We start from the raw sequence: 288,358 nt of genomic DNA on the forward strand, positions 1-288,358 counted from the left end.
GCTAACTGAGCCTTCCAAGGGAAAAGTATGGTGAATCCTTTTTAGATACACTACTCCTTTTATAAAAATCTTTCTCAGTTATTCCCTATTTTATAGGTGGGAAAACTGAGAGTTTGAGGTCATGTCTTTCTCCTGAGGGGCAAGGGCGAGAATTTGATCCTAGGTCTTAAGACCTGAAATAGTACTTTCCCCATCAAAGGTGAAGATACACAAAGGGGCAAATTTTGCCTTAGTATCAGGATGAGTTTTTGAAAACTGTAAGAATTGAATGGGTTGTCTTAGAAGATCAGGAATTTCCCATGCTGAATGTGTTCAATCTGAGGTTGAACAAGCTCCTGACAAGTGTGTTCTAAAGGAATTCAAGTTACCATATGAGGGGTTGAGCGCAGCCTTTTAAATTCTTCTTTCTCCGAATTCTCTGTGAATTGTGAGAATCTTGATTTTTCTGACAAGACCTGGAAAGGGGCATAAAGATGGCTCTAGTGTGGCACCCTCATTTATAAGTGACCGTGCAGCCAGAGAGACTGAGTCAGTAGAAGCAAGTCTGGAAATCAGGCCTCTACAGGAGTCTCTTCTGCATTTTCAGTGACCAACCACGTACCTGGTCAAAGCTGGAAACTTTCACACTGGACGCTATCCTTACACTTCATATAAAACTAGCCATTGAGTGCGTTAGATTCTGCTGCTTTAAATGTTTCAGTCCTCTGTACTCAATGTGTCTGTCTTGATGCAGTCTACATCATCACTCTAGAAGTGTGAGATTAGTTTCCTAATGAACTGCTTGTCTCAAATATTTTCCCCTTCAGCCCATTCTTCACACAGGTGCCAGAGTAATCTTTCCAAAACCCAGATCTGATCACATTCATTCCCCTGCTTAAACCTCCTTAAGTGGGTCACTTCTTGGCTTCAGGATAAAGTCTAAACTGTCCTTGAAGACTCTTCATCCCCTGCTATCCTCTCTAGCCTCATACTCCGTGCCCTCAACATTCTCTGTACTTCTCCCGCTGCAGAGGATTATCTGTAGTTGTTCCTAATTCTCGCCATTATGTCTCTTGCCTCACACCTGAACCTTGGAATGTGCTCTTCAGATTGTCTCCTGTGGTCCCGTTCTTTTCATTCTTCAGGAGTGCGCCTCATTCTGGAACCTGTCTGTGTCTCCTGTGGGCTTGATGCATTGCCTTTATGTTTCCACAGCCTTCTATACATTCTTCAACCATCTTATTTATTGCAGGTTCACAAATGCCAACCCCTGAAGCAGGTAGGCAGGGGGAAAAAAAAGTAAGTGGCTTTGTAAAGCTAATAAATGCATCCTCTTTTTCAAAGTTATGAAAAAGAATAATCCTCATACAATTTTAAAAAAGGAGTGGTTCAGTGGCTGTAGGAAAGAGACTGAAGAATCAGCAGATTCTCTGTCTGAAGAAGCCTGTGCAGCTCCACTCAGCGCTTCAGCTGTTCATAGGTATGGGCCTGATCAGATTTTCTAATTGTTCCAGAAAAGCCAGTAACTTGCATTTTCATGTTAAAAATATATATCCATGTTAAAAATTTTGGTAAGTCAAGTAAATGTGCAGATTACTCTGAGACCAACAAAACCCGTCTCCAGGTAGATTTGTGACAGTTTGCAACTTCTGCATCATCACCCTGTTATATGTCTGTTTCTCCCAACCAGTCTGTGAATAGCTGGGCAGTAGGACTGTCTGTGTTGTATCCCCAGCGTAGCGCCTGGCACATACCAAGCAAGGAAAGAATGAATGAGTCCATGAGTCCAGAGCAAGGTTGACAGTACCACGACATGCCTGCAAAAGCCAGCTGAGAGTCAGACTTCTGAAAGGACTGTATATTTATCTTTGACATAATTGACCTCAGCAAACAGAATTGAGGAGAAGATACACACCTAGCACTTGACAAGACTTCTTGTCTTAGGAACCACTCAAGCTAGAAGGAATTAAGTGTGGGCAGTGAGGGCTGTGCATGCAACTTACAAATTGAACCAAAGTGTGTGTGACTAAGATAGGGGACTAAGTATAGTGTCATGGAAAAAGAGCTTCTCAGTTCTTCGAATTTCCAGCATTGGATTGACCATGCCGAAGAGATTCAGAAGTAGGGGCCATTACAGGTTTGATACAAAGTTTAATAACTTTACTGCCAGGTACTTCTGTCTCTTAAGAAGTTTGTACTAAGTTATGTTTAATGTAGAGACAACTCACTTAGGAACACCTAATTACACCCACACCTAATTCAACACCCACTGGAGCTGTCTTATCTTACATTTGACAAAAAATTTCTTTTATCACATCACCGAGAAAAATAGTCTGAATTTTTATCAGACATCCCTGCTTGTTATATGAATCTAGCTTTCTGAGCTGAGGGAACTGAGGTCTAGAAAGACCCCGTCATCTGACAAACGGTCGGTTGTGGAAAGGGCACTGAGCTTGACCTTCTCAGGCCTCTCAGCTGGGTGTTAGGTCTGTGACAGTCCATCTCCTACGGTCTCCTAAGGTGGTAGAGGTCATGACACAGCGTTGGGTTCTAATCCTGCCTTTGCCACTCTCTTGCTGGGTAAACTTGGAAAGATCACTTTCCATGGCAATCATCTCAGCTTATGTTTTTTTGCCAAGCCACGTCTTAAGTTGATTGGCTGTCGCTTAGGTCGGATGCCCAATGTGGCCAGTCAGGTGACAGGATCATGTCGAGCAAAAATCCACTTTCCGGCCATAGCTTTAACAAGGGTGGGGGTAGAGCAATTTTATTCAGTTATGACCATGATTGATAGCATACCTAGTTAATGTCTGTTGAAAAGTTCCCAGATATTTGGTGAGTAAATGAACCACTTGTTTGTTAAGACCTGTGTTACATCCTTAGTGATGTCTCTCCTAATCTTCCTCCTATTCTGGCAGGATAAGTTAGTCCCCCTTTGTGCTACCATTGGATGTTATAAAACTACTATAATGTTAACAGACTGTATCATTATTGTCTTGTTTATTTCTCTCAGGTAACTCCTGAGGGCAAGAACTATAACTTACTCATTCCTATACCCCTAGGATCCAGCAATAATTGGTCATAAGAATATTAGTTAAAGACTTTCAGTAAATGAGTATGAAAGAGAATTACTGAATAAATGAGTGAGCAAAAAAGAGTAGATAATTCCTTCGGGCACCAACATCCTATGAATCTATGAAGTAATAAGCCGCTATATTAAGAACCATAAGATGAAACCAGATAGCTATACACAGCAGCCCCCTTAGGAGAAAGATAACGACAATGGTTTCAATTTATTGAGTCCTTAGTACATGCCAGGCAGAGTGCTAAGACTTTATGTGAATTATCCCACTTAACACCTATGATGACTTCAGGTACTAATATTATCCCTATCTGACATGAGAACAGTGAAACTGAGAGATTAAATAAATGCCCAACCAGTGAATGGCATTGGAAGCCACAGGTCAAAGTCAAGGCTATTGGAAGTCAAAGTCAAGGCTATTGGGCACCAAAGCCAATACTCGTAACTTTTATTAACAGGAGGAAAAATGAAAAATAAGGCAATGCTGATAATTGTTAATAATTCTATTAGTCTGTCTTAAGGTTTCAAAAAGGTCACTTGGTATTTAATAGAACCAAGGCTATCCATGCCAGTTGGGGTCATTAGAAGGCATGTAGTCCAGCTCCATCATTTTATAGTGAGGGAATCTGAGGCCGAGAGAACTGACAAGACTCAGGTTTAGTTAGAGGAACAGCCTGTCTAGAACCAGAGTATCAAGGCATAGCTCCTTTTACTGTTACTGGTGTTGCTTCAGGGCTCTGCTCATGTTATTGCACAATGAAATTTTCCCTTTCCACATATCTGAAGTAGCCCCTATCACTCTTTTTCTTATCTTGCTTTATTTTTCTTAAACCAGATTCTATTTACAATATGTATTTGCTCACTTATTTATTTGGCACACTAGAAACTTGATGAGCACAAGACTTATTGCTGTTTTTTTGGAACCTGTAGCATTGTCTGGTATACAAAGTACTTAATAAATTGGTTGATGACTAAACATTCCAAAGTGTCAATTACAATATGATTTTAATGTACTGAAACTTTGGCTTTCAAACTTCAAATCAGAAGGCTTTCTTCACTTTTGGCTTTATTTTCATTTACTTTTGGCCTAACGTTTACCACAGTATTAAACCGCCTCCCCACCCCCTAGGACAGGGGCCTTGCCTGAGTCATCTGCGCATCGCAGAGCCTAGCCCAGGACCTGGTGCAGGCAGCTGTTCGAAAGTGCTGGGGAGGCTGGTGTGGAGAGTGGTAAAAGTGACAGTCACAGGCATCATTGTTCAGTGATTTATTCTCTTAAGCCTCCATCAGCAGGTGGAATGGAAGACCCCTCCCACCCTGATGCCTTGGGTAGCCAAGGCATTATATTCTTTCACTGCCTTCTCTGTCTGGAGGACCCGCACATCAATGCCTTTTTTCTTGAGGTACTCTACCGTTGATGGGGGTACCTGGAAAGAAGGAAAAAGGTGAGTAAATCAGGGTGGAAGGCCCCCAGGGTTTCCTTTCCTGTTATGAGGCAAATATATTCTACAGAAATGGACACTGACAACTGTCACTCCCCAATCACCCAGCATGTCACCAGTCCAAAATTTGGCAGTGAGCCCCAAGGAGTCAAAGAGTCTTCTAAGAGGTTGACAGAAGTATCATGAATTATGTGCACACAGCTCAGGTGAAATGGAAGCTGGAAAGAGCATGGATTCTGGAGCCAGACAGTCTTGAATTTAAGTCCTTACTAGCAGTATGACTTTGGGTAAGTGAATTAAATACTCTGAACCTTTTTTTCCATGTGTGTAAATAGAGGTAATACCACCTAACTCACAGGGTTGGTATGAGAACAAACTCAGCTAAAGTATGTAAAATGTCTAGCATGTAAATGTTAAATGTTTGAGTCAATCCAACCTGAGTCTCAATTCTAACTTTGCCATGCAATAACCAAGAGACCTTTTGAAAGCCTGTCAATTGCAATTTCCTCCCCCATAAAATGGGGATAATAATACTTAAAACCACAAGGTTGGCGTGAGGATGAAGTTTATGAATGTACATATACTACAGCTGAAATGTGTTCTCAGGCCTTTCTTGATCACCTCATTTAGAACAGCCCTCAGAAGTCACCATTTTCTTCACAGCATTTATTATGATCTGAAATTGTCTATTTATTATTCACAAGGGCCATGAACCTTTTTTACCTTCTTGTCCCCAGTACCTTGAACAGTGTCTGACCCATAGAAGGTGCTGAATAAATATTTGTAAATGAATTTATATAAAATATTCTCAATAGTGGCAAAGATTATTGGATATTTTCTCAACTCTGACTTGTCCTAAATATTATTTTTAAGTAAATTTTAATTCAACTCTGTTGGAACTCTCAGCACAATGTTTTTAAATGTCCTATATTACTTTTTCATATATTTGAACAGTTTTATATTAACAGTAGCCTTATGGATAGGAGTCATTTTAATGGAGGGGGAAAAAAACTAGATTAAACTAAAAAATATAAAGGCACCTTCATCAGTAAGGAACTGGATTTTAGGACATGTCTATAAGGGACAGAATGAAGTAGATCTCTCTAAACTTATGTGAAAGGCTGTCCATAATGCAATAACAAATGAATAAAAAGTTGCAGGACAATATGTATAGTATGATCCTGTTTATGTAAAGCATGGATGTCAGTATATATTAGTAGATGTGTAGAGAGAGAATTGAAGCAGTTACATATACATCACATGACTGGGAAGGGAGAGTCTTTCACCTTTTTAATATTACATTTCTGTGTTGACTTTTTTTCCACAATAAGCATGTATTATTTCTATAAGTACAATAAAACAAACATTTTTTCTGAAAAGGGAAAAAAAAACTTAACTTGAATGTGACCAGAAAAGAAAAATTTAAAGTACTGTAAAAATGGAAGATACCATAAAACTCTGAAGAGCCAAATATTGATAGCTATAGAGCTTAAGAAATTTCCAAGATTGAAGAATTTCTGGAAAACGGTTGAAACAACACCAGCTGTTGGTTAAGTAGAGACTGGAGAGACCAACCCTGATGAGGAAGAGTAGGCTCAGCCACTACTTCATCCTGGGCCATCCAGTGGCTCAGCAAAAGGGGGGTGCGTGATACATGGACGTATCTCTATGGTAAAGATCTGAGAGACTACAGGAAGTCCTGAGGAATGCTGTGCTCACCAGTACCAACCTTTAAGGCCTCACTCATCCCCCGGCCAATCACAAGGATCTGCACACCCTTCTCCACAACTTCTTCCACATCTGCAGGCTGCACACCAGGAGAATGCTGGACGTGGAAAGAGAATGTTCATCAGCTGCCAGCTTTTCCAGTCTTTCTTTGCAGTCAGCATTCTTGTGAAATTCATTCATTCACTTAAGAAATGTTTACTGAGGTTTACTCTATGCACAGTGTCACTTGGGCCCTGGGAATAACAGAAGCTGCCCTTCTGGAGCTCTAAGTCTAGTGAAAAAATATGGAAAACTACAAAGACATTTCAGTAGTTTCACAAGTGCTACAAAGAAGTAAGTTCAGGGTACTATGAGAACATAAAGGGCACCTAATTCAGACTTGGAGAGTCAGGCCAGGGGGTCAGGGGAGACACCCCAGAGGAGGTGACATTTAAGTCGAGATGGGCTTTCCTGATAGCTCAGTTGGTAAAAAATCCACCTGCAATGCAGGAGACCCTGGTTCTATTCCTGGCTTGGGAAGATCTGCTGGGGAAGGGTTAGGCTACCCACTCCAATATTCTTGGGCTTCTCTTGGGACTCAGCTGGTAAAGAATCCACCTGCAATGCAGGAGACCTGGGTTTGATCCCTGGGTTGGGACAATCCCCTGGAGAAGAGAAAGGCTACCCACTCCAGTATTCTGGCTGGGAAAACTCCATGGACTGTATACTCCATGGTGTGGCAAAGAGTCAGATATGACTGAGCAACTTTCACTTAAAGGATAAACAGGAATTAGCCAGGTTAAAGGAAATCAGGGGAACAAGGCATACCAAACACAGGGAACAGCATGAACTAAAAGGCTCAGGGGAAAGAGCAACCTAGTGAACTACAACTAGTTCCTTATGACTGGAGTGTGAGTGATAGGTGAGTGGAAAGAGAGGAAGTGGGAGAAGAAAGCATGTGCACACACCATGCCAAAAGTCGGAAAGCTCCATTCTGTTTCCTTGTGCTGAGCTTCTTTCCTACTTAACTGCAGGAAAACTTTGATGCTTTAAAACCTACCCTACCCGTCGCTCTGTAAAGTCTTCCCAGATTCTCCCAGGGGTATTTAAGGTAAGGTTTTTAATGAACATTAACATCAGAGGATGGTGGCTTCTGAACTGCTTCCACATCAGCCAGTGGGGATACAGGAGTTAAGAGTTTGGTAAATACCAGCCCACTACTGGGGAGTGAATAAATATGAGTGGAAAACTGTCATGGAAGACTTGCTGTTCTAACTGCATCTTATGAGTTGGAATATGCCTTGATGCAGTGGCTGTGGAACAGATACATTCTAATCATAAGTTAGAGGTGGTTTAGAAAAGAGCTGCCAAAACACCAAGAGGACAACAAATTTGCCAAAGAAGAGTTTTTCATTCTAGAAAGCTTTAGAGGTGATAGGATTGAAATTTATAAAGGTATAAGAAGAACAAATAAGTATTTTTAAATTAAATCTTGAAATAATATCTTACATGTTTATAGTTGCAGTTTTCATAAAACACCTATAGAAATTCTACGTGCTCTGCATAATAGCACAAAAGCATCTATTCTTGTTTTATAGATAAACTTAAAGATCACAAAATATATACAAGATGATGCAAATCACTAAGTACTAGAGCTGGGACTTGAAACAAGTTAACCTTCTAGTTTAAGGCACTTTATTAGAATACTATAAGGAGCAACTCTGTTGAAACTTGAAAGAACTAATCTTTTTTTTTTTTTTTTAGTTTTTTTTCTTTTGAAAGAACTAATCTTAATGACCACATGTTGTGGGGGAAGGATCAGTAGGATGACATGGGAGATTGGGACTGACATATATACACTGCTGCTGCTGCTGCTGCTAAGTCGCTTCAGTCGTGTCCGACTCTGTGCGACCCCATAGATGGCAGCCCACCAAGCTCCCCCGTCCCTGGGATTCTCCAGGCAAGAACACTGGAGTGGGTTGCCATTGCCTTTTCCAATGCATGAAAGTGCAAAGTGAAAGTCAAGTCGCTCAGTCGTGTCCAAGTCTTCGTGACCCCATGGACTGCAGCCTACCAGACTCCTCCGCCCATGGGATTTTCCAGGCAACAGTACTGGAGTGGGGTGCCATTGCTTTCTCCGCATATATACACTACTATGTATAAATCAGATAACTAATGAGAACCTACTGTGTAGCACAAGGAACTCTACTCAGCACTCTGTGGTGACCTAATGGGGAAGGAAATCTAAAAAGAGTGGATTTGTATTTATGTATGACTGATTCACTTTGCTGTACAGTAAGAAATTAACATTGTAAAGCAGCTATGTTTTTGTTGTTTAGTCACCAAGTTGTGTCTGACTGTTTTGCGACCCCATGGACTGTAGCCTACCAGACTCCTCTATCTATGGAATTTCCCAGGCAAGATACTGGAGTGGGTTACCATTTCCTTCTCCAGGGGATCTTCCCAACCCAGGGACTGAACCCATGTCTCTTGGATTGGCAGGTAGATTCTTTACCACTGAGCCACCAGGGAAGCCCAGAGCAACTATACTCCCATAAAAATTAATTTAAAAAGGAAGATGTGATACATATATACAATGGAATATTAGCCATAAAAGAATGAAATAATGTCATGTATGACAATATGGATGGATCTAGATGGTATCCTAAGTGAAATAAGTCAGAGACCAGTACTATATTATTTTACTTATATGTGTAATCTAAAAACATGAACAAACAAAACAGAAATAGACTCTGAGGATAGACACAGAGTTGCCAGAGGGGAGGTGGTCAGGGAGATGAGTGAAATAGGTGAGGGGGTTATGAGGTACAAACTTACAGGGACTACTTCATGGTCCAGTGGCTAAGACTCTGCACTCCCAACACGGGGCATGGGTTCCATCTGTGGTCAGGGAACTAGATCCCATGTGCCACAACTAATACCTGGCAGTCAAATGAATAAAATAGTTTTTTAAAAATAACTAGAAGGGAACTGGCCTTTGGTAAAGGACGTTTAAGAAAAATCTACAGCTAAAAACATTAAGTATGGACTTCCCTGGTGGCTCAGACGGTAAAGCGTTTGTCTATAATGCGGGAGACCTGGGTTCGATCCCTGGGTTGGGAAGATCCCCTGGAGAAGGAAATGGCAATCCATTCCAAGACTATTGCCTGGAAAATCCTATGGACAGAGAAGCCTGGTAGGCTACAGCCCATGGGGTCGCAAAGAGTCGGACACGACTGAGCAACTTCACTTCACAAACATTAAGTATAATGTTGAAATATTAAACATTTTCCCTAAAAGAGTGGACAGAAGAATTTACTTCCTTATTATCTCATTCTTTTAGTTTTCTTTTTGGCAATACTGCACAGCCTGTAAGATCTTAATTCCCTGATCAGGGACTGAACCCGTGCCCTCTGCAATTGGAAGGTGGATTCTTAGCCAGTGGACCAGGAAGTCCCCTTAATATCTCTTGGACCTGTCCATTACTCCATCTCTACTGCCACTACCCTGGTGTAAGCTGCCATTACTTCTTATTTAGCCTATTGCAGTAACTTTCTAACTGGTGTCCATAAAACCACTTTGGCCCTTTCCAATGATCCATTCTTCAAATTGCCCTTAGAGGAATTGTAGGGCAAACTGTAGCTAGAGGAATTTTTGCAAAACAAAACCATTCAAATGTCTCCTTTGCTCAATAGCATTCAGTGGCTTCTCCTTGCTCTTAGAATTGGCAAACTCCTTAACATGGTCCATCTGTAAGTTCTCAGCTGTCTCACCAGTCTGACTGCATCTGACTTTCTTCATGTTCTAGCAGGAAAACAGTCTGGCATCTTCTTAAATATGTGCTTACATGATTCAGCAATCATATACCTGGGTATTTATCCTAGAGAAATGAAAACTAACACTTACACAAAAACTTGTACATGAACTTTCACAGCAGCTTTTTATGGGTGGGGGCATTGTTAACTCTTACTTCCTAATTAGAAGCAAGATATCCTACTCTAGATATTTTCTAGGTTTATTGAGCTATAGCTGATAAATAGTACTGTATAAGTCAAGGTGTACAGCATATGATTTGACTTATATAACATGACATGATTACCATAATAAGTTTAGTTAACATCCATCATCTCAGAGACAAAAAAAGAAAAAATAATTTTTTCTTTTGTGATGAGAACTCTTAGAATTTAGTCTTAACTTTCACATATATAGTACTGTTAACTACAGTCATCTATAGAAGCTTTATTTGTAGTAGTCCCAAACTGGAAACAACCCAAATGTTCATGAACAGATTGTGTTATAATCCAAGAATGGAATACTACTGAACAATAGAAAAGAAACAAAGGATCAATACCTATAGGTGTCCCTGGTGGCTCAGATGGTAAAGAATACACCTTCAATGCAGGAGACCTGGGTTCAATCCCTGGGTTGGGAAATCCCTCGGAGGGCATGGCAACCCACTCCAGTATTCTTGTCTGGAGAATCCCCATAGACAGAGGAGCCTGTTGGGCTGTAGTCCATGGAGCTGCAGAGTCAGACATGACTGAGCAACATAGCACACAAAATGAGCTATGCTGAGTGAAAAATGCAAGTCCCGAAAGACTATATACTGTATGATTCTATTAGTATGACAAATGTAACACGTGTATTAGGTAAACTGGCAAAATATTAATAAGGCCTGTATATTTGACAATAGTACTGTATCAGTTAATTTCCTGATTTTTATCACTGTGTTGTGAGAAAGTCCTTGTTTTTCTTAGATGTCCTTTACCTAAGGACAGTTCCCTTCTAATTTAGTTAAATACCTGTGTGTATTTACTCCTAAATAGAATATCTACAACAGTTCAGAAAAAAAGTGTCTATTGGAGAAAAGGATGATAAAATATGATAAACTCTTGGAGAAGGAATGGCAACCCACTCCAGTATTCTTGCCTGACAAATCCTATGGACAGAGGAGCCTGGCTGGCTACAGTCCATGGGGTTGTAAGAACTGGACACACTTAGCAACTCAACCACCACCATCCATCTGATTCCATAACTGGATATCAGATTAAAAATAAAGGTTTATATTTATAAAAAATATGATAAACTGTTAACATTTGGATCTGGGTAAAATGAGAATTTTTTTTTTTCTGCCCGTACCACACGGCATGTGGAACTTCTCTGACTGGGGGACCTGGGATTGAACTTGTTCCCCCTGGAGTGGAAGCATGGAATCTTAACCATTGGACCACTGGAAGAGTCCAAGAATTCTTTCTAGTATTCCTGTAGCTTTCTGTAAGTCAGAAGTTATTTCCAAATAAACAGGTTTGGTTTTTTTTAATATAGGTAGGTTATAGATGAGCAGGAAAAGGACATCTATAGGCACACAGACGCTCTCACTGCTTCCTGATTTATTTAGCCAAGGAAGCAACGTTTAGCAGAAGCCAGGCAGCTACACAAAGCAGGAGCAGATGCAGCGCATCTTTGCTGGCGCTCTCTGTGTCTCTTGAGACCCTGCGGGGTGAGCAGCTACTGCTGACATGCTTCACTCAGCCAGTGAGTGTTCCAGAGCAGAGAACATAGCCAGGCTCTTGCACTAATACCTTTTTATATTTTGACTGACTTCATCAACATCTTCCTAAGGAATTAACACTAAGACTTAAGGGAGTATCAGTGTTGTAAATTAGAACAGCTGCATGTCAAAGAGTGATCCAAACTGGAGCAGCAAGGCTACTTCCTCACAGTGGGCTAAGATGCAGAGCTAGTGCCCAGGGGGCTCTGAGCAGTGTCTCTGCCTCCAGCTTTCCCTGTTTTCCACAAAGATCAGAATAGACCAGGGATTAGACTCTTTATTAATTTAGGTTTATACATTTTTAGAAGGCAAAACAAAAATGGGAATTTTTTTTTCACTTGATTACAATAAAAGTGAAAGTTAGTCGCACAGTAGTGTCCGACTCTGCGATCCCATGGACTGTGTAGCCAGCCAGGCTTCCCTGTCCATGGAATTTCCCAGGCAAGAGTACTGGAGCAGGTTGCCATTTCCTTCAGGGGATCTTCCCGACCCAGGGATTGAACCTGGTCTCTTGCATTGCAGGCAGATTCTTTACCAACTGAGCTACTGGGGAAGCCCCTGATACTTGTAAAATAATTGTAAAACAATTGGATTAGGTGCTCTTTCTAGTTCCACAGCTCTGTGATCAATCCTAGAACCACCCCAAGCTGAACAGTTACAATACAAAGAACTTAAAATGTTTGTTCTGGGACAATGACCAAGGTAAAAACAATTGTAATTCAGAGTTGGAGAGCTTCACTTGCCTTAAGTAGATGCATTTATCTGAAATACTGAATGACTCCTTCATTTAACAAAGAATAGTGATTCCTAGGCTGATTCCTAGGCTGTCAGAGCTGACTGTGCTAGTATAATGAAACAAGCCCACTGCTCAGTGAAGTGAAAGGTCATAAAAGAGTGCAAAACCGAGTCTGAATCATCCTCTGGAGATTCAGAGACTAGGGACAGCAGGAGCCCATCAGAGTTGCAGGATCAGTGGAACCCAGTTTGGCTGCTGCATGCTTTACTGCAGGCTCAGGGTGAAACGTACAGGGTGACATGAAAGATAACTGCAGCAGCCTGTGGCTCCAGGCCTTGGCGTGTGATTACTCACAGCCTTGTGCAGAGGCCTGTGAGTGCAGTGTCAGCCTGTCACTGAGCCATCCTCTCTCTGCCACCAGCTACCCCTCTGCTTCTTCCAGTCTCCTTGGGCAAACCACTAAGGCTCTCCTCCTTCAGAGAGTGTTTGACTTTGTTCCTCTTCTTTAGGAGGCTTTCCATAACATGATGTTATGGAAATTTTAATTGTTTTCTCTTGGAGGAAAGCTATTAGTATCTTTTCATGTGTCTGTTGGGCTCTCTTTGTGGGTCAGCTGGTAAAGCATCCACCTGCAATGCGGGAGACCTGGATTCGATGCCCCCCCCGCCCCCCACCACCCCGGTTTTATTCCGGGTGGGAAGATCTGCTGGAGAAGGGGTAGGCTACCCACTCAGGTATTCTTGGGCTTTCCTTGTGGCTCAGCTGGTAAAGAATCCACTTGCAATGTGGGAGACCTAGGTTCAATCCCTGGGTTGAGGAGATCCCTGGAGAAGGGAAAGGCTACCCACTCCAGTATTCTGGCCTGGAGAATTCCACAATGCAATATCATTTCAGATCTGTCAGAATGGCTCTTATCAAAAAGACAACAAATAACAAGTGTTGGCAAGGATGTGGAGAAAAGAGAACCCTGCACACTGCTGGGAATGTAAATTGGTACAGTCACTATGGAAAACAATATGGAGGTTCCTCAGAATATTAAAAACAGATCCAGCAGTTCCACTTCTGTGTATTTTTGCAAAGAAAATGAAAACACTAGAAGAATGAAATCTTAACCATTTGTGACAACATGGATGTACCTAGAGGGTATTAAGCTAAGTGACATAAGTCAGAGAAAAAGACTAAATGATTTCATTTATATGTGGAATCTAAAAAAACAAATGAGCAAGCAAAAAAACAAAACAGAAATTAGACACAGAAAACAAACATGTAGTTGCCAGAGGGGAGGTGGTAGGGGAGATGAGTGAAACAGGTGAGTTACAAAATAAATGAATCATGGGGATAAAATGTGCAGCATGGGGAATATAATCGATAATATAAAAACTTTGTAAGGTGACAGTAGCCAGACTTATTGTGGTGATCATTTTTTAATGTATAGAAATATGAAATCATTATGTTGGGTACTTGGAACTTGCATAGTATTACAGGTCAATTACTTCAATCAATAAATCTGTGTACTGATAGACTAAAGAAGAAGTGAAGTCGCTCAGTCGTGTCTGACTCTTTGCGACCCCATGGACTGTAGCCTACCATGTCCTCCGTCCATGGGATTTTCCAGGCAAGAGTACTGGAGTGGGGTGCCATTTCCTTCTCCAGAGGATCTTCCCAACCCAGGGATCAAACCTGGGTCTCCTGCATTATAGGCAGATGCTTTACCATCTGAGCCACCAGGGAAGACAGGGAAGACTAGAGAAAGATGACAACAAAATGCAGTACATGAGCCCTCACTGGATCTTGGGTTTGAAACGAAAGCCAGCTAAAAAAGATATTTTATTGGAACAGTTGTTATAGCTTGATTATAGAGTTGATATTCTTTTATATTCTATAAATGTTGAGTTTCTTGAGTGTAACATTATGTGAGGCAGAATGCCTTTGTTTTATTAGATATAAGCTGAAGCATTCAGAGTTATGTAGCATGATGTCAGTACTTAGTTCCAAATGAATTAGCAAATATAGTTATTCAGAAAGAGAGAAAGATCCTGAGAGACAAAAAAAAACAAAAACAAAAACAAAAAAACAAATGTGCCAGAATATTAAAAACTGGTAAACCTAGGATGATGGTATACAAGTGTTTTGGTTTTTTTTTTTGAATTTGTTATATAGGTTCAAAATATTTCAAAATAGAAAAAGGGGAAGGAGAGATTCAACATAGACTTTCCATGTCACCCAGGTTTAGAAGGCGAATGGGAAAACACAAGCAAAACAGACACAGAAGCAGAAAGGGTTAGGGACAGCTCAGCTCAACTATATTTCCTTAGGTAGCCATGTCCTGAGCACAAGAACCTTTAGTCTGGTCAAATGGACAAGACTTTGAGAATTATGTTACACTTTATACCTATTGCCTATATTATATATTAAAACCACAAAATCAGCAGTAGTTATAACTATTAAGGACATTTTGGGGGAAATGAAAATAGACTGTATTACTAGTATATCAAGGATAATATCCTTAGTTGTAAGAATGATATTGTGGCTATGCAGGAGAAAGTTTATGTTTTTAGGAAAGAAATCCTAAAATATCTGTCATATACACTCAAATAATTGGGGGGAAATGTATGTGTTTGTGTATCTGATGAGAGAGAAAAAACAAATATGGCAAAGTATTAACAACTTGAGGATTTTGAGAAAGGGTGTCTAGGTATTTTCGTAAGTCATACAACTGTTCTGTAGGTTTCATATTATTTAAAATTGAAAGGTGCAGTAAAATCAACTATATTTCAATTTTAAAAAATCGGAAAAAAAGCTTAAAGTTTTCGCATTTCTTTTGGCTCTCTTCGGGTGCCTGCTAACTGGGCTTGGCTTTCTCTATTTACTTTGGCTGTGCTGGGTCTCTATTGTTGTACTCGCGGCTTTCTTGAGGTGATGAGAGCGGGGGCTACTCTCTAGCTGCTGCAGCGCTCGGGCTTCTTGACTGTGGAGGCTCCTCTTGTTGTGGAGCATGGGCTCTCGGGTGTGCTGGCTCAGGAGGAGTGGCAAGGGGCTTAGTCACCCCGAGGCATGTGGGATCTTACCAGGCCAGGGATCAAATCCGTGTTCCCTGTATCGGCAGGCAGATTCTTAACCATTAGACCACCAGGGAAGTCCTGGTTTTTTTTTAAATTTACATTTTTGTCATATCTTCCTCCTTGCCCCTTTTCAGCCTAACATAAATGAAAGACATATGTATGTTTCCACATAGAAAACTATTCTCCAATAAGACAGTTATTGCTTTAGGATAGAAATGAGTGACGACAGTATGTAATAGGAGAAAAGTATAGGCTTTATAGTAAGACTCAGGGTTCAAATCTTGGTTCCAAAAATTACTAGTGGTGTGACCCTAGAAGAGCTATATTTGACCAGGCACTGCATTAAATAACAGTAGTTATTTAATGATTGGTAGAGATTTGGGAGTAGGTAGTAGTAACTATTTCAAGGACACTGGTTGAAGACAATAATTTTTTTTATATTTCCATTCTGTAATTACTATATAATCTGCTCCTACCCTCTTCAAACTGATCAAAAAAAGGAATCACAACATTAACCTACCTCAGAGAGAATGTCACAAAGTGTAAAAAGATTTTTAACAACATTTATTATGAAAAATTCAATGCAGCCAGTGTTTACTGAGCCCCTCCTTTGCAGGCACTGTGCTAAGTGCATAGCTCGTGCCCTTAGGGAGTTCACCACTTAATGAGGGAGACAGATAAATGCCCACTCAGTACCATACAGCTGAACTGCACTAAGTGCTAAAATAGAGGCACAAAATACCACCGAAATACTGAGAATGGGGTAAGCAGCTCATTTTTACAAGGATTATCAGGAAGTGCTTCAGAGAGGAGATAAAACAAAAGCTAGGAATTGAAGGATGTATAAGATTTCAACAGGTACAGAGGGGAGTAGTTAATTTCAAGTAAAGGAAATCGTTTCAGCAAAAGTACAGAAAATGAAAGATCATGGTGGGTTTGTGAGGGAATAGGTATTAAGTATGGAATAGGTAGGCCTTCACATGTGTTTTATGAAATATAGGGGATGAAATTGAAAAAAAAATTGGAACTGTATTATTATTTTTTTTAATGGCCCTAAACCACATCCTGAGGAGTTTTTGCTTAGTTTTGAGGTTTAGGGAAAGCCTTGGAAGTTTTCTAAGCAGAGCAGTGACATGACTAGTTCATGTTTTAGAAATTATAATAGAAGACAGACCTCAAAAACATGGAATAAAAGGCAGGAGAACCAGGTAGGAGACTGATTCCACAGCCCAGGTGAGAGCACTGGGCACTAGGAGGGAACAGATTTGGAAGACTTTGCCAAGGCCGAATCAACAAATGGACTCTGTTGGATGTGGTGGAAGAGAAAGTTGGAGAAATAAAAATTGTATCTGATATTTCTCTTCTAGGTGACTGTGTAGACAGTAATTCCATTAATGGAATTATGGAAAAACACACAAGAAAGTTCCTAGATATTTTCGGGGTGGGGGGGGGCAGTGCAGTAGGGAAAAGGAAATGAAATCAGCTTTGGATATGTTTGGCTTAGGTTGCCCAAGGAGCAACTCATACGCAGATGTATAACATGTGACTAAACATTCTGATAGTTTGGATGACTGTTCAGCAAATATTCATTCCTCTTGCCTTCTTACTGTAGGTAGAATATACTTCTATGCTCTACTGACATGGAAGTTTATATTGGTGAACCTGAGGCAAGCAAAATCTTAAAAAATACTTGCTCAGTGGCAATTATGTTTGTGAGCTTCAGATAGCCCCATGAAGAAAGATCAGGTCCTGGCTAGCTCCCTGGTCCAAGGTAGATGGAGCACTCAGCCAACGTGCCAACTGTAGCTTGGGGTAGAGCTGCTCCAACTTGGTCTATAGGCATGATAATAAATACTTACTATTGTTCACTACTAAGTTCATTAAAAAGAACAGCTGAACAAAGGAATTCCCTGGTGGTCCAAAGGTTAGGATTCTGTGCTTTTGGTCTGTGGGCTCAGGTTCAATCCTGGTTGGGGACCTAAAATCCTATAAACCGTGTGGTGCAGCCAAAAACAAAAAAAAGAATAGCTCAGCACTACTACCATATATTTAGAGTATAAAAAATAACTAGAGATAATACTTCCATCAGTTCATGGTATAAACAACTGAAGTAGTCCAAAGTAATAAGAAATCCTCTAAATACCCTCAGGCTCTTAATCCCCTCAAGGATTCCTTATTAAGCAGCATCTGATGTACAAATCAGAGTGTTTCTAAGACTTTTAGAAGTAATTTGATCATTTCTGTAGTTATATTGGGAGAAATTAATAGTGTAGAGCACTGTTATGTGCTAAGCACATAATTTTCTGGTAACTAAGGAAGAAAAGAAAATTTTTTAAATTATAAAAAATCAAGTATCTCCTATGTGACAGGTACTGTGGCAGATGCTTTACAAAGATGAACATATTTAGTATTCAAAGCAACCAAGTGAAATATATTATTTTCCAGGTCCCATCCTCAAGACATTCTGATTTAGTAGTTGGGAGGAGTGAGGGAGATCAGAACATGCCTTTTAAACAAACCTCTAGATGATTCTGATGTAAGAGATCCATGAATTACACTGAGAAATACTGAGTGGGAGAAAGAATGAATTTGCATGATGGCAACTGGCATGCGGTTTTAAAATTTATTCTTCCCAACCCATGTATTACTCTTTCATAAACCCATAACAAACAGACATTATTATTCTCCATTTTGAAATGGTTAAACTGAGACACAGTCAGGCTATGTAACTTGGTTAAGATGTCTAGCTAAAATGTGACAGTGCCTGGACCTATGAATCTAAATATTGGCTAGAAATCTCTATCTAGAGCCCTAATGTAAGTTCAAACTCAACATATTCCAAAAGAATTACTCATTTTATCCACCCAGCCTCTGTCTCAAACACAAACATACCTGTTCCTCCTCTTCATATACCCAATCTCAATAAATGGCACAACCATGTACCCATTTATCCATGCCAGACTTCTCCTCTGCCTGCTAAATCTAATAAACTGCCTTATCCTGCAAATCTCACCTTTTAACATTTTTATTGAAGTATAGTTGAATTACAGTGTTGTTTTAATTACTGCTGTACAGCAATGTGATTCGGTTATACATATGTATATGCATACTTTTTCACATTCTTTTCCATTATGTGTTATCACGGAATACTGAACATAGTTCCCTGTTCTATACAGTAGGACCTTGTTATTTATCCATTCTATATATATCAATTTGCACCTGCTAATTCCAAACTCCCAATCTGACTCTCTCACCTTAATAGTTTTCAAATTTGCTGTTTCATATCTACCCACACTACTACTAACTTAACAATAACAGCTTCATTTATTGAATGCCTGTACCGTATCTAGCACAGTACACTAATTCTTAGATCAGCTCTATGAGGTAGGTAATATTACTATCTCCATTTTATAGATGAGAACTCTGAGGTGTAACAGCTTTGATTAGATGTCCTTTTGCTCCTATGCAGATGAGTTCTAGTCAACACCTCAGCTTTTCCTCTCATCTTTCCTAGTTCTTCTCTCTTTAACTAGTTCTAGAACACCTCCTCTTATGTATTCAGCTGACAGGTGAAACTTAACAAGATGAAAACTAAGAGCAAACTTTTCCCATTTTCCTATTATCAACAATGGTACCGTTACAGTTTTATAGTCTTTAACGTTAAAGTTATGATATAAGAATCATGATGGAGTAAAAGAAAGTTAGAATCCGACCTGAATTTACCATTTGATTTCACATTTTTCTAGCTGTGTACCTCTGCAAGTATATAACCTCTGTGCATACTAAGCTTCCTTAAATGCACAATGAGGTTAAAAGTAATATTAACTCATGTAGTCTTGTATGGGAAAAATATAGCATATGGTGTTAAATCTATTTTTGAAGAAAAAAAATCTCTCCAATGTGGCACACTTATAAATTGGTACTCCAATATATCTTAAATGCATAGTCTGGAAAATCATTGTCAGTCACATCAATTTCCTGCTTCAGTATCTGAAGTGGCTATTCCTTGTCCACTAAATAAATGTAAACTGAGGTCTGCGACATCGTCAACCATACCACCGTCTACTCTTACACCTCCCTAGCTTTACTCTATGAAACAATTCAGTGGAGTCATTTGGTTCACAAGCATTATAGCTTCTTATTTCTCAGCCTTCTCTTATTCTGTTCCTTCTATATCTCAAAACCCTCCCATTCCTTTTACCAGTCCAGGTATATTCCTAAGATCCAGGTAGGTAATAGACAACTAGGTGTCTGGATCAAAACAATGAGTGTATGCAGTTCAAAAGGAAGGCACCATAATGAGACCACTAGGAGGGGTGGACTCACAGTATAATTGAATTCCATACCTCCCCAGGTACACAACCCACAAAATGGAGAATAAATATGTTACACATCTTTATATACAAAAGTGAGAGTTCTGAGTCCCATGTAAGGCCTTCCAGCCCAGGGTTCCAGCACCATGAAGAGGACTTGGTTTTGAAGGCCAACAGGACTTGAACACAAAAGTGCGTCAAGATTGAGAGAAATAGAGACTTCACCCTTAAAGGGTGTACAAAAAATTTCACACATACCGGGACCAAGGGCAAAAGCAGTAATTTGATAGAAGACTGGCCCAGACCTACCTGCTGGTTTTGGAGGGTTTCTTGGGGAGTGGGGGAAGGGAGGCCCTGGGTACAAAGACCCTGGTGGCAGAAACATCAGGGCACATTCATTTGCATGAGCTCTCCTGGAGGTTGATACCTTCACACATCAAAACCTGGTCCCACAGAACAGCCTGTAGGCTTCAGTGCTAGGATGTCTGAGGTCAAGCAACATTGGCTGGGCACATGGCCCCACCTATCAGCAGACAGGTGCTGCCTGTAGACTTCCTGACCCCACAGGACATGCTTCTAGACAAAGCCCTGAACACCAGAGGGTCAAGACCCAGCTCAACTCTCTAGAGGGCAGACATCAGAACTAAGAAAAACTACAGTCAGTCCTGCAGCCTGCAAACTGATCTTTAAATGCAGCCCAGACACTACTTTGGGACCAGCTGGCCCCTGGCCCTTGAGAGTGGAGTATACTTCTGGGATACACAGGATTTATCCTATAGAGGGCCACTTTTTTTTTCCAAGGTGGAGAAACATAACTAACCTACCACATACTTAAAAATACAAATAGCAATGTAGAAAAAATGAAGAGACAGAGGAATATGTTTTGGATGAAGGAATAAGATAAAACCCCAGAGGAAGAATTGAGATAAGCAATCTACCTTAGAAAGATTTCAGAGTAATGATCTTAAAGATGATCAAAGAACTTGGGAAAAGAATGGATGCACAGAGAGAGAAATTAGAAGTTTTTAACAAAGAATTTAAAAATGAAAAACCAAACAATTAAAAATAACTAAAATGAAAAACACACTAGAAGGAATCAATAATAGACTAAATGAAGCAGATAAATGGATCAGTGAGCTGGAATGCAGAGTAGTGGAAATCACCACTGCCAAACAGAAAATAGAAAATGAAAAGAAATTAGGACTGTTTAAAAGACCTCTGAGACTACATCATACCCACTGATATTGGCATTATAAGGGTCCCAGAAAGAGAAGAGAGAAAGAGCCTGAAAAAAATATATGAAGAGATAATAGCTGAAACCTTTCCTAACCTGTGAAAAGGAAAGTCACCCAAGTCTAGGAAGCAGAGTCCCATACAGGATTAACCCATAGAGGAACACACTAAGACACAGTGTAATCAAACTGACAAAAATTAAAGAGAGAATATTAAAAACAAGGGAAAAGCAACAAATAACATACAAGGGGACTCCTGTAAGGTTATCAGATTATTTTTCAGCAGAAACTCCGTAGGCCAGAAAGGAGTAGCATGATACACTTAAAGTGAAGAAAGAGGAAAAACGTACAACCAAATAATACCAACAAAGCTCCTGTTCATATTCAATGTAGAAATAAAAAACTTTACAGATAAGCAAAAGCTAGAAGAATTCAGCACCAACAAACCAGCTCTACAACAAATGCTAAAGGATCTACTCTAGGCAGAAAGAAAAGGCCACAACTAATAACAAGAAAATTAGGAAATGGAAAACCTCATTGGTAAAGGCAAGCATACAAAAAGGTAGGAACTCATCCACACACAAAGCTACTAGGGAAGTTAAATGGAAAAAAATAGTAAAATATTTGTATCCACAATAAGTGGCTAACAGACACACAAAACAATGAGATGTAAAATATATAATATCAAAAAAGTAACTGTGGGACCTCCTTGGCAGTCCAGTGGTTAAGACTGCACTTCCACTGCTGGCAGCATGAGTTTGATCCTTGGTTGGGGAACTAAGATCCTGCATGTGGTGTGACATGGCCAAAAAAAGAAAAAACCAAAAAGCAATTGTGAGGGGAAGAGAGTACAAATGCAGGTTATCTAAAATGCATTTGAAATTAAGAGGTCAGCAATTTAAAACAAGCATAGATAAATAGATAGATAGATAGATATGGGCTTCCCAGGAGGCGCTAGTGGTAAAGAACCCGCCTGCCAGTGCAGGAGACATAAGAGATATGGGTTCGATGCCTGCATTGGGAAGATCCCCTGGAGAAGGGCATGGCAACCTACTCCAGTATTCTTGCCTGGAGAATCCCATGGACAGAGGAACCTGGTGGGCTACAGTCCATAGGGTCGCTAACAGTCAGACATGACTGAAGTGACTTAGCAGTACACACACACACACACACACACACACACACACACACATATAAGCCTCAAAGTAAACAAAAATCTCTGATATACACACAAAAAAGAAAGAGGAATCCAAACATAACACTAAAGACAGTCATCAAATCACAAACTACTGCTGCTAAGTCACTTCAGTCGTGTCTGACTCTGTGTGACCCCATAGACGGCAGCCCACCAGGCTCCCCCGTCCCTGGGATTCTCCAGGTAAGAACACTGGAGTGGGCTGCCATTTCCTTCTTCAATGTGTGAAAGTGAAGTCGCTCAGTTGTATCCGACTCTTAGCGACCCCATGGACTGCAGCCTACCAGGCTCCTCTGTCCATAGGATTTTCCAGGCAAGAGTACTGGAGTGGGGTGCCATTGCCTTCTTTGCAAATCACAAGAGAAAAGAGCAAAAGAAGAAAGGGGAAAAAAGACCTCACAAACAAATCCAAAACAATTAACAAAATGGTATTAGGAACATACATCAATAGTGACCTTAAATGTAAATGAACTACATGCTCCAATCAAAAGACATAGACTGGCTGAATAGATACAAAACAGGACCCATATATATGCTGCCTACAAGAGACTCACTTCAGATCTAGAGACACATAGAGATTGAAAATGAGGCAATGATAAAAGGTATTCCATGCAAATGGAAATCAAAAGAAAGCCAGAGAAGCAATACGTATATCAGAGAAAGTAGACTTTAAAGCCTGCTGGGATTTCCCTGGTGCTCCAGTGGTTAAGACTCTGAGTTTCCACTAAGGGGGCAAAGATTTGATCTCTGGTTGGGGAACACAAATCCTACATGACACGTGGTGCAGCCAAAAAATAATAAAAATTATAAAAGTAAATCAATACTATTAGAAGGACATAAAGGATCAATTCAAGAAAAAGAAACAACAAATTTAAAAACATAGGTGTTACTCAAAATAGGAACACCTCAATATATAAGGCAAATGTTAATAGACATAAAAGGAGAAACTAACAATAACAGGATAATGCGGTCTTTAACATATCCCACTATCCCATTCTCACTTCTGTGGTCGCCTTGAAAACCAACAACCTGGAATCACAGTGAAAACCACCAGCTTTGCAATCACCCAAGACAGAATAATGGATTAAAACTCCTTCAAATGCCCATCCCCAGAGAACTGTCATTATTTAACCTGTCTGGTGGTTCCGTGGAAGACCTCACTCATAGACTTTATTTGATCTAAGTTGGAGCTCACCAGTGCAAACCATCTTTTCTCCTGGAGAAGGTTGTCAAAAACAGAGACAATTGTTTAAAGAGTACAAATTCACTTTCACTTCTCACTTTCATGCATTGGAGAAGGAAATGGCAACCCACCCCAGTGTTCTTGCCTGTAGAATCCCAGGGATGGGGGAGCCTGGTGGGCTGCCATCTATGGGGTCACACAGATTCGGACACGACTGAAGCGATTTAGCAGCAGCAGCAGCAGCAGTAGCAGCTGCCTGAGGTAGTAGACAACAGGGCAAGTGAGAGGTTCTAAAAAACTAACATGAAAAGAATAAAAAATGAGATGTTTATAAGAGGCTTTGAACAGCTCAGATATGAACCTTGGTATTGAAAAGGCCATACACGTGTCCGGGGTTGTGCATATGCCCAGAAATGACCTGAGAAGGCCCTAAGGTCATAACTCTGAGAGTCTTCATAAGCAAGGATCAAACAGAGTTTTAAAGTGTCTTGGCTGAATGTTGACTGCATATCCCAAATTGCATACAGAGCCCCTTAACCCAAAGTAAAACACTTATTGGTTTCAAGCATATAAGGAAACTTCTGTCATTGTTTCAGGAAACCATATCTAGAGCATTAAAGGATAGTGTAAGAATGTATCTAACTGGAGAATAACAATAAAGAGATAGAAATTATTTTTAAAGGAAATTCTGGAGCTGAAAGTACAATATTGAAATGAAAATTACACTAAAGGGGCATAACTGTTGGCAAAAATCAGCAAAACTGAAAGATACGTAAATTGAGATGATTCAATCTGCAAAAAGGGACAGAAAAATGAATGAAAACAATGAACAGAGCCTCAGAGACCTGTAGGACACCAAAAACCTCTACCAAAAACACACAAAAAGCCCCCACAACATACCCCTAACAGTTTTCACAGAGGATGAGAGATAGAAGGAATATTTTTGAAGAAGTAACTGGTGAAAATTTCCCAAATGTATAACAATCTACACATTTAAGAAGTTCCATACATTCCAAGCAGAATAAACTCAAAAGAGATCCACATGTATTGATAGATGTATCATAGTCAAGCTGTCAACAGCTAAAGAGAATTTTGAAAGCAGCAAGAGAGAAGTGACTTGTTGAGTCCAAGGAAACATTAATAAGAATAAACTTTGATTTCTCATTAGTAACCAGTAACATCAAAAAAAGTAGAATGATGTTTTCAAAGTGTTGTAAGAAAAACACTGTCAACCACAAACTGTATATCCAGCAAAACCATCCTTCAAAATGGAAGGATCAACTTCCATCATTAGAGCACGAGGAGCTCCACTGCTGCTGCTAAGTCACTTCAGTCATGTCCGACTCTGTGCGACCCCATAGATGGCAGCCCACCAGGCTCCTGTCCACTACCCGCACTTAAAATGATTAAAACAAACAAACCAAAAAACATAACCTAAAAAGAATTTGTTTTAACCCCAATCATTCAAATACTATGGAAAGGGGCTTCCCTGGTGGTCTGGTGGCTAAGACTCTGCCCCAATGCAGGAAGCCCTGGGTTCAATACCTGGTCAGGGAACTAGATCCCACATGCTACAACTAAGAGTTCCTACAACCAAGATCCTGCACAGCCAAATAAATATATAAATATTTTTTTAAAAAAGACTTTGGGAAGGCCCAAAGAAGAAAGAACAAATTAAGAAATAAGTATTTAAGAAAAAAATAGAAATATTTAGTAGGAAAGGTGAGAATCTGATACTTTAAGAAAGACTGCTACCTGCCTCCCTCCTCCTAGTCCATTGAGGTGGAAACTCACTTCAGTCTGCTGCAGCCAAGGGCTATTCCTTGTCTCTGCTACCAGCTATAAGACCTTCTTCCTGGAAGAATCAGGATATCAGTGCTTCTGATACTGCCTGCAACTATCTATTGCTGAAGCCAAGTCCCATGTGAGTGTGGAGGGTGAGTTGAGGGTTCCCTTCATTTAACCAACCTCCACTCACAGGATGGAGACTATTTTGATCATGGTACACTGAGAATACTGGAGGAAGTATACTGTAAATGCAACTTCAAATCACAATGAGATAACATTTCACATTAACTAGGATGGTATAAAAAAACAAAGCCAAGCAAATAAGAGTAAATGTTGGTGAGGAGGGACTTAGAAAAATTGAAACCATCATACATTCCTAACATCTATAGTGTAAAATGGTACAGTTAATTTGGGAAGCAGTTCCTCAAAAGGTGAATCAGAGTTACCATATGACCTAGAATTTCCAGTCCTAGGTTGTACTTAAGAGAACTGAATGAATTTGTTTATTTGAAATGTCTAGGATAGGCACATCTATAGAAACAGAAAGTAGTAGTTGTCAGGAGCTGGAGAGAGGGAAGAAAGGGGAATGACTGCTAATGGTTATGAGCTTTCCTTTGGGATGATAGATATGTCCTAGAGTTAGTAATGGTAGTTACGGTGCAAAGTTATGGAAAAAAGTCAATTGTATTCCATATTTTAAAAGTTTAATGGTGAGTTTAATGGTATGTGTATTGTATCGAGAGAGAAAGAAAGAGGGAGAGAATGAAAGAAATAGTTACTTTTCACTTGGAACTTGGTCATTAAGGCTTAGGAGTTTGGAAATTACTTGGCCAGACTTACAGTTTCAACCAGACACTAATAGCTTACCTCAGTTCCTGTTTCTCTCCAATCCCAATCCCGACTTCCCCCTGGCCACACTTTGCAGTCCTTATAGATTTTTGTAGAGCCTTGTACTTTCATTTGCCCCCATGAGAGCGAAGCAATTTCAGGGGATGACATAAGGAACTTAACTGAACTCTGAAATTAAAGGAAAAATATAATTAATCAGTTTTAAAGTAAGTTTGAAACAGCTCCAAAATACTGGAGCTATACTATAAATACAATATATTTTAAAATATAATGCTATATATAAAATATAGTAAGCCCTGGTCCTCCATGAGTTAAGAAGGATCTCTCTCATTTATGTAGTTGTCACTTCTTCTGTAAAGGCCTAAAAAGTGAAATGTTATTCTTGGGATCCTGACTCATCCAACCATGGAAACTAGATACTACAATTACTTCTCAGACTCTGGAGGGAATTCTCAGGATATTTCTTGAAAGATAAAATTAAAGGTGAATGGACTTCCTTGGTGGTCCTGTGGTTAAGACTCCACACTCCCAATTCATGGGGCATGGGTTTGATCCTTGGTCAGGGAACTAAAATCCCACATACCATACTGTGCAGCCAAAAAATTAAAAAGTAATTAAATAAAATTAAAGGTGCAGATTTACTTCAGCATGATGTAATGAGGAGGTTGACAAGTCCTTTCCCCCAAAGCAAGTATAGAGCTGGACAAAACTGTCAAAATAATGATTTGGCACTCCAGAAATATACTTCAAACTGAAGAAATGCGTATTCGTGAAAACTAGTGAATTTCAGATAAGAACAGTGAGATATTTTGTTGTTCTTGCCTGGGATTACACTCATACCCCTACATCAGTTCTGTTGGCACAGAGGTTCAACTTGACTGGGACAAGGCATGAAAACCAAGTCTTGCTGCTAAGGCAGAGGAGGCTTACTTGATTATCTGTTAACCTGGTGATCTCAATGGCAAATAAACATGGATGGCAGGTGGCTCTGCTTCTTCATTATTGTGAGCCTATTTAGAGCAAACAACTGGATTGTCAGAGTAGGCCAGGATTGAAAAGGAATTCCCAGATATGATACAGCCAAGGGTGCTGGATAAGCTTTCTAGTATCCAGAGTGGAACAAAGGCTGTGAGCATATGCATCAAAGACACGAATAGGCCTAAATCATGGAAATGTCTGGGCTAATGGAGCCTACAGAACATACAAAGTGAAGAGGTAATGGGGCTCTGGAGGACTCAGAAGAATATGAGAACCAGGAAGGAAATGAAAACGGCCTGAACACTGAATGTACTCCCCAGCACATACCGATCGGATCAGTAGAGAGGGTAACTCTTATTGGCTTGAGATGTTTGAACACAATCTTTGATTAATCTTTGGCTGGACACTATGTTATACAGGCAGAGGAGACCCCTAGGAAGCCAAGCTTAAAAATGAAAACAAGGGGAATTCCCTGGTGGTCCAGTAGTTAGGGCTTGGCACTTTCACTGTTGGGGCCCAAGGTTCAGTCCCTAGTCATGGAGTTCCCACAAGCCGCATGGCATGACCAAAAGAAAAAAAAAGAAAAAGGAAAAAAAAGAAGAAAGAAAAGAAGAAAAAAAAGAAAACAAGAAAAACAGAAAGAAAATCCCTTAATATAGATTTCAGTGGCTACACATTCCATTGGAGACAGAATTCCAGATTTAGTTTAGGCTAGTGACTACACAGAAACAAATAAACTAAGAACAACAGTGTAGGGGAAGAATCCAAATTCAGACTTTCCATAGCACAGGGAATTATAGCCATTGTCTTATAGTAACTGTTAGTGGAGTATAATTTGTGAAAACACTGGATCACTATACTTAAAAACTAATATAATGTTTTAAAAATTATGATGACAATGACTCAATGAATATAGAATTTCTCAATAAAGAGACATTTCAAAAAAGAATCATTTAGCATTGATAAGTACAGTAACTAAAAGGGGCTTGTATCACTCAGGGTTCTCCAGAGAAACAGAACCAGTAGACCATATATATTAACACATTTATTTCACAGAAGTGGCTTATGCAGTTGTGGGGGCAGGTTGGCAGGTTGCTGACTCTTAGGCAGAAATTGTCACTGCAGTATTGATGTGTTACTTCTTCCTCAAGGAAACCTCACTTTTCCTTTTAAGGTCTTTCAACTAATTGAATGAGGGCTTCCAAAAGTACTGAGGATCATCTCCTTTATTTAAAAGTCAATTAACTGTGAATGTTGACTAGATCACAAAAACACCTTCATCAGTTCATTTCAGTCACTCAGTCATGTCCGACTCTTTGTGACCCCATGAATTGCAGCACACCAGGCCTCCCTGTCCATCACCAACTCCTGGAGTTCACCCAAACTCTTGTCCATCGAGTCGGTGATGCCATCCAGCCATCTCATCCTCTGTTGTCCCCTTCTCCTCCTACCCCCAATCCCTCCCAGCATCAGAGTCTTTTCCAATGAGTCAACTCTTCGCATGAGGTGGCCAAAGTACTGGAGTTTCAGCTTTAGCATCATTCCTTCCAAAGAAATCCCAGGGCTGATCTTCTCTTTCAGTAGCTCAACTGGAATTCCATCACCTCCACTAGCTTTGTTCGTAGTGATGCTTTCTAAGGCCCACTTGACTTCACATTCCAGGATGTCTGGCTCTAGGTGAGTGATTACACCATTGTGATTATCTGGATCGTGAAGATCTTTTTTGTACAGTTCTTTTGTGTATTGTCACTTCTTAATATCTTCTGCTTCTGTTAGGTCCATACCATTTCTGTCCTTTATCGAGCCCATTTTTGCATGAAATGTTCCCTTGGTATCTCTAATTTTCTTGAAGAGAGCTCTAGTCTTTCCCATTTTGTTGTTTTTCTCTATTTCTTTGCATTGATTGCTAAGGAAGGCTTTCTTATCTCTCCTTGCTATTCTTTGGAACTCTGCATTCAGGTGCTTATATCTTTCCTTTTCTCCTTTGCTTTTTGCTCATAGCAGCACCTAGATTAGTGTTTGATCGGATTAACTGAGTACTATAGCCTAGCCAGACTGACACAAAAAATTAACCACATCTGAGTGTGAGTGTGAAGTCGCTGTCGTATCTGACTCTTTGCAACCGTATGGACTGTAGCCTACCAGGCTCCTCTATCCATGGGATTTTCCAGGCAAGAATACTGGAGTGGGTTGCCATTTTCTTCTCCAAGAGATCTTCCCGACCCAGGGATTGAACCCAGGTCTCCCAGATTGTGGGCAGATGCTTTTCTGTCTGAGCCACTAGGGAAGTGCTAACCATGTCTACCCCTTGTTAATTTGGTACCTATATACCTGTCCTTAAACTGTATTTAATCTCCAAATAAAGATAATAACAAGTGACATTTCTACCTAATATTAATAACTACGAATCCATTTTTAATGTATTACATAACAAAGGACATAAACACACTGTTTTTGGTTTTATGGGAGGAAGACATAAGTTTATAAACAATTTATGAACAATTAATATTACACTAAAGAGAGAAGATGTACAATTAACTATAAAATTTTCTCTTTTTCTTTGAAACCAGGAAGGGTGAAACTTTCAACTCTGTTGATCATTTAAAAAACTGTTTAGGATGTTCTGGGTTCCTTGTACTTCCATATTAACATTAGGACCAACTTACACATTTCTACAAAAAAGCCAAAATAATTTCTCTTTCAGTAAAAATAATTATTTTATCTGAGAAATAATTTATCAATATCAGCCATGCTTTTAAGAAATAAGAATAGATGCTAACTGTTAAGAAAAAAGATGGTAAGACACTTCCAAAAGTGATTCTTCAATGAATAGAATTCTATGCAACAGAGAAGTCAGTTATCATTAAGAGAAAGAACCAGAAAATGGCTGGATTAAAACTTGTTTATATTACTTATTTTCATATAACTTCCTAAGAAACTATTTTGAAGAACATAAGATTCTTATGTCTGTTAACACTGGCTTTTTCATTACATATAACACATACTTCTAAAAGTATTGTTTTAAAAGTGAGTTTTAAACCTAAGATCCCCTGGAGAAGGGAAAGGCTACCCATTCCAGTATTTTAGCCTGGAGAATTCCATGGACTGTAAAGTCCATGAGGTTGCAAAGAGTCGGACATGACTAAGTGACTTTCACTAAGTAAATTTGTTCATCACTAACTAGGAATTCCCAAACTGGCTGCATGATCGAATCCAATTCACCTCAATATACATTTGCCAGGCTTATAATATCTGTTAAAACAAAATGTGCAACAAATGCAAAGATAGTATGTTGAGGAGACAGAAATATGTGTAAATTATTCTGTTACAAGGCAGATTCATATCAATGCAATTTGAGAAAATTGAAGGCTAAGTCATTAAATTTAAAAATTAAAGCATATTCAGTTAAGTGCAGATATTATTGAGTTCAAAGATTCTCACAAATGTATAAACTTGCCAAACATGATACCAAATGTACCTCGAAATTTCCCTTCTGCACCCTTCTAATCAATTCCCTTCTAAGATCAAAAGTAGCTTTTAATTGCTATTCTCACATATTAGTTAGACCTTCATGTTGATGAAATTGTAAGTACCTACTCTTGCGTCTTTCTTCTTTCATTCAAAATGCTTCTGGGATTCATGAATGTTGTAATAGGTATCAGTGTGTATCAGTCTGAGCAGTAGTCTTTTCAAAGACTATATCACAATTTACTTACCCATTCTTCTAATGAGCATTTGTTGTTTCTTTCTGGTATTTTTGAATAAACTAGTCATTAATTCTGAATGAAAAACTAAGGTTTGTTTTTTCTTTTCCCCGTAACCCACAAATTCTTTTGGCCCAAGAAAAGAAGCGATGTGTCATTATGGGTGCTTATTTATTTTTTTTCTAAGAATAGACAGTGAACATCTGACCTAAACCTTGCTTTGTAATAAAACATCTCTTATCTTTTGGGTGGACATAAATTTTGATGCCCAAGGACTTTGTTCTAATGCCAATCTTGATTAGAAAAGGCAGAAACCCTAACCTTATTTATCAGCTGCCCCTCACTTGAGTAACAGTATCAGCACTGAGAAAAGAAAAAATTAGATAAAGCTGTGTTTTTTTCTGAGTTATTTTTTACAATCCCTAGAGAGAGCAGGTGAGGTGTTGGAAAAGCTGAAAGTGAAGAAATAGAAAGAGGCAGGAGTAGTATTATTAAATGATATAACTAAGTGTTTCTTTTGGTTTGAAGGTTTTTACCCCATCAAAATTCATTCATAAAGATACAGTTTTATTTAATATTGTATACCTGCCTTTCATTTAAAGTCAATTAAGTTATGATCTTATGAAGATTTTTGTATCTTTGCAAAACTGATGAGTTCAGGAGCCCAGGTCTACAGTATCTCTTGGGAGTTTGAGAGTTCTACCAATATATTTTAGTTTAGTTTTTTTTTTTTTAATTGAGGTATAGTTGATATAGAGTTTTATATGTTTTGGGTGCACAACACAGTGATTCACAGTTTTTAACAGTTATACTACATTTAAATTCACTATAAAATACTGGCTGTATTCCCTGTGTTGTACAATATATGTTTTAGTTTAGTTGTTTCATTTTGGTGTTATTTATAACATTTTACCACACATTAAATTAAAACTTCTTTTTTGCTAGTATAATTCATCATCATAGAAATATTCTTTAAGTGAGACTTCAAAAAAAAACTTTTTTATTGTGGCAAAATATATATAACATAAAACTTACCATTTTAGCCATTTTTAAGCACATAGTTCAATGGCATGAAGTACAATCACATTGTTGTGTAGACTTTATTTAATCAGTACTTCTTAAACTGGAATTCTCAAGAGTATTTAAATTTTAAAAGAACATTTTTTTCTTTTAAAAAGGGTTTATATATTATTCAGGATTAAGAATCAGTATTCTAGTTAATAAATCCCTCTTATAATATAGAATTTTTTTCTCTTGATAAATGAGAATTCTTTCCTTAGTTAATAGTCTGACATAGAACATTATGGTTTTTCCCTTTTTTACCTGGAAATGCGGAACAAAATTTAATTTTTAATGTAGTAATCATTTTCTCTGTTCCCAATATAATTATTTGCCTATATATTTTTGTTGTTGTTCAGTTGCTCAATCATGTCTGACTGTTTGTGACCCCATGGACTACAGCAGGCCAGGCTTCCCTGTCCTTCACTATCTCCTGGAATGTGGCTCAAACTCATGTCCATTGAGTTATGCCATATATTTCTTTATTTGCTTTTAATTATAAATTGTCTTGTGATTTATATTTTGAAATTATTTTATTAAGTAGATACTATATAAATTTTAAATGCACACTGAAATTTTTTGCTCAAAGTAGTAAACTATCAATTACAAACAATTGAATTCAACCTAAATTTTAGGGATTTTCTTCAATAGTAGCAACTAATATTTTTTAAGTATTTACAATGTGCCAGGGGCTTCCCTGGTAGCTCAGTTGGTAAAGAACCTGTTTGCAATGCAGGAGACCCCGGTTGGATCCCTGGATTGGAAGATCCCCTGGAGAAGGACATGGCTACCCACTCCAATATTCTGGCCTTGAGAATTCCCTGGACTGTATAGTCCATGGGGTCGCAAAGAGTCGGACACGACTGAGCGACTTCTACTCACAATGTGCCAGGGCATTGTGCTAATCAATTTATTGTGAATTATATAGTAAAATCTTATGATGTAGGTACTATCATCACCGGCCCCCCCCATGTCAGATTTTCAAAGAAATGAAAAAATCTTCCCCAATGTCGTGAAGCGGTTCTGTTAGGACTCAAGTCTTCCTGAACTCCAAGTCCAGACTCTTAAACATAATGCACATTATAGCCCAAGCTGCACATTCTGGTTTGCATTACTGATGGATTTTCTGAGATTCTTTGTGGGAGAGTGCTCACTACTTCTCCCAACGAAGCAGAACTCTGTCTTCTAACAAACATTTTGCCCTTGCTACAAATTTCCTACCAGGTGTGCACTCAGGGCAGTCCTAGTCCACCCTCGATCTTGGTTCCGCTACAGAGATTGGTCCCTAAGATCTCAGTCCTTAACAGGGCCCCTCGCCCTCCCACCCTGGCAAACTCAGGAGGGCCCAATCCTCTCAAACTTTGCTCCCTGAGAAGAGCCTGGTCCCTTCAAACCCCGGATTTCCTAACACGGCCCCAACTCCTCAGACTGGAGATCCCGGCAGATTCTCGTTCCGTCAGGCCCTCGTCCCCCAGTTCTCCGACAATGCTTTCAAGCAGGTGCAGTACTTGTACCTCAGCAAACTTCACAGAGACCCCTTCATTACAAAGGTTCCATCCCAATCCCCAACTCAGGACACCTCTCTACTTCTCCCCTCTCCAATTTTTCCTCAGAATCGCTTTTATTTTTTTCTATTCTGCTCTTTTTCTCCTTCTTATTCACTCTCCTCAACTTCCCCGACCATCTGGTGGCCAGTTTCAGTTCCAGGAGTGGCCCCCCGAAACTTACCCGACACCCTCCGAGGAGCGGCGATCTCAAACCGCTCCGTGCTTTACCTCTCACCTTTGCTCAGGCGGTCTCCGCTAGACGCTCTCCCCACCCCGACTCGCCCCGCCCGGAAAAGAATGTTTCGGCCAGGCAGCAAGCGAAGCCCCGCCCCTTCATGTCTGTTGGTCATTGCCCGCAAAGTCCCGCCTCCCGAGCTTCCAGCCCCGCCTCCCTGCCCCGCAGCCCTTGTTTTCATTCCCCCTGTCACACGAGGCAGTGGCAAGCCCGAAGTGGGAGGAGCGGGAAGAGGGCGGAAAGTGAAAGCCACGGAGCGCCTCTCTTTCCTCTGTCTGACTGGGTTCTCGACTGCTCTGAGCCGCCGTTGTATTGTGGGATCTCGGCGCCGTGCCTGAGACGCCCGGATCCGCAGGGGCGCCCACTTGCTAGCGCCTCCTGTCGTCTGAAAGGTTGCCCTGCTGTTCCTCGGCACCCCAACTCCCCTTACCCCCCCATCGCCTCCTCCTCCTCCATCCTCCAGTTCAAAATGGCGGCGGCGGCGGCAGCGGCGGCGGCGATGGCTCCTCCGGGCTGCCCGGGTTCGTGTCCCAACTTCGCCGTAGTCTGCTCTTTCTTGGAGCGCTACGGGCCGCTGCTCGACCTGCCTGAGTTGCCGTTCCCGGAGCTCGAGCGGGTGCTGCAAGCTCCGCCGCCGGACGTCGGCAACGGAGAAGGTAAGCGAGGGGGCCCGAACGCCCGGCGGGAAGCGGCCCTGGTTTGCTCCTTCTCTCTGCTCCCCACAGACACCCCGGGCCTCCGCGGCTCTGTCCTCCCGCTGAGGCGCAGTTCCGCGCGGCCGGTCTCCTCCGCCCAGCCCCCGGGGGTCTCGGGCAGTGGGGAGGCGGGGCGGAGGCCCCGTAGGGCCAACTCCGGCCGGCGCCCAGCAGAGGTGGGGGCGTCGTCGTCTAGGTCTGGGCGCGGGGGATGAGGGGGGTCATTGTGCTGATCGGCCGCACCGGGGGCTGCTACCCCGCGGTGGGGGCCGGGTCCCTCTCCCCTTCTCCCTCTCGGTGGCGGAGGAAGGGGAGCGCAGGTTCCGGCCAGCTTTGCGCTTTTCTCTACCCCTCCCTCGCTCCCTCCCCTCCTCCCACCATCCTCCCTACTATCTCGGGGGAGGCTGGGCTCGTCTTCTCCGGGCTCCCCTTTCTCTCCCTCCACCTGGGTGGGCGGGGGCCAGAGGACACTTCATCTCTCCCTCCCTCTAGTGGGAACTCCCCCGAGAGAGAGTCGGCTCCGGTCTCCTTTCCCTTCCCCTCCAGGGTCAGTTTAACCCCCAAAACTCCTTCTTCGGGAGTCTGGAGGTTTGCTGCTCCTTCATAGGAAGGGGTCCTCTTCCATTCTCACTTTGAGGGGTGGTGGTGGTGAAGTCAGTTTTGCTTCCCCGCTTTGGTGGGCAGAGGGTTAATTTCTCCTCCCCCATAGTTTTTCTCCTCCTCCCTGCCTCCCCCCGCAAATAATAGAAAAGCATCTCTCCACTTTTCCAGTCCCTTCCCCCTTCATCCTGGCAGTAAGGCTTAGGGGAAGAAGAAGTCGCCCTCCCATTTGAAGGGTAGGGTGGGGTGTTTAGTATGTAGGATGGAGGAGGGGCTCAGACGGAGGGGGAAACAGTTGAAGAAGGTGCTTGTTGCTCATGTTTCTCTCTCTGGTGCCGCCGGTCTATTATTGGTGTTCGCAAGTGGTGCTCCTTCCACATAAGGCCACCGCGCGGGTGCAGGGCGCATGCTCTGCCCGGCCCCATTGAAACTTCCTGCTGCTGCTTGCTGCTGGTGGTTCTTTTCGCTGGAGCATCTCCGCGCCTCGCCTGCTGCCTCCAGCCCTCACTGAGCGCTTACACTCACTCCCTGTTTATTCCCGATCTGTCCTCTCTTTTTCAGGGAAAGGTTTTTTGTTGTTGTTGTACTCTGAGCATTGTCTTTATCTGGGAACAGCCCTTGGCTGAAGAAGAAACGTTGTCCAAATAGGTCCTTTTCCCCCTTTTTGTCCGTATTAGGTGGCCACAGTGTGGACTGGGTATTGTGCGAAACAGCTATTTCCTTTTCAGTAAATCAGGGTGTTTTCAATTCTCCATGGGAATGAAGTTTCTGTTAATAGAATATATTTACATTGCTAGGAAGAGCCCAAATGTGAAGTTGTCCAAAATATTACCTAGAGAGTAAATTATGTTATGGCTACCAAAGACTCACATGAATACAGCAATTATGGTACAGGCATATATCTCTCCTTACCTGCCCAAATCTCCTCTACCATTAAAAAGCTCTGGCAAATAAAAGGTTACATTATATAAAGCTTCCTGCAGAATTTCTTGAAAAGTTAAACTCCCCAATATAGTAGTTACAATTTGATGGTATTTATATTTTTTATGGAAATAGTCATTTTGAAGGACATATGCCTTGTAAGTTACTTTTAGGATATCTTGGGAAATGATGGTAATGTATCTATAAGAAAAATGTGGGAATTTGAGGAAAGGGATTGCTGGTAACTTGTTTTTGGAATATATGATATTTCAACCAAGTTGAAATGCAGGCATAAACTTTATGTCATGACACTCTGTTTTGGGTGGTATATAAGATTGCTTGACTCTCCATTCCTTATAAGTGTTTTGGCCTCTGCATTTGGCTATTGTTAGAAACAAGAAAAAAAATATCAGGGTCAGTCTAATACTTCATGTTACTTTCTAGCTAGTATTGAACAGTGGGTGACTAGCTAAGTAAAAAATGAGAAATAATGCGTGCCAGAAGAATATACCAGTGGGTTCAGCCATGCATTATTGTTGGTAGTTTCAACTATGATAATAGATTTTGTCATCAGTTGATCTAAGAATAATAATCAGTTCAAGATACTTGGCAAATGAAGTCTGCAGGTGAAATGCTGTGCAGGGAGGAGACTTTCAGGTCTTTGGTGATAGTTAACCTACTTGTAATAATTGATAATACTGTTCCAACTAAGAATGTTTGGACTGAGTCTTGGAGTTGTGGTGTACTAGAAAGAGTTAAAAGACATTGGATATAGTTGAACTAAATGTTTTGCTGATTATCTCAGGACAGCTGAATCAGCCTCTTGAATAGTGTAATATTAATATGTAGTTTGTGGGACAAATTACTTAATTTCTGTGGACCTGGTTTCTTGAGGAAATAGAGGTAATATCTGAGGATCAAATGAAATGTTTCAAAAGTCCTAACATAAACCAAGTACTTATATATATATGTGTATATATTATTATTTTATTTTTTTTTTTTTTTGCCCTACTACACTCTGTATGTATTCTCTTTCCCCTACCAGGGATTGAACCTGGGCACTGTAGTCAAAGTGCCAAGTTCTAACCACTTGAACCCCAGGGAATCCCCAAAATACTGTTGTGTTAACAAATTTTATTAAAGGTATTTATGAGGTAACATACAAAAGTGCATTTGGACTGAAAATATTAATTTTTAGCATGTCGTGAGAAAGGACTTTAAGCACAGTGTAATGTTGAGCTTTTGTGCTCTTGGGGGATAGTCTTTGTTATTAACAAAGGAGTTTTGCTCTGTATACATTTTACTATTCTTAAAAGGCAGGTCTTAGTGCGGTTGAAAGAATCCTATTGTAGAAAACTTGGTTTTTCCTGGTGTGATTATACCTTAAAAAGTTTGTAAAGTGTACTCTTCTGAGTTGCCCGTTAAATACTTTTCGCCTAGTCATTTATTGTGGTAGGTATGTTGACACCACATCATCTTTGGAGAAGACCATTTCTCTATATTGTCCTTGTTTAGGCACTTTATGATCTTTCCCTGAAGTTTTTAAGTCTTATTTTGACATTATGGCTTCAGCTTAGAATGCTTCCTTTGTCCCCTACAGTGTCAATTATTACTTTTTATTTTATTTAAAAAAATATTTATTTATTTGGCACACTGGGTCTTAGTTGTGGCATGCAGAATCTTCACTCTTCATTGTGGCATGAGGGATTTTTAGTGGCATTTGGGATCTAATTCCCTGACCAGGGATCGAACCCAGGCCCCTTACATTGGGGGTGCAGAGTTTCAGCCACTAGACTACCAGGGAAGTCCCAAATTTGGTTTTATAAACTACTTTTTTAGTCTTAAGGATATAATAATAGCTACCACTTACCGAGCAGTAACTGTGTACAAACATCTCCTTATTCCTTACAGCTACACTCTGAGGTTGGTACTGTTATTCCCATTTGGCAAGTATAGAAACTAAGGTTCAAGAGCTTGATTCAGCTGTTCAGTGCCCAAGCTTATATAGTTTTTGCTAGAATCTTATTTAGATCTCATAGTGATATTAATTAGAATAGGAAAAGGGTGTGCCAGCTGACACTGTAGCCCTCCCAGTTCTCCGTCTAATGTAGCCCTCCCAGTTCTGTGCTCTGTATGGACTTCACCAGCATCCTCTTGATGAGTGGTGGTTGATCAGGACGTATGAATATAAATAAAAGTTGACATTGACTTTGTGGATACCAACGTCCAAAGCTCCCCAGTATATTCCCTCTTCTCCAGAGGACTTTCTTCAAGAGGAAAATACACTTTTCCATCTTTTAAAGGTAGTCTTAGTATGGGTACTGATTGAGAAGTTATATTTATCTAATAACAGTCCCCTAATCTGTGTATGGATATGGTTGACTGAGTTATTGTATAGTACTAAATAAGTTGAATCATTAGGTTTTTGGCTTGTTGGAGTTTTTAAATTTTAATTTTTAGAGCAATTTTAGGTTTGATTTGTATTTTGAGTTTTTTAATGATTTGAACTTTGAACTCTTGTGTTCAAAATGTCAAGTATTTATAAAAGGATATACTTTTTTGTTTTAACTAGCGTTGTGACTGTAACTTAATATGTTCTCCTCTGTTAGTGATAACTGAATTGTGTGACAGTAGTTTTTAGGTTCACTCATAAATTAGAAAGATGACTTTACTGTAATTGGAGTTACCAGTTGTTACTTTGAGCAAAAGATCTTACCAGGTGCATGTGCCAGAAGTTGCATGGATCCACAGTGGTAGATTGTTGGTGGTAGCATTGCTGGAACCAGAGCCTTATCTGGTTGAAATGTCCAGTTTCAGCTCTTCTGCCTTTGAAAGAAGAGATGTTCTTTACACATTTATTAGAAGGAAAGAGAGAAAAGTATTTCTTCTTCATCATTTTTGTTATATCATAGAGTTGTGGTTGTCAAAAGTTACAAAGGATTGGAGGGAGGTTGTTGGCCTTGTCCCACAACTGGAGGTACTAGGGACAGAAGGAATTTTCTGGCTAAGTTGGGCCTGTTAATGAAAACTGACTTTCTTGTTGTTTTAATTACTAAGAAGTTTGCCTTGAAATTTATCTGTGTTGTTAAATTCTCAGTAAGGAAGACAAGCATTTATTAGCTACTTCTTTTCCTTATATGTATAGTGAATATTTGCTATATTTTAATTACAGTAATCATTATGGTGATTATTTATTTTTAAAAATACCCTCTTTTTTTTTTGGCCACTCAGCTTGTGGGATTTTAGTTTTCAGACCAGGGTTTGAACCCAAGTACTTGCCGATGAGAGCAGAGTCCTAACCATTGGACTAGGGAATTCCCTATGGTGATTTAAAGAAAAAAATTAAACCTTTCCTTTTTATTTTATTTATTTTTAATTATTTTTTTTTCCCCTGGGATACTGGAGTGGGTTGCCATTTCCTTCTCCAGTGCATGAAAGTGAAAAGTAAAAGTAAAGTTGCTCAGTCGTGTCCGACCTGTGTACTATCCTCCCTTAAATTCAACTCACCTCCATGCTATCTTTTTTTTTTTAATTTTTATTTTTACTTTATTTTACTTTACAATACTGTATTGATTTTGCCATACATTGACATGAATCCACCACGGGTATACATGCGTTCCCAAACATGAACCCCCCTCCCACTTCCCTCCCCATAACATCCCTCTGGGTCATCCCCGTGCACCAGCCCCAAGCATGCTGTATCCTTCATCGGACATAGACTGGCGATTCGATTCTTACATGATAGTATACATGTTTCAATGCCATTCTCCCAAATCATCCCACCCTCTCCCTCTCCCTCTGAGTCCAAAAGTCCGCTATACACATCTTTGTCTTTTTTGCTATCAGCATACAGGGTCATCATTGCCCTCTTTCTAAATTCCATATATGGAAACAACCTAGATGTCCATCAGCAGATGAATGGGTAAGAAAGCTGTGGTACATATACACATGGAGTATTACTCAGCCATTAAAAAGAATACATTTGAATCAGTTCTGATGAGATGGATGAAACTGGAGCCGATTATACAGAGTGAAGTAAGCCAGAGAGAAAAACAATACAGTAAACCTTTCCTTTTTAAAACATTTATTTATTTTATTTTTGGCTGACTGTTTTTGTTGCTGTGTGCGGGCTTTCTCTGGTTTTAGTGTGCAGGGTCTGCTGGTGTGCGGGCTTCCCATTGTGGTGGCTTCTCTTCTTGTGGAGCACAGGCTCTGGGCGTATCAGGCTTCAGTCATCCGGAGTGTGGGCTCAACTGTTGTAGCTCATGGGCTCTAGAGTTCCAGCTCAGCAGTTAGGGTGCACGAGCCCAGCTGCTCCACAGCATAAGTCCTCCTGGACCAGGGATTGAACCCATGTCCTCTGTGTTGGCGGATGGACTCCCAACCACTGGACCATCAGGGAAGTCCTGTACCCTTCTTTTAAGGATTTTCTAATCTAGTAAGAAGTAAGTAGCAAAACTGAGATTGAGTTACTCTCACCATTCAAATACTTACTTTTTTTCTGTGGGATTTTATCAACTGAAGTTAGTAGTCTATGAATTCTAGTCTATAAGTTAATAGACTGAAATTATCTCTGATAACTTTATGGTGAGAGGTACAGCCTCATACGGTAACTTTATGGTGAGAGGTACAGCCTCATAAGGTGTGGAAAAGTTGGAACAATTCAGACCCAAAGTACATGTTAACATGAATCATGTATTCAAGAAAGGTATTTATGTGTGTTCCTGGATTTAAAATTTCTTTGGCTCTATCCTTGGTGGTTACAGTCATAATTTTTTTTAATAGTCTTAACGTGCTGTGTCTGAGTATTTTTCATTTTATTTTGTTTTCTGTTTTTACTTTTGTGGCAGATCCTGTTACAAAGGGTATCAATGTGTTTTCTACTTTTAATTTTAGAATTTTTGAAATATCTATTGCTTGAGAGAATAATCTGGAGCCTCATTAAAAAAAAGGATTATAGATTCTTTCAACAGTTGTCAATTGATTATGTACTGTGTGCCAGATGTACTGCATACACGTGATACATTAAGGAGCAAAATAGATAAGATCCTTGTTCTTATGGAGCTCACAGTTTAGCACCAAAGATAGACAATGAAGCAGTGATTTTTTTTTTTAAGTTATTATATAGGCAAGTATACTGTATATGCTGAAATAATTCATATTTTTAGTGAAGTTTGTTAAGCTTGCTTAATTTGCTTAGTTTTGTATTTATCCTATCTCTATGCTTTTTTTTTTCTTCTATATGTACGATTTTATCTTAATAATTTTCTGGATGGTGTGATTAATAGGTTTTTATTTTTCTTTGTGTCTTACATTTTTCCAGATTTCATTTTCAATACTAATTATGTATGTCTTCAGTAATCACAAAAAATTATTTAAAAATAGTCTTATGCCAGAAGTGAAATGGATGAAAGTAGTCAAAAGGTATAAAATTCCAGTTATAAAATAAATTATGGAGATATAATGTATAGGATGGTAACTATAGTTAATAATACTGTTTTATATGTTTGCAACTTGCTAAGAGAGTACATCTCAAAAGTTCTCACTGCAGGAAAAAAATAAATTATAACAATGTAGTGATATATGTCGGAGAAGGCAATGGCACCCCACTCCAGTACTCTTGCCTGGAAAATCCCATGGGTGGAGGAGCCTGGTGGGCTGCAGTCTGTGGGGTGGCTAAGAGTCGGACACGACTGAGCGACTTCACTTTCACTTTTCACTTTCATGCATTGGAGAAGGAAATGGCAACCCATTCCAGTGTTCTTGCCTGGAGAATCCCAGGGACGGCGGAGCCTGGTGAGGTTGGGAGTGGGTCCTGGTCAGGAAACTAGATTTCCACAGGTCACAACTAAGAGTTTGCATGCTGCAACTAAAAATCCTGTGTGCTGAACTAAGACCGGGCGCAGCCAAATAAATATTAAAAGCTTTTCAGTTAACAGGTTGATGAAGACATTACATTGAATTAAATTCTTTAACTCAAGGATAGCCATGGCTTCCTTGGTCTAATTATCCTCAGGCAAGGCTGGGACAGAGGCCTAGTGACATACTGATTGGCAGTAGGGCTTTGAATTGTTACAATATTGCTGTTAACACTGACTTCAAAGTTCAAATGTACTGATTTAAGATCTGATTTGGAGGTAGAGTCCCAGATCTTGGTGAGGATAAACTTGGGTGAACAATGATGCCATGTTCTTAGATGGGAAAGTATGTATTGACTGAAGGTAGAGCTTAAAAGATTTACTTAGGTTACTTAGAGCACAGAGGGTTGGGGAGAACATACTGGAAAATAGCCTACTTACTAGTGGGTGATTTTATGTGTCTTGAGAATCAGTATTTTACAGGGAAATTAACAGAGTATCGGTTGTAAAACTTTGGCATTTGAAATTCTGGATATATCAGGAAATTTACTTTAATATTTTTCCTGATCCTTTTGTCCCAAGCATCCTCACAGTTGGTTCTGCAAATAAATATGTACCATTTCCTCACTGTTTAAATGTTAGAAGTCTTTTAGGGAAAAAAATTAGAATGAATTATTCCAAATTGTAACCTGCTTTTTTTTGTTTGGAGTTTGGGGATATAGCAAGATTGTAACACATTGAAGAACTTTGTCTAATCAGAAATATAATGGAGCTTAATTTATACTCCCATGGAAGTCTTATCAAGCTTTACTTTATTAGAATCATAAAGGAACCATCTCCAGTAGTACTATCTTGGGCTGGCATGTGAATCCAGACATTCTATAATATTCCTCATTTTAGAGAATTTTTGTTCTATAAATTTTGACTGTGATCAACTGGTTTGTCCTTGTCTTGCTTTCTGCCTTGATGGCCTTTTCATTTTGTGGCTTATCTTCTTTTCTTACATTTATCTGATTTGATTCACCATGATATCTATGTGTCATCCTTTTTCTTGCCTATTTTCCCATATTTTGGACCTCCCTTTCAACCTTAATTATATTCTTCATTCGTGTCTTTTATAGAAACAAAGTTAAATTATAAAAAAAAACAAACAAAAGGGGCTTTGGAGTATGCATCTTTACCATAATTTTATACGTAAAATGTCTTTAGTAATAATGTTATAGTTATTCAAACTTATTGTTGAATCAGGCTTTCTGCCAAGAGTGTTTAATCCTTATAACAACTGTATATTGCTGTTATATTGCTACTTTTGCATTATAGATAAAGCAACTGAGTCTTAAGAGCAATTACTGTAACACTTGCCTGAAGCGGTAACGTGTCTGAAGTCACACAGCATTAGGAGTTGGAGAAAAATTTGGTACAAAGATAGTTTATGGTGCCGTGGGAATTTAAAAATGGGTAAATCCGGCTTCAAAGCTCTAGTTATTGAATACTGTACTGTCCACTCAGGTAGAATCTTAGGATTATAATGTCATCTTTAGTATCATGGTTGTGGTCTGAGTGTTCACACTTAGGCTTCTGAGTCAGATTATATCAATGGTTTTCTACTCATTTATACTTTTTTATTTTGGAAAGTTCCAATTTATTAGTGTGAACATTATTATAAAAGTTGTATTTTAATGGGTTACTGAAATAAATTAAAAGTAAAGAAATACAAATTTATAAATGACAGTTGATTGCCCTGAACATGAATTTATGTCTTGAACATCTATTAATCATTGCTTAAGACAATGATAAATAAGACAATTGCTTAATAGCTTTAGAGATACATCTGACCTTTGAGCAACATGAGCTTGAATTGTGTGGGTCCACTTACATGGGGATTTTTTTCAGTAGTAAATACTACCATACTGCGTGATACAGGACTGGTTGAATCTGTGGATGTAGAACTGCAGATATGGAGGCATCGTGGATGTGGAGCATGCATGTACGTTCGCAGTTGTGTCTGACTCTGTGTGACCCTGTGGACCATAGCCCGCAGGCTCCTCAGTCCATGAGGTTCTCCAGGCAAGAACACTGGAGTGGATTGCCATTTGCTTCTCCCAGGGGTCTTCCTGACCCAGGGCTCGAACCTGCATCTCTTGTGTCTCTTGCACTGGCAGGTGGATTGTATACCACTGTGCCACCTGGGAAACTCTGTGGATATGGAGGGATCATTATAATTTACACTCAGGTTTTTAACTGTGTGGAAGGTCAGTGTCCCTAAACCCCGTATTGTTCAGGGGTCAACTCTACTTCTCTTCTTGAATCTTTTAAAATTAAGATTCCATCTCCTGTAGCTGTAAGCAAATCATCAAAAGCCTTCAGGGTGGATTCCCCTACTGCTACAACTTCCGTTTACCCTAAATAAAGAAGGGATCTTATTTTTTTCCTTCTAGCTCAGTGGTATATTATAATTAGGCGAGTTAATTAACCATTTCTGGCTGCCTATTAGAATCATCTGGGGAATTTTGGGGGGGGGGATTATTTTGAAAAATACCGATGCCTGGACATTACCGCATGCCAGTAAAATTAGTCTCTGAGGACTGGGGTTCTAGCATCAATGATTCTTTTTTCTTTTCTTTCTTGTATTGGTGGTACATGTATCTCAGTTCCCCAACTAGGGATTGAATCAGTCCGTTGGCAGTGAACTCCCGGAGTCTTAACCACTGAACTGCCAGGGAAATCCCATAGCCTCAATGATACTAATGTGTAATAAAGGAATGTCTGTCCTCACCTATTTGTCCTGGTACTTTGCTTCAAATTTTGTCGTAAAGTCTATTTTGTCTGGTATTAATATTGCCTCTCTCGCTGTCTTTTGTTACTGCTTCTCAGAGAATACATACTTGTTCATTTTTTTTAACCTCCTTGTGTCTTTGACTCTACAGATTGTCTCTTGTAGATAGCGTGTATTTGTTTTCATAGTCATGTTTTCGTGAATCTAGAAATGCAAACAGTTACATACATAGCTGCCATAAGGGAGGAGGTACTTTGATAATATAAAAGTGCAAATACCCTACTTTGCCGGAAATATCATAGCATCACCATAGTTATGAAAATTTGGATGATTGAATAGGAGATGGAAAAGCATTCCAGATAGTAAACAGCATGGGAAGAGGCTTGAAAGTGTGAAGTAATATGGTGTATCTAAGAAACTTTAGTCATTAGCTTTCCAAAAGATTTGTGGTTGAGGAACTTCCAACATGTGAGAAAATCACAATGGGACTTGAGTTATAAGTTCCTTACAAGTATTTTTTTTTTTAAGTGAAAAAAGTGCATGAAATAAAGGCAAGATGTCAGTGACTTAGTATCCATAAAGAATTAATTTTGCTCTATTCACTTTGTTCTCACATTATTCACTTGTTTGTAACATAACACTTAGCATATAGTAGGTGCTCAAATGTTGGTTGAATGAGTAAATGTCATGTATGTCAAGTAAGTAATGATGACTCTTTTGATGTACTTTTAGTTTTTCTTTTTCTTTGCTTGCTAGAGATTTGTCATAGTGTAACTCTCCTTTTCATTTTGGGTATTGCTTATATGCTGCTGCTGCTGCTAAGTCGCTTCAGTCATGTCTGACTCTGTGCGTCCCCATAGACGGCAGCCCACCAGGCTCCCCCATTCCTGGGCTTCTCAAGGCAAGAACACTGGAGTGGGTTGCCATTTCCTTCTCCAATGCATGAAAGTGAAAATTGAAAGTGAAGTCGCTCAATCGTGTCCAACTCTGCGATCACATGGACTGCAGCCTACCAGGCTCCTCCGTCCATGGGATTCTCCAGGCAAGAGTACTGGAATGGGGTGCCATTGCCTTCTCCGATTGCTTATGTGGATAGGTATAATTGACTCTTGAATGACATACAAGGGATTTAGGGAAGCCCACAAGGGGACAACAGAGGATGAGACGGCTGGATGGCATCACCGACTCAATGGACGTGAGTTTGAGTGAACTCCAGGAGTTGGTGATGGACAGGGAGGCCTGGCATGCTGTGATTCATGGGGTCACAAAGAATTGGACACGACTGAGCGACTGAACTGAACTGAACCCTCAATGTGGTGGAAAGTCCGCATGTAACTTCACGGCTGACCAGCCGTCTCTGTGTGGAATTCCATGTTGGCGAATTCAACCGATCACATATCGTTAAAACCATCTGTAGATGGTATAGTAATGTGGTGAAAAAAATATATTGTGTAAGTGGACTCATGCAGTTCAAACCCCTGTTGTTCCAGGGTCCACTGTACTGCTGAATGCCCCTCTATCCACTTGTTTCCATTCTTCCTTTTTTTACCTTTTTCTTTCTTCCTCTCTTCCTCCATTCCTTCCTCCCTCCCTGCTTCCTTCTTTCCAGGTTTCCTGCCAGGTTCTCTCCATCTTGAGTTTTATTATTATTTGTTTTTCATCTTTTGCTTGTAGGGGTTTAGTTTTCCAACCAAGGATTGAGCCTGGGCCCCTGGCAGTGAGAGCACAGAGTCCCTGGACCTCCAGGAAAGTCCCTGTCTTGGGTTTTATAATAGTACTTTAGAAGCCTGAGATGGAAAATCTTTGTGTAATCTCTCAGTTCTTTTCTTAGGATATATGATTGTACAAGGTTGTAAGTGCATGGTGAAGCTTGTATTAACCTCTGTCTTCTAAGCTTATTAATGTTTATAGAAATCTTCAGAGTATAGTTCAAAAATCCACTTTTTCTTCTTTTCTGAAGACATCCCAGGGAAAAGTCATCTCTCTTTTGCTATTTACTTAAAAAAATTTTTAGTCTTTTTTCTCAGAATCATTTTATATCATCTTCACCAGGGGTAACTCGAAATTCTTACTTGTAAAACTAAAATTTGTTAAGTTGTTGAAAGGCAGTGTGGAGGCTTGAGAGTAGGAAAATCAGCTAGAGAATATTATTGATACTGGTTGGGGCAGTGGCTGTGGGGAGTGAGAAGAAAGGCCAGATAGGAGTAAGATTTTGCACATAGAATTGATAAGAATTTAATCAGATTATTGTAAAAGATCTTCAACTAAAAAGAGATCCTTGAGATCTCCTTGAGATCCTACAGCCTGTAGCCTACTAGGCTCTTCTGTCCATGTAATTGTCCAGGCAAGAGTATTGGAATGGTTGCCATTTCCTTCTCCAGGGGCTCTTCCTGACCTGGGGATTGAACCCAGGTCTCCATGGCAAGCAGACACTTTACCCTCTGAGCCACCAAAAGAAAGGGAAACTCAAAAAGATCTTTCGTATGACTAAAAAGTGTTTAGTATGATTCCTAGGTTTCTGAGTGGGTAATTGATAGTTTCATTATTGAGGAAAGAAATGGCGAAAAAAGCCAACAGCATATGTGGGGATGGTGTGATTCCCTATTTTAAAAAATTCAGACTTTGTATGTGAGCACTATTTGAAGAACTAGCCATGTTAATTTTATAGCTACTAAAAGCTTGTTCTGGAATAAACAGATTATGGCAGTATAACTTACTTTATAGCTCTTTTTTGTGATATATTGAAGTTGCTGTATATATGTTAAATATATATTTAACATTTTGTTAAGGACATTTTATAGAATGCCTTATTTACGTACTTAAAATAATTAAAATTAGCTTTATTAAACTGTCTTGGCATTGCTGCCCAGTTGTATTCTCTTGTAAGTAAAGCTTTCTCTAACCGAGTCTGTCATTTTCATTTGCAGAAACGTTTTGCTGTAATATTAGTGATTACTGGGTTCTGCTGAGTAAAGATCTGTTAGTTGTTAGACATTTTGTTCCCCCCTCCCCACAAATAAGCAGCTGGAACTTCAAATAAATTGAAATGCTGTTCTAAATAAATAGATATATTAAATATGTAGTGTGTGTTGAGTCCATTATATAGATGAGAAGTACTTAAGTAAATGTATCTTTTGTGTTTATAGTTGATGAGTAATTCTTGATTAATCTTGAAAGATTCTTTTACAGAAATTTTAAGTTGCATTCCATTTTAGGAGTGATCTTTCTTCAACTTTTACACATACTGTTAGACACCATGTGGTAATTCAAACCTGTATTATTACTTGAGTCTGGTCTCACACCATTTAGTTAGTGAAGGATGGCGCTATCATCTTGAAAGACAAAATGTTACCTCTTGAAGACATTATAAATACTTCTTAAGCTAGAATTATCAATAATGTAAATTATTGTATCTAAAGGAAATTAATGTTGGGAGTTTTTTTCCATTCTCTCTATGGTTGATACTTGAACACTGTAACTTGCTTTAATAACTCGAGCAATGTAAAAAGCTTAACAGGCTTCCTCCCTGACCATGCCTTTCAGTCCCACAACCAAGCTGCCGTGTTTTAATTACCTGGGATTTTAGTTCCATATTGTCATTCATTCATTTATGTTTCTCAACAATTATTTAAATTAGACTGTATGTTTTAGTAGTTTGTTTACTCACCACTGGTTTTGATTCCCACATTTTCCCTCTTACATTCATTCTTTTGTTGTTGCTTGCTAAGTTGCTTCAGTGGTGTCCGACTCCCTGCGACCCCATAGATGGCAGCCCACCAGGCTCCCCCATCCCTGGGATTCTCCAGGCAAGAACACTGGAGTGGGTTGCCATTTCCTTCTCCAACGCATGAAAGTGAGAAGTGAAAGTGAAATCGCTCAGTTGTGTCTGACTCTTAGCGACCCCAAGGACTATAGCCCACCAGGCTCCTCGTCCATGGGACCTTCCAGGCAAGAGTACTGGAGTGGGGTGCCATTGTAGTACGTTCTTTTTCAAACAGGATTTCTAAGAGCTGAACTTGCGTTCTTGAATGTCTGAAAATATTTTTATTTTGTCCTCTGTTCTTAAACTGGCCATTTGAATTGAATACAGTATTCAAATAATTTCCTCCCAGAACTTTTTTATCTTTTGTTACTGATGAGACATCTGCCAGTTTGATTCTTGTTCCTTTGTGAGTTTCTTTTTCTTCCTGAAAGATTTTTATGATTTTTTTTTCTTAATCCTCAGAGCTCTAAAATTTTTTAGGATGTGCTTTTTTCTTTGTTTCCTTGCTTTTTTTAAAAAAAATTATTTAGGTTGGTGTAAAACATTACAGTTTTGCACCATTAATTTTAAATCATTAAAACTAGGCTCAAACACATTTTTATTAATCAGAATAGGAGCCATTACAGTCAACACATTTTTGCCGATGAGAAATGTTTGTTTATTCCTGTAGTGTAAAAATCCGCGTTTTGGGATTTGATGAACTCTTGGATAGAATTTTCTGCCTCCTCCTGGGTGTAGAAACGTATTTCCTGCAAAAAGTTGTTAAGATGCTTGAAGAAGTGGTAGTCAGTTGACGAGAGGTCAGGTGAATATGGCAGATAAGGCGAAACTTCATAGCCCAATCTGTTCAACTTTTGAAGGGTTGGGTTGTGCCATGTGCAGTTGGACACTGTCATGGAAAAGAATTGGGCCCATACTGCTGACCAGTGCCGGCTGCAGACAGTACAGTTTTTGGTGCATCTCATTGATTTGCTGAGCATGTTTCTCAGGTTTAATGGTTTCTTTGGGATTCAGAAAGCTGTAGTGGATCAGACTGGCAGTAGACCACCAGACAGTGATCGTGACCCTTTTTTGGTGCAAGTTTGGCTTTGGGAAGTGCTTTGGAGCTTCTTGATCCAGCCACTGAGTTGGTCGTCACCTGTTGTCATATACAATCCACTTTTTATCACATGCCACAGTCTGATCGAGACATGGTTCATCATTGTTGCATAGAAGAAGAGAAGATGACACCTCACAACGACAATATTTTTGATTTGTGGTCAACTCACGAGGCACCCCCTTATCGAGCTTTTTCACCTTTCCAATTTGCTTCAAATGCCAAATGATCATAATAGTCGACATTGAGTTCTGTGGCAACTTCTCACGTAGCTGCAAGAGGATCAGCTTCAATGATTACTCTCAGTTGGTCGCTGTCAACTTCCAGTGGCTGGCCACTGCGCTCCTCATCTTCAAGACTCTTGTCTGTTTTGCAAAATTTCTCAAACCACCACTGCACTGTGTGTTCGTTAGCAGTTCCCAGGCCAAATGGCGTTGTTTATGTCGCGAGTTGTCTCTGCTGCTTTATGACCCATTTCGAACTTGAATAAAAAATAATCTTTAGAATTTACTACTTTTGGTCTAACATCATTTCTGTAGTCTAAAATAAATATAAAATAAACAAGTAATAAGTCATTAGCAAAAATACATAAAATGAGAAACGCATGTAAAAATGATGTATACCATAACCACATTTATTTAAAAATGTATTTTTTTTTTTAAAAAAAAGAATGTATTTCAATGTCAAATGGCTAAGTTCAACAATGCACAAATTACTACAGTTACTTTTGCACGAAGCAGTATTTATATGGCTGCGCTGGGTCTTAATTGGGGCACATTGAATCTTTGATCTTTTTTGTGGCAAATGAAATCTTTAGTTGTGGCATGCGGAATCTTTAGTTATGGCATGTGGGATTTTTTTCAGTTATGGCTTGCGACCTCTTAGTTGCAACATGTGGGATCTAGTTCCCTGACTAGGGATTGAACAGAGACCCCCTGCTTTGGGAACACAGAATGTTAGCCGCTGGACCATCAGGGAAGTCTCAGGTTTTAAAGATTAAAGATTGTTTGTACATGATCCTGGTTTTTGTAAATGAAGACAGTCTTACTTCTTTGTTTTCTATCTGCATATCTTTGATTTCTTTTTCTTCCCAGAACTACATGTAGAGTCGTGAATATAAGTGGTAGTTAATGCACCCCACTCCAGTACTCTTGCCTGGAAAACCCCATGGACGGAGGAGCCTGGTGGGCTGCAGTCCATGGGGTCGCCAAGAGTCGGACATGACTGAGCAACTTCACTTTCACTTTTCACTTTCCTGCTTTGGAGAAGGAAACGGCAACCTACTCCAGTGTTCTTGCCTGGAGAATCCCAGGGCCGGGGGAGCCTGGTGGGCTGCTATCTACGGGGTCGCATAGAGTCGGACATGACTGAAGCGACTTAGCAGCTGCAGCAAGGACGTTCTTGGCCTAAGATCATCCTGATCTTAGGGGGAAAGCATTTAGTTTTTCACCATTGAGTATGTTGATAACAGATTTTTCACTATACCCTTTCTCAGGCTGAGGAAGTTCTCTTCTATTTCTAGATTATCAGAAGTGGGTGTTGGATCTCTCTTTTTTTAATATTTGTTTATATTTAGTTTCTGGTGCATCGGCTCTTAGTGGTACCATGTGGGATCTTCATTGCGGTACGCAAGATCTTTGGTTGTGATGCGCAGGCTCTGGAGTGCATGGGCTCAGCAGTTGCAGCACGTGCGATCTTCGTTTCCTGACCAAGAATTGAACCCCACTGGACCATCGGGGAAATCCCATCTTTTCCCCATCTATTTGCCATAAAGTGATGGGACCGGATGCCACGATCTTAGTTTTTTGAATGTTGAGTTTTTAAGCCAACTTTTTCTCTCTCCTCTTTATCAATTACCCTTTTATATATTTGCTAAAATTGTGTTAAGAAACTTTGCATCTATGTTCATGAGGGATATTAGTCTGTAGTTTTCTTTCATTATGTGTTTTTCTGATTTTGATATCAAGATAATACTTGCCTCATAGAAGGAATTGGAAAGTATTTCCTCCTTTTCAATTTTCTGAAATTTTATCTATAGAATTGGTATTCTTTAAAACTGTGGCTCAATTTACCAGTAAAACTATCTAGGTTTGTAGTTTTCATTATGGGAAGGCTTTAAACTACAGATTTCATTTCTTTAATAGGTATGGGATTATTCATGTTATCTGTTTCTGTTTGGATGAGCTTTGGTACTTGGTTTCTTTCAAGGAAAATTTATCAGTGTGCATTTGCTCATAGTATTATATTCTTATCTTTTTCATGTCTGTAATACATCTCATTCCTGATATTGTTTATTTGTGTCCTTCTCCCTCTTGCCTCAGTCTGGATAGAGGCTTATCAATCATTTTAATTTTTCTCAAAGAACCAGCTTTTGGTTTCATTGATTTCTGCTACTTGTTTTCTTTCCTCTGCTTGTTCTGTGTTACATTTGTGTTTTCTCACCTCTCACCTTTTTAAGGTAGGGCTTTTTTTTTTTTTCTCTCATTTTATGTTATGTAACTTTCAGTTATACAGCATTATAACTGAAAGCATTATAGTTTAACATCTGTGTGCACTACAGAGTATAAATCTGTTCACTGTCTATTACCTTACACTCAGGACTACCCAGGTGACGCAGTGGTAAAGAATCCGCTTGCCAATGCTGGAGATGCATGAGATGTGGGTTCCATCCCTGGATTGGGAAGATCCCCTGGAATGGGAAATAGCAACTTGCTCCAGTACTCTTGCCTGAAGAATTCAATAGACAGAGGAGCCTGGCAGGCTACAGCCCTTGGGATCTCAAAGAGTCGGACATGACTGAGTGTGCGCGCGCGCACACACACACACACACACACACACCCAAACAGTTGACCGCCTTCACCCATTTTGCCCACCCCCCGAATCACCTTTCCCACTGGTAACCACTATTCTGTTCTCTCTGTCTGTGAGTTTGTTTCATTTTATTTTGTTCGTTGGATTTTATTTTGTTTCAGATTTCACATATGAGTAAAATCATACAGTGTTTGTCTTTGGCTTACCTCACTTAGCATAATGCCCTCAGGGTCCATTCTTGTCACAGATGGCAAGATTTCCTTTTTTATGGCAGTGAACATAGGGATATATCTTTTTTAATCAGTGTTTCCATGTTCTTTGGAAAAAATACCCAGGAGTAGGGTAGCTGGGTCATGTAGTGTTCTATTCTTAATTTTTGAGGAAATCCATACTATTTTCTATAGTGGCTCTACCAATTTACATTAAATTTTTTTGTTTTCATTTTCTGCTCTGTCTGGGTGAATTCCATCATTTTTCTTCTTACTTACTTACTAATTCATTTTTCTACCTCATCCAGTCTGCTGTTGAACCTCTCTCAGTTCAGTTCAGTTCAGTTGCTCAGTCGTGTCCAACTCTTTGCGACCCCATGAATCGCAGCACGCCAGGCCTCCCTGTCCATCACCAACTCCCGTAGTTCACTCAGACTCAACGTCCATCGAGTCAGTGATGCCATCCAGCCATCTCATCCTCTGTCTTCCCCTATTCCTCCTGCCCCCAATCCCTCCCAGCATCAGAGTCTTTTCCAATGAGTCAACTCTTCGCATGAGGTGGCCAAAATAGCATTTCATTATTATTAATATTGGTTCAATTATAACTTTTTATAAAAATTTTGTTTGGTAGTTTCTTATACTTTCTCTCTTTGTTGAGATTCTCACTTGTTCATACATTCTTCTCCCAAGTTCAGTGAGTACCTTTATAAATATTACTTTGGACTCTTTATTGGATAGATTGCTTACCTTTATTTTATTTAGTTCTTTTTCTGAGTGTTATCTTGTCTTGTGATTGGAACAGACTTCTCTGTCTCCTCATTTTGCCTGATTATCTTTGTTTGTGTGTATAGTAGGTAAATCAGCTACCCCTCTCAGTCTTGAAGGAGTGGCCTTATGTAGGAGATACCTTATGCTGCTCAGAAGTGCAGTCCTGCCTGGCCTCAGATGCTAGCACTCAGTGGGTACCTGCATGGGGGCTGCATGCCCCCTCTGACCGTGTCAGGGTTGAGCTGCTGCTGTGATGCACTGGTGGGTGGCACTGGTCCTGAGGATGACTGTGGGGTCTGGCTGCTAGGTGCTGGTAGGAGGGGTTTTCATCTGACTGGCTTTCAGGCCTGGAGGAGGCACAGAGGTATGGGGCTCTTGGTGGGCCATGCCCACTGATGTTAACAGGTAATATCAGTGGTCTCAAACTTTTTGGTTAAAAAAAATTTTTTTTTGGTACCAGGGACTGGTTTCAATGGAAGACAGTTTTTCCATGGAATAGAGTAGAGAGTGGGGGAAAAGGGATGGAGGGTGGGGGGTGGTGGAGGTGGTGGTGGTTTACGAGATAACGTGCGCCCTGGGGAGCTTCACACACTGGCCTGCCACTCACCACTTGCTGTGCAGCCAGGTTCCTAACAGCCACAGCCAGTACTGGTCCTTGGCCTGGGGATTGAGGGCCCCTGGTTTAGGTGGAGATTTCCAGAATGGCTTCCGCCAGCGTCTTCGTCCCTAGGAAGCATCCCGAGTGGTTCCTCTCAGATAGATGTTTCAAAATTAGTAAGTAGATCCCTTCCCCTCTGGCCTGGGTCTTTTCAAACTTGTGTTTATGCACTGGTGTTTCATTTGATGCAGTCGTATGCAATCCCCTTAGGAGCAGGTTTTTTTTTGTTTATTATCATTCTGTAGTTTTCCTGGACGTATTCCTTCCTTTTTTTTTTTTTTTTTAATATTTTGTATACTTATTAACTGTGCTGAGTCTTCATTGTTGTGTGTGGGCTTTTGCTACTTGCAGTGAGCTGGGACTACTCTTCATTTCTGGTTCGTGGGCTTCTCATTGCGGTGGCTTCTCCTTGCAAAGCCTGTGCTCTAGGCATGCGGGCTTCACTGGGCTCAGTAGTTGGGGTTCGTGGGCCCTGAAGTGCTGGCTCAGTAGTTACGGCTCACAGACTTAGTTGCTCCTCAGCATGTGGGATCTTCCCAGACCAGGAATCAAATGTCCCCTTCATTGGCAGACTGGACCCCTCGGGGAGTCTTCGTTGTTGGTTTTTAAAGCCAGGTTTTTTTGGGGGCTCCTCTGCTCAGAATCTGAGGGTTGGGATGCCCAATGTGAAACTCAAATCCCTCGCTCTTCAGGGAAAATAGCCATACCTTTGTGATCCTTCCCAATTGTGGATTGTGGGTGAGGTGTGGTTTTTCCTTTGGAGTATCTCTGTTTCGTCTACCCATGTCACTGCTGTCCTTTTATCCTTTGTTATAGAAATTCTTCTCATCTAGTTTTCAGGTCTCTTTCAGAGGGAATTATTGTATTTACTTGTGGATTTGTTGTTTCATGGGAGGTGAGTTCAGGATCTTTCTGCATCGTCAAATGGAACCTGGCCTCCTTCATTTGCTCTTTTTAAAAAATTTTAGTTGAGGTACAGTTGACATACAATGTTAGTTTCGGGTGTGCAGCATAGTGATTAGACATTTATATTGACTCCATTTTGAGACGATCACTGTGGTAAGCCTAGTTACCATTTGTCATCATTTAAAGTTATTATAATATTGCCTGTGTTCTGTATTCTGAATGTTACATGACATTTGTTTTGTAACTAGAACTTTGTGCCTTTAGATTTTATTTGGCTGCACTGGGTCTTAGTTGTGGCATGCAGGATCTGGTTGCAGCTTGCAAGCTCTCAGCTGCGGCATGTGGGATCTGGTTCCCCGACCAGGCACCTGCATTGGGAGTGCAGAGTCCTAGCCGCTGGACTATTAGGGAAGTCCCTATTGTATTTTTAACGTCAGGCACTGTAGTTTTCCTCTCTGAAATTTTTATTTATGTCTTTCTAAAGAAATATTATCCATGTCTTCATTTAACACATTCAGTCTTTGCTCTAGCTTCTTGAACCAATGTATTATAGTAACTTATAAGCATATAATACCTTTTCATGTCGGCGTCTATTTGTTCTATTCTTTGAGTCACTTCTGAGTCAGATTTAATTGTTTTTTTCTTTTCATGGTAGGTTTAATTTTCTGCTTTCGTTTTTGTGTCTGGTAATTTTTGATTTGATAGTAGACATTGTTAATTTTAACCAAGCTAGATGCTAGCTATTTTTGTATACCTGTTAATATAATAGTCTTTTTAAATTCTGGACGTGATTCAGTTGCTTTGGAACTGTTTATTTTATATCTTGCCTCTAAGCTTTTTTAGGTGGGACAGGATATGTGTTTATTGCAGAATTTATTTTCTTCTGACAGCAAGACTCATTTTTCTGTAGTCAAATAGTAAATATCTTAGGCCTTGTGAGCTATTTCATCTTTCTGGCAGCTACCTATCCCTTCTATTATAGTGTGCAAGCACTATACTCCATAGGGAGTATTTAAAGGAGTGAGGATATTGTGAGATTTATTCTTGATGCTGTAATTTGAATTTCATCTAGTTTTCAGTTGTCATGAAATATTACCACATGACTTTTTAAAAAATAATGTGAAAGCTATCCTGAGTTTCTGGGCTGTACAGAAGCAGAAGGTGGGCCAGATTGATCTGTGAGATATAATTTACTGCCCTCTTCTCTAACCAATCCTATGTGAAATATGACCTTTTTCTATTTTGGCTACTGGAGACAGAACTTACAAGACTTGTATGGGTGCTGGGCACATTATTTCCTCTAGTCCTTTTAGTGATTCTTTCCCTCATCTTGGGTTGTTTCCTCACATATGTACACTGATCAGTACTTTGCTGAAGACTCAGAAAGGGCTGTTTGCAGATTTCCAGAGTGGTCTCTGCACCTCTCACCTCTTTGGGCACTACTCCATGAATGCTAATTCCCATCTCCAATTTGCCTTTTGACTCCCAGCCTCCCATCTTTGACAGAGGGGAACTGCCAGATTTTGCCTGGGTCCTCTCTCTTTGCCTCTTACCCAGTAATACACTGGGATAACTGTAGTGTTTATTGTCTTTGCTTCTAATCTTTTATGTATCACTCTTCACTGTCTTCTCTCATGTCTTGTGTGATGTCTTGAGTGCTGCTTTTTATATATTATGTTCTGTTATTTGGTTGTTTCAGGTAAATACTGTTTGTGTTGCTCCATATTAATTGGAAACACAAGCCTATTACTTTTTCTCCCTCTCCGGTTTTTTAAATTTGTTTTTTACTGTCATTTTAAGGGATTTGTGGAGAAGGGACAGCCCTTGATGCACTCTCTTGATGCAGTGTACCTCCATTATTTTGAGAATTAAAATATCGGGACCTTTCATTTCCCAAGTGTGCATTTAGTGCCTACTGCATGTTAACCCCATTTCTGGGTCTTACGAATAAAATTTTAAAGGAACTTCCATTATAGGCGGTCTCCAAAATTAAATAATGAACATAGTGTGTATCCATGAAATAAGGGATTTGTGGGAAAGGGACAGCCTGCTCTCTTGGTGTACTGTATCTCCATTATGGATTCCTTTTGGATTTACTAGCTTGAGTGAATCATAAACAAAGGTCCACAAATCATTTATTTTTAAATGCCAATTTTAGATTTAAGTAAATACATAGCTACTTGTCCAAATGCCAGATAGGCTAAAAATGATACTGTATCATTGCTTTTTCTTTCTTTTTATGGTTTTATTCTCATTTGTTTCTTTTTTAAAAAGATTATTGGCATATAGTTGATTTACATTGTTGTGTTGGTTTCAGGTATGTAGCACAGTGAATCAGTTCTCAGGGTTTTTTTTTTGTTTTTTTTTTTTAAAGACTCTTTCCCCATATAGGCTATTACAGAGTATTGAGTAGAGTTACCTACGCTATTCATTGTTGCATTATTTTTTGGTGTTTTTTAAAATTCAGTTGTTTGTATCATTGTTTTTGTATGAAATATTTTCAACTCACTATGGTACTATGTTTTTCCCATATTGATCAAATATTATTATTGATACTTAATAGTAACTTTTGCTAAGTAAAACACAGGCGATTTTAATAAATTCAGTTTGGAAGCCAAATCTCTTAAAACTTATTTGTGTTGAAAAAAAATGGGATGCAATGTGACACAGAGTGAAAACATGGTATTTAGTGTTAGTTGGGTTATAATATTAGATTTGCCACTTGACATTTATGTGTCCTGGGCAAGTTATTTGTTTGTGAGTCTCTTCATAATGGTGACAACAATATTTATTTAAAGTTGTTTTAAGGATCCAGTGTTCCCTCTTGCTTTTTCTGGAAATTTTAGAAACCATCATATGATATCCCTATTGTTTCCTTTTAAGTAGTTGACATGTGAAAAATAGATCCATTTATAATTCATTCTTCTTTGAATTTGTATGGTCTGCTCAAGCACATTTGTCATTAATTTTGTTTCAAAAAATTTGGAATTTCTTTTCTGATGATAATGGAGGAATAAGGAGTCTTTACTCCTTTGTCACAAATAGTTGGTAAACTGGACTGAAATATATGAACCATCTTTTATTAGTTATTACACCAAAGGCAGAGTAGGATTGTGGTCCCTGAGAGAGGGGTAATAAAGAATATGAGTTTCTACAACTGCTGTGGCTTTCTGCCTGGAAGCAACTTTGGAATTGAAGAAGCAGGGAGGGGGAGCCTAATGATCCTGTAAGCCACGCTCAGTTGAGGAGGCACAGACTGGGTTTTGGCAGGGCTTGGGCAGCTACAAGTTGCATGGTCAAGTTCTAAAAAGATAGGAACTATGCAATCAAAGGAACTCCAAGGGGCTTCCTTGGTGGCTCAGTGGTAAAGAATCCATCTGCTAATGCAAGAGACACAGGTTTAATTCCTGATCTGGAAAGATCCCACCTGCCACAGAGCAGCTAAGCCCGTGTGTTACAGCTGGTGAGCCTGTGTTCCAGAGCCTGGGAGCTGCTGCTGCTAAGCCCATGTGCTGCAGCTGCTAAGCCCATGTGCCCTGGAGCCTATGCTCTGCAACGAGAGACACTGCTGCAGTGAGAAGCCTGTGGAGCATGAAGACCAAGCACAGCCAAAAATAATTTTTTTAAAAAAGCTCCAGAAATCTTTATATGGGTTACCTTGAGTCTTTAATGAATACTAGGTTGTGAATGCATAAAGTTAAACTCTGTAAAGCCAGACAGTGAACACCCAGGGAATTACTAGCAGAATATTTACCAGATTTATGCAGGAGACATTTAACTCTTGACCAGAGTGAAGGATCTTTTGGTGCATCTAAGACATTCAGTGGAGAACCCATTGGATTTGTCATGTTGTAAAGACAGAAAAGTCCTCGGGTAGGGGGGTGTCAGATAGATCTCTAAATAATTACTTGCTAAAACAAAGCCCAACTCTCTGATGATTGCAAACACTCAAAAACAACAATGTGATTGGTATTTTCCTACATCTAAGCAGAAATTCCTAGACATTGCAAGAAACATGTCCAAGGTAGTCTATAACCAGGAGAAAATCAGTCCAAAGAAATAGATCCAGAAATGAAAGAGGTGATGGAGCTAGCAGGCAGGGATATTAAAATAAGTTAAATAAAAAAATAAAAATTTAAATGTAAAGAAAAATATGAATGTAATGGCTAGAGAAAGGAAAGACATGAAAAAGGACCACATAGAACTTCTAAGAGTAAAGAAAGGGTTATCTGAAATCAAAAGTTAACTGAACAGATTAACAGCAGATTGGACAGAGCAGAAGAACAGACCAGTAAATTTGAAGATACAGCAAAACATTATAATCTTAAAATGAAATTGAGAAAGAGAGCTGAAAATAGTCAGTGGCTCATTGGTCTGTGAGATAGTACCAGGTAAGCTCAACAAAGTGTATTTGACATCTCAAAGGATGGAACCAAAAGTATTGTAAGAAGTAGTGGCTCAAAATTTTCCAAATTTGCTGAAAACGATAAACTCATAAGATCCAATAGTCTGAACAAACCCAAAGCAGGGTAGATCCACACAAAAATACCATGAGAGCAATTTCTAAAAACCAGTGATGAAAAAGTATTTTGAGTGCAGCGAAAGGAAAAGACATGTTATGTATAGAGAAACGTAAGGACTTCTTGTCAGAAACTATGTAAACTAGGAGATGATGAAACATTTTATATTTGGGAAAATTTCCTTTGAAAGCAAGAGTGAAATAGAAACATTTTCATCCAAAACTATAGAATTTGTTACTACGTAGTTGAAAGTTATTATAAGAAACATCTTTCAGATGGAGGGAAAATGGATCAGATGAAAACTTAGATCTGGACAAAGAAATGATGAGTGCAAGAAATAATGAATATATTTGAGTATAAAGTACATTTCCCCTAATTTTAAAGATAATTGGCTGTTTATAAAGAAAAGTCATAATATAAGTTTTATGACATATATGTAGAAGTAAAATGTCTGATACACAAGGTATTAAGGATGAGAGCAGGGAAATGGAAGTACACCAGTGTTGTAAGGGTAGCAGGTGTTCACATTTTTTGTGAAGTAGGAGGTATCATTGATGGTGCACTCTACTGAGTTAAAGATGTATATTGTAAAACCCAGAGCAACCACTAAGTATTAAAATAAAGAATTATGCTGTTAACTAGATATGAAATGAAATGCTAGAGTATGCCAAGTTAATCCCAAAGAAGACAAGAAAAGGTGGAAGAAAGGAACAAAGAATATATGGATATGTGGAAGATAAATGGTAAGATCGTAGATTTAAATCCAATTATATCAATAATTGCGTTAAATGCAAATAGTTTTAATCAGGATTTGGTAAACTTCTTTAAAAAAACAGATATTAGAGAGTTTTAGGCTTTGTGGTCAGTATAATGTCCTTGAAACTCTTTAGTTCTGCCAGTGTAGCAAAAAATCTAGTTCTAGTTAGTTGTTCAGTCATGTCCGACTCTTTGCAGCCCAATGGACTATAACTCACCAGGCTTCTCTGTTCATCGAATTCTCCAGGCAAGAACACTAGAATGGGTTGCCATTTCCTTCTCCAGGGGATCTTCCCGACCTAGGGATTGAACCCTGGTCTCCTGCACTGCAGGCAGATTCTTTATGGTCTGAGCCCACCAGGGAAGCCCCATAGCAAAAATAAAAGTAACCATAGATAGTACATAAATTAATAAGTATGACTGTGTTTCACTAAAGCTTTCCTTATATATACACTGCAATTTGAATTTCATGTAATTGTTATGCATTGCAAAATACTATTTTTTTCTTTAATTTTCTTTTTTTTCACTCCCAACTTTTAGAAAAAGTGGAAGCGTTCTTAGTTCACAGGCTGCACAGAAGCAGATAATGGGCTGCATTTACCTTCTGCCCTGTTGTAGTTTGCTAACCCTTGGCCTAACCTCCTCTCTTCAGTCTGGTCACCATTAGCTACCTGTGATATTTAAATAAAAATTAATTAAAATTAAATAAAAGGGATTGTCAGATTGATGAAAAAATAAGACCCAATTGTATGCTACAAAAATCTAAAAAATCCAGAGTTATAGGTGAAAAATTAGAAGGATATAAAGTACTATACTCTGCAAAACTAATCATAAGAAAGCTGGAATAGCTATACTAATATCAGAAGGAAACTCCAGAACATGGACTATAATGTTGCAAGAGTTACTTTGTTCAGGGAGATGTAATGATTCTGACAGTGTCTCCCCATCCCCCCAATAAAAGAGCTCTAAAATATTGGAAACAAATTGACAGAGTTGAAAGATACATATGGAAATTTCAACACTCCTCTCGATAATTGATAGTGCACTAGATAGGGAATCAGTCCTAATATAGGACATGAACAAGCTGGATGTTACTGACGTTTCTCCACATGCCGAAAGGTGCATTCTTTGGAAATGACTGACAGCCTCAGATGTTGGCGAGGATGTATAGCAACTGGCATAATGGTGGTGGAAAGGTTAAATGATAAAACCGTTTTACCAGAACACTTGTGAATTTCTTATGAAGTTCAGTTCAGTTCAGTTCAGTCGCTCAGTTGTGTCTTGACTCTGCGACCCCATGAATCGCAGCACGCCAGGCCTCCCTGTCCATCACCAACTCCCAGAGTTCACTCAGACTCACATCCATTGAGTCAGTGATGCCATCCAGCCATCTCATCCTCTGTTGTCCCCTTCTGCTCCTGCCCCCAATCCCTCCCAGCATCAGAGTCTTTTCCAATGAGTCAGGTCTTCGCATGACGTGGCCAAAGTACTGGACTTTCAGCTTTAGCATTATTCCTTCCAAAGAAATCCCAGGACTGATCTCCTTCAGAATGGACAGGTTGGATCTCCTTGCAGTCCAAGGGACTCTCAAGAGTCTTCTCCAACACCACAGTTCTAAAGCATCAGTTCTTCAGTGCTCAGCCTTCTTCACAGTCCAACTCTCACATCCATACACGACCACTGGAAAAACCATAGCCTTGACTAGACGGACCTTTGTTGGCAAAGTAATGTCTCTGCTTTTGAATATTCTATCTAGATTGGTCATAACTTTTCTTCCAAGGAGCAAGCATCTTTTAATTTCATGGCTGCAATCACCATCTGCAGTGATTTTGGAGTCCCCCAAAATAAAGTCTGACACTGTTTCCACTGTTTCCCCATCTATTTCCCATGAAGTGATGGGACCGGCTGCCATGATCTTAGTTTTCTGAATGTTGAGCTCTAAGCCAACTTTTTCGCTCTCGTCTTTCACTTTCATCAAGAGGCTTTTTAGCTCCTCTTCACTTTCTGCCATAAGGGTGGTGTCATCTGCATATCTGAGGTTACTGCTAGTTCTCCCACCTACTTATACTGTGTATGAGTGCATGTGTGCTCAGTTGTGTCCCACTCTTTGTGACTTTAAAGACTGTAACTGGCAAGGCTTTTCTGTCCATGGGATTCTCCAGGCAAGAATACTGGAGTGGATTGCTATTTTCTCTTCCAGGGGATCTTCCCGACCCAGGGACTGAATCCATATCTCTTGCATCTCCTGCATTGGCAGGCAGATTCTTTACCACTGTACCACCATGCTATACACGCTGTCAGTTCTAACTACTATTTGCACAAGAGAAATAAAAATGTCCACACACAGACTTGTACACAAATGTGCATAGCAGCTTTACTTACAGTAGTCTCAGACTGGAAATAACCTGAGCATTCATCAGATGATTGAGTGAACAAATATGTTCATAGAATGGGATACTGCTCATATTAATAAGGTGTGAACTGCTAACATATGCAAAATGTGAGTGACTGTAAAAAACATTATGCTGAGTTTAAAAAGTCAAACAAAATGAGGATATACTATATGATTCCATTTCTGTGAAACTCTAGAATAAAGACAAATCTGTACTGACAAAAAGCAGATCAGTGGTTGCCTGAGGCTAAAAGTAGGGTCATTGACTAGGAAGAAGGTCACAGGGAAATCATTTATTTAGTCATAGTCTCTTCTTTTTTTTTTTGGCTTATCTTAGTTCTCATTACGTTAGAAAGCTTAATCATTCATAAAAGACAGTTTATGATTGGCAACTTGAAATTGATAGTGTGGGTGGAATTGATTGGTTGTTATAAACGTACATTGGCAACATTCTGTTTTCTATGTTTCCTTTAGAGGTTTTAGAAATATATCTGTTTTTCTATCTGCTTCTTTAAGTATGAGCAAGAAGTGTGTATTATTGTTTATTCATTTGCTAATCAGTCAGTTCCTTGGGTTATGAGAAGAGTATGTTTTTGAATAAATTATTTTTAAATTTTGTTTTGTCAAAGTATAGTTGATTTACAATATTGTGTTAATTTCTGCTATATAACAGTGATTCAGTCATATATCTACACACACACACAGTCTTTTTCATATTCTTTTCCTTTATGCTTTATCACGGGATATTTAATGTACTTCATGGCACCCCACTCCAATACTCTTGCCTGGAAAATCCCATGGATGGAGGAGCCTGGTAGGCTGCAGTCCATGCTAAGGGTCGGACACGACTGAGTGACTTCCCTTTCACTCTTCACTTTCATGTATTGGAGAAGCAAATGGCAACCCACTCCAGTGTTCTTGCCTTGAGAATCCCAGGGATGGGGGAGCCTGGTGGGCTGCCATCTGTGGGGTCGCACAGAGTCGGACGCGACTGAAGTGACTTAGCGGCAGCAGCAGCAGCAGTGCTATACAGTGGGACCTTGTTTGTCCATTGTATGTATAATAGTTTACATCAACTAATCCCAGACTCCCAATTCATCCCCCACCCCACCCTCTGCTTGACAACCACCAGTCTGTTCTCTGTGTCTGTGAGTCTGTTTCTCTTTCATATGTAAGTTCATTTGTGTTGATTTTAGAGTCCACATATAAGTCATATCATATGTTATTTGTCCTTTTCTGACTTAACTTCACTTAATATGATAATCTCTAGGTCTACCCATGTTGCTGCCAGTGACATTATTTCATTCCTTTTTTATGGCTAAGTAGGTTCCATTGTTCATGGAGTTCTCAAGGCAGGAATACTGAAGTGGTTTGCCATTCCCTTCTCCAGTGGACCACATTCTGTCAGACCTCTCTACCATGACCTGCCCGTCTTGGGTTGCCCCATGGGCATGGCTTGGTTTCATTGAGTTAGACAAGGCTGTGGTCCTAGTGTGACTAGATTGACTAGTTTTCTGTGAGTATGGTTTCAGTGTGTCAGGTTTGTGACATTGTACAGGAGACAGGGATCAAGACCATCCCCATGGAAAAGAAATGCAAAACAAAATGGCTGTCTGGGAAGGCCTTACAAATAGCTGTGAAAAGAAGAGAAGCGAAAAGCAAAGGAGAAAAGGAAAGATATAAGCATCTGAATGTAGAGTTACAAAGAATAGCAAGAAGAGATAAGAAAGCCTTTTTCAGGGATCAATGCAAAGAAATAGAGGAAAAGAACAGAATGGGAAAGACTAGAGATCTCTTCAAGAAAATGAGAGATACCAAGAGAACATTTCATGCAAAGATGGGCTTGATAAAGGACAGAATTGGTATGGACCTAACAGAAGCAGAAGATATTAAAAAGAGGTGGCAAGAATACACAGAAGAACTGTACAAAAAAGATCTTCACAATCCGTATAATGATGATGGTGTAATCACTCATCTAGAGCCAGACATCATGGAATGTGAAGTCAAGTGGGCCTTAGAAAGCCTCACTACGAACAAAGCTAGTGGAGGTGATGGAATTCCAGTAGAGCTGTTTCAAATCCTGAAAGATGATGCTGTGAAAATGCTGCCCTCAATATGCCAGCAAATTTGGAAAACTCAGCAGTGGGCACAGGACTGGAAAAGGTCAGTTTTCATTCCAATCCCAAAGAAAGGCACTGCCAAAGAATGCTCAAACTACCGCACAGTTGCACTCTAGTAAAGTAATGCTCACATGCTAGTAAAGTAATGCTCAAAAATCTCCAAGCCAGGCTTCAACAGTATGTGAACTGTGAACTTCCTGATGTTCAAGCTGGTTTTAGAAAAGGCAGAGGAACCAGAGATCAAATTGCCAACATCTGCTGGATCATCGAAAAAGCAAGAGTGTTCCAGAAAAACATCTCTTTCTGCTTTATTGACTATGCCAAAACCTTTGACAGTGTGGATCACAATAAACTGTGAAAAATTCTGAGAGAGATGGGAATACCAGACTACCTGACCTGCCTCTTGAAAAATCTGTATGCAGGTCAGGAAGCAACAGTTAGAAGTTGACATGGAACAACAGACTGGTTCCAAATAGGAAAAGGAGTACATCAAGGCTGTATGTTGCCACCCTGCTTATTTAACTTATATGCACAGTACATCATGAGAAACGCTGGACTGAAAGAAGCACAAGCTGGAATCAAGATTGCCGGGAGAAATATCAATACCCTCAGATATGCAGATGACACCACCCTTATGGTAGAAAGTGAAGAGGAGCTAAAAAGCCTCTTGATGAAAGTGAAAGAAGAGAATGAAAAAGTTGGCTTAAAGCTCAACATTCAGAAAACGAAGATCATGGCATCCGGTCCCACCATTTCAAGAGAAATAGATGTGGAAACAGTGTCAGACTTTATTTTTGGGGGCTCCAGAATCACTGCAGATGCTGATTGCAGCCATGAAATTAAAAGACGCTTACTCCTTGAAGAAAAGTTATGAGCAACCTAGATAGCATATTCAAAAGCAGAGACATTGCTTTGCCGACTAAGGTCCATCTATTCAAGGCTACAGTTTTTCCTGTGGTCATATATGGATGTGAGAGTTGGACTGTGAAGAAGGCTGAGTGCCGAAGAATTGATGCTTTTGAACTGTGGTGTTGGATAAGGCTCTTGATAGTCCCTTGGACTGCAAGAAGATCCAACCAGTCCATTCTGAAGGAGATCAGTCCTGGGATTTCTTTGGAAGGAATGATGCTAAAGCTGAAAGTCCAGTACTTTGGCCACCTCATGCAACGAGTTGATTCATTGGAAAACACTTTGATGCTGAGAGGGATTGGGGGCAGGAGCAGAAGGGGACGACAGAGGATGAGATGGCTGGATGGCATCACTGACTCGATGGACGTGAGTCTGAGTGAACTCTGGGAGTGGTGATGGACAGGGAGGCCTGGCGTGCTGCAATTCATGGGGTCGCAAAGAGTCGGACACGACTGAGCAACTAAACTGAAATGAACTGAACTGAGTTTCCATTGTATGTATGTATGTAGAAGGCAATGGCACCCCACTCCAGTACTCTTGCCTGGAGAATCCCAGGGATGCAGAGCCTGGTGGGCTGCCATCCTTGGCGTCACACAGAGTCAGACATGACTGAAGTCACTTAGCAGCAGCAGTTTCCGTTGTATGTATGTAGTATTTCTTCTTTATTTGTTGATGGGCATTTATGTTACTTTGTTTTTATGTCTCGGTTATTGTAAATAGTGCTGGTGTGAAGATTGGAGTGCATATATCTTTTTGAATTACAGTTTTTTGTGGATATATGCTCTGAAGTGGGATTGCTGAATCATATGGCAACTCCTAATTTTTTGAGCAACCTCCATACTGTTTTCTGTAGTTGCTGTACCAATTTACATTCCCACCAACAATATAGGAGGGTTCTCTTTTCTCCACACCCTCTTCAGCATTTATTATTTGTAGACTTTTTAATGATGGCCATTCTGACCTGTGTGAGGTGGTACCTCACTGTAATTTTTGATCCACATTTCTCTTATTAAAAATTTTTATTCCAAATCATCTGTTCATTGAACAAGTGTTTACTGAATATATAGTATGTGGTAGGCACTGTCCTAGGTGCTGAAGATAGAGGCCTACTTAATGTGGGATAGAGGTAATCAGAAAGGCATTTATAATACAGGGTGAAGTATAAGTAGAATAATGTTGGGATATTCAGCAGGAGCACTTAATCCTGATAAAGGGATAATCATGGAATGGATAAAAGAATGATTTCTTAAGATATGACAATGAAACAACTTTGAGGATGAAGAGAGATGAGTTGATAATAGAGGGAACAGCACATACAGAGGTCTAGGGGCTAGAAACAGCATGGAATATTTGGGTATTTCATAAAGTTTAGTATGGTGGGTCTGTTGAACCATTAAACCAGACTAATAACTCATTAGTCTGGACCTCCTGTTATATGAGAAAAAATAACCCCATATTTTTGAAGCCGCTCTGGTTAGGTTTTTTGATACTTGAACATATCCATAACCAGCAGAGTGAGACAACATATTTAAGTTAAAACAAAGAGATGGATGAGATAACTTAGACAAAAGAAGTCCTAAAATAGAACCAGCTTTCAAGGAAAGTGCAGAAGTGAGCCTGCAGATGAATCCAGTACAGGGCCAAGAAATAAGAGGAGGAATCAGAAAAGTGGTGTCACAGGATGGCCAGGTTTCAAGAATGAAGTTGTGGGAACTGCTGTCATATGCTGCCAAATAAGCAAAGACTATAGCACCCATCTTTGCGTGAAATATTCCCTTGATATCTCATATTTTCTTGAAGAGAACTCTAGTCTTTCCCATTCTGTTGTTTTCCTCTATTTCTTTGCATTGATCACTTAGGAAGGCTTTCTAAACTCTCCTTGCTATTCTTTGAAACTCTGCATTCCAAAGACTATCTTTCCTTTGGCTATATCTTTCCTTTTCTTCTTTGCCTTTCACTTCTCTTCTTTTCTCAGCTCTTTGTAAGGCCTCCTCAGATGACCATTTTGCCTTTCTTCTTGGGAATGATTTTGATCACCGCCTCCTGTAAAATGTCACGAACCTCAATCCATAGTTCTTCAGGCACTCTGTCTATCATGAACCTCTGTCCATAGACTTCAGGGACTCTATAAGATCTAATCCCTTGAATCTATTTGTCACTTCACTGTATAATCATAAGGGATTTGGTTTAGGTCATACCTGAATGGTCTAGTGGTTTTCCCTACTTTCTTCGATTTAAGTCTAAATTTGACAATAAGGAGTTCATGATCTGAGCCACAGTCGGCTCCCAGTCTTGTTTTTGCTGACTGTATAGAGCTTCTCCATCTTCGGCTGCAAAGAATAGAATCAGTCTGATTTCGGTATTGACCATCTGGTAATGTCTATGTGTAGAGTCGTCTTTTGTGTTGTTGGAACAGGGTATTGCTACAACCAGTGCATTCTCTTGGCAAAACTCTCTTACTTGCCCTGCTTCATTTTGTACTCCAAGGTGAAACTGGCCTGTTACTCCAGTTATCTCTTGAATTCTTGCTTTTGCATTCCAGTCCCCTGTGATGAGAAGGACGTCATTTTTTGGTGTTAGTTCTAGAAGATCTTGTACGTCATCATAGAACCATTCAACTTTAGCTTCTTCAGAATTAGTGGTTAGGGCATAGACTTGGATTTCTGTGATACTGAATGGTTTGCCTTGGAAACGAGCAGAAATCATTCTGTTGTTTTTGAGATTGCATCCAAGTACTGCATTTTGGATTCTTTTGTTGACTATGATGGCTGTTTCATTTCTTCTAAGGGAATCTTGCCCACAGTAGTAGAAAAGGGTCATCTGAATTAAATGCTGCCATTCTTGTCCGTTTTAGTTCATAGATTCCTAAAATGTCGATGTTCACTCTTGCCATCTCCTGTTTAACCACTTCTAGTTTACCTTGATTCATGGACCTAACATTCCAGGTTCGTAGGCAATGTTGTTCTTCATAGCATCGCACTTTACTTCATCACCAATCACATCCACAACTGGGCATTGTTTTTGCTTTGGCTTCATGTCTTCATTCTTTATGGAGCTATTTTTCTACTCTTCTCCAGTAGGGTATCGGGCATCTATTGACCTGGGGAGTTCATCTTTCAGTGTCCTGTCTTTTTGCCTTTTCATACTGTTCATGGGGTTCTCCAGGCAAGAATACCAAAGTGGTTTACCATCCACTTCTCCAGTGGACCACGTTTTGTCAGAACTCTCCACCATGACCTGTCTGTCTTGGGCACAATAAAGGACAGAAAAGGTATGAACCTAACAGAAGCAGAAGATATCAAGAAGAGGTGGCAAGAATACACAGAAGAACTGTACAAAAAAGACGTTTATGATCCAGATAACCATGATGGTGTGATCACTCACCTCGAGCCAGACATCCTGGAATGTGAAGTCGAGTGGGCCTTAGAAAGCTAGTGGAGATGATGGAATTCCAGTTGAGCTCTTTCAGATCCTAAAAGATGATACTGTGGAAGTGTTGCAGTCAGTATGCCCACAAATTTGGAAAACTCAGCAGCGGCCACAAGACTGGAAAATGTTCGTTCTCATTCCAGTCCCAAGGAAAGGCAGTACCAAAGAATGTTCAAACTACCAGACAATTGCACTCATCTCACACACTACCAAAGTAATGCTCAAAGTTCTTCTGGTGAAGCTTCAACAGCATGTGAACTGAGAATTTCAAGCCGGTCAAGCTAGATTTAGAAAAGGCAGAGGAAGCAGAGATCAAATTGCCAGCATCTTTTGGATCATAGAAAAAGCAAGAGAATTCCAGAAAAACATCTACTTCTGCTTTATTGACTATGCCAAATCCCTTGACTGTGTGGATCACAACAAACTGTAGAAAATTCTTAAAGAGATGGGAGTACTAGACCACCTGACCTGCCTCATGAGAAATCTGTATGCAGGTCAAGAAGCCACAGTTAGAACCAGACATGAAACAATGGACTGGTTCCAAATTGGGAAAGGAGTACAACAAGGCAGTATATTGTCACACTGTTTATTTAATTTCTATGCAGAGTACATCATGAGAAATGCTGGGCTGGATGAAGCACAAGCTGGTATCAGGATTGCAGGGAGAAATATCAATAACCTCAGATATGCAGAGGACACCACCCTTATGAAAGAGAGCAAAGAACTAAAGAGCCTCTTGATGAAAGTGAAAGAGGAGAGTGAAAAAGTTGGTTTAAAACTCAACATTCAAGAAACTAAGATCATGCTATCCAGTCCCATCACTTCATGGGAAATAGATGGGGAAACAATGGAAACAGTGACAGACTGTATTTTCTTTGGCTCCAAAATCACTGCAGGTGGTGACTGCAGCCATGAAATTAAAAGATGTTTTGTCCTTGGAAGAAAAGCTATGACCAACCTAGAGAGCATATTAAAAAGCAGAGACATGACTTTGCTGACAAAGGTCCGTCTAGTCAAAGCTATGGTTTTTCCAGTAGTCATGTATGGATGTGAGAAGGCTAATGGCTGAAGAATTGATGCTTTTGAACTGTGGTGTTGGAGAAGACTCTTGAGTGTCCCTTGGACTCCAATGAGATCAAACCAGTCAATTGTAAAGGAAATCAGTCCTGTATTTTCATTGGAAGGACTGATGCTGAAGCTGAAGCTCCAAATCTTTGGCCACCTGATGTGAAGAACTGACTCACTGGAGAAGACCTTGTTGCTGGGCAAGATTGAAGGCAGGAGGAAAAGGGGATGACAGAGGATGACATGATTGGATGGCATCACCAGCTCGATGGACATGAGTTTGATCAAGCTGCAGGAGTTGGTGATGGACAGAAAAACCTGTGTGTTGCAGCCCGTGGGATGGCAAAGAATCAGACACCACTAAGCAACTGAACTGTGACTGTAGCTATAAGGGACCCAGTCTTAGTAAAGCGTTCACTCTAGGAACTTTTTTTCCTTTTTAAAGTGTAGAAATTAAGTCAACAGTTACTGTACTTTCATTCAGTTAGATTTGGTTTTGTGCACATAAGAACTAAATACTGAGATAATGATAATTCTATATCAGCAGTGAAGAGTAAGAGGTGAGGATGTTAGTTTTTCAACATAGTTGAACAGTCTCAGTGGAACACTTTCAGAAACATATTTAATATCTCAGCAATCCTGAACCTGTACGAAGGAAGGATTCTTTAAACTGAGATATTTATATGTCTTTTGGGTTGTTTCTAAACTCTTTGAACATACTTACATAAATTTTTATGTTTACATTTTTTAGGATGTCCATAGCTTTCATTCAAAATTAAGAGGTTGTCTTGTGTTGGATTTCCCTGGCAGCAGACAAAAATGTGAGTGCGTATAGTTTATTTGAAAATTGATGCCAGGAAACATCAGTGGGGAGAGTAGTGGAGTGATCCTGGGAAAGGGGGAAAAACGCCAATATGGAATGTGTTTTTAAGTAAGTTTCTTTATCGGCAACTGGGACTAAATTTTTCTTTTGAGGTAAAAGACAGTGTAGATCATATCTCAGATTGGTTCCAGCAGAGGAGTTAAGGAGCTTCTGCCAGTTACTTGTTTAGGGATGCTCTCAAGAGCACTTAACCTCCCCACCATGTAGTCAGAGAGAAACTCATGTGAAGACTTGCACAAGCTTGCAGGTTGGCCTGTACTGGAACCATGTAAGTGGTGAGGGGTTCAAGGTGAGGTGCTGCCAGCATCTGCTACAGAGGTAACAATAAAATACAATTTTATTTCTTGGTTAATTGAAGATTTTTTTAAAGATTAAAAAAACCTATTCTTTAATGTCACAGAATTTCCAGTTTTTCAGTGGTAAGATTATTATGCTTATTTTTAAATAGTCCTTATCCCTTAGAGATATACAGTGATACTTATGGATGAAATCGTACCTGGAATTTGCTTTAAAATAACACATTGGGGTGACTCACGGTTGTCTGAATGGTTAAGTAACCCATGTAAGACTGTCAGAAAACATGCCCTGTTGTCTTTTTCCTTTAATTGTAACCATCAAGTGTCAATAAGAATGGATCAGCGCCTTAGGAAATCTTTAGGCAGAACGTGTTTTTTATGGGTTGTGTTTTGCTGGTGTTTCAGTGGAACGTACTTAAATCACCAGCATTTTATTTAGACAACCTGGTTTAGTTATAAATAATTTTTAGTAGTCAGCTGGCTGGCCCCCAAATAAGGTGTCAGCATTTGCTTTAAATAAGACATGATCACCATCTGGTGGTGAATAACAGTAACTTTGGTTTATATATTGCTTTATGGATTATAAAGTATTTTCATATACATCTTCTCATTTATTGAAATAATTGTAGAAGTTACAGTGAATTCATTTTGTTATGCTTTCTGCCAAGATTTATCAACCTGTAAGATGATATAGAACCTGTAAGAAGACATAGTATGTTACTTATATAGTTACTTCTGCTTTTTGAATGAATGTTGACTGAAAGAAAAGTATAAATTGATCACTTGTTAGGTAGGAATGAAGATAACATAAATTTCATAATGGAATAGAATTCTTTTAAGTTCATATCTGCAGAACTGTCTTTAAAAGAAACATCCAACTGATTTCCTAACACCTAAAATCATGGTATTGAATCATAAAGGCATCTTTTAGTGTGCATTTAAGTTTTTAACTTCTATGAAACATATATGATGTGGATAGAAATTTGGTACTCTGTAGAGGTCTGGTGTTAGGAAATCACTATATATAGGTATTTATTTAGTTAAATAAATAAAGACTATATGACATCAAAGAGTCTGCCTTTATTTTCTTTCTCTTCTTTTCCTGTTTATGCTTAGTTCTTAGTCTCTCTGAATTATCAAACTTTGAGATGAATGAAAACAATTTTTTAGCTAGTGTGCTTGATTTTTTGCTTTATTTATAATAAATATTAAAACTGTAATGTAATTTTCCCCATTATTTTGTTTAACATTATAGATAACAATCAGTTCTTGTCGGTTAGCAAAGCAATTTACAACTTGGCTTTGGTTTCAGTGGATACTACCTATTTTGCAGGTTGAGCATTGTCTGAAGGTTGTGTTTTTCATTTTAAGTAACAATGCTTGCTTTTGAATTCTAAAGCCCAGTGTTTCTCAACCTTTTTTCCTATGATCACGTTTCTAAAGAGAAAAGTTTAAAATTAGTTTCTCCCTAGCAAGAGAAATTAAATGCTAAGTTAGTAAGATTTTGTCTCATAGGGTTAAGTTGTGGAGAACCATAAACCATTATCTGAGATTTTTTACCCTCCTCCAGGACCAGTTTTTGCCCCCTTGGTTACAGTATTGCTCCCATTGAGAATATGAACTGTAGTGAACTTTGCTTTTTATAATTGTAAATTTTCTAAAAAGCAATTTGAAAGTGAAGTGATTGTTTCAGAAGTTTTTGTTTGTTTTAAATAAATTCTTATTCATTTGTTTTTGGCAGCCCTGTGTCCTCCTTGCTTTTCTTGGGCTTTCTGTACTTAAAGTGAGCTGGGGCTACTCTTCATTGCAGTACATGGGCTTCTAATTACAGTGGCTTCTTTAGTTGCGGAGCACAGGCTCTAGTGTGTGGGGTTCATAGTTGTAGCGTGCAGGCTCAGCAGTTAAGATTCACTGGCGCTGGTGCGAGCTGGCTTCAGTAGTTGAGGCACTGGGGCTCGGTAGTTGTGGCACATGGGCTTAGTTGTTCTGTGGCGTGTGGAATCTTCCCGGGCCAGGGATTGAACTCATGTCCCTTGCATTGGCAGGTGGATTCCTATCCACTGCACCACCATGGGAAGTCCTCAAAAGTTCTAACTGTAAAAATGGATAGGAAAGTAGCAACAGCAGTCTTGGATGCACAACATTGTGAATGTAATTAATGCCACTGAAACGTACACTTAAAATGGTTAAGATAATTTTATGTTGTTTGTATTAAACATCAATCATATAAACACCCCAAGAACCATTGATTTTTGTGCACTTTAAAAGGATGAACTTTATGGTGTATAAATTACATCTCAGTTCAATTCAGTCGCTCAGTGTCCAACTCTTTGAGACCCCATGAACTGCAGCATGCCAGGCCTCCCTGTCCATCACCAACTCCTGGAGTTCATGCAGAGTCATGTCCATTGAGTCAGTGATGCCATCCAACAATCTCATCCTCTGTTGTCCCCTTCTCCTCCTGCCCTCAATCTTTCCCAACATCAGGGTCTTTTCAAATGAGTCAGCTCTTCACATCAGGTGGCCAAAGTATTGGAGTTTCAGCTTCAGCATCAGTCCTTCCAATGAGCACCTGGGACTGATCTCCTTTAGGATGGACTGGTTGGATCTCCTTGCAGTCCAAGGGCCTCTCAAGAGTCTTCTCCAACATCACAGTTCAAAAGCATCAATTCTTCGGCGCTCAGCTTTCTTCACAGTCCAACTCTCACATCCGTACATGACCACTGGAAAAACCATAGCCTTGACTGCTGCTGCTGCTAAGTCACTTCAGTCGTGTCCGACTGTGTGTGACCCTATAGAAGGCAGCCCACCAGGCTCCCCTGTCCCTGGGATTCTCCAGGCAAGAACGCTGGAGTGGGTTGCCATTTCCTTCTCCAGTGCATGAAAGTGAAAACACTAGACGGACCTTAGTTGGCTTTTCAAGGAGTAAGCGTCTTTTAATTTCATGGCTGCAGTCACTATTTGCAGTGATTTTTGGAGCCCCCCAAAATAAAGTCAGCCACTGTTTCCACTGTTTCCCCATCTGTTTGCCATAAAGTGATGGGACTGGATGCCATGATTTTAGTTTTCTGAATGTTGAGCTCTAAGTCAACCTTTTCACTCTCCTCTTTCACTTTCATCAAGAGGCTCTTTAGTTCTTCACTTTCTGCCATGAGGGTGGTGTCATCTGCACATCTGAGGTTATTGATATTTCTCCCAGCAATCCTGATTCCAGCTTGTGCTTCTTCCAGCCCAGTGTTTCTCATGATGTACTCTGCATGGAAGTTAAATAAGCAGGGTGACAATATACAGCTTTGACGTACTCCTTTTCCTATTTGGAACCAGTCTGTTGTTCATGTCCACTTCTAACTGTTGCTTCCTGACCTGCATATAGGTTTCCCATCTCTTGAAGAATTTTGCACAGTTTCTTGTGATCCACACAGTCAAAGGCTTTGGCATAGTCAGTAAAGCAGAAATAGATGTTTTTCTGGAATTCTCTTGCTTTTTCCATGATCCAGTGGATGTTGGCAATTTGATCTCTGGTTCCTCTGCCTTTTCTAAAATCAGCTTGAACATCTGGAAGTTCACGATTCTGTTGAAAAATGGAAGAGTGGATAAGGAGGAGGAGTAATAGTCTTTCTGTTGTCACAGCAACCTTTTAGCTGGATTACATTTTAGAAATGTGTGATGCCTCAGAGTGCATAGGCAGGAGCAATCCAAGATAAGAACCCAGATACTGAGCTGTGCAAAAAGGTGCTTGATTCATAACTTAGATCTTCTGAACCATGCTTCCATCCATTTGATAAAACGTCACAGTGAGGCTTGGATTAGAAGGCCAGAGGTCTGGGATCTTCCCTTTTGCTCTCTTTGATCTTGGGCAATTACTATCACATCTTAGTTGCTAAGTTTTCTAGTTTATCAGAGAGTGTACTTTCAGTTCAAAAATGCTAAATCCTATGATTACTGCTGTGTTATTCTAAGGCAAATAAATGCCTACCTCAATACTTAGATTTGGACATTGAATATTAGAGCTGTAAGTCTTTAATTTACCTGGTACAACTCTATTTAAGTACAGTGTGAACTTCCCTGGTGGCTCAGACAGTAAAGAATCTGCCCACAATGTGGGAGACCTGGATTCTATCGCTAGGTTGGGAAGATCCTCTGGAGAAGAGAATGGCAACCCACTCCAGTATTCCTGTCTGGAGAATCACATGAACAGAGGAGCCTGGTGGAGGGCAGTCCATGGGGTCACAAAGAGTCGGACATAACTAAACAACTCTTCTGAACATTTGAAATGTTGAAGATTATGAGAAATAAGACATGGTGGTACATATAAACTTATTTGACTTTATTGTTAAATGTCTGTAGGTATATGTTGCCTTTCTAAATTGTGACCAATCAAACAAAAGGTTGTGGTTTCTGCTTTTAAAAATGAACAGATCAATAGGAATTACATAAAAGACAGATAAATAATAGTCACTTTCTCAGATTAAGATTGGTGAGGGTGCTTGTTAGAAATTTTGAAATTTTCTAGATTTTTCAGTTTTCCTCGATGGTACTTGTCTGCATCTTTTCTACTACCACCTTAGCCCATGCCATCATTGTCTTTTTTGTTTGTTTATCTGTTCCAGTTGCTGCACACAGAATCTTTGCTCTTACTTGTGGCATGTGGTATTTAGTTCCCTGACCAGGGATCAAACCCAGGTCCCCTGCATTGGGAGCATGGAGTCTTACCTATCTCTTGCCTGGAGTATGGCACTAGCTTCCTAATTAGTAGTATCCCTCTTCTCACCCCCCAGCTCTGTTTCTTTCCTCAGAACAATCAAAGTAATCTCCATAGCCCCTGTATCTTTTTAAATATAAAATATAAAACTTACACAAAATTAAAAGGTTGTATAATGCAGTTTCACATGCTCATCACCAAGGCTCAGTGAAATTTTGTGATTTTGTGTCATCTGTAACTCTGTCCTCTGTTGTCTAGGTTATTATGAAGCAGATCCTAGACACAGAAAAATCTTCTAAAAGCTTACATCAGAGGTGTTGCCTCGTGGTTCGGTGCCTAAGACTCCCAATGCTGGGGGCCCAGGATCAATCCTTGGTTAGGGAGCTAGATCCCACTTGCTGCAACTAAGACCCGGTGGAGCCAAATAAATATTTAAAAAGCCAGAAAACTTAGAAGAGGAAGCTTTTCTAAATCTCTCCCTTGATGTCTCATTACACTCAAAATCAAAACTCTACATGGCTCCCAAGGCTTTTTGAGATAATGACCTTTGCTTACTTCTTTAGTGACATCGTTCACCGTTTTCTCTTTCCTACCACACTGCATGGGTTTTGGTTGCCACAGAACGTCTCTACAGGCATTTCCATGTGCCTGGCACATTCTTCCCTTCCTTGGCTTAATTGGCTGCTGCTTTATGGTATTTTCTTAATTACACAGCTTTTCACAGATGGTTTTATCCTATGTAAAAATGTTTTCCTAAAATGCTGGCAGTTAGTGCATTTAGGTGAAGGATGTATTAGTCTTTCAAATTTTTACTAGATTTAAAATTATTGCAAGAAAAAATATTGAAGGAAAATCCCTCCTCCTTCTTGACTTTGATATCAGTTTCTCTTAAAATTTGTTTTGAGTCTTTCTCGCCTTTCTTCCCTACCTATCCTTTCCTTCCTCCCGTGATTATTTAATTGATTAGAGAGAAAAGGGAAATAGTATTATTTGATGAGAGAGTTGGAGGCATATGTTATTGGAAGCCATTACCTTAAGTACCTTAGACTCCCTCGGCAAGGATGCTGTTTGTTAAGTGTATATAAGGAAAGAGTAACCCTTTAAAGATGGCCTGATGTGAGGGTGGCTCGCTTCATCTTACCTGGAGGCCTTTCCTCTCCATGAACATCTACCTTCTTTAGGAAGAAATGCTGGATGCTGGTTATCAGACCTCCAGCCATGCTGATGTTTGCAGTAGTAGGTACACTGACTGCTTTTTCATCACTGACTTGATGGACATGAGTTTGAGTAAGCTCCAGGAGTTGGTGATGGTCAGGGAAGCCTGGCATGGTGCAGTCCATGGGGTTGCAAAGAGTTGGACATGACTGAGCGACTGAACTGACTGACTGACTACTTTGTAGCAGAGATATTTTCACAGTTTTGATTCTGGAATAATCTGAGCCATGTTTGGTGGTGTGTATCTACCTATATTGAATCAGTGGTATGATTTTCAATGAAACCTAAAACGTAAATGGAGCATTAGATACCCTTGGTTTGTCTGCCTATGTAACAACTATTCTTGGATTTTTTTTCCCATTATGGTAATCACTTAGTGACTTATATTATCTGGCATCTTGCATCTCTAAACTGTAGCTTTTCAGATAGTGACTTGAGTTACAATTCAGAGTCTTGAGCCATTAGTTTTTTTTTTTTTTTTAATCTTTAGAAAACTTTTAGGGCAATTGATTAAATGAACTTTTGAAGATAGGTATATAAAAACATAATAGTTACTTCGAGGATCAAGTGGACTGTGGGACCAGTGTCATTATGTCTAAAACTGTGCTCCCCCACCAGAGTTTATAGAAACTGGCATTAAGTAAAAGCTTTTTGTAAGCTGATACTTAAATCCATGTATCTGAAATCAATGTCCTTTTATCAGTGGCCTACATAAAATCAACTGTTTTGTGACTCCAAGTGTGTCTCTGTTTATAAGCATAGAGGATGTTTAAGTAAAAGACGTCATTGAGAAATGAGAAGAATTGTGTCATTTAGTTATTAAGAGCAGCTGTAAATTTCTACCATTAAAAAAGCAGAATTGTAAATAATAAAACTAGAAATACAGAAGCAGCAGCATTCATAAGGCTTGGTGCTGGAAGGGTGCTTGGAAAAATGTCAGCTATAGAATGTCTTTGGGGAGTGGATCAGTAATATGTTCTGGGATTCTGCCACTTACTGCTGCTTCCATACCTGCATCATTTGGCAGACCCTCCATGAATTCACACATTGCCTGACCTTTTCTTTTGCTTCAGAATCTTTCACCTTCCTGAGGCCTTGTGAAAGAAACGGGTCCATTAAAGGTTATATATCAGCTCTATCATGTGAAAAGGCGGAGAATTAGTTCAATTGGGACAAAATTTGTAGTTTACAGAATGACTTGAATCTGGTTAATAGATAATTCTTAGAAGTTAATAATTCCTAATGTTCCCAAAATTAAGTTATTAAGAAATGTTCTAGGCTTTAAATAAGTGAATTTACAGATTATCAGAGTGTGTGTTAAGAGAATGATTGTATGTTTAAAAAAATATGATTGATAACTTACGGCTGTAACAAACTCTAGTCACTTGCCTCATGTGGCTATTTAAATTAATTTTAAAAATCACTAAAATTAAGTTAAGTTCCTTTTATTAGCCACATATCAAGTACTAAATAGGCACATGCAGCTAATGACTACTGTTTTGGAAAGTACAGATATTGACAGCATTGTTTAAGAGAATGTGAAGTATGGGAATTGTAATATTTTCAATTTAACTATTATACTGGTTAATTTTTCTGTTGAAATTCTTGTCTGTTTCTTATCAATAGACAAAATATTAAGAGCTACAGGTGTCCATTAGGTGATTCAGTTCAGTTCAGTCGCTCAGTCGTGTCCGACTCTTTGCGACCCCATGAATTGTGGCACGCCAGGCCTCCCTGTCCATCACCATCTCCCGGAGTTCACTCAGACTCACGTCCATCGGGTCAGTGATGCCATCCAGTCATCTCATCCTCGGTCATCCCCTTCTCCTGCCCCCAATCCCTCCCAGCATCAGAGTCTTTTCCAATGAGTCAGGTCTTTGCATGAGGTGGCCAAAGTACTGGAGTTTCAGCTTTAGCATCATTCCTTCCAAAGAAATCCCAGGGTTGATCTCCTTCAGAATGGACTGGTTGGATCTCCTTGCAGTCCAAGGGACTCTCAAGAGTCTTCTCCAACACCACAGTTCAAAAGCATCAATTCTTCAGCGCTCAGCCTTCTTCACAGTCCAGCTCTCACATCCATACACGACCACAGGAAAAACCATAGCCTTGACTAGACGGACCTTAGTTGGCAAAGTAATGTCTCTGCTTTTTAATATACTGTCTAGGTTGGTCATTATCAGTTATGTTTGCAATAAAAAGTATAAGTAAATTGGATGTTAGATAGACTTATTGTGATGACCATTTTGCAGTAATTTTTAATATCAAGTCTTTATGTTATATACCTGAAACTAAGTATAATGTTATATGTCAGCTGTATCACCACAAAAAACTAAGTAGATTGTTAGTAAATTATGGGGTTTTATAATTATAAATTTTATATATTATAAATTACAATTTATAAATTTTAATGTTAAATATGCTTGCTCTGTGTGATCCAGTGCAGTAGCACTAGTTGTATGTGACTCCTGAGCACTTGAAATGTGGCTGGTGTGAACTGAGATGTGCTGTAAGGATAAAATGATAATGTTTTGAATACTGAGTATCCCCCAAAAGTGTACAGTGAACGAAGACAGTCAAAAGTTACAAACTTAACAGTTACAAAGTAAGTGTGTTATGGGAAGGTAATATACAGCATAGTGACTGCAGTTAATAATGCTGTACTGCATATTTGAAAGTTGCTAAGCAAGTAGAAACCACAGTCACAGAAAACCAACCAATCTGATCACGGGGACCACAGACTTGTCTAACTTAATGAAACTGTGAGCTTTGCTGTGTAGGGCCAAGATGGACAGATCGTGGTGGAGTGTTCTGACAAAAAGTGGTCTGCTGGAGACGAGAATGGCAAATCACTTCAGTATTCTTGCCTGGAGAACCCCATGAAAGTATGAAAAGGCCAAACGATAGGACACTGAAAGGAGAACTCCCCAGGTTGGAAGGTGCCCAACATGCTACTGGAGATCTGTGGAGAAACAACTGCAGAAAGAATGAAGAGACAGACCCAAAGGAAAAACAACACCCAGCTGTGGATGTGAGTGGTAACGGAAGTAAAGTCCAATGCTGTAAAGAGCAGTATTGCATTGGAACCTGGAATTAGGTCCATGAATCAAGGTAAACTGGAAGTGGTCAAACAGGAGATGGCAAGAGTGAACATCGACATTTTAGGAATCAATGAACTAAAATGGACCAGAATGGTAGCATTTAATTCAGATGACCGTTTTCTACTACTATGGGCAAGATTCCTTTAGAAGAAATGGAGTAGCCATCATAGTCAACAAAAGAGTCTGAAATGCAGTACTTGGGTGCAATCTCAAAACAACAGAATGATCTCTATTCGTTTCCAAGCAAACCATTCAATATCACAGTAATCCAGGTTATGCCCAACCAATAATGCTGAAGAAGCTGAAGTTGAACGGTTCTATGAAGACCTACAAGACCTTCTAGAAATAACACCCCCAAAAGATATCCTTTTCATTATAGGGAGCTGAAATGCAAAAGTACGAAGTCAAGAAATACCTGGAGTAACAGGCAAATTTGGCCTTGGAGCATAGAATGAAGCAGGTCAAAGGTTAACAGAGTTTTGCCAAGAGAACACATTGGTTACAGCAAACATTCTCTTCCAACAACACAAGAGAAGACTCTACACATGGATATCATCAGATGGTCAATACCAAAATCAGACTGATTATATTCTTTGCAGCCAAAGATGGAGAAACTCTATGCAGTCAGCAAAAACAAAACCAGGAGCTGACTGTGGCTCAGATCATGAGCTCCTTATTGCCAAGTGAAAGTGAAGTTGCTCAGTCGTGTCCAACTCTTTGCGACCCCATGGAGCCTACCAGGCTCCTGTGTCCATGGGATTTTCCAGGCAGTAGTACTAGAGTGGATTGCCATTTCCTTCTCCAGGGGATCTTCCCGACCCAGGTATTGAACCCAGGTCTCCCCGCATTGTAGACAGATGCTTTACCATCTGAGCCACCAGGAAAGTTCTTATTGTCAAATTCAGACTTAAATTGAAGAAAGTAAGGAAAGCCATTCAGGTGTGACCTAAATCTAATTCCTTACAATTATACAGTGGAAGTGACAAATAGATTAAGGGATTAGATCTGATAGACAGAGTGCCTGAAGAACTATGGGTGGAGGTTCGTGACATTGTACAGAAGACAGGGATCAAGACCATCCCCAAGAAAAAGAAATGCCAGAAGGCAAAATGGTTGTCTGAGGAGGCCTTACAAATAGCTATGAAAAGAAGAGAAGTGAAAGGCAAAGGAAAAGAGGAATGATATACCCATTTGAATGCAGAATTCCAAAGAATAGCAAGGAGAGATAATAAAGCCTTCTTCAGTGATCAGTGCAAAGAAATAGAGGAAAACAATAGAATGGGAAAGACTAGAGATCTCTTCAAGAAAATTAGAGACACCAAAATTATGCCTATCTTTGCATATTTTCATGCAAAGATGGGGACAATAAAGGACAGAAATGGTATGGACCTAACAGAAGCAGAAGATATTTAGAAGTGGCAAGAATAAAAACCATAATGAGGTACCACTTCACACCAGTCAGAATGTCTGCGATCCAAAAATCTGCAAGCAACAAATGCTGGAGAGGGTGTGGAGAAAAGGGAACCCTCCTACACTGTTGGTGGGAATGCAAACTAGTACAACCACTATGGAAAACAGTGTGGAGATTCCTTAAAAAATTGCAAATAGAACTGCCATATGACCCAGCAATCCCACTGCTGGGCATACACACCGAGGAAACCAGAATTGAAAGAGACACATGTACCCCAATGTTCATCGCAGCGCTGTTTATAATAGCCAGGACATGGAAACAACCTAGATGTCCATCAGCAGATGAATGGATAAGAAAGCTGTGGTACACATACACAATGGAGTATTACTCAGCTGTTAAAAAGAATACATTTGAATCAGTTCTGATGAGATGGATGAAACTGGAGCCGATTATACAGAGTGAAGTAAGCCAGAAAGAAAAACACCAATACAGTATACTAACGCATATATATGGAATTTAGAAAGATGGCAATGATGACCCTGTATGCAAGACAGCAAAAAAGACACAAATGTGTATAGCGGACTTTTGGACTAAGAGGGAGAGGGAGAGGGTGGGATGATTTGGGAGAATGGCATTGAAACATGTATACTATCATGTAAGAATCAAGTCACTAGTCTGTGTCCGATGCAGGATACAGCATGCTTGGGGCTGGTGCACAGGGATGACCCGGAGGGATGTTGTGGGGAGGGAGGTGGGAGGGGGGTTCATGTTTGGGAACGCATGTACACCCGTGGTGGATTCATGGCAATGTATGGCAAAACCAATACAGTATTATAAAGTAAAATAAAGGAAAAAAAAAAGAAGTGGCAAGAATACACAGGAGAACTGTACAAAAAAGATCTTCATGACCAAGATAACCAAGATGGTATGATCACTCACCTAGAGCCAGACATCCTGGAATTTGAAGTCAAGTGGGCCTTTAGGAAGCGTCACTACGAACAAAGCTAGTGGAGGTGATGGAATTCCAGTTGAGCTATTTCAAATCCTAAAAGATGGTGCTGTTAAAGTGCTGCCTTCAATATGCCAGCAAATTTGGAAAACTCAGCAGTGGCCACAGGACTGGAAAAGGTCAGTTTTATTCTAATCCCAAAGAAATGCAATGCCAAAGAATGCTCAGACTACCGCACAATTGCACTCATCTCACCTGCTAGCAAAGTGATGCTCAAAATTCTCCAAGCCAGGCTTCAGAAGTATGTGAACCATGAGCTTCCAGATGTCCAAGCTAGATTTAGAAAAGGCAGTGGAACCAGAGATCAAATTGCCAACATCTGTTGGATCATCAAAAAAGCATGAGAGTTTCAGAAAAATAATCTATTTCTTCTATATTGACTATGCCAAGATCATGGCATCTTGTCCCATCACTTCATGGCAAATAGATGGGGAAACAGTGGAAACAGTGACAGACTTTATTTTTGGGGGCTCCAGAATCACTGCACATGGTGACTGCAGCCATGAAATTAAAAGATGCTTGCTCCTTGGAAGAAAAGTTATGACCAACCTAGACAGCATATTAAAAAGCAGAGACAATACTTTGCCAACAAAGGTCTGTCTAGTCAAAGCTATGTTTTGCTGGTAGTCATGTATGGATGTGAGATTTGGACTATAAAGAAAGCTAAGCGCCGAAGAATTGATGCTTTTGAACTGTGGTGTTGGGAAGATTCTTGAGAATCCCTTGGACTGCAATGAGATCCAACCAATCCATCCTAAAGGAGATCAGTCCTGAATATTCATTGGAAGGATTGATGTTGAAGCTGAAACTCCAGTACTTTGGCCACCTGATGTGAAGAACTGACTCATTTGAAAAGACCCTGATGCTGGGAAAGATTGAAGGTAGGAGGAGAAAGGGACAGCACAGGATGACATGTTTGCATGGCATCACCGACTCAATGGACATGAGTCTGAGTAAGCTCCGGGAGTTGGTGATGGATAGGGAGGCCTGGCGTGCTGCAGTCCCTGTAGTCACATAGATTCGGACAGGACTGAGCGACTGAGCTGAACTGAACTGAAGCAAGTAGATCTTAAAAGTTCTCATAAGGGCTTCATGATGATCCTGTAGTTAAGAATCCTCCTGCCAATGCAGGAGACACAGGTTTGACCCCTGATCTGAGAAGTATCCATATGCCACGAGGCAGCTAAGCCCATGTACCACAACTCCTGAAGCCCTTAAGCTCTGGAGCCGGTGCTCTGTTACAAGAGAAGCCACTGCCGTGAGAATCCCATGCACTGCAACTAGAGAAAGTCCACATGCAGCGATGAAGAGCCAGCTCAGCCAATAAAGAAAGAAAGAATTTTTTAAAGTTCTCATAACAAAAAAAATTGTAACTGTGTATGGTGTTGAGTGTTAACTAGACTTACCGTGGTGATCATTTTGCAGTGTAACAAATATTAAATCATTATGTTGTACATCTGAAAGTAACATTATATCCTAAGTCAATTATACTCAATTAAAAAATAAGTAGGTAAAATGTCAAGTAAAAATGTAAAAATATGAAATTTTAAATGACAATAGTATGTTGAGATAACGAGTTATATAGTGTTAAATTTTATAATTTAACATAAAATATTAAAATTAATTTTGACCTATTTTAACTTTTATGAATAAACTACTGGAAGTTCTGAAATTTTGTGACTCATTTTGTATTTCTATTGGATAATGCTGTGAAAGAGCCAATGCTTTAATAAGGAAGGCAAGTAATATACAATCTACTTTATATGCCTATATCAAGGATGAATATATTTGCAATGTGAGATGAAATCATATTTATTTATATATTTATTTTTGTCCTTTTGGATTTTTAAAAATAAGATTTATTTTGACTTCTTTACAAATTAAAAAAATTATGGGTACCAATTGTATTAAAAATTTTTGTGATTTCATTTGTTTGTGATATGCAAGATACACATAGAACATGAGTGCAGAGCTTTTATTCAACTGATAAATGAGTGATGAAGATAATACGAATACCATAGGCTTTCCAAGGACAAAAATGTTGCTGGAATCATTGTAAAGGTATCGCAGAGACTTTGGAAACTTTTATTGACCAGACAGTAAAAGATAAATATGATGCAAGTGGGAGAAAACCGTAAACTGGAGCGCTTGAATAAAGTCAGGACGGGTTGTGTACTGAGTAAGCTTAGTGGTACTGAACAGGCCAGAATGATCTGAATCAAGGATTTCAGTGCAGAAGTAAGAGAGAAGGATTGGAGAATTAGGTTGAAACTGAATATTGGGACTCTGAAGCCTCGGTGAGAAATCTAAATGAGTTTATTAGGGGCTATCAGATATTTATGAACTGAGAAGTGGCATGAAAGCAGTACTTTCTCTTTTTTTCTGTAGATTGGTTTGGGTACAGGCGAGTATCCATACCTGTTTTTCTGAAGTGAGAAGGTGCAATATCCTGGAGAAATTGGGGGAAATAGGGAGCAGGTTTGAGATGTAGAAAGGTACCACTGTGTTTGGGTAAAAGGAAAACGGAGAAATTGAAACTGACCTTGGAGTCCCAAATATCATGACAGAAATGAAAATAAAGGTATTTTAGCTTCGTATGATGTTTTGTGTTTTTAAAACTTTAAGATGGCCAGTTCAACCCTTTATTACCGATGAGGAATTTGAGAGTCATTGTTTAAAGAACTTGGCCAGGATCATGGTCTCATCTTAAGTAGTGGAGCCAGGTCTTTTTCTTCCTGATCTATTGTCATTGGCATGTACTCAGTTGCCTAAGTCAGTGCTTCAGTTTTTCTGGACTCTTGCACTTTGTGCAGTCAATCCCTAACTTTTGTTATTTCTTTCCTAAATATATCTCAAATCTCCCCCACTTCTCTTGGCACCACTTCTGCCTTAGTTCAGGTTTCTTCCATCTTTCTGGATTGATATTTTCCTGAATTTATATGTAGTCTCTACCCTGCATACCACCTCCTAAAAGAAATAAGCAAATAAAAGCAATCTGTTTTCCTGCAGTTCAGTTTTTGAGAGCTTTCTAAATTATAGAGCATTCTGTTGTATCTTTTGAATAAAATGTAAACTTTATAGCCTGGCCTTATAAGGTTCTACATGATCATGCCCTTTACGTGGGTGCTTCCAGTTCCATGCTCACTTTGTTTTTCAGCCTTTTATGTCTTGTTACTTCTGTAAGCAATGTCCTTGCCCCCTTTTCTCCACTATACCCTCAATCCCATACATTCTGGTCTTAAACGTGTTGTCGCTCAGTCGTGTCTGACTCTTTGTGACCCCATGGACTGTAGCCGACCAGGCTCCTCCATCCATGGGGTTTTCCAGACAAGAGTACTGGAGTAGGGTGCCATTGCCTTCTCCAGGGGATCCTTGGCTTAGTTTAATTGTCAGTTTACTTGTCTCTAGCCATCCCTCCATGCTTCTTTCCCGTTTTTATACTTCAGAGTCATTTCAAGTTAGAAGTGACTTTAGTGGAGAATAAAGAGTCTGAAAGAATAACTGAAAAAAAAAATTAGTCACCTTCCAACCTGTACTTCAGAGCCCTTGTATACTGCAAGGTGTTACGTGTTTCACAGAAAAAGATTCCATGATCAAATATATTAGAGAATGCTTCAGACTATATCCAAGATAGGAATATAGGACCGTGTATGTAAGACTATAATCAGTAAAAGCTTCAGGAAGTTCTGTAGTAAAAATAAGTATATATTTTTTTGATACAGCATTTTCCTTATATATTTGATTATGGAAACTTTTTAGATAGAATAAATGTAATTTCTCCTAGGTTACTAGCAGTATTTGGGAAATGCTAAATGTATGTGTCTTTTATTTCCCTCAGGTCTAATTAATACATCTATACCACATAATCAGGATCATGCCCAGAGGATATTTGGAGGAACTCTGGTTGTTTACATAGTTGAAAGAGGAAACTTTAGGGAAGATACAGCTATCTTCAAATATTTGAAGGTTCCATTAAAAGAGGAGTTGAAAATATTTTCTTTGAAACTAGAGAATAAGAGCAAGAACCGGAGGGAGGAAGATGTAGGTAGGCAGAGGTTTTACTTTGTATAAGGTTAACTTTCTAATAATTAGAATTTTCTAAGGTTAAATAAATGTTCTGTCCCTAAAGCTTGTCAAGCAAAGATTTATAGGGATGCTCTAGAGGAGTTTAGCACATTAGGTAAGGAATAGATCAGAAGGGTAGTTTTCTGCAATAGTTTGAAAACTATTAGGCTCTATTTCTGAGATATCTATGAATCGGAATTTATATTCATTGATCCTTTTCTAATTCTGTGAATCCATGTCTTGGTTTGCAGTCTCAGTCAAGAAACCAAATATGAGAAACATATAGTAGAAATTTTAATTGTATGGTTAATTGCTTTTACTTGATTTTTTTTTAATAGACTTTATTTTTTAGAGCAGTTTTAGAGTCACACAAAGAAATTGAGCACAAAGTATAGAGAGTTCATATATACGCTCTTACCCTAGGAATATATTAATACAACCTCTCACTGTCCACATTCCACAGTATCTTGGTACATTTGGTAAAATGAATGAACCCTATGTTGATACATTATCACCCAAATGTCTACATTTAGAGTTCACCACCCCCCTTTTTTTTCCCTATTTTTTTTTGGCTGTGTGCAGCATGTGGGATCTTAGTTCCCTAACCAGGGATCAAGCTGCAGTGGAAGCATGGTGCCTTAGACCACCAGGGAATTCTAGGGTTCACTCCCAATTGTTGATGTTTTGAAAGAAAACGTGTATATCCTTGCCCATCTTTAACAAAGTGGTTTTTTAGTTGTTTCTTATCCTGGTTTAGTCTTTTCTGATTCAGAGGTCTAAAAGATAACTAGATCAACATCTATTTTGAAAAAGTAGTCATCTTTTGAGAAAGTTCTTTTTTTCAATAATCTCATTAAGAAATGTTTTATTTTGCTGATTAACGGTGTTTTTCCTTCCTTTTAAGTACCTAAAGAACTGGTGGAGCTCCATTTGAAGTTGATGAGGAAGATTGGCAAATCTGTTACAGCAGACAGATGGGAAAAATACTTGATCAAGGTAAATATTTATAAATCACCTTCTCTGAAATATTATTCTATCTAGCATAAATTGATGTTATATTTCATAATGTGCTCTTTTAAAATGTTCTTAAAGTTGCAAAGTATGAACCAGAAATCCATATGACTACTTTTGCAGCAACTATGCACTGGTCTAGAGTCCTGAAGATTTTAGAGGTGATACATATCTTTTGTGCCAAACACTGTGCTCAGGACTCTTCATGTTTTCTCTCAGTTGATCCTTAAAATCATCCTAATCAACTTAATTAAAGTATGGACAGGGCCCAATAAAGTTGTCATTTTTCTTTGAGATCACATAGTATATATAGACAGAGCCAAAATTTGTCTTTTACCTAAAAGTTAAAATGTCTTTTACTTAAAAGGTAATACTGACTCAAAAACTCTTGGGTCAATATGAAAGACTAAGTTATCATTAGACCAAACCTATTGTAAATGAGAACAGTCTGGGTAATCAGAAAACAGTTGCTTTGGGATAAACTCTATTAATGGCAAGGCCATTCAGGAAAAATTGTCTGGAATTGCATCCAAACTTTGAGATCCACACAATTTTTTTTGTGTTGGGGGAGATGGTATGGTATTTGAACTCTTAACATATTAGAATATTAAGATTATATTTTTAGGTGATTGAAAAATTGGAATTTTCTTGTCTAGACAAAAAAATTTGTTTTTGTATACGTCTTGTATACAAAACACGAAGCTTTGCATACATGTGTTGTCGTGTCTGCTTTTGCAGGGGGTAGTGTATGTATATGGTTGTAGAGTGCTGTGAAAAGAAGAACTGTCAAGAGACAAGAGTTGCTTTTTCTTATTATGAAAATCACACTTGCTATTCCTGGTATCTTTGCTGCATATTGTTTTATGTCACTTAATTTGGACATCACTTCAAATTAAGTGACATAAAACAATAATCATTTTAGTCACCTCAGTGACACTGTGGATTGGGAATCTGAGGTCACTTTCACTGTAATTTGTTGGCTGAAGCAGTCACAGTTCTCCCAGATTTAGGGAGAGGAAGACTAGACCCTCAACTCTCAGTGAGTGGTAGGAGTGTCTTAACTTTTGAAAAGCCCACTCTGAGATGAATCAATATCTTTTGTACAAGTTTGAAACCCTGAAAAGTTGGCTTAGCATTTCAAAAATTTGGTGCTGTGGGATTTTCTAAAAGCCTTGATTAACTAATATTTAATTATATCTCTGAACTATATTAAGCTGTGAATAATAAAGGAGCAGATTTTTAACTATTTAAAGTCTTAAAAAATGCCAGTGGTTGAAGGGAGGTACCAGTGATGTTGCTGTTTTACCTTTAGCAAAGTATTCATTAAGGATTAAGAATCTAGATCTGGATCTTAAAAAGAGGTGCTGGAATTTCAGTACAGTAATCTTTTAAAAAGTAATTTTATTTATTGTTTATGCTAGGTCTTTGTTGGGCTTTCCTTGTGGCTCAGCTGGTAAAGAATCTGCCTGCAGTGCAGGAGACCTGAGTTCTATCCCTGGGTTGGGAAGATCCCCTGGAGAAGGGAAAGGCTACCCACTCCAGTATTCTGGCCTGGAGAATTCCACCGACTGTGTAGTCCACGGGGTCGCAAAGAGTTGAGCACAACTGAGCACCTTTCACTTTCACTTCATTGGTCTTCGTTGCTGCTCAGGCTTTTCTCTAGTATAACAAGTGGGGCCTTCTCTCTCATTGCAGTGGCTTCTCTTGTTGCTGAGCACAGGTTCTGGGACCCACCGGCTTCAGCGGTTGGGGCACGTCTCAGTAGTTGCAGTTTCTGGGCTCTGGGGCACAGGCTCAGAGGTGTGGCTCATGAACTTAGTTGCTCCATGATATGTGGGATCTTCCTGGACCAGGGATTAAACCTGTGTCTCCTGCTTTGACAGGTGAATTCTTTACCACTGAGCCACCAAGGAAGCACAGGATAGTCATTTTTTTGTTTGTTTTTTATTTTTTTAAATTAATTTGTTTATTATAATTGGAGGCTAATTATAATATTGTGGTGGTTTTTGCCATACATTGACATGAATCAGCCATGGGTGTACATGGGTCCCCCCCCCCCCCATCCAGAACCCCCCTCCCACAACCCTCCCCATCCCATCCCTCTGGGTTGTTCCACTGCACTGGTTTTGAGTGCCCTGTTCCATGTATTGAACTTGGACTGGTCATCTATTTCACATGTGGTATTATATGTGTTTCAATGCTATTCTCTCAAATCATCCCACCCTCGCCTTCTCCCACAGAGTCCAAAAGTCTGTTCTTTATATCTCTGTCTCTTTTGCTGTCTTGCATATAGGGTCGTCGTTACCATCTTTCTAAATTCCATATATATGAGTTAATACACTGCATTGGTGTTTTTCTTTCTGACTTACTTTACTCTGTATAATAGGCTCCAGTTTCATCCAGCTCATTAGAACTGACTGAAATGTGTTCTTTTTAATAGCTGAGTAATATTCCATTGTGTATATGTGCCACAACTTTCTTATCCATTCGTCTGCTGATGGACATCCAGGTTGCTTCCATGTCCTGTAAACAGTGCTGCGATGAACATTGGGGTACACGTGTCTCTTTCACTTCTGGCTTTTTTAAGGAATCTCCACACTGTTCTCCATAGTGGCTGTACTAGTTTGCATTCCCACCAGCAGTGTAAGAGGGTTCCCTTTCAGGATAGTCATTTTTAATGTGACATTTTAAAGCAGTGTAGTTGTATCTAAATCTGTCTGTTAAAGTAGATTTGTTTGTTTTTTACACTTTCTAAGAACTGAAGTAGAAATATCTTGTATACTAATCTCAGCTCTGCTGTTAACAAACTTTGGGTCCATGGATGATCTGCTTTTGCCCCCGTTGTATCTTAGTTTCTTCATAAGATGTGAAAATTAGAATAGGATGATTTAAAAATCCTTAAATTCTAAGATTATAACCACAGATTCTGAGTGTTTTTTAATTGAAATATATTCACATAACATAAAATTTGCCCTTTGAAATTATACACTTCAGTGTTTTTTTAGTATATTCATAAGGTTGTGCAACCATCACCATTATCCAAAACAGAACCTCTTCATTGCCCCAAAAGAAACCCTCATACCCAGCTGCAGTTACTTCCTCCTTCCCTAGTCCTTAGCAACCACTGATCTCTTTTCTGACTCTATGGATTTGCATATTCTGAAAGTTTCATATAAATAGAATTAGAATTTGTAGCCTTTGTGTTTGGCTTCTTTCACTTAGCATAATGTTTTTAAGGCTTATCTATGTTGTAGCACGTATCAGAACTTTGTTCCTTTTTGAGCCTGATTAATAGTCTATTATGTGGATAATACTACGTTTTATCCATTTATCGGTCTATGGTATTTCACTTGTTCCTGTCTTTCAGCTATTATAAATAGTACTGCTGTGAACATTTGTGAACAAGTGTTTTGGTAGATGTGGTCAGTTTTTTGAGTATTTATCTAAGGGTAAAATTGGTATCTCATATGGTAATTCTTTAACTTTTTGAGAAACTACCAGACTTTCCAAAACAGCTCCAATGGTTTACATTTCCCCTAGAAACCTATAAGGGCTCCATCTTTTCCACATCCCTCCTTACCAATACTTGTTATTAAATGATTGATTTTATTTGTCCCAGTGGAGATGAAGTGTTACCTCACTGAGGTTTTGGTTTGCATTTCCCTTAAAGTCTAAATGATGTTGAGCCTTTTTCTCATATGCTTGTGTATCTTCTTTGGAAAAATGTCTGTTCATATCTTTGTCCATCTTTTAATTGACTGTCTTTGTTTTTGAGTTTTTTAAGTATATACTGCATACTAGACACTTAACAGATTTATGGTTTGCAAATATCTACTCCAATTATGTGTGTTATCTTTTCAGTTTCTATGTAATGTCTTTTGATGCATGGAAGTTTTAATTTAGATTAACTCCAATTTTTTTCTTTTGTGGCTAGTGCTTCAGTGTCATATATAAGAAGTCATTGCCCAACACTCGGTCGTGAAAATCTAATCCTATGTTTTGGGAGCTTTTATACTTTTAGCTCTTAAATTTAGATCTAACCCATTTAATTTTTGAATATACTCTTAGATAGGAGTTCAGCTATATTCTTTCGCACATAGATATCTGTTTGTTCTGTTATGATTTGTCAAAAACATTATTTTTTCCCTCACTGGATTGCCTTGACATCCTTGTAGAAAGTCAGTTGACTATAAGTGTGAGAATTTATTTCTGAAGTCTTCATTCTGTTGACTTTCATGTTGTTATTTATGCTAGTACTATATAGTCTTGGTTACTGTGGTAGCTCAGACAGTAAAGAATCCGCCTGCATTGTGGGAGACCTGGCTTTGATCCCTGGGTTGGGAAGATCCCCAGGAGGAGGGCATGGCAACCCACTCCAGTATTCTTGCCTCGAGAATCCCCATGGACAGAGGAGCCTGGCGGGCTACAGTCCATGGGGTCACAAAGAGCTGGACACGACTGAGGGACTAAGCACACAGCACACTCATGTTGTCTTGGATATGGTAGCTTTGTGGCAAGTATTTAAATTGTTTATCTTTTACAAAATTGTTTTGGCTATTCTACATCACTTTCATTTCCTTACGAGTTTGAGGATCAGCTTATCAACATCTGCGAAAATGCCGGTTAGAATTTGTATAGGGATTGTATATAATCTGTCGGTGAATTTGGGGAATATTGGCTTCTAAATAATAGTAAGTTCTCTGATCCATGCAAATGAGATGTCTTTCAAAATATGTAAGTCTTTAATTCCTTTGAACAATATTTTGTGGGCACTTCCTTGGCCACTCTGCACTTCCAGTGCAGGGGCACAGGTCCAGTCCATTGTTAGGGAACTAGGACCCCATGTGCTATGTGGCGTGGTCAAAAAATAAATAAAATTTGTTTTGCAGTTTTCGAATTCTGGTCTTAGACTTTATTCTTTATCATTTTGCCATTTTTGATGGTATTGTAAATGGAATTTTCTTAATTTCACTTTCATATCATTCATTTTTAGTGTTGTGGAAATACAACTAATGATTGCATATTGATCTTGTATGTTGCAACTTTGCCAAAGTCATTTATTAGCTCAAATAGCTTTTTCTGTAGTGAATTCTTAAGATTTTCTATATACATGATTATGTCATCTGCAGACATTTACGTCCTCTCCAGTCTGGATGCCCTTTATTTATTTTTCTTGTGTAATTGCTTTCCTGGAACTTCTAATACACTGTTGGATGGAAATGGTGAGAGCAGACATCTTTGTCATGTTCCTGATCCTAGAGAGAAAGTTTTTGGTCTTTCAGCTTTTATTATGTATGTATGTTATTTGAAGGATTTTCATTGATGTCCTTTGTCAGATTGAGGAAATCCTCTTTTTCCCCCTGGTTTGTTGAGTATTTCTGTCATGAAAGCTGTTGGATTTTGTCAAGTGTTTTTTTCTGCATCTTTTGAGATAACCATGTAAATTTTGTCCTTTATTGATCTGTAGTGTGTTACATTGATTAGTTTTCATATGTTGAAACCTTGCAATCCTGCAGTCAATCCCACTTGGTCATGGTCCACAATCTGTTTTATATGTTGTAGCTTTGGTTTGTTCATTTATTTTTGAAGATTTTTGTGCCTGTGTTCATAAGGGATATCAATTTTCTTTTTCTTGAGGTATCTTTGTCTGGTTTTAAAATCTGGGCAATGCTGGTCTAATGTTGAATTGAGAAATGTTTCCTCTGCTTTCATTTTTTTTTATGGCTGTCTGTGAGGTATTAGAATTTAGCAATGAAGCCATGTGGGCTTGGGCTTTTCTTTGTTGAAAATTTTTTTGTTCGTTTGTTAAACCAGTCTCTTTAATTGTTACTGGTTTATTCAGATTTGTATTTCTTCTTGTGTCAAGTTCAGTATTTGTGCCTTTCCAGGAAATTGTCTATATTATTAGATTAACTGTTTTGAAGTGAAGTTGCTCAGTCATGTCCAACTCTTTGTGATCCCAGGGACTGTAGCCTACCAGGCTCTTCTGTCCATGGAATTCTCCAGGCCAGAATACTGGAATGGGTAGCCATTCCCTTCTCCAGGGGATTATTTGTTTTATTGGCATACAGTTGTTCATAGAATTCACTTATAATTATTCTTACTTTTGCAAAGTCTGTAATAATGTTCCTCGTTTCTTTCCTCTTCTTACTGATGTGGTGTTCTCTTCTTTCCTGGTCAGTCTAGTTAGAGCTTTGTAAAATTTTATCTTTTTAAGAACCCACTTTTGGTTTAATTGAATTTCTCTGTTGTTTTTCTGTTTGATTATTTTCTTCCTTGCACTTGCTTTGTGCTTAGTTGTTCTTTTCTTAAAGTAAAAGTTTAGATTATCAGTTTGAGGTATTCCTTTTTTCCCAATATATTTATTTTCAGCTGTTCCATCTAATCCCTGCTTAGCTTCATCCTGTAAACTCGCACATTGTTTTTCACTTTCATTCATTTCTAAGTATTTTCTCTTTTCCTTTCTGATTTCTTTTTTGACCTATTGGTTATTTAGTAGTATGTTGTTTCCACGTTTCTGAATTTCCCCAGTGTTTTCCTGTTTTTGATTTCTAATTTCATTCCATTATGTAGGAGAACATACTTCATTCTTTAGTATTACAAATTTTAATTTTTCTACTTAGATATCTATCTATAGGGATTTGCTAACTTCATATATATATTTACTGTCCTTTTTTCCCCCTGATTTTTAAGACTTTTGCTTCCCTGTCCCTTTTCCATTTTTGACATGGTAATGTTGCTACTATTTTATTTAAATAACTATACATTCCATTAACTTTTTTAAAAATTAAAATATTTTTTATTTTGACTGTGCGGGGAGTTTGTTTCAGGACATGAGCTCTCTCTAGTTTTGGTACTTCTTGGAAAAGACCCTGATGTTGGGAAAGATTGAAGGTGGGAGGAGAAGGGGACGACAGAAGAGGAGATGGTTGGATGGCATCACCGACGCAATGGACATGAGTTTTAGTAAACCCTGGGAGTTGATGATGGACAGGGAAGCCTGGCGTGCTGCAGTCTTTGGGGTTGCAAAGAGTCGGACTCGACTGAGCGACTGAACTGAACTGAGTTTTGGTACATGGGGTTCTGATTGCAGTGGCTTCTCTTGTGGAGCACAAGCTCCAGGGTGCCTGGGCTTCAGTGGTTGTGGCCTCTCGGCTCTAGAGTACTGGCTCAATAGTTCTGTCACATGGGATTCTCCCAGACCAGGGATCAAACCCGTGTCTCCTGCACTGGCAGGCAGATTCTTTTACCACTGAACCACCAGGGAAGCCCCTAAATAGAGTTCTGATGTTAGAAAATCTGGGCTCCCTTCTTAGTTTCTCAGCACTATTGACGTCTGGAAATTTTTATCACTCGTCTGAATCTAAGCTGATTGATCTGTAAGTCTGGGGAAAATGCAGTCTTATTAAATGTTAACATTTATCGCTCAGAATTGTGAGAATTTAATGAAATAATGTATGAATGGACTCAAAACTAATGTCTGACATTGGCTTCAAGAAGAAGACTGTTGTTAAAGATGATATATGCTGAAGATACTATCAAAGCTTATATTCCTACCTTATTTTTAAGGTATGTAAGAGCTTAATATTAATGTAATTTAGTTAATAGAAGGTTGTTGTTCAGTTGCTAAGTTGTGTTTGACTTTTTGCTATCCCCTGAATTGCAACATGCCAGGCTTTCCCTGTCCTCCACTGTCTCCCAGAATTTGCTCAAACTCATGGAGAAGGCAATGGCACCCCACTCCAGTACTCTTGCCTCGAAAATCCCATGGACGGAGGAGCCTGGTGGGTTACAGTCCATGGTGTCGCTAAGAGTCGGACACGACTGAGCAACTTCACTTTCACTTTTCATTTTCATGCATTGGAGAAGCAAATGGCAACCCACTCCAGTGTTCTTGCCTGGAGAATCCCAGGGACGGGGGAGCCTGGTGGGCTGCCATCTATGGGGTTGCACAGAGTCAGACATGACTGAAGCGACTTAGCAGCAGCAGCATGTCTAATGAGTCGGTGATGCCATCCAACCATCTCATCCTCTATCGTCCGCTTCTCCTCTTCTCCTTCTACCACACCACAAAAACTCTTAACATGTTTACTGACATGGTAGGTTGTTTCTTAAATACTGAAGGCAAAAATAGATGGCTTTATATGAATCACAGAGACAAATGAAGATATGCTCAACATGAAAGTGTCTTTACTGTAATGACTATATGGAATCTAAGTTGTATTCTGCTGGTTGCTGTCTAGGCCAGTTTATTTAGTCTTCACATTTTTATGGCCTTAAATACAGTCCTTTATAAAAAAAGGAAGGAGAAAGTACCTTCTATATATGAAGTCTTAACGCAAACTCAGCAGGAGTAGGTTCATAGATGGATATCTCCATTTTACATAACTGCAATTGCCTTTTAAATAATCTCTATCCTTCATCAGAATTCATGAGAACTAGACCTTGTATGCTGTATTCACTTTCAGTTCAGTTCAGTTCAGTGGCTCAGTCGTGTCCGACTCTTTGTGACCCCATGAATCGCAGCACGCCAGGCCTCCCTGTCCATCACCAACTCCCGGAGTTCACTCAAACTCACGTCCATCGAGTTGGTGATGCCATCCAGCCATCTCATCCTCTGTTGTCCCCTTCTTCTCCTGCCCCCAATCAGAGTCTTCCAGTGAGTCAGCTCTTCGTATGAGGTGGCCAAAGTGCTGGAGTTTCAGCTTCAGCATCATTCCCTCCAAAGAAACCCAAGGGCTGATTAGGTATTTTTCTAGTGGAAATTTTACCTTCCCTGTTAACATGGCTTTCGATTTTCTAGTGGTACTGTTGTCCATTTGTATTATGGAGAGCAAATTGTGTTTAAATCTCGAGCAGATATCCATTATCTGTTAGACCTTGGTCTTTGGCTCATAGCAGATGTTACCAATCTAAGCTTTCCCTGCCAACCCTAGTTTAGCAGACTACACTGCTACCACAAGTCAGTCAGCAGTGGCATCTGTTTGCCATGTCTTGTTGTGTTTCTCTCAAACAGTTGAACTGAGACCTGTAGAGTGAGCAGAAAATTGTCGGGAAATTACCAGTAGTTTGGCTTCACTATAATATGGAGAATGGCAGTGAGTAGAAGCCTAGGGTTCATGTGAAAGAAAGTTACTGTAATAATTCAGCTAACCAATTAAGAGGCCTGAAATAAGGTTTTGGCAGTAAGTATGGAAAGAAAGGGCTTCCCTGGTGGCTCAGACGGTAAAGAATCCACCTGCAATGCTGGAGTTGCAGGTTTGATTCCTGGATCCAGAAGATCCTCTGGAGAAGGAAATGGCAACCCATTCCAGTATTCTTGCCTGGGAAATCCCACGGACAGAGGAGTTTGGCGGGGTATAGTCCATGGGATCGCAGAGTTGGACATGACTGAGTGACTAAATAGCAGCAACATGAAGGAAAAGGATTTAGGTGAGAGCTATCAATATTTGGAAGGTAGAGTCAGTCAGTCTTGATACCTGATGGAGGCAAAGAGAGGTGTCTAGCAGCTCACCTCAAGAAGGGCATTCATTGTTGTGCTGTATCCTGGACTTGCTAATATATATTCTCCAATATCATCCAGTATGTAAAAGAACCTGAAAATCTAGCTGGTGACTTCTAAAGTGAAGTTACCCTCCTAAAAATAAAGAAATCTAGTTAGTAGAAATTTAAAATAGTAGTTTTGAGAAGATCTGTTAACCCCTTTCTTAGTTGAATAGACCTTGGGCTTGTTGGGCTTCACTTTGCTTTTGCTTGGTGAGTCATAAAAAAACTCTTCCAGTAAATTCATCTGCTTCCGTGAAACTTCTGTTTGCTGTGATTGCTAATGACTTTAGATACCATGTGAGCAAGTTAAGACATCTTAGCCATGGATAATGAATACCATCATGTCAATAAACAGACACATGCATTCAACAGAATGTGCCTCTGCTTTCCTGCCACCCTGCCTCCTGCCCAAACGCAGCAGTAAAGAGGCCCTAAAAGTAATAGAAAAGCTAATTTTTAATACATTATCCTTTAAAGCAGTTGATTTCCTTTAGCTCCGAATTATTTCTAAGAGACAAATGGTAATTTATTAATGCTGTTTTTATTCAGTTTTGTGATTTCTTTGGTGCATGCCATGCCAGTGATTTAGAGACAGTTTTTCAGTGAAAAAAGAAATACTGTCACATGGAATGTAGTAATCAATGGATTTTAAAAGGCTCTTGGTTTTAAGAAATGTTAAAATATGAAAATAAATAGGTTTATTGGATAAGCAGAGTATTTCCTGGTGTTCAGTACTAGAGGGATAATGACATTTAGTAGAAAATAACCTAATGTGTCTTTTCTGGGGTGTCTGTCTACCACTCAACAGAAAATGACCTCATTTGTCCCTCAAATGTAAAGGGAAGATAATAGATAATCTTAGAAATCTTTGGAAAGTGATTAAATTAAGTAATGGTTCTTGTTCAGTTGCTCAGTCATGTCTGACTCTTTGCGACCCATGGATTGCAGCACGCCATGATGTCCTTCATCATTTCCCAGAGTTCACTCATACTCGTGTCCATCAAGTCGGTGATGCCATCCAACCATCTCATCCTCTGTCGTCCCCTTCTCCTGCCTTCAATCTTTCCCAGCATCAGGGTCTTTTCCAGTGAGTCAGTTCTTCGCTTCAGGTGGCCAAAGTATTGGAGTTTCAGTTTCAGCATTAGTCCTTCCAGTGAATCTTCAAGACTGATCTCCTTTAGGATGGACTGGTTAGATCTCCTTGCAGTCCAAGGGACTCTCAAGAGTCTTCTCCAACACCACAGTCTGAAAGCATCAATTCTCTGGCACCCAGCCTTCTTTATGGTCCAACTCTCACATCTGTACATGACTACTGGATAAACCACAGCTTTGACTAGATGGACCTTTGTTGGCAAAGTAATGTCTCTGCTTTTTAATACGCCAAGTTTGTCATAGCTTTCCTTCCAAGGAGCAGGCGTCTTTTCATTTCATGGCTGCGGTCACCGTCTGCAGTGGTTTTGGAGCCCAAGAAAATAAAGTCTGTCACTGTTTCCATTGTTTCCCCATCTATACGCCATGAAATGATGGAATGAGATGCCATGATCTCAGTTTTTTGAATGCTGAATTTTAATCTAGCTTTGTCACTCTCCTCTTTCACCCTCAGCAAGAGGCTCTACAGTTCCTCTTTGCTTTCATAAGAGTGGTATCATCTGCATATCTGAGGTTATTAGTATTTCTCCACGCAGTCTTCATTCCAGCTTGTGCTTCATCCAGCCCAGCAATTCTCATGATGTACTCTACAAATCAGTTAATAAATAGAGTGACTGTACAGCCTTGACGTATTCCTTTCCTGATTTGGAATCAATCTGTTGTTCCATGTCTGGTTCTAACTGTTGCTTCTTGACCTGCATACAGATTTCTCAGGAGGCAGGTCAGGTGGTCTAGTATTCCCATCTCTTTAAGAATTTTCCACAGTTTGTTGTCATCCACACAGTCGAAGCCTTCAGTGTAGTCAATGAAGCAGATGTTTTTCTGGAATTTTCTTGCTTTTTCTGTGATCTGACAGATGCTGGCTATTTGATCTCTGGTTCCTCTGCCTTTTCTAAATTGAGCTTATGCATCTGGAAGTTCTTGGTTCATGTATTGTTGAAACCTAGCTTGAAGGATTTTGAGCATAACCTTGCTAGCATTTAAAATGAGTAATTAGAACATTTGTTGGCATTGCCCTTCTTTGGGATTGGAATAAAAACTGATCTTTTCCAGTCCTGTGGCCACTGTATAGTTTTCCAAATTTGCTGGCATATTGAGTGCAGCACTGTGACAGCATCATCTTTTAGGAATTGAAATAGCTCAACTGGAATTCCATCACCTCCACGGCTTTGTTCTTAGTGATACTTCCTAAGACCCACCTGACTTCACACTCTAGGATGTCTGGCTCTAGGTGAGAGCTGAGTGATCATACCATTGTTGTTATCCGGGTCATTAAGATCTTTTTTATATAGTTCTGTGTATTCTTGCCACCTCTTCTTAATATCTTCTGCTTCTGTTAGGTCCATACTGTTTTTGTCTTTGTCATTGTGCCTATCTTTGCATGAAATATTCCCTTGATATCTCCAGTTTTCTTGAAGAGATCTCTAGTCTTTCCCATTCTGTTGTTTTCCTCTGTTTCTTTGCATTCATCACTGAGGAAGGCTTTCTTATCTCTCCTTGCTATTCTTTGGAACTCTGCATTCAGATGGGTATATCTCCTTTTCTCATTTGCCTTTTGTTTCTCTTCTTTTCTCAGCTATTTGTAACGCCTCCTCAGACAACCATTTGCCTTTTTGCATTTCTTTTTCTTGGGAATTGTTTTTTCACCTCTTCCTGTACAGTGTCACAAAGCTCTGTCCATAGATCTTCAAGCATTCTATCAGATCTAATCCCTTTAATCTATTTGTCATTTCCACTGTATAATTAATAAGGGATTTGGTTTAGGTCATACCTAAATGGCCTAGTGATGTTCCCTACTTTCTTCAATTTAAGTCTTAATTTTGCAATAAGGAGTTCATGATCTGAACCACACTCAGCTCCTGGTCTTGTTTTTGCTGACTGTATAAAGCTTCAGCTGGGAAGAATATAATCAATCTGATATAATCAATCTTCAGCTGGGAAGAATATAATCATTCTGATTTTGGTATTGACCATTTGATGATGTCCATGTATAAAGTCATCTCTTGTGTTGTTGGAAGAGGGTGTTTGGTATGACCAGTGCATTCTCTTGGCAAAACATTGTTAGACCCTTTTCCCTGCTTCATTTTGTACTCCCAAGGCCAAACTTGCCTGTTACTCCAGGTATATCTCTTGACTTCCTACTTTTGCATTGCAGTCCCCTGTGATGAAAGGACTTTTTTTTTTTGATGTTAGTTCTAGAAGGTCTTGTAGGTCTTCATAGAACTGTTTAACTTAAGCTTCTGTGTCATTAGTGGTTGGGGGATTGAATCTGAGTGTCCTGCATTGCAGGCAGATTCTTTGTAGTCTGAGTCAACAGGGAAGCCCATTTTGTCTGTAAATACCTTTAATCTAAATGGCAGTTTCAGTAAGGCTCGTTGTTTTTATTCCTTAGGCAGCTTGTCCTCTATTAGGAAGTCATAAGGACTATCTTTTGTCATTTGTTATTTTGGACATATTTTGACGAGGGGTAGATATTTATCTACTGCTGTGTTTACTTTTCAAAAATAAGCTAAGGTTGTTATCTTTCAGTTTTTTGGCCTTGTTTATTAAGTTGTGTTTTTCTTTTTAAAATTGTGGTATAATTCATACAACATAGAATTTTCCATATTAAAATATATTCATTGACTTTTAGTATATTCAGTATGTTGTCCAACCATACCACTATGTAATTCCAGAACATTTCCATCATCCCAAGCAGAAACTCTGTACCCATTAGCAATCTGTTCCAGTCACAGCCGCTTCCTGCTCAGATCCTGGCCAGCTCTCAATCTCTTTTCTGTCTCTATGAATTTGCGTATTTTGAACATTTCTTATGGATGAAATCATAACATGTGTGGCCTCCTGTGTCTTCTTTCATTTAGTATAATGATTTGAAAGTTTATTCATTTATATATAGTATATGTTAGTACTCCATTTCTTTTTATTGCAAAATATTCTTCCATTGTATGGTTAATACATTTTATTTATCCATTTTCAATTCATGATCATTTGGGTTTTTTCACCTTTTGGCTATTAGGAATTCTGCTATGAATGTTGATGTACAAGTGTTCATGTGGCCACGAATTTTTCTCTTCTCTATGTACCTAGGAGTGTATAAAATTTCTGGGTCATATGGCATTTTTTTGAGGAACTGCCGAACTGTTTTCCATAGTCACTATACTATTTCACATTCTCATCAGCAATTTATGAGGGTTTCAGTTTCTCCAAAACTTATATTTTTGTAATAATGATAAGAGCTAATATTTGAGAACTTATATACTGGATCCTATGCTATTTTACATACAGTATCATTTAATTCACAGCACAAACTAGATCATGGAGAATAAATAATTCCCAAAGTCCCATAAATAGTAGATGATGAAGCAAGGATTGAATATAGGTTTGTCTTATGCCACAAAATGAATACTTAATGCTCTGTATTGTTGTTGTTGTTGTTGTTGTTTTAGTCGCTGAGTCTTGTCAGACTCTTTGAGACCCCGTGAAGTGTAGTCCGCCAGGCTCCTCAGTTCATGAGATTTCCCAGGCAAGAATACTGGAGTGGGTTGCCATTTCCTTCTCCAGGGGATCTTCCTGACCTAGGGATTGAACCCATGACTCTTGCATTAGTAGGCAGGTTCTTTACCACTGGGCCACCAGGAAAGCCCAACGCTCTGTATATTGGAAAGCATTTTCATACTTTTAACTTTGCAAATGTTCTTTAAAGAGTACGGTTTACTCATGCTTCCCTGGTGGTAATGAATCCGCCTACACTATGGGACAGCTGGGTTTGATCAGGAAGATCGCCTGGAGGAAGGCATGGCGACCCACTCCAGTATTCTTTCTTAGAGAATCCCCATGGATAGAGGATCCTGGCGGGCTACAGTCCATGGGGTTGCAAAGAGTTGGACATGACTGAGCAACTAAGCACACATGTGTACTCACGCACAGTGTGTCAGTAGCCGCAGTTTACCATCATGAATGAATTGCATGTGATGATGTAGTAAGAGCACTGGATTTCTATTGGGGAAAAACCCTGAACCCTGCTGATTACTAGGTATGTAAGTTTAGTCAGTTCTTGTGAAAGTATATATGAATTCTCTCAGCATAGTACTTATCAAATAGTTGGAACCCAGCAAATGTTGTTTAAACATTAAAAATAAATTGTCAGAAAAACTGTAACAAGTTTACTGTTTTTTTCTGTGTCTGGCATTCTTTTGGAATTGACAGCAACTTAGACCAAATTATTTATACTTGTAGATACAGAAGTGTTGGGTTGCATCTGCTTTAGTTTTTCTTCTGGTGGTCCAGTTAATGTTTTGTGTTGATAATATATCTGAAGACTTTTCCAGTCAGAGGGATCAGTGCCTTAATTATGGCTGGGAAATCTGTGTAAGCGTGCCCTTGAAGTAGACTTCAGAAACCTGTTTTTCCCCTCCAGAAGTTCCCTTTTTCCCCCAAGTGTGCACACTTGTATTAGTCAGAACTTCTCCATTGTATTGCTCCTTTAGCTATAACTCTAGTATCAATGTGTTTTGAAAGAAGTTACATAAAAATAGCAATTTAAGGTTATCACTTTAGCTATTAACCAGATAAACCTGGGAAGTAAAATTAGACTCTCCTAAAATTTTCTAAGTATAAAAAAACTTTAGGAATCCATTAAAAATATTATGTTAATGATATGTATATGTCTTGATTTTTGTCTGAGCTGAAAATGAAAGGATGGAGTATATATGCTGTAGTGATAATTTTATTGTAGTGTTTTTAAAACTTATTTTGATTGTTGCCTATAGTATGAATGTATATTTCTTGAGGTTTAACAAGTTGCAAAATGCAGTAAATACCCTTCCTCATACCATATGCAAAAATTAACTCAAAATGGGTTAACAGCCTAATTGAAAGAGCTAGAACCATAATCCTCTTAGAATAAAACTTAGGGATAGATCTTTATGACCTTCAGCTTGGCAGTAGAGTCTTAAATTTTGACACCAAAAGCATGTAAGCAAGAAGAAAAACAGTACATGAATTCGACTTTATCAAAATGAAAAACTGTTGTCCATCAAATAATATTATGAAGAAAGTAAAAAGACTACCCACATCATGGAAGAAAATAATTTGCAAATTGTATGACTGATAAGAAAATATATAGACTATAGAGGGAATTCCTAAAAACAACAAAAAGACTAACCCAGTTTAAAAAATGCAAAATATTTGAGTAGACATTTCTTCAGAGATATGCAGCGATTGATAATTAGCATGTGAAAAGAATCAACATCATTAGTCATGGACGAAATGAAAATCAGAAACTCAGTATTACTTCATGCCTAATAGTTCCTTTCAGTCGCTCAGTCGTGTCCGACTCTTTGCGACCCCATGAATCACAGCACGCCAGGCCTCCCTGTCCATCACCATCTCCCGGAGTTCACTCAGACTCACGTCCATCCAACCATCTCATCCTCGGTCGTCCCCTTCTCCTGCCCCCAATCCCTCCCAGCATCAGAGTCTTTTCCAATGAGTCAACTCTTCGCATGAGGTGGCCAAAGTACTGGAACTTCAGCTTTAGCATCATTCCTTCCAAAGAAATCCCTGGGCTGATCTCTTTCAGAATGGACTGGTTGGATCTCCTTGCAGTCCAAGGGACCCTCAAGAGTCTTCTCCAACACCACAGTTCAAAAGCATCAATTCTTCGGTGCTCAGCCTTCTTCACAGCCCAACTCTCACATCCATACATGACCACAGGAAAAACCATAGCCTTGACTAGACGGACCTTAGTCGGCAAAGTAATGTCTCTGCTTTTGAATATACTACCTAGGTTGGTCATAACTTTTCTTCCAAGGAGTAAGCGTCTTTTAATTTCATGGCTGCAGTCACCATCTGCAGTAACTCTTAAAGGAAAATAATAAATATTGATGAGTTTGTGGAGATGCTAAAACTAATCGGAATACAAAATGGTGCAGCTGATGTGGAAAACCATTTGGCCCATCCTTAAAAAGCTAAACAGGGCTTTCCTCGTGGTCCAGTGGTTAAGACTCTGTGCTTCCAATACAGGGGCCACAGGTTCCATCCCTGTTTGGGAAGGTTTCGCATGCCACGCTGTACAGTAAAAAAAAAAGCTAAACATATAACTGCTGTTTGACCCATCAGTTCTGCACCTAGCTGTATACTCAGAAGAAACTCAGACAGACACTTGTATGCCAGTATTTATTATAGCTTAATTCATAATAGCCCAAAGGTTGACACTACCCAAATGTCCATCAGTAAACAAAATGTGATACATTCATACAATGTAATATTTTTCATCCTTAAAAAGGAAAGAACTTCTTATATTTGCTACCACATGGGCAGTCCTTGCAAACATGCTAAGTAAAAGAAGCCAGACACAAAAGAACTGATATTAAAGTAGATTAGAGATTATGCCGCAGAGTGGGAGGAGAGTGGGGAGTTAATTGCTTAAAGCTTAAAGATCTTCTGTTTGAAGGGAATTCCCTGACAATCCAGTGATTGGGATTCCACCCTTTTACTGCAGAGGGCCTGGGTTCAGTCCCTGTTGGGGAACCAATATCCCACAAGCCAAGTGGTGTGGCGAAAAGAAAGAGTTTTTGTCTGAATAATAAAAAAACTTTTGGAGATAAGAAGTATCAGTGATTATACAACATTGTGAATGTGATTGATTAATGCCACTAAATTATACACTTAATGACTAAAATGGTGAATTTTATGTTTATATACAAAAATATTTCTCTACATACTAAATTTGTGTATATTTCCACAATATATAAAAATGCAACAGTCAGGGAATATTCTCTAGATCTGGCGGTAATCTTAACTTCAACATGTTTACTATCATATTGGATCCTAACAAGGCAGCCCATTCAGTATAATATAGGGTTTGTTGTTTAGTTGCTAAGTCGTGTCTGACTCTTGTGACCCCATGAACTGTAGCCTGCCAGGCTCCTCTGTCCATAGGATTTCCAAGGCAGGAATGCCTGGAGTGGATTGGCATTTCCTCCTCCAGGGCATCTTCCCCACTCACAAATCAAACCCACATCTCTTGCATCTCCTACATTGGCAGACAGATTCTTTACCCCTGAGCCATCAGGGAAGCCTGTAAATGAAAGTTGCTCAGTCATGTTCAATTCTTTGCAACCCCATGAACTGTAGCCCACCAGGCTCCTGTATCCATGGTTGGGCAACATTGCTGGAGCTCTCCCTTCTTCAGGGGATCTTCCCAACTCAGGGATTGAACCCAGGTCTCCCACACTGGAGGCAGATTCTTTACCATCTGAGCTACCAGGGAAGCCTATATATAGGGTTAATTACCCAGAAAATAAAAGTAGAGAATTAAATCAGTCACCAATAATTTCATTTAAATATTGAATGAAATGGTATTAAAATGGTATTTTAAATATATTTGAAACAAAAGTACCTTGAAACAATGTTTATATACAGTTTGAAGAACACTGATCTACTTCCTGTTACTGCTAAGTCGCTTCAGTTGTGTTGGAATCTTTGCAACTCTATGGACTGTAGCCTGCCAGGCTCCTCTGTCCTTGGGATTCTCCAGGCGAGAATACTGGAGTGGGTTGCTGTGCCCTCCTCCAGGGGATCTTCCCAACCCAGGGATTGAACCCACAACTTTTATGGCTCCTGCGTTGCAGGCGGATTCTTTACCACTGAGCCACCAGGAAAGCCCAGTCTACTTCTAACAGCTCTTAATTCTCTTTATTTTCTTCTTGTGTTCCAGTTGGTTCTTGTCGTGTTTTTCTGGATCCATCTTCAGGTTTGCATTTATATATGTAGCTGTGGCACCATGAGGATCTGATAGGCATCTTCCTAATCTCATCTCTTTTATTAGCAAGATAACCTCCATTTTACAGACGAAGACCCTGAATTGAGAGAGGTGATTGACCTCGACAGGATCACACTGTTGATAGAGCCTGGATTTGAATCTCAGTCTATTTTATACTAAAATCTTATTTCCCTTCCTATTTAGCTAATTGATAAAAAGTAGGTCTCTTGGAAAGAGGAACTTACCAATTACATTCTTTCCACTTGGGTGTATTTTAGGTATATGGTTACTCTTATCTATGAGTATAAAATAGCTATGATAGAGATTTGATTTTTCTTGCTGGATTTTTGCCAGATACTTGCAAGTTACCTTTTACTACTCTTCAGAATAGACTACTTTTGAGAGTAGCTTCTCAAATTTTTGACCTGTGTAAATGTGCCATATTTGTAGGTTAACAGATTCCAGCTGCCTGTTCAACTGAGGCCCTTTTGTAAGAGTTGTAGCATCTTATCCTGATGTCAGTCACAGTGTCTAACATACACCAAAGTACTGGTAAAGACCTGTTTATCCTTTTTGTGGAATAAACCCATTAATTGATACATGGCTGTGCTCTAGTCACTTGGGGTTTTGGTATTCTTTTGATTTTTAAAACCATGTTGCTTGAGAAGTCTTCCCATTGAAATATATCCAGTATATATTTTAAGGAATGAAAGAATCTTCCATTCTATATATAACTCTTAATATGCATTGTTATAGGCAGTATTCCCAGGTAGCTCATCAAAATAGTAAGTTGACTCTGTAGGGACTACTGATAATATAAATATTTAGTGTCCACTGTCAGTAAGGTCATGAACTTGGGAGATACTATAGAAAATAGAAAGATGATCAGACTTTGTTATGTTTTAAAAAATCTTGTAGCTTTATGGGCCATCTACCCCAAATGAAGTAATATTTGTGAAAGGTCTATTGTAAAGAGTAAAACATTTACTGTATAATGTATTAAGCATAAAGCTTGTTGCTTTTGTAAGATATGTGCACTAACAATCTGAATCTGCCTTCTCTTGAGTATCCTCTGCAGGGTTAGGCCAAGCTTCATCACCTTTTCTATGAGTTATTGCAAAACAGGCTTTAGTGGGTCTCCTTGACCTTGGAGTCTGTCCTGTCTTGCCATAGTGCGACAGAACTGGTTTTCATCAGTACTTCTGAATGCTTGTTGAGTCCTCATATTTATGAGCAATGACCTATTTTCATGGCCTTGTCTCTTCCCACCCACCCCTCAGCACTCATGATTTAGGACTCGAGGGCTCAGTAGAAAGAGCTCTTTTATTCGCCTTCATGTCGACAGAACATACCAAAATATTCACATCCCCATTGGTTATCATATTCTGTTCTGTTTCTTCTTGAAATACTATTTATTTACCTCCTTTTCTGATAAAACCTCATTCATCCTTTAGGTCCTAGCATAAATGTCACCACTTGAATAAAAGTGTCACACCTTCATCCATTGGCTGAAGGGTTTCTCTCCTTTATTTTCATAGTAGTTCATAGACATACCAGTTTCTCAGTTTGTAGATGACTCAGTGACTGCTTCTCACCTCACATTACTTGTTTTCATGACTTTCTCTGAATTCTGAACTTCTCAGTGCAGAGACTGTTAATTCATCTTTGCTTTCCTAATACTAAATGTGCTCAGTAAATGTTTCATTTAGTCCTCTGGAAAGAATATTATGTATAAAATAGTTGGACATATTTACATATTTGGTCAGGGATACTTGATGAGGTTTAATTTGAGTGTAATAACAAAACTACATGATTTCTAATTCTCAGTCTAGCCTTTGTCCATAGTATGGTTGGTGATAACTGACCTAATTGGTGTCTCAAATCTATTACTGATTTCACTATAAATTACTAGAGATACTAATTCCTATTTCTCTTATTTCTTGGCTAAAGCACAGAACCTCCTAAGGATAATAGTACACCCATATAAAGACTTATGAGAATTGACTGAATTAATATTTTAAGGTGGTTGGAAGAGTACTTGGCATGTGGTAAACACACAATACATGTTAGCTGTTGCTATTCTAGTCAGAAGTTATTGATGGATAATTTAAAATAATAATTTTTTAAATTAAGGTAAAAACATCATTTTTCTATGTCTTTTGTTTATTCATCAGATATTTGTTTTGTACCTGCTGTGTATCTTACGCTTTGTCACATGCTAGAGATTAAAAGATGACTTCTCAGAGCTCAGCCAAAAAAATTCTTCTTGACTCAGACTTGAAAAGGTTTTAGTGAAAACTGTATGGGATGCAGTGGAAAGATCTGAACCAGGAGTCATAGCTTCAGTTTTAACTCAGATTCAGTTTAGTCACTAAATTTGAGAAAGACATTTCTTAGATGTATATAATAGGTACCTCAAACTCTGTAGGTATAAGACATCTCTTTTCCCTCAAGTGTTCCTTTATACCTTCATTAAACGCACTTTTATCCTTCCATTTGTTCAAGTCAAGGAATTTAGATGTCAAGACAAGGAATTTAGTTGATTTTCCTTTTCAGTCACCTTCAACATCTGTTCTTTCAAAAGTCCTTAAAATTCTCCCTTCAAAATACAGCTGTTTGCTTCTTTCTGTTTCCACTACCACACCATAGTCCATGTCACCATTGTCTCTTGCCTTAAAAGTTGTGTAGTTTCTGTTCTTTCCCCTCTACAATCTATTTTACACACAGCTGCCATTTTTGAAACATATATCTGATCTAATTTTTCCCCCATTAAAAATCATCTCATCATATTAAAACCCTCCTACACTGTGGGGTGGGGGGCAGGCGGGGTGTCAAGTGGTGTAGCCACTATGGGAAACAGTAAGGAGGTTCCTTTCAAAACTGAAAATCAAGCCACCATAGCGCCAGCGTCCCGTTCCTCAGCATATACCTGGAATTAACACAGTATTTTTTTTTTTATTTTTAATTAAAGTATGGGTGATTTATAGTTTTGTATTGTTTCTGGCAGATAACAAAGTGATCCAGCCATAGTCTTCATATTCTTTTGGTTATCTTAGTCTTCATTTTATGGTCTATGGCAGGGTATTGAATATAGTTTCCTGTGATACACAGTAGGGCCTTGCTGTTATTTTATATATAGTAGTTTGTATCTGCTAATCCCAAACTCCTAAATTAGGAGTTAATTAAATTAACTGCTAACCTGCTAACCCCTTTGGGCTTCCAAGTGGCTACACAGACATAGAGAACAGACTTAGGGACATGGGACCAGGGGAGGAAGAAGAGGGTGAGATGTATGGAGAGAGTAACACGGAAACTTACATTACCATATGTAAAATAGATAGCCAGTGGGAATTTGCTCTGTGTCTCAGGGGACTCAAACAGGGGCTCTCTAGCCCAGAGGGTGGGATGGGCGGGGGAAGATGGGAGGGAGGGGACATATGTGTACCTATGGCTGATTCATGTTGATGTTTGGCAGAAACCAACACAATTTCTGTAAAGCAATTATCCTTCAACTAAAAAGTCAATTAATTTAAAAAAAAAGAATATTCATCTATAAAAAAAGAATCCGCCTGCCAATGCAGGAGACATGGGTTCCATCTCTGGGTCAGAAAGATCCCCTAGAGAAGGAAATGGCCACTCCAGTATTCTTGCCTGGAAAATCCCATGGACAAAAGAGCTGGAAAGGTTACAGTCCATGGGGTTGGAGAGTCGGACAGGACTGAGCATGCATGCTATCCGCTTTGGTAACCATAAGTTTGTTCTCTGTGTCTGTGAGTCTCTTTCTGTTTTGTAGGTGAGTTCATTTTTTGTCAAATTTTAGATTCCACATATAAGCGATGTATCATGTGGTATTTGTCTTTCTGCTTCTAATTTCACTTAGTATGATAATCTCTAGGCCCATCCATGTTGCTGCAAAATGACGTTTTATTCTTTTTGATGTGTGAGTGATATTCCATTGTATTGTGTATATAATATATGCCGCATTTTTTATCAGTCTGCCGATGGACATTTAGTTGCTTCCTTGTCTTGGCTGTTGTAAATAGTGCTCCTATGCACATAGGGGTGCATCTTTTATAATGAGAATTTCCTCTGCATAGATGCCCAGAAGTGGGATTGCTGGATCATATGGCATCTCTATATTTGGTTTTTTTAGGAACCTCTTTATGTTTTTCATAGTGGCTGTACAAGCCACAATCCCACCAGCAGTGTAGGAGGGTTTTCTTTTCCTGACACCTTCTCTAGCATTTAACACAGTATTCTGAACCACCTATACTACCCACTCCCCAAAATGTAAAAAAATCTTCCCGTCGCATTTGAAATCAGATTTTAATTTCTTACCGTGGCTTACATCATCTGGACTTTGGTTTCCTTTTCTTTTTCTGTTCTCCCCCTTATTCTGCTTTGTTTACAGTGATCCTTTTTTCTGTTTTTAGATATGTCAGACCTTTGTGCCAGCTTGTTTCTTCTGTCTGAAACATTCCTCTACCAGGTCTTTTTTATGGCTGATTTCTGTTTATCAGTCCTATCTCAACTTTTGTGTCAAATGTCAGCTTTTTAAAATGAAGCCTTGCCTGAACACTAAACCTTTTCTCTATCACAGTGTTCTGTTTTATCTCCACTTGATCATTTTCTTATTTTCACCCATTTGACTATGTCCTAGAATATAAGCTCCATGGTGGCAGTTGGGTTGTTTTCTTTACCACGGTGTCCCAGGTCTTTGATTAGTTCCTGCCATAGAACAAGTACTCAATAAATATTTGTGGAATCACTGGATGAATGAATCTCTTTAAACTTCATCTTTTTAAATTGTAAAATAAAGATTTCCATCTGAATGATATTAAGGGACTCCCTCATCAAAGGTAAACAAAACCGAACACTGGTTAAAGGCTGTACTGACAGATTTATTAAATAACTAACTCTAGTAGGTGGAGCTTGAACTCAATTTCAGTTTGCCCAGCGGTGGCTGGTATTTTAAAGGTAGGATGAGGGAGTTGGGGAGATGGTAATGAGAGAGTAAAGGAGTTGAGCTGGGTTAGGGAAACAAAAAATCACAACAGCCAGTTATGAGAGTTGGTCAAAGTCAGCTTGATTAGGCCTTTTGTGCCTGCAACTTCTGCAGTCTGATGATTACATACAAAAGGATTGGCTTTCAGGTCCTTGAGAAGGACACGCCTGTCTTGTAGGACATATAGATAACACCTCTCAAAGATTTAGAGGAAAGATTTACAATTTTAAGTTTGTTTGTTTTAAAAGTAGTTAGGAGGAATTCCTTGGCAGTCCAGTAGTTAATACTTGTCATTTTCACTGGGATGGAGCAGGTTCAATTCCTGGTCAGGGAGCTAAGATCCTGCAAGCTGCCTGGTGTGACAAAAAGGAAAAAAAGAGAGATTTAGAGGTCCTCCAGGATCTGATCAGATGTTGGCTGGAACAAAAAATAAATCCTTTTGACAAGCTTCAGTTTTCTAGATAGCAATGAAAGAGCAGGGGTGTGTCCTTAGGCTGATAGAAGCCATTCAAGTGGTGGTCTAGTCTCTCAGTGCCAACATTTGGATGTTCATGCTGAGAATTTTGTGGTTTTTCTACACCCTTCCTCCTTTCCTTCTAAACTGCCAAAAAGAGAATTATTACTGGTGCTTCCATTGTGTATGTGAGTCTAAGATTAATATGTTAATGATCTCACTGAAATAAAGTCTGTGTTTTTGCTGAATAGGCATGTTAAACCACCTTTCTTATACATGTTCAGCTGCTGTGAACTTTTAAATGCCCCCCACACCCCCTACCCCTTATTTTCCATCCTCAACCTTGTTTTTTCTCTGTAGAAGTCAAGAAGAATAGACACAGGGAGTTTGGGAATGACAACAGGCAGGCAGCCAAGAGACCTCCCATGCTGAATGGCATTCAACCTTGCAGGCACGGAACATTGATTTTGTGTGTGTATCAGAAAGACTGTTCCTTATGCACCGTACAGAGGGAAACAACTAGACATGATCACTCATTAGCATATTTAGAGAGAATCAAACTTAACACCAGTATTATGGAATGATAATTTATGGTGATAAATATGGATGTTTTGGATATTGAAACATTCTCTAAAAAGGAATTGCATGCAAAACCAAATTAAATAGGCTGCTTGGTTAGAATCAGATGAAACCTGGGGAATTAATGTGGATTACCAATCTAGTACGGATCCCTTTGCTTTAAGGCCCCAAGAATAACTGTCTGCTGCTGCTAAGTCACTTCAGTCGTGTCCAACTCTGTGTGACCCCATAGACGGCAGCCCACGAGGCTCCCCCATCCCTGGGATTCTCCAGGCAAGAACACTGGAGTGGGTTGCCATTTCCTTCTCCAGTGCATGAAAGTGAAAAGTGAAAGGGAAGTCGCTCAGTCGTGTCTGACTCTTCGCGACCCCATGGACCGCAGCCTACCAGGCTCCTCTGTCCATGGGATTTTCCAGGCAAGAGTACTGAAGTGGGGTGCCATTGCCTTCTCTGAGAAGAACTGTCTAGACAGTCTCTAATAAACAAAGCTAGTTTCTGGTCCTCTAGGCAAACTATGGCCCCTGTGTCAGATCTCACCTTTCTGTCTGTTTATGTATGGCTTGAGAACTAAGAATGGTTTTCATATATTGAAATGGTTGGGAGAATGGTTCACATATGAAAATTATATGAAATTCAAATTTCCTTACAAATACAGTGGTATTGTAAAGTGGTATTGCTCACTGATTTATGTATTATAGAAAATACTGCTTTTCCTGGAATGTGACGTCAAGTGGGCCTTAGGTAGCATTAGTACGAACTAAGCTAGTGGAGGTGATGGAATTCCAGCTGAGCTAATTCAAATCCTAAAAGATGATGCTGTGGAAGTGCTGCATTCAACATGCCAGCAAATGTGGAAAACTCAGCAGTGGCCACAGGACTGGAAAAGAAGTTAAATGCCAAATGATGAAGTTAAATGCTAAATGTTAAAACTGCTGCACAGTTGCACTCATTTTACATGCTAGCAAGGTTATGCTCAAATCCTTCAAGCTAGGCTTCAACAGTACATGAACCGAGAACTTCCAGATGGATAAGCTCAATTTAGTCAAGGCAGAGGAACCAGAGATCAAATTGCCAGCATCTGTTGGATCATGGAAAAAGCAAAACAATTCCAGAAAAACATCTACTTCTGATTGTGTGGATAACAACAAACTGTGGAAAATTCTTAAAGAAATGGAAATATCAGACCACCTTACCTGCCTCCTGAGAAATCTGTATGCAGGTCAAGAAGCAACAGTTAGAACCAGCTATGAAACAATGGACTGGTTCAAAATTGGGAAAGGAGTATGTCAAATCTGTGTATTGTCACCCTGTTTATTTAACATGTAAGCAGAGTACATCATGAGAAATGCCAGGCTAGATGAAGCACAAGCTGGAATTAATATTGCCAGGAGAAAGAGGAACAGCCTCAGATATGCAGATGATACCACTCTAGTGGCAGAAAGTGAAGAGGAACTAAAGAGCCTCTTGATGAGGGTGAAAGAAGAGAGTGAAAAAGCTGGCTTAAAACTTAACATTCAGAAAACAAAGATCATGGCATCTGGTCTCATCACTTCATGGCAAATAGATGGGAAAACAATGGAAACAGTGACAGACTTCATTTTTTGGGCTCCAAAATCACTGCAGATGGTGACTGCAGCCGTGAAATGAACCTTGGAAGGAAAGCTATGACAAACCTAGATGGTATATTAAAAAACAAAGATGTTACTTTGCTGACAAAGGTTCATATAGTCAAAGCTATGGTTTATCCAGTAGTCATGTACCGATGTGAGAGTTGGACCATAAAGAAGGCTGAGCACCAAAGAATTGATGCTTTCAAACTGTGGTGTTGGAGAAGACTCTTGAGAGTCCCTTGGACTGTAAGGAGATCCAACCAGTCCATCCTAAAAGAAATCAGTCCTGAATATTCATTGGAAGGACTGATACTGACGCTCCATTACTTTGGCCACTTAATGTGAAGAAACAGTTCATTGTTAAAGACCCTGATTCTGGGAAAGATTGAAGGCAGGAGGAGAAAGGAGATGACAAGAGGGTGAGATCATGAATGGCATCACCAACTCAATGGAATATGAGTTTGAGCTAACTTTGGGAGATGGTGAAGGACAGGGAAGCCTGCATGCTGCAGTCCATGGATTTGCAGAGTCGGACGTGACTTAGCTTCTGAACATGATTTAGCAACATGACTGCTTTTGCACTATAACAGAGTTTAATAGTTGAAAAAGAGGCCATGTGGTCACAAAACTTAAATTATTTGTTTGTCTCTTAGAAGTTTGCTGACCTCTGATGAGATTATGTAGTCCTGCATAAGAATTATTTAAGTGTCGTTTATAGTACTTTTTGTATTTGCAGTATTTCCTTTGTGGTAACAATGTGCTGTGCTCAGTTGCTCAGTCCTGTCCCACTCTTTGAGACCCCACATACTGTATCCTGCCAGACTTCTCTGTCCATGGAATTTTCCAGGCATGAATAGTGGAGTGGGTTACCATTTTCTACTCCAAGGGATCTTCCCAACCTGGGGATCAAACCCACACTCTTGTGTCTCTTGCAATGGCAGGGGTATTTTTTACCACTGCATCCCTGGGAAGGTAGTAAAAATAGGTTAAGGCTGTTTGGGCAAATCTGAGTAATGGGCCTTGAGGGGAGGTCTTCAAATAGCATAGTATAAGTCCACATTGCTTAACGAAACTGATGTATGGCAAAACCAATATAATATTGTAAAGAAATTAGCCTCCAATTAAAATAAATAAATTTATATTAAAGAAAAAAAGAAAAGAAACTGAAAATGAATAGCATGTTTATCTCTGAATATCAGCACAGCAAAGGTTTTACACCCTGAACATTGTAAATGAAGGTCAGTAAATTGAAGCTAAGTAGTGCAGATGCAGAGGCCTGTATCTTAATTATCTCTATATTTACCTCACTCTCTCTGTCCTTCCCTTTCACACAGTAAATGATAATCAGTAGTTGTTCAGCTGTATTTGCTATCAGTGACACCGTGAGCCGTTGACTGTGCATTGGTAACTAGGTTGTAGGCTATGCTTTGAAGCTGTGTCATTCTCAGCCCCTCTGGGTGAAGTTGAGCTTCCCCACACGCAGCTTTAGCCTTCAAAGTATTTTCAGGGTGTGGTATACAGTAGAACACTCAAGAAATGCTTCAGCCAAGTCATAAGCTTTAGTCTGTGTTGTTGACTGTCCCTCTGATTTTTTTTTTTTGATTGAGATATTATTGACATACCATGAATGTCACCTTTTAAAAATATGCAATTCAGTTTTTTAAGCATATTCACAAGTATGTGAGCTATCTTAATAGTAGAACACTGTCTTAATTGTAGAGCATTTTTAAAGTTATTCTAAAAGGAAGCCCATTAGCAACAACTGTTCCTCCCTCTACTTACCCATTAGCAATTTTGTCTATATGGATTTGACTCTTGTGGAAATTCTATATACAAACACTCCAAAATCTGTGACCTTTTATATCAGATTTTTTTTACCTAGCATTATGTTTTTAATATTCATCCATGCTATACAGTATAGCAATACTTCATTCCTTTTCATGGATGCATAAAATTGCATTGTATTTATATTCCACATATTATTTTATTCATTCATCAGTTGATGTAAGTTTGGGTTGATCCCACCGTTTGGCTATTATAAATAATATTGAGATGAACATTTGTATAGCATATGTTTTCATTTTTTTATATGTACATACCAAGGAATGGAATTGCTACGTCATGTGGTAACTCAGTGTTAACTTTTTGAGGAACTGCTAACCTTTTTTTTTTTTTTTTTTTAAACTAAGTGGCTACACTAGTTTACATTCCTATCATTTGCTATTTTCCTTCTTTTTGATTATGCTATCCTAACATGTATGAAGTAGCATTGCAGTGTGATTTTGACTTACATTTCCCTAATGACTAAGGACACTGGTCATCTGCTGTGCTTTTTGGCCATTGCCCTGTGTGGTATTCCAGAAAAATTTCCTTCACTCTGTATGTCTGAGGATTTTTTCTCTGCAAAATACAATGCTGTAGCAGTCAAAGAAGTGTGGTATTCCAGAGAATGGAGAGCTCTTTCTTCCCTTTTGCCTTTGGAGATCTTCCATTATAGAGTTCCTGGCCGTACTGCTTGCTTATATTTTTTCTATCCTAACAATGATCTCCTGTGATTCTGTTACACAAGTTGGTTTAAAAAAAAAGACGACGACACTGGTAAGGAGAGGAAAAGAGTAACCCCTTCCAGGAGGGCCAGTTTAGTCTTATTCCTAAGTTGAGATGGTTATGTAAGCAGTCTCAGTTGCCTTTTTGTTTTTCTCCTCCAGCCTTTCTAGCCAGTTTCCCAACCAGATAATCTTGTGCCTTTTGTTGGTTCTTCTCCCTGGGCCTTCATTCTACTCTTTGCTTCTTGGATTGGAAAAAAAGTGTGAAGTTTGTAGGCACTTTATATCATTTTTCATGTCTACTTCACAACCTTTAAGATCAATATTACTACTGCTTCCCTTTTATTGCTGAGGAAACTGGCTCACAGAGGTCATAGAATCCATGGCATTTCTCCTGATAAGTGTAATGGTTATCCAGATCTTCTTTCTTCATACTGTTGAATTGTCTCTGGTTTGCTTGAAATGTTTGTGTGGAAAGAGAAACCTAGAAATTTAAGTTAATGCCACATTATAGAAGCCAAGCAGTGAAATCTTTACCCATAATTAGGAGGACTTCGAGTCGGAGAGTTACTCGAATAAAAATGTGTCTACAATTTGGCATGTTATTTTTAGCTTGCTTCTAGTCTAGGCATAGAAATAAATTATTGTCCTTGTCCTGGAGGAACTAGGCTATTTGGAGAGGTGGAATCAGATAATTACTTGCATTTGGGAAACTGTGCCACAAAAGTGTATATAAAATTCTTGAGAGCAAAGGAGACAGCTGCAGAGGTCACAGCTTACCTTGAATGCAGTCATCATTTAGTAGTAGTAGTCAACGTTTTTGATATATTTAAATAGTAGATATTTCAGAGTGTGATTTGATTGGACTGTGTTTGGCATAAACTTTTTCCTTTATGTATTAACAAAACAGTTAACATAGTTGTACAACAAAACTACCAATGTAAATAAAAATTGCTTTTCTGTATTAAGACTTTAACTTTTTCTTGACAGATATGCCAAGAGTTTAATAGCACCTGGGCATGGGAGATGGAGAAGAAAGGCTATCTTGAAATGAGTGTTGAATGCAAGTTAGCACTCTTAAAGGTAATAAATTTATTATTTGTTAAAATTATTTTAATTAAAAAATCACTTTGACTCCTTCTGGTTGAATTGGGAAGCAACTAGAAAGTAGAAATTTTTATTGTTAGTGGAAAAGGACAATAGAATTTTCATTTATTTATTTATTTTTTGGCGATAAAACTCTTCTTTAAATGACTGTTTTTGGTTGTTTTTCAATACACACTTATATCTAGGTTTAATGATCTCTGCCTGTAAGGATAATGGCAAACAGTTACCCTAGATTAACTTTATGCATTGTTGGCAGCCTTCAAAATCATAGCTAACAAAGATGGTAAACGGTGGTTAATCTTTCACTGGTTTACTAAATCAAAGATTCAGGGAAGAAATCTTATATACACTAATCATATACAAAAATTTTAATAAAAAGTTAGTTCATCCATTTTGGTGCTGGCAGTATGATTTTTTTTTTTTTTAAAGAAAATTCTCCAGAGGCAGTTATCAGTAAGACTGCCTTTGGTAAAAATTATGTATGTCTCAAGCTTTCAAAAATAAACAGCCATTTCAAGAATAAAGTTCATCTAAAAGCTTTAAGAGAAAGTCACTGAAAATTTTATACCATGAACCAATTTGGGAGACTTTAATACAAACACTCAGTGCTTTAGAATGTAACTTAATTTTTGGGTCACTGGTTGTGTTAAACCTATAAATTTATGTAATACTAAAATTGTATGTTAAATTAGAAATTTGTCTTTTAAAATTGCTTATTGTAAAGTAAGTGTACAAAAGAGGAGAGAGGAAAGTAAAAGATGGACAAACATACTCTTTCTCTTCTTATGCCTGAATCAGTTTCTTGGTTGAACATAACACATTTATTGTGATGGAGAAACATTTACGGGGTATTTTAAATCATGTTGTGACTATTTTCCAGTACCTCTGTGAGTGTCAATTTGATGACAATCTCAAATTCAAGAATATTATCAATGAGGAGGATGCCGATACCATGCGTCTCCAGCCAATTGGTCGTGACAAAGATGGCCTCATGTACTGGTACCAGTTGGATCAAGATCACAATGTCAGAATGTACATAGAAGAACAAGATGATCAAGATGGCTCTTCATGGAAATGCATTGTGAGGTATGTTTTATTGGAAATTTTTTTACATTTATTTGCATGTTTCTTACTTTGATCTCTTCTCTACCAGAATATAATCTCTGAGGCTTGGTGATTCTTTTCTATTTATGGGGTTAGGAGTTTGTAGGACCTAGTCTAGTGCCCAGCACAGTACCCATTGGAAGCACTTAATTATTTGTCAAATAAATAAATACATTTAGCAATGTGGTCCACATCAGGACATATACCTAGTACTTTAGGGAGCTAGAATCCAAAAAATAATGATGCATGGGTAATATACACAGAGAAAACCATTGTTAGAAAGAAATATAAGAAAAACACAAATATATCTTTTATATATATATATATATCTCTCTCTTTGTACTGTGTTGCATAGCTTGTAGGATCTTAGTTTCCTAACCAGGGATTGAACCCAAGCCCTTGGCAGTGAAAACACAGCATCCGAACCACTGCAGTGTCAGGGAATTCCCAGATAAACATAAATGGATTTTTATTTAGCTATATAGCTTTCTATTAGGCATTATTTGCTTATTCTTCTTAAAGTCGTCTGATTCATGTGACACATATTTTCATGTGAAAATATACTACAGTTTCCGTTTTTCCTGTGCATACATTTATTTAGTGAGGTCTGAAGAAATCTGAGGAACATTATGCTTTTCTGTCCTAATCCTTTTTGAAAATCTTGATTTCTTATGTTTGTATTGATAAATATATTTGAATGGAAACATTTAATTTAATAAAAAGGTTTGAAATAAAACTTTAAAAAAAATTGATTAGTGACTCTCGGATTGTTATTCAGAATCTTTGTGTCTCCAATTTTCTGTTTTTGCAAATTAATTATTTAGAATTTATTGTATTAATTTCCACAGTTTACATTAATTTAAGAAATATTATAGGATTTATAACTAGAGTAGGGAGAACTAATGGATATATGTCTGGTGGCTTATGAAGACTCTTTTAACTTTAACTCATCTTTGTTTTTGCTTAGATTTTAGAAGATTTTTGTTAGTGGTCATTTATTGATGTTTTGAAGAGAAAATTCTAGAAATTCATGCTATTTGTTTGGGTCATGGAAGCTGAACTTTTATTCCCTAAGAATAAACTTTGAATGAGCTCTTGGGGGATTGCTTTTTAACAATTCTTTCATCATATTATGGTGAGATATATTATTATATATTATGTATGATATATCATCATACATAATATATCATATATGATATAATAGCATCATATATTATATAAAATATAAACCATATAATATGGTTTTCCATATAGTTAACTTACTAAATTAAAATAAATAAAGTGGTCCTGAAATAAGATGTACTCACCATCTCCCCCTGTGAGTACATACATTAAATAAGGTTCTGTTTATGATGTTTTACCACCATTCTGCTGCTTTCTTTATTAAACTTGCATAGTTGTTTGAGACAACTGCTTTGTGGAAGAAAAACTTACGATGGAGAAAAATTATTATGATTATTATTAATCAGTCATATGTGCTTTTAAACAACTGCTAGTATATGATGTTTTAAGTAGATAATACCCCAATGCCTGATGTAAGAGAAAGACCATAGATTTTATAGCTAATAAGTGAATCTAGTTTCCTCTGCTTATCATCTGTAAGAAGATTGCTTAATTACTGTCATCAGTTCTTTTTTTTTTTTTTGATAAAAACTGTATTTATTTTTTTTTTCTTTTTTTTTTTTTTTTTTTTTTTTTAGTTTTAGTTTTTTATTTTTTAAATTTTAAAATCTTTAATTCTTACATGCATTCCCAAACATGAACCCCCCTCCCACCTCCCTCCCCATAACATCTTTCTGGGTCATCCCCATGCACCAGCCCCAAGCATGCTGCATCCTGCGTCAGACATAGACTGGCGATTCAATTCACATGATAGTATACATGTTAGAATGTCATTCTCCCAAATCATCCCACCCTCTCCCTCTCCCTCTGAGTCCAAAAGTCCGTTATACACTTCTGTGTCTCTTTCCCTGTCTTGCATACAGGGTCGTCATTGCCATCTTCCTAAATTCCATATATATGTGTTAGTATACTGTATTGGTGTTTTTCTTTCTGGCTTACTTCACTCTGTATAATCGGCTCCAGTTTCATCCATCTCATCAGAACTGATTCAAATGAATTCTTTTTAACGGCTGAGTAATACTCCATTGTGTATATGTACCACAGCTTTCTTATCCATTCATCTGCTGATGGACATCTAGGTTGTTTCCATGTCCTTGCTATTATAAACTGTGCTGCGATGAACATTGGGGTACATGTGTCTCTTTCAATTCTGGTTTCCTCGGTGTGTATGCCCAGAAGTGGGATTGCTGGGTCATAAGGTAGTTCTATTTGCAATTTTTTAAGGAATCTCCACACTGTTCTCCATAGTGGCTGTACTAGTTTGCATTCCCACCAACAGTGTAGGAGGGTTCCCTTTTCTCCACACCCTCTCCAGCATTTATTGCTTGCAGATTTTTGGATCGCAGCCATTCTGACTGGTGTGAAGTGGTACCTCATTGTGGTTTTGATTTGCATTTCTCTAATAATGAGTGATGTTGAGCATCTTTTCATGTGTTTGTTAGCCATCCGTATGTCTTCTTTGGAGAAATGTCTATTTAGTTCTTTGGCCCATTTTTTGATTGGGTCGTTTATTTTTCTGGAGTTGAGCTGCATAAGTTGCTTGTATATTTTTGAGATTAGTTGTTTGTCAGTTGCTTCATTTGCTATTATTTTCTCCCATTCAGAAGGCTGTCTTTTCACCTTGCTTATATTTTCCTTTGTTGTGCAGAAGCTTTTAATTTTAATTAGATCCCATTTGTTTATTTTTGCTTTTATTTCCAGCATTCTGGGAGGTGGATCATAGAGGATCCTGCTGTGATTTATGTCTGAGAGTGTTTTGCCTATGTTCTCCTCTAGGAGTTTTATAGTTTCTGATCTTACATTTAGATCTTTAATCCATTTTGAGTTTATTTTTGTGTGCGGTGTTAGAAAGTGATCTAGTTTCATTCTTTTACAAGTGGTTGACCAGTTTTCCCAGCACCACTTGTTAAAGAGATTGTCTTTACTCCATTGTATATTCTTGCCTCCTTTGTCAAAGATAAGGTGTCCATATGTGTGTGGATTTATCTCTGGGCTTTCTATTTTGTTCCATTGATCTATATGTCTGTCTTTGTGCCAGTACCATACTGTCTTGATGACTGTGGCTTTGTAGTAGAGCCTGAAGTCAGGCAAGTTGATTCCTCCAGTTCCATTCTTCTTTCTCAAGATTGCTTTGGCTATTCGAGGTTTTTTGTATTTCCATACAAAGCTTGAAATTATTTGTTCTAGTTCTGTGAAAAATGTGGCTGGTAGCTTGATAGGGATTGCATTGAATTTGTAAATTGCTTTGGGTAGTATACTCATTTTCACTATATTGATTCTTCCGACCCATGAACATGGTATATTTCTCCATCTATTAGTGTCCTCTTTGATTTCTTTCATCAGTGTTTTATAGTTTTCTATATATAGGTCTTTAGTTTCTTTAGGTAGATATATTCCTAAGTATTTTATTCTTTTTGTTGCAATGGTGAATGGAATTGTTTCCTTAATTTCTTTTTCTACTTTCTCATTATTCGTGTATAGGAATGCAAGGGATTTCTGTGTGTTGATTTTATATCCTGCAACTTTACTATATTCATTGATGAGCTCTAGTAATTTTCTGGTGGAGTCTTTAGGGTTTTCCATGTAGAGGATCATGTCATCTGCAAACAGTGAGAGTTTTACTTCTTCTTTTCCAATTTGGATTCCTTTTATTTCTTTTTCTGCTCTGATTGCTGTGGCCAAAACTTCCAGAACTATGTTGAATAGTAGTGGTGAAAGTGGACACCCTTGTCTTGTTCCTGACTTTAGGGGAAATGCTTTCAATTTTTCACCATTGAGGATAATGTTTGCTGTGGGTTTGTCATAGATAGCTTTTATTATGTTGAGGTATGTTCCTTCTATTCCTGCTTTCTGGAGAGTTTTTATCATAAATGGATGTTGAATTTTGTCAAAGGCCTTCTCTGCATCTATTGAGATAATCATATGGTTTTTATTTTTCAATTTGTTAATGTGGTGAATTACATTGATTGATTTGCGGATATTGAAGAATCCTTGCATCCCTGGGATAAAGCCCACTTGGTCATGGTGTATGATCTTTTTAATGTGTTGTTGGATTCTGATTGCTAGAATTTTGTTGAGGATTTTTGCATCTATGTTCATCAGAGATATTGGCCTGTAGTTTTCTTTTTTTGTGACATCTTTGTCAGGTTTTGGTATTAGGGTGATGGTGGCCTCATAGAATGAGTTTGGAAGTTTACCTTCCTCTGCAATTTTCTGGAAGAGTTTGAGTAGGATAGGTGTTAGCTCTTCTCGAAATTTTTGGTAGAATTCAGCTGTGAAGCCATCTGGACCTGGGCTTTTGTTTGCTGGAAGATTTCTGATTACAGTATCAATTTCCGTGCTTGTGATGGGTCTGTTAAGATTTTCTATTTCTTCCTGGTTCAGTTTTGGAAAATTGTACTTTTCTAAGAATTTGTCCATTTCTTCCACGTTGTCCATTTTATTGGCATACAACTGCTGATAGTAGTCTCTTATGATCCTTTGTATTTCTGTGTTGTCTGTTGTGATCTCTCCATTTTCATTTCTAATTTTATTGATTTGATTTTTCTCTCTTTGCTTCTTGATGAGTCTGGCTAATGGTTTGTCAATTTTATTTATCCTTTCAAAGAACCAGCTTTTGGCTTTGTTGATTTTTGCTATGGTCTCTTTTGTTTCTTTTGCATTTATTTCTGCCCTAATTTTTAAGATTTCTTTCATCAGTTCTATTCAGTTCAGTTCAGTCGCTCAATCGTGTCCGACTCTTTGCGACCCCATGAATCGCAGCATGCCAGGCCTCCCTGTCCATAGTCTTTCCTAAAATGAGGTTGATAATACTTCCCCAGTAAAGCTGTTCTGAGAACTATAAGATAAGTTATACTAGGGCTGTAATACATGCTCGATAAAAATTTGTTCCTTCTCCTAACCTTTTAAATTACTACATTTTCTTAAAACTTCTAACCCCTAAGATTGAAACTTAGTTACTTCATTAGAGAAATGTTTATCTGCAGGAAGAGAAAAGGGCAAATTTGCCAGCCAGCTTTTTCCAAATATGTAGTAATATTTGGGATCACTAATACTACTTTGGGTGTATTGAGTCTCATTTCAGGGAATTAAAGGCAGATTCTAAACAACTGATTGTCACACTACTGTTCCTTTATTTCATTAAAGTCATAGATTAGAATTGCACGCCTGCTTGTATAGTAGGCACTGTGCTGAGCCGTGGGGGATGTAGTGGTGAATAGTACTGCTCTGGGATCTCTGGATGATTTTCATGCACCTGTGGAATTCCTTATATTGTAAGCAGTAGCTCTTAGTTGTATTTAATGTGTGTATTTTCTAGGGAAGTATCATAGTTTTGATAAATTCTTGATATGTTCTGTGACACGGCATTTCAGTTAACATACTAGTACTGTTTTGGACAAATGTAATGAGCTTTTTCATTCATATAGGTCTCTCATTTTTGTGAAGGTTGAATGTGAAAAGCATTGTGTTACTATTCTTTGTTGTTTATTCACTAAGTCTGACACTTTTTTGTGACCCCTTGGACTGTAGTCCACTGGGCTCCTCTGTCCATGGAATTTCTCAAGCAAGAATATTAGAGTGGGTTGCTATTTCCTTTTCCAAGGATTCTTCCTGACCCAGAGATCAAACCCGCATCTCCTACATTGGCAGGTGGATTCTTTACCACTGAGCCACTAGGGAAGCCCTATTATTCTTTTCTTTCCTCAAAATTGAGATCTTAGTGGTCACTAAAATGCATTCGATACCCAAAACAATGTAGGGCATCATTCCATTTGTCACATGTAAGATTCTTCCTGGAGTATAGTATTTAGAATTGGATGTCAGACTCTTAAGAAGAATATCAGTATAGTGGAATGTGTTCTTTATGGAAGGAATCACAAAGAAAATGATTTAATAAACTGAAAATACTTGATCTAGCATAAGTATAGGGAGATATAACTATCTGTAAACATTTAAAGAATTGATTTGTATAAGAGTATTTCTTTCAAGGGCTCAACCTGCTTCAGTGGATATAAATTATGGGGTAGTAGAACTGAGTTTATGGAGGTGAGAACATTTGTTTATTTTATATTGCAGAGAAATAATTGTTGGAAGACTGATAGATGCTATCAAAAAACATTTTCTAAACTTGCAGGTTTCAGTCTTTTCAGAAGATAGAAGAAGGGAGGGTAATTCTGAATTCATTGAATGAGGCCAGCCTTATCAAAACCAGGAAAAGATATTACAAGAAAAAAATTATAGACCAGCATCTCTAAAGAACATAAATACAGAACTTTTCAAAAAATATTAGCAAATCAAATCCAACAATGCATTAAAAAAAAAAATATATATATATATATATATATATATATATAATATGACCAAGTAAGAGTTATCTCAGGTATATAAGACTGGTTCAATGTTTGAAAATCAATTTTCACATGTCAGCAGGCTAAAGAAGAAAATATCACATGATCATGTCAATACATAACAGAAAAACCATTTGATAGACATCAACACTGTTTGATGATTAGAAGTCTTTAGTGAAAGAGACAGAAATGTCCTTGATTAAAAAAGCGTATTGGAAATTTCCTGGCAATCCAGGGGTTAGGACTCTGCACTTACACTGCTGTGGGCCAAGATTCAATCCCTGTTCAAGAACTAATACCCTGTGTGACTGCTAAAAAAATACTGATTTCCTATGGAGGCAGAAGAACAATGGCACCCCACTCCAGTACTCTTGCCTGGAAAATCCCATGGACAGAGGAGCCTGGTGGGTTACAGTCCATGGAGTCACTAAGAGTCGGACACGACTTCACTTTCACTTTCACTTTTCACTTTTATGCATTGGAGAAGGAAATGGCAACCCACTCCAGTGTTCTTGCCTGGAGAATCCCAGGGACGGGGGAGCCTGGTGGGCTAATGTCTATGGGGTCGCACAGGCAGACACGACTGAAGTGACTTAGCAGCATGGAGGCAGAAAATAAATCCTACACAAAATTGGAAGGTTTCTAATACTTGACTTTCAACAAAAGTGAAGGATCATCTAAAAGATTTGTTAGTTGAGTGTTTTAAATTATTCTTCTAAAAAGCTACCAAAAACCTACATGTAGCATCTATTTAATGAAGAGAAACTTGAAGTTTTTCCTACTATGATTAGGAACAAAGCAAGGGCATCTATTCTCTCTATTCCTTTTTAACATCATATTGGAAGTTCTAACTAGTGCAGTAAAAAAAGGAAATAAAAGACATACACATTGGGAACAGAGAAATAAAACTTGTTGTTTGCAAATGACATCATCTTCTTTCTAGAAAATCTGAGAGAATCAACCAAAAAAATCTCCTGGAACTAGTTTATTATTGTAGCAGTGTTGCAGGACAAAAAAATTAATACACAGAGGTCAATCATTTTGATATATACCATCAGCGAATGTATGTTATCTGAAATTAAAAGCACAGTGCCATTTACATCAGTGCCCCTAAGCTGAAATACCTAGGTGTAAATCTAACAAGAGTATGCACAAATCTATATGAGGAAAGAAAAGCTAATGAAAGAAATAAAAAAGGAATCAATAAATGGAGAGATATTCCGTTATTCCATGTTCAAATATATAAGAAGACTTAATATTGTCATGATATCGGTAGAGTCTGATCTGACTCTGTAGAGTCACTGCTGCTGCTGCTAAGTCGCTTCAGTCGTGTCCGACTCTGTGTGACCCCATAGATGGCTGCCCACCAGGCTCCCCCATCCCTGGGATTCTCAAGGCAAGAACACTGGAGTGGGTTGCCATTTCTTTCTCCACGCATAAAAGTGAAAAGTGAAAGTGAAGTCGCTCAGTCGTGTTCGACTCTTAGTGACCCCATGGACTGCAGCCTACCAGGCTCTTCCACCCATGGGATTTTCCAGGCAAGAGTACTGGAGTGGGGTGCCATTGCCTTCTCACTGCAGTCCCAATCAAAATTCCAGCAAGTTATTTTGTGGATATCAATATAATTGACTCTCAAATTTATAGGCAAAAGGCCTATAATACACAGTGTTATAAAAGAACAAAGTTGAAGTACTGACCTTACCTGAGTCTGTGTCTTTCTATAAATGTACCATAATGAAGAATCTAGTATTGGCAAGAGAATAGACGGGTAGATCACTGAGACAGAATAGGGACCATTGAATTAGATGCACACAAATATATCAACTTATGTTTGACCAAGGAGCAAAAGGAATACAGTGGAGAAAAGATAGTCTTTACAAATTGTCTTGGAACAACTGGACGTCCACATTCAAAAAGCTGAATCTAGACCCACACCTTTACAACCTTTACAAAAATTAACTCACAGTAAATCACAGACCTACGTATAAAATACAAAACTATAAAACTCCCAAGAAGAAAGCATAGAAGAAAATCTAGATGACTTCAGGTTTGTTACAGGTTTTGTTATAGTATCAAAGCTGTAATCCATCAAAGAAAGAATTGATGATGCTGGACTTGATTAAAATTAAAAATTTCTACTCTGTGAAAGACAGTGTCAACATAATGCAAATATAAATCACAGAATGGGAGAAAATTATTTACAAAAGACATATCTGATAGAGCACTGCTATTTAAATTGCTATACAAATAACTTTTAAAGTCCAACAATAAGAAAACAAACAACCTGATTTAAAGTGGACCAACGACCTTATCAAACAGATGGCAAATCAGCACAGGAAAATATGCACCCTGCCCAATGTTCAGGGAAATGGAAATTAAGACAACAGTGAGGTATTGCTAGACACCTACTACAGTGCCTAAAATCGAGAACCGGTTTCCCATTCGCCTGCAATGCAGGAGATGTGGGTTCCATCCCTGGGTTGGGAAAATCCCCTGGAGGAGGAAATGGCAGCCCATTTCAGTATGCTTGCCTGGAAAATCCCACGGACAGAGGAGCCTGGGGGGGGGGCTCTGGTCCATAGGGTGGTAAAAGAGTCGGGCATGACTTAAGGACTAAACAACAACAAAATGGAGAACAGTGATAACAGCAAATGGTGGTGAGCATATAGAGCAATAGGAACTTAGATTCATTGCTGATGGGAATGCAAAATGACACAGTCAGAAAGATTGTTTGGTGGCTTCTTGCAAAATTAAACATTATCATATGAACCAGCAGTCATCCTCTTTGGCATTTGCCCAAAGAAGTTGAAAGCTGTGCCCTAATAAAAACCTGCACAGGAATATTTGTAGCAGCTTACTCAAACTTGCCAAAACCTGAGAACAGCCAAGATGTTCTTCATTAGGTGAATGGATAAGCTACAGTGTATCCAGACAATGGAATATTGTCATCTAAAAAACGAATGTGTTATCAAGCCATGAAAAGACAGAGGAAATTTAAATCGTGTTAATAAGAGAAGGCAATCTGAAATTAACTGTATGATTTCAACTATATGATGTTTTGAAAGGCCTTGTGTAATAATGTTTGTAGCATCTTTGTTCATAATAGTCCTCAAAAATGGATTATTACTTAGCAATAAAAAGAAATGACCTATAATGCATGCAACTGTGTGGCTTTGTTCTTAAGGAATTATCATGTGTGAGAAGTCAAAAAGTACATGCTACTGCTGCTGCTGCTGCTGCTAAGTCGCTTTAGTCATGTCCGACTCTGCGACCCTGTAGATGGCAGCCCACCAGGCTCCCCTGTCCCTGGGATTCTCCAGGCAATAACACTGGAGTGGGTTGCCATTTCCTTCTCCGATGCATGAAAGTGAAAAGTGAAAGTGAAGTCGCTGAGTCATGTCAGACTCTTAGCGACCCCATGGACTGTGGCTCACCAGGCTCCTACATCCATGGGATTTTCCAGGCAAGAGTGCTGGAGTGGGGTGCCATTGCCTTCTCCCAAAAAAAAGTACATACCATTTTATTTAAGTTCTGGAATTAACTGATGTATGCGTATAGTGTTCGAAACTGATTCCGTTTTGCTTTTGGTGGAGCAGAGGAATTGAGTAGGGCAGGGCAGGAGGGGTTTGGGGGTGATAGTAATATTCCTTTTCTCGATTGGGCTATGGATTACACAAGTATATGCATTTGTTAGAACTGGTTTGCTGAACACCTTATATCTGTTCATTTCAAAGGATGTAAATTATACCTCATTAAAAATATTTTAAATAATAATTATTTCATAATCATTTTCAAAAAGCTGTTTCCTAAATAGTGTACAGAGTTTTCATGTACACATAATTAGGAAATCTGTCAAGGCATTTCTGTAATTAATATAGCACAGAGTTTGAAAATATGGTTTCTGAAGTCAGACTTTCTATTCTGCCTTTAATATATACTAATTAACTCTGATCATAGATCATTGTATCTTCTGCATGTTCTCACTTTCTTAGTCTAAAAAATGGGGGTAACAATAGTACTTATTTAATCAGGTTATATTAGAATTACATGAACTAATTCATGTCATGATTTTGGAGTAATGCCTGGAGCATAGTAATCACTCACTAATGTTAACTTATGTTATTAATATACTCCTGTCAATATCACTCATTAATATCTTCTTTCAGTTTCTTGACCCCCTTAGATACTGTTGTACTCAGTTTTCTTCCTTTTTATCTGCTCAGTGATATGAAATTATATGAGAAAAGTGGAATATTATTGGTGAATAGTGGAATCATATATTACAGACATCTGCTAAATATTTGCTGTGTCACTGTCCTGGGCTCTTAAAGGGAAAAGACTTAATGCCATTCCTGAGCTTTCCATATTGTTGGAGAGATACAGGGAAATAGGAAATGATAATGTAGTGTCATAAATGTGATCTGTGATGGAGATTACTCTCCAGTGTGCTATGGAGGATCAAGGTATCTAACCCATACTTGGCAGAAGACGATGCCTGTGCTTGGCTTTTTTTTTTTTTTGTCTGGTTTTTTTTTTTTTTTTTTAATTGTATTGTGCTGCCAGATCAGTTGCCTCTGAACAGTTGCTTTTGTGTATCCCTACCAATTCTAATTCTGAACATCCCTTAAGAAAAGTCATATTCTGTATTATAATAATTAGACTGATACATTCCATTTCACTCAAGTCTAGGTTAACAGATAGTTAACCTAGATAGTTAGGTTATCTGTAGGTACAGATAGTTCCGAATCTGTCAAAATCAGTCAGTCTGCCCAAAACTTGAGCTTCCAACCTTTCCACTTGGGTATGTTTCTCCTATCACAGTTAATAGCATCCATGTTTGCTTGGATCCAAAACTTGGGAGGCACATTTTCTTTTTCTGTCACTTCACGTATATTCTATCAGCAAATCCAATCAGCTCTCTATGCAAAATTATCCAGTGTTTACATGTTCCTTTTTTCTTACATGCATCTCCAAGCCACCATCACTTAAAGAAAAATACAATTCAGTGATTTTTAGTATATTCGTGAAGTTATGTGACTATCATTATGATCTAACTCCAGGGCATTTTCCTCACCCCACAAAGGATCCCCACACCCTGTAGATTGGCAGTTTCTCACCATTCTCCCTTTCCCCAGCCTGTGGCAGCTGCCAGCCTACTTTCTGTTTCCCTAAATTGCCTATTCCAGACATTTTATATACACAGAATCATACCATATGTGGCCTTCATGTCTGGTGTCTTTGAGATAGCATATTTCAAGGTTCATCTATGAAGAATCAGTACTACATTCCTTTTTATAGCTAAATAATATTCCATTCCATGAGTGTACCACATTATTTTTCCATTCTCTGCTTGTCTTTGAAACTGTAATCTTTTATTTTGTATTGGGGTATAGCCAATTAACAATGCTGTGGTAGTTTCGGTTGCACATCTGCCTGCCTGTCTTTGAAAGAATAATTGGAGTTAGTCCAAAACACACTTTGGACTGAAGAGAACAGAAGTGTAAATAACCTGAGATCATAAGAGAGTATGATTTAATATGTCTGAGTGAAAAAATGTTTTAAAGAAAATAAAGCAATAGAGGGGAAAGGGCAAAACAACTGAATTGTTAGAATCCACAGACTCCTTTATAAGGTCCTATAGAGGACCACTGGATGGCTTCACATGTAAATTTTACCAAACCATTTTTTGTTTGTTTGTTCTGTTTTAATTAATTTTTAACAGAGTATAGTTGTTTTATAATGCTGTGTTAGTTTCTTGTATACAGCAAAATGAGCCAGTTATGAATTCCACCAAACATCAATGTTAACACCTATGCTTCTGAAACTGTTGCAGAAAATTGCAGAGGAAGGAACATTTCCAAACTCATTCTGTGAGGCCAATATCATCCTGATACAAAAACCAGACACAGGTATCATTAAAAAAAAGGCCAATATCACAGACAAATGTTGAGAAATCCTCAACAAAATACTAGCAAGCTGAGTGCAACAAATTAAAAGTCTTAACTACCAGTGGTTAAGACTCCACACTTCTACTTCAGGGAGCATGGGTTCAGTCCCTGGTCAAGGAACTAAGGTCTCGTATGCCTCATGGCACAGTCAAAACAAACAAGCAAATAAACATTTTGAGGATCCTACACCATGATCAACTGGGACTTATTCCAGGGATGCAAGTGTTCTTCAGTATATGTAAATCAGTCAACCGACATGATACATGAACCACATTAACAAATTAAAGAATAAAAGCCATATGGTCATCTTAATAGATACAGAATGCTTTTGATAAAATTCAGTGTCCATTTATGATTAAAAAAACCCTCTAGAAAGTGGACATAGAAGGAACATCTTAACATCAGAAAGGCCACACGTGACAAACCCACGGCTAGCATCATACTTATTGGTGAAAAGCTGAAAGCATTTCCTCTAAGATCAAGAAGGAGACAACGATGACCACTCTCGCCACTTTTATTCAACACAGTTTTGGAAATCCTTAACCACAGCAACCAGACAGGAAAAATAAATGAATCCAGATTGACAGTGAAGAAATTAAACTGCCACACTGTTTGTAAATTATGTGATGCTATTTGTAAAATCCTGAAAATGCTATCAGAAAACTACTAGAGTTCAACAGTGAATTTAGAAAAGTTGCAGAACACAAAATTAATATACATAAATCCGTTGGGGTATATATACACAATGGGATGCTACTCAGCCATAAAAAGAAGGAAATTTTCCATTTGCAGCAGCATGGGTGGACTTGAAGGGCATTATGCAAAGTGAAGTCAGAGGAAGGACAAATACTCAATGATATCACTTATATGTGGAATCTAAAAATTACAACAAACTAGTGAGTAAAGGGAAAAAGAGGCAGACTAGCAGATATGGAGAGCAAACTAGTGGTTACCAGTGGTAAGGGGAGGTACAAACTATTGGGTGTAAGATAGGCTGAAAATGTGTTGTAAAACATGAAGAGTAAAACCAGTATTTTGTAATAACTGTAAATGGAAGGTAATACTTTAAAATTACATTAAAAATAAAGTTCTGCAAAAGGTTGTAAGAAATTGGATATAATTTTTAATCTATATATATTAAAACTTCCTCTATTCCAATTTAGGGCTTTTAAAAATTATTTAACATACTAAATCTAATTGTAATATTGAAACAGGAGAAATCCAGATGGGTAGTTTTCTGTTTTTATAAGATAATGGCTTTATTAGGTTTGCATTTGAATGTAGTAGACAGGTTAAAAGCCTTTAGGAGGGTTCTTTAATCAACTTTTCTGCAAGTTTTTTTTGTTGCTTAGAGTACTGAAAGTAATTGACATGGATTTTCTAGCAAGTATTGGCATGCTTCTAATGTTCACAGCTTTTAAAAGAAGGTATAGTGAAATACTTCAATATATTTTTCAGTTTCCAGCATGACCTCAGAAAATAACAAATGGATTGGGGCACTTATACATATGAAATTCTCATTGAAATATGATGATAATAACATTAAGTGGATAGAGGCTTAGGTTAGAAGCAGGTTGGGCTAATGAAGTTCAAAAATAGAAACTATTTTTGTTTTTTGTAAAGTGGGTATAGTACCACACAATCTCGAAACAGCATCTGACATGACCTACTACTATTAGATAATTAAAAGTCTAAAACTGTTCATTTTATTGTGTATGCTAATGTGATAGTTATACTATGTATAAACATATAGTCACTGCCATGCACAATATTTGTAATGTGTGTAATCCTGTGTGTTCTTTCTCATAGACAATGGCAAAATGATTGTCCTTTTATTTCTGAAAGATGTCTGTCACTGGTGATTTTTTGCTTTCTTTGGAAACCAATCTAATAATACTTAAGAGAATCCAGTCTTATATAGATAAGGAAACGCAGGTCTGATGAAAATATATGACCTGTCCAGGGGTACATAGCCATTTGGTTTAGGAACAGGGATTCTATTTATTCATTAAATATTTTTTAGAGCCTATTTCATAAGAGAGTCTCCACTTTCAAGCAGTAGTGTTTAGCTAGAATGGTGGTGGAATTGGGGATAGAGGACATATGTGGCGTGACAGATAGAACAGATAATTTCATCTTGATACTAACTACATAGAATTAAGAGGTGCGTGCACAGTCCTTTGATGACACAGATGGGGAGATCATGGTGCTGATTCATTAACTTAGTGGCAGATCTAGAACTATATTTCCCAAGTCTGAGTCCAGGGTTTCCTTTTTATTTCTGCTGTTAAACATACTGTTTTTCTGAGCAGTTATTGTTGTTATAAATAATTATTTATGATTAAATTATTGTTTTATTGTTAATTGTATGTGGTATTAAAATTGACCGTATTATATGTACCTCTGGATATGGTAGTAAAAATAGATAATTTGTAGATTGGTATCTTATTTATTGGGGATTTTCTTATATTTTTATTCAAGTTGAATTTACTTTGGTTTTGTACTCCTGAGAGATTGCATCGTATTTAAAAAAATTATCAAACTTTGGTTTTTGTTTAATTTGTTCCTACTGTCCTTTTTAACCAAAAAGATTTGAATTGCCATTCTAATAAAAACATAGTCTAAGATTCCTCGTTGGTGAACAGTTTATTTTAATATGCATTCATTCCTAATACTTAATTTTAAAATGTAAGGTTCATTAGGGTTAGCCTAGTGTTTTGGATGTTCTTAATATGTTTTTCTTTTTTAAATGTTAATTTCTAATAGGTGTTATTCTGAAATCATTTTAGAACTGAAGAAAGATTTTTTTAAAAAGTTATTGAGGTATAGTTGATTTACAGTGTTGTGTTAATTTCTTCTGTACAGCGAGGTAACTCAGTTATCCATATGAATATTCTTATATTCATATTCTTTTCTATTATGCTTTATCATAGGATATTAAATATAGTTCCTGTGCTATGTAGTAGGACTTTGTTGTTTATCCATCCTTTATAAATTAGTTTGCATCTGCTAATCTCAGACTCCCATTTTTCCCCACCCTTATTGGCAACCACAAAGCTTAGAACAGGAGAAAGATTTTTATGTTGCCTTCTGTTTTTCCATTTTTTTTTAGAAATCGAAACGAGTTGGCTGAGACTCTTGCACTCCTGAAAGCACAAATTGATCCTGTTTTATTGAAGAACTCTAGCCAACAGGACAGCTCTTCCCGGGAAAGTCCCAGCTTGGAAGAAGAGGAGACTAAAAAGGAGGAAGAAACAACTAAACAAGGTTTTTTTTGTGTGTTTTGTTTTTCTTTGTTTTGTAATTTCTTCTCTTTTCCACTCTTCTTCCCGTCTACATCAATTGAATTTCCCTCAATTTGAAGAGTTTTAACTCTTCCTGTTAGAGGAAGTAGATTTTTCTATCATTTAATGAAAAAGGGGCAAAAAACTATTGAGTACTTTGGTCTTTCATACTGCACATTTAAAAAATTTACATAAAAGTGTTCCAGCCATCAAGACATGATATCTTTTACTAATTTAACAATACAGAGGATATTAGTGAACTTTTAAAAAATTATTGTGGTAAAATATATATAACATAAAATTTTATCATTTTAACCATTTTTAAGTATACAGTTCAGCGGCATTAAGTTCATTTGCATTGTTGTGCATCTGTCTCCTCCATTCATCTCCAGGCTCATATCCTCCAACTGAAACTCTGTACGCATTAAACACTAACTACCCTTTTCCCCCTCCCCTTAGCCACAGGCATCCATCATTCCACTTTCTGACCATGAATCTGACTAACTCTAGGAACCTCACTTCAAAGAAGTCATGCAATATTTGTCCGTTTGTAATTGCCTTATTTCACTGAGCTTAATGTCTTCAGTATTCCTCCATATTATAACATGTAGCAGAATTTTTCTTTTTTAATGCTGATATTCTCTTGTATGTGTCTACCACATTTTATCTATTCATCTGTCATTGGACACTTAAGTTTCTTCTACCTTTTGTCTATTATAATTAATGTTGTTATGAAAGTGGGTGTGCAAATACCTGCTTGCGCTTCTTTTGGGTATATCCCTGGAGTAGAATTTTTGGATCAGATGATAGTTCTGTTTTTAATTTTTTGAGGATTTGCCATATCATTTTCTACAACTGCTGCACCATTTTACGTTCCTATCAGTTCTGCATAAGGATTCCAATTTTTTCACATCCTACATATCACTTGTTATTTTTTAAAAAATAATAGACATTCTAATGATGTGAAGTGGTATTTATGGTTTTTGATTTGCATTTTCAAAATGACCAATGGTGTTGAAGACATTTTCATGTTCTTATTAGTATGTGTTGTTTGGGAAAATATTTTAAGTCCTTTTTTAAGTAAGCCAATTTTTAAATCATTTTTATGTGTGTGTGGTGTGGATTGGTTTTCTTTTTTTGTTTTGGGTCACCCTTAGCAAATTCCTAAGTCTATGATAACTATAGTTATTAAGCTTGATTTCCTGATTGACTTTTTTAATACAGTTAACTGAGGAGATTAAATCCTAACCTTTTCAGAAGATCAGAAGCAAGTCCTAACTTTTCTAGAAGCAGAGAAACCAATTGAAGTTTTGTCTAATGTCATTTGGTTAATACTTTTCCTTGATAACATGCTTTTTAATGACAGGGTACAGAATTTGCTCTCTTTATCGTCCTTTCTTCCTCTACTTTTAGTTTTCCTTTACTGTTTAGATTAGAACCTGAAAATAATATGTTCTTACCTTGTTTGCTGCTTTGAGGAAACTAATCATAAAGTCATCCCCTAGCTGCAAGGATTGCATAAAACCAACTAATTTTGCATTTTAATGTAGGGTATAATGTTTGTACATACCAATATTTCTTTTAGCAAAAATCCTGATTATTTTCCCTTTACTAGTGATTATATGATTTCAAATATCTTTGGTGGTTTTAACCATGAGCTGTATTTCTCATTTGGCAAATTCTTTTCTATATCCTAAAATTCAGTTTGTGACCTATATCAGTAAAACTTAATAATTTTTAAAGTAGTCTAAACCCACTTTTGAATTTTCAGATTTTTTAAAATTGAAGTATAATTGACATACAATTTTAGATTTGTTCCAGGCGTACAACATGACATTTGTATTTGTTGTGAAATGATCACCTTCTTTAGAAAGCAAAGAAGAAAGGAAGAAGAAAAGAAAACCCTTTCATGGTTAGAGAAACTGTTGAAATTTTCTTTTCTGATTAAATTTGTTATGATTAGAATCAACAGGTGAAAATTTAAGTTGTCATTCATAATTTTTGAAAAGTGTCAGTGGCATGGTTTTTGACTGTCTACAGATTCCCTTATAATAGGAACATATTGATAACAAAAGTAAAAAACTGTAGTATCTGAAACTAATATCTTAACAGAACTTGGGTACTCTGGGCGTTATGGCTTCTCAAACCTCTCCAGCTGAAGATCCCTTCCACAACTAAACTCCACACAGAGCTCATGCAGTCTGCTGGGAATAGGATCTAAATTAAATAGAATAGGAACAGTAGAGACAAGTTAAAAAAAAAATTCAAATGAAAGTATAGGAGAGGTCTAGAGTTGTATAATCTCATAAAGTAAATCAGTTTAATTTTTAATATGAAAAATGCAGAGCTTGAAAGCAGTAAAATTAGAAAAACTATCTACTTGACATAAAAATGAGTAACTAAAAAAGATCAAGACCAAATCCCATAGAATTATAATAATGAAAGAAAATAAGAAGCACATTAACATCATGGCAGAAATGAAAACTTAACCAAAAGACATTCTCACTAAACATATGAAAACACTAAATGAATAGGTGGCAGAGTTAACGATTTTTTAAAAAATCTGTAAATAATATCTGAATCAACAAACACAAGAATTAGTGCCCTTAAATAACAGCAGATGACCCGTGCGTGAGGGGAATAGAGCCAGAGACCAGAGGCCGAACTCAGGATCTGACAAGATGGCCGGGCTGCCCCACAGGATTATTAAGGAAACCCAGCGTTTGCTGGCAGAACCAGTTCCCGGCATTAAAGCAAAACCAGATGAGAGCAACGCCCGTTATTTTCATGTGGTCATTGCCAGCCCTCAGGATTCCCACTTTGAGGGAGGAGTTTTGAAGCTTGAACTATTCCTTCCAGAAGAATACCCAATGGCAGCCCTTAAAGTACATTTCATGACCAAAATTTATCATCCTAATGTAGACAAGTTGGAAAGAATATGTTTAGATATTTTGAAAGATAAGTGGTCCCCAGCACTGCAGATTCACACAGTTCTGCTATCGATATAGGCTTTGTTAAGTGCTCCCATTCCAGATGATCCATTAGCAAATGATGTAGCGGAGCAGTGGAAGACCAATGAAGCCCAAGCCCTAGAAACGGCTAGAGCATGGACTGGCTATATGCCATGAATAATAATTTAAATTGATTGGATTGTCAAGTGTGTATCACTTCTGTTCTGCCAAGACTTCTTCCTTTTTTGTTTGCATTTAATGGACACAGTCTTAGAAACTACAGAATGAAACCCCAGGCATCTTCAAACCTTTACTGATTAAATGCACATTAACAAATCTGTGTCTTGTCCTGATTCACTGTTGTAAAGCATGAGCAGAGGCCAGAAGTGTCATCTAGAATGTTGCAAAACATTTGAAAGCAGTGGCCTCTCTCTGCTTTTATTCATTTCCCCATCATGGTTTAAGTATAAAGCACTGTGGGTGGAAGTAGTTGTCAAGGTTAGCTGCAGGTGTGTGTGTGTTTTTTGCATTTTATTTTATTTTTTTGGTGGGGGGGGCGGAAGGTAATTTGATTTTAATTTTATGGGCTACTTTCCCCTTTTTTATGGTGATCTAAGTGCATTGGTTAAAAGCAGCTAACCATTTCTTTAGAATATGCTCTCTAGCCAAGTCTAACTTTATTTAGATGCTGTAGATGGACAAGCTTGATTGTTTGAACCAAACAGACATTAAACAGACATCACAGCCCTCACTAATAACATTGTGACCTTGCTGTCAAGTGTAGAATCTTCCCTTCAAGAAAAAGCTTGTGACCATTTTGTATGGCTGAAAATTTCTATAAATCTTAAGTTTTAGTACAATATTTTTTGTTATTCTGAAAAAAAAAAACAGCAGGTGGAATGTTGTGTGTTTTTAAAAATAAAAACAAAAGCAAGTCGACGAAGATTTGAGAAAGAGATAAAGAGTTGAAGATATGCAATAAAAATCCTACAGAGGTCCATAGAAAAGAAAACCAAAGCAAGGAAACAGACAAAAATGCTAAAGACTATGCTTAACATAACTTCTTTTTTTAAATTTCTTTATTTTTAATTGAAAGTAATTGCTTTACAGTATTGCATTGATTTCTACCAAATACCAAACATTGTTTCTACCAGACATCAATATCAGACTACCATGAATCAACCATAGGTTTACCCATGTCCCTTCCTATAACTTCTTGAAATAAAAAAAAGAATGTAAGACTACATATTTTAAAGACACTAAAGACCTTGGAAAATCAACCCAGAAAAACCAGCATCAAGACATATTCTAGTAAAACCCTTCAGCTTTGAAGAAAGTACTTTGGCCATCTTGACAGAAAGACCAGGTGACTTATAGAGAAAATATCAGGCTGCCATCACTATATTTGAAAGCAATGCCTTATGCCAGAAGAAAATGCCATAACATATGTAAGGGAAAAAATGTGAACCAGGGATTTTATGTCTAGCCAAAATGACTTCTAGATAGAGACTGCATGTAAATTGCTATCAATATCTAAGATCTATTTTCTATGAGTCTTTTTATAGGAATCTTCTAGTGAATGAGCTTCAGATAGCCAAAAAGACTAGTGGGTGATATGGTAATAAATATAAATATATTCATTTGTATGGCTTTATACACACACACACACACACACGCACGCACACACACATATATTTCCTACCTCTGTTCATGAGAGGAATCTGAGAACAGTGATAACCCAGTAAGAGTGAGCACTCTTAGCCTCTAGATTTTTATTTCAAAATATATTTTCTACTAAAAGGAACTAGTGCCCCATAGAGACAATTGCTTTAGGGGATGGGCAAGAAAAATGCAAGATAAGCTAGAATATTTTAGAATGCCAGAAATTAAGGATGTACTCAGAAAATAATTTGGGCATCTCAGTAGGACCCGGTGCTGACTGGAAGGAGTGGTGAAAGCAGAACTGTTCTAGCCACAGATTCATGCAGCGATAGATTTTAAATCTATGACTACACATTTCTGTAAGTTCATGATTGAGTAAATAAATACATGGAGAAGGGATCACGTTTCCCTGCAGGTGACTATCAATTCCTTCTACATGTCAGGGACTATACGTTCCTGCAGTGTGGGGAATGACAGAAATAGAAATTTACCATTAGGGAAATACTACAGTAGTGAGTGTCACAGGTGAGATCTGACAGACATTAAAATGAGTGGGTACAAATTTGTGGAGAAATAGTATATTAGCATAATCTCCGAGTGTCTTTCCTGTGACATTTACCTATTACAAAGAGGGAAATGGTTAACTTTACAGTGGAATCACCAGCTGACACCACCTTAACCAAATGATCAAGGTATTTACATCATCATATACCCTCTGGTATAATGCATAGCATCTCTTTTGTGGAATTTTCATCAAAAATGTATATCTTAATCTAATCTTGAGAAAACATCAGACGAGACCAGATTGAGAGGTATTCTGCAAAGTAACTGTCAAGGTCAAGAAAGAATGAGGAATGGTCACAGATTGGAGGAGACTAAAGAAATCCAAGAACAAAATGAGACATGTATCCTCAAAACAGAACAGACCTGGCAGGGGATGGGGGGATCTCGCGAAATTTAATCAAATCTGTTTAATAGTGTTTTACTAACGTTAATTTCCTGGTTTTGAGACGTGTGCTATGAGGGCACAAGTTGTTAACTTATGAGAAACAAGGTGATGGTGTCCTTGAACTGTTTTTCTAAGATACCTGTATGTCTAAAACTATTTCATAATAAAGATTTGAAAAAGAATGTTGGGTGAGCATTAATTTAGAGTTTGGGAAGATCCCCTGGAGAAGGGAACGGCTACTCACTCCAGTATTCTTGCCTGGAGAATTCCATGGACTGTATAGTCCATGGGGTTGGAAAGAGTGGGACACCGCTGAGCAACTTTCACTTCACTACATGTAACTAAATCTAAATGACAGATAGAGCAAAGAACATATAGTCTTTAATAACTTTGTGTTTTAACAGTGGAGCTATAAGACAAAACAAATGGAGAAAGAATGGGAAGATTACATACAAAAACTTGTGGACTTTCCATTAAATTACTTTGGTGTGGTGGTGGTGTTCTGAAAAGATGCATAATGTGTGTGAAATGTAATTGATATTCTAATTGTATCATTTGTGATATTCTTGAAAACCAAGATTCTCAGTGTGGGGAAAAAGAAATAAGATGTAAGAAAGTTAAGGAAATATTGTTATGAAATCAAGGATTATTTTTTTATTTTCTAGCTCTGTCTACTGAAAAAACCTAGAAACAATGGCCAACCCAGTAGCAGTGAGCATCCTTAGCACCCAGATTGTGCTCTTGAAGTACAGTTTCCCATTAAAGTAAATCAAGGCTTCTTGGAAAAGTGGCTTATTCCAGTTCTTGGGTATCGTAAGCCAAGAAACGTTGTGTCATTCCAGGTAGTAAGGACTCTTACCAAAGTCACACCAAAAAAACCTCAAGAACCAACTTAAAGAGGTTTCCACTGGCTAAGATGGGACAAGCATCATAAGGATAATAGCTATAGTGGATTGAAACACATTGAAGAGTATATCATATATATATATATATATATAAAACTTGATTTATTTTCATTGTGGTGGCTTCTCTTCAGAGCATGGGCTCAATACTTGTGATGCACAGGCTTAGTTGCTCTGCAGTATATGGGATCTTCCTGGACCAGGAATCGAACCTGTGCCTCCTACAGTGGCAGTCAAAGGGACTCATTACCACTGAGCCACCAGGGAAGCCCCATTGAATAAGTCTTAAATCTTGATACAAATTTCATCATGATACTAATAGAAAAATTTGAAGCATACCAGTGGGGACCAAATTATTAATTTGAAAACTGTTAAGCAGAAAGAATTGAGCTTTCATCCTGCCTTTTCAGTATGAACTATACCACCATAAAACAAAATAATACATTAGCAAAGCTTATTTTTATATAATTTATAATAATTGATAAAAGATTGACAGAATGGGAATATCATCACTTTGCATTCCCTAATAAGGAAAGGTTTTATTTATTGAGCAGTAACATCTCTTAAAGCTCAACATTCAGAAAACGAAGATCATGGCATCCAGTCCCATCATTTCATGGGAAATAGATGGGGAAACAGTGTCAGACTTTATTGTTTTGGGCTCCAAAATCACTGCAGATGGTGACTGCAGCCATGAAATTAAAAGACGCTTACTCCTTGGAAGAAAAGTTATGACCAACCTAGATAGCATATTCAAAAGCAGAGACATTACTTTGCCAACTAAGGTCCGTCTAGTCAAGGCTATGGTTTTTCCTGTGGTCATGTATGGATGTGAGAGTTGGACTTTGAAGAAGGCTGAGCGCCGAAGAATTGATGCTTTTGAACTGTGATGTTGGAGAAGACTCTTGAGAGTCCCTTGGACTGCAAGGAGATCCAACCAGTCCATTCTGAAGGAGATCAGCCCTGGAATTTCTCTGGAGGGAATGATGCTAAAGCTGAAACTGCAGTACTTTGGCCACCTCATGCGACGAGTTGACTCATTGGAAAAGACTCTGGGATGGGATGGAAAAGATGCTGGGAGGGATTGGGGGCAGGAGGAGAAGGGGATGACCAAGGATGAGATGGCTGGATGGCATCACTGACTCGATGGATGTGAGTCTGAGTGAACTCCGGGAATTGGTGATGGTCAGGGAGGCCTGGCGTGTTGCAATTCATGGGGTCGCAAAGAGTTGGACACAACTGAGCTACTGAACTGAACTGAAAAGGATGATTAAACAGTAATGTCTCTTGATAAAGAACATACCACCACCAAAGTACTTTTACCACAGAAATTCTGTGGTATTCTGTGGTAAACATGAATCTGCTGAAGGCTGTAGATTAAAGTGGTGATTTACAGGAGAAAAAGAACAAAGGCATATGGGAATGCACTCAGTAAAATCCAGATATTACAGATTTGTATCACCATCAAATTGCTTGATTTGGTGACCCAAATAAGTTGGAAAAAAAAAAAAGGCTGAAAGAGCAAGAGTAGATTAAAGAGACCTAAAAAACGAAATAATAAACAGGTAAAACCAAACTATAAATCAAAATAAGGAAGTGATTAACTCTTAATATAATATAAAACTTGAGGTAATAGTTATAATTGTTAGAGAGGGTATTACTGTTGGGCAAAGGCTTGAGTGTGACTCTTGGGATGCTAACGGGGTTCTATATCCTGTTTGCCTTCCAGTAATTTATTACATGGTTCATTTGTTTTCTCTGGCTTTATTTTGTTATACTTAATTATAAAAAATTTCTTGATGTATTTGAGATATCTACCATGTTATTTTTAAATAAGTTACAGAAGGATTGGCACCAATTTATATCTCTTTAACATGGGATAAAATGATAGTTCCCTGGTGGCTCAGACAGTAACAAATATGCCTGCAATGCAGGAGACCTGGGTTCGATCTCTGGATCAGGAAAATCCCCAGGAGAAGGGAAGAGCAACCCATTCCAGAATTCTTGCCTGGAGAATTCCATGGACAGAGGAGCCTGGCGGGCTGCAGTCCATGGGGTCACAAAGAGTTAGACATGACTGAGTGACTGACACAGAAGTGTGAGGATAGCTCCTACTTGTCCATTTGATGCATAGTAGTAATATATCAAATGATAATTTCAATATTTTGAGCCCAGGAAACTACTACAGTTCATCAGTGAATACACAGAAATCTGTTGCATTTCTGTACACTAACAAGATCAGAAAGAGAAATGAAGGAAAGAATCTCCTTTACCATTGGATCAAAAAGAAAAAACTACTTTATTCCTTAGGTAGAAATAAATCTACCTAAGAAGGCAAAAGACCTGTACTCTGAAAACTATAAGACGATGACAGTAATCAAAGATGCCACAAACAGATGGAAGGATATATTACACTGTGTTCTTGGACTGGAAGAACTGATTCTGTCAAAATGACTATACTACCCGAAATAACTATACTGCCCAAGGCAATCTCGCTGTCAAATTACCAATGGCATTTTTAACAACTAGAACAAAAAAATTTTTTTTAATTTGTCTGGAAACATAAAACACCTCAAATAGACAAAGCAGTCTTTGCCTAATGGATCCGGGGATATCAGGCTCCCTGATGTCAGACTATCCTATAAAGCTGCAGTCAGAAAAGTATTGTAGTCCTGGCACAGAAACAGAAATATAGATCAAAGGGACAGGATAGAAAACCCAGAGATAAGCCCACGTACCTGTGGCCAATTAATCTACAAAAGAGGAGGCGAGAATAGACAATGGTGAAAAGACAGTGTCTTCAATGAGTAGTGCTGGAAAAACTGAACAACTATGTGAAAAAGAATGAAATTAGAACACTCCCTAACACCATACAGGAAAATAAAATCAAGATGCATTAAAGAACTAAATGTAAGACCAGATAATATAGAACTCGTAGGGGAAAAAAAATAGGGAGGACACTTTTTGACATAAGTCACAGGATTATTGGATCCACCTCCTAGAGTAATTCCAATCCAAAGAGAGGCAATGCCAAAGAATGGTCAAACTACTGCACAATTTCACTCATCTGACACGCTAGTAAAGTAATGCTCAAAATTCTCCAAGCCAGGCTTCAGCAGTACGTGAACCATGAACTTCCAGATGTTCAAGCTGGATTTAGAAAAGGCAGAGGAACCAGAGATCAAATTGCCAACATCTACTGGATCATGGAAAAAGCAAGAGAGTTCCAGAAAAACATCTATTTCTGCTTGATTGACTATGCCAAAGCCTTTGACAGTGTGGATCACAATAAACTGTGGAAAATTCTGAAAGAGATGGGAATACCAGATGACCTGACCTGCCCCTTGAGAAATCTGTATGCAGGTCAGGAAGCAACAGTTAGAACTGGACATGGAACAACAGACTGGTTCCAAACAGGAAAAGGAGTATGTCAAGGCTGTATATTGTCACCCTGCTTATCTAACTTATATGCAGAGTACATCATGAGAAACACTGGGCTGGAAGAAGCACAAGCTGGAATCAAGATTGCCGGGAGAAATATCAATAACCTCAGATATGCAGATGACACCACTCTTATGGCAGAAAGTGAAAAGGAACTAAAAAGCCTTTTGATGAAAGTGAAAGAGGAGAGGGAAAAAGTTGGCTTAAAGCTCAACATTCAGAAAACAAAGATCATGGCATCTGGTCCCATCACTTCATGGGAAATAGATGGGGAAACAGTGGAAACAGTGTCAGACTTTATTTTTGGGGGCTCCAAAATCACTGCAGATGGTGACTGCAGCCATGAAATTAAAAGACGCTTATTCCTTGGAAGGAAAGTTATGACCAACCTAGATAGCATATTCAAAAGCAGAGACATTACTTTGCCAACAAGGTCCGTCTAGTCAAGGCTATGGTTTTTCCAGTGGTCATGTATGGATGTGAGGGTTGGACTGTGAAGAAAGCTGAGTGCCGAAGAATTGATGCTTTTGAACTGTGGTGTTGGAGAAGACTCTTGAGAGTCCCTTGGACTGCATGGAGATCCAACCAGTCCATTCTAATGGAGATCAGCCCTGGGTGTTCTTTGGAAGGACTGATGTTGAAGCTGAAACTCCAATACTTTGGCCACCTTATGCGAAGAGGTAACTCATTGGAAAAGACTCTGATGCTGGGAAGGATTGGGGGCAGGAGGAGAAGGGGACGACAGAGGATGAGACGGTTGGATGGCATCACCGACTCGATGGACTTGAGCTTGGGTGTACTCCGGGAGATGGTCATTTACAGGGAGGCCTGGCATGCTATGATTCATGGGGTCACAAAGAGTCAGGTTCAGACAACTGAGCGACTGAGCTGATCCTCAGTTCAGTTCAGTTCAGTTCCGTCGCTCAGTCATGTCCAACTCTTTGTGACCCAATGACTTGCAGCACGCCAGGCCTCCTTGTCCATCACCAACTCCCGGAGTTCTAGAGTAATGAAAATAAAAACAGGGTCATCTTTGATAGTTGAGTGGTTAAGACTCTGTGATTCCACTCTTGAGGGGCATGGATTCAATCCCTGATCAGGGAACTAAGGTCCTGCATGCTATCCAGCGTGGCCTAAAAAGAAAAAGAAAAACAAAAATAAATAAAAGGACCTAATTAAACTTAAAGATTTTACATAGCAAAGGAAGCCATAAAGAAAATGAAAAGACAACCCTCAGAATGAGGGGGTGTTGTGATATTTGCAAAAGATGGGCAGCTAACAAGGGATTAATCTCTAACTGTACAAATAGCTCGTGCTGCTCAGTATCAAACAATGCTGGAGAAAGTATGGAGAAAAGGGAACACTCCTGCACTGTTGGTGACAGTGTAAATTGGTACGGCTACTATGGAGAACAACATGGGGATTCCTTTAAAAAAATAAAAATACTGTTTGATGCAGTAATCCCACTCCTGGGCATATATTGGGAGAAAACCATTATTTAAAAAGATACATGCACCCCGATGTTCATAGCAGCACTATTTACAATAGTCAAGATGTAGAGGCAGCCCTGAATGTCCATCGACAAAAAACGGATGACGAAGATGCAGTATATACAATGGAATGTTACTCAGCCACAGTGAAGAATGAAAAATGGCAACACGGATGGACGTAGAGATTATCATACTAAGTGAAGTAAGTCAGAAAGAAAAGGACAGATGCTATGTAATATCATTTATATATGAAATCTTTAAATGCAAAAATGAACTTACTTAAAAACAGAAACAGATTCTCAAAAAAGAAGCTTCTGGTTAACAAAGGGGAAAGGTTGGAGGTGGAGGATATATTAGGAGTTCGGGATTAACATATATATATTACCATATATAAAATAGATAATCAGAAGGGAACTATTACATAGTGTAGGGAACTCAGTATTCTATAATAACCTAAATGGGAAAATAGTCTGAAAAAGAATAGTTAGATACATGTATATATGTGTTACTGAATCACTTTGCTATACACCAGAATCTAACACAACATTGTAAATCAATTATATTCCAGTATAAAATTAAAAATTTTAAATAATTTCAATATTTTGAGCCCTTTTTGGAACTGAAGTCTGTCATTGTCTTAAAAATGGTGAAATCATTTTGCCAAGAAAAAATTAAATTGCAGGAATAAATTCCTTACTTAGGTATGGATAATATTTCACCTGTAATATTTCATTCATTTTCAGTCAGTAAAATACCTATTGAGAACATGCTCTGTGTCATACACTATTCTTGGGAGTAGAAATGAAACTGTGAACAAAACCAATCAAATTTGAACCTTCACAGTGCTTACATAATAGTATAGGGAGATAATGAAGAAGGTTAATGAGTAAAATACTTGGTATGTTAAATGATAACAGGGAGCTATGGAGGTAGAATAATTTGGGGAAAAGAGATGGTAAAATTTTAGATTGGGAAGGGGGATGTCAAAAAAGGAGTCACTGAAAAGGTGATACTTGAATAAGAACTGAAGAATCTGAGAGAATAAGCCATGCAGGTACGTTGAGAATTTTAGCTTTTAATATGAATAAGGTGACGTGACCTTAAAGAGCTTTTATTATTCTCTTGATATGATTCCCTTACTGTTCTTATTTCTGTCCTTGATTTTCTTCTGGTCTCCATACTGTGGCCAATGAGATCACGTTAAAACAAGTGGCATGGTGACATTGTTTAGTAAGTAGCCTCCAGTTTAAAAAAAATATAAAAAGTGAGGGCTTTAGCCATTTTGGTGAAAAACAAAAACTCTTCCTCCTTAGGCTGGAGGGCATGGGATCAAACTATAGGTGGGAGGATTGGTCTTACCTTAAAATAGTGTCTCTGTTTTAACAGGTATGGGTTTACAGGTCTAATGATGTAAAGAGCTTCTGTCTCACGACTTCTGTTTTCTGTCTGAAATTGAAGACAGGATCATCTGAAAATGGGGACATGGCCGAAAGATTAGAGTATTGAGGAGAGTGAAAAGGAGTGAAATAGCTGTTGCTAGAAGAAAAAACAGTAAGGTTACTGGATGGTGTTGAGTTTTTCTTTCTGTATCCTCAGTAGCTGACACAGAGCTCTGCTTATGGTACGTGCATTGTGCCTGTTTATTGTGAATTAATTTTGAATGTATGACACAAGATTAGATTTGCATTGCTCTACTATCATTTGTTGCTTAAGCTCTAATTGACCATCTTGCAAAATGGTCAGTGTATTTTACTCAGGTTGATATACTAAGTGAGGAGAAATGGTTTGAAAGATACTTAGCAGTACCATTTTCAAAAGAGCTATATACAGGAACTTACTTTTCTGGTGGTTCAATGGCTGAGAATCCTGCTCTCAGTGCAGGGACCCCAGGCCCAATCCCTTGTCAGGGAACTAGATTTCATGTGCTGCAACCAAGACCCGGTGCACCGAAATAAATAAGTATTAAAAAAGAAACAAAATAAGTTATGTATGTATCTCATTTTAATGACATATGTAATTAAAATGTACATAGGTAGTTTTAATGACAACTCACCAGGCTTCCCTGGGGCTCAAATGGTAAAGAATCCACCTGCAATGCAGGAGACCTGGGTCCGATTCCTAGGTTAGGAAGATCCCCTGGAGGAGAGCATGGCAACCCACTCCAGTATTCTTGCCTGGAGAATCCCATGGACAGAGGGGCCTGGTGGGCTACAGTCCGTGGGGTCACGAAGAGTCAGACTCAACTGAGTGACTGAGCACAGCACCATGAATGGGAATAGTGTAACCAGCTATACTTGATTTGTGCAGGACTGTCTCAGTTTTAACACAGCAAGTCCCAGGTCCTAGAAAACCCCTCAGTCCTAGTTAAACCAGAAAGTGTGGTGACCCAAAATTGGGTTGCTTATCATTTATCTGATTATAAACATAGTACATGTTCACTGTGGAAAGGTCGGGGAAGTATAAACAAAAAAAGTAAAAATTAGTGTCGCCTGACCAAATGACAGCACCATTGCAGTCTCTTTCTTTCCAGTCTTCATTTTAGGCACAGTTGCTTATTTGTGTATTTATTAGAGTTGATATGATAAATACAGTTTTATATCCAACTTTTAAAAGTACATATATTTATGTATTTATTTGGCTGCATTGGGTCTTCCTAACTACACTTGGCATCTTTTGTTGTGGCCTGAGGGCTTAGTTTCTCCACAGCATGTGGGATCTTGGTTCCCCAGCCTAGGATCAAACCTGCCTCCCTTGCGTTGTAAGGTGGATTCTTAACCACTGGACCAGGCAAGTCCAGTGTCCTACTCTTGTACTTAACCATTCTACTTTGAGAACGTTCCCATGGCTTTAAAAACTCTAAAGAACAAAGTTTGAAGTATGAATTAAGCGCTTAACAAATATTTATTATTGACTGGTTATACTAGTTTATACTAACGCCACCAGTGTTTGAACACATTCTTTCACCATATTTTTAGAAACTTTGAATGTTATCATAAATAGGAACTTTGCTGGTTGGTTTGACTAAAATCATATTGCTTTTTAAATTTTAATTTCTTTGATTACAAGTAGAGTTTGAACATTTAATCTTTTATGAATTGCCTGATCATATCATGGCTTATTTTCTTCTAGGACTTTTTAGCTTTTTCTTGTATTTTAACTAGTCTTTAAGTAAGTATATTTCTTAAATCTTTCTTCAATGCAGTATTCCTTAGTATCTGTTAACTGTTATCTAAGGGAATGCCAAAGAATGCTCAGACTACAGCACAATTGCACTCATCTCACACACTAGTAAAGTAATGCTCAAAATTCTCCAAGCCAGGCTTCAGCAATATGTGAACTGTGAAATTCCAGATGTTCAAGCTGGTTTTAGAAAAGGCAGAGGAACCAGAGACCAAATTGCCAACATCGGATGGGATCATCGAAAAAGCAATAGAGTTCCAGAAAAACATCTATTACTGCTTTATTGACTATGCCAAAGCCTTTGACTGTGTGGCTCACAAGAAACTGTGCAAAATTCTTCAAGAGATGGGAATACCAGACCACCTGACCTGCCTCTTGAGAAACCTATATGCAGGTCAGGAAGCAACAGAACTGGACATAGAACAACAGACTGGTTCCAGATAAGAAAAGGAGTACATCAAGGCTGTATATTGTCACCTGCTTATTTAACTTCTATGCAGAGTACATCGTGAGAAATGCTGGGCTGGAAGAAGCACAAGCTGAAATCAAGATTGCCGGGAGAAATATCAATAACCTCAGATATGCAAATGACACCACCCTTATGGCAGAAAGTGAAGAGGAACAAAAAGTCTCATGATGAAAGTGAAAGAGGAGAGTGAAAAAGTTGGCTTAAAGCTCAACATTCAGAAAATGAAGATCATGGCATCCGGTCCCATCACTTCATGGCAAATAGATGGGGAAACAGTGTCAGACTTTATTTTGGGGGGCTCCAAAATCACTGCAGATGGTGATTGCAGCCATGAAATTAAAAGACGCTTACTCCTTGGAAGGAAAGTTATGACCAACCTAGATAGCGTATTCAAAAGCGGAGACATTACTTTGCCGACTAAGGTCCGTCTAGTCAAGGCTATGGTTTTTCCAGTGGTCATGTATGGATGTGAGGGTTGGACTGTGAAGAAAGCTGAGTGCCGAAGAATGGATGCTTTTGAACTGTGGTGTTAGAGAAGACTTGAGAGTCCCTTGGACTGCAAGGAGATCCAACCAGTCCATTCTGAAGGAGATCAGCCCTGGGATTTCTTTGGGAGGAATGATGCTAAAGCTGAAACTCCAGTACTTTGGCCACCTCATGCGACGAGTTGACTCATTGGAAAAGACTGTGATGCTGGGAGGGATTGGGGGCAGGAGGAGAAGGGGACGACAGAGGATGAGATGGCTGGATGGCATCACTGACTTGATGCACGTGAGTCTGAGTGAACTCCGGGAGTTGGTGTTGGGCAGGGAGGCCTGGTGTGCTGTGATTTATGGGGTCGCAAAGAGTCAGACACGACTGAGTGACTGAACTGATTTGATCTGAACTGAAATGTTATGTTCTTCCCAAATCTCACTGTGTAAGTTGGTCAGGTAAACTTTGAAGGATTTGAAATTAAATATTATCCTATAATCTACTTTAAAGCCTTGCTGTTTATAAAGGTTACATCTTGGAATGTTTTGATATAATTTATCAACATTTAGTCCAGAATTTGTTGCCATTTCAGTTGTGTTCAATATATTCAGGAGGTGTTTGAGTGTCTTACTGCAAGTAATAATTCATGATTCTTCACAGAGTAATATTCATCACACTAGTAAGGCAGACATTTATAAACCAACAGTTGTAATTCTGGGCAATTATTAATGCTATAAAAGCCTATATAAAGCAAGACACAAATGCAGAAGAAGATACAGTGGTTAATTCTTTGTAGGGGAAACACTCAGGTAAAACTAAAATGGAGTAGCATTTGAGCTTGAAGGATGTAAGATTTTCCCAATAACATATATAATAATAGATCCAACCAGTCCATTCTGAAGGAGATCGGCCCTGGGATTTCTTTGGAAGGAATGATGCTAAAGCTGAAACTCCAGTACTTTGGCCACCTCATGCGAAGACCTGACTCATTGGAAAAGACTCTAATGCTGGGAGGGATTGGCAGCAGGAGAAGAAGGGGACAACAGAGGATGAGATGGCTGGATGGCATCACAGACTTGGTGGACGCAAATCTGAGTGAACTCCAGGAGTTGGTGATGGACAGGGAGGCCTGGTGTGCTGCGATTCATGGGGTCACAAAGAGTCGGACTCGACTAAGCGACTGAACAGAACAATAGCAATACCAACATTGAGTGCACCCTTCTATAATCATTAACAACCCTAGAAGTTAGTTATTTCACATTTTAATTATTTTTCAAAATGGGAAAATATGAATGAGGAGGTAAAGAAAAATAGAAATGGCCTTCTAGGCAATGTTGAGTGGTTAAAAATTGATTGCTTAAGGGAATTTTCTGATGTGACTAAAGGGTGTCGTAAGAAGGAGCCAAATAATGTATTTTTGTCATCATAATGACTGCCAAACCATACTGTGTAAAGTGGTTTTCAGGCTTCATTTTTTAAAAACCCTCACAGCAGTTCCTTGAGTTAGGTATTCTGACTTCATTTTTAAAGAATCCAAAGAAACTTAGATTAAGGCAGTTATCCCAAGGTATCATACCTGGCCAATATGTATATGTAAGTAGCAAGCGAGCTTTTAAGTTTTATCTGGCTCATAATCTTAATTTTTAATGAAATATTTAAATAAACACATGATAGTATGAAATACTTAAATATTACTAAAATTTGCTTTTTATTTTTAAAAACTTATAGAACAGTTAAACATTTCCCTTACCCTTCATTTTCCATTCCATTCCCCCTACACTTATTGTCTAAGCAGTGCCACAATCCTGTGAATCATGTAAATTTGCTATACATGTTTGTGGCCATATCAGCATATAGCATTATCTTATGCATTTCAGAACCTCTACAAGTGCTACCATACAACCTCTCCTTTAGCATATTGCTATTTCACTCATCTTTCTGTTTTTGAGATTTATCCATATTGATCTTTATAAATTCATTTCTTTTTTTTTCTCTGTAGTGATTATTCATTTTTCTGTTTGAGAGATATTATTTCTCATTTTCCTCTTTTATATCAGTGCTACAGCGAATATTCATGTACATATTTCTGTTTAGTTTTATGTAAGTTTACTTTCTTTGAGTAGAATTGCTAAACTATAGAGTATATTTCTTCAGGCTTTAGAGTAGATATTTCCTACTTGCTCTTTACAGTGTTTATGTTAATTTATACTCACTATAAGTAGATAACATTAGAGCAGAATCTGAAATCACTGTGCTGTTTAAAAATTTCTCAAGTCTCGTCTTACAAGAAGAGAATTATAAGGAAATTAGAGCATCAGAGATTAGTTATTCCTTATCACTGAATAGATGACATTAAATGATACAGATTAATTTTGTTGAGTATGGGAAAGAACAAGTAGTAGGAAGCAAGAGTAAGAGGAAAGGAAATCAGACAGGGTTGTATTTCGCTACATGTTTTTTCAAATGGAATTTTTTTTCTTTTTTTTTTTTTAATTGAGAGATTTAAAAAAATTCTGTAGTGCTTTACAATTTTCAAAAGTTTAACACACATGACAGAGAAGGCAATGGCACTCCACTCCAGTACTCTTGCCTCAAAAATCCCATGGACGGAGGAGCCTGGTAGGCTGCAGTCCATGGGGTCACTAAGAGTCGGACACGACTGAGCGACTTCACTTTCACTTTTCACTTTCATGCATTGGAGAAGGAAATGGCAACCCACTCCAGTGTTCTTGCCTGGGGACGTCTCGCCCAGGGACGGGGGAGCCTGGTGGGCTGCCGTCTATGGGGTTGCACAGAGTCGGACACAACTAAAGTGACTTAGCAGCAGTAGCAACACACATGACTTCATATAATCCTATAATACTTTTTTCCTGCTCTATCCCTGTTGTACCACCCCGCATTCCTCCCCCCACTGGTACACTGATTTGTTCTCTTCCTCTGTGAGTCTGTTTCTTTGTTTTATTCAGTAGTCTGTTGTATTTTTTTAGATTCTACGTAAGGGATAATCATGCAGTATTTGTCTTTCTCTGTCTGACTTACTTCATTTAGCATAATGCCCTCCAAGTCCATCCATGTTGCTGCAAATGACAAGGTTTTATTCTTTTTTATGGCTAAGTAGTAAATGGCAACCCACTACAGTACTCTTGCCTGGAAAATCCCATGGATGAAGGAGCCTGGTAGGCTACAATCCCTGGGGTCTTGAAGAGTCGGGCCCAACTGAGCGACTTCACTTTCACCTTGCACTCTCATGCATTGGAGAAGGAAATGGCATCCCACTCCAGTATTCTTGCCTGGAGTATCCCAGGGACGGAGGAGCCTGGTGGCTGCTGTCTGTGGGGTCACACAGGATCGGACATGACTGAAGCAACTTAGCAGTAGCAGCAGCAGTATTCATTATATATATTTACATTTTTATACATTTCATCTATTGATGGACACTTAGGATGCTTCCGTACCTTGGCAGTTATAAATAGTGCTGCTATGAACATTGGGTTCATGAGTCTTTTCAGATTAATGTTTCTTTCAGATACATACCCAAGAGTGGAATTGCTGGGTCATACGAAATTTCTGGGCCTCTCAGGTGGCTCAGTGGTAATGAATCCTCCTGCTAACGCAGGAGACATGGGTTCAGTCCACGTGTCAGAAAGATCCCCTGGAGGAGGAAATGGCAACCCACTTCAGTATTCATGCCGGGACAGAGGACATGGACAGAGGAGCCTGGTGGGCTACAGTTCATGGGGTTGCAGAGTTGCATATGACTGAACAACTGAGCACACATAGTATTTCTACTTTTAGTTTTTTGAGAAACCTCCAAACTGTTTTCCAGAGTGACTGCACCAATTTACTTAGCCACCAGTAGCATAGGACACTTCCCTTTTCTTCATGTCCTCACCAGCTTTTGTTATTTGTATTCCTTTTGATGATGTCCATTCTGACACGTGTGAGGTAAATTTTTTTCTTATAATAAAAAGTCATGTGGTAAGCACTCTAGGTCTGGTTAAGCAGCTCCATAAAGCCGTCAAGTACCCTTCCTAGTCTGCCATCCTTAGCATGTGGCTTTGATTGTTCCCTTTTCAGGTATTGTGTGCAGGCTCTGGACAGAAAGAAGGGGAAAGGGCAGAAGGCATAGGTCAACTGAACCCTGTAAGTCTTACCCAGTAGATTTCTTTATGCATCTCATTAGCCAGAATTGGTTCAAATGACCTTTAGCTTTAAGGTTTCTGAAGAGGCAAGTACTTTCCTGAACAAAATCAGAATTCTAGTAGTAAGAAAGAAGATAGGTACTGGATAGGCAACTAGCAATGTCCTTCACTGTAATTTACATGAACATTCAATGTTTCATTACATAGTGATTCTGGTTGGGACGGGTGGGAGAGCACATAACAGGTGGTTAGTAAATATTTGTTGAGTAAATGAATGAATGTGCTTTAGAAACCCGCAATAGGTAACAGCTGTCTTGAATCCCTTCAAGTTTGTCAAGCAACATTGCTTCTGCATTGTGATTTTGGAGGTGAATTTTTCCTTGAGTATTGTTGCTTCAAATTTCATGTCTCTTAAACTCATTTGCATCTTCCTTTACAGTTTGCTTTTGACAAAACTTTGTTGAAAATGCTTATATAACTAAATGACCTTCTTACCAATTATGATAGTGCTTAAAGTTTCGTTCTGTGTCCTAGTTTTCCTGTCTTCAGCTTTAAGGATACACCCATGTGATCTACAGGAGCTACAGTTGTCATTGTTGTCATGTTTTTCTCTTGTAAGAGCTAAGCCAACAAATATTGAATATTTTGGGACTAAGAGAAATACAAGCCAGTGAAGAATAATTATTGAGGTCACTTAGTCAGCTTCTTTGTTTGTACATGAAAAAGTGAGGATCACTGAGTTTGTAAGATATTCAGAGATACACCACTAGCTGAATTAGGATTACCGAACCTAGGAGTCTCAACCTAATGTTACTCTTCATTTTATTTTGTCATGTGGTTATTCAGATCAGAATCAGTTTAAAGGACTTAATCATTCACCTCCCCAAAAGCAAAGTGCCATTTTGCCTTTGGTGAGAATCACAGTGAGATCCTGAGTTGCTTTTTGAACCAAATCTATTAAAAAAAATTTAAATTGTGTCCTATATTTCTGTATACTCTTTGTATTAAGCTAAAGTTATTGATAAAGATGGTAATCTATATATTAATCGTTATCCACGATACTTCTTGAATTTTCTGATACACTAACCAATGTCAATGCATAGGAATTTACTGAACCTGCTTAATAAGTGGGAGACAGAGACATTCAGACTAGATCATTCCTGCCATGTCTTTAATTTTCGTAGTGACATACATATTTTTTAATTAACGTATGACCATGTAAAGAGGGCGGAACAGTACTCTAATTTCAGGTTCTCGGTGGTTATCAGCAGTTCTTGAATTTTTTCACTTGCAGTTATGATTGAACGTAAACAAAATGGGTGATTTGTAATAAAAATACTTCTTAAAAGTAATACTGAATTCTCAGTTTAAAGAAGTCTTTATCTCACTTCTCTCCATTACATTTTATTCCCATGAAAACTTTGAAACTGTCTGCTATATCAACTTGGCAGGAATCTGTTCAGAAAAAATTTTTTAATTCCTATCTTGGTAAAAATTCATTTAAAATCAAAGTTTTCCCATCGCAAGGGTTCAGTTCAGTTCAGTCGCTCAGTCGTGTCCGACTCTTTGCGACCCCATGAATCACAGCACGCCAGGCCTCCTGCCCAACACCAACTCCCAGAGTTCACTCAGACTCACGTCCATTGAGTTGGTGATGCTATCCAGCCATCTCATCCTCTGTCGTCCCCTTCTCCTCCTGCCCCCAATCCCTCCCAGCATCACAGTCTTTTCCAATGAGTCAACTCTTCGCATGAGGTGGCCAAAGTACTGGAGTTTCAGCTTTAGCATCATTCCTTCCAAAGAAATCCCAGGGCTGATCTCCTTCAGAATGGACTGGTTGGATCTCCTTACAGTCCAAGGGACTCTCAAGAGTCTTCTCCAACACCACAGTTCAAAAGCATCAATTCTTCGGCACTCAGCTTTCTTCACAGTCCAACTCTTACATCCATACATGACTACTCGAAAGACCATAGCCTTGACTAGATGGACCTCTGTTGGCAACGTAATATCTCTGGTTTTGAATATACTATCTAGATTGGTCATAACTTTCCTTCCAAGGAGTAAGCATCTTTTAATTTCATGGCTGCAATCACCGTCTGCAGTAAGTCTGACACTGTTTCCACTGTTTCCCCATCTATTGCCATGAAGTGATGGGACCAGATGCCATGATCTTAGTTTTCTGAATGTTAAGCTTTAAGCCAACTTTTTCACTCTCCTCTTTCACTTTCATCAAGAAGGTTTTTAGTTCCTCTTCACTTTCTGCCATAAGGGTGGTGTCATCTGCATATCTGAGGTTATTGATATTTCTCCCGGCAATCTTGATTCCAGCTTGTGCTTCTTCCAGCCCAGTGTTTCTCATGATGTGCTCTGCATAGAAATTAAATAAGCAGGTTGACAATATACAGCCTTGACATACTCCTTTTCCTATTTGGAACCAGTCTGTTGTTCCATGTCCAGTTCTAACTGTTGCTTCCTGACCTGCATATAGGTTTCTCAAGAGGCAGGTCAAGTGGTTTGGTATTCCCATCTCTTTCAGAATTTTCCACAGTTGCTTGCTATTCACATAGTCAAAAGCTTTGGCATAGTCAGTAAAGCAGAAATAGATGTTCTGGAACTCTCTTGCTTTTTTGATGATCCATCTGATGTTGGCAATTTGATCTCTGGTTCCTCTGCCTTTTCTAAAACCAGCTTGAACATCTGGAATTTCACAGTTCACATATTGCTGAAGCCTGGCTTGGAGAATTTTGAGCATTACCTTACTAGTGTGTGAGATGAGTGCAATTGTGCAGAAGTTTGAGCATTCTTTGGCATTGCCTTTCTTTGGGATTGGAATGAAAAGTGGCCTTTTCCAGTCCTGTGGCCACTGCTGAGTATTCCAAATTTGCTGGCATATTGAGTGCAGCACTTTCACAGCATCATCTTTCAGGATTTGAAATAGCTCAACTGGAATTCCATCACCTCCACTAACTTTGTTCGTAGTGATGCTTTCTAAGGCCCACTTGACTTCACATTCCAGGATGTCTGGCTCTAGGTGAGTGATCACACCATCGTGATGATCTGGGTTTTGAAGCTCTTTTTTGTACAGTTCTTGTGTGTATTCTTGCCACTTCTTAATATCTTCTGCTTCTGTTAGGTCCATAACAGAATCATTTAGGTCCATAAGAAGGACCATTTTTGTCATTTATCAAGCCCATCTTTGCATGAAATGTTCTCTTGGTATCTCTAATTTTCTTGAAGAGCTCTCTAGTCTTTCCCATTCTGTTGTTTTCCTCTAATTCTTTGCATTGATCACTGAGGAAGGCTTTCTTATCTGTCCTTGCTATTCTTATAGGTAAAATTAGTACTTAATGAATTCTGAAAGCATGGCTCAGATTCCCTTAGCACAATTTTAAAACATATATGCCTTGTCTGTAATCTCATTCAAAGATTATGGTATATACTAAATATGACTTTCGTTATACTTAAATTTGCACTGTTAGGTACTCTGTAAAAGTTGTAAATATTAGCCAGTAAGGTAAAAAGAGGAGTTAACAGGTAAACATAGTTTCTTTGTAATATATTACATTCTAAAATGTTTATTGATGGCATTTGATAAAGTAAATTTTAATATAATCACAGTAAGGAGTGTTACACAGTTAAGACCAATTCTCTGAAGACATTTCATGAATGTCATAAGAAAATGCTAATGTTTCAGTGAGGACAATGGGGCAGCATGATTCCAACTTTGTCAAAAACACATAAAACTAGAAGAAGTAACCTCAAATAAAATACTAATTGTAGGTATTCAGATTGTGGGCATATTTTCCTTTTTCTGCACAGAATTGTTACTTTTGTAACCTGATTAAAACATAAAACATTTCCACACTGCCTTTTTCATGTTTTCTCAATGAAATGAAGTGCTCCATAACTTGCAGAGAACAGTTGTCAGTTTTTAAAACAAATATGGTCTTTTGGAAATGTTTTATTATGATGTATTCTTAGTTTCGTAGTTTTGAGCCATCACTTGAGCTTGAATAAATTATTTGAGCTGTATAAATATTTGCATTTCATTGAGAGCATTGAAGTTAAAAGTATAAAGCAGAAATCTTTCTAAATGACAGTTTTTTAATGTCTAAACGTTGTACTTCCGAGCTTTGTATTTTCTTTACTGTCTGCTTTCATCTTTTATTGTCAAATGTCCCGTGACAATAGCCACCTCTTCTAAGAGAGAAACTTCAAATGGAAATATTTTTTATGTTATGCCTTATACATTTCATAATCTTGAATGCTTAGATTCATGTAAACTTTTTCTTATTTTTAGAGGAACAGAAAGGAAGTGCAAAAACTAAAAGTGAAGAGCGGCCAATAGATTCAGAAAAATGTTCTACACCCAGTCCTCTAGAAGGGACTACTGTGAAAATAGAAAAAGAAAGTGAAAAGGAACTTGGAAAACTGCCAGTCATAGTGAAGCTGGAAAAATCTGTGCCAGAAAGCGAAGAAAAAAAGATTATCAAAGAAGAAAGTGATTCCTTCAAGGAAAATGTCAAACCTGTAAAAGTGGAAATGAAAGAATGTAAAGCAGATCCTAGAGATATCAAAGGTAGTGTGGAGAAGTTAGAGCCTGAGAGGCTAGACTTTGTTGGCAATGTTAAATCTTCTCAAGAAATTACTGAAAAGTCTACTGAAGAAACCGAGAAACTTAAAAATGACCAGCAGGCCAAGATTCCACTAAAAAAACGAGAAATTAAACTGAGTGATGATTTTGATAGTCCAATCAAAGGACCTTTGTGTAAATCAGTTACTCCAACAAAAGAGTTTCTGAAAGATGAAATAAAGCAAGAGGAAGAGACTTGTAAAAGGATCTCTACAATCACTGCTTTGGGTCATGAAGGGAAACAGCTGGTAAATGGAGAAGTTAGTGATGAAAAGGTAACTCCACATTTTAAGACAGAACAGATGGAGACAAAGTTTTATGATACAAAGGAAGATAGTTGCAGCCCCTCTAAGGATAGAAGTGTCATCATGGAGGGAAATGGAGCAGAGTCTGTTAATTCTGTCATTGCAAGTGTAAAAATAGGTGATCTTGAGAAAGAAGTGGTCCCTTTAGGGAAAGATACAGATAATTCAATATCAGTCTTAGAGACCCAGAGTCAGAAAGAGCACATAGAGGAAACTGGTCCTTCAGAAATGGAAACCTCTCTTGAGACTGCAGAAATAGCAAAGGATCTCTCTTTAAAAACTGCTTTATCTACCACTGAATCCTATAGTATGAGAGTTGAAGAGAAGTCTCCCAAAAGTAAGAAGGATAAGCGCCCACCAGTCCTAGAGTGTCTTGAAAAGTCCAAAAAGACTTTTCTTGATAAGGACACACAAAGATTGAGTCCAATACCGGAGGAGGTTCCAAAGACAACTGTAGAATCATTAAAGGCCGGGTCTCCTGAGGTAGCTGAAACTTACCCATCATCTAACGTGACTGTCCACTGTGAGAAACTAGCCTCAGAAGTTGAGTATCAGAATACAAGTTCACTTGAAGGTCAGTCCCTGGAGAAAGTAGACCCAGAAATTTTAAAAGTGGATTCTGAATCAACAAAGGTAGAAATCGATAATCTTGACAATGCCCAGACCTCTGGCACAGGTGATCCTTCTGAGACAAAGGGTTCTATGCAAAAAAGCAAATTGAAATATAAGTTGATTCCTGAAGAAGAAAACACTGCCTCAGAAAACACAGAGATAACCTCAGAAAGGCAGAAAGAAGGCATCAAATTAACAATTAGGATATCTAGTCGGAAAAAGAAGTCAGATTCTCCTCCCAAAATTGTAGAGCCAGAAACCAAGCAAGAGAAGACAGAAAAGGAAGAAGAGAAAACAAACGTTGGGCGTACTTTGAGGAGGTCTCCAAGAATATCTAGACCCACAGCGAAAGTGGCTGAAATCAGAGATCAGAAAGCTGATAAAAAAAGAGGGGAAGAAGATGAAGTAGAAGAAGAGTCAGCAGCTTTGCAAAAGACAGACAAAAAAGAAAATTTGAAAAAAGCAGAGAAGGATACAAATTCTAAAGTAACCAAGGTAAAATTTCTCCTACTCTGAGCTTTAGTTTTTATTAGAAATCTTCGACTTTTAAGTGTTCATAGCTTTTTACTTTTGGCTAAAACAAAAGTTCTCATTCAAAGATAGAACAGCAACAAGAAAAAAAGCCTTTCTTCCTATATCTGAGATGTCTTACTAGTCATCTCCAGACATTAAATTTCAGACTATATCATCTTTTAAACTTTTTCTCTATTATAGGCAGTATAGAAATATATTCTAATTGTAAGTTCTACAAGTAATACCTAACTTGTAACACTTGAAAAATGAAAATTTCTCACAAACACTATTAACGGTTTGGGCTGCATCTCTTTCGGTCTTTTTTCCATATATTCCTGTCTGTGTTTGTAAATATTTCCCATGCACTTAAAAGATAAATTCATTTTTCTGTGAGTTTTTCACTTAGCAATGTGTGTCTGAGCACTTTCCATATCAGTAGATAGAGTCTGCTTTCAGTTATTGATGGCCACATAGTATTCCATAGTGTGGATGTGCCTCAGTTTCTTTAACTGCTCCCTGATTGATTGACATTTAGGTTGTTCCCAATTTTTCACTATTACAGGCAATGCTGCATTGAAGATCCTTTTGGACATGAGTGAGTATTTCTTTAGAATAGAATCCTAGAATTGGAATTACTGGGTCAAGGGACATATGTATTTTAAGTTTTGATAACTTTTGCTTCTTTACTTTCCAAAGGGCCCCATTAATGTACCCTCTCATTGCCAGTGTTTGAGAGAGACTCTGTTTCCCCATTTCAGTTATTAGTCTTAGAGGTAGATTTTTTTTTTCTTCTATGACCTTCTTGTTTTAAGCAAAATCTTGTACAAGTCTTTATCCAGCCTATGGAAAATTTGTTGTAGTTAAAGTGCTACTTAAAAAAAAGTGCTCCTTTTGTTTTTGATTTATTTAAGTGATAACATTGTTCTTAATTGTAAGTGGTCCTTAGTTCCTTAAAATACTAAATTTTTATTTTCAAAAATTTCCTCCTGTTGTTAGAGTTATTTTGGTCCTTGGTGAGGACTTAAACTGTAGGAGTGAACTGAAATATGACTTTAAAATATTGTGAAGCCAACCAATAGAAAGCAGTTGCCAACATTATAACGTTAGTCTCTGAATAATCCATTTTTTAAGTTTGTCAGAAATTTTTATGCAGTTGTGATCCATTTCTCTGATATGAGAAATGTTAACAATGTGTGAGAATATAGTCAGTGTTCAATTATAGAGCCTTTGAAAAGTGCATGCCCTTTGACCCAGAATCCTCTTCCAGGAATTTATCCTAATCTCAGAGGTTTATGTAAAAATTTTATGTTTGCAAGAATACATTGTTTATGAAGGTGAAAAAATGGAAAACTACCTAAATGTCTGTGTAGTTGTGGATTAGATATAGCTATGTGATGGCATATTATATAAAATATACATACACATACACGATGTTAGAATATTTTATCACTAGGGCAAATATTTAATAAGACAGAATGTTCATTATAATTCTCCCCTCCCAAAAAGTAGAAAAAAATAATGGAAATATATACCAAAATTTAATAGTAAGTATATCTGTTGATGAAACTACAGTAATTTTTCTTTTCTTCTTTGTATATTCCACAATGCATATGTAATCGGAAGCGTGTTGTTGTATTTTTTACATTGTTATTACATTAAATTGTCCTAATCTTTTATTTTACACAAGGTAAAGCCCAAAGGCAAAGTTCGATGGACTGGTTCTCGAACACGTGGCAGGTGGAAATATTCCAGCAATGATGAAAGTGAAGGGTCTGACAGTGAAAAATCATCTGCAGCTTCAGAAGCGGAGGAAGAAAAGGAAAGTGAAGAAGCCATCCTAGCAGATGATGATGAGCCATGCAAAAAATGCGGCCTTCCAAACCATCCTGAACTAGTGTGTACCTGATCTCTATGGACAGTATACAGATTATTGCCATGCTGTGGTTGTCTAAAACATTGTAACTTATCTGGGTTTGATCATGATTTCAATTTTTTGTGTGTAAAATCCTTTCTTTCTATTCTCAGATAATAACCTAATTCTAGGGAGGATCAGGATCTTGCTTTCATTCTACCTAGCTTTGTAATGATGTTTCCTCCACTTAAGCATGCACTGTTAATCTCTTCTCACAGATCAGTTCATTCAAATATTCCTGTTCTGGTTTTTTGTTTGTTTTTTGTTTTTTCTTTAAAATTTTGTTCTTTCCCTATAAGTTACTTTATAATGTTATTTCTGAAGTGGCAGCTTCAAATAAGACCTGAAGGGCTTATTGCCTTTCTGTAAAAACATATGAATAAGTCAAGTAATAACCCAGTAGGGCTTTAAACTTTAGAAATGGGTAGTTCTAAAAAAAAATTTAAGAGGATAATTATAGACCAGATATATTCAGAAAAATAGTGACAGATTTACACGGGACTTTCTTATCTGGAAAGTAAGTTCTTCAGTTCAGTTCAGTCGCTCAGTCGTGTCCGACTCTTTGCGACCCCATGAATCACAGCACGCCAGGCCTCCCTGTCTATCACCAACTCCCAGAGTTCACTCAGACTCAGGTCCATTGAGTCAGTGATGCCATCCAGCCATCTCATCCTCTGTCATCCCCTTCTCCTCCTGCCCCCAATACCTCCCAGCATCAGAGTCTTTTCCAATGAGTCAGGTCTTCGCATGAGGTGGCCAGAGTACTGGACTTTCAGCTTTAGCATCATTCCTTCCAAAGAAATCCCAGGGCTGATCTCCTTTAGAATGGACTGGTTGGATCTCTTTGCATTTGAAGGGACTCTCAAGAGTCTTCTCCAACACCACAGTTCAAAAGCGTCAATTCTTTGGTGCTCAGCTTTCTTCATAGTCCAACTCTCACATCCATACATGACCACTGGAAAAACCATAGCCTTGACTAGATGGACCTTTGTTGGCAAAGTAATGTCTCTGCTTTTGAATATGCTATCTAGGTTGGTCATAACTTTCCTTCCAAGGAGTAAGCATCTTTTAATTTCATGGCTGCAGTCACCATCTGCAGTGATTTTGGAGCCCCCCCAAAAAAACCCAGTTCCTCACCTAGATACATATTTTTGTAGTTTATGAGTGCTTTCTAAAGAACCTGTTGAAGAAGCACTCTTGTTATGCCCAGCTGTTCTGTTTTGAATAGATCTGACTTCAAAAGCAAGCTCTACCTATTACGTAGAAAGAGACATAAAGATGCTTCCACATAGGTAGAGTTGTGTAGAGCAGAAACAAGTTATGTAAAGTTGCTCAGAACAGCTCCTGATACTTGTTGTGGGCTGAGGTAAAGCTATTTATTTCTGGTTTAACTTGCAGTTTTCTTCCTAAATGTGAAAATCGTATCTGGAAACTAAATTAATCAGTCAAGTTTATCATAGCTCAGTAGTTTCAGAAGGTTTAAGGAAAAGATATAGCTCTGAAAAGAACAGATGTCAAAATTACACTGAGAAGACCCTTCTAACTATTTTTATGATCTTCAAACTAAATTTTTAAGTGGAGAAAGGCAAAGAGAAGATTTGTGATAGTGGTCTTTTCTGCCCTTTAAATCAAGTAAAAATCAACATTTGTGTTCTTTTCCTACCATTACCTATTTTTTTTTTAATTGAAAGAATGCATTTTGACTAAGGAGAGCATGACAACCCTCACCAGTGTTCTGGAGAATTCCCAGAAACAGAGGAGCCTGGCAGGCTACAGTCCACAGGGTCACAAAGAGTCTGACACAGCTGAGTGACTAGGCACACACTAGGTGGTAATAGATGACAATGACAAAGAGGTGTACAGAATTGAGAAGTAAAATGAAGTAAGCAGAAATGACATCCAGGATGTGGAGAAAGTTGCACCCTTCTTAGAACATACGGAGGATTTTTATTCTATTATCTTACTAACTGCTTTGAAAATCCCATTTGCTGGTTACTGTGCCAAAGCGAATGACGCTGGAAACTGAAGATCTGAAATATGGTTAATTTCATATGCTGGATATTTCAGAATAATCTCCAAAATAGAAATCTCAAGCCACTATTGTGTGTTAAGTGGTAGGAGAATGATGCTGAATTAGCTGTGGTCCTTGGGAACTTCCTTGGTGGGCCAGTGGTTAAGAATCCCCTTGCAATGCAAGGAATGAGGGTTCAGACCCTGGTTAGGGAACTAAAATCCCGTAAGCTGTGTGGTATGGCCCAAAACAAACAAACAAAAAAGACCTGTTAAATTCCTAATTAACTGAGGGTTTTTATTATTATGCTTTATGCAGATAAAGAGTATAATATAGTGTATTTCTTAGTATCATGCTAAGATATATAAAATGTCTTTATTTTAACGTAAGAGTTACTGAATATTACCCATAGAGATAGGTTGACATTTATCTATGGTTTATTTCAGATCCTTCTGTGTGACTCTTGTGACAGTGGATACCACACTGCCTGCCTTCGCCCTCCTCTAATGATTATTCCAGATGGAGAATGGTTCTGCCCCCCTTGCCAGCATGTATGACAACCCAGCACAGTTCTGGTTTTCCAATCTCTGCTTTTATATTCAAATTAATATTTCTTGACAGCCACTAAACATTTTAATCTTCAGTTTATAGATATTGCTTATCTCTTCTTTAAATTTCTATAAAAGTAGAGGCTATTGATTAAAAACTACCTTTTGTTAGTATCTTATAGGTCTTCCCTTTATTTTTACCCAAAGCAATTCTCAAAGGACCTCTTCTTTTTACAAAATTATAATCTCTGGTTTATTTTTTCTCCCATTTGTTAAAGGCGCAGCCACGTCTCCCCTCCATGAGGATAATATACAAGGGAAGAAATTAGTTTCTTCCTGTTGTTTATCCCTGTGTTTCATCCTCTTTTTCATTTCTGCCTGCCTTCTTTTGTCAGTTTTATAGATGATGTTATAATTTACGGACCATTATAATGATACTGTGAATAGAATCATGGATTCTATTTCTCTCATATCTTGATTCGGTGGATTTCTTTTAAAACCTGAAGAGCAGAATATTTTTTTTATTCAAAAGGTCCTTTCCAGTCTCATTTTGCTTTAAAATTTGGGAATTCCCTGGTGGTCCAGTGGTCTGGACTCTGTGCTTCCACTGCAGGGGGCCCAGGTTCAATCCCTGGGCAGGGAACTAAGATGCCACAAGCTGTGCAGCATGCCTCAAAAAAAAAACCACCCAAAGATGGTGGTCTTCATTGCATTTTTTTAGTTAAGTGGAATCATTTGGCTCAGCATCACTCTGACAGCTCTATATTGTTCAGCTCTATTTTGACCTATTAACTGTTTGGCATGATTTTGTAAATTTTTTTTCCATTCGCTTAAAAAAAAAAAACAAAACAGTGATTGGCACCATTATATTTTCTTGTACATGTAACCTTCTTCCTTAAAAATGCCTTGGGATTTAAAAACTTTTTTTAATCACTGTCATGTATATATGCTGAACCAAATGCTATTTTAACCATTAATTACTGCCAGCAAGGTAGATATAGAATATGTTTCACAAAGCTGTAAGTTTCTTTAACGTGTGTGTTACTTCAAAGATAGCCTGCCCATCTTCAGTAGAGTGGAGGAACTGAAGTGGCATCCTTTATTTAATTATATACAAGGAGCATTTCACTGTTTTCTCTGTGGGCCCTTATTAGCTCTCTTAGCACTGTAGTTTTTGCTGATAGGCAAGAGATAAGTGATTGTGGAAAGGTGTTTAAGATGACACTCATCTGCTTTATGTTTTCAGAAACTACTGTGTGAAAAATTAGAAGAACAATTACAAGATTTGGATGTTGCCTTAAAGAAGAAGGAGCGTGCTGAACGCAGGTACTGTGATATGTGTGTTAATGTTTCACTTGGGAATTTGACATCAGAATTATCTTCCAGTATAGACTAATGTGTCTGTATAAAGCGGAGATTGGTAAACTCTTACTTGTGGGCCAAATGTGGCCCACTTCTTGTTTTTGTATTGCCACCTAAGAATGGGTCTTTTTTTTGTTGTTTTTAAATGATTAGAAAAAAATAAAAACAAAAGTCATATTTCATGGCACATCAGAATTACATATTCTCATTTCACTGTTCATAAATAACCTTTGCCATGCTCATTGTTTATATGTTATCTGTGACTGCTTTTGCATGACAGCTACAGAATTGAGTAGTTGTAACAGAGACCATATAACCCAAGCCTAATATATTATCTGTCCTTTTACAGGAAGTTTGCCAAATCCCTGATCTAAAGTTTTTATCATAACCTACTCTGAATAAGTATTGGCCCGAGTATTGTGGAGGATATGTGTCTAAGTATGTAGAGAGTTCAAGAAAACACAAAGAATTGGTCTACAACTTAGTTTCCCATGGCTTCTCTTTGGGTGGGTAGAATTAACATTGGTGAAATAAAGAGCTTACTGACTGTAAGCAGCGATTCCCTTTTCAGTATGCCCCTGCAGTATGGTCTAAAGCAGTTAGGCTGTGTTCCAAACTGAAGAGAAAAGATGAGTAAAACAAAGCTCTTGCTTACCTGGAGCTTATTTTCTGTGTATGAACCAGTGATGCAAATAAGTAGGCAAATTGAAGTACATTTAGAGCAGTATTGGAACATTGTGGAGGAGCACTGTAGTTCTCCAAGGGCTTGGATTATCAGGGAAGTCCTTGCAACATAAGTAGAGGTGATACAGACTAACATGCAGAGAAAGGATGTTTTAGGCAAAGAGCACAATAAATGCAGAGACAGAGTGTAAATGTGAGAGTAAGAGGGGTGGGGGGTGAAGCTAAAAAGGAAGCTGAGGCCAGATTGTGAACAGCTTTGCATAACTGGCTGGGAAATGTGATTATTCTCTAGGGGTGGTGGGGAAACTATCAAAGGAGAGATATGCATAATCAGACTTTTATTTCGGAAAAATATACCCTGGTAACAGCAAGAAGAAGGAATTAGCATTAAGGCCATTGGAATAAAGTTTGTGGGAGTCAGTGAGGTCTGAACTAGATCACTCATCATGATAATAAAGTGGAGAGGCTGAAGAGAATTTTCATAGTCTTAATCAGTAGGACTTGATGCCCATGTATTCATAATATGAGAAAAATCGAAGTAGCGTCTCCTTCATTTGTTGCTACTTTTTTACTGCTATCACATAATATTACCCTAAAAAATTTAGTTTACTTTCAGGCAGTCTGCTCATTCCATAATCCACACATTTTACTCTCTACAAAGGTGAGTATTAAAACTGGGTTCAAGGACTTCCCTGGCGGTCCAGTGGTTAAGACTCAGTGCTCCTAATGCAGGGGACATGGGTTAATCAGTTGTCTAAATACCTTTATGTTTAGAAACTCTTACTGATAGTCCTATATATAGTTATTAAGACTGTTTTGATGTGCAAATTGCTGTCTTAATTTTTGAGGGGCTTCCCTGGTAGCTCAAATGGTAAAGAATCTGCCTGCAATGCAGGAGGCCCAGGTTTGATCTCTGGGTTGGGAAGATCCCCTGGAGAAGGGAATGGCAGCCCACTCCAGTATTCTTGCCTGGAGAAGTCCCTGTCCAAGGAGCCTGGTGGGCTATAGTCCATGGGGTTGCAAAGAGTCAGACATGACTGAATGACTAAACACACTAATTTTTGACACTGGAAGAGATTCAATTAAAGATGCTTCAGATTAGTCATAACTAAGTCATAATTAAAAATTGGACTCAGTCTTCCTGAAATCCACCTGCCCTTCTGAGAAATGAGCCGTTTTCTCATGTTCTGAAGCTGATCTGATATAAAATTGTTGATAGCTAATAGGCTTATTCTTTAAGGACATGGAAGAAAATGGATTCTCTCTAAAAGCCAAGAATGTAAGCCACTAAGAATTTGTCTCATACATTGTATCTATTTGTCCTTTGGAGCCCTGTGATGCTTGTCAGGTTTATATGTGGAAAGATCGGTGAGCATTTACTTTTGCCTCCTATACTTTAGGAAATGCTGCTCTAGTTAAGAAATGCTTTAAATTTTAGAAATTTATGTGAAAATGTGCCACAATATTTCTTTACGCTGTTGGTCTCCCATTTTCTAGTTCATCCAGTTTCTCTTCTATCCTTGATAATCCTCTTTACTTAAATGTCATCCTTTAAGAGGACATCTGTAATTGTGTGTGCCTTTAGATCACACACTAAATCCTATATGAGAGACCATTCTGACAAGGCAGGTTAACCGAATTGTTACTGTTGTTTGCTAATTTTCCCCCAGAATCTGGTTAACATAGCCTTCATTATTTATAGTTCCTAATGTATGTTTATATTAGAAGCTCTAAATAGCAAAATATGTGTGTTTCTAAAGTAAATAATACATTAACTGTAAATTTCAGGGGACTTCATCTCTTTTAAAAGTGAGCATTTTTATTCATCCAGTTTCAGATCTGTGAAACAATTTCTCTAGCATTCATCCTAACAGTTTGGAGCCTTGCTTACTCCCTGTGTCATAGTGCTAGAGCATCTTTCTCCTTGTTTGTGCTTTTAGTCAACATATATTGAACATTTATTGAGCACCTACTTTATGCCAGGCAGTGTAATCAAAATGAGGTATATAGTATATGGCTCTGGTATGATGAAAAAGAAGGATGTGTCAGTGAGTAATTAGTAACTAGCCAGCAACTGTCTATAGAACTGAAACTGTGATGCTTTGTGATGTCCGATGTTTCAGAAGTCCATGCAACTGATTTGTAAAGTCCCTTCCAGGACTTGGTGCCAGAAATTATTGGGAATTCAAATAGCTCTGTACTTCCAGAGTACTGTTACTAGTGCTTTGCTAGCACAGAGTTGGGTTTAATCAGGGTTGGCATTTTCCAGGTAATTTAACAGAGGGAAGGAGAGAAAAAGACAAGGAATTTGAAAGTGTATGCAAAGGAGTATTTATAATGATGGACCATGAAGTCTAAGCCAGGTAAGGGGGAAAGTAAGGATACAAAGGGAGTGCCAAAAAGTGAAGAGAGAGTAGGGTCAATGGATAGAGTTTCCACTGGAGTCAGGGAATTGTCAAAATCAGTGTACTAGAAGGAGTCAGCTGGGAAGTGAGTCAGTAGAAACCAGAAAACAGGTTCCTTGAAACTGAAATCTTAGAAGGCGTGTGGTAATAGTAAGGTCTGAGCCCAATATGATCATTAAACTATTTGGTGAGATGGAATGGAAGATGTAACTTTCCATAAGGTTACTAAGCAAGAAAATTCTTTGAGGAGAAGTCATACTTACCTTTAAGATCTTACTGAGATGTTAATATTACCACCTATTTAAGATCTTTCCAGATTTCTCAGCTCTTTAGACAAAAATCTGTTCTTTTTTCACAGTTCCATTATACCTGTTCATATGGAGTACAGTCAGTTGTTAAATAATTGGGATGGCAAGAACCATGTCTTATTTACCTTTGGATTTCCAAGTCTGATGTAAATCATGACCTAACCTGCAACATGACTATATGTTTTTTCCATTGAGTTGAGAAGAGAAATAATGGACAAGTGAAAATAAAGCTTTTGCAATACAAAAGAGGAAATTGATATCACAGCAAACTTGGTTAGAGACATGTCAGACATTTTTAATAACAGCTGAAGTTTTGACTTATCCATGTAGCCCTCCCTATTAATTTCAGGTAGTGCTGTTCTTCCTTTCCTGGTTTTTAGTTCATTAACTGTACTGTTTTTTAAAAAAACAAGTTTTGTTTAAAATAATTTTATTATTTTTATATGCCAGTTTTTATTTAATAGCTTCATACATGTGTGCTAAGTTTCAGTTGTGTCCAACTTTTGTGACCCTTTGAGCTGTAGCCCGCCCAGCTCCTCTGTCCATTGGGATTCTCCAGGCAAGAATTCTCGAGGGAATTGCCATGCTGTCCTCCAGGGGATCTTTCAGTCCCAGGGATTGAATGTTTGTCTCGGGCATGTCCTGCATTGGCAGTTGGGTTCTTTACCACTGGCACCACCTGGGAAGCCTAATAGTTTCATAACCTGTCTCTAAAAAGACTATAAAATTCTTGTTAGTTAGGGCCCAGAGTTTATAGGGCAGTAAAGGCTGTGTTCTAAAGAACCTACACAACTAGATCATTAATGTCCTATGTAGGACATCACAAATGGAAGAGTGGTTACCATTATGTTTCTGTTTATTGGATCGTACAGTGGCATGTGGATACAAGAGCTCAGTTGTCCTTGGTGAATGGAATTAACTGTTAGAAAACCAGAGAAAACTACTGTTTTATACAGCAATTTTTGGTGTTTGAATTAAAATCAACAAAGGTTTCTTAGAAGGGAAACTCTGGATGTATCTTTACTGTTCATAAATCCACATTTCCTGGAAAAGTCTCAACTGGCTCTGAAGATAAGTTTTTTGTTAAGCATCCTGTGTAGTACAGAGATCTATAACTATGTTGCTGCTTTCTTCTCTGCAAACAAGAAGTGAATGGGTTTAGAATCTTTCATATACAGTATTGCTGAGAACTTCCAGCATAACAAAGATTCAGTTTGTCCGATCAGAGTTGGCATTTCATCTAATCACTTCATCAGTGAGTCACAGCATGGCTCTTTTCATCAAATTTCCTTATTTCATTTACAAGGTTTCTATTGCCTGGTATCAATCACTTCTGTAGCTGAGATTTTCATACCTTTAGTTTTGTGCCTGCCACAGATACCAATACTATAAGTTTCATACATATTAACTAATATGTTCATGACCTAGCTTCTGCTATTACCATAAAGTTGTAATTTTTAGTATTACCTATGTTAGTAATGTTTGCATAAGTTTTATTTTTGGCAAATCTCACTTTGTATGCTTTTTTTTTTTTTACTAACACAAGATTTATTAATATCCCTCTGTCAACCATGTACAGGGTAGTTTGATAGAAAACTTTGAAAACAGCCTTTTGAAATAGTCCAGATTCATAGTTCATGTCAAACAAACTTGTATTCTAAATAATTTTAACGAGCCGCATTAACATGAAATGCATAAATACAGTATAATATGAAGTAAAATGAAGTTTAAAGAAGCAAGTTTTACATTTCATATCTCTAGGGAGTCCTTTAAGCCAGTTAGACAATTCAGAGAAATTACCTATATGCTATTAAAAAATAATTACATTAGTATGTTCCAAAGCTACATTTTTATTTCTTTTGTCATTTTTTTTTAAAGGAAAGAACGCTTGGTGTATGTGGGTATTAGTATTGAAAACATCATTCCTCCACAAGTAAGTTTCTGGTTTATAGTATTTTTAGACAGGAGACTGCCAAAAGTGTTCTAAAATTTAATTCACTTTGTTATATGAGTGGTTTTAAATGTATAATATACCACTTTTATTGAAAATGAAATTTAGCACTTTCAAAAAATCGCCCATTTCCCTTATGATTGAAATTATGTGTGTACAGATAGCCCTAAAATGTAACATTGCATCCGAACTAAGTTTATAGCTCACCCCTATGGGGTTAATGTTCTGAGTTTTTACCCTATATTGGGTAATTTGTTTTTAGCTTCTTTCTGTGCTGTTTATGTAAAGTGACTAAAAAAATGGTTCAAGGATATTTGGTTTTTTATTTCCTGCTTTTGGTGATATTTTGTGTTCTTACAGTTTGGTTTCTTTGACGGGATATCATTGTTTTGCATTTATTAATCTAGTAATTAAGAAAGGTATGTCATGAGTGAAAATATATGTGACATGGTTTTCATTTGAAGACATTTTCTTCATTTCAAATGCAGTTTCATTCCAGGCTTAATTAAATCACACACTGAAATCACCTGTCTGGTTTTTTTTCCGGAGCACCATGTCCCTTTCTTCTTCTAAATCCATTTCATTTATTCAGCATATCTGTTGACTATTTTATGTGTGTTAACTTTAGTTATTAGTAGGTAGACTTCATCATGATTGTTTTAAAAGAGGTAACTATAAACTCACAAAAGCGTAAGTTTGATACAGAAGTATTTTCATCTTTTGATCCACCAGTATTATTTTTAATCTCTATACTGAGTGTTGCCCTGTTTATTCAGTTTTGAGGCGACCGTTTCACTTTTTTTTTTTAACCTTTCACATGTGCTGCCTAGATGGACTTTAGAAAGCTATTAATTCTGAGGAACTTTGTTGTCTCATAATAGCCTGTGTATTTATTATCATATTTTTAAACCAGGAGCCAGATTTTTCAGAAGATCATGAAGAAAAGAAAAAAGATTCAAAAAAATCCAAAGCAAATTTGCTTGAAAGGAGGTCAACAAGAACACGGAAGTGTATAAGTTACAGGTATGAAATCTGTGGAAATGAAAGAGTGGAAACTGGTTTTAAAACAACCTTGCTTTTACCGTTACAGTAATCATTAGAAGTTGTATATATATATTTCTTAGTCACTGTCTTTAGAATCAGAATTTTAGAGCAGCCAACATCCTCTTTTCCAAATGTACATTTGTTCATGCTGTCCTCTTCTGTTTAAGATACTTTGCCCAGTTTCTGTAGCTCTGGAGATAAGGACTGACGCCTTTAACAAGGCCCGGAGCACTGCATAGTCTGCCCTGCTCTTGGCCTTTCAGCTCCACCTCATCCACATTTTCCCCTTTCTCTCATTAGCCACATTGTCTTCTTTCAGTCCCTTTGTACAGACTGATTACTCTGCCTTGAAATTCCCTTCTATTTTTTTAACCTTGTTAAATAATAACCTTCTCTTAATCAAATCTCTCTATTATATGCCCTTATAGCAACCAGTTCTTCTCCTTGAGAGTACTTCTGTAGTTGTAACAATTGTGATTTTTATTTTTTGATTAATATTGCTCTCCTACACTACACTGTTAACATGAAGGGAAGTACCATGTCCGTGTTATTCATTCCTCTGTTCTTTACAGCTAGTATAGTGCTCCATTGGTGCCTATTGAAAGACTCAGTTAATGCAATCTGGTTTACCATCTGCCTTCAGAAGTACACCACAGAGAGACTTTTCCATGGTAACTCTGTTAGCAGCTAAACCTGGACTAAAATCTTATCTTCTGATTGTTTATTCATCTAGTGTTCTCTCCACTAAATCACCCTGTCTCACGCAAATAATAAATAACTGATATTTTAATTATTTTAGACCATTGTTACACAACAACAAAAGTCTTTTAACTTGAATAACTGGAGATGAGAAGCAAAATTGACTTTAGAGAATTTTGAGCTTGCTTCCTGTTTAAAAACTTTCATCAGTGATCATGAAAGAGTTCCCCTTGTGTAGTTTCTGTTGTTACTGTTAAAACTTATAAAATGCATTAGATCAGTAAGAGTAAAATCCTTCATGTTTATGGGAATGGTGTCTGTCTTATTCTTTTTAAAAAAAGAAAGACTTTGAAAAAGAAAAGGTACCTTTTTTTAAATAAAATTATTATAACTAGTGAAGTCAAAACCTAATGGAAAGTTCAAGTATTAAAGTTACTTCTACTACAACACAACCAATACATTCCTAAAAATTGCCATTGTTGTACAATCGCACAATAAAAGCCATAGGGGTTATGGAAAATATGGTGTTAGAGGCAAACAAAAATTTCATTAGTTACACATTAAAAAATATTTATAAAAATGGCAGTACCATTTGACACATGTTAAATGGTTAAGAGATAACATAAATACTACAATAAACAATGACCTTTTATGTTGAAAAAGCCCTGAAGCTGTCTGCAGAAGTAATTGTGAGGAGATTTGCAGTTTGTAATTTATTGTATAGTAGCATGAAGGGTTTTTAAAATCAGCCAGAAAGTTGTACTAGTTGCAGATGGTTGTAGCTTATAGCACACATAATGACATTAGGGAGCCGATAGATATTTATAAGGCATGTGCACGTGTTTGTTTTGTGTATTCCTATGCAGCTGGTGCAGTTTTCTGTATTTACCTAGTGTTTATCGTGAAGAAAATTACGTATAAGGAAGTATGAAATACATGTTATGTTTGAAGTATTTCTTAATATATCAGTCATATTGGAACAAATTTACATAATCAGAATAAGCATTGTAGGAGAACTGTATTGTCCATCTGAATGCAGAATTCCAAAGAATAGCAAGGAGAGATAAGAAAGCCTTCCTCAGTGATCAGTGCAAAGAAATAGAGGCAATAGAATGGGAAAGACTAGAGATCTCTTCAAGAAAACTAGACATACCAAGGGAACATTTCATGCAAAGATAGGCACAATAAAGGACAGAAACAGTATGGACCTAACAGAAGCAAGAGCTATTAAGAAAAGGTGGCAAGAATACACAAAAGAACTGAAAAAGATTTGCCTTTTCTAAATCCAGCTTGAACATCTGCAAGTTCACGGTTCACTTACTGTTCCAAGCCTGGCTTGGAGAATTTTGAGCATTACTTTGCTAGTGTGTGAGATGAGTACAGTTGTGCGGTAGTTTGAACATTCTTTGACATTTCCCTTCTATGGGATTGGAATGAAAAGTGACCTTTTCCAGTCCTGTGGCCACAGCTGAGTTTTCCAAATTTGCTAGCATATTGAGTGCAGCACTATCACAGCATCATCTTTTAGGATTTGAAACAGCTCAACTGGAATTCCATCACCTCCACTAGCTTTGTTTGTAGTGATGCTTCCTAAAGCCCATTTGACTTCTCATTCCAGGATATCTGGCTCTAGGTAAGTGATCACACCATTGTGGTTATCTGGACCATGAGGATCTTTTTTGTATAGTTCTGTGTATTCTTGCCACCTTTTCTTAATTGAAGAGTTTATTAAGGATAGAGTTTAGATGACATTTAAATGAAGAGTAAGGCTCAAAGCGAAAGCAGGACTATGAAAGGGTCCATATCATATGTAGACTGTGTGGTTGACACAGGGTCCTCTTTTCTTGAAAACGATGAAGATAAAGTGTTGTGTCTAACAATTTATGCAAACTCTAAGTCTGAAATGTAAATCAGAACTTTTTATTTGTGTTAAAAGTGACTTAGATCCTCTAGTCAAGGGTGGGAGTTTCTTGCTTATTGATATAATTTCCTTTGTCCAAAGGTTCTGATACTCTCTGAATTTAGAAAACACAGTGTCTCAGTAAGAAGGTAGTAGTGCCTCAAAGAGATAGATTGTTGGGGACACAGTTTTGAGGGCATTAACTGTGGCCGCCTTTGCCTGGCAAAGTAATAAAAATTTTCTACTTAAAAAAGAAAGGAATAAAGTATCATTATTATGATACTTTACAGCTGCATCATGTCCTTGGGAGAATTCCCATTTTTCCATTAACTTTGCATCTGGCTTGATCTGTATCTCTTCTTCTAGCTTCATGAATAGATGGACAGATTTTTTTCTTTCTTAGAATTCCTCTTAAGAAAAAGTTCAGTTACATCTACAAGGATGTTTTTCATAGCATTGTATGAAAAGATTGGAGGTAAAGTGTTGCATTTAAAAATATGTTGTGGAAGAAGAGTTCTTAGCCTGAAACTTGTGATTCCTTTGAAATATGTAAAATTTTATGTTTCTATAAGTATATATATTTTCCTAGAAAGGAAGTCTGTAGCTGTAATGAATTTCTCAACTCCAAACGGCAAAGTATTTGCTTATTAGTCTTATCTGTGTTGTTAATCACTGGATAACTTTAATCCAGTGCTATCCAGTTTACTGTGGTTATGGGAATGTTCTATTTCTTTGTTGTGCGGTATGGAAATCAGTAGCCATATATCACTGTTGAGCACTTGAAATATGGCTAGTGAGGAACAGCATTTTTTATTTTAATTAAATATAAATAGCCACATGAGCCTTGTAATTACTATGTTTAGCATAGTCTTCAACAAGTCCCCATATCTTTGCATCACCTCAGTTCTAAAGTGAAAGGAGCTTTGTATGTGAAAAAATCTTCGGAATCATCGAGTCTTGTTTTTTTTTTTTCTTTAGGTAGAAGAAAAAGTCCCCCCCCCCGCTTTTTTTTAATTTATTTGGCTGCACAGGGTCTTTTGTGGCATGTGGGATCTAGTTCCCCGACCAGGTATCAAACCAAGGGCCTCAGCATTGAGAGCTCAGAGTCTTAGCCACTGGACCACCAGGGGAGTCCCGAAAAAGCCCTTTTGAGAAAAAGTACATTGACCTAGTTTTAAAATTTTGACTGTCTGTATAAGAATTTCGGTAATAATGATAATATACTATATAAGAGCAACAATAATATATTCCTCACACTTAGTATTATTTCTGGAATACTAAGTTTGTTCAGTTTACTCTGTCATATGATTTGTATAATTGGGTTAGCAAACTATGATGTGTGGGCTAATCCAGCTCATTACTGGTTTGTGTATACCACATGGCCAGGAGTGGCTTTTATATTTATAAATGGTTGAAAAAAGAAAACAGAAGGAGAAAAGTATTTGAAAATCACATGAAATTCATATCACAGTGTCTAAAAAATAAAGTTTATTGGAACACAGTTACATTCATTCACTTTTTGTCTATGGCTGATTTTGTACTACAGAGTTGAGTAGTTACAACAAATACTGTATAGTCTACAAAGCCTAGGATATTTACTATCTGTCCCTTTAAAAAATACTTGTTGATGTCTGGTATAGATACTCTTTAAAAGTAAAATAACAACAATTTAGAATTAGATACTGATTTATAAAACTCTATTGTACCAAAGAAATTGAAGTTAACAGGAGTATGGGGTGATCTAATCCAAGTTCCACAGCCCTAAAGTAGCAGAGAGCAGTTTCATATTCTGGCCTTTTTTATTTTAGAGGCAATTTTCCTAGTCCATATGCCAGGACAGGCTATACAATGTGATTGTTGTATGTATTTTAGATTTGATGAGTTTGATGAAGCAATTGATGAAGCTATAGAAGATGATATCAAAGAGGCTGATGGAGGAGGTACGTGTTTATCATTCTCTTTTCTTCATCTCGCTTGGCCAGTATGTTAATTAAAATGCCCTGATTAAAGAGCAGCAAGCAAGCATATTTTCTCATTCTCCTCAATGTGTATCACAATCACTACGATGTTGACTGAGATTCAGAATAATCCATGGACATGGTGCCAGTGTGTAGACTCAGAGCTTACTAATTGTTTCAAAAGTGTGCTGTGCTTAGTTGCTCAGTCATGTCCAACTCTTTGCGACCCCATGGACTGTAGCCCGCCAGGCTCCTCTGTCCATAGGATTTCCCAGGCAAGAATACTGGAGTGGGTTGCCACATCCTTCTCCAAATCTTCCTGACCCAGGAATCAAACCTGCATTTCCTGCAGTGGCAAGAAGAGCCTTTGACAGTGAGCCACCTGGAAAGCCCCATTTAATAGGATAAACAAATGTAAAACTTTCTTGAAAACTCTAGTTAAAGCTGTGAGAAAATCGCATAGCTCTAGGAAGAAAATAAAGAAATCAAATGAAAAAGCTGCTAAGGACAATCTGTAGATGTCAAAGGGAAACTTTTAATAAACATAGAGTTGTCTTTCTCTCTCCCTCCCTCTCTTCCCCTCAACCCTACATCCCTGCCCCTGGACTCAGGAGTTGGCCGAGGGAAAGATATCTCCACCATCACAGGCCACCGTGGAAAAGACATCTCTACTATTTTGGATGAAGAAAGAAAAGAAAATAAACGACCCCAGAGGGCAGCTGCTGCTCGCCGGAAGAAACGCCGGCGACTGAATGATCTGGACAGTGACAGCAACCTGGATGAAGAGGAGAGCGAGGATGAATTCAAGATCAGTGATGGGTGTGTGGTCTGTCCGTAGATCCCATCCCCTAGGTCGAGGCTTGAACAGGGCTTCCAACCAAACTTGGCCCTGATGGGGCTTTTGTTCTGCATGTAGATGGTCTGTTTTCAGGGTACTTAAAACAGATTCAACGATGCTGATTTTGGCTCTTCCTAGATTAAAACGAAGTTTTATGGGTGTTTGGGGTTACAAGGAGTCGGACACAACTGAGCAGCTGAACAACAACTATTTATTTATTTATTGGCCAAGCCATGTAGTGTGTAGGATCTTAGTTCCGTGACCAAGGATTGAAGCCATGCAGCTTGCATTGGTTCCCAGTCAAGTGAGAGAAATGGGCAGGTATAAGTAATTAGAAACTATTTACTGGTGACCTATAGGGGTTTGGGTTGGGGCATGTAATTCTATACTGAATTACAGTATAGAAGCTTTCTTCTATAATGTCAGAAAGCTTCTCTACAGAGCAGATATATGGAAGGAATACCACAGTTTCTCCTCTCAGATTGTTAGTGGAGGAAACAAACATATAAACCACAGAAAAGTCCTTCTGCATGATTGCTACTAAAACATAAGGCAGGGTACAGAAGAGGGCCATATCAATCCAGGGAGGTCAAGGAAAGCCTCAGAGTGGAAATAAAGCTCTGTCTGAAATGTGAAGAATGAATTGGGCAGATTGATGAATTTGGGATTAGAAGCAGTATAAAGAAAAATAGTATTCTAAGCAAAGAAATCCTGTCCAGGGCAGCCAGGCATAAAATGTCATAGAATATTTAGGAAACTCCTGGTTTGTCAGGATAAAAAGAATTAAGGTAGCAGCAGAGATTGCCCTGCTAGAGATGTAGCCAAGGCATAAAAAGGAACCAGATGATGGAGTTTTATGTTTGTCCTGCATAAGAATGATGAAAACCCACTGAAGAGTTTTAAATACCAGACTAATATGAGGTTTATGTTTCAGAAAGATTCATCCTGGAATTCATTGGTAGGATTTATTGAGGGGAAATGAGCATAGAGATTAAAGAGACTTTGGGGAATTGCTATAGTAGTTTAGATGGGATATGAGACCCTGAACTGAGAAAAGGTATCAGGTTTGAGATATCTTTATGAAGTAGACTCAAGAGGAATTAGTCATTGATATGAGAAATGAACAGGGAGAAGGAAATTGGGATAAATTCCAAGTTTCTGCCTTGAATTACTAGATGGGTGATAGTACCAAATACCAGGCTAGGGAACAGAAGAGAGGAGTAGGCTAGGAAATAATGAGTTCATTTTTGGACATGTTGAATTTGAGGCACATGGGGGACTTCCCAAGAGGCAAAAGCAATTTATGTACAAAAATGAGCATCAATTGATCTTCATAACTCCTTTGGAAAAAAAGAAAAGAATGGGTGCAAAACAGCTCTTCGTTTTAGAAACAGGGAAATTGATCCAGTGACCTAGATATTTCCAATAAACATTGCTTAATAATTTCACTGGACTTGTTAGAATTTGAACTGAGAACTCCAAAATGGGCTCATGGTTATAAGTGTACCATCATAATTCATCCGGTTTCTCTTGGATAGATCTCAGGATGAATTTGTTGTATCTGATGAGAACCCAGATGAGAGTGAAGAAGACCCACCATCTAATGATGACAGCGACACGGATTTCTGTAGCCGAAGACTAAGGCGACACCCCTCCCGGCCTATGAGGCAAAGCAGGCGTTTGCGGAGAAAGACCCCAAAGAGAAAGTGCTCTGACGATGACGAGGAGGAGGAGTCTGAGGAGAACAGCAGAGACTCTGGTAAAGATAATTCATATCCACAGCTCACTAAGGAAATTCTTGTAACTTCTGGAATTAAAATTTCTTAAAATTCTGTTCAGTTGTAATATAAGCTGTCTGATGAAACTTTGTGTTCTATTCTTACAACTCACCACTGATTAAATCTTTCACATAAAGCACGTCTGAGAAGACAGATACGGACGGATGTGTTAACTTCATGCCAAACTTGTTTACAATCGTGATGAATCCTTTTGGTGGCATGTGTTTCCATGCCTAGACTTCACCTCCAGAGTGTTCTTAGGAATCGTTTTTATTATTTTATTTTGGGGGGGAATTGTTTTTAATAATCTGAGAACATTTTTTCTCAGATGTCTAGCTGTTAGGGAAAGATCACTAATTATTTCTAACATTTAGATCATAATCAGTAATTTATTAGTTTTTATAAGTTATTAGCGATTGATGTTATTTATTCATCCCTATTAATTAAAGAGAGGCATGGCAGCTAAATCGACAGATAAGATGCTCCATGGGATTGGCAGATAGGTAGCTGTCGTCTTACTGAGGAAATGCTACAGACAAGAGTATTATATCCCAACTCGGGCCAGGCTTGTGGAGTTTTTTGTTTTGTTTATATCTTTTTCTAAACCTTTTGAGTAAGTGGAGACATCAGGCCCCTTTACCAGTGATTATTTGCTGAAAACAAGAACATTTTCTTACATAACCATAGTATAATATCAAAATGGGGAATTTTTATATTGATAAAATACCATTAACTTGTCAATAGTACACATTCAGATATCACCAGGTGCCCCAGTATTGTCCTTTATGTAAACATTTTTTTCCTGGTTAAGGATCTAGTTCAGGATTACGTTATGCACTTATTCATGTCTCTTTGGTCCCCTTTTATCTGTAATATTCCTGAAATGTTGTCTTTGTTGACCACAACATTTTTTAAGAGTACACACTAGTTATTTTGTAAAATATAACTCATTTGGTTTTATGTTTCCTTGTGATTAGATTCTCGTTACACATTTTTGGCCAGAATATCACATAATTAATGTGTGTCCTCCAAGTCTCTGGTATTTTCCCTTTGTAATTAATAAGTAATTCTTACAAGATATTTGAGGCTGTAAATGCCTTGTTCCTTATCAGATGTTGCATCCACTAGTTTTAGCATTTGTTGATGATTTTCTAACTCCTTCCTTCCTTTTTATTGCTTGCTCTTCTGTAAGAAAGAGCTTTCTGTTCTGCCCTGCATATTAATTTCTTTGGTATCAGTATGGATTTAATGGATTCTTATTTCGGTCTTATTACCATCACTATTTTGACTCGGTTCGTCCTAGATTTGGCCTCTGGGGACCCCTTTAAACTGTTGGCTAGCAGTTTTAAAATATCTGAAATCCATTAGAGAACAAAGCTAGATGTGATGATTCAGTGAAATGTGTTAGCTTTCCTGAAAACTACTCTGACATAATGTCATAGCCTGATTTTGTTTTATTGATCAGCAATGACTGACAGGAACAGTGCTATTTAGCCGTGCTTTGTGAGTTAAAGTAGCCCTGTGAGTTGTATTCAGCAGATTTTAATTCTGCATGGGTAAAAGCCAAACGTGTAACCCCAGCTCTGTACTTGAAACAAGCTCATCAGTTTTCTATGGTTAGAAAGTTTAACCTCTGCAGTGCATTATGATGCTATGAATGTAGCCATACAGCTGTATTCATAGGAACAGCAGGTTATCATGAGGCAGAACAGTAACCATCCACCAAGAAGAACAGTTGTGGCAGCCATGCAGCCGACTGGGTAGCTCTAGGTTGTAAGATAAGGTTTATGAAAAACTTTTTTTTTTTTGCTGTGCCACAGGATCTTAGTTCCCCCACCAAAGATTGAACCCAGGCCCTTGGCAGTGAGAGCACAGAGGCATAGCCACTGGACTGCCAGGGAATTCCCAATAAAACATTTTTTAACCTTGAGGTTGACTGCTAGTAGGATACATTTGTGAGCTTTGGCATTAAAACTCCCCTGAGATGTACTCATATTATTAAGAAGAAAATTAGAGATTTATAAAAGTTACTGTTCATTTAAAAGTTATGACTGAACTCTGTGTAATAGCTTTATATTTTTATAAGCTAAACTAACATTTCTGTTTGGTGGAATTAAAAATTAAAATTTGTGCTTCTTCATCCTTTCTACCCACCCCCTTTTTTTAAACAGAAAGTGACTTTAGTGATGACTTTAGCGATGATTTTGTAGAAACTCGGCGAAGAAGATCTAGAAGGAACCAGAAGAGACAAATTAACTACAAGGAAGATTCAGAAAGTGATGGTTCCCAGAAGAGTTTACGTCGTGGTAAAGAAATCAGACGAGTTCACAAGCGTAGGCTCTCTAGCTCAGATAGTGAAGGTAAGGAATAGCTCTCCAGTTTACAGACATTTGGACAAGGCAGCAGTACAAATTATAAAAGCGAACTCATGATTATGATTCTGTACCATTTCTTAGAAATTTAATATAGCCCATAGTATCTTTGAGATAAAACCCATTATTTTATGCCTGGTTAGCTTGTAGTTTAAATAACTGAGCCTTGATAAGATACTAATTTTTAAGTTCTTCATTGTAATAATTAAATTCTTCATTGAAACTAGAAGAGTGTAAGAAAATTGTGATCTGTTAACAAGATTTCTTTTGCTTCTTGATAATTTATGGCCCTGATTTTGAAATAACCTCCTGTGCCCTGAATAGCTGGACAGTTGCAAGTCAAGAGTGCCTACTGTCTCTCTTCACCTTAACAGTGAGCTTTAGTCAGTAAACTTTTTTTATTTTTTAATAGCTTTAGCTGTGCACCATATCAGAATTACGAGCTCTAAAATATGAATTTGTGATGTCCGCTTAGTCTTTGTAGTTATTTATTCTAGAGTTCTTCTCATTTTAACTGATTCTAACCTTCACCTTCCTCCATTTCTTTTTTATATATTTAATTCTCCATTGTTTGTGATCTGTATTGAAGATTATTTGCTTTCATAGATCCTTGTCAATTAAATTTGAGCCCAAGCCAGGAGAGTAAGGGAAGAAAATGTTTGGGTATGGAAGACTAAAGAAGGGAGGTAAACATCTGGGTGAATGTGTATCTCTTCTTGTGTCATTAAAGACAAATATAAATTCATTAATTCAATTATTAAATACTTAATGAACTAATCACTGTCCTGGGCACTGGGGATAGAACAGTGAAAAGAATAACCAAAAATACAGCTTCCTCATGTAACTCTTATTTTTGTTGGGGGAAGAGAGACAATAACCATGACAAATAAGTAGATATATTAGGTGGAGATAAGTGCTGTGGAGAAAAGTAGAAAGGGAGGGTTGGAGGAGTAGTTGGAATTTCAGATAGAGTACCAAAGGAATGCCTCCCTCAGAAGTCAGCATTTGAGTAAAGACCTAAAAAAAAGAGTTGATTCCCACCTGTGGTGAGTAGGGACTATTACACAAAAGTGGGGTCCAGGTGATCACCGCACAAAAGCCAATAAATAGGCCAGGTTGGTGGAAAAGAAAGTTTGCTTTATTTCAGATGCCAGGCACTGGTGAGGGGTGGAAGGGGTTGATGAGGGGTGGGAAGGGTGGACATCTGTTCAAAGGCTGACTCCCCTCCTGACAAGCAGGGCATGAGAGCTTTTGTAGGCTGAGGGAAGGGGCTGCATGCAGAAGCAGCACAGTCAACTCAGATTGGTCATCAGTCGTCTGACCAGCATCCTCTTGGCTGTTTTAAGTACGGTTAATCTTCAGTTCCAGGGTTGGTTTATTCCTGTTTCTTTGAAGCCAGTTCTTGGGATTGTAGCAGCTCACATCACAGCTACAGTCTGGCCATGATGTAGTTAACTTCTTCATCTGGGGTTTCAGTATCTGTAAGACAGCTCACAGGATGAGGCTCAGAATGTTGTCTATAGCCCTTGAGAAGTAACTAAAGGTCCTTGACTATGCTTAATGACTACTTTATTATTATTTGATCTCCTTTGACTGTTTTTCTTTGTTTCTGCATTCTCTCATTTCTCTGATTGAACTTACTCTTTGACTAAAGTTCTCCACAGAATTTAGTTTGTGGAAACGCAAGCAGAAGACATGGAGGGCAAGGACCATAGAGTCTTACTCTGTTTAATACCATATTGGATAGTTAGATAATGCATTAGGCCATTGTATAGACTTCAGACTTTATTCTGTGTGAAATGAGAAATAATTGGAGGATTTTGTGCAAAGGAGTGATATTATCTGACTTAAGTTTTAAAATGGTATCTATGTTATGAGTAAATTAAAGGGTATAGGGAAGGAATATAGGAGTTTAGTTGGGGGGTCATTAAAATAGGCCAGGAGAGAGATGATGGTGGGTGAGACTAGAGCAGTAGCAGTAAAGGGGTGAAAAGCAGTCAAATTATGGATATATTTGAATATAGCCCACAGAATTTACTGTTGGATTAGATGGGAAAAAGAAAGGAATCAAGGATGACTGAGTGATTAGAAGAATTGAGTTGCCAATAACTAAGATGGTAGAGACCAGAATTGTGCAAGGTTGAGGAGGAAGTGTAGGAGCTTGGTTCTGCCTGTTTAGAAATCCAAGCATAGATGTTGAGTAGGCAGTTTGATACATGAGCCTGGAATTTGGGGATTAGTTGCCTAAAACAAATGTGAGAGTCACCATCAAATGGGTGGTATGCAAAGCCATGAGACCAGGTGAGATCAAGTATAGACAAAAGAAAACGTTTAAGGGCTACCAAGGACATGTAATAACATGGAAAGAGAGTGCAGTATTTCAGATGCAGTGCTTAGTTTTAATTTTTCCTTATCGGTATGTTTACACAATTCTCTTAATTTGAGGGTTAGTGGGAAGGAGTTTCTTAGTTTGTGACTAACCTGCCTTTATTTAATTAAGGATTTTGCTCTTTCCTAAAATCATAGATAAAGTATACTGTGAATCATATTGGACATTGTGATAATGAGAAGAGAGATAAATGAGGCCAGTTATTGAAGGGAAATATTTATGTACAAGCAAGTCTGAAAGTAGGACATGGGATGAATATGGGAGGAAGAAGAGGATTACTTATATCTGTTAATGGTTAACTGTGCCATTGGCTTAAATGTGCTATTTATTCTAGAGAGCTATATGTCCAAGAACTCTGAAGATGATGAGCTAGCTAAAGAATCAAAACGGTCAGTTCGAAAACGGGGTCGAAGCACAGATGAGTATTCTGAAGCAGATGAGGAGGAAGGAGAAGGTAAACCATCCCGAAAACGGCTACACCGGATTGAGACAGACGAAGAAGAGAGTTGTGACAATGCTCATGGAGATGCAGATCAACCTGCCCATGACCGCCAGCCCAGGGTCCTGCCCTCAGAGCAAGACAGCACCAAAAAGCCCTATCGGATAGACAGTGATGAGGAGGAGGACTTTGAAAATGTAGGCAAGGTGGGGAGCCCATTGGACTATAGCTTAGTGGACCTACCTTCCACCAATGGACAGAGTCCTGGCAAAGCCATTGAAAACTTGATTGGCAAGCCAGCTGAGAAGCCTCAAACCACCAAGGACAGCAGCACAGCCAGTGCAAGCCTGGCCCCCAATGGGACAAGCGGTGGGCAGGAGGCAGGGGCACCAGAAGAGGACGAAGATGAGCTTTTAAGAGTGACTGACCTTGTTGATTATGTCTGTAACAGTGAACAGTTATAAGACTTTTTTCCATTTTTGTGCTAATTTATTCCACGGTAGCTCTCACACCAGCGGGCCAGTTATTAAAAGCTGTTTTATTTTTCCTAGAAAACTCCACTACAGAATGACTTTTTAGAAGAAAAATTTCAACAGACCCTGAAGTCTTTCTGTGAAGTGACCAGTTTTGAACTTTGAAGATAAATAATTGCTGTAAATTCCTTTTGATTTTCTTTTTCCAAGTTCATGGTCCTTGGTAATTTCAGTCATGGGGGAAAAAAAATCTTATTATAACAACAAAGATTTGTATATTTTTGACTTTATATTTCCTGAGCTCTCCTGACTTTGTGAAAAGGGTGGATAAGAATGCATTCCAAATCTGTGAGGGCCCAAAACAGAATTAGGGGTGGGAGAAAGCACTTGTGCTTTTAGCTTTTTCATATTAAATATATATTATATTTAAACATTCATGGCATAGATGATGATTAACAGACTGTTTAAAAGTTCAAGTCCGTATTGTTGCAATTTAAGAATTGTAGATAACATCATACATAAGTCATTTTAGTAATGGCATTCATGAAATCAACTTGTTTACTATTGGAGATAACCACGCTTAAAAAAGAAGAGACCGATAAAAAATACCATCATAAAAAACTGTAACCTAAGTTTCTGTTATAGCGGAGTTTCTTGTTTTTAAAAAAAATCATCTGAAAAGCATTTGTATAGTAAAATATATAATGAAGCTTTGACAACCAGGTTGTGCTAATAGCAAATTTTTTTTAAACAGCTTTATGCAGTGGTGATGACGTGGCCTTTAATATGCCATCATGGAGAGTTATTAGTGAAATGAGTGTGGTCTTTCTTAAGGCCTGAATGGACTGTAAACTTTGCAGATAATGTAACTCTTGTTTTCTGGCCACTTAATATTTATCTGAATTATCATTTTCAAAGAAATACACCTATACATAACATACATGAAGATAATGGATGCTAAGCTGACTGCAGTATTTTAGCACATTTGAAGAAGGGGAAAGGATTTTCAGGTGAATTTTAACTGGTCTATTCTTGCCCTTAGTATCTACTTCAAATTGAAGTCTACAAACAAAGCAGTTCCTTTGGGAGGTTTTTAGTTTGAATTTTAGCATGTGTGTGTGTGTGTGTGCACGTGTGTGCGCGCGTGTGCGTATGTGTATGTGTGTGTGTTAAAATTTCCTATCTGCCTGGATATATTAGCAGGGTTTGAATGTAGTTTTGGCCATTGGCCATTAGACTTCTATTAAAATTCATTAATAGTCACATGACCAACATAGAGTTGATTGAAAACCACCAATATACTTAATAGATATATCCATTTCAAACATCTCAATATTTTAAAGAAAGATAAGCCCTTTGTTTCAAGAAAATAGGGGTTTGTAACTATCTAACATGTAATTGACACTAAAATATGAACTTTGTCTTAGTTTTTGTTTCAGCTGTAAAATTTCAGGCAGAGCCATAAATAACGTTGTACAGAGTGTAGCACTTGTGATTAAACCTTGTCTGTCAAATTCTGAAACCTTCAGCCGTTACTTCTGTGAATACTTTTGCCCTGGGATTGGGTTTTCTGTTTCAGTGTTGTGTCTGTTGCCGGCAATGGACACACCATATCTGCTGCTGGCCCAAGGAACTTCATTAATTTTTCTTTCCAAATTAAGCATTCTGTGTGCTAGTCAGTGAATAATAAAGCACTTCTCTTTTTTATTATTAAAAAGCTGGCATTAGACTTGCATTATAAATACCTCTAGAAACTTCCTGCTCTTTTTTTTTCCTCCCTTCACAGGTGTTGCCCTTAAATCTTATCTTTTGGCCTTGAAAGTTTATAGCTGTTGTTTTTCACTTGTTGGTTCCTGTTTGTTTTGTTTCACCTTAGTTCTGTAGTACCTGCCCATTAATATTTTTGCTTTGATTCTAGCAGTGTATATGTATCTGTATAAAAAATAAAATAATGAAAGCAGCCTAAAAATAGGATGCACCAGTAGCATGTGGTTCCAAGCAAGTTGTGATTTTTATTTTGAGACAATATTCCACCAGAAGGGAGTAAAGGACTTATATTCCCAGACAGTAAGTAGGGCTGTGTAAGGAGCCACATTCACTTACCAGGCCTGCTTTCTGGCTATTTTTGTCCCATTTATTTGAAAGTCAGTTAAGAATGTGAGCCTTTTAAGAATATAAACAGGAGGCAATAGAAGGATTCCTATTAATGCATGGTAAGTGGTTAGAACATGCAGGTGGCCTATCCTGCCCCCGTCCTCTGCTACCATTTTAGTCCTGCAACGGGGTGAAGCCACTAAGGTGTAGAAAATCTCTCTCTCTACCTCCGGACACACGAGCTTCTGCTTCAACCTGTTCTCTTCAGTTAAGCAAACGACAAGAAGTATTAAATGGGTAGATTATTTATTTTACAGAATGCCTAATGTGAAATAAGTTCTTTTTACCCTTCTGCCATAGAGAGCAAAAGGTTAATTTTTATCTTAGTAAAGACTGAGTATTCCATTTAGCAAATGTCTCACTGACATGGGTTATGATGCCACTTTTGCTGCCTGTTATTTTCCAAACTTGAATTAAGTGTTTGTGAACTTAATAGTGAGTGTTTCCTTTTGAATTCCCTTTACATTCTGATTATAAACCAGTTAACTTTGCTTCATCTACAAAGAGTACAATCCAAGCACCTGATAGTTACAAATTATCATGCAGATAGGTTAATTATGGCTGATGAAATGTTGAACAGTTCACAAACAATTCTGCTGCTTGGTGTTTAGATTCAGTCCCTCAAAGAGTCTTGTGTTTGCTGAAATACCAACTCCGAACATGTTTTGAAGAAGTAAAAACAAAATATAGGAAAAAGAGAATGTTCTATATCCAAAGACATAATTCAGTCATTAGGAACGATCCTAATTCAGACATTAGGACTGCTGTACAGGAAAGCAGCGATTCATCTAGAGTTTAGAACATCTTGGATTCTTGTAGTTAGAGTACTGACCATGGATTTAGGCTCCCAGTAGCTGCTGTGTAATAATAGAACCCTTTAATACTCTAAAACCCCTTTTTGGAAGTATGAATCGGACTCCCAATATCAAACTCCACTATAGCAAATGTATTAAGGAGAGATGTAGTTTAGTACTCAGAATATTTAGTTTGCAGTTTCTGTAAAGGTTTGAAAACTAGCCAAATTTTCACAAAGCAGAAACTTTGAATTAAAATTTATGAAAACTCAGACTGAAAATAATATGTTTTTGTTTTGTAGACATGTGCTGATGAAATAGTGTTTCGTGTAAACATTTTCTATTGTTGGCACAGTACTAGAGAATGATGGCAGAGATATTTCAAGAATATACCTGATTTATTAAGGATGGATTTCCTTGGCACATCTTTTTCCAGTTGGTCGAGGCTGCAGATTCCGAGAATAAAAAGGAGTTTCATTTAGAATAAATTCATGTGTGATTTTTTTTTTAATGACCTACCAAAGAATCAAGGACTTCAAATGCTAAAGAAGTTGTTGGAAAAAAGATTTTTAAACAAATTAACAGGACATTACAAACTCCAGTTTTTACTTTTCGATTGATGGAACCCATCCCATGATACACAAAGAACATATATAAAGAAAAATGTAAGCCTGCTTAAGTTTAAAAAGAGGGGAAATGTTAGCTATTTTTAAGTGGGGTTGATGGAATTTTCTCCGTCACAAAGAATTCCTTTTTAGCCTATGTTTGTGGGGATAAGAGGTGTTAGCCATTCTCTAGTCCTACCGTACAATTGAAAGGAATCTTATTGAATCTACAGGTTTAATGTTCAGAAAAGGTTGTGAACTCTGCCCTTCACCAACAGTGAACAAGGTCCCTGATTCATGGCATTGCCTCACAGCTATAGGACAAGTATTCAAAACCCAGATATTTTTAAAATGGAATGAACATATATATGTATGTGTATATATATATAAATTAATATGTATATACATATCTTAGATGTTAGAAGAAATAAAAATGAACGCTTTGAAGTTATTTGACACAAGAAAAAAGACATAATTGTAACTGATATGAGATTATGAACATAATTTAATTACAGAAATCCTAGAGAAAAATAGTGAAGTTCCTCTTCTTGGTTTAACATCCTGGTTCTGCCAAGAAGCAAGAATGCCAAGACTGCATACCTTCTGTATCTACTTAGTCCTCTATTTAATATCTGTTATTAAACCTCCTTAGAATAAAATCCATTCCTATTTTATCCACCATTCCCAGTGTGTACCTGTAATCCTACCTTGGAAGTGGCAAGCTAACTGCTGATTTACTTCACTGTTTTATATCAATCCTGAAAGACAAGAACTTTTATTATCAATGTATTTAAACTGAGTTGTTATATGTATAATTAATAATTTGTCTTCAAAATATTTCACTCAAATTATCATTTTTTTGAGTGCCAAGAATTGCTAAGTAACTATGTAACATATATGAAGATAGTCATTCCCCAGCAATCAAGCAGTCATTATAAGCCAAAATGTAGTGTACTTGGTATGTAACTACTCTAGACGGTACACTCAACACTTAAAAATTCATGTAAACCCTCTCAGAAATTGATTAGAATACGATTTCCATTAGTGAATTTTTTTTCATTTTGCTCATGTCAATTTTCTTTTTCATTTTATATTTATACCATTTCACTCTGGGAAATACTGAAAACCCAATTCTGGCACATTATAGTGATTTCAGTTAATAAAAGATTTTTATTTTAATAACTAAGATGTCTATCCTATGCATAAGTTATATCAAAGGACATAACAATTATTAGACAAATATAAATTAATTAATCTCCTTAGACATTGTGAATGAGAAAAAAAAACATTTTTAAAGGAACTACATTTGTGTTTTTTTTTTGCCAAACCGGTACAAACTAGAAAATGCACTAAGGACTGAGTGACCTGCCTTGTTCATTTTGCCACTGGATGATGTAAGTTAAGAATGGAATTGTTAGCCCTAACTATATATTTTCTTGACTTTCATCAGTTTCTAAAGAAATATAATTTAAGTGTTTGGGGTTTTGTTTGACGTGTATTTATTGAGTTCTGGTCTTAGACCAGGAGCTATCTGCATGTCACATTTATTGGATGGCCAAGAACACAGTTATTGGGAGACTTAATGGCTCAAAATCTTCTGAATCATTTAACTTATTTTGTATGTTGCAAAAGAAAAAAAGTTTATTTTGCTTGAGAGTCACATTTTTATAACTGTACAGCTTTTAAGGGATGGGAGGTGGAAAATACCCTAAAATAGGATGTAGATTTTTACAATTGTGTTTATGCTAGAACATCTACAGGTGCATTATGTAATTAAACCTAAAATTGTTTAAAATTTTGTGCCATGGTCTTTTTCATTCTGCCCTTTAGCAGAGTTGGTGCATGTCAATACTGCTATATGGACAAGCCTTGAAATTAGGCTAATAACCTGTCTCCAAAGCTTTAAGATCATTGCATGAAAATTACACACACACACATACTTAGACATCCATACATAGATTTAGTTTATTTTAGTGTAAATGCATTTTCAATTTTAGAACAGCTATTATAGCTCAAATTTGGCAGTTAATGATACTTTCTTAAAGTGTGTGATTTTCGTGATGCCTAACTAGGGTTTTCTCAGTGTTGGTCTGGTGTTGTGTTCTGTTATGAAAGTAATGTGTTGATCATCGTATCTGAATTGTAGCTTGCCCAAACCCACCAGGGTTTTTTATACACCTTGAAAGGGTGTACCCTGTGTTGGGATGGGGGGATTGGGAGTGGAACACAGCTTTGTTTCTTTTCAATCTGTAAAAGAAGTAAAAACAAAGAATTGTTCGATTTGGTTCTTGTAGACTCAATTCAGTAGACTTAATTCCACAGGAATAGTTGTCTGCTGGAGACATGGCAGGAAGGGATATCAGATTCAAATTCAAATTCCCTTCTCATTTGATAAATACTTTGAAATCTTACAGAGCTGCTAATTATAGCAGTCTTTTACATGGCACATTTTTGATACGTTATATTGACACCTCTGTTTAAACACTAGTGCTTTTTGCCATCTGATAATGTACCATTCTGATTTCTCACTTTTGTAGCACAAGTGTATTCTTGTAAAGAATTAAATTCATAACTTCTACCTAAGTTACCTTTATCTATTTCCAGTTATTGTGGGATGTCAGTTTCTTTGCTATCCTCGTCTATTCAGAAATGAAGCTTGGGAATCATAAATTTCCAGGCAAAGAATATAAATCCCAGATAAGAATTTGTAGATGGTATATGTTAGATTCCCATTTTAAACTAATAGCTAGGATCCAGGGAGTGTTTGATCAAAATGCCTCTTGGGTTTTCAGACATGCTTATATGAAATGCTTTATTTTCCTATGCATAAAAAATATTCCTAGATACGTTCTCAGAATGCTTTATTTTGTTTCTAGGAGATGAGCGCTAAAGCAGACTCCAAGATTAACATAAAACTCTTGAGGTAATAAGGAATGTGGTATTAGCTAAACAGAAGCTGGCATGCTCTCTGCCACTTAAGACATACTGCATGTATAAGGGGGGGAAAGACATGAAAACTGGAAGTGTGATTCCAATAACGCACAAAGTAAATTTTGTGCATAGAAAATACGGGAATTCCTGGTAGCTTAAAGCTTCAGGGGTTAACTGCAGTGTATGAACACCTAGTGTGTTAGAATTGCAGTGCATAGTTGTTTGAATACAATATTCCTTGTAAGTGACAACCAAAATATGTTGTGGCTCGTGCCAATATTTTTGTTAATGAAATGTTCAATGTCTCACTACAGTCTGATCAGAACTCTTGGTGTTATAAGATAGGCCTAAAAGCTATTTTATGGCTACTGGCCTAATTGTGTAACTTTTTTCTTTCAAAATGTTTTATTATAATACTTCTGTCATTTCTTTCACTTAATATATGTCAATTGTCATAATAAAAAATTAAATAATTTGATGTATTTAGCATGATGTGTTTGCAGATTTAGTTTATTCTAAACTTTGTAGCACATAGAAAGCTAAGAATTTTCTGTAACTGTTGATGATGGTTGAAAGTTTTTTATTACCCCAGAATAGATTCTCTTACAATCTAGAAAGTAAATTTGCAAGTCATCAATTTTCCCAAAATAATTGTTATAGCTGTTCAAGGATGTGAATTATAGATATTAGGAAGCTATTCTTGATTTCTATCTTCAGTCTCTGGAGAACTGACACATTAAATAGGCCTTGGACTTGTTTTGTGTTGCCCTGTGAAAGCACAGAACTAGACCAGAGGGCAGAAGCCATAAGGCAAAAGCTTTCCATTTATTTTTCGGAAATATTTTTTTACAGAGTTCTCTAATAACTTGGGAGCGAATTCTTACCAATAAGGGATGTTCGGGTTTAGGTTGAACTGCCATTTGGCAGGAGTTTAATAGATAAACACATTTTAAAAGGGGTTAGACTTCTAAGGGGTCCTTCCAATCCTCAGTATAATTCTCACCTATAAATGTTGGATTTCAAAGATTTTCCTTATTCTTGAAATACAGTAGGAGTCACAACAAACTCATTTTTTCCCCAACGAACTAGTAGAGTTAATTATTTGCAGTTCTGATATAAAATACTGATAAACTATTAAGTAAAGAACTTCTTGGATCAGAATTCACTCAGTGAAGTGAAAACTTATTTATGCTGGCAAGAAATGATCGGCTACAATGCTTCTCAGTGATTTATTTGAAATGTTCACTTAAACAGCATTGGTTAAATGGAGGTGAGGTGCTGTGTTGGAGGCCAAGGGTAACAGTGCTGTGGCAGACTTGAGAGAGTTCAAAGCTCTTTTCTAGAGCTGAGAGGGGGTTCCAGAACATGACTGTCAGCCCACATCCCTTTCAGGCTATGAGACCAGAGAATATAAAAGAGTTCTTTTCTTTTAAAAACAGAATTGGTCTTCTATACTGTGATCATTTAGTAGCTGTAGAATTACAAAAAGTAATGAAAATATTCTAGTGAAACTAAATGCTGCATGAGATGAATGGTTGTGTGTCATTTTGATTCTTTAGTCACTTTGCATAAGCTCTTTAAGGTCTAAAGTGGAAAAACACTCTAAGGATATGTGACTTCGTATTTGTGATATTAGTTTTGCACATAAAGTCATATTCCAAAAGCAAAGTTAACTAGGAGCTTACTAGTTCATGGTATAAGTCACTCCTCAGTATTCCTGTTGACCATTTCAGAGCTACTTTATCCACACAAGCATCCATCCTTCTCTCCAGCCTCCAAGGAACAGATGTCACCTCTGTTTTTGCCATATCCCCTTTGCCTGTGTCCTTTATCTGACCCCTTCCCTGTTGCCTCCTCTGGGTCTTCTATCTCACTGATTCCTCTCTGTATTCTCTTTATATATACAAAGATCTCCCTTATGGAAAACAAGTGTCATCCTGTCTCCCATTTAATCTGCCTCTCAATTATTTCCTCCTTGACTACCAGTCTTTAAGATTATCAAAATGTTAAACTAGATTTGAAAACTCTCACTGAATTGTCAGCAATTTCTAAGAGAAACTCTAGGACTAGTAGGCTTCTCAGGAGCATAGTTGAACTCTATCATTAGGAACAACTGTTAGAGCTGAAACTTAAAATAGGAGAGAGAGTCCTCCCTTTCCCCTGCACTTGTTTAATGTTTTCCTGTTGAAACGACCATTTTCTTTTCTCTTTGGCACTATTGCGTGCTAGTGGAATGCCAGTAACTATACCATAAACTCATGCAATCAAATAGCTTTTACTCTATCATTTGGAGCCAAAATATTAGAGGAAGGACTTATTAACAATGATAGAACCCTATTTAGAACCTGTGCTATCTCTAATTTGAACCCTAAAAGTAAAAGTAGATTTTACATAATTTAAGTCTAAATCTTTTTTTTAAGAATGAATTTTGAGGGTAACTAGGGCTTACCATGGAGAAGGAAATGGCAACCCATACCAGTATTCTAGCTTGGAGAATCTCATGGACAGGGGAGCCTGGCGAGCCACAGTCCATGGGGTCACAAAGAGTCAGACACGACTGAAGCGACTTAGCATAGCATGGCACGGCAGGGCTTACCCCCATCAAAGAGAAGCAAGCTGACTCAGTTCTAGAAAATGAAAAAGTTAACTTCATGTTCAGACTGCTTGAGAAGGCAGGGCTGGAATTTTCCTGAGAGACTCCACAAGCAGAAACAGATAGCTGCCAAAGAAGCAAGGATAAAAGGAGGGACCCACAGCCAGAAGAGTCTTATTGGAAGCAGTCTGTATGTAGGATGATTGTCCTGTGAATTTAATAATACAGATTTGCTTATGGAATGGTTTCCAAAGTAAAAGTACTTGTAAATTTTATTTTAAAACCTTTGTTATTTTAAAATTTATTTATTTTTGGCTCTGCTGGGTCCTTGTTGCTCTGCAGGCTTTTCTCTCACTGTGGCAAGTGGAGGCTAGTCTCTAGTTGCCGTGCACAGGCTTTCATTGTGGTGGCTTCTCCTGTTGTGGAGCGTGGCCTCTAGGGCATTAGTTGGGGTTCCCAGGCTCCAGAGCACAGGCTCAGTAGTTGGGGCACAGGGGGCTTAAGTTGCTCTGTGGCATGTAGGATCTTCCTGGACCAGGGATTGAACCTGTATCTTCTGCATTGGCAGGCGGATTCTTTACCACTGAGCCAAAAGGGAAGCCCTCTTGTTTTTTTTAATTGACATATAATTCACATGCCATAAAGTTCACCATTTTAATGTGTGCAATTCAGTGGTCTTTAGTATATTCACAAGCTTGTCATCAGCCCCCAAAATAATCCCATATTATTAGCAGTCACTCACCATCCCTTCTCCAAGTCCCTGATAGCTACTAATCTACTTTCTGTCTGTAAGGATCTGCCTATTCTAGACATATGGTACAAGTGGAATCATACACTATGTGGCCTTTTGTGTCTGACTTCTATTTAGCATGTTGTATGTTTTCATCTATATTTTAGCATGAATCAGTATTTCATCCCTTTTTATAGATGAATAATATTCTACTCTGTGGATATACCACATCTTATATATCCATTACTCACTGGAAAGATATTTGGATTGTTTCTACTCTTGGGCTATTATAAATAATAAACATTTGTGTACAAGTTTTTGTGTGGACATATGTTTTCAACTCTGTCACCACACAGCTAGGAATGGAATTGCCAGATCATATGGTAACTTTGTTTCAAGTTTTAAGAAACTGCTGAACTGTTTTATACAGCATCTACATCTTTATACATTCTGACTCCCAATGCAGGAAGGTTCCAGTTGCACCACATCAGTAATACTTATTTGTCAGTCTTTGTTATAGCTATCCTAGTGGATAGGAAGTGATTTCTCATTGTGGTTTCAATTTGCATTTCCCTGATGATTAATGATTTTGAACATCTTTTCATGTGCTTAATAGCCAACTGTATAGCTTCTTTTCAGAAACATCTACTTAAATCATTTGCCCATTAAAAAAATATATTTGTCTATTTTATTTATTTGGCCTCACTGTGTCTTAGTTGCATCATGTAGGATCATGCAGAGTCTTTAGTTGCAGCAGCATGTGAACACTTAGTTGCAGCATGTGAACCCTTAGTTGCAGCATATGAGCTCCAGTTCCCCACTCAGGGATGGAACCTGGACCCCCTGCATTGGGAGCACAGAGATCTAGCCACTGAGCCATAGAGAGGTCCCTCATTTGCCCATTTTTAAATTAGGTTATCTGTCTTTTAATTGTTGAGTGTCCGACTCTTTGCTACCCCATGGACTGTGTGGACTGTAGCCTGCCAGGTTCTTCTGTCCACGGAAATCTCCAGGCAAGAATACTGGAGTGGGTTTGCATTTTCTTCTCCAGGGGATCTTCCCCACCCAGGGATGTAAGCTGGGTCTCCTGCATTATAGGCAGATTCTTTACTGTCTGAGCCACCAGGGGAGTCCATCTTGGATGCCAGACCCCTGCCAAATATATGATTTGCAAATATTTCCTCCAGTTCTGCGACTTATTTTTTTACTTTCTTGATGGCGTCGTTTGACATAAACTTTGATAACATCTAGTTTTTCTGTTTTTTGTTTTGTTTTGTTTTGCTTTACTTGTGCTTTAGATGTCTTACCTAAGAAACTGTTGCTTAATGCAATGTTACAAAGATTTGTGTTTTATAGTTTTAAGGGTTTTATAAATTTATCTCTTATGTTTAGATCTTTGATTCATTCTGAGTTATTTTTGTGTATGGTATGAGATTAAATATCAAAATTCATTTATTTGCATCCAGTTGTACCAGCATCATTAATTGAAAAGAATTTTCTTTCCCCCACAGAATTATATTGGAATCCTTGTCAAAACTTAATAGACCAAAAATGTACAAGTTTATTTCTGGACTCTCAATTTTATTCCACTTATCTATATGTTTATCCTTATGCCTGTATTACAGTCTTATTATAACTGTGTAAAAAGTTTTGAAATCAGGAAGTGAGTCCTCTTGGCTCGTTTTTAAATTTTTTTTTTTTTTTTACTATTCTAGGTGTCTTGAATTTTCATATGAATTGAAGTTTCAGTATATCAATTTCTGTCAAAAAGCCAACTGGAATTTTGATAGGGATTACATTTAATTTGCAGATCATTTGTTTCTTAACAATAATAAGTCTTTTAATCAATGAACATGATTAAAAGAGGTGTCTTTCCTTTTGTTTTAGGTTTTAATTTTTTTCAAGAGTATTTTTAGCTTTCTATGTAGTTTTCTATTGTTAAATATATTCCTATGTATTTTATTCATTTTGATGCTACTATAAATGGAATTTTTTCTAAATTTTATTTTTAGGTTGTTCATTGCTAATGTATATAAATGTTGTTGTTGTTGTTCAGTTGCTAAGTTGTGTTGGACTCTTTGTGACCCCATGGACCACAGCATGCTAGGCATCCCTGTCCCCCACTGTCACATGGAGTTTGCTCATTTTCATGTCCATTGAATTGGTGATGTTATCTAACCATCTCATGCCACCCCCTTTTCCTTTTGCCTTTTATCTTTCCCAGCATCAGGGTCTTTTCCAATGAATCAGCTCTTCCCATCAGATGGCCAAAATATTGGAACTTCAGTCCTTCCAATGAATATTCAGGCTTGATTTCCTTTAGGATTTACTGGTTATCTAAGGGACTCTCAAGAGTTTTCTCCAGCACCACAATTCAAAAGTTTCAATTCTTCAGTGCTCAGCCTTCTTATGGTCCAACTCTCACATCCATACATGACTACTGGAAAAACCACAGCTTTGACTATAGCTTTTTAATATGCTGTCTGTTTGTCATAGATATCTTTCCAAGGAGCAAGCATCTTTTAATTTCATGGCTGCAGTCACCGTGAGTGAAAGTTGCCCAGTTGTGTCCCACTCTTTGTGACCTGATGGATTATATACAGTCCATGGCATTCTTCAGGCCAGAATACTGCAGTGGGTAGCATTTCCCTTCTCCAGGGGATCTTCCCAACCCAGGGATCGAACCCAGGTCTCCTGCATTGCAGTCAGATTCTTACCAGCTGAGTCATTGTATAGAAATACAATTAATTTTTCTACTTATAAATAAATTAGTACAGTGGTAAAGAATCCATCCACCTGCCAGTGCAGGAGATGCAAGAGATGTGGGTTTGATCCCTGGGTCGGGAATATTCCCCTGGATTAGGAAATGGCAACACACTCCAGTATTCTTCCCTGTATCTAGAATAAATAACTCCTACAACTCAACAATAAAAAGACAGTCTGGGACTTCCCTGGTGATCCAGTGGCTAAGACTCCTCACTCCCAATGTAGGGGGCCCTGAGTTGATCCCTGGTCAGGAAACTGGATGGAATCACCTTCACTCCTGCTTTATCTTCTTTGTCTTTGAACTTCTCACCCTCAAGTCCCAGTTCTCCATGAGGTACTCTCTGGATCCTCATGCAGAGCAATCCCATGGCAGCTGGGGCTGTATGGACTTCAATACTACACTTACTACATGATTAAATCCTTCCTGTCTCTTTTAACCCAAAGACTATGAGGCCTCTGGGTTCACTGAACCAAGACCAATTTGGAGGCTCTTCAGTTCAGTTCAGTTCAGTTCAGTCTTAGTCCTGTCTGACTCTTTGAGACCCCATGGACTGCAGCATGCCAGGCTTCCCTGTCTATCACCAACCCCCAGAGCTTGCTTAAACTCATGTCCATCGAGTTTGTGATGCCATCCAACCATTTCATCCTCTGCCATTCCCTTCTCTTCCTTCCTTCAATCTTTCCTATCATCAGGGTCTTTTTTAAAGAGTCAGTTCTTCACATCAGGTGGCCAAAGTACTGGAGTTTCAGCTTCAGCATCAGTCCTTCCAATGAATATTCAGGACTGATCTCCTTTAGGATGGATTGGTTTGATCTCCTTGCAGTCCAAGGGACTCTCAAGATCTTCTCCAACAACACAGTTCAAAAGCATCAATTCTTTAGCACTCAGCTTTCTTTATAGTCCAACTCTTACATTCATACATGACTGCTGGAAAAACCATGACTTTGACTAGATGGGCCTTTGTTGGCAAAGTAATGTCTCTGCTTTTGTTTTTTTTAATGTCTCTGCTTTTTAATATTCTGTCTAAGTTGGTCATAACTTTACTTCCAAGGAGCAAGCGTCTTTTAATTTCATGACTGCAGTCACCAACTGCAGTGATTTTGGAGCCCCCCAAAATAAAGTCTGTTACTGTTTCCATTGTTTCCTCATCTATTTGCCATGAAGTGATGGGACAGATGCCATGATCTTAGTTTTCTGAATGTTGAATTTTAAGAAAAACATTTTTGCTTTCCTCTTTCACTTTCATCAAAAGGCTCTTTAGTTCTTCCAGCCTAGCGTTTCGTGTGATATACTCTGCATATAAGTTAAATAAGCAGGGTAACAATATACAACCTTGATGTACTCCTTTCGCAATTTGGTACCAGTCTGTTGTTCCATATCCAGTCGTAACTGTTGCCTCTTGACCTGCATACAGTTTTCTCGGGAGGCAGATAAGGTGGTCTGGTATTCCCATCTCTTTAAGAAGTTTCCACAGTTTGTTATTATCCACACAGTCAAAGGCTTTGGCTTGGTCAATGAAGCAGAAGTAGATGCTTTTCTGGAACTCTCTTGCTTTTTCAATGATCCAGTGGATGTTGGCAATTTGATCTCTGGTTCCTCTGCCTTTGCTAAATCCAGTTTGAACATCTGAAAGTTCACGGTTCACGTACTGTTGAAGCCTGTATTGGAGAATTTTGAGCATTACTTTGCTAGTGTGTGAGATGAGTGCAGTTGTGCAGTGATTTTAACATTCTTTGTCATTGCCTTTCTTTGGGATTGGAATGAAAACTGACAACTGACCTTTTCCAGTCCTGTGGCTACTGCTGAGTTTTCCAAATTTGCTGGCATATTGAGTGCAGCACTTTCCCACCATCATCTTTTAGGATTTGAAATAGCTCAACTGGAATTCCATCACCTACACATTTTTTTTTCTTGGGGATGGTCTTGATCACTACCTCCTGTACGATGTCACAAACCTCTGTCTATCATTCTTCAGGCACTCTGTCTATCAGATCTAATCCCTTAAATCTGTTTGTCACTTCCACTGTATAATCGTAAGGGATTTTATTTAGGTCATATCTGGTCTAGTGGTTTTCCCTACTTTCTTCAATTTAAGTCTGAATTTGGCAATAAGGAGTTAATGATCTGAGCCACAGTCAGCTCTGTTTTGTTTTTGTTGACTGTATAGAGCTTCTCCATCTTTGGCTGCAAAGAATATACTCAACCTGAGTTTGGTATTGACCATCTGGTGATGTCCATGTGTAGAGTTTTCTCTTTTGTTGTTGGAAGAGGGTGTTTGCTATGACCAGTGCATTTTCTTGGAAAAACTCTGTTACCCCTTTCCCTGCTTCATTCTGTACTCCAAAGCCAAATTTGCCTGTTACTCCAGGTATCTCTTGACTTCCTACTTTTGCATCCCAGAGGCTCTTACAGTAGTTTAATTAAGAGATGCCACGGCCTGAGTGAGCAACAGTAGGGGAAGAGTTAGGTGACACTTAATTCCTGAGACAGGAATTAAGAAATGACAGGACTTGGTTGATGGGAGGCATTAGAATGTAGTCCTTGAAATGTGTAGGCTGTGCTGCCCAACAGCTTAGTTTCTAAATCACACTCTGCCACTTTAGTGGCTATGGACTTGGGCAAGTTACTTAATCCTTACTTGTTTTCTTATTTGTAAAATAGGAATAATGACAGCATTTATTTCTTAGGTGTGTTGTGAAGATTAAACTAGTTGAAACAAAGTGCCTGAAACAGTCAGTATCTAGCACATAAGCCTTCCATAAGTGTTAGTTGCTATTTTCTTGTTAAAATAATAATAATAAAGTTATTATTACTGTATTACTGGATATGAAGAGTAAAGGAGTTTTAAGGAAATAATGATAAATGCCAGGTTTCTAATCTGAGCAACTCAACGAAATGCGGTATTTTTTCATAAGACGGGACACTGGAAAAATAACAGAATTGAGAGAGAAAACTGTAAATTCAATTTTTTTTGGTCACCACACCGCACAGCTTTTGCAATCTTTGTTCCTAGACCAGGGAATGAACCTGGGCCATGACAGTGAAAGCCCAGAATCCTAACCACTAGAGTAGTGGGGAACTCCTGTAAATTCAACTTTTTTCATGAAGACTTGATTTTATAAGAGCAGTTGTAGGTTTACAATAGGTTAGAGAGGATGGTACAGAGATTCCCATATACCCCCACTTCCACACACGTGTTCAGTTCAGTTCAGTCGCTCAGTCATGTCCGACTCTTTGCGACCCCATGAATCGCAGCACTCCAGGCTTCCCTGTCCATCACCATCTCCCAGAGTTCACTCAGACTCATGTCCATCGAGTCCGTGATGCCATCCAGCCATCTCATCCTCGGTCGTCCCTTTCTCCTCCTGCCCCCAATCCCTCCCAGCATCAGTCTTTTCCAATGAGTCAACTCTTCGCATGAGGTGGCCAAAGTACTGGAGTTTCAGCTTCAGCATCATTCCCTCCAAAGAAATTCCAGGGTTGATCTCCTTCAGAATGGACTGGTTGGATCTCCTTGCAGTCCAAGGGACTCTCAAGAGTCTTCTCCAACACCACAGTTCAAAAGCATCAATTCTTCAGCGCTCAGCCTTCTTCACAGTCCAAGTCTCACATCCATACATGACCACAGGAAAAACCATAGCCTTGACTAGACGGACCTTAGTCAGCAAAGTAATGTCTCTGCTTTTGAATATGCTCTCTAGGTTGGTCATAACTTTTCTTCCAAGGAGTAAGCGTCTTTTAATTTCATGGCTGCAGTCACCATCTGCAGTGATTTTGGGAGCCCCAAAAAATAACGTCTGACACTGTTTCCACTGTTTCCCCGTAGCCTCCCCATAATCAACATCCCCCACTACAGAGGTACATTTGTTACAACTGATGAACCTACATTGATGCATCATTGTCCCTCAAAGTCCATAGTTTATGGAGAGGCTCCTGTAGCACTTCCAAGTGGAGATGTCTAGCAGGCTGTAGTTAAATATATACATATTTGTAGTTCATTAGAGAGTTCTGGGACAGAGATATAGATTTGGGAATCAGCCACACAGGTTAATTCAAATCTTCGGCATGGATAAGCTTGCCAAGTCAAGCGTTTTAGGCAGCAGCACAGTGGTTAATACTGTTCAGGGTTCTTTCTCTTCTCTTTAGTAAGCATATTAGTGATCTCTTGCTGTGTTTACCCCAAAACTTAGTTACTTAAAAAACCACTATTTGGGACTTCCTGGGTGGTTCAGTGGTTAAGAATCCACGCTTCCACTGCAGAGGGCACAGTTTTTAATCCCTGCTTGGGAAACTAAGATACCTGCTTGCACTGCAGCACACCAAAGCAAAAACAAAAAAACACACCAAAATTCAACAGCTATTATCTCACAGTTTCTGTCCGTCCATGAATCTGACACAGTTTAGTTGGATTCCTCTGCCTCAGGATCGCTCCCAAACCTGCAGTCAAGTTGTCAGCCAGGGCTGCAGGCATGTCAAAGCATATAGGACCACAAAGTACATTTTAAAAATAAATGATGAAAAATCCATCAGATACTACTTGTGGTTACACTCTGTAACTTCCAAGGCTAAATTAGAAGAGGCCGTGCAGCTTATACCACTCTCTTTCTTGGGATGCTCAACGTCAAAACCCAGTTGCCAAGCTGTGAGGAAGCTCAGGCCACAGGGAAGGATCTCTCAGGATCTATTCCTACTACTTTCCACTAGTTCTCGTTTCAGCTCCATCTTCCCCATAAAGTTGTCACAGAGGAAATGAAGAAATAATAAGGGTAAAGAGAGGAGCCTGGCGGGCTACAGTCAGTAAGGTCGCAGAGTCGGACACAACTGGAGCGACTTAGCACGCACGCCTTGAACGGGGCTTGACACTTAATACCCGGTTACCATTAGCTACTTTTATGATTATTTTAAAAGTTTTTATTAGCTCTTAATACTTTTTCAGTGTCTAGTGAAGAAATAAAGAATTCCAAGTCGAATGGATTAATTCTTTTCCCCTCAGCGCCCCATATGCTTGCTGACACAACTAGCTTTTCACCCAGGGTTAATTACCTCTTTGCGCTCGTTTGCACATCTGATACCAGGGGATATGTGGCTCGTGTACTAGGACGGCGTTAGGACCTATACTGATGTCTGGGGCGTGGCTGTTGAGACATGAACAAGGCCTAGACGAGGCGGGCGCAGGTGAGAAGAGCCGAACCCACTTAGGTGACCGACTTGTAAATCAGTGTGGTCTCTCATTGCTATGCAACCTCAGGCAAGAGACTCCCTGCCTTACGGTTCCGTTTCCACTTCGGCAGAAAGAAGAAATTTATTATTTCCTGTGCTTCCTCTCTCACAAGGTTGCTGTGACGATCCTGAAGTAGGATGTGGGGAGAACACTCCGTTATTCCAAACCTGGAGCCTTAGAAATCCGAGGGAGAAGGGAAAGGCCGTAACCTGACAAACTCAGTTCTCTCAAGCCTGTGAGAGCTTGTCCTAGAACGTCTCATCTCTATGGTAGACGGGCTCGAATTCCGGGGCCGACTAAGTTACACTTCCGGGGGGAATTGCTACTGCTTCCGGGGCGGGACGCGGCGAAGGGTTTGCGGTGCCTCAGCCAGCTCCTGGCCGGTGTCTCAGCGCTCCTCGCAGTAATGAGCTTCCTCAGAAGTTTCCCGCCGCCCGGGTCGGCTGAGGGCCTACGGCAGCAGCAACCAGACACCGAGGCTGTGCTGAACGGGAAGGGCCTCGGCACCGGCACCCTTTACATCGCTGAAAGGTAGAGTCTCTGTTTCCAAGGGCTGGCTTCCTGCTCGCCTCGTCTCTGCCGGGCGCGGGCGGTGCGGAGTAGCGTGAGGGAGACTGAGACCTCTGAGGCCGTGGGGCGGGGGAGCGCGTGCCCCGCTTTGCCTTTGAGGTGCCTCTGCTGAGGAGAAGACTCGTGTGTTCCAGTGTCCTCTCCTCGGAGCCTTCATGTCTGTCTTCGTCAGACGGTGTTCGCCTCATTCATTGTGCTTTCTACCCACCTGTTTTCTGGAGGTCTGATGGGGTGCTGCTTCTTATTCAAGGTCTCAGGGTTTTGAGTTTCAGGACCTGAGTGAAGAAGAGTCATCGAAGTGCCTGCCTCGTCGGCGATCAGGAATGGGAGGTGTTGCCCTGGGTAGGATATGTAGGTTTAGAGCAAATTGTGCAGGATTTTAAAGCTTGGTTAAGGGGGTATAGGTTTTTTTCTGTAGGTATGAGTGGGGAGAGGAACACCTGCACCCCCACGCTGGTAGGGGTTGTATCCAGAGGAACCTAACTCTCATTTCCATTCCTAGAAGGAATTGCCCTTTTATTTGGGTACCTGGAGCAGTTTTTACTTTCATAGGCTTGTTTTACATGTTGAGATTGTAGACTAGAAGTTCTCATTTCCATGACATATGGTTCCATTCATCTTCAAGCCAACAGTCACACACTGAATCTTTTCCTGTCCTCCACTTCTCTCTTTATTCTGTATCAGTTTTGTCTGCAGTCAGAAAATTCCCTGCTTTTAAGAAGTCACATGATTATGTTGGACCCACACAGATAATCCAGGGTAATCTCTCTCTTTTCTTGTGACCTGATTAGTAACCTTAATTGCATACACAAAGTCCCTTCTTCCATGTAACATATTCACTGGTTTGACACCAGGAGATGTGAGAGTCATAGAGGCCAAATTTCTCCCTGCCACAGCAGGCACAAAAAGATGTAAAGAACCCCTTGCTTTCGAAGGAAATCTAGTCATTGAACAAAGCTTAGTTTTCTGGTCAGTCACAGATAGGAAATTTGGATGGGAGGAAGATCAAGTTTGGGGTAAGGTACAGATAATGGGTTTGGTCTGCAAATGTGGATTAGTTGCACATATGAGCATATTTCTTGGGAGAGTTGTGTTAAAGATGAATAGATTAGATACTTGAGAAGAAGAGAGGGCCAAGGATAGAACCTTGGGGACACATCTACACAAGTTATGTTATAGAAGGTGAAGGTGAAGTTGTTCAGTCGTGCTGGACTCTTTGCGACCCTATGGACAGTAGCCTGCACCAAGCTCCTCCGTCCATGGGATTTTCCAGGCAAGAGTACTGGGGTGGGTTGCCATTTCCTTCTCCAGGGAGTGTTCCCGACCCAGGGATCGAACCCAGGTCTCCCTCATTGTAGACAGATGCTTTACTGTCTGAGCCACCAGGGAAGAAGAGACTTGAGGAAAAAGAGAGGAGTGGTCAAATAAAATCAAATCTGAAAAGCAGTATTTGAGGGTATTGACAAGAAGATCTTCAGAGATCTTGCAAGGAGTGGAAGATCTCCTTTCTTTCAAGGAGTGGAAAGTGGAACACATATATTCTTAGCCCCTACACAATCCCCCTTTTCTCCATGGCTTCTCTGTGTACTGTCTCCTGTATAATATAAATCCTATTAGGGGAAGGTCCTATACTTGTTTTTTCATTTGGATAAATTTCAAAGGTAAAGAAAAGTTGCAAGTGTTGTAAATTAATAGCCATAGCTCCTTCACAGAGATTCATCAGTCGTTAACATTTGGCCACATTTATCTCTCTTTTTTCTGAGCTTTTTGAGTTGCAGACATGTCATCACTTCACCTATTAATACTTGTGCCAAAATCTAAGGATAAGGACATTCTCTTGTATAACCATAGTGAGGAAGTACAAACTCCTTTTAAGCTCTTAACTGTTTAAAAATTATTTATTTCAACTTTTTACTAACATCTTTTTTAAAAAGTATTTTTATAAAATATACATACAAAAATATGAATTATAAATAGATGGTTTTATATTTAACACCAGCATAGCACCTCAAGGTTAAGAGTAGAATATTATCAGTACCTTGGACACCATTTTTCATCCCTCTTTATTCATTACCTCTTTGGTTTCTTGCCCCTTTTTGTTCTTTCCCACCTAGCATTTCCAAATCTTTCTTTTTTTTTGGTCTGTGTTGGGTCTTCCTTGCTTTGCGCATGCTTTCTCTCATTGTGGTGAGCAGGGCTACTCTTTATTATGGTGTTCAGGCTTCTTGTTATGGAGCACAGGGCTCTAGGCACATGGCTTTCAGTAGTTGAGCATGTGGGCACCAGTAGTTGAGGCGCATAGGACAGGTCCGTGGCGTGTGAAATCTTCCTGGACCAGGGATCGAATCTGTGTCCCCTGCACTGGCAGGTGGATTCTTAGCAGGAAAGTCCCTGTGTCTTGACAGAGTCAAGATCTCAACAAACTGGGATTGCTTCATAGAGGATGTGATGAATGAAGATTGACAGTTAGCCAGGTAAATGAGGTGGGTCTAAGAGGAAACATTCTAATTAGAAGAAACAGGATGCTCAGAGGCAAGGATGAGAAACAATATTATGTGTGTGAGGATATATATTGTGTGTTCACACACACATACGCACAGTCAAGCAGTTCTTTTATCTGAGGGACCAATGGAGAAAGAGTGGAAACATAGTAAAGCTAGAGAAGGAGCTTCCCTGATACCTCAGTGGTAAAGAATCCGCCTGCCAATGCAAAGGACACAGATTCAATCCCTGATCCAGGAAGATCCCACATGCCACTAAGCTCCTGAGCCACAACTGTTGAGCCTGTGCTCTAGAGTCAGGGAGCGACAACTACTGAAGCCTGTGCGCCCTGGAACCGGTGCTCGGCAGCAAGAGAGGCCATCGCAATGAGAAACCCACGCACCACAGCTAGAGAAAAGCCTGTTCCGCAACAAAGACCCAGCACCACCAAAAATAAATAAATAAAGCTGGAGAAGGAGGGAGTCTTGTTCTTGAGCTTAGCTTATAGCCTAAAGGCATTGTGCAAACTACTTCAGTGTTTTAGGCAAAGAGGAACAGGGTCTGATTTGTTTTTAGGTAGTTTTTCAGATGTAGATTGAGAGATTTGGAACTCTTTTGGATTTATTTTCAAAGCTTAGTTTTTATAGGAATTTGACTTTTTGTCCAAATGAAGAAAGGAACAGAGGCATGAATCATTCAAATTAAATCATTTGAAACAAGTGAAATAAAATATTTAAATTAAAAATAGGTAACTTAAATTTATAAGTAATGCTCTTTTTTAGTTTATATTTATTCCCAAATAAATTTTAAGCCAGATAATTAAGCCAACCTAAATTCAAGATCTCTCTTACCTTTCTGTCCTTTTTCCCCATGCCAGGAATAAAGTACACTGTTAATTCTTGTGTGGAACCATTGGAGGATAGCACAACATTTCCTCTGTATCTTTACTAGCTTCCAGATTCTTGTTTTTCCCTTATGTGACTCATGGTTTCTTTGGGACTGGATATGTAGTTAGGGCTTCCCTGGTGGCTCAGACAGTAAAGACTACCTGCAATAGGAGAGACCTGGATTCGATCCCTGTGTTGGAAAGATCCCCTGGAGGAAGGCATGTCAACCCACCCCCGTGTTCTTGTCTGGAGAAGCCCCATGGACAGAGGAGCCTGGCGTCCATGGGGTTGCAAAGAGTTGGACACAACTGAGCAACTAAGCACAGCACAGGGTATAGTTAGATAGTTTGGTTTTGAAGGGCTTTTCTTCTAGAATATATGAGAAGAAAATAAGTAAAAAATCAGAACTTAATAATGAGAGTAAATGTTGCTTTTGAGTGAAACTGTCTTCTGTTCTGTTGAGTATATAATCCATGCTCCTATATAAGATTATGAGCGCTCCACGGGAAATGCTCTGGGAAGACAGCATTTGTTCTGCCAGCAGTAAGGAACTACAGAGCAGTAATTATGTGCTTTTTAAAGTGAAAGCCATAATTTACAGGCACTGAGTCTGTACTTGTTTTTCAGCTTTTCCATCTCCTAATTGAGTCATTAAAGAAAATTTTGTGGCTCTGGGTATTTCAAATCATTTTGGATACTGAAATTTGGAATACTCCTTTCTGAATTATGATAATGCCAGGGGATTTCTGAGGTGAGGAAAAAAGGAGTTTATTTGCTTTAAATAATATAGTTTTAATAAGGAACTGGCAGTACTTCTGTGATGCCTGAGCACTATTTCTTCTCCACATTAAGAGGAAAGCAGTAGAGGAAAGGCCCATAGAACACGTGCAATCTAACTACAATAATAAAATCTACTTCTTTGGACCCAATGGAATGAGTTATTCTAGAACTTTTACCACTTTAAAAAGCTTCCTAGTTTTTCATTTTCAATAAGCGTGTTGAAACCTTTCTCAATGACAGTGCTTTTTTTTTTTTGCCTTTTTTTCTGTTTTAGTGTACAGTTCCGTATGTTTTAGTGTGTTTACAGAGTTGTACAATTTTCACCATAATCTACTTCTGCCTTTGCTTTTATAAGTGAGAGTCAAGTGTTACACACTTGTTTTGTGCTATTAGCCATTGATTTCCTTTGGGGGATTGAGGTGTAAAGCTCAGCCTCCCCTTACATTGAGTATGAATGCTCTCAGACTGCTGCACTGTCATTGTTCCCACACAAGAAGTCCTAGGGTCTACTATTGTGTTTGTTTTTGCTTCCTTAGATATCAGACTGCCAGGCTTGTTACAGTTGTATAGAAATAGAAGATATGGGGTTTTTTTTGCATTAACTTCTTTTTAAAGTAAAAGCTTCATTGACCTAATTTACATAGCATGCAATCCATGTATTTAAATATATGTGTGTGTGTGTGTGTGTGTATAGGACTACCCTGGTGGCTCAGCAATAAAGAATCTGCCTGCAGTGCAGGAGCAGCAGGAGACACGGGTTCAGTTCCTGGGTGGGGAAGATCCCCTGGAGGAGGTCATGGCAACCCACTGTACTATTCTTGCCTGGAGAATTCCATGGACAAAGGAGCCTGATGGGCTACAGTCCATGGGATCACAAAGAGTCAGACGTGACTGAAGCGACTTGGCATGCATACATATAATATATATAACATACATAAATATGTTATATATTAATAAATAGGTATATATAACAGAGTTGTGCAGCCATCAACACAGTGTTATTTAGTTTTAATTTCTTACTTATTTTTTGGCCATGCTGCACAGCCTGTGGGATCTTAATTCCCCAACCAAGGATTGAATCTGGGCCCCAACACTGAAAGCACCAAGTCATAACCACTGGACTGCCAGGGAATTCCCAATTCCTGAATATAAGAATATTCAGGAATTTTAGAATATTTTCATTGTCCCCCAAAGAAACTGACACCCGTTAGCAGTCACTTTGTATTTTCCTCCAGCCCTGTGCAACCAGTATAGTGCATTAGCTTTTATTTTATTAACATTTTTGTGGTTTCTTAACCATCTTTTTTGAAACTTTTTTCCCTGCTAAATGGTGCAGTTCCAGATAGGTGAAGTATTACCAAAAAAGTCAACCAGTCCTTACTCAAAACTCAGTTACTGATTTTCCTGATTCTTTTCCTTTGTTAAAGCAATAAAATATTTGTATTGACCACTTTTGAGGGATAACTAGACATTGCTTATTTGTGGCTTTCTCCTTAAGTTGCAGAATAAATGAAAGGCTTCATAACGTCTGCTTTTCAATATGATGATTATTTTCCAGCTTGTGTTATTACAACCATTTCATGTGTATGTTATTTAATGTAGGATTAGTGGAGAAATTAGTGCTTCTTAGGTATTGCATATTTACATGCTAAGCACTGTGGCAGTGATTTTGAAGAATGTTAAAGCTTTGTCAAGTAACTCATGTTCTGTCCAATACATATAAAATTCATTACCACAGAGTTAGGTGCTCAGTAGTATATTGCTGAGCCTAAGTGCAGTTTAAGAAAAGAAGAGATCATTGCACTGGAATAATCGAAGAGAGGGTTTATGGAAAGACTGGGACTTACCCAGATGAAAAAGATTTGCCAAACCAAAGAAGATGCCTGAAGACATTTCAAATATAAAACAAGCATAAAAAGGCATAGAAACATACATGTGACTTAAGAAAAATAGCATTTCAAACCTGTTTGGATATTTAGATAGGGGAAAGTGAACTATAACAGAATTGTCTTAAAGAAATTAAATTCCTGCTGCAAATTTTCTTCTTTTAGGAAATTTCTAAACAATATGCTTGAATTTATTCACATATATATTAATATATGTCCAAGCTGAAGCTTTATAAACGTTAGGACATCAAATTAGGATTTAATTTCTTCAAATAATCCACTTAACACATATTTTTCAGCCGCCTGTCTTGGTTAGATGGCTCTGGATTAGGATTCTCTCTGGAATACCCCACCATTAGTTTGCATGCAGTATCCAGGGACCTAAACGCCTATCCGCGAGAGCATCTGTATGTTATGGTGAATGCCAAATTTGGAGGTATGTATGGTATAATTTAATCTTGAGCGTCCTTTGGCAGTATATTTCAAAAAGCAGTCACTGATGATAATCAGTGTAGTATTCAAGCCATTCACTTATTTTGGATAATACTTTCTTAAGCAAAATTTCAGCACAGTAAAATAATTTGCACACTGCCTTTTACTTTCTACATATTAATAGTTGCATTTAAAATTATTTAGCTGTTACGCATTTGCATTTCTTGTTTCTCCTCTTGAGTTTGTTGTTATTTCTCTGTGTAAAGGCATTTACCTTTAGCACCCTTAGAGGCTTGGATCCATATGCTTCCCTTCTAAGAGTTTAGGATAGAACCTGTCTTGTTTTGTTATAGAAATCGTTCTTAATGGTGGACATGTTGCCCTCTCCTGACATTTGGCAGTTATATTTTGTCATGGCATTTTTGTCACCACTAGAGGTGGAGAGGAGTGCTACTGGCATCTAGTTAGAGGCCAAGGATACTACTAAACATCCTGCAATTCCTAGGACAGGCTCCCACAACAGAGAATTGAATTAACCAGTCCAAATGTCAATATTATTGTCTCAAGATTGAGAAACCCTATGGTACAAGATTCCCACATCTTGCAGATGGAAGAAACAACAGAGTTGTAAAAATCTAGTGTGGTTGATGAAGAAGAAGTAAGAAAGATTTTTAAAACCCATTTTTTAGGCTCTCCATAGTGAATTTCCCTGAGAGCTCAGTTGGTAAAGAATTCGCCTTGAAAAAAAAAAAGAACCTACCTGCAATGCAGGAGACCCCGGTTTGATTCTTGGGGCAGGAAGGTCCCAGAAGAAGGGATAGGCTACCCACTCCAGTTTTCTTGAGCTTCCTTTGTGGCTCAGCTGGTAAAGAATCTGCCTGCAATATGGGAGACCTGGGTTTGATCCCTGGGTTGGGAAGATCCCTTGGAGAAGGGAAAGGCTACCTACTCTAGTATTCTGGCCTAGAGGATTCCATGGATTGTATAGTCCATGGGATCACAAGGAGTTGGACATGCCTGAGCCACTTTCACAATGAGTTTCAAGAATTCTGAGTGAGAAACAAGTTAGGCATGAAATAAAAACTTATGCTTGATTTTTTAAGTATAACTAAAGTTTATATAGTATATTAGTTTAATATGTTCATCCTTTGTGAGAATGAATAACTTTGGAGTTGAAAGACTATTGTTACATTTTAGTAAACTTTTGATTTCAAGATAGTGCTTTGCTTTTTGAAATAGCATGTAAGAAACAATGCCATGTATTTTCCTTTTGAGCTATTGCTCCTCCAATTTGGGATTTTAGTAAGGTTTCAGATATAAGATGAGCATTTATACTGTGTGACACTAATTATTTAATTTTAAGACTTTTGGCACACCCTGTTTCATTAAGTGATAATGACGATTTAGCGATTTGAAAATATTTTTGGTGTGAGATTTTAAAACTCTTGACATTGGGAAGCGTCCAGAGGTAGATAAAAATTTAGTGGAATTTGAAAGAGGGTAAGGAAAAGTCAACATTCAGAAAACTAAGATCATGGCATCTGGTCCAATCACTTCATGGGAAATAGATGTGGAAACAGTGTCAGACTTTATTTTGGGGGGCTCCAAAATCACTGCAGATGGTGACTACAGCCATGAAATTAAAAGACGCTTACTCCTTGGAAGAAAAGTTATGACCAACCTAGAGAGCATATTCAAAAGCAGAGACATTACTTTGCCGACTAAGGTCCTCTAGTCAGGGCTATGGTTTTTCCAGTGATCATGTATGTATGTGAGAGTTGGACTGTGAAGAAAGCTGAGTGCCGAAGAACTGATGCTTTTGAACTGTGATGTTGGAGAAGACTCTTGAGAGTCCCTTGGACTGCAAGGAGATCCAACCAGTCCATTCTGAAGGAGATCGGTCCTGGGTGTTCTTTGGAAGAACTGATGCTAAAGCTGAAGCTCCAGTACTTTGGCCACCTCATGCGAAGAGTTGACTCATTGGAAAAGACTCTGATGCTGGGAGGGATTGAGGGCAGGAGGAGAAGGGGATGACAGAGGATGAGATGGCTGGATGGCATCACTGACTCGATGGACGTGAGTTTGAGTGAATTCCGGGAGATGGTGATAGACAGGGAGGCCTGGCGTGCTGCAATTCATGGGGTCGCAGAGTCAGACACGACTGAGCAACTGAACTGAACTGAACTGAAGGAAAAGTAAAAAACTGTTGACCTTGTGTTGTAGTGAGACTTCCAGATGAGGTGGCCGTGGACACAAAGTTCACTTCCCATCTAAGTATCTGCAACTATGATTTTATAACCAAGAGTTTATATGCCATGTTTAGTTGAAAGCTTTCATTCATTCATTCATATATAGACATGAAATTTTATTTATTTCTATTTATTTTTATTATTTATTTATTTATTTGGCCACGCTACAAGGCTCATAGGATCTTAGTTGCTCGGCCAGGGATGGAATGCAAGGTCCTGGCAGTGAGAGCCTGAGTCCTAACCACTGGACTGCCAGGGAATCCACCCTCCCTGTGCCACCCCTCCAACCCCCGCCCTTTCTTTTGCCATTCATTTGTAGATGTGAAATTTTAGAGATATCTTGTTAGTCAGTTTTAAATTCTGGTGTGACACGCTCATAAGTAGTGTAGAGCATTGGCATTGGACAAAGGTGTATGTCAGAAAATAGAGAGGTAGGGTTTGAATAAAGCTAGCTAAAAGGAAAAGCACACTGAATAAGAAAACTATGTCATTAACTTGGTAGGCAAGTCATTTTCATCTCTCTGAGCTTCCATTTTATCCAGAATAATTAGGGCATTATAGTAATTTTTGGTTTTTAAACCTGGCTGCACACTAGAAACACCTTGGAAACTTGTTAAAAATACAAATTTTGGGAGTCCCAAACCTGGGTAATAAGGATTCGGTAGGTTTGGGGTAGGTATTTTAAGCATTTATTCTATATGATTATCTTCTTGAGATAGATGGAATTAAAACTCTTACTAAAATAAGTAAAACTTTTCTGTCTTACTAGGGAATAGTTTTTTTCCATCACCTTTATTTTAATACTTCTCCATTTCTGTTTATCTGGAACTGCACTTTTATAAGTTGCACAGATGTGGATCCTGTTTTTCTAGCCTTTGGTCCTCTTGTCCTGATTCTTCAATATATATATATATTTTTTTTTCCTGTTTGGCTTACCTCCATTAACCACTAAAGTAGACCATCAGCTTATTGTTGAGAACATTAGATTATTTTTTAAATAACTAAAAAAATACATTCCCATTCCTAAAATTTTAGAAACGTTTAAGGAGACAGACTATGGTGGTCACTACTGTGATCTAGTACTAGATGATTAATGTTTGCATAGTGGTGTTTTTTTCCTAATTGTAAAAATGCTATATTACATTTCTCTTTATTGCCTTTAGATAGATACCTATAGATATATAAAAGAAGATGTTAATAGTGGTTTATTTCTAGGGAGAGGACTGGAGGGGTAGGGACTTTTTACTTTGAATCCATCTTGACTCTTTCCATTATTTTTGTACCAGCTTCAATTTATGGTTTGAAAAGTGATGTCCAGTCAGTTATAGAACAATAGTTACAGTATGATACCATTTTTTAAAATGCATTGAAAAAGTTTGGTAGTACCATAATGTATTCAACTACTAAGAAGTTTTTAGAACTGTCCAGTATTTTTGTATTTTACTATTTTACAGAAGACAAATTTCTTTTATGTAACAATTTAATAACATCAGAAACAGGACAGAAAAGTTCTATTATATCTGTTACTTAAAGTTGCTAATAGTAGCCATTTAAAATTTTGTGTTTTTCGCTTATCTGTATTTTTTCATTATTCAGTGAACTTGCGTGATTTATAAAAATAAAAGTTAAAAAATATAGTGGGTACCCCTTATTAAAAAGCTCTCAACATATATTGTCAGCTTGCTTTCCAGAAAGTATATACTTTGAATGCCTTTCTACTTTATCTCCATCTATATGGAGAATTAACATTTTTTCAAAATGGCAGCTGTAATATGCTAAACAGAAGTTGTATTTTTAAGATGATTTGTTGAACATGTTTTGGTGGTTTGGGGGTCTGTTTTATTCACCTTTTTAAAAAAACATTATGAAATAATTCATATGTTGAAAAGTTCAGAATAATTAAAAAAAATTTTATTATGTAATATCCAATGTGAATTCTAACATTTTTTCATAATTAGTCTAAAAGAAATAAAATTATATTAATACTACGGAAATTTGTTTTTATATCCCTCCCCATTTCATTCCTAATTCTGTCTCCAGAGTTTTTCTTAAAGATGATGCGTGTCCTTCCTGTCTATGCTTTTAGATTTTTACTGAGTATATATATACACCCTTAAGCAATATAATGGTTCTCTTTTACATTTAAAACTTTAATGCAAATGCTATTATATATATTCTCCAATGAGCTCTTTTACTCAATTATGTTTTAAAATTCCTTCATTTTGATACATATAAATCACATTCATTTTCAGATATTATCTACTGAACATAATACAATCAAGCTACAATACGTCTATTTCCTTTTTTTAATTAACATTTATTTCTTATATTTTCTATAGTACATAAAGTACTTCAGGGAACATTCATGTACCTAGATGAGTTGCTGGGTAATAGGATATATACATCAGGAGTGATTTTAGCAGTTTCCATTTTGACCAACAGGATGTGCTAGTTCTCTTTATTGAACATTTGTAGCTTTTTCTTGCCAATAGACTTTATTAATTTATCTTTTGAGTCAGTTAATTTTTATGGGCCTTAGATTTCTTATCTGTAAGTTGTTGATGATGAATCACAGTGGTTTACAGACTGCTCCTGAACCCATTGTTTCATGGTGGAATAAACAGACATGACAGTGGAACTCTAATTGTTAGAGGTCTGACTCTCTGGGTTTCCTCACCCCCTACCATGATGTTGGGGCTTGGTATCCCTAGAACTTCAAGTACAGTGTGACTAGACCAGAGAGACTATCCAGAGTCTTTTTTTAGCTCTAAAATAATGTTTTATAATTGGGAGTAAAAAAAATGTAATATTTAGATGTATTGTTAAACATCCTTTAAGAAATACTTTTAAGATTTTATTTTTAAACATAAACATCATTAAAAAGCTTTTTTTATACCGTTTCTAGAAGAATCAAAAGAATTGGTTGCTGATGAAGAGGAGGAAGATAGTGATGATGACATTGAACCTATTGCTGAGTTTAGATTTGTGCCTAGTGATAAATCAGCATGTGAGTATCCTGTAGAACATTTGATTTTTTCCCCTTTTAAGTACCAAGCATTCTTTCTATCCCCTGCCCCCGTCTCACACACACACACACCTTCATCCTCATTTGTTGTTATTGTTTCTTGTTTTAAGAAGAAAAACTTAGCTTCTTGTCGCTAAGTTGTATCTGAATCTTTTGTGACCCCATGGACTGTAGCCTACCAGGCTCATCTGTCCATGGGATTTCCCAGGTAAGAATACTGGAGTGGGTTGCCATTTCCTTCTCCAGAGTATCTTGCCAATCTGGGGATCGAACCCATGTCTCCTGCACTGGCAGATGGATTCTTCACCACTGAGCCACCAGGGAAGCCCTCACTCTCATTACCTCTGTTCTGTTGCTTTTTCTTCATTTTAGCATCTGTAGTATCATTGAGGACCAGATGCCTATTAATATAAACATTGTGAATGAAGTGAGTATAGTAGATACCATGTCACTGGTGTGTTTTGTGAATGGAGGGACCTGTTATTTATGGACTTGGTGCTGTTGACTGTGAATCTCACTGAATAGAGGACAGAGGGCTCATGGCAGTTCTGAAGTGGATGATGCCAGGACAACTGGAAAGAGCGCTGCCTTGAGGGCCTTCACCCTGATGCCAGCAGTCTGACCAGGACTCTGATGCTTTTTCTTGGAAAATCCAAGGCATGAAGAGATTTCAGTAATATTTCAAAAAGAGGTCTTATTATTAATATTTTGTGGCTTGTCCATTGCTGTCAAGATTGATTTTCCTTGAAATTTGGCATATTTTGTAAATACTGTGACCCTAGTATACCTCTTCAGAGAAGGCAATGGCACCCCAACTCCAGTACTGTTGCCTGGAAAATCCCATGGGCGGAGGAGCCTGGTGAGCTGCAGTCCATGGTGTCACTACGAGTCGGACACGACTGAGTGACTTCACCTTCACTTTTCACTTTCATGCATTGGAGAAGGAAATGGCAACCCACTCCAGTGTTCTTGCCTGGAGAATCCCACAGATGGGGGAGCCTGGTGGGCTGCCGTCTATGGAGTCACACAGAGTCGGACACGGCTGAAGCAACTTAGCAGCAGCAGCAGCAGCAATATACCTCTTAGAGAAGGAAATGGCAACCCACTCCAGTATTCCTGCCTGGAGAATCCCATGGACAGAGGAGTCTGACAGGCTACAGTCCTTGGGGTCGCAAGAGTTGGACACAACTTAGCAACTAAATCACCACCAATATACCTCTCGTCTACTCATTAAATTTATTTGCCCTGATGGTTGTCTTATTTGATTTTTATTGTACATTAATCAGAAAAAAAATAATGAGAAATTTTAAATTTACTTGTTCAGTGGAGGCAATGTTCACTGCAATGTGTGAGTGCCAGGCTTTGCATCCAGATCCTGAGGATGAAGATTCAGATGATTACGATGGAGATGAATATGATGTGGAAGCCCATGGTTAGTGAAGTGGATTTTTTTGAGTGTTTGTGTATGTATTTAAAACGTTTATGTATGTGTGTTTCATTTTAAACATGTATAGAGTATGGGATTATAATTCTTTTATATCTCTTAAGTATCCATGTAACTTAGTTTTTAATAAAAGTGAGTGGCACAATTCATGTCTCAGCCAAGTTAGAAAATGTTACAGGCGTCCCAAGCTTGAGGGCAAAACATAGAAATACATTTTCTTCCCCCCTCTGGGGGAAGAAAATAGAAATAAACGGAAGGAAAGACTGATAAGATAGTGGGTAGTTGGGAGAATCGTTTTAAGTTGATGAAGTTGCTCCCAGAAAACAAGCCTTCTCTCTCCACTGCTTGGAACCTGTATCATCTACATCTTTAATGTATTCCATCAACCACCTCATTGCCAAGGTGATGTCTTTTTCCCAGAACCATACTTCATTTATCTAAGATTATCTCCCTTTACCTCCCCAGAGCAAAATATAGTCACTAGCTTTGTATGGAGTCTTGTTACTTGAGGTGTCTGCTGATTTCTTCTCTTTTCTCATGGATACCAGTTTGGCTCCCTAAAGCTGTTGCCTCCATATGTACCACCTCCTGGCCAGAGACAGACTCATTTCTGGGATTCTGCTTTATATACATCTAAATACATTCTCATCTTTGCTGAAGTTTCAGGGTAATTTAATTTTTAAATCCTGTTTGTATTTTCCAGAATTTCTGGTTTTTTTAAAGCAGGATGCATTTTAATCAGGAAAAAACACTCATGTAAAATTCCTACTTTGGGATAAAACTCTGTAATCTTAGGAGCACCCTCTTTTCCTTCTAGTCCCTGGACATTTGCTTCTTTTGGAATTGCTATATACTTGCTTGTTATCTCTTAGAATCCCTTCTCATCTTAGAGAGTAAAGACATTTTCTGTTTATCTTTGTCTTCAGTAGATGGCTGATGTGTGTATGTTGAATAAATGTTGCGTGTTTTCCTTGAAGCCTTTTTTCACTGTACCTTATCTTCAGTAGATGCATTATTGATTGTCTTTTTTTTCCCCCTAATTGTTCTATAATGGCTTAAAAGCTTTTAATTTATTTAGAACAAGGGCAGGGGGACATCCCTACATTTTATACCTATGAAGAAGGATTATCCCATTTAACAGCAGAAGGCCAAGCCACACTGGAGAGATTGGAAGGAATGCTTTCTCAGTCTGTGAGCAGCCAGTATAACATGGCTGGAGTCCGGACAGAAGATTCAATAAGAGATTATGAAGGTGAGTACTCAGAATTAATTCTTGATAGTGTAGGAAGCAAATGTAGAATTACGTAGAATAGGAACTATATGTAAGTTTTAAAATCTGTAGGTTTTGTATTCTTTTGATTCCACCTTTATCATTTGTTCCCCCCAGTCTAATACTGAGTGCTATGGATTTTTCCTTTAAATGACTTTTCAGATCTCCTTGCTATAACTACTGCTATGCTCCAAACATAGGTCCTTTTTTCCTCACACTGGATTTATAGTAGGAAATTTTTTGCTTCACATCATTCTTTCCTCCACCTCACTGTGCCTTATTTATCTTCTGAGAACACTCTGTGTCACCGATATTCACCATATAAGTTCTCTCGGACTCTGGAGAGGCACCTCTGTCTTTGCACCACTTGTCTCCAGTCTTGTTCCTACTACCCTCAAGAAAACATTTAGGTAGTGTTCCTATGTGTCAAATCCTGATGGAAGCACGTTATATGTATTTATACATTTAATTCTTCCAAGAACCCTCTGGTAGATGATGTTGTTTAGCCGCTTTAGTCGTGTCTGACTCTGCGACCCCATGGACTGTAGCCCGCTGGTCTCCTCAGTCCATGGGATTTCAGGCAAGAATACTGGAGTGGGTTGCCATTTCCTTCTCCACAGTAGATGCTGTTACGATCCCCATTTTATAGATGAAGAAACTAAGGCACAGAAAGGTCACATACCTAGCTTGCAGTCAAATAGCTAATAAGCGGTAAGGGGATTAAGTAAGCTAATGTGTAAAAACAATCTGCCAGATACTGTTACGAGCATTTCTTGCATCCTCTATGTATTCAGTTCGGTATTTTGTGTTGTTACAGAATCTTAACACTTCTAATTTTTAGTGATGCAGAATGTTCTTAAAGAGGGTTTTCATAGTTTTTCTTTTATTGATATTTAAGTTTCTCTCAGAATGTTGTGATCATTATCTCCATGCACATAGCTTTCTGACCTGAGGGTCCTGAAGTTCTGGGATATTTAATTTGGAATTAGGCTTGGGTCACGTTACTGTTGGTTGTGTCTCCTCTCCATTTTAAGCCCTACATGGTAAGCCTCTAACATAGGCTTTAGGGTTAGCTGACTCGGGTGATCTCTAGTGCTGTACCAAAATCTTAGCTGGAAGAATTCAAGATACTCCTTTTTTTTATTATAGTGATTAGCTGAAGAGTACCCTTGGACATTAAAAAACCTTTCATCACTGAAGGCTTTTTGTTGTTTTTAATTATAGAGCTTTTTATTTAATGCTTTATAGCAACTGACTTTAAGGTCACAAACACTTGTTGCTAAAGTGAGATAATTGGACTTGTATTCCTAAGCTTCACTGACGTATTGAGTTGCCTATACATAAAACTTCTTCAGCTTAAACCATTCTCTGTCTTCTTAAATTCTGGGTACCCACATCACTCTTTTTTCCACTTATTAAATTTGACTTGTGCAATTTCTTTTTTTAAATTTATTTTTAAAATAATATATTCATGGTATTTAACATGATATTCTGATAAATCCATAGTGAAATTTCTGCTGGTGGCATTTCAGTGCTTCATGTGTTTGTTTATGTAAGAGGTGTTTGTTGAGCTACTGTGGCAGGTAGAGAGAATACAGGAGTGCCTAAGGAAGATGCAGTTAATATCTATCAATGGCATTCTAGTGGAGAGAAAAAGAAATTAACTAGTTAGGTAGTTACAGTACATTGTGATACAACATTGAGATAAAGGGGAAGCTTGAGGAACTATGGAATCAGAGGCTGGACAGTCAGGGAGAGATTCAAACCTCATGGAGTAAGTGACATTTAAGCCAAAGTCTGAAGATAAATAAAAATGAACCAAGTGAAGAGGGATTACATACAGTTTGGGGAGAGAGGCAGGTCAGGGAGTCAGTCATGTGTGAAGGATCAAGAGACCATTCAGCTTTGTGGAACTGAAAGTTCATTGTATCTGGAATTCTTGAGTGTGATGGGTAGCTATTATGGCAACAGATAAAGGTGGAATAGTGAACTGGACTGTATAGTAAAGGAACTTGAAAGCTGTGTTAAAGAATTTCAACCTGTGTTTAAGTCAGTGGGAAGCCATTGAAGAATTTTAGTTTGATTAGTGTTTTAGAAGATGACTCTGGCTGTGATACAAAAAATTAATTGCAGAGGGAAATACTAGAGGAAAGAAGAGAAACCCTGTTAAGTAGCTTATGATTTAAATTAGATGAGAGATAGTGGCCTAGGGAGTGGCAGTAATGTCAAAAGACTGAACAAATTTGAGAGGTATTTAAGAGATAGAAGCAGCAGAAGTTAGAGATATGGTAGGGGTTTCTGGGTAGGGCAAGTAAGAAGTATCCTTCTGGACAGGGATGTATTTTCTATGTGGAAAGGTGAGTTAATTTTATATAAGTGTTTCATTTGTATGTCCTGCTGAATGTCCAGGTGGTGGGGTGCCAATGGGCTGTGGGCAGAAGCCAGTTTGTGGTGGGCTAAAGAGTTGAGCGTGAGTGGGAGGTATAGAAGTGGCGAAAGCAGCTTTAGACAGCTCTTTCCAGAGGGCTTTTTTTGGTTGTTGGTTCTCCCCCATCTTTTTTTTTTTTTTTCAATGAGACTAAAAAAACGGATAAGTAAGAATCTCACTTTACTTATTTATTTCAGTCTTTTCTACTGAATTATGTTGTAAACTTAGTACTTCATGCTTTAGAAAAAGAAGTTGCACAGAGAAGCATCTAGCACAGCTCTGTGAAGAGTGAAAAATGGATGCTTGCTGCATTTGAAAGTCCCTGCCTGGAGTTCTTGCAGTGCTGAGATTGAGAGTTGCAAAGTGAAAGTTAAATACACAGACTAATTTTAACTTGGCCTAAATCCCCAGGTGGCATTTTTCTTAAGTCTGTTCCTTGGCAGTTTTAATTGTCAAGAGAAAGAAATAGCAACTCTTACCAGCAGAGGACGCTAGCTTCCTTCTGGTTGAAATCTAAGCTGACTTCACTATCGGAAGTGCTTAGTAGACTTGCTCAGTGGTTAATTTTTTCTTCAGATGGGATGGAGGTAGATACTACACCAACAGTTGCTGGACAGTTTGAGGATGCAGATGTTGATCACTGAAAATGATGGATGCTGCTTTAGGGTGAGTATTTTCTCCCTTGTCACTGAACATGAAAATCATGTGAAACAATTGATTTTTATTTTCAGATTTGAGGAGAACTCTAACAAATTAGCAGCTGTGGGGAAATGTTTTTTAATCCATTTATGAAATTACTTGAAACTATGTAGTTTTTGCCCCTAAGAAATCAAGATCTGCCAGCATGGTAATGTTCAGGTTAACATTTACTGAGCACTTACTAGCTGCCAAGCACTTTGCTAGCCATTTGAGAGTACATGGAAGGATAAGACGCTGATCTTCAGTGAGTCAAGAGAAGGACATTACCCTTTGTTCAAAAGCAGAGATCTCCCTGGTTGACTCATGTGGGAGCAGCAGAACTTGAGGTCATGTCCTGCTTTGCTCTTGAGTCAACTTTTCCTTCCCGCTTACGATGTTTGAAACCTTAGCATCTCATCAAAAACACAAAACAGAGATTTGCTGCAATAATTCACAAAGCAGATTATTGCCTTTGTGAATATAACATCTTATAGTAACCATGAATTGTGCTAATGGATCTCAGCTTTCCTCTCAGCTGCTGCCAGTGGAACTATTAGAAAATAACCTTCAAATTTCTGTAATTTATGTCTCTTTATTTACTTCTGTCATTGGTAGCCATATCATCTAAAATCAGCAGTGTCTCCTCTACAGTTAGCTTAAAGTATGTGTTAACATTGTTGGAGCTCTGTTAATGTTAATTTTCAGATTTCACAGTTCTGGATATCAGTATTTCACTATTGAAATAATACTTTATGGGAAATCTTTCAGTACCAATATGTCTTCTTCCCTTATTGCTGAGATTCTTACTATCACATTCTTTAGAGTATATGGATTTTTTTCAGTAATTTTTACTAAAACTGGAAAACAGATTTTTTGATCTGGCTTTAACATATTTCTTCTTGAAAAGGGACTATTCAAAGAATACCAACTTCTCTATTAATAAGATGGAGAAACGTATTTGGTATGTCACTAATGGTTACACAAATGGAATGTTGGAGCATTTTTCTGGTGAGAATTCTTAGGATTCTTTGTAGTACAATTTTTATGATGAAATAACTGTAAAATAGCCACAACTTTCTAATGAACTGATAATTTGTTCTATGTTCATTTTGTGCTATAGCTGGAGCAAAGAGATTTTTATTCATAAAGTTTATGCAAGTTCTTCATCTGGATAATGAATTAATTATCCTGCATTAATCTTAATTAATGAATTAATTTTAATTCCAAACAATGTCTGTAAATTTTTAATCATTTAAAATTACATTTGCCTTTGAGGAGAGAATAAGAAATAATTTGAGTATGTAGGCAGGTATTAAAAATTTCAATATAATGAAACTAGGACCTCTTGATGCATAAGATAGAGTTGGGGGGAGGCACATGAGTGCTGGAATCATAGCTCCACCACATTACCAGCTCTGTGCCTTCAGGCAAGGAGTATAAATTCTAAAATTCTCAGTTTCCCCTTCTGAAAAATGAAGATGATAGTAACTACCTGGCAGGATTATTGCAAAGATTGAAATATAATATATGTAAGTCCTCTGGCACTCCTGACTAGGCATTTAATAAATAATAGCTATTAGTATAAACACTGTAAACCTTTTGTTTTTCAGATTCTGCTCATAACTGTAGGAGAGAACTTGGTGCCTCTTCCACTGTGGAGTGGGTGTTGATGAAAGTCTTTTTCTTTCTCCAAAACTTAGCTGAACCAGTTCTTTCTTGAGACAGAGTATACTGAGACAAGAAGCTGTCACCAGCACAAGAAACTATGACCTTTATTAACAAAGGTGAATTAACTTAACCAGAAGGGTATTTGTAGTTTATGATTTACCCCAAACTGTTGTGTCTAGGTGTACTCTCTGAGTAGGCCTATGATTCCCACCTTCTCTATATGCATCCTCAAAACCTAGCAGGATTAAGTGGTGGAAATGCATTGGCGTTTGAAGGTGTAGGTAGACTGCGTGGGAAAGAGAGGCTGAATCTAAGCTATACTCCTTAGGGCCTACAGATACCCTTAACTCCTTAAAAAAGAAAAACAGAGGTCTCAGAGAAATCCTAATCTCTGCACTTTCCATAAGGATAAAGATCTTTTTACTAACTGGGGACCCAGGTCAGTTAACTCTAGAGAGCCTCTTCAGAAACAGCCCAGCCACACGTACTACCACTAACACAAGTGCTCCTGCCTAGCCTTTGCTCCTTTCACCAAGTTTCATCAGTCTGTTCTGTTATAACCGCTTAGCTTGTATCCTTTCATTGCCAGCCTCTCAGGTCAGTTTCTGTTAAAGAACAAGCAGAATTGGGATGAAGTTCTCAAAGTATTTCAGATAATTGTTTTGTCTTTGTGATAGCTTAACAAATAAATTTAGGTTTTCTATATTATTGTGCTCTCATTCTTGACTAAAACTATTAATGAGAAACAGTTTGTAAAAAATTAGTGTTTTGATAAAAAACGAGATTCTTGTTGGTCTTTGACTTTTGCTGAGAACATGAACATGGAATAAGAAACGTATAGGGCTTCTGAGGGACAGGGCAAGGTCATAAAACATTGCAGAGCTGCTTCCATTTGAACCAGGAGTGGCTTCTCATAGCATACTTTTCAGCTCTCAGTTTTCAGAGATACCTATCAGGCTGATTTATAATTACAGGTTTATACCTGGACTTTATGACCAAAACAATAGGTTAGAAAAGCTCTTTGCAATTACCTAATTAGTGACTAAACTAGTTTGTCACCACTAAACCCAGTGTTCTTTTCAGCGCTTTTACTTGGTTTCTCTCGTCTTGCATGGTAGACTGGAAAAACTAATATTCTTTCTTCTGAGCAGACTCTCATAAATACTGAATTTGTTAAAACAAGCAAGTAAAAAGGCCACTTTTTACAGACTTTCTCCGTACTGTCCTGGGTTCTTCATATGCGCTGTGTATAATATTCTTAATCACCTTATGAAGTATAGGTGCTTTTATGATCCCACTTTAGAGATGAGGAGACAGTTACAGAGAGAGGTAAAGTAACATTTAAGGTCATATAGATAGGGAGCTGTGATTTTTAAGCCTGTGCTCCCAAATACCATACAGCCTTACCGTCTACCAGCAGCTGAAAGGAAGCACATTTTCTCTTTACTGCAGGGTTTTCAGTGTTAAAATTTCAGTGGATAGCACAGGAAGTTCCCAAATTTCTCTGCTAACAGTCTCAGTAGCACTCGTGATTCTGTCCTAGACATTTGTCCATTCTGCAGTAAGCAGTCCATGTATCTCATGGGCTCTTCCTAGAAGTTCTATTTGAATTGCTTTTTAAAGTCATGCTTACATGAAACATGTAGTGAAACATTTAGTGCTCTTTGATAACATGCTGACAAAATGTTGAGATCATGTGCACTGTGTTTCCTGTAGGCGCTGCTGTGGTCAGCCTGGTATTGTGGATAAGGCAGTCGGCTAAGATGCAGGAGACCACGCATCTAGTTCTGACTTGGCAGACAGTATTTAACCCCTCTGGACCTACTTCCTCATCTTTGTAAAATAAGAGAACTAGACTTTCAATGTCTGAATGACTTTAAAAAATTCAGCTGTAACATTCTGTATTAGTAGGAGCTGTACCCATAGCTTTGGGAAAATAAGAGAAGGTGAGAAGAAAAGATAAGGTCAGGCTGTTTTTAAAAACTCATAATGATCACTAAGCCAACATTTCATTTTTTTTCATGGTGCTGTGATCTTTATTCCATTAAATGACCTTAAACCAACATTTCTTGATTCTATTTGAACTTAATTTTAGGGTTGCTGGAATTGGTTTGTTTCCTATTTCTTGAGGTAGAGAGTTTAAAGAAAAGATGAAGACATTCTCCCCCCATAATATGAGTCATCTAAAATATCCTTAAGGCTAGTTAGTGGTCATCTATTTTCAATTCTGTTGTTTAAAACATAAATTCATTAAAATATCCCAGTGGATTTCTGCCTCCCTTAGATTACTTTGTCAGATATTGATACTTTTCACACAGGTTTCTTTAACTGTTTGTTGATTATGTATTTTGAGATATTGTTGGGATCTTTGCTGGTATTGTTGAAGACTAGAGATTATGCACAGATGATTGTGGTATATAGCCCTTTACTTCTGGAAGACAAGTGTGATTACTCATTGCTCAGAGAGATTTTAGATATTTAGATAAAGTTTTATTTATCTGCAGTATTTCAAATAGAGTCACTATGTAGCTAATTCTCATACAAATGAGGTTTTTCAAGTATTTCGAGAATGGGTGAATCTAATACCACCTTCTGTGACTTATTGGTCACTCAGTCGTGTCTGACTCTTTGCAGCCTCATGGACTATAGTCCACCAGGCTTCTCTGTCCATGGAATTCTCCAGGCAAGAGTACTGGAGTGGGTTGCCATTTCCTTCTGTTAATTCTAAGAAAAGCCCTTCTGAGGGTTCTAATAGAATTGCTGCCATCCCATGACAAAGAAGGTAAAATTGAAAAATATTTTCATTACCATATCGCTCTGTCTACTCTTATCTATGTAGATAAACCAATATCTAATGTGGGGGACTTAATAACTTCAGATGAGAAATCAGAAAAACTTTTTGGGAGAGCAGTGGAACTTAGAATTGTTTTTAACAATAATTTTAAGAAAAATAGAAATATCTAACTTGGGGATGAGAAGGCTAAATAAAAGTGTATAAGGCTAATTCTTACGATTTTATTTTTGGGTTATTTTGAAGTTTATATGAATCACTGACAACAGTGCCTGAAAGATGATGCAGTAAATGGTAATTATTACCAATAGTAATTAATTATTTCCATAACAGAAGTGGCTACAAATACAATGTTAACTCACCTTTTAGAATACATTTGAGATGCCTAATATTTAAAATTCCACTGAGCAATTAAAAGAAATGTGATAAAATTATGCATTTTTTCTCAAAGAACCTTCAGGCCTTCACTACAAGTCTGTACTCTTGCTCTACAAACAAGTCCATTATACTTGAGCATCTAGTTTCTTTGGCATGTAACGGGTTAAAAAGAAGAAAAAGGTGGTTGCCTCAGGTATATCAATAGCAGTAGTAGTAAGTAGTGGACAGAATTAGAAAAGCAAATACATATTACCCCAAAATAACAACCTTCATAGTGTATAATGCAAATATATATGAGGTTAGTATATCAATTTATGTTCATAAAAGTATGATCAAAATTACCAGCCTAAATTCTGGTTGTAAATAAATCCAAAACTGGCTAAGTTAAGCAGGACAAAAAAAGTATTAGAAGGCTATTTGGTAGCTCATGAAATGGGCATGAAAGCTGAAATAAACTAGGCTCAGAAAAAGGTTAGGGACTCCAATTGGTTTACCTAAGATGTGATTCCTCTGGGTGTTAGGCTGATTTAATTGTTTTGTGTCTTTGAGTGACTGACCACAAGGTCCTGATTGGCACTCTGTATGTTGCCAGAAAACAGGAATATCTGGCCTGTTCAGCTTCTGTTGTGGAAGGGTACTGCCGTTGCCCAGATTCTCACAGTGGTGGATTACCTCAAATAGAAAAGATCCTTGGATACTGGCTTGCAAAATTTATAGCTGGGCTTCCCTGGTAGCTTAGTGGTAAAGAATCTGCCTTCAGTGCAGGAGACACGGGTTCAATCCCTGGGTCAGAAAGATCCCCGGGAGAAGGAAATGGCAATCCTCTCCAGTATTCTTGCTTGGGAAATCCCATGGACAGAGGAGCCTGGTGGGTTACAGTTCATGGGGTTGCAAAAGAGACACTGAGGCTTAGCAACCAAACAACAATTGCAAGCCTAAACCTTAAAAAAAAAAAACTTTATAAGTTGGGGTTGTATTTAATTAAAGTTAAGGAAGATTTTTATAAAACTGAGGGAACATACTGTTTGTCAAAATTTATTTTTTTAATTAAAAAATGTTTGGCTGTGCTAGGTCTTCGTTGCTTTGCAGGGGCTTTCTCTAATTTTGGCGCACTACTCTTCACTTCGGCTCAAGGGCTTCTCATTGTGGTAGCTTCTCTTGTTGCAAAGCATAGTCTGTGGGGAAGCTGTGCAGTAGTTGCAGCGTGCAGCTCAGTAGTTATGGCGCGTGGGCTGATTTGCTCCAAGGCATGTGGAATCTTCCTGGACCAGGGATCAAATCCATGTCCCCCATATTGGCAGGTAGATTCCTATCCACTGTGCCACCAGATAAGTCAAAATTGAAAGTGTACCTGAGTCCTCCAATTAAAAAAAAAGATCCAGACCACCTGCTGAGTATAAAAATAATAATAAAGTGCCCATGAGAGACCCAAAAACTTCACTTAAAGAAATTTATTTAAAAGATCAATTTTCACATTAGGAAAAGTCTAAGCACAAGGATATGAATAGTATCTTCATTTGTAAAAGACTAAAAATAAACTCAATGTCTGTAATTAAGCCTGAATGAAATATTTTTAAAATTAATTAATTTTTGTTGGAGGCTAATTACTTTCCAATATTGTAATGGTTTTTGCCATACATTGCATGAATCAGCCATGGGTGTACATGTGTCCCCCCCGCCCCCACTCCGTTCTGAACCCTCCTCCCACTGAGTGAACTATTTACAGTACCTCTGTACAATGGAAAACTATATCCCTTAAAAAAAAGTAGAGCCTGAGTACCATTACTCAGTAAGCTCCAAGGTCCATTAATTACGGTGGGGATTATATGTGTCATGTGCATATACATGATACATGAGAAAGTTATTTCTCAGAGAGGTAGGGGACAGAGGTAGGAGGGAAACTTGAGTTTTTTTTCCCTGTTGGTGAGTTGAGTTGTCTCCCCTCAAAAAGATGTTGAAGTCCTAACACCCAGCCTCAGAGTGTGACCTCATTTGGAAATAAGGTCTTTACAGAGGTAATCAAGTTAAAATGAAGTCATTAGGATGAACCCTAATATAACATTACTGGAGGGACACATACCTGTCTGAAGGGAGAATTTGGACACAGATGACACGGGCAGAGAGAAAGCCATGTAAAGATAGATGGCTGTAGTGAGGCGTATACAAGCAGAGGAAAGCCTGAGGCTACCAGAGCTAGGAAAAAGGTCCAGAACAGATCCTTCCCTAGTGCCTTTAAGAGGGGTCATGACTTCTGACATCTTGACCTTGGACTTCTGACCTCCAGAGCTGTGAGAAAATAAATTTCTCTTATTCTAAACCACCTTGTTTTTATGGTACTTTGTTATGACCTTACCAGAAAACTAACCTGTCCCCTGCACAGTTGTATTTTTTTTTTTTAGTTCTACCAGTTTATTGCTACCAACCCATCTCCCTCAACCCTCATGCACGCATGCTCAGTCATGTAATCCCATGGACTGCAGCCCGCCAGGCTCCTCTGTCCATGGATTTTTCCAGGCAAGAGTACTGGAGTGGGTTACCATTTCCTTCTCCATGTATTTTTTTTTTAATCTGAGGAATAGGGATCTGGGCTTTATATTGTCATTTATTTTTATTTATTTACTTGGCTGTGTCAAGTCTTAGTTGCGGAATGTGGGGTCTTTGTTGTGGCTCATAGGCTCCAGTTCTCATGGGAGTTCCCCAGTGGAGGGTGGGATCTTAGTTCACTGACCAGAGATTGAACCCACATCCCGTGCATTGCACAGTGGATTCTTAACCATGGGACCACCAGGGAAGTCCCTGTATGTCAGTTTAGAGTTTAGAAACAGTTTAGAGTTTCAAAAAATCAGAAAATTTATAACTGTCATTCACTGTTTAAATGCAAAACTCTGCAGGTAAAGGAAAAGTTAGTTATTACCTAATTTTATAAATAATTTGTCATGAAATATTTTTGGCATATTAATAAGACTAATGTTACCTAGGAAATATTATGTCTAGTGAAATAAGTCAGGGGAAAAAAATACTGTGTGATATCACATATGTGGAATTGAAAAATAATACAAATGAATGTACATGCAAAACAGAAACAGACTCAGAGATACAGCAGACAAACTTGTGGTTACCAAAGGGAAGAAATGGAGGAGGAACGGATTTGAGAGATGAGATTAGCAGATATGAACTATTAATATTACGCAAAAAGTAGATAAGCAACACGGACATACGCATAGCACAGGGAATTATAGCCATTATCTTGTAATGACTTAATAAAGTATAATCAATCACTATGCTATACACATGAAAATAACATTGTTCTCAACTATACTTCAGGAGAAGGCAATGGCAACCCACTCCAGTACTCTTGCCTGGAAAATCCCATGGACAGAGGAGCCTGGTGGGCTGCCGTCTATGGGGTCGCTCAGGGTCGGACACGACTGAAGCAACTTAGCAACAGCAGCAGCAACTATACTTCAATTTAAAAAAAGACTAATGTAACACATACCAACATAACTCACATACAATTAAAGCTCCCTTTGTAACCACTATCTCAAATAGTGGAATAACCACTATCCCAAATTTGGTATTTATTCAGAGGTAACCACTGTCCCAAATTTTGTATTTATCATAACTATATATGTGTTTGCATTTTTGCTCCATGTGTATATATCCAGTAAAACTACATAGTATTGGGTTGCATGTTTTGTAACTATTACTAATTGAATCTTTCTGCTGTTTTTCTTAGCACTATAATAGTTTCATTCAAGTCGATAATAGGCAGGGACTTCCTTGTGTTCCAGTGATTAAGAATCCACCTTGCAATGCAGGGGCCACGGGTTCGATATCTGGTCAGAGAACTAAGATCCCATATGCCATAGAGAAACTAAGCCCACATGCCTCAACTGCTGAGCCCACTAGAGAACCCACAAACTGCAACTGCTGAGCCCTCACACCACAGCTAGAGAATCCCGTGTGCCTCAGTGAAGGGTCCCATGTGACAGATCCACATACCACAACTCAGGCCAGATGCAGCCAATAGAGATGTGTCCAAAGAGATGTCTTTTTTTTGAAGTTTGATACAGGCAGCTCTCTAGCACAGCTCATTCACTCTCATGATGGGCATTTAAGGTTCCAGTTATTCATTATTAAAGCAGTGCCGCAGCAGATATTCTTACACATGTCTTATGCTTGTATGCAGTATTTGTGTGTTGCAGTAGCTTTCATTTCATGACATCTGCAATAAGAAGTACCTTTCCGACCAACAGGACCCACAAATGTTAATTTCTGCTAATCCCCCCAAAAAAACTTTATTTAAAATACTTAAATCTTAAACTCTGCTAGATTTTACTAAACTGTTCTCCAAAACGATTGTGGCTATTTATAATAATAGTTTCCACCATTAGGAAGTAAGATTAATTGCTTCTCTATATCCTTATCAATTTTTGACATTGCCAGACTTCTGAATTTCTGCCAACCTGATGAATATGAAAATAGAATTTCATGATTATAGTTTCCATGTTCCTGATTATTAGTGAGATTTAACACCTTTCTGCTTTGTACACGTGACTCTCTTATGTTTTTTTTGCCTAATTTTTTTTCTTAATCATCTGTCCTTTATATATTCTAGACTCCAATATCCTAGTTTGTGACATGTCTTCATTTTGTTTATGGTGTCTTTTAAAAGCAAGAAGTTGTGGAATCTTGTGTGCGTTTAAAAGCAAGAAGTTGTGGAATTATTCCTTATGTAGGATGCTGTCAAGTGTAGTTATTCTAGCCCTAGCAGTCTAATACAGTTTTGCCATAGCATGTTTTTAAACAGTGTGAAGCAGCTCATAAATGATTGCTAAAATAGGGCAGTACTGTACATATACCCAGAAATCACACTGATTCATGTGCAGTTTTTCCCAGCACATTATGTTTTACACCAACAGTTTTGTAATAGTTAAATCAAGGAATATATGCCTCTCAGTCTGAAACAGAGGTGTTGCATGATTTGATTGCTTTAATAGGATCACTCAATAGGAACATGAAATTATTGCAGTAATTTGGGCAAGAATAAGTAGATGGAGGCTTGACCAAACTATGCTGGTAGGCCATAATGAAAAGTATGAAAGCCTGCTACCCTAGAAAAATATGTGCACAAGAATGTTTATTGAAGCATTGATTTAATACTGAATAACTACAAATACCACCAATAGAGTGGATACACTGAATTTAACTAGAGCTGCATGTATTGAGTTATATGTTAGACAACAAAGTATAGATGTTTCATATACAGATGGCTATGAGTCTGGAGTTCAGGACGGTTGTATAAGCTGGACATAGAAATTTGGCAGTTATGATACAGTTGCTATAAAACCACAAGATTGGGTAAAATTACAAGGGAGTAAGTAGAAATAGAAAAGAGCTCAGAGGACTGAGCCCTGGGAAGCTATCATTTAGTTTGAAGGAAAGGAGGAAGAATAAACTTGAGAAGGCAGTGATTTGGGGGAAGTGAAGTGATTCACAAGGAGAAAGCAATAAACTGCAGCAAAAGCTGCTGATAGGTAAGAAGTATGAGACCTTGACTTAACAACATTAAAGTCATTGATGGCCTTGGCAAGAATTTCAGTGGTATGGTGGAATTGAAGGCCTGACTAGAATGCTTCAAGAAAAAAATGGGAGGAGGAAAAGTGAACTTCTTCAGACTCAACATCATCACATCTGCTTACCTAACTCTTCTTCTGCCCATATATTCTTACCTTTTGTCCTGTCTCTGTGAACCATCTGTCTGTGCTTCTAGCTAAGGCCTGCCCTTCAGTTGTGCATTTGCTTTTATCTTTTCTTACCTATTAAAAACTGTGAACCTGGGAAATCTCCCCTCCCTTTCTGACATCATCATTTTCTCTACTGCATCATTCCTCTCAGCATGTAAACATGTCAATATCTTTCCTACCTTAAAAAAAGAAATTTTCTTGATCCAATTTCCCCCTTTAGATACCACCCACATTTTCTTTGTTTATAGCAAAAGTCTTTGAAAGAACTGTCCTACTGGTATCCAGTTTTTCTTATATTTCATGTATGGAGGCAGGCATGGAATAAGTAGACAGTTGGAATTAATTAAATTTAGATTAAGCCAAGGGAGCATGAGGAGTTAGAGGAACAAGGGAATTAAGATTCTATGCAAGAGTGTAATTTAAGCTGCTTCAGAAGAGTAATTGATAGGGGAGAGAGATGGTAGTAGTATCAGTGGACCCAAGTTCCCCATGGGGGTTCAAAGTATCATTAGAGATAAAGAAAGTAGGGTGAAGTAAGCTGGAGAGAGGGGTTAGTGGTTGGGGAAAGGTGTTTGAGGTCAGAGAAGAGTCTGAATTATTGGTAATGACAAGCTCAAGGTTATGACCAAATTTGTAGCTGAGGCAGAAGAGAAAGGAAAAATTACTGAAGAGCCTTTCAAGTTCAGCCAATGAAGTGGGAGGCCAAGATACTGGAAAGATCATCTTTGTGAGTATTGAAATCACCAGCAAATGTAACTAGAGTAGTATAGAGAATGAGTGAGAAAGGAACTACATTCCTAAAAGATCAAGAAGGAATTGAGGGGGCTGTACAGTAGACACAATAGATACAGTAGATAGAATTGCAGTAAGGAGTGCATAGGTAGAAGATGGCATGGTCTGATGACGTTATTAATGGAGGCAGCAGAGAAAAGAGCTAAGCTACCATTCGAGAGAGCTGCAAGGGGAAACCATGTCATCAGAAGTCATAACCTCTAATTCTGAGAAGTGAAGTTTAGAGAGCTGGGTATTTTCACAAAGTAACACTCAGTTTTCTTAAACCACAGTTTCATGATAAAGAGATATGAATTTTTAAAAATTATATACAGAAGAAGCCATGAAACAAGTGAAATTCAGCTTCATGTTTGGAAGACATAGGGAGTTGCAAAGGGATTATTTTAAAGGGACCAGGCTTTTTAATTTAATTTTATTTATTTGGCTGCACTGGGTCTTAGTTGTGACATGCATGATCTTTAGTTGAGGCTTGTGGGATCTAGTTCCCTGACCAAAGATCAAACCTAGGCCCCCGGCACTGGGAGGTTAGAGTCTTAACCACTGGGCCACCAGGGAAGTCCTGGGACCAGTTATTTTGGTTTTAATAGCAGAATTCAGGCCTAATGTTGACTCATCTTTTTTTTTTTTTTTTCAAGAGAAGCTAGAACTGTGGATTTTTGTGTTTTTAAAAAAAATATTACAAATACTCACTTGTTTGAAATACTATGCAGATCAAATGAAACACGTCAGAGATTTCATTTAGCCATTGTTGCAATTTTTTGAACTCTGCTTTTTAAAATAGAAACTACTACCCTCTGTGTTTGCCAAGTTCAAGAGTCAAAGTCCCTGACCCTCAAGCTAGCTGCCTTGTTGGGTAGCCTGCAGCTTTTGAGTTCAGTCTGCAGGTTTATGGAGAGTGACTATCATAGGTCGATCACCAAGCAGCACTTAAATCACCTGGCAGTTTATCAGTTGCTTAACTGATTATTACTCAACAGATCTTATTTCACCCCCCCCCCCCCCCGCCGCCAACTTTTTCTTTTTGCTTTCATTTCTGACCCTGATGGTGGAATTCCTTTGAAGAAGAACATACTTAGCCTTTCTGAACTTTAATAAAAGAAAGCTTCTAATAGAGGAAAACTTGAAGGTTCTTTAAGCCTGAAAAAAGCTGTTAATTCCTAAACAGACTGTAACATTATAAAATATTTAATGTTTCTTCAAAATCTCCAGTTTTCCTTTAGTCTTAATGATGACTGAGAAGATATTTTTGTATTGAAGTAGAAGTCTAAAGATGGTATTTGACTGTGTTTCGCCTTGGGCAGAGCAGTAAACTCCCTTCCAGACTTAGTTTCCTTATCTGTAAAATGGAGATTAAAAATCCATTCCCTATGTACTTCATAAAGTAGCTGTTACAGTCAAATAATGTGAAAAGCTTAAACTTTGTATGAGTGCTTTAGTAAAGTCTGTTAAAGAATGACAGCTCGCCTAAAGCTTCTGAAATTGCCTATTTAGAGAAAATATTTTAAATTAGAATATATTTAAAATTCAGGAGTCCCCATATCAGTAGATAATCTACTTCTAATAGCAACTTTCCCATTGAAAGATGACACTGCTGATGGTATCATTGTGCGAGGTAGTGGCTGAAAAGTATCCCTCTCCAGTTCTGTAAGTATGACTGGTTGTACTTTGTTAAAAATCTTGCTCATTTGGATGACACCTGATACACATACTCTCTCTTGGTCCCACCATTATCTTTCCCTTCTCACCCTGTACTTAGTTTCTTTTTCATCAGAATTAACAATTATCACTTGAGATTTATACTTAATGTAGAGTCTTTTCTAGCAGCATTTAATACACACTTAAAAGAACAAGCCTTAACTGGGAAACACAGGATACCTCATTTTCACAGTAATTTTTTTTTAAGTTCCAGTGATGAAAGCTCTAAGGCAGCTTCTTCAAAGTAAGATAATATTGATGAGTCCAGTGCAACCAGTGTTGAATATTAGGTGATAAAATCTTTATCACATCCAGCTTGACTGTCCTGTAATTTAGTCTGAGTCTTTTAGAATAGTCACTCCTTTTTATTAGTTGTGTGGTTGTCATACAGCCATGGAAGGAAAAAATTGAACATCAAAATCATCAGCAATATACCTGAAAGACAAACAGTAAAATAAATAATACAATCTTTAAGAAGTTTATGATCAGTGATTATAATTTAAGATTATATACAATTATTTACCAAGAGATTTGTAGAGGTGTGTTTAAAAGAATTAGCTATATCACTTCTACATAAAACATGTAGATATTTTGTTTTATTTATTTTTGGCTGTAGCACATGACATGTGGGATCTTTGTTCCCCAACCAGTGATTGAACCCATGCCTCCTGCGGTAGAAGCATGGAGTTTTAAAGTGAGAAACTCGGCTTGGGTCTCCATTTTAATCTCAACCATTAGTAGCTTTTAGAACTGTATTAAGCAAAGTTTCTGAAACAAAAATTTCAGTTGACATTTTAAAACTTGAATATAAATATGCTTTTAAAAATCACATTAGTAAATTTTCATTTTTGAGGTCATATCAGATAAATCTAGCATATGTATAATAGGTAATTTAAAAGACATTTTTATATTAAAGATTTAAAATTTTTCAATGGGAAACAGATAGAGGGGACTTAGCCATGGCACTCAAATCACTGTCTAAGAGAAATCTGTGGTGGTTAATGGTTCTATCTTAAGGTGTGTAGGTTTGAAGCTCTATTGTTGTTCAGTCACTAAGTTGTGTTGGACTCTTTGTGGCCCCATGGACTGCAGCATGCCAGGCTTCTTTGTCCTTCCCTGTCTCCTGGCGTTTGCTCAAATTCATGTCCATTGAGTCAATGATGCTATCTAACCACTTCATCCTCTGCCACCCACTTCTCCTTTTGCCTTCCATCTTTCCCAGATCAGAGTCTTTTCCAATGAGTCGCCTTTTCCCAGGTTGTCAAAAGTATTGGAGCTTCAGCTTCAGCATCAGTCCTTTCAGTGAATATTCAGGGTTGATTAAAGGTTAGGCTTAACGCTCTAAATCAGTTAAACTTAGATTAAGAATGTGTTTTTATCACATGCAGGTTTGATAATTTACTCCTGTTTGATAAGAGGAAATTAAGGTTTGACTAATATTTGGATAACTTAACAAATTTTAAAAAGATGAGCCTGTTTTGCAACCAGAAGCTTTCGATTAAAAAAAAAATCAGAATCAATCTAATTCACAAAATTTGACATTTTCTTTCTAAAGTTGGAGCTAGAAAAGAAGACATTACGTTTACAGCTTCCTAAAAATGGAGTTGCAATTTTATAGAATCAAATATAATTTGCTAATTTTCATTACATAAAATGTATAAGCTAGAAAATTAATTCTATATACATCCTTACTGTCACATTTCTAACATCTTATTAATTTGGAGGAGGTGGCAGGGCACCTGGGTTCAATTCCTGGTCAGGGAACTAGATCCTACGTGCCACACCTACGAGTTGGCATGCCACAACTATATCCCATATGCCATGACTGGAAAAAAAAAATCCCATGTGCCATAATGAAGATCAATGATCCCATGTGCCACAATGAAGACCTGGTGCAGCCAAATAAATATTTAAAAACTATTAGTAGACCTGTCCAATTAGTGACCTTTTTAACTTCTTTGTGAACTTCAGTGACCTTTTTTTACTTCTTAAAAATCAAGAACAGATAATTTACCTTTGAAGAAGTTACTGGAAAACACTAGTAATGAATACATGAAAAAAAGTTACCGTTATTAGCAGTTTAAAATACAGTTTCTTTTTGATATTCTTCATGTTTAGTATAGATATTACTGACCATAACAGATGCTAAATGTGAGGAAAAGTCCTAAATGACAGGAATGGAGGGTGAATGGGAGGAGTAAAGTGTCATGGCTATTCAAACCTGTTATGCCAATGTTCTCTTCTGTAGGTATACCTCCCCTTCCCCTGCCCCCTTTTTTTTTTTAACAGAAATGAGCAACAAGAAACAAAATGCAAACTGTGGATAAAAAGAAGAATGAACTAATAGAAGGCCAGTTATCCTCATATTCATTTATAGCTGTGAATTACAGTCAGGCTTAAAACAGATGATTAAACAAAATCAAGAAATGCTGATAACATATAAGAATATGCATATCATGATTATAGTTATTTTGTAACTTTTTTTCTGTTATTTGACCTATTTGAGAAGAAGAGTTTTACATATCTGACCCAGATAGAAATAACGGGAATGCAATTTGTGGAAGATTTTAAAACTACATTTATTATAGTTCTGTATTGTCTCACAAAATGCTCTTCGACAAAATGGGTCAAATGAGCTAAATAGTATTCTATCTGGAGCTCACAAACTTGAGAAAACAAATTCCTTTAGCAAAAAAAGATTATTTTTTAGTGGAAGTAATCACTCCTCACTTCTTTGCCCTCATATCTAAGGGCATATTAAAGAGAGATTAAACTTCAAACTTACTATTCTTAACTTGTTTCTTTGAAGACAAAAGGAGTTTTAACGGATACTGCACAAAATAAAATGTTATTTCAGACATATTTCATAACTTTTTTGTGACATTCCATATCGTATTTTAGTATATTCTAATCTTTTCATCATATTGAATAAAAATATACTTACCTAAAGAGGGAGACAGCCAATATACTATAAAAAACTGAAGGAATGCTTCATCAAAACACTTGAAATGCAGTGAAAGTGCCAAAGTTGGATTAAATATAGCTCCTGTTAGACTTCCTCCTGTAATACATATTAAGCAGAATGATATCAAACCATATATCTTATATTTTCTTGCAACTGGAAATACAGGGATTACTTAATAAAACTTTTATTTAGGTATTTAAGTTTTCTTATTCTGTAATTTTCCTTTGCAGAATCACCTGGCATATTGTAGAATATAAAAATAGATTATAGATTATAATATGCCAGGTGCAAAAAAGGCAGAAGGACAAAGGACATTAAGAATTTTCATCCAGTGCTTTTCCTGTAGTATATTATGAAATACACATTGAAAGTTAACCTGCTCTATTAGTATTTCTACAGTTTCATCAAACAGATTTGGCTGTCCTTAACATTCAACTTAAATTAATGAAAATATAATGAAAGTGTTGTTTAACTGAGTACAATACCCCAGGATCCTCTTGAACAGAAATAACCTTGGTGTTGGAACAAAAAGTAAAATAGACCAAAGCATTATCATTGATTCCCCTTTAACTTGTCAACAAAGCCCTAAAGAAGTGACTGTGAATGGTATGTGAATTATATCTCAATAAAGCGGTTACAGAAAAAAAATTTAATAAAGAAGTGACTGAGTAATCATGAAAGATGAGCGCAAATTCTAACTGTTGCCTGCTTTTCAGGACTTAGGGTCCAGCTCTTCACTTAGGCTCTCTCTGAGATGGGGCCCAGGAATTTTATAGCTGTGGCCACATAGCAAGTGAGGAAAAGCGAAAGAGGTTGGACTGGCTGTCCAGTGGTACTCACCAAAACTGTGGCTCAGCTTTTCAGAACATACCCTGATTGTATCCCTGAGATAGAGACATTTCTGGTGGTGGTTCCATGTGGAAGCTTGCGCACACTCATCTGCCTCTAACTTAGCCACAGCAACAGATCAGAGATCTTCACAAATTTTACATGGACGCATGCCACAAGAGCATGTTAACTGTTTTTATAAAATGATGTGAAATAAAATTGGAAATTAAGTGACCTTTTCATAAAATTTCACACTTGACAGGCTGAAAACATTGAAGCTGTGTTGAGATAAAGATGTTGAGAAATGAACTGAGTTCACTCCATGGCTAAGAGTTTTTTCCTAGCATGCCAGCCTCACGGCACGATTCATATTCATGCCTCAGCAATTATAAATGACATCATATCATGGACCTTCAGAACCACTCTTGAATAGTCAAATCCTGGAATGTTGAGCCTGCAACTGCCAGGGGCCAGCAGAATTATTTGGTTGGCATGTGGTCATTTCAAATTAATGCCACAAAAAATTATTGAGTTCTTATGTTCTGCATACCATGAACAGAAAGGTAAGAACTCATATCTTTCCACACAGATTATACAATAAAATATAATATGTACAGTGATAATACAAGTGACCTGTGACTTTTTAAAGCATTTATCAATAGACAACCATTACCTTCATGATTAGTTTGCTTCAGTATTCCCATTAGGTCTTTGGTATTTCTATTAGGCCTAAGAACACTATCATTTGTTTTTTGTTTTTGTTCTTGATTTTTTTGCCGGGCGACACGCGGGTTTTAATGGCATTAACACCCAGGAGTCATGCGTCGGTTCTGGGGAGCAACATCTTCTGGGGACTGGGGCTGCTACTTCGCTGGCTGTGACCTTCCAGTCTGCTCTGCAGCCTGAGGGACTCAGCACCAGAACCACCCGACCACCAATATCATTTGGTTTTATACCACGCTAAAACTCCAGTTACTTCATACTCTTTGTCTTCTAATCCTCCCATCACCAGTTCTGCTCAGTATCACTTGGTAGATGCTGCTTCTCCTAAGATGTACAAGTCTGTTCCTCTCTCTTGAGTATGGACTGGCTTTGCAACTTGCATTAACAAATAGAATGCAGCAGAAGTGATGCTATGTGAATTCTGAATGGGAGGAGCAACACTGAAATCTAGGTTCAGGTCTCAATAAATCTATCATTGGCTTCTACTCTTTGCTGTGTTGGAACAATACAATGACCATGTACATGAGTTGGTCTAGGCTGACGGAGGATGAGAGGCCACAAGGGAAAAAACTGAGGTATCTTAGATGGCTGTTGGGACCAACTGCTGGACACATGAGTAAAGCACCTTTGCTCTTCCAAAGAAACCAACTGTCCAGCTATATGATCTCAGGGGAATTTCCTACCTAACCCACAAAATCATGAAAAAACAATTGTTATTTTAAGCATTAAGGGTAAGTTAACTGATTCAGAAGTCCATTGTGTCAACAAAAGTTCCAAAACATGGCATTGGCTTTGATATTTTAACTGGATCATTCTTTGTTGGGGTTCTCCTATGCACTGTGGGATTTTTAGCATTCCTAGCCTTGACCCATTAAATGTCAGTTGCATATTCATCTCCCCCATGTAACAAACAAAAATGTTCCCAGACATTGCCAAAATTGTTTCATTGAAAACCACTGTCCTAGAGAACTACTGGTACCTGTATACTAATAGACACATACAAGGTTGTTTATTTATAATAGCAACAAACTGGGGCAAACCTAAATGTTCATTCATAAGAAAACAGCTAAATAAGTAACTTTATTATTAATTTGGAATGCTGTTCAGTATTCAAATAATAAGAAAGATCTCTTTACTAACACAGATCTCCAAGATAGTATCATTGAACCACACCACTAAAAATACTGCAGAAAGTAAGGTATGATTCATCTTAATATGAACACACATAGGGGACGACAGAGGATGAGATGGCTGGATGGCATCATTGACTCGATGGATGTGAATCTGAGTGAACTCCGGGAGTTGGTGATGGACAGGGCGGCCTGACATGCTGCGATTCATGGGGTCGCAAAGAGTCGGACACGACTGAGCGACTGAACTAAACTGGTAATAGTTTCTGTAGGGTCTTATCAATATGTACAATAAATGTACGTAAGAGTTTGGAAGGACACGCAGGCACAGAGGACTACACTGGTGAGAAGAGGAGGCAGGGAAGGAAAGGGGACAGGTATGAGGATGGTAATCAAAAGGCATTGAGAATCTCATTGGTAGTGTTTCCATTATTTACAAAAAGAATACATTCATGTATTTTGTAGTTAAATATGAATTATTTAAAAAGTAAGAATTGTCCATCGGGCACAGAACTTGGAGAAAATGACTCTGAAAAATTAGTTACTATGTATTTATGTCTGGAGGGAGGAAGCCATAACACCTGCTGAAGAAGAGGTATCAACAGGGAGATCCAGCTGGCTGCCAAGAATCTCAGAGGACAGTGTGAACTCGGTGAAATTAGGACAGTCAAAAGACAGAGTTCCAAATCTGGTAATTATAGAAACTTGTGTGTCTCAGTGGAGAAGGAAATGGCTACCCACTCCAGTGTTCTTGCCTGGAGACTCCCAGGGACGGGGGAGCCTGGTGGGCTGCCGTCTATGGGGTCGCACAGAGTCGGACACGACTGAAGCAACTTAGCAGCAGCAGCAGCATGTGTCTCAGTACTCCTAAAGCAAATCAAGTTCTCTGTGACAGAATGACACTAAAATCATGCAAGACTTGTATAAAAGCTAGAGTGTCAATTAACTGATTTATAAATGCAATCACCCTTTCCAGTGACCAGAGGTCTATGCCAGTTACTGTGGGAAGAACTTGGAGTACATTATTTTTCATGATACTCTGAAGCGATAGTGTTATTCTCCATTTTAAGGATGAGGAAACAGACCTAAATTGTCTACCCTAAGGACACAGTCCAACTCCAAGAGGCTTATGCTCTTTACCACTGTATTATACTGGCATGAGAAAAAAACAAAATATTTTGTGCCTTGTTTGAAGCTGTTTTTCATTTGTAGATTGGAACCTATGTCATTACGGTTATTGTATTAAAAGTAAATATATGTGTGTGTGTGTGTATATATATATATATAAAGGACTTAGCTCCCTTCTTTGACAAATAATCTATCCAAATTCTTCATGACTTAGAAGGATTCCAAAAGCTCCTGAATGGAGTAAAAATGCAATTACTTTGGACATTTTATTAGGCTTATTTTGGAAGCTCTTAGACATAAAATATGGAATACCCAGATATGTATTATTTCTTTTGATTTTTTTTAAGTGAATAGACTATTTGCTATTTCATTCATTCTACTCATTCTAAAAATAATGAGTATTTATTTGTAACAGGTGACACTATGCTCAGTCCTGGTTATGTTTCATAATGAATAAAACAATTTTAGTCTCCGTACTCATAAAGCTTACTGTCTGGTGGAGGAAGACAGGTATTACATCAGAAAACAAGTATATAAATAAAAGTTCTGCAAACGAAATGAACAGGGTACAGTAAGAAATACAACCTACTTGGATGTGTAAAATAGATTTTTTTCCAATATCTAATTAATTTATGCAGTTCTCTCTTATCCTAGTCATTGAACCAAATTCCCCAAACCTAAACCTTCCTAACGGAAGATTTGCTTGAAATTTGCATTAATCGTTTTATAGTTTTAATACATTAACTCACAAAGCTTTTTTTCACTTTATTTGGGAAGCCAATAAATACATAAGTGTTAAAGACATTAGTGGCCTCCATCTGCACAAATGTGCAGGGTGCTAAATCAATAAATATGCAATCAGATGCTTAGTCATTGGCTATCCAAGGAGCCTGTAGCTCTGTTGCTGAACAGTTATGTTCTGTAAGCTTAAATAATCAGTTCTTTTGATATGACCTGTATTAGAGACTTCTGGGTATCCTCACATGCAAGTGATTAAAGAAATATCCCAGCATGCAACTTAGCCAAACTAATACTAATATTATCTTGGTGGTGGTGGTTTAGTTGCAAAGTTGTGTCCAACTCTTAAAACCCTATAGATTGTAGCCTGCCAGACTCCTCTGTCCATGGGATTTCCCAGGCAAGAATATTGGAGTGGGTTGCCATTTCCTATTCCAAGGGATCTTCCCAACCTAGGGATCAAACTCATGTCTCCTGCATTGCTGATGGTCTCCTGCATTGCAGGTGGATTCTTTACCGCCAAGCCACTGGGGAAGCCCAATAGTATTTTAGAAATTAAAAAATGAGAGAGAGTGACATATTGAAGTAACTTGTAACAATTCCTGACTTAGCTAATACTTCCCCTGCCTTCCCTTCCCTATCTATTCTTAACTCCTTCCTGCAAAGTCCTCATGTCTGCCTGATGAGATACACATGAGCTAGTCCTAAAACAGTTCACTCTATTTAAATAGCTCTGACCTAAAGTTATGATTTATATCCATAGAAAATAATGGGGAGTGATATGGCTTAGGGCAGCATTTCCCAAAGTATGCTCTCTTCTACTACACATTCCTAGACAAACGTATTCCTGTGTTTGAAAAACTGTTCCATATCTTTCTCTTGGAGTTTCACGATAAACAGTAGCATAATAAAACTCTGTTAGTCTTAAATTAGAAAATCTGCTTAATCCAGTGTTTGCTAAATTTATTTGGTAACAATCCTTTGTTAAATTTTGTTATGGTATGGTAAAATATATGCCATTTTAACCATTTAAAAGTGTATATTCATGGCACTAGTTATAATGTTCAACCATCACTATTTCTAAAATTTTCCATTGCCCCAAACAGAAATTGTACCCATTAAGCAAAAAAATCCCTATTCCTCCTTGCTGCCCAACCCATGGTAACCTCTATTCTACTTTCTGACTGGATTTGCCTATTCTGAATATTTCATATAAAGTCAAGTCATATAACGTTTGTCCCTTTGTGTCTGGCTTATTTTGCTTAGCATAATGTTTTCAAGGTTCATTCCTATGGTAGCATGTATCAGATCTTCATTCCTTTTCATGGCTGAACAATATTCAATTGTATGTATATATTTTTGTTACTTTTTAGGAGCATGCTGTAAAATGCTGATAATGAAATGAGTATAAGCTTTAGTGTAAATCTGAACCATGGTTCCAGCTCATTCTGTTAATAGCTGTGTGATCTTGAACAAGTCATTTTATGTTCCTGGCTAATATTATATACAGTATTACTGTTGAAATCATAAATATGTATTAAAAGTACAAAAAGGAAGAATACCAATTTATAGATTATCAAGAGAGGGATAAGGAACTCTGTATAACATTGTATTAATTTAAAACTTTTTTTGGGGGGTGCCCCTGTGGGGCATGTGAAGTCTAGTTCTTTGGACCAGGGATCCAACTTCACCCACCCCCCTGCTCTGCAGTGGAAGTGAGGAGTATTAACCACTGGACCAGCAGGGAAGTCCCTAAAACATCTTTTAAATGTTTACCACAACTTATTAAAGTACAGAGCTAAATTGTGGCATAACTTTTTGCAAGGGATGATTCTGTTCATATACAGGGGATGTTTCTGCTTTAGTCCAAACTTAAAATTTTAATAAGCAACTACTCACCAACTCCTCAAATATGCACATATCCTTCCTTCTTTCCTATACCACTCATTTCCATCTGAGTCTACAAAAAGGATGGTACTAGATTTTTAAGAAGGTGAAATGAATCAGAAAGTCTTTCATTTTACCTAGGAAGTCGAGCATATGTTTAAAAGTCCTTATCTTAAGGTTTGCTTCTACTCATAGTTTCCCTTTCAATGGGCAGAAGACAGAGTCTTACTACTAATTCTTTTTATTAGATTCCTACCTCCAAAACATTTTACAATTCAGATAATAGTTCTAGTTAAAATATTCTATTATGATCATTTAAAATGATGTGCTTCATCATTGCTTTTCAAATTTCCCTATCCTATTTAGAATATTTTCCTGTCCTATTTAGAATATTTTCCTGTCCTATTTAGAATATCCACTATATCTAAGATCTGTCAAGGTAAATACGATTTACAAAAAATCAAGCAGATTTCTCAAGAATAACTTTTTTCTCAAGAATTTTATCAATAATTATTTTTTAAAAATCTTTGATTTCAAGCAAGTTTTGATTTTAAAACATCTTTCTTGATAGGCCATTAAAAGTTCATTTCAAGACGAATTAGGAAATAAATGATTTTAAGTAATTTTGTAGAAAAATAAGAAATAGAACTATAGAATTTTATTTCCCACTCTTAACTACTAGCTAGTTATGTAGCTTGTGCTTTAAATTGGAAGGAACTTTTGAAACCCAGGATCATTTTTCAGCGAGAGCCTCAGCAAGGATCTATATACCAAGTGGGCAAGAGGTAGCCGATGTTATCTTTCCTCTCTACTATTACAACAATCACTTTGTAGGATACTTGAACCCTTGGCAGTATCTCACATGATCTCTGTTTCAGCACAGAAGTGGCTTTCTCTGGGTGTTAAAAAGAAAGCACTGAATGGAGGATCTATATTTGGACCCGATCGGTAAAGAATGAGCTGTAAAATGATTAGAATTACGGAAATACCAATACTGACATTACAGAAGCGTAGTAGTTTCGAATGTATCCTGGCAAAGAACTTAAGAGTCTTAAGTCATAGAAGCTCCGGGCGTGCCCAGTGTTTTGTGGGAATAACAAACCTGCATAAACCAAAAAGGTGATGAGTGCTGACAGCAGGTGGATACGAAGCTTGGTTCGGACCTCCTGGAAGTGCAGCAAAGCGCTGTGGAAAATAAAAGAGCAGACAGCCTCTATGATGACCGCTTTGGGCAAGTCCACTTGAATGGGATTCCTGCAAGCGAAGCTCCTCTCGCTGACGTGGTACTTAGTCAGCCCCAGGCTCCACAGGGCGCCCATGCAGTACCTGCTGCACAGGGCACCAATCAGCTGAGCTAACAGTCTAATCGCACCCGTCTCAGCGGACATTCCCCCCAGCATCATCTGCATCATCACGCCGCACGGGTTGCTGGAGGTGCCCACCAGAGTCAGGCCATGCACCAATGAGAAGAAGTAGATTAGCATCAGCGGCCAGGTGGGGTGCAGGGGTTCCTGCTCACTCAGCAGTTGTAACTCATGAGTGCAGAAGCAGAGCTGGAAGGTGGCCAGAAACTCCAAGACGAAGGCGTGGGCCATGGGCCCGTTCAGCTGCTCCCGGCTGACCACGCGGGCTAGCCCCATGAACAGCACGATCGACAACATCAGCCCCAGCGAGGTGCAGGTATCCTGCATCTCGGGCCAGAGCCCCCGTAGCGCAGTCATGGCTCTCTCAGCACCAGACTGGGCTGTCTGCTCCGGCTCGGCAGGAGGCGGTCTCTGGGCCCCAGTCCTAAGTCCTCAGCCCCGCCCCCTCCTCACGCCCCTCGGGGCGGGCCGACTCCAGGCCAGCTGGAGGCCCTGGGGGTGCCAGGCGGAAGGACTCCTCCCCATCTCCCCGGCTCGATGCTAGAGTTTTGTTGCCAGAGCCGGGGAGGTGGGGAGGCGACGGGCCGCGAGGAGAGCTCTGCCAGGGCACCGTCTGAGGGGGCCAACGGCCAGCAGAAGCCAGACACACGCCCTCGCTGTTTCCCTCAGGGACTGGGAGCGGGCGCGGGTGGGGCAGGGAGTGGAGGGACTGCGTGCGTCCGGAGACCACTGCGCATGCGCGCGGCGGCCCGTGCGCCCTTGCGAGAGGCTAGACTTGGGCTCCACGGTCCCGGGCGCTGAGAGGGAAGGCGCGCGCCCTCTGCGCCTTAACAGGTGCTTTGACGTGAGAACGCTGAGGGTTTTACTTTTCAGCTCCTAAAACTGTAAAGCCGTCACACTGCAATCCAGACCCCCTAAAGAGCTTTTCGGCCAACCACCTCGTTTTTAATTGCTGGGACGACTGAGAAGGCGAGAAGTGGTGGAGGCCGGGGGTGGGGCGGCGTGGGATAAGGTGGGGCTGGTACTGGTTTAAGAGGAGTGAATTTCGTAGAGAAATAAGGTTTGATCTGTGTGAAGAAGGGTATGCCACTGCGTCTTCCTGAGTCTTGTTTTTCACCTGCCACCTGTAACATTTACCTCAGAAGGTTGTGGGTCACACGACCCACCTCATGGATTTGTTTTAAAAAAAAAAAAATCTGAGAGGCACCGTGGCACAGAGCTTAGCTGACAAAAGGTGATCAATAGTGCTAGCCTAAAGGTGAAAGACCGGATCTTTCCACCTTGCCACCGCTTTCCACTCCCAACAGCTCGCCCATTTGGGAAGGCCACGTTATGGGTGCAGCTGTGAGGGAATGTCTGCGATTCCTCAGGCCTGGTATCTACCGTGCCTGCGTGCGTGCTAAGTCACTCAGTCGTGTCTGATTCTTGGTGACCCCATGGACTGTAGCCCGCCAGGCTCCTCTGTCCATGGAACTCTCCAGGCAAGAATACTTAAGTGGGTTGCCATTTCCGTCGCCAGGGGAGCTTCCCAACCGAGGGTTGGAACCCGTGTCTCTTAAGTCTCCTGCATTGGGAAGTAGGTTCTTTACCACTAACGCCACCTGGTTTTCTGCTAATGATATGTGTCACGGGTTTTCCTGGTGGCGCTAGTGGTAAAGATTCCACCTACAATGCAGGAGACCCGGGTTCCATCCCTGGATCAAGACGATCCCCTGGAGGAAGACATGTACACCCATGGCTGATTCGTGTAAATGTACGGCAAAAATCACCACAATATTTTAAAGTAATTAGCCTCCAATTAAAATAAATTAAAAAAAAAAAGGAAAAAAAGAAGATCCCCTGGAGGAGGAAATGGCTACTCACTCCAGTGTTCTTGCCTAGAAAATCCCATGGGTAGAGCCTGGCGGACTAGTCACTTAGCACACATAGGTATCATGGTTTAGCTGGGGGAGAGGGGTGCAGATACCTCTGCAACTCTTCAGCTTCTGTCCTGCCTCCCGCAGGCTCCGTTGACCACAAGTCCCCATTTCTTAAGGCTGTAGAGAAGGGAGAGAGAAATAAAAATGAGGGGACTAATAAAGACTTCCCTGGTGGCTCAGAGGTTAAAGAGTCTGCCTCCAATGCGGGAGACCTGGGTTCGATCCCTGGGTCAGGAAGATCCCCTGGAAAACGAAATGGCAATCCACTCCAGTATTCTTGCCTGGAGAATCCTATGGACGGAGAAGCCTAGTAGGTTACAGTTCACGGGATCGCAAAGAGTCGGACACGACTGAGCGACTTCACCTTCACCTTCAAGTGATAGAGCACTTGGAAGGTGTTCTTGCTGGTTCTCCTCAGCTTTGTTTCCCAATCTCAATTTGTCCATTTACAACTCATGAAAGTTCTCGTTGTAACTCTCAAATTTTCTGTGGTGCCAATAGACATTCCCTGAATTAGAGAAACAAATTATTTCAGAAAACAAACACTGTAGACAAATGAGGTCCTTTCCTCTTTCCTGTGTTTGTGTTTGACCAGGAAACAATTTAGAGTAAATTTAAACTTATTGTTTGGTCACTGCTATTGAACGAAATTGCTTTCAAATCATATCTCTGAGTGTAACCCTTTCATTCCTCCTCTTTACTAGAAGTCACTTGACTTTTAGTTACTGTGGATATATTTTGATGACTTTAAAAATATGCACAATGTGAGAGTTGTGAATTAAGTTTTATTTGGGGCAAAGTGAAGGCTATGCTCAGAAGACAGCACCTCAGACAGCTCTGAGAAGCTGCTCTAAAGAGGCAGGGGAGCGTCAGCATGTATGTGATTTTGGTGAAGGGCAGAATACATGCAATCAAGCACATATTTTTTGCCTGAGGTTTCTGCTGGTCAAGAGGAGCAGTCATCACCATGAAGGATTTTAGTGCTTTTGTAGATATGAGGAGATAAAAGAATTGGGCTCATAATATTTGCTCCTGAAAATAGATATCTAATTATCTGAAGACCCTTTCTGCCAGTGTTTCCCTAAGCACAGGGTGCCTTGTTTTTTCTCTCCACCCTGAACTTTCAGGAAGTGTAAATCAGCAGCTATATTAACACATGATTTAATCCTTATAGAGGTAGATGGCAAGTGCCAATCTGTAGTTGACAATTTTGTTTACTGCTCTGCTGATAATTCACTTTTGCTAGCAAAAACCATGTAGAAAACTAGTCTTTTGGACTTTATTAGAAATTGTAATAACATTATAATATACATTGTTATTTAAAGAACTTTGGTCATTGTTTCAGTTAAAGAACAAGACCAAAATAAATACAATCAATTACTTGTGATTGAGGGTTTCACATCATATGAATCTCTGTTTTCAGACACAAGAGGTCACTAATTAATCCACCCCATTTCCTTCAGCATAAATGTTTGTTGATATTGAAACCATTCATCTCAGGTTGGGACTTGAACCCATGTGCTGGGACTCCAACCTGGCAAAAACCCAGTTTGGGACGCTAACCTATATGACCAGGACTCAAACACAGCCAAAACCCAAGGTCTTCCAACTAAGAGCAGACACTTTGTTTCAGGACTTGATGAAGCTCAGGTTATTGATGTCTCATTGCAGAAAAAATTCAGTTAGAGAAAAAGTCATAGGTAAGAAGTGGATTTATTTACAGAGAGACACTCCACAGACAGAGTGTGGGCCATCTCAAAAGGCAAGAGTGGCCTTGAAATATGGTCTGGTTAGTTTTTATAGGTTGGGTAATTTCATAGGCTAATGAGTGGGAGGATTATTCCAGCTATTTCAGAGGAAAGGGCAGGGATTTCGAAGAATTGGGCAATTGCCCACGTTTTGGCCTTTGATGGTTGGCCTCAGAACTGTCATGACACTGGTGGGTGTGTCATTTAAGCTTGCTGATGTGTCATGAAGAGCGTATACTGATGCTCAAGGTCTAGTGGAAGTTGACTTGTTAGCCATCTTGAACTTGTTGTTTAGTCCCTCAGTCACGACTGACTCTTTGTGACCTCATGGAGTGTAGCCCACCAGGCTCCTGTGTCCATGAGATTTCTCAGGCAAGAATATTGGAGTGGGTTGCCATTTCCTTCTGTAGGGGATCTTCCCAATCCAGTGATTGAACCCACATCTCCTGCTGCTTCTGCATTGCCGGCAGATTCTTTCTTTACCTCTAGGCAATCACACTCTGTCATTCTTTTACAGATTGTGCCCTGCCCCCTTTCCTTCTATTTTAGTGTGGGTGACAAACCTGCATCTTGCAGACCGGGATCTCAAAATTCCATTTCCAAGACCAGTGTCTTCATGAGAAAGAATGACTCTACCATAGGTTTGAAAATTAGGAGAGTCTGGCTTCCTCAGCAACGTTGGCCACATTTTAACCACTTTGTCCATGCGTTACAGAAATAATGAGAGACAGGAAGTACATAATACTAGGTATGGTGAAAGCACTGGATTTAATATTTGAAAATGAAGGTCTGGATCTTTTCTGTACTGACAATGAGATCTTGTGGAAATTGCCAAATCATTAAACTTCTCTGAGCTTCAGTTTCCTCATCATAGTAGTATGATAGATAACTAAGGGTTTTGTTGTGAAGGCTGAATGAGACAATACAGATAAAGTGCTTGTAAAGAGTCATTACAAATTTTTTTATTGAGATATAATTCACATATCATAAAATCCACCCTTTTGAAGTGTACAATTTAGTGGTTTTATTCTATTCATGAGGCTTCCCTGGTGGCTCAGACAGTAAAGAATCTGCTTGCCATGCAGGAGACCTGAGTTCGATCCCTGAGTTGGGAAGATACCTTGGATAAGGGAATGGCTACCCATACCACTATTCTTTCCTGGAGAATCCCATGGATAGAGGAGCCTGGACAGTCTAGAAGGTTGCAAAGAGTCAAACATGACCGAGTAACTAACACAACATTCTATTCACAAAGTTGTGTAACCATCACAAATTAGTTATTTTGAGTGGTGATTCTTAGACATGAAGTCCTAAATTTATAATGTGACAGTCTCTATAATCTTTGCCATGAGTTATTTAAATAAAATATGAAACAATTATGTCTCATTATACATTAAGTGAAGTTGCTCAGTCATGTCCTACTCTTTGCGACTCCATGGACTGTAGCCTATCAGGCTCCTCCATCCATGGGATTTTCCAGGCAAGAGTGCTAGATTTTCCTTCTCCAGGGGATCTTCCTGACCCAGGAATCCAACCCCAGTCTCCCACATTGCAGGCAGACACTTCACCATCTGAGCCACTAGGAAAGCCTATTATACATTATGAAGTCTCAAAGAGTTGGGCATGACTGAGTGACTGAACAAGATTATATACATTGCTTCCTATGTTTAGAGGAAATGAAACCATGAGAGGCCCTGTGGAAATCTTGGATATGGAGACCTGTTTCTGTCCCTCATTTCTTGTAGGCAAGACTCCAGCTTCCATGACCTTTCTTGAGTCCCAATAGTTGATTGCAATAGTTGCTAATCAAGGGAGGAGCAGTTGAGAAACCACCTGGGGCAAGATTAAAGGGAAGATAAATTTGTTGAGAAGCTCACCAAATTAGGAGATCACCTGAGACCCTGAACATCTTAATCTTGTCACACCCCACCCTTGGGAAGTATTGTTATAAAAGACAAGACAAAGTACATGCTCTGCCCTGTCCATGTCTGACTCTTTGTGACCCCATGGAATGTAGTCTGCCAGGCTCCTCTATCCATGGAATTTTCCAGGCAAGAATATAGGACTGGGTTGCCATTTCCTTCTCCAGGGGATCTTCCCAACCTAGGGATTAAACCCAAGTCTCCTGCATTGTAGGCAGATTCTTCACCATCTGAGCCACTGGGAAGCATTGTTACAAAACTCCTGATCAAATCCTCCAAGGTTGTTACATGTTTTTCAAGGGAGAAGCCTTCTATGTCCCCCTTTGCCTAGCAAAGTACAGTAAGTCTCCCTATATACAAACCTTGAAGCTGCAAGTTTCAAAGATATGAACATGCATTTGCATGTCCAGTTCAGGTGAGTTCAGTTCAGTCGCTCAGTCGTGTCCGACTCTTTGTGACCCCATGAATCGCAGCACGCCAGGCCTCCCTGTCCATCACCAACTCCCGGAGTTCACTCAGATTCACGTCCATCGAGTCAGTGATGCCATCCAGCCATCTCATCCTCTGTCGTCCCTTTCTCCTCCTGCCCCCAATCCCTCCCAGCATCAGAGTCTTATCCAATGAGTCAACTCTTCGCATGAGGTGGCCAAAGTACTGGAGTTTCAGCTTTAGCATCATTCCCTCCAAAGAAATCCCAGGGCTGATCTCTTTCAGAATGGACTGGTTGGATCTCCTTGCAGTCCAAGGGACTCTCAAGAGTCTTCTCCAACACCACAGTGCAAAAGCATCAAATCTTCAGTGCTCAGCCTTCTTCACAGTCCAACTCTCACATCCATAGATGACCACTGGAAAAACCATAGCTTTGACTAGACGGACCTTAGTCAGCAAAGTAATGTCTCTGCTTTTGAATATGCTATCTAGGTTGGTCATAACTTTTCTTCCAAGGAGTAAGCGTCTTTTAATTTCATGGCTGCAGTCACCATCTGCAGTGATTTTGGAGCCCAAAAAAATAAAGTCTGACACTGTATCCACTGTTTCCCCATCTGTTTCCCATGAAGTGATGGGACCGGATGCCATGATCTTCGTTTTCTGAATGTTGAGCTTTAAGCCAACTTTTTCACTCTCCTCTTTTACTTTCATCAAGAGGCTTTTTAGCTCCTCTTCACTTTCTGCCATAAGGGTGGTGTCATCTGCATATCTGAGGTTATTGATATTTCTCCCAGCAATCTTGATTCCAGCTTGTGTTTCTTCCAGCCCAGCGTTTCTCATGATGTACTCTGCATAGAAGTTAAATAAGCAGGGTGACAGTATATAGCCTTGACATACTCCTTTCCTATGTGGAACCAGTCTGTTGTTCCATGTCTAGTTTTAACTGCTGCTTCCTGCTGCATACAGATTTCTCAAGAGGCAGGTCAGGTGGTCTGGTATTCCCATCTCTCTCAGAATTTTCCACAGTTTATTGTGATCCACACAGTCAAAGGCTTTGGCATAGTCAATAAAGCAGAAATAGATGTTTTTCTGGAACTCTCTTGCCTTTTCCATGATCCAGTGGATGTTGGCAATTTGATCTCTGGTTCCTCTGCCTTTTCTAAAACCAGCTTGAACATCAGGAAGTTCACGGTTCACATATTGCTGAAGCCTGGCTTGGAGAATTTTGAGCATTACTTTGCTAGCGTGTGAGATGAGTGTAATTGTGCTGTAGTTTGAGCATTCTTTGGCATTGCCTTTCTTTGGGATTAGAATGAAAACTGACCTTTTCCAGTCCTGTGGCCACTGCTGAATTTTCCAAATTTGCTGGCATATTGAGTGCAGCACTTTCACAGCATCATCTTTCAGGATTTGAAACAGCTCAACTGGAATTCCATCACCTCCACTAGCTTTGTTCGTAGTGATGCTTTCTAAGGCCCATTTGACTTCACATTCCAAGATGTCTGGCTCTAGATGAGTGATCACACCATCGTGATTATCCGGGTTGTGAAGATCCTTTTTGTACAGTTCTTCTGTGTATTCTTGCCACCTCTTTTTAATATCTTCTGCTTCTGTTAGATCCATACCATTTCTGTCCTTTATTGAGCCCATCTTTGCATGAAATGTTCCCTTGGTATCTCTTAATTTTCTTGAAGAGATCTCTAGTCTTTCCCATTCTGTTCTTTTCCTCGATTTCTTTGCATTGATCGCTGAAGAAGGCTTTCTTATCTCTTCTTGCTATTCTTTGGAACTCTGCATTGAGATGCTTATATCTTTCCTTTTCTCCTTTGCTTTTCGCTTCGCTTCTTTTCACAGCTATTTGTAAGCCTTCCCCAGACAGCCATTTTGCTTTTTTGCATTTCTTTTCCATGGGGATGGTCTTGATCCCTGTCTCCTGTATAATGTCACAAACCTCCATCCATAGTTCATCAGGTACTCTATCAGATCTAGGCCCTTAAATCTATTTCTCACTTCCACTGTATAATCATAAGGGATTTGATTTAGGTCATATCTGGATGGTCTAGTGGTTTTCCCTACTTTCTTCAATTTAAGTCTGAATTTGGTAATAAGGAGTTCATGATCTGAGCCACAGTCAGCTCCCAGTCTTGTTTTTGTTGACTGTAATATAGCTTCTCCATCTTTTGCTGCAGAGAATATAATCAGTCTGATTTCGGTGTTGACCATCTGGTGATGTCCATGTGTAGAGTCTTCTCTTGTGTTGTTGGAAGAGGGTGTTTGCTATGACCAGTGCATTTTCTTGGCAACACTCTATTAGCCTTTGCCCTGCTTCATTCCTCATTCCAAGGCCAAATTTGCCTATTACTCCAGATGTTTCTTGACTTCCTACTTTTGCATTCCAGTCCCCTATAATGAAAAGGACATCTTTTTGGGGTGTTAGTTCTAAAAGGTCTTGTAGGTCTTCATAGAACTGTTCAACTTCAGCTTCTTCAGTGTTACTGGTTGGGGCACAGACTTGGATTACTATGATATTGAATGGTTTGCCTTGGAAACAAACAGAGATCATTCTGTCATTTTTGAGATTGCATCCAAGTACTGCATTTTGGACTCTTTGGTTGACCATGATGGCTACTCCATGTCTTCTGAGGGATTCCTGCCCACAGTAGTAGATATAATGGACATCTGAGTTAAATTCGCCCATTCCAGTCCATTTTAGTTCGCTGATTCCTAGAATGTCGATGTTCACTCTTGCCATCTCCTGTTTGATTGCTTCCAATTTACCTTGATTCATAGACCTGATATTCCAGGTTCCTATGCAATATTGCTCTTTACATCATCGGACCTTGCTTCTATCACCAGTCACATCCACAGCTGGGTATTGTTTTTGCTTTGGCTCCATCCCTTCATTCTTTCTGGATTTATTTCTCCACTGACCTCCAGTAGCATATTGGGCACCTACTGACCTGGGGAGTACCTCTTTCAGTATCTTATCATTTTGCCTTTTCATACTGTTCATGGGGTTCTCAAGACAAGAATACTGAAGTGGTTTGCCATTCCCTTCTCCAGTGGACCACATTCTGTCAGACCTCTCCACCATGACCTGCCCGTCATGGGTTGCCCCGTGGGCATGGCTTAGTTTCATTGAGTCAGACAAGGCTAGGTCAGGAAGGGTGGTGGGAGGAGATACCCCTCATCCAAGGTAAGGAGCAGCGGCTGTGCTTTGCTGGAGTAGCCGTGAAGAGATAGCCCACGCCCAAGGTAAGAGAAACCCAAGTAAGATGGTAGGTGTTGTAAGAGGGCATCAGAGGGCAGACACACTGAAACCATACTCACAGAAAACTAGTCAATCTAATCACACTAGGACCACAGCCTTGTCTAACTCAATGAAACCAAGCCATGATGGACAGGGAGGCCTGGCGTGCTGAGATTCATGGGGTCACAAAGAGTCGGACACGACTGAGCAACTGAGCTGAACTGGTGTACTGTGGTCCTAGTGTGATTAGATTGACTAGATTTCTGTGAGTATGGTTTCAGTGTGTCTGCCCTCTGATGCCCTCTTGCAACACCTACCATTTTACTTGGGTTTCTCTTACCTTGGGCGTGGGGTATCTCTTCACAGCTGCTCCAGCAAAGCACAGCCACTGCTCCTTATCTTGGATGAGGGGTATCTCCTCACACCGCCCTTTTTGACCTTCAGCATGGGATGGCTCCTCTAGGCCCTCCTGCGCCCAGGCAGCCACCACTCCTTGGACGTGGGGTTGCTCCTTCTGGCCGCCGCCCCTGGCCTCAGCCGCGGGGTATCTCCTCCCCGCCGTTGCCCCTGACCTCAGACGCGGGGTAGCTCCTCTCAGCTGCCGCCCCTGACCTTAGATGCGCTGTAGCTCCTCTCGGCCGTTCCTGCGCCGTCACAGCCTGGCACTCTAGGCCGCTGTCCCTGACGTCCCACGACGCGGGGTAGCTCTCGGCCGCCACCTCCTGCGCTTAGTGAGCCCGTACAGTGGTACAGTAACTTTATTTCAAGCTCAGAATGTCTGGAAGCAAGAGGGAAGATAGAATGGAATCTAGTAAGGAACCAGAACCTGTGCCATCAATGTCAGACATGAGTGAAATTACAGCTTATCCTACATCTATTGCTGACAGTCCTTCAGCTCTGCTATCTCCCACCTCCTCTCCCTCCTCCAGTCAGTAACTCTTCTTTCCTGTTCACTCCTTGCCACTGCTGTATGCAACTGTACTGTACTTTTAAAGATACTGTAAGATTGAAAATGTTTATTTTGTGTTGGTTTGTTTTTTATATATTACTTATAAACCTATCACAATACAGTACTGTATAGCCAACTGTGTTAGTTGGTTACCTAGGCTAATTTTGTTGAGCTTAGGAACAAATTTGACTTACAAATATGCTCTTAGAATAGAACTTGTTTGTATGTAGGGGGCTTACTGTAATAAAGCTGTCCTTTTCTACTTCACCCAAAACTGTCTCTGAGATTTGCTTAGGCACCAGTGTGTAGAGAAACTGAGCTTTCAGCTTCAGAAATCCAAAACATAACTTTAGAGAAGTCCACAGCAATAATTGGACTTCCCTGGTAGCTCAGCTGGTAAAGTATCTGCCTGCACTTCAATTAACCCCAGTTCAATTCCTGGGTAGGGAAGATCCCCTGGAGAAGGATAGGCTACCACTCTAGTTTTCTTGGGCTTCCCTGGTGGCTCAGACAGTAAAGAATCTGCCCGCTATGAGAAGATGTGGGTTTGATCCCTGAGTTGGGAAGATCTCCTGGAGAAGGGCATGGCAACTGACTCCAGTATTCTTGTGTGGAGTATCTCCATGGACAAAGGAGCCTAGTGGGCTACAGTCCATGGGCTTGCAAAGAGTTGGACACAACTGAACGACTAAGCACAGCACATAGCAGTAATTGAATCTTAAAATGGAAAATACTTATCTAGTGCTCTATTACATATAATTGTTTGTGAGATCTTTTGCTCCTACCTCAGTGATATGTTATCAAAAGTAGTCTATCTTCCTGTTTATTTCCTTCTTTCTTTTTGACTACACTGTGCTTCTTGTGGGATACTAGTTCCCTAACCAGGGATCGAAACTGTGTCCTCTGATTCTTAACCACTGGGCCACCAGGGAATTTCCTTGCTACTGTATTGGTCTGCTGAGACTGACATTACAAAATACTACAGACTGTGTGGCTTGAACAACAGATGTCTATTTTCTTACAATTCTGAAGACTTAAAGTCCAAGATCATGGTGCCAGGGTTAGTTTCTGATGAGATCTCTATTCCTGGCTTGTAAATGGTGACCCTCTTACTCTGTCCCCCAGTGGCTTGCTTCTGTAGTCTCACTGAGAAAGAGAGATCTTTGGGGTCTTCTGCTCTTCTTAAAAGGACAGCAGCACTGTCAGATTAGGGGTCCAGCCTTATCACTTCATTTAACCTTAATTACCTCTCTAAAGGCCTTGTCTTCAAATATAGGCAGACTGGGAGTTAGGGCTTCAACATACGAATTTGGGGCTGGAGGGGACACAATTTGGTCTATAACAGCTACTGAGGAATTACTCATGGTTTGTGCTTCCATTTTCTCTATCTAGCAGGGGTCCCAGCTGGTGCCTACACTGTATCTCCTTAAGATTTAAGCATTGCTGGAGGACAGATGGAACAGACTAGGAATCTGTATGCGGCTCCTGTAGTATCTTAGGAAAGAAGCCATCCTAAGAGAGAGCTGAGTCGCCAAGCATGGTTCAAGGATGTGAGCCACTGTCAGAAAGGAGAAGAAATGGTGAAAGGACCATGATCGCTGTCATTTAGATTAGCCTGCAGCTCAACTTCCATGGATTCATGCCTCTGTCAAAAGGTAAAAAGGCTACACAATTGAAAAACAGTTCTACCTAAATAGAAACACCCATTCAGTGGAATACTGTTCAGTGAGAAAAAGGTCTGAGCTATTCACAGCAGCCAAAAGGTAGAAGCAACCTAAATGTCCATTGACAGATGAATGGATAAGCAAAATGTGGTATAAACATACAGTGGAATATTATTGAGCCTTAAAAAGAAAGAGAATTCTGACATATGCTACAAGTTGGATGAACCTTGAGAACATTATGTCAAGTGAAATACACTAGTCACAAAAAGACAAATACTGTAAAATTCTGCTTGTATGAGGGACCTCGGGTAGTTAACTTTATAGCAGAAAACAGAAGGGTGGTTGCCAGGGACTGAGGGAAGAAGGAATGGGGAGTTATTGTTTAATGGGCATAGAATTTTAGTTTTGCAGGATAATGAGAATTCTGGATATGGACGGTGGATTGTACAACAATATGAATATACTTAAAACCACTAAACTGTACTTAAAAATGGTTAAAAAAGTAAATTAAAAAAAATTTTTGTGGCTGTGCTGGGTCTTTGTTGTGGCACACAGGCTTCTTGTGGAGCATGGGCTCTAGAGTGCATGGGCTTCAGTAGTTGTGGCCCTTGGACTCTCTAGTCATGGTGTGTGGGCTCAGCAGTATGGTGCACAGGGTTAGTTGCTTCATGGAATGTGGTATCTTAGTTCCCTGACCAAAGATTGAACCTGCTTACCCTGCACTGGAAGGCAGATTCTTAATCACTGGACCACTAGGGAAATCCGAAGATGGTAAATTTTATGTGTATTCTACTACAACTTAAAAAAAATTATTTTAAGGGCTGAGCTGTCAAGCTAAGAAAAGACATGGATGAATCTTGAATGTATACTGTTCAATGGAAGAATCAGATCTGAAAGGCTACAAAATGTATGATTCTACTTATAGGACATTTTGTCATGAAAAAAAATATATATATATTTACTTGGCTGTGTTGGGTCTTAGTTGCAGCACATGGGCTCTTCATTGTGTCATGTGGGATACTGTTGCAGTGCATGGACTCTCTAGTTGTGGCACATGGGTTTAGTAGTTATGGCGTATGGGCTTAGTTGTCCATGCCATGTGGGAGTTTAGTTCCCTGACCAGAGATTGAACCCAAGTCCCCTGAACTACTAGGCAGATTCTTAATCACTGGACCACTAGGGAGGTCTTTGCAGGACATTTTGGAAAAGGCAAAACTATTGAGACAGAAAATAGATTAGTAGAGATCAGTAGGCATTCAGTGGGGAGGAGGGTTGAATAAGCACAGTTCAGTTCAGTTCAGTTCATTTCAGTCGCTCAGTTGTGTTAGACTCTTTGCGACCCCATGAATCGCAGCACACCAGGCCTCCCTGTCCATCACCAACTCCTGGAGTTCACTCAGACTCACGTCCATCGAGTCAGTGATGCCATCCAGCCATCTCATCCTCTGTCGTCCCCTTCTCCTCCTGCCCCCAATCCCTCCCAGCATCAGAGTCTTTTCCAATGAGTCAACTCTTCGCATGAGGTGACCAAAGTACTGGAGTTTCAGCTTTAGCATCATTCCCTCCAAAGAAATCCCAGGGCTGATCTCTTTCAGAATGGACTGGTTGGATCTCCTTGCAGTCCAAGGGACTCTCAAGAGTCTTCTCCAACACCACAGTTCAAAACATCAAATCTTCAGTGCTCAGCCTTCTTCACAGTCCAACTCTCACATCCATAGATGACCACTGGAAAAACCATAGCCTTGACTAGATGGACCTTAGTTGGCAAAGTAATGTCTCTGCTTTTGAATGTATTATCTAGGTTGGTCATAACTTTTCTTCCAAGGAGTAAGCATCTTTTAATTTCATGGCTGCAGTCACCATCTGCAGTGATTTTGGAGCCCCCCCAAATAAAGTCTGACACTGTATCCACTGTTTCCCCATCTATTTCCCATGAAGTGATGGGACCGGATGCCATGATCATTTTCTGAATGTTGAGCTTTAGGCCAACTTTTTCACTCTCCACTTTCATCAAGAGGCTTTTTAGTTCCTCTTCACTTTCTGCCATAAGGGTGGTGTCATCTGCATATCTGAGGTTATTGATATTTCTCCCGGCAATCTTGATTCCAGCTTGTGCTTCTTCCAGCCCAGCGTTTCTCATGATGTACTCTGCATAGAAGTTAAATAAGCAGGTTGACAATATACAGCCTTGACATACTCCTTTTCCTATTTGGAACCAGTCTGTTGTTCCATGTCCAGTTCTAACTGTTTCTTCCTGACCTGCATACAGATTTCTCAAGAGGCAGGTCAGGTGGTCTGGTATTCCCATCTCTCTCAGAATTTTCCACAGTTTATTGTGATCCACACAGTCAAAGGCTTTGGCATAGTCAATAAAGCAGAAATAGATGTTTTTCTGGAACTCTCTTGCCTTTTCCATGATCCAGCAGATGTTGGCAGTTTGATCTCTGGTTCCTCTGCCTTTTCTAAAACCAGCTTGAACATCAGGAAGTTCACGGTTCACATATTGCTGAAGCCTGGCTTGGAGAATTTTGAGCATTACTTTACTAGCGTGTGAGATGAGTGCAATTGCGCAGTAGTTTGAGCATTCTTTGGCATTGCCTTTCTTTGGGATTAGAATGAAAACTGACCTTTTCCAGTCCTGTGGCCACTGCTGAATTTTCCAAATTTGCTGGCATATTGAGTGCAGCACTTTCACAGCATCATCTTTCAGGATTTGAAACAGCTCAACTGGAATTCCATCACCTCCACTAGCTTTGTTCATAGCGATGCTTTCCAAGGCCCACTTGACTTCACATTCCAAGATGTCTGGCTCTAGATGAGTGATTACACCATCGTGATTATCCGGGTCATGAAGATCCTTTTTGTACAGTTCTTCTGTGTATTCTTGCCACCTCTTCTTAATATCTTCTGCTTCTGTTAGATCCATACCATTTCTGTCCTTTATCGAGCCCATCTTTGCATGAAATGTTCCCTTGGAGAGATCTCTAGTCTTTCCCATTCTGTTCTTTCCCTCTATTTCTTTGCATTGATTGCTGAAGAAGGCTTTCTTATCTGTTCTTGCTATTCTCTGGAACTTAAGCACAGAGGATATTTAACAATGGTGAAACGACTTTGTATAATACTGTAATGGTTGATATATGATACTGTGCATATAACCTATGGAACCTTTTTTAATTTGTCTTATTTATTTGGGGGGCCATACTGCATGGCATGTGGGTGTTAGTTCCCCACTAAGATCAAACCTGACTCCCCTTCATTGGAAGCATGGAATCCTAACCACTGGACTGCCAGGGAAGTCCCCCATAGAACTTTAATATATGCACAATTTTAAAGTGATTTAGGAGACTGGAGGATCCCAAGATGGAAGAAAGAATGGGATGAAATAACCTAACTATATTATAAATCTATGAAACAATCTCACTGAAGGGACTGAGAGAAACCTAAGTATTAATAACTTTGGAAGTAAGTGAAGTTTTTAAAATTAAATGCAAAAATAAAAATGCCATACATCAGCATTATACTCTAGTTGAAAAAGCTGTGTACCAATGATGGTATAATTTAACAATTCTGAATTATAAGTATATTGCAGTTGGAGATATCAGTATGAACTTGTGTGCAACTTAATATACATACATATGGTTACATACAGAAATAGATATGTATGTGTGTGTATGTATATGTATACATATATATATATATAGCCCATATATATATATGGGCTTCCCTTGTGGCTCAGCTGGTAAGGAATCCTCTTGCAATGTGGGAGACCTGGATTTGATGCCTGGGTTGGGAAGATCCCTTGAAGAAGGGAAAGGCTACCCACTCCAGTATTGTGGCCTGGAGAATTCCATTGACTGTAGAGTCCATGGGCTCTTAACACTTAATATAAAAAGTTGGACACAACTGAGAGACTTTTACTTCACTTTATATATATATATATATATATATATATATATATATATATATATATATATATATATGGTTTAGTATACACACACATATTTCTTTACTCTGTTAGCTGGGAGGGCCTAGAAGGTAGAATACCCCAACAGCCATGCACCTAGTATCCAGGTCTTGGTTTCTAATGCCATGCTCCAATGAAAGCAACCAGGACTCCTTGAAGAAATGACTGATTTAAAAACTGGAGCAGGAAATACACAAGAGCATCTATAGTACCAGAACATCTTGTAATGCCAGAGAGTAAGAAAGTCCTAAAAAAAAAAGACAGAACTATGTCAAAGGGACACAATAGCCAACTGAAGGAGCTGGCCAAAGCTCGACCTTTTAAGCAATACAATAAAGTAGTAATGGATTATAACTCAAAAATAAATGTCTATAAGTCATACTGATATATATCTATATCTCTATATATATTTGAATAAATAAATAAGTGGGAGAGAATATAAACATCTCCAGTCAAAAGAATTCCAAATAATTATATGTAGATACTAGATACAAGGAGACTAGATATAGCTCCTCACTTGTTAAGTGTGGGTTGTGCTTATTGATTTCTTTTCTAAGAGACTAGTCTGGAAGGCAGGGGAGTGGGAAGGATGGGAGAGTAACTTTGCAGTGGAGAAATCTGGCAAATACTACCTCAGCCAGATGATCAAGGTTAATCTGAAGAATGATGTCATGTTGGTAGTATTGATATGATGTAATGACAATGGCACTTCTTTGGTCTTCCTTCCCAAAACATATAACTCCAATCTAATCATGAGAAAAACAAGACAAATCCTAGTTGAGGGACATTCTGCAAAATACTTGACCAGTATTCCACAAAGCTGTGAAGATCTTAAAATATGAAGGGAGTCTGAGAAACTGTCATAACCAAGAGGAACCTAAGGTGATACAATGATGAAATATAATGTAGTATCTTAGAAGGGATCCTGGGACAGCTAGAGGACAGGTAAAAATTAAGGAAATAAGAATAAAATATGGACTTAGATAATAATAACATTAATAATTTGGGCTGAAACTCCAATACTCTGGCCACCTCATGGGAAGAGTTGACTCATTGGAAAAGACTGATGCTGGGAGGGATTAGGGGCAGGAGGAGAAGGGGACGACAGAGGATGAGATAGCTGGATGGCATCACCGACTCGATGGACATGAATTTGGGTAAACTCCGGGAGTTGGTGATGGGCCGGGAGGCCTGGCAGGCTGCAATTCATGGGGTCACAAAAAGTCGGACACAACGGAGTGGCTGAACTAACATTAATATTGGTTTGTTAATGATGACAAATGTTCCATATTACTGTAGGATGTTAATAATAAGGAGAACTGAGTATGGGGTATATAAGAACTCTCTGTACTATTAATATATTTGTATGTAAAGGATAGAATTTTATTTATTAAAAATAATTAAATATCACTGCAAAATAGAGGTTGCTCTTAATTATTTTTAGTGGAATTGGAACATCAGGAAGTTTCAAGACAGTTTGGAGCTGTCACTGGTGATTTTGGTAATGATAAGAGAAGGTGCAAAGAAATAGAGGAAAACAATAGAATGGGAAAGACTAGAGATCTCTTCAAGAAAATTAGAGATACCAAGGGAACATTTTATGCAAAGATGGGCTCAATAAAGGACAGAAATGGTATGGACCTAACAGAAGCAGAAGATATTAAGAAGAGGTGGCAAGAATACACAGAAGAACTGTACAAAAAAGAGCTTCATGACCAAGATAATCACGATGGTGTGATCACTCATCTAGAGCCAGACATCCTGGAATGTGTAGTCAAGTGGGCCTTAGGAGGTGTCACTACGAACAAAGCTAGTGGAGGTGATGGAATTCCAGTTGAGCTCTTTCAAATCCTAAAAGATGATGCTGTGAAAGTGCTGCACTCAATATGCCAGCAAATTTGGAAAACTCAGCAGTGGCCACAGGACTGGAAAAGGTCAGTTTTCATTCCAATCCCAAAGAAAGGCAATGCCAAAGAATGCTCAAACTACTGCACAATTGCACTCACCTCACACGCTAGTAAAAGCAATGCTGACAAATGCTAGTAAAGCAATGCTCAAAATTCTCCAAGCCAGGCTTCAGCAATACATGAACCATGAAATTCCAGATGTTCAAGCTGGCTTTAGAAAAGGCAGAGGAACCAGAGATCAAATTGCCAGCATCTGCTGGATCATCGAAACAGCAAGAGAGTTCCAGAAAAACATCTATTTCTGCTTTATTGACTATGCCAAAGCCTTTGACTGTGGAAAATTCTGAAAGAGATGGGAATACCAGACCATCTGACCTGCCTCTTGAGAGACCTGTATGGAGGTCAGGAAGCAACAGTTAGAACTGGACATGGAACAACAGACTGGTTCCAAATAGGAAAAGGAGTATGTTAAGGCCGTATATTGTCACCCTGCTTATTTAACTTATATGCAGAGTAATCATGAGAAATGCTGGGCTGGATGAAGCACAAACTGGAATCAAGATTGGTGGGAGAAATATCAGTCACCTCAGATATGCAGATGACACCACCCTTATGGCAGAAAGTGAAGAGGAACTAATGAGCCTCTCGATGAAAGTGAAAGAAAGAGGAGAGTGAAATCCGTTCCCATCATTTCATGGCAAATAGATGGGGAAACAGTGGAAACAGTGACTGATTTTATTAAATCACTGCAGATGGTGATTGCAGCCATGAAATTAAAAGATGCTTACTCCTTGGAAGGAAAGTTATGACCCACCTAGACAGGATATTAAAAAGCAGAGACATTACTTTGCCAACAAAGGTCCGTCTAGTCAAGGCTATAGTTTTTCCAGTAGTCATGTATGGATGTGAGAGTTGGACGGTGAAGAAAGCTGAGCACCAAAGAAAGGATGCTTTTGAACTGTGGTGTTGGAGAAGACTCTTGAGAGTCCCTTGGACTGTAAGGAGATCCAACCAGTCCATCCTAAAGGAGATCAGTCCTGAGTGTTCATTGGAAGGACTGATGTTGAAGCTGAAACTCCAATACTTTGGCCAACTGATGGGAAGAGCTGACTCATCTGAAAAGACCCCAATGCTGGGAAAGATTGAAGGCAGGAGGAGAAGGAAATGACAGAGGATGAGATGGTTGGATGGCATCACTGACTCAATGGACTTGAGTTAGAGTAAACTCCGGGAATCGGTGATGGACAGGGAGGCCTGGCATTCTGCAGTCCATGGTGTCTCAAAGAGTCAGACACGACTGAGCAACTGAACTGAACTGAACTATGAAATTCTTAATGACTGTTTAGAAAGGAAAGACCTCAAGCAGGACTTTAATAGCCTAGATGCAGGCGCATATGGGCACCAGCAACTGCAGAGTTAGGTGCCAGAGGCCTGTCTGCCCTTTAAGCCTTAATTAGAAGAATGGGGTTTCTATTTCTGCAGAGAGCAAGAGCTAGAACAAGGTGGAAAAAAATGATGAAGACAGGTGCTCTGCAGGTGCGTTTGAGGCTTCACAAAACCATTTGGGAAAAAATAAGGCAGTTTTTGGCTTTTCTGTGGAGTGAATGGAAGCAGAAGCAAAGAAGCACTGTTTTGGAGCTACTGTTTGAGCCCTTTATTGAAGGATGCTGTTGCCTGAAAAACAGTGTACTTATTGCTTATCTATAAAGTCTGTCAAATGCAAAATATAAAAATCTATAAAATATATACACACATACACACAGAGTAAATGTAATTTAATGACCTGAGTCAAAAAGTGTATTTTTTAAAAATAATGCTTAAGATCCTCTATGACCCACCTCACAGGATACTGGAAATAAAAGCAAAAATAAACAAATAGGATCTAATTAAAATTAAAAGCTTCTGCACAACAAAGGAAACTATAAGCAAGGTGAAAAGACAGCCTTTGGAATGGGAGAAAATAATAGCAAATGAAGCAACTGACAAACAACTAATCTCAAAAATACAAGCAACTCATGCAGCTCAATTCCAGAAAAATAAACGACTCAATCAAAAATGGGCCAAAGAACTAAATAGACATTTCTCCAAAGAAGACATACAAAACTAAAGATCTATATATAGAAAATTATAAAACACTGATGAAAGAAATCAAAGAGGACACTAATAGATGGAGAAATATACCATGTTCATGGATCGAAAGAATCAATATAGTGAAAATGAGTATACTACCCAAAGCAATCTACAGATTCAAAGCAATCCCTATTAAGCTACCAGCAGTATTTTTCACAGAGCTAGAACAAAGAATTTCACAACTTGTATGGAAATACAAAAAACCTCGAATAGCCAAAGCAATCTTGAGAAAGAAGAATGAAACTGGAGGAATCAACCTGCCTGACTTCAGGATCTACTACAAAGCCACAGTCATCAAGACAGTATGGTACTGGCACAAAGACAGAAATATAGATCAATGGAACAAAATAGAAAGCCCAGAGATAAATCCACACACCTATGGACACCTTATCTTCGACAAAGGAGGCAAGAATGTACAATGGATTAAAAACAATCTCTTTAACAAGTGGTGCTGGAAAAACTGGTTAACCACTTGTAAAAGAATGAAACTAGATCACTTTCTAACACCATTCACAAAAATAAACTCAAAATGGATTAAAGATCTAAATGTAAGACCAGAAACTATAAAAATCCTAGAGGAGAACATAGGCAAAACACTCTCTGACATAAATCACAGCAGGATCCTCTATGATCCACCTCCCAGAATATTGGAAATAAAAGCAAAACTAAACAAATGGGATCTAATTAAAATTAAAAGCTTCTGCACAACAAAGGAAACTATAAGCAAGGTGAAAAGACAGCCTTCAGAATGGGAGAAAATAATAGCAAATGAAGCAACTGACAAACAACTAATCTCAAAAATATACAAGCAACTTATGCAGCTCAATTCCAGAAAAATAAACGACCCAATCAAAAAATGGGCCAAATAACTAAATAGGCATTTCTCCAAAGAAGACATATGGATGGCTAACAAACACATGAAAAGATGCTCAACATCACTCATTATCAGAGAAATGCAAATCAAAACCACAATGAGGTACCATTTCACACCAGTCAGAATAGCAGTGATCCAAAATTCTACAAGCAGTAAGTGCTGGAGAGGGTGTGGAGAAAAGGGAACCCTCTTACACTGTTGGTGGGAATGCAAACTAGTACAGCCACTATGGAGAACAGTGTGGAGATTCCTTTAAAAACTGGAAATAGAACTACCTTATGACCCAGCAATCCCACTGCTGGGCATACACACTGAGGAAACCAGAATTGAAAGAGACACGTGTACCCCAGTGTTCATTGCAGCACTGTTTATAATAGCCAGGACATGGAAACAACCTAGATGTCCATCAGCAGATGAATGGATAAGAAAGCTGTGGTACATATACACAATGGAGTATTACTCAGCCATTAAAAAGAATACATTTGAATCAGTTCTAATGAGGTGGATGAAACTGGAGCCTATGATATAGAGTGAAGTAAGCCAGAAAGAAAAACACCAATACAGTATACTAGCACATGTATATGGAATTTAGAAAGATGGTAATGATAACCCTGTATGCGAGACAGCAAAAGAGACACAGATGTTTAGAATGGACTTTTGGACTCAGATGGAGAGGGAGAGGGTGGGATGATTTGGGAGAATGGCATTGAAACATGTATACTATCAGGTAAGAAATGAATCACCAGTCTATGTTCGATGTAGGATACAAGATGCTTGGGGCTGGTGCACGGGGTTGATCCAGAGAGATGATATGGGGTGGGAGGTGGGAGGGGGGTTCAGGATGGGGAACATGTACATTCGTGGCTGATTCATGTCAATGGATGGCAAAACCAATACAGTAAAGTATTTACTTTACAATAAAGTAAAAATTAAAATTAAAACAAACAAACAAAAAAACAAAGAAGACATACAGATGGCTAACAAACACATGAAAAGATGCTCAACATCACTCATTATCAAAGAAATGCAAATCAAAACCACAATGAGGTACCATTTCACACCAGTCAGAATGGCTGTGATCCAAAAGTCTACAAGAATAAATGCTGGAGAGGGTGTGGAGAAAAGGGAACCCTCTTACACTGTTGGTGGGAATGCAAACTAGTACAGCCACTATGGAGAACAGTGTGGAGATTCCTTAAAAAACTGGAAATAGAACTACCTTATGACCCAGCTATCCCACCGCTGGGCATACACACTGAGGAAACCAGAATTGAAAGAGACACGTGTATCCCAATGTTCATCACAGCACTGTTTATAATAGCCAGGACATGGAAACAACCTAGATGTCCATCAGCAGATGAATGGATAAGAAAGCTGTGGTACATATACACAATGGAGTATTACTCAGCCATTAAAAAGAATACGTTTGAATCAGTTTTAATGAGGTGGATGAAACTGAAGCCGATTATACAGAGTGAAGTAAGCCAGAAAGAAAAACACCAATACAGCATACTAACACATATATATGGAATTTAGAAAGATGGTAACGATAACCCTATATGCGAGACAGCAAAAGAGACACAGATGTATAGAACAGACTTTTGGACTCTGTGGGAGAGGGAGAAGGTGGGATGATTTGGGAGAATGGCATTGAAACATGTATAATATCATGTAAGAAATGAATCGCTAGTCTAGGTTTGATGCAGGATACAGGATGCTTGGGGCTGGTGCACTGGGATGACCCAGAGAGATGGTATGGGGAGGGCGGTGGGAGGGGGGTTCAGGATTGGGAACTCATGTACACCCGTGGCGGATTCATGTCAATGTATGGCAAAACCAATACAGTATTGTAAAGTAAAATAAAAAAATAAATAAAAATAATGCTTAAAAGTTAATATATAGATACCAGAAGTCCTTTTCACTATGCCTAATCTATAAGAAATACAAACCTCAACCAACTGGTTTTTCTACTTCCTTTTGTCTTTAATGATGGGACTGCTGGTTGGAACATGTACTTAAATTTCTAGTATTGGATTTAACTGAACCAACTTGATTTTTGTCAGGATTATAAACTGTTTGAATTCTGGTTATGGGAAATACCTCTTTCTGAATTTCACTCTGTATAACTTCCCATTCACTGTTCCCTTTTTGATGCTCAACTACCTATTTCATCTTTAATCAACTTCTCTTACAGTGTGTATTGTGGTGGCTTTTTCTTTGTTAAAAATGATATTTATGTTTTTCAGTAGGAGTAATTCTTCCTTATCTCTAAACGGTGAACAGAATCTAACTGGATCTAACTGGGCACCACCCTGCCCACCCCAGAGCAGATCTGGCTCAATGAAGATTATGGACAGAATGTCTAATTAATAGGCTCTTATCACCAATGGAGTCTTCATTCATTCAATAAGTACTTATTAAGAATCAGTAGGTGCCAGCCAGTCTGCTAGCAGTGAATAAATACTATCCTTTTCCTGTTGGTGTTTAGCTATTGAGAAAGGATACTATTAAAGAATGATAGATATTATGCATATTAGGTTAGAGGACTATTATGCTGTCATTCCTAAGACTACGATTTTTAATCTTTATTTTTTTTTGAGGGAGTGATAGGCTCTTTTAATCTTATCAATGTCCTGAACATTTGCCCCAGAAAACAAAAATATCCCCAAAATTTGCCAATAATTTCAAGTTGTTCATGAAGCCTTTGAAATCCCTTTATGAACTCTGGGTTTAGAATTCCTACTCTAAATGGTAAACACTAAAAAATGAAACCAGAAGACGCATACATTCTAAGATGGAAAGGAAGATAGATTACATACTTAGGAGTGGCAGCAGCAAGAATGAAAATTGAATTGCTATAGCTTTATCTTACATGTGTTATCACCAGCTAACATATGTAATAATTCATGTTTTCAGGAATAATCCACTGCTGAGGACCCAATACCCCACTAAGTGAATCTTGGCCTCCCACAGAAGGAGCTACCAACTCATTCACCTTTGCTCTAGTGTAGTAACAGTATGACAGGTGGTTAGAAGTACTATAAAACAAAGTAGAGTAAAGGGGATGGGAAGTGGCTGGGGTTTTGTGTGCTTGTGCTTTTTTATATAGTTATATAGAATGTCAAGGACATTGTCTCTGATAAGGTGATATTTGAGCAGGAGTTTTTAGAAGTGAGGGATTAAACCATGTGAATATCCAGGACAGCCTTTCAGCCAAATGGAGCAGCAAATGGAAGGAGGCCAGTGAGCAGAGCAGAGTGATCTGTGGGAGTAGGAGCATGCTGGGCAGTGAGATCAGGAGGGCGTTGAGGTGTGTGTGTCAGGTTTCCCAGGGTTGGAGTGAGAGGGTCAGAGTCAAGGGATAAGCAGTATCTGAGTGTTCCAGGCTCAGGATCATAAAGTGCTGTAATGGGAAAATTGCTCAGCTAAACCCAGTTGGGGGATGTTTTGGGATGGTTATCTGGATAATATAGAGAGGTTTAGCAAGTCTGACCTTACCTTGGTAAGGGTTAACTAATGGACACTGTTCTGTGTGTGTGTGTGTGTGTGTGTGTGTGTGTGTGTGTGTGTTTGGGGGTGGCTACAGGGTAGAGTCAGAAACAGAAAGGACAATGGAGAAAATACTTAGGAAAGTGAACAGAAAACAGAAGACTAAGATATCTTAAGTGGGAAGAGCTTAGAAATCAAGGAAAAGAAGGGTTAGGGAAGAGGGGAAGGGAGTAATGAACTAATATTTTTCACATGGCCACAATTTGCCAGGATCTTTACATTTATATTTTATTTTTTTAAACAATACTATAAGTGTTTTTGTCTGCATTTTAGTTAAGAAAATCTCAAACCCAGAAAAGTTGAATAACTTGATCAAGGTAATAGGCTACTAGTAAATAGTAGGAGAGGATAACTTTATTATGTTGTCTTTAGTTTGTAGTATTTTCTTTTATTGCTGTGTTTATTCATTCTTAGTATTATATTTGGAGAAACAAATTGATGTTACAGGTAGAAAGACAAAAGAAGGATGGCAAAATGGCTGGTATGTTTAGAATTTTATCCTGGGTAATCCTCACTCTTGGATTACATGTTTGGTCTTATAAAAAAGGCCACAAGATGGCAGCATCTTGCTCATTGGTTTGGGAGCCACTCCTGCTCCTGTAGCCAACTGTTGCAGTGTAAAAATATTGAATAAAAAGTAATACATCAGTTATAGATGATATTTAGAAACTGACCTATCGTAACCAGAAATATTTGTTGAGAAATAGTGTAAAAGTCCCTAAGTTCCCAGAAATACATCCACTGATAGGCTTTAGGATCTTGACATTTGCTTATAAGTGGGCAGAATTAAAAGAAACTATTTCAAATGATATGTGGGAGTTAATGTGAAACGGTAGAATATAGCAGTCAGTTTTCCACTGGGATATCAAAGATCTCCGTCAAAATTCTATCTCCCACCTTTAGCTGTATGGTATTGGGCAAATGAAAATCTTTCTAAACTTATTCTTCATCTGTAAAATCCTTAGCCCTTGGGTTAAATAACACATAAAGAATTCTTGGTAAAGTGCCTGACATTACTCAATAAGCTGCTGCTGCTGCTAAGTCGCTTCAGTCGTGTCCAACTCTGTGCGACCCCATAGACGGCAGCCCACCAGGCTCCCCTGTCCCTGGGATTCTCCAGGCAAGAACACTGGAGTGGGTTGCCATTTCCTTCTCCAGTGCATGAGAGTGAAAAGTGAAAGTGAAGTCACTCCATCGTGTCCGACTCATAGCAACTGCATGGACTGCAGCCTACCAGGCTGCTCCATCCATGGGAGTTTCCAGGCAAGAGTACTGGAGTGGGGTGCCATTGCCTTCTCCGACTCAATAAGCAGTAGCCATTATACAATATTTATCCATCTATCATCTGTCACAGAACTAGCACTACCCCAGTACAATCATGTGCTGTGCTTAGTTGCTCAGTCATGTTGGACTCTTTGCGACCCTGTGGACTGTAGCCCACCAGGCTGCTCTGTCCATGGGGATTTTTCAGGTAAGAATACTGGAATGGGTTGCCATGCCCTCCTCCAGGGGACCTTACCAATCCAGGGATCAAACCCAGGTCTCCCGTGTTGCAGGCAGATTCTTTACCAACAGAGCCATCAGGGAAGTCCAAGAACACAGGAGTGAGTAGCCTTTTCCTTCTCCAGGGGATCTTCCCTGCCCAAGAATTGAGCCAGGGTCTCCTGCTTTGCAGGAGGACTCTCTACCAGCTGTGCAGGTTATAGTACATTTATCTATGATTGCACATAATTTTTAAAAATATTTTTTCTTCCCATTTTATTGAGATAGAATTGACATATAGTACTGTATAAGTTCAGTGTACATCATAATGATTTGACTTACATATATCATGAAATGATTACCACAATAAATCTAGTGAGCATCCATCATCTCAGAGCAATACAAAATAAAATATTTTTTCCTTGTGATGAGAATGTTACTGAACCAAACCCAGGCCCACTCATCCATGTGCTAAAGTCAATCTACTGATATGAGTTGTGGTGAAGGAAAGTACAGCTTTATTATAAAGGCATCAAAATAAGAAGAGCAGGTGGGTGGAGCTCAAAACCCCCAAACTCTCCAAGGGGTTTCAGGAAACCATTTTTAAGAGCAAGGTGAGGGAGGGGCATTCTTGGTTGTGTGATCAGCTCATGCACAGTTCTAGTTGGGTGATGGTGAGGTAACAGGGTGGTGTCACAGGGATTAACACTATCAATCCTTAGGCCTAGGCCTATGTGCTCATGGTCATCAAGTAGTTAACATCTTCCATTTGGTGGGGATTTTTCACATCTGTAAAACAACTCAGGAAATGTGTACCAGATTCTATTATCTTAGTACTTCAGAGAGGAGCTAAAGCAGAGGATATGGAGGAGAGATCTGCTCCCAGGAAGGCCCCATGTGATCCTGCTTGGTTACAAGAATTCTTAGGATTTCTCTCTCAATAACTTTCATATATAATATACAACCGTGTTAATTATATTAGTCATGTTATACATTACATTCAATGGACATGAGTTTGGGTAAACTCCAGGAGCTGGTGATGGACAGGGAGGCCTGGTGTGCTGCAATTCATGGGGTCGCAAAGAGTCGGACATGACTGAGCGACTGAACTGAACTGAACTGAACAGAGCTGAATTATCTTATAACTGTAAGTTTGTACCTTTTGAGCATCTTCATTCAGTCCCCCTTGTCACACACCACGAATCTGATCTCTTTTTCTAAGAGTTTGTTTATTTTTGAAGCATATTTGAACCCATATGTTAGTTCCTGGGACACATGTAGTTATTTGCTATTTCTATGAATTACAAAATGATCACCACAACAAATCTAGTTACAATCTGTCACAATACAAAGATGTTATATAAATACTGATCATATTCCCCACAGTGTTCATTTCAGCCCAGTGACTCATTTTGAAACTTTAAGTTTGTACCTCTTAATCTCCTTCACCTCTTTTCCTCATCTTCCTACCTCCCTCCCTTTGGGCAACAACCTGTTTGTTCTCTAGATCTATGAATCTGTTTGTGTATGTTTTTTTTTTTAATAACAGAATTTATTATTATTTTAAAACAAGTCTTACAAAATAACATTCAGAAACTCAACATTTCTAAATAATTTAACACAATAAGTTTAGTCATAAAGTCATGTTACAGAATTCCTGCATATAAAAGATTATTAATACCAAAGTATTAATACATGTTAAAATGTTCTTCAAAATGGAGAAGAATGGAGTCTTTGGTTCTAGATGCCAAAGACTCTGGAATGATGCTTGTGACCATGACTGACACCCTGGGAGAAGGAGCTGCCTATATGTATGTTCTCTATGGCTACCAACTCACTGGTCTTTTGATGAGATTGATCCTCTAGGCAATAGCACCTCAGACGCAGGTACCCTGCTGATCAAAAAAGCAAAGAACGTCTCACCCTTATAACATTAGCCACAAGTTAATCTAGCCAACATCAAAATTAATTTTTAAAACCTAGATATAGGAAAGATAACTCACAAAGTTTCCATTATGAGTAGCAGAATTCTACTTAATAAATCCCCTAGAGGGATAACTGTTGATGAAGCAGACATGGAAGATGACACCAGCTAGGGAATAGGGAAATCCTGACTCTGATTATGTTGACACACAACTACAGCTCCAGTGGGCTTAGAATGAGCAAGGATGAACTTTAATTTTCTAATAAATATCCACATGCAGGCTAGGTATTTATCCATCTGCCCTTTGAAAATACTTTCCACCAACATCCAATTTATTTTAAAGTGCAAATTTACTGTAAAATAGCTTCATCTCCCCCACCTCCTTGTTAAATTTGCTAGATCATAATTTGGTTGGCTGGTTCCCTTCTAACCAGCCCAATATGGGAAATTAACTAGAATTCAGTTATGACTCCTCCAAATGTCAAGTGAAAATTTATCTTAGGTTAGAAAAAGGTGAGACTCAGTCTAGTGCTCATTTTATTCCTTTGTATTCACTGGTTGATAATAAAGCAGGAATGGAGATATAAATGAAGGCTTTCTAAAAGCTCAGTGATTAAAAAAAAACATACACTTAATTTTTTTTGATTGCACTTTATTTAAAAACACTCATGCTAAAGTGAAGATAAAGGAATATGGTCAAGTTAGCTGTGTTAGAAGCACCAGATCTGCTGCACTGCATTTGTTTTTACAGATATATTCAGTTCAGTTCAGTCGCTTAGTCGTGTCTGACACTTTGCGACCCCATGAATCGCAGCATGCCAGGCCTCCCTGTCCATCACCAACTCCAGGAGTTCACTCAGATTCACGTCCATCGAGTCAGTGATGCCATCCGCCATCTCATCCTCTGTCGTCCCCTTCTCCTCCTGCCCCCAATCCCTCCCAGCATCAGAGTCTTTTCCAATGAGTCAACTCTTCGCATGAGGTGGCCAAAGTACTGGAGTTTCAGCTTCAGTATCATTCCCTCCAAAGAAATCCCAGGGCTGATCTCTTTCAGGATGGACTGGTTGGATCTCCTTGCAGTCCAAGGGACTCTCAAGAGTCTTCCCCAACACCACAGTGCAAAAGCATCAAATCTTCAGTGCTCAGCCTTCTTCACAGTCCAACTCTCACATCCATAGATGACCACAGGAAAACCCATAGCCTTGACTAGATGGACCTTAGTCGGCAAAGTAATGTCTCTGCTTTTGAATATACTATCTAGGTTGGTCATAACTTTTCTTCAAAGGAGCAAGTGTCTTTTAATTTCATGGCTGCAGTCACCATCTGCAGTGGTTTTGGAGCCCCCCAAAATAAAGTCTGACACTGTGTCCACTGTTTCCCCATCTATTTCCCATGAAGTGATGGGACCAGATGCCATGATCTTCGTTTTCTGAATGTTGAGCTTTAAGCCAACTTTTTCCCTCTCCTCTTTCACTTTCATCAAGAGACTTTTTAGTTCCTCTTCACTTTCTGCCATAAGGGTGGTGTCATCTGCATGTCTGAGGTTATTGATATTTCTCCTGGCATATTAAGCAGGCCAAATAAAATGCATGCCAAAGGAATTGCTTTCTGCTAAAGGATAACTTTCAATTTAACAGTTATTTTTCTCCCTTTTCCAATATTTACAATGTAAGGTCTTTGTAAACAGACAATCAGATTGTAGTTAGACAATCAGACTACTCATGACTGATGCTTTGACACTTCCCCCCAGTTTTTTTTAAAGTTAATGTCTTAATCCAACCTTTCTAGGCCCTATGCTTTTTCCATTTAGTCCTAAGAAAAATCCAGCTAGAAGATTTTGGTCACATAGACAACTACCTTCAACTCAACTTATACATCACCAACTCTGAGGATAAGTTAAGAGTTAAGATTCATTTCTTACTCCTCCTTATTCTACTTTAGACCACTGGTAAGAGGTATCAGAAGAAGTATCTATTCAAGTCAAAATTTCTCTTTCTACAGAGGAACCACATTAACATCTTATACCACCTCTATTTGTGGAATGGATCCAGTAACCATACCAAGTTACCAGCCAAGTTATCTTGACCAGACATTCTTCTGGTCACATGCAAAACCACTGTCTACACCAGCTACTTTCATATATAATTCAGTTCAGTTCAGTTGCTCAGACGTGTCCGACTCTTTGCGACCCCATGAATCGCAGCACGCCAGGCCTCCCTGTCCATCACCATCTCCCGGAGTTCACTCAGACTCATGTCCATTCATTCCGTGCTGCCATCCAGCCATCTCATCCTCGGTCGTCCCTTTCTCCTACTGCCCCCAATCCCTCCCAGCATCAGAGTCTTTTCCAATGAGTCAACTCTTTGCATGAGGTGGCCAAAGTACTGGAGTTTCAGCTTCAGCATCGTTCCCTCCAAAGAAATCCCAGGGTTGATCTCCTTCAGGATGGACTGGTTGGATCTCCTTGCAGTCCAAGGGACTCTCAAGAGTCTTCTCCAACACCACAGTTCAAAAGCATCAATTCTTCAGCGCTCAGCCTTCTTCACAGTCCAACTCTCACATCCATAGATGACCACTGGAAAAACCATAGCCTTGACTAGATGGACCTTAGTCAGCAAAGTAATGTCTCTGCTTTTGAAAACACTATCTAGGTTGGTCATAACTTTTCTTCCAAGGAGTAAGCATCTTTTAATTTCATGGCTGCAGTCACCATCTGCAGTGATTTTGGAGCCCAAAAAAATAACGTCTGACACTGTTTCCACTGTTTCCCCATCTATTTCCCATGAAGTGATGGGACCAGATGCCATGATCTTCGTTTTCTGAATGTTGAGCTTTAAGCCAACTTTTTCACTCTCCTCTTTCACTTTCATTAAGAGGCTTTTTAGCTCCTCTTCACTTTCTGCCACAAGGGTGGTGTCATCTGCATATCTGAGGTTATTGATATTTCTCCCAGCAATCTTGATTCCAGCTTGTGTTTCTTCCAGCCCAGCGTTTCTCATGCTGTACTCTGCATAGAAGTTAAATAAGCAGGGTGACAATATACAGCCTTGACGTACACCTTTTCCTATTTGGAACCAGTCTGTTGTTCCATGTCCAGTTCTAACTGTTGCTTCCGGACCTGCATACAGATTTCTCAAGAGGCAGGTCTGGTGGTCTGGTATTCCCATCTCTCTCAGAATTTTCCACAGTTTATTGTGATCCACACAATCAAAGGCTTTGGCATAGTCAATAAAGCAGAAATAGATGTTTTTCTGGAACTCTCTTGCTTTTTCCATGATCCAGTGGATGCTGGCAATTTGATCTCTCGTTCCTCTGCTTTTCTAAAATCAGCTTGAACATCAGGGAGTTCATGGTTCATGCATTGCTGAAGCCTGGCTTGGAGAATTTTGAGCATTACTTTACTAGCGTGTGAGATGAGTGCAATTGCGCAGTAGTTTGAGCATTCTTTGGCATTGCCTTTCTTTGGGATTAGAATGAAAACTGACCTTTTCCAGTCCTGTGGCCACTGCTGAGTTTTCTAAATTTGTTGGCATATTGAGAGCAGCACTTTCACAGCATCATCTTTCAGGATTTGAAACAGCTCAACTGGAATTCTATCACCTCCACTAGCTTTGTTTGTAGTGATGCTTTCTAAGGCCCACTTGACTTCACATTCCAGGATGTCTGGCTCTAGATGAGTGATCACATCATCATGATTATCCGGGTCGTGAAGATCTTTTTTGTACAGTTCTTCCGTGTGTTCATGCCACCTCTTCTTAATATCTTCTGCTTCTGTTAGGTCCATACCATTTCTGTCCTTTATCGAGCCCATCTTTGCATGAAATGTTCCCTTGGTATCTCTAATTTTCTTGAAGAGATCTCTAGTCTTTCCCATTCTGTTCTTTTCCTCTATTTCTTTGCATTGATCACTGAAGAAGGCTTTCTTATCTCTTCTCGCTGTTCTTTGGAATTCTGCATTGAGATGCTTATATCTTTCCTTTTTTCCTTTGCTTTTTGCCTCTCTTCTTTTCACAGCTCTTTGTAAGGCCTCCCCAGACAGCCATTTTGCTTTTTTGCATTTCTTTTCCATGGGGATGGTCTTGATCCCTGTCTCCTGTACAATGTCACAAACCTCATTCCGTAGTTCATCAGGCACTCTATCTATCAGATCTAGGCCCTTAAATCTATTTCTCACTTCCACTGTATAATCATAAGGGATTTGATTTAGGTCATACCTGAATGGACTAGCGGTTTTCCCTGCTTTCTTCAATTTAAATCTGAATTTGGTAATAAGGAGTTCATGATCTGAGCCACAGTCAGCTCCTGGTCTTGTTTTTCTTGACTGTATAGAGCTTCTCCATCTTTTGCTGCAGAGAATATAATCAATCTGATTTTGGTGTTGACCATCTGGTGATGTCCATGTGTAGAGTCTTCTCTTGTGTTGTTGGAAGAGGGTGTTTGCTATGACCAGTACGTTTTCTTGGCAAAACAATAATTTCTTATTTAATGACTGCTACAGTCTACAGAATTTGTGCGTTATTGGACAATGAATGAATCAAGAACACCTAAAGAATGAAGATATGTTTTCTAAAGTATACTCAAAATGTTAAACTTCAGAGGCAAAGCAAAACTATCATAAAGTTGGATTCTGTTGATAGCAAGGAGAGGTAGGTTAATACTTATTGTCCAAAAATAACTAAGAATGCTAAACAATAAAAGTGGAGACCCTGCTGAAAAAAGTAAGTTGAGCCTTCCAGCCCTGACTTTCTAATGTTACATAAAAATTATTTAAAAGAGCATTACAGAAGAAAACACCAGTGACTATTTCCTTCCATCCATGATTATCAAATACATCACCTTCTCTGAAACAACTCAGGTAGCATATGATTACAGACTGAAAACAAATGGACTTTGGAAAAAGGAATGTTGCTACAAAGCACTGGTTCTTAACCAGGGGCGAATCTGTTCCCACCCTTATTTCCCAAAGGACAGATGGCAATGTCTAAAGACATTTCAGTTGTCACAAATTGGGACAGTATTCTACTGGCATCTAGTGGGTAAAAGCCAGAGATGCTGCTAAACATTCCATACTACAAAGAACAGTCATCCCCTGCAACACTATCCAGCATAAAATATTAATAGTTCCAGGTTGAGAAACTCTGGTTTAAAGGAACAAACTCCTATTTACAAAGAACACAAAAGTCTTTCAAGACCTGACTGGGTAATACAAACATAAGATTAGAATTAGGGAACATAGGAAAGCTGAATTCCTCATTAGGCTATAATAAAATTTCCTGTGAAGAATTGAAATACTGTACTGATTCCCTGGTGGCTCAGCTGGTAAAGAATGTGTGGGCAATGTAGGAGACACTGGTTCAATCCCTGGGTTTGGAAGATCCCCAGGAGAAGGGAACAGCTCCCCACTCCAGGATTCTGGCCTGGAGAACTCCATGGACATAGGAGCCTGGAGGGCTACAGTCTATAGGATCACAAGGAGTCAGACACAACTGAGAGACCTTCACTTTTCACTTTCACTGATTCCATCACTACAGGAATAGAAGAAATTGAATGATCCACTAAAATGGCATTATGCTTTAAACAAGGAACACAGAGAAGAATCCATTCCAAGGAGGTCAAATATCTAATCCAAGAAGCATAAATGGAAAATATTTACTATCAGCTAAATTTGCAGCAGTAAAGGATGACATAAAGAATTATTTGAAAGAATATTCTGAACTTCTTCATATACATTATCTTTCATTTTCTAATGACATGAATTCTGGCTCTAAGAAAAAGATGCACAGAAGTCATTCAAATATTTGTTGAGTGAAACTGAATTATAAATTTTGTGTGAAATGAATACAGAAAAGCACCTACACTTCTCTGAGAACTACCAGTAATTAAAAGACATTAAGAAACAAGAAGATAAAGCAATTAGCCTCCAATTAATTTTTTTAAAGGAGAAACAGAAAATTAGTTTCTATACTACAGAATTTAAAAAATCAACAGTGTAAGCCATTTTATAAATAAATTCAATATGAAATCATTCATTCATTCCCTATTATATTCACTTCCAGTGTAACTTTTGAAAATACATCCATGTGTAGCAACATGGCTTCAAACTTACCAACTAGATGAAGTGCAAAGTACAAGAAAAGAAGATCATTTTTCCTCTTAGTTTATGGGACTTAAATATCACCAAGGGTAATTCTCATTGTCTATGTTTCGGAAAAGAAATACTCAAAGGCTCTGACTGTACAAGCCAGTCAGAGCAAAGATTTCTTCCTATCAAACTAAGGAAGAGCAAAAGTAAGCTAAAAAAGTACTAAGCTTTTATTTACAATTGATTGTCAAAGCATTGGTCCCTTTTGATCAGAGTGATTCAGAGAAGTCATGTAGTTCCTACTTAAATGATAGCTGAAAACTTCTGAAAGCCAGGACCAGTTTTGTTTCTTTGACTGGTTTTACACAAGTAAATGGGGAAATATTAATAGCAAGCATTAATAGTCTCTGATTGCAGGACTTTCGGCACAGTTTGGCAGAGGGCTTCTTGACTTCTTTTTTGCAATCTGTTAGTGACTCAGTCATGGCCTACTATGGACTTCATCTGGATTACTGACTACCATATCTTGAATTTTCCAAAAACAATTTTTCATATATGATAAATTCTAAACTCTGCATCCAGCTATTGCTTTGCAGTTCTGAGGTTAAGTCACCTAGTGTCCTTCATAGAAGAGGCAGTCCTTAAAAATATTACCATTTGCCTGGGATTCTGTAATGAGACATCTCTTTTCCTTCCACAGCTATTTACATAATTCATTTTTAGAGCTGTTAAACATTTCTAAAAATATATTTTGAAATACTAAATTTGACTTATTGAAAGGTACCAAATTCAGTCTTTTAAGCTCTATACCTTTACAGTAATTACTTCTTTCAACATGAGAGTCAATAGATCGACGTTATTAGGGAAAAATTTTAAAAATATGAATAATCAACATTTAGTCTAGGAATTTAAATATAACTACTGCTTATCTGCATTTCCTTATCAAACAAACAAGGAAGTATAAACCAAAAAAGTTTGCCTAAGATCAGGTCCACATGTGTAATAAGGCCAAAGTATTGGTCAAAGGGGCGATCATGACAGTCATTTTAACCACTGACTTGGATCATAGAAGAAGTGGCTGATTGTGCACAGGACTTGAGTGGATGTGGAGGTTAACACAATGTAAATTCCAGTTGACAATGCACACACTTGTGGAACAAAAGATAAATAAATATAACATGGGCTATAAGGCCACCAAGGTACTAATTTTTCCTTTTTTCACCCTATCTCTTCTAATTCAACTTTGGTGTCTTGATTCTAGGGCTGCTGCTGTATTTCTAAGAGGAACTCTTCCCAAACCAAACACATGACACATTTGTGCTACTGAGTCATAAAGAGATGGACCTTCAGGAAAAATGGCCTACAGATTCAAAAGTTAGGTGTATATATTTAAATGCCTGGCCTAAAAAATCTAAACAAACCGAATAAAGCAACACACTTATTCTTTTGTTGTTAAAAATGACCAGACTATAAAGGTTTCAGTAGATGGGGCCACACAGTATGTAATTGGGACTGAAGAAAAAACTGTAAATGTATAGTTTCTAAAAAGAGAACTAGAATATATAAGGTTGGTGTTATTGTTGGAGAAATACTGAATGGGTTTAAGTGAATATAAGAAAGGAATGAGAGGTTTAAGAACCATTTGCCCCACACAGTATCTTTAAAATAGACAACTATTTAAAACTTATCTATTCTTACGATATTTAAAGAAGTTAACACAAAGTGGAAAATGTAGTGTTAGTTACCTTCTTCCTCATCTTCTTTAACTACTGGGGTACCATGTAGCTTTTTCAGTTTGGGCATTCTCTTGGTTGCCTCTTCAATCCAGTTCCCCTCAGCAGAATGTTTCGATTCCAAGAGATTGCCTACAAACACCAGGTCTTCTAGGCATGGCAGTTCTGCCAGCTTCACAAATTCAGCCCAGTCTTTCACCAGGTTATTAGACATGTAAAGAATCTTCAGTTCCTTCATTACATGGGTCCCTTTCAACTTCTCAATAAAATTGTAGGGGATCCACAGTTCTTCTAATGTGTCCCCTACTACTTCCAGTTCATTTAAGTTGTTTGTGTTGTTTCTTCCTAAAGACAATATTCTTAAGGTTTTTAAGTCATTAGGTTTGCAGTTTTTTCAACGCAGTTTGTAGTCAGTGAAAGCTTCTCACAGTTAGAATGTGTGGCCAATGGTATGTCCATCTTCTCTACAGGGGGAATCTGGGCATACAGCTTTATCTCTCTGGCTTCAGATGGCTTCTGGCTGGTTTTCTCTTCCCCCCTGGCTAGTGCTTCTTTGACTGTTGTTGCTTTTGCCATTCTGGCATTTGCTACTGTCACTCCTGTTTGTGTTTTGTTCTGTTTGTTCATTTGTTTCATTTCTTAGATTCCACATATAAGTGAAATCATACATTATCTGCCTTTCTCTGACTTATTTGACAACATAATATCCTCTAGGTCTATCCATTCTATTGCAGATGACAAGATTTCTTTTTTTTTTTTTTAAAGACTGAGTAATTTTCCACTGTTGTTGGAAGAGGGTGTTTGCTGTGACCGACAAAACTCTGTTAGCTTTTGTCCTGCTTCATTTTGTACTCCGAGGCCAAATTTGCCTGTTACTCCGGGATTCTCTTGACTTCCTGCTTTTGCATTCCAGTTCCCTATGATGAAAAGGACATCTCTTTTTGGTGTTAGTTCTAGAAAATCTTGTAGGTCTTCATAGAACCATTCAGCTCCAGCTTCTTTGGTATCAGTGGTTGGGGCGTAGACTTAGATTACTGTGATATTGAATGGTTTGCCTTGGGAACAAACCAAGATCATTCTGTTGTTTTTGAGATTGCACCAAAGAGTTACATTTCAGTCTTTTGTGTGAGGGCTACTCCATTTCTTCTAAGGGATTCTTGCCTGCAGTAGTAGATATAAGGGTCATCTGAATTAAATTCACCCGTTCCTGTCCATTTTAGTTCAATGATTTCTAAAATGTCAATATTCACTCTTGCCATCTCCTGTCTGACCACTTACAATTTACCTAGATTCATGGACCAAACATTCGGACTCCTATGCAGTATTGTTCTTTACAGCATTGGACTTTACTTTTACCAACAGGTACATTTAATCAACCCTGAATATTCATTGGAAGGACTGATGCTTAAGCTGAAGCTCTAATACTTTGGCCACCTGGGAAAAGCTGACTTATTGGAAAAGACCCTGATGCCGGGAAAGATTGAAGGCAGGAGGAGAAGGGGATGACAGAGGATGAGATGGTTGGATGGCATCACCAACTCAATGGACATGAGTTTGAGCAAACACCAGGAGATGGTGAAGGACAGGGAAGCCTGCTGTGCTGTGGTAAATGGGGTCACAAAGAGTTGGACATGACTGAGAGACTGAACAACAAAAAATTTTCTGCTGTATCTTTTTCCATTCTTCTACTGATGGGCACTTGTGTTTGCTTCCATATCTTGGATATTATAAATAATGCTACAATGTACATAGAGGAGCATATATCTTTTCAAATTAGTGTTTTCATTTTCTTCAGATATATACCCAAAAGTAGAATTACTGGATTATATGGTAGTAGTAGTAGTATTAGTTGTTCAGTCGTGTCCAACTCTCTGCGACCCTTTGGACTGTGGCCTGCCAGGCTTCTCTGTCCATGGGATTGTCCAGGCAAGAATACTGAAGTGGATTGCATTGCCTTCTCCAATTGCCATTCCCTTCTCCATATATGGTACTTCTATTTCTAGTTTTTTGAGAAACCTCTATATTGTTTTCCAGAGTGGCTGCACCAATTTACATTCCCAACAGTGCACAAGAGTTCCCTTTTCTCCACTTGTTATTTGTTGTTGTTGTTGTTGTTTTTTTGAGAATAGATGTTGACATTCTGAGAGGTGTGAGGGGATATTTCACTGTGATTTTGATTTGCATTTCCCTGATGATTTTTGATGCTTTTATGTGCCTGTTGGCAATCCTTCTGTCTCCTTTGGAAAAATGCCTATTGAGGTTCTCTGTCCATTTTTAATCAGGTTGTTTTTTTGATGTTGAGTTGTATGAATTCTTTGCATATTTTAAACATTAGCCCCTTATCAGATAAATCATTTGCAAATATCTCCTCTCATTCAGTAAGCTGTTGTTTTGTTTTGTTTATAGTTTCCTTTGTTGCGCAAAATGTTTGTGGCTTGGTGTCATCACATTTGTTTAGTTTTTGTTTCTCTTGCCTGAGGAGACATATCCAAAGAGATATTACTAAGACTGATGTTACAAAGTGTAGTTCCTATGTTTTCTTCTAGAAGTTTTATGGTTTCTGGCCTTACATTTATGTCTTTAATCCATTTTAATTATTTTTGTGTGTGGAGTGAGAAAGTAGAGACTGCATCAAATTAAAAAATTTCTTTATGGTAAAGGGAATCATTACAAGAGTGAAAAGGCAATCCATGGAATGTAAGAAGATATTTTCAAGCCATTTATCTGGTAAGAGGTTAACATCCCAAATGCACAAGAAACTCCTACAACTTGGTAGCAGAAAAATAACCCAAATGAAAAACAGGAAAGAATTTAAAAACATATTTCTCCAAAGAAGACATGTATATGGCCACAAGGTATATGAAAAGGTAATAAACATCACTAACCATCAGGGAAAGCAAATCAAAACCACAATGAGGGACTTCCCTGATGGTACAATGGATTAAAATCCACCTGCTAGTGTAGGGGACACAGGTTCCATCCCTTGTCTGGGAAGATTCCACAGGCCACAGAGCAACTAAGCCTGTGTGCCATGACTACTGGAGCCAGTGCCCTCTAGGGCCCTCGAACCACAACTCCTGAGCCTTTGTGCTGCAACTACTGAAGCCCATGCGCCTAGAGCCTGTGCTCCACAGTGGAAGGAGCCACCAAAATGAGAAGCCTACACACCGCAATGAAGAGTAGCTCCCACTCACCACAACTAGAGAGAGCCAGCAAAACCAAAAACAAACCAAAAAACCCACAAAGTGATATCACCTCACACTTGTTAAGGTGGCTACTGAAAAACAAACACAACCACTCAAAAGATTAGTGTTTGTGAGGATTTGGAGAAACTGGAACCCTTATACACTCTTGCTGGGAATTTAAATAACCCAGCTATTACACTATGGGAAATAGTTTAGAGATTCTTCAAAAAATTAAATAAAACTACCATTGGTGTGTGCATGCTCAGTCATGTCCCATGCTGTGATCCCATGGCTTGTAACCCACTAGGCTCCTCTCTGCATGGGATTCTCCAGGCAAGAATACTTCAGTGGGTTGCCATTTCTTTCACCAGGGGATCTTCCTAGGATCGAACCCATGTCTCCTGCATTGGCAGGCAGATTCTTTACCACTGAGCCACATGGAAAGCCCCTAAAACTACCATATTATCTAGTAATTCCTTTTCTGAGTGTATATCCAGAAGAATTAAAATCAAGATCTCAAGGAGATGTTTGCACTCTCGTACCTGTTGCAGCACTATTCCCAGTAGCCAAAATATGAAAACAAATGTCCACCAGCAGATGAATATACAAAGAAAATGCAGTATATACATAGAATGGGATATTATTCAATCTTAAAAAAGAAGGAAGGCCTACCATTTGCAACAACATGGATGAACCTGGAGGATATTATTCTAAGTGAAATATGCCAGTATTATAAGGACAAATACTGTATTGTTGTCGTTCAATTGCCAAGTTGTCTGACTCTTCATGACCCCATGGACTGCAGCACACCAGGTCTCCCTGTCCCTCACAATCTCCCAGAATTTGCCAAAGTTCATGTCCATCGCATTGGCGATGCCATCTAGCCATCTCATCCTCTGACGCCATTTCCTTCTGCCTCAATCTTTCCCAGCATAAGGGACCTTTCCAATGAGTTGGCTATTTGCCTCAGGGTGGCCAAAATACTGGAGCTTCAGTTTCAGCATCAGTCCTTCCAATGAGTATTTGGGGCTGATTTCCTTTAAGATTGATTGGTTTGATCTCCTTGCAGTCCAAGGGACTCTAAGGAGTCTTCTGCAACACCATAGTTTGAAGACATCAGTTGGCACTCTGCCTTCTTTACGATCCAACTCTCACAACCGTATGTGATCACTGGGAAGACCAGAGCCTTGACTATACAGATGTTTATAGGCAGAGTGATGTCTCTGCTTTTCAACACCCCTTATATGAAGTATCTAAAATAGTCAAACTTGTAGAATCTGAGACTAGAATAGGTTGCCAAGGGCTGGGAGAAGGGGGAAATAGGGAGTTATTCAATGAGTAAGTTTCAATTATGCTAGGGGAATAAATTCTAGAGACCTATTGTACAACATAGTACCTATAGTTGACAGCACAGTATTGTGCATTTAAATATATTAGGAGGATAGACCTCATGTTAAATATTCTTACCACACACACAAAATAATGGGTCACAAGGAAACTTTTAAAGGTGATGGACATGTTTGTTATCTTTATCTTGGTGGCAATATCATTTGCTGTTGTTCAGTTGCTAAGTTGTGTCTGACTCTCAGCAGCCCCGTGGACTATAGCCCACAAGGCTCCTCTGCCCATGGAATTTTCCAGGCAAGAATACTGGAGCGGGTGGCCTTTTCCTGCTCCAGGAGATCTCCCTGGCCCAAGAATCAAACCTGTATTTCCTGTGTCTCCTAGCATTGGCAGGCAGATTCTTTACCACTAGTGTCACCTGTGAAGCCATTTTAAAGAATAATTAATTTGGAGAACTTACACAAATACATATCAAGACTTACTATGTTGTTGTTGTGGTTTAGTCACTCAGTTGTGTCCAACTTTTTTGCAGTCCCAAGGACTGTACCCCGCCAGGCTTCTTTGTCCATGGGATTTCCCAGGCAAGAATACTGGAGTGGGTTGCCATTTCCTCCTCCAGGGATCTTATTTCCCAGGCAAAAATACTGAAGTGGGTTGCCATTGCCTCCTCCAGGGGATCTTCCTGACCAGATATTAACCCACATCTCCAGGTCTCTTGCATTGGCAGGCAGATTGTTAACTGCTGAGCCACAGGGGAAGCCTCAGTAATATCATGGGTGTATACATGTGTGTGTGCGTGGCTTCAGTTGTGTCCAATTCTTTGTGACCCCATGGACTATAGCCTGCCTGGCCTCTCTGTCCATGGGATTCTCCAGGCAAGAATAGTGGAATGGGCTGCTTTACCATCCTCCAGGAAATCTTCCTGATCTAGGGATTGAACCAATGTCTCTTATGCAGGAGGGTTCTTTACCACTAGCGCCACCTAGGAAGCCCCCATGGCTGTATGCATATGTCCAAACTAATCAAATTAAATACATTAAATATGTATTTTTTATGTAATTAATTTATTTGGCTGCACTAGGTCTTAGTTGTGGCATGCAGTATCTTCGATCTTTATTGCAGCATGTGAATTCTTACTTGCAGCATATGGGATCTAGTTCTCTGACCAGAGATTGAACCATCCAGTCCCCCTGCATTGTGAGCTCAGAGTCTTAGCCACTGAACCACCAGGGAAGTCCCTGAATATATTAAATATGTACTTCAATTTAAAAAAAGTTTTTTTAAAAAGTCTACTGTCTGGAGTCCCAGCACCAGAAGTTCAGATTTAGCTGGTCTGGGGTACCGTATGGTCATTAGAATTTCTAAAAGCACTCTAGATGATTCTGATACTTAGCCAGGGAGAGAAATGACTGACACCTCACTTTACATATGGGAAAGAAAGACTCAGAGAAAGTGAGAGTGACTTGTCTTAGAAATGAGATCAAGAACTGAAACTGAGGTTCAGTTGACTTCTAGTCTTAGGTTCTGTCTAGCACATAACATGCCTCAGGCTCACTTCTTATGCTTCCACACAATCACTCTGTCCCAGTCAAATTGTCTAACATTATATTCCTGGGACACTCCAGGTACACCCCTGTGTCAAATCCAGAGCAATACAAGCTGCCACTGGAGTGCTTATTATGTGCCCAAACTAAGCAAGTAAAATTACATGTGTTATCTCTGATCTATACAACAAGCTTTCAGGGAAAGCATGAGTATCCCCTCTGTTAGAGGAATATGATGCCAGAGATTCTAAGAGACTAGCTACAGTCATGTCTAGTGAGGAGAAGCCAGAATCTGACATGAGTCCTTTGGACTCTGAAGTCCAGGCTCTTGAGCACACTCACTGCCATCCGTTCCAACCCTGCCTTGCTCTCCTGCATTATTTCTCCATTAAGAACCAGTTCTCATGTCAATCCCTCCCTGAAAGCCCTCCCACCCATGTTTTCATTTATTTATCTATCTTTGGGTACACTGTGTTTTCATGCTTTGCATGGGCTTTCTTTAGTTGCCGTGTGTGGAATACTCACTGTGGTGGCTTCTCTCCTTGCAGAGCACTGGCTCCAGGGCAGGCGGGCTCAGTTGTTGCAGCTCTTGATCTCTAAAGCACAGGCTCAGTAGTTGTGGCACTTGGGCTTAGTTGCCCTGCAGCTTGTGAAATCATCTCAGACCAGGGATTGAACCCGTGTACTGTGCATTGACGGGCAGATTTCTTAACCACTAGACCACTAGGGAAGTCCACACCTCATATTTTTATTTATTCAATTTTCATGATCACCCACATTAGCTATTTCGTGGGTCTACCTCACATGGTAACTTGTTTGGTCACATGTGTGACCTGTTTCCTTCTTGAGGATGGAAGGAGAAAGAGCTTCCTGTAACTATGTTTCTGTCTTGGTCTTGTAGCTGTGTCAAGATATGGTGCTGTTGCATGATCATAATATTTAGTTTTCTGAGACTCCTCCCCTGGGACTATCTGGAGACAGGGAGCACCTGTAGGCCCAAGTAGAGCTGAAAATTTGAACTGAGAAGTAAGAGAGCTTTCTGTGGGCTCAGATTTGTAGTAATATTTACAAATAAGCCTCTAGGTGTCAGTAGAGTCTCAAATGAAATCAAAATCTCAGGCTAAAAAGAGTTTTTCTCATCTTAATCACCAACCTAAAGCTAGAATTCCCTCTCCAACATAACAGCAACCATGGCAACATCCTTCCCAGCCCAGAGAATGGTAATGAGGAACCTATCGTTTCTGAGGCAGCCTCTTCAGTGTTTGGGCTCTCCAGGTAGCTCTGCTGTGAAAAAAAAAATCCGCTTGCCAATGCAGAAAAGGCAATAGATTCAGGTTTGATCCCTGGGTCAGGTAGATACGCTAGAGGAGGAAATGGCAATCCCATCCAGTGTTTTTGCCTGGGAAATCCAATGGACAGAAGAGTCTGGTGGGCTACAGTCAACGATGGGACTCCAGAGTCTGACAAGACTTAGTGACTTAGCACACACTTCAGTGTTTGGACAGCTTTATTAAAATACTCTTCTTGATTTTTGTGAAACTGACTCTAGCTTTGACTGCAAAGTCCAAAGACCTGGAGAGTATGTGTCTTGTTCAGAGAAGCCTCCTTTGTACTTCTGTTCTTCCCAAGGCCTCCTCTCCAACAGCCAGATCCTTGCTTAGCCAAACCTATTTTTTCTGCTAAAAGAAAAAAAAAAAAAAGAAAGATTATCACTGTGCTTTCTGGTCCCAACTGTATTCTTTAGAAATATACAGAGCAAACTCAATATATTTTCTGTTAGGAATCTGAAGACAGAAATGAAGCTATCCATCCCTCTATCCATTAAACATCTCTTTACTGGGAACCCACCATGTGCCAGGGCCTGAATCTCCAAGTAGGCAGATAATAAGTGGGAAATGGTATTATTAATGACCTGGTAATTAACTAGTCACAGGTAGGTTGAGTTTTTTATGATGGATTTATGAGCAGGGAATGGAGAGGCAAGGGAACTAGGACTTATTAGTCAGGGACTGCCTACCAGGCAAGGTGTTAGGAACTTCCATATACTATTAAAGT

At 38.7% G+C, this 288,358-nt stretch overlaps 4 protein-coding genes, 2 non-coding genes and 2 pseudogenes across 10 annotated transcripts; 4 read left to right on the forward strand and 4 right to left on the reverse strand.

Annotated features, from left to right (window-relative positions):
* Positions 1 to 4,313: 4,313 nt before the first annotated feature.
* Positions 4,314 to 34,655, reverse strand: AAMDC (adipogenesis associated Mth938 domain containing). Of its 3 annotated transcripts, none has more exons than XM_069564974.2 (4): positions 33,589 to 34,655; positions 26,138 to 26,287; positions 6,233 to 6,328; positions 4,314 to 4,488 (listed from the first exon to the last, which is right to left on the reverse strand). In XM_069564974.2, the coding sequence occupies exons 2-4, from the start codon at positions 26,267 to 26,269 to the stop codon at positions 4,348 to 4,350; spliced, it is 369 nt and encodes a 122-aa protein (XP_069421075.1). In that variant the 5' UTR covers positions 26,270 to 26,287; positions 33,589 to 34,655; the 3' UTR covers positions 4,314 to 4,347. The 3 variants fall into 3 exon arrangements, with proteins under 3 accessions (XP_069421075.1, XP_069421077.1, XP_069421078.1); XM_069564976.1 differs by having other exon boundaries at positions 33,643 to 33,748; XM_069564977.1 differs by having other exon boundaries at positions 6,223 to 6,328; positions 33,589 to 33,692.
* On the reverse strand, positions 14,157 to 14,228 carry TRNAY-AUA (transfer RNA tyrosine (anticodon AUA)). Its single transcript has one exon. It is a non-coding gene; the product is annotated as a tRNA-Tyr (tRNA).
* On the forward strand, positions 33,548 to 188,381 carry RSF1 (remodeling and spacing factor 1). Its single transcript, XM_069564910.1, has 16 exons — positions 33,548 to 34,298; positions 87,478 to 87,569; positions 117,229 to 117,321; positions 118,226 to 118,431; positions 133,980 to 134,134; positions 158,112 to 159,856; positions 161,562 to 161,768; positions 164,244 to 164,348; positions 165,592 to 165,671; positions 170,983 to 171,037; positions 171,969 to 172,078; positions 176,571 to 176,638; positions 177,268 to 177,475; positions 179,033 to 179,253; positions 181,444 to 181,632; positions 184,368 to 188,381. Exons 1-16 carry the CDS (start codon positions 33,743 to 33,745, stop codon positions 184,934 to 184,936), a joined length of 4,659 nt encoding a protein of 1,552 aa, XP_069421011.1. The 5' UTR covers positions 33,548 to 33,742; the 3' UTR covers positions 184,937 to 188,381.
* LOC138426416 (ubiquitin-conjugating enzyme E2 N-like) lies at positions 136,132 to 137,438 on the forward strand (annotated as a pseudogene).
* TRNAG-UCC (transfer RNA glycine (anticodon UCC)) lies at positions 164,916 to 164,988 on the forward strand. The gene has a single exon. It is a non-coding gene; the product is annotated as a tRNA-Gly (tRNA).
* A 14,471-nt stretch (positions 188,382 to 202,852) lies between the features above and the next one.
* Positions 202,853 to 223,243, forward strand: CLNS1A (chloride nucleotide-sensitive channel 1A). Of its 2 annotated transcripts, none has more exons than XM_069564970.1 (7): positions 202,853 to 203,271; positions 209,644 to 209,780; positions 214,931 to 215,032; positions 216,375 to 216,482; positions 217,573 to 217,746; positions 220,769 to 220,858; positions 222,481 to 223,243. In XM_069564970.1, exons 1-6 carry the CDS (start codon positions 203,147 to 203,149, stop codon positions 220,834 to 220,836), a joined length of 714 nt encoding a protein of 237 aa, XP_069421071.1. In that variant the 5' UTR covers positions 202,853 to 203,146; the 3' UTR covers positions 220,837 to 220,858; positions 222,481 to 223,243. The 2 variants fall into 2 exon arrangements, with proteins under 2 accessions (XP_069421071.1, XP_069421072.1); XM_069564971.1 differs by having other exon boundaries at positions 203,058 to 203,271; positions 217,636 to 217,746.
* A 9,398-nt stretch (positions 223,244 to 232,641) lies between these two features.
* Positions 232,642 to 245,425, reverse strand: AQP11 (aquaporin 11). Of its 2 annotated transcripts, XM_069564967.1 has the most exons (4): positions 244,667 to 245,425; positions 244,443 to 244,525; positions 236,886 to 237,002; positions 234,057 to 234,376 (listed from the first exon to the last, which is right to left on the reverse strand). In XM_069564967.1, exons 1-4 carry the CDS (start codon positions 245,059 to 245,061, stop codon positions 234,297 to 234,299), a joined length of 675 nt encoding a protein of 224 aa, XP_069421068.1. In that variant the 5' UTR covers positions 245,062 to 245,425; the 3' UTR covers positions 234,057 to 234,296. The 2 variants fall into 2 exon arrangements, with proteins under 2 accessions (XP_069421067.1, XP_069421068.1); XM_069564966.1 differs by having other exon boundaries at positions 232,642 to 234,376; positions 244,443 to 245,384.
* A 34,809-nt stretch (positions 245,426 to 280,234) lies between these two features.
* LOC138427140 (dynein axonemal light chain 1 pseudogene) lies at positions 280,235 to 280,806 on the reverse strand (annotated as a pseudogene).
* Between the last annotated feature and the right edge of the window lie 7,552 nt (positions 280,807 to 288,358).

Source organism: Ovis canadensis, chromosome 21 (assembly GCF_042477335.2).
Source record: "Ovis canadensis isolate MfBH-ARS-UI-01 breed Bighorn chromosome 21, ARS-UI_OviCan_v2, whole genome shotgun sequence".
Classification (NCBI taxonomy): Eukaryota; Metazoa; Chordata; class Mammalia; order Artiodactyla; family Bovidae; genus Ovis; species Ovis canadensis.

What these genes read in the sequence shown, in the direction of transcription:
- AAMDC (XM_069564974.2), bottom strand. Translation starts at nt 26,269, where the DNA reads ATGTCATCCCCTGAAATTGCTTCGCTCTCATGGGGGCAAATGAAAGTA. An exon ending in GGAGAGAAACAGGAACTGAG is followed by an intron (nt 6,329 to 26,137) that starts GTAAGCTATTAG and finishes TTCCACGTCCAG; the next exon opens with CATTCTCCTGGTGTGCAGCC. An exon ending in GGATGAGTGAGGCCTTAAAG is followed by an intron (nt 4,489 to 6,232) that starts GTTGGTACTGGT and finishes CCTTCTTTCCAG; the next exon opens with GTACCCCCATCAACGGTAGA.
- CLNS1A (XM_069564970.1), top strand. Translation starts at nt 203,147, where the DNA reads ATGAGCTTCCTCAGAAGTTTCCCGCCGCCCGGGTCGGCTGAGGGCCTA. An exon ending in ACCCTTTACATCGCTGAAAG is followed by an intron (nt 203,272 to 209,643) that starts GTAGAGTCTCTG and finishes CATATTTTTCAG; the next exon opens with CCGCCTGTCTTGGTTAGATG. An exon ending in GCCTAGTGATAAATCAGCAT is followed by an intron (nt 215,033 to 216,374) that starts GTGAGTATCCTG and finishes TTACTTGTTCAG; the next exon opens with TGGAGGCAATGTTCACTGCA.
- AQP11 (XM_069564966.1), bottom strand. Translation starts at nt 245,061, where the DNA reads ATGACTGCGCTACGGGGGCTCTGGCCCGAGATGCAGGATACCTGCACC. An exon ending in CACCTTTTTGGTTTATGCAG is followed by an intron (nt 237,003 to 244,442) that starts GTTTGTTATTCC and finishes TATGTATTACAG; the next exon opens with GAGGAAGTCTAACAGGAGCT. An exon ending in TTGGCTGTCTCCCTCTTTAG is followed by an intron (nt 234,377 to 236,885) that starts GTAAGTATATTT and finishes TTTGTCTTTCAG; the next exon opens with GTATATTGCTGATGATTTTG.
- RSF1 (XM_069564910.1), top strand. Translation starts at nt 33,743, where the DNA reads ATGTCTGTTGGTCATTGCCCGCAAAGTCCCGCCTCCCGAGCTTCCAGC. An exon ending in GCAAGTTAGCACTCTTAAAG is followed by an intron (nt 117,322 to 118,225) that starts GTAATAAATTTA and finishes ACTATTTTCCAG; the next exon opens with TACCTCTGTGAGTGTCAATT. An exon ending in GGAAGAAACAACTAAACAAG is followed by an intron (nt 134,135 to 158,111) that starts GTTTTTTTTGTG and finishes TCTTATTTTTAG; the next exon opens with AGGAACAGAAAGGAAGTGCA.